General features: G+C 39.9%; 2 protein-coding genes, 1 long non-coding RNA gene and 1 pseudogene across 8 annotated transcripts; 1 reads left to right on the plus strand and 3 right to left on the minus strand.

Moving 5' to 3' along the window:
• Positions 1-40532: 40532 nt before the first annotated feature.
• COL12A1 (collagen type XII alpha 1 chain) lies at positions 40533-168960 on the plus strand. Of its 5 annotated transcripts, none has more exons than XM_051855515.2 (66): positions 40533-40672; positions 43557-43664; positions 51049-51165; positions 53023-53166; positions 53613-53672; positions 55541-55804; positions 55981-56145; positions 56977-57150; positions 59367-59657; positions 59865-60467; positions 62602-62874; positions 64705-64977; positions 67496-67768; positions 84096-84368; positions 87434-87700; positions 88092-88284; positions 89207-89328; positions 91081-91230; positions 91319-91438; positions 91536-91700; positions 92301-92447; positions 95104-95243; positions 95790-95919; positions 97369-97511; positions 97832-97961; positions 99837-99973; positions 102073-102202; positions 105312-105451; positions 105689-105821; positions 105929-105955; positions 108465-108607; positions 111304-111433; positions 111762-111901; positions 112272-112401; positions 113915-114057; positions 115481-115610; positions 116220-116362; positions 118770-118899; positions 120595-120714; positions 121893-122039; positions 122769-122885; positions 123030-123176; positions 124001-124075; positions 125801-125940; positions 128266-128389; positions 128559-128702; positions 130808-130972; positions 132281-132319; positions 132409-132547; positions 134998-135140; positions 135886-135995; positions 145702-145851; positions 147255-147332; positions 148786-148872; positions 150995-151048; positions 152100-152195; positions 152733-152786; positions 153123-153176; positions 156594-156647; positions 157253-157324; positions 161457-161492; positions 161599-161665; positions 162593-162781; positions 164067-164135; positions 165555-165725; positions 167921-168960. In XM_051855515.2, the coding sequence occupies exons 2-66, from the start codon at positions 43592-43594 to the stop codon at positions 168097-168099; spliced, it is 9366 nt and encodes a 3121-aa protein (XP_051711475.1). In that variant the 5' UTR covers positions 40533-40672; positions 43557-43591; the 3' UTR covers positions 168100-168960. The 5 variants fall into 5 exon arrangements, with proteins under 5 accessions (XP_051711475.1, XP_051711477.1, XP_051711476.1 ...); XM_051855517.2 differs by lacking the exon at positions 167921-168960 and adding an exon at positions 166720-167138; XM_051855516.2 differs by lacking the exon at positions 105929-105955.
• Positions 168961-207981: 39021 nt separating this feature from the next.
• LOC100352338 (synembryn-A-like) lies at positions 207982-209888 on the minus strand (annotated as a pseudogene).
• Positions 209889-224207: 14319 nt separating this feature from the next.
• On the minus strand, positions 224208-233070 carry LOC103349800 (uncharacterized). Of its 2 annotated transcripts, XR_007923238.2 has the most exons (3): positions 232980-233065; positions 227582-227722; positions 224208-224361 (listed from the first exon to the last, which is right to left on the minus strand). It is a non-coding gene; the product is annotated as an uncharacterized lncRNA (long non-coding RNA). The 2 variants fall into 2 exon arrangements; XR_011388975.1 differs by lacking the exon at positions 227582-227722 and having other exon boundaries at positions 232980-233070.
• A 26842-nt stretch (positions 233071-259912) lies between these two features.
• On the minus strand, positions 259913-262482 carry LOC100352086 (tRNA methyltransferase 10 homolog A-like). The gene is made up of 2 exons (XM_070074643.1): positions 261384-262482; positions 259913-260969 (listed from the first exon to the last, which is right to left on the minus strand). Exons 1-2 carry the CDS (start codon positions 262245-262247, stop codon positions 260928-260930), a joined length of 906 nt encoding a protein of 301 aa, XP_069930744.1. The 5' UTR covers positions 262248-262482; the 3' UTR covers positions 259913-260927.
• Between the last annotated feature and the right edge of the window lie 25876 nt (positions 262483-288358).

Raw genomic sequence — 288358 nt, forward strand, 5'->3', positions numbered from 1 at the left:
CAATATGTGATAAGCCATATTGACTGCTTTGGTCATACCTTTACGATTGATCATTTTATAACCTTAGTTTTATCCTAATAATAATGAATTTTTATAAGTTTTCTTTCGACTTTAGTTGAAGCCTACAGTGAAGGAATAGTCTAGGAATTCCTTGTCAAGGATGAAGAGCAAGGTCTGTTTTGTTTCCATCTATTCATATTTATTAAAAAGCATACAACCCTTCTCTAGAGCACTTCATTAAGTACCGTGCTTGTATTATATTATTACAAGAATGTTTCAGGGCCGGCGCCGCGGCTCAATAGGCTAATCCTCTACCTAGAGGCGCCGACACACCAGGTTCTAGTCCCGGTCGGGGCGCCGGATTCTGTCCCGGTTGCCCCTCTTCCAGGCCAGCTCTCTGCTGTGGCCCGGGAAGGCAGTGGAGGATGGCCCACGTGCTTGGGCCCTGCACCCCATGGGAGACCAGGAGAAGCACCTGGCTCCTGCCATCGGATCAGCGCGGTGCGCCGGCCACAGTGCGCCAGCCGTGGCGGCCATTGGAGGGTGGACCAACGGCAAAAGGAAGACCTTTCTCTCTGTCTTTCTCTCTCACTATCCACTCTGACTGTCAAAAAAAAAAAAAAAAAAGTGTTTCAGAGATATTGTATGTTTGGTTCTAAACCAAGCTCAACAAAGTTAGTATCATGATAAAGCAAATCACATGAACTTTTCAGTTTCCCAGGGCATATAAAAGTTATGCCTACACTATCCTGTATTCTATTATGCAATAGAGTTATTTCTAAAAAACAATATACAGATCTTTATTTTAAATATTTTACTGCAAAAAATGCTGATGATCATCTGAGACTTTAGTGAATCATAAACTTTTGGCTGGTGATAGGTTTTTTGCCTCTGTGAGTATAGTTCCTGACAGATCAGGGTGATGATCACTGAAAGCTGGAGTAGCTGGGACAATTTATTAAAATGAAACAGTTACTGTGGCTGGTGTTGTGGTGTAGCCTGTTAAGTCTCTGCTTGTAACACTGGCATCCCATGTGGGTTCCAGTTCAAGTCCTAGCTGCTCACTACCCATCCAGCTTCCTATTAATGCACCTGGGAAAGCAGCAGAGGATGGCCCAAGTCCTTGGGTCCCTACACCCATATGGGAGACCTGACTTCAGCCTGGCCCAGCCCTGGTCCTTGCGGCCGTTTGGGGAGTGAACCTGCCGATAAAGGAACTCCCTCCCTTTCCCTCTCTTTTCTCTCTCTCTCTCTCTCTCTCTCTCTCTCTGTGTGTGTGTGTGTCTCCTCCTCTACCTTTCAAATAAATAAATAAATAAATTCATTAATTAAAAATCCATGAAACCACCATGAAGTTTGCTGCGCTGATTCCTACTTTCATGAAGATTTCTCTACAGCATGAGATGCTGTTTGACAACATTTTTCCAACAGTAGAACTTCTTTTAGCCATAAAAAAGAACGGAATCCTGACATTTGAAATGAAGTGGATGGAACTAGAGATCATTATGTTAACTAAAATAACCCAGATAACCAAAAAGACAGATATCACATGTTGTCTCTTATTTGTGGAAGCTAATATGGAGAACATATGAAAATTGGTATAGATGTTATACCATTTGGTATATAGTTTTAAGTATTGTTTCATGAATTATACCATGTATGCAACAATATATCCTTCTGTCCCCAAGTTATGATCATTGTCGTGAATTCCTCATTTTGTATTTTTTTAAAGATTTATTTATTTATTCGAAAGTCAGTTACACAGAGAGAGAAGGACAGATAGAGAGAGAGAGAGAGGTCTTCCATCCACTAGTTCACTCCCCAGATGGCGCAACGGCCAGAGCTGCACCTATCCAAAGCCAAGAGTCAGGAGCTTCTTCTGGGTCTCCCACACAGGTGCAGGGGCCCAAGGACTTGGGCCATCTTCTACTGCTTTCCCAGGCCATACATAACAGAGAGCTGGATTGGAAGTGGAGCAGCTGGGACTCAAACTGGCACCCATATGGGATGCCAGCACTGCAGTCGGCGGTTTTACCTGCTATGCCACAGTGCTGGTCCCAGAACATGATGATTTTTAACAGCCCCTTGTCTTTACTGTTGAGGAAGAGTTCTTTTTTTCCTTCATATTACTTGATGAACTCTTTACTTAGTGTAGGGTTAATCTTCTGAGTATAAAGTAAACTGAAAGATCTTTGTAGAAAAATAAGAATTGGAATAGGAGAGAGAAGAGGAAGAAGGGTGGAAGCATGAGTGCGAGGGTGGGTAGGGTAGAAATTCTCACTATGTTCCTGAATCTGTATATATGAAATACATTAAATTTGTATACCTTGAATAAAATTTAAAAAAAGAAAAATAGATACAACTTTCAAAAAATTGAGCCAGTTCTCTCAAACCTGTCACTACTTTATTAACTAAATTTATGTAATGTTCTAAATCCTTTGTTGCCACTTCAACCAGGTTCACAGGAATAGATTCCACCTCAAAAAACCACTTTCTTTGGTCATCTATAAGAAGCAAGTCCTCATTCACTAATGTTTTATCATGGAATTGCAGAAGTTAAGGCACATTTCCAGGCTCCACTCTAATTCTCGTTCTCTTGTTATTTCCACCACAGTTACTTCCTCCCTTGAACTTTTGAACATTTCAAAGGCATCCATGGAGGCTGGGATCAACTTCTTCAAAACAACTGATACTAAATCATAAATTCAGTTAAGGGCATGTAGAATGCTTAATCTTTTCCAGAAGGCTTTCAATTTACATGGCACAAATCCATCAGAGAAATCACAATCATTGGCAACTATAGCCTTACCAGATGTATAACACGTTGAGAAATTATTCCTTGTCCCACAGGCTACAGAATGGGTGTTGTATTAGCAGGCCTGAAAACAGAATTCATATCATCATCATCTACATCACAGCTCCTGGGTGGCCAGATACATTGTCAACAAACAAATATTTTGAAAGGAATCTTGTTTTCTGAGCAGCAGGTCTCAACAGTGGACTTAAAATACTCAGTAAGCTACATTGTAAACAGATGTGCTGTCTTCCAGGCTTTGATGTTACATTTGCAGAGCACAAGCAGAATAGAGTTAGGACAATTCTTAAGGGCTCTAGGATTTTCATAGCAGTAATTGACCATTGGCTTCACCTTATAGTCACCAGCTCCAGTAACCCCTAACAAGAGGGTCAGTTTGTCCTTTGAAGTTTTGAAGCAGGCATTGACTTCTCTTCTCTAGCTAGGAAAGTCCTAAATGTCATCTTCTTCCAATGTAAGACTGTAGTGTCTATGTTGAACATCTCTTGTTTAGTATAGTCACCTTCGTTAATTAACCATCTTCTGGATAACTTGCTTGTAGCCTCTACATTAGCATTTAATGTTTCACCTTGCATTTGTATGCTTTGGAGATAGCTTCCTTCCTGAAACTCATGAACCAACCCTGATACCTTCAAGTTTTTCTTCTGAAACTTCCTTAGCTATTTCAGCCTTCATGGATTGAGCAGATTTAGGGTCTTTCTTTCTTATTTCTTTTCTTATTTTTTTTCTAAGATTTATTTGTTTATTTGAGAGGCAGAGTTCTGGGCGGGGGTGGGGTGGGGTGGTGGTCTTCCATCCTCTGGTTCACTCTCCAGTGGTTGCAATGGCACAGGCTGACTGGAAGCCAGGAGCCAGGCACTTCTTCCAGCTCTCTCACATGGGTGCAAGGGCCCAAGCACTTGAGCCATTCTCTGCTGCTTTCTCAAGCCATTAGCAGAGAGCTGGATCAGAAGTGGAGCAGCTGGGACTTGAACTGGCACCCACATGTATGCCAGCACCCATATTAAATGCCCGTGCCATAGATGGAGGCCTAACCTACTATATACCACAGCACTGGCCCCCAGAGTTAGGATCTTCTCTGGATTACACTTTGGTTTAAGGGGATATTGTGGCTGATTTGATATCTGTCTAGATGACTAGTATTTTCTTCATATCAGCAATAAGGCTCTTTCACTTTCTTATCATTTATGTGTTCACTGGAGTAGTACTATTAATTTCTTCAAGATCTTTTCCTTTTTATTCACAATTATTTGGTGAAGAGGCTTAGGTTTTAGCCTGCCTTGGCTGTTGACCTGTCTTCCTCACTAAGATGAGTGATTTCTAACTTTTGATTTACTGAGAGATATGTGACTTTTGCATCTGCTCGAACACTTAGGCATCATTGTAGGATTATTTCTTGGCATTATTTCTTTTTTGTTTCTTTTTTGTTGTTGTTGTTGTTCTTCTACTTGGCATTATTTCAATATTGTTGTATCTTATGGAAAAGGGAAGCCTGAGCACATTTTTAAACCAGACAATGCTTCAATCCATTTTTAGGGAATAATCTGAATTTTTGTTTTCTTGTTAGAACAAAAGTATTCAGAAGCATAGCTATGCCTACTGCACCAGCAACTTTTCCAATGTTGCTAGAGCCTTGGCCTTTTTGCTGAATAATAACTTGGCCTATCATAACGGTCTTCTTAGAACAACTTAAGAACCTGCCCCAAAAGAGAAATGTTGTCACCTCTTTAAAAACAGAAAGTAGCTCCATTTTTGACATGACTGAGATTTCCACTTTTGATACAAGCATTTAGACTTCAAAATTCCTAGGACTCTCAATCAGGTTCAGATGCAGAGAACCGTGAGCCTCCTCCCCTCTTAGCAGTCTTCGCTGGGAAGCTACTCTCCATAGCAGACTGGGAACTGGAATTGGCATCTACATAAAGGCAAGGGAAGGTCTACTTTTTCATTCATTTCTTGTTTTTCAAGGATTCCTGCCTTTTCAATGTATCTTGTGATAAAATGCACGGACTCCATAGGCCTTTGTGATAGGAGAATTTTCTTTCTTTCTTCCTTTTTTTTTTTGACTGGCAGAGTGAACAGTGAGAGAGAGAGACAGAGAGAAAGGTCTTCCTTTTGCCGCTGGTTCACCCTCCAATGGCCGCCGCGGCTGGTGCGCTGCGGCCCGTGCACCGCGCTGATCCGAAGACAGGAGCCAGGTGCTTCTCCTGGTCTCCCATGTGGGTGCAGGGCCCAAGGACTTGGGTCATCCTCCACTGCACTCCCAGGCCACAGCAGAGAGCTGGACTGGAAGAGGAGCAACTGGGACAGAATTTGGCATCCCGACCAGGACTAGAACTTGGTGTGCTGGCGCTGCAGGTGGAGGATTAGTCTAATGAGTCACGGTGCCAGCCAATAGGAGAGTTTTCTAGGAAAGGACCATAGTTTTCTTCTGAGGGAAATAAGGGCTTCAATTAAAATGATTCAACTGGAAACTAATGTTCACAAATCAGTTCAGATTAGGTGGCAATTTTTTTCATGTAGGAAGTTCCCAGTGCTGCTTCTGAAACCACTGAGGAGCTAGGAAGCTCTAGGACAGGAAGAGAGATGGAGAGTGATGTTTGGTGGAGCAGTCAGAAGGTCCACAACATTTATTAAGTTTATCGTCTTACATGGGCATAGTCCATGATGCCTCGTACACGAGTAATCAAAGATTACTGATCATATATCAGACATAGCAGATTTAATAATAATGAAAATGGGTCTTCTCTAGGGGCCAAGTGCCTTTTTCTGATCTCCACGCTCTTCACCATGTGTGCCCTGGTCATCTTCTTCCAAGAGACAAAGGTCCAACTGCATTACTTCTCTGCCAACTTCACTCCTATGGGACATGGGGTAAGGGCTAGGGGAAACCAGCAGTAGCTGCAGCAGAACCATGGTCTCATGTTCACTGTGCCCCCTGCCTGCTCTACCTGGAGCTACTCTGTGCCCTTTGGTTTGGGACTGAGCTCTTTGCTCTGGTCATTTCCTGCCCTGATAAGGTACACTTCCTATGTAGCCCACTTAACCTGGCTGACATTTTCTGTCTGTTCCCTGTGCTGGTGGAATTGGTGGTGGGTGTAAAGACTGAATGGCAAACTGTCTAGGCCTAACATTTTGGGGTCATTCACTCTCTCTATAGCCTCAAGCTGGTCCTCCTGTCGGCTTCTTGCAAAAGTTGCTGGCCCTGAGATTTCTGGTTCACATCCTGCATTCATCCTGGAAAGAGGTGTGTGCCTTTCCTGATTTGATTTGATTCCTCCTCTACAGGAGGAGTAAGGGAGCTCTATTTCAGGGAAAGCCTCATTTTAAAGATATCTTTACATGCCTGTGATGGACTGTCATAACACTCAACACTGTTGGCTATGGAGACATCTATCCTCTTTCAGCTCTGGGCCAGCTGACTACTGCTTTTACAGCCACTGTGGGCATGTGTACTGGTGTCTTGCTAGTACCTGTGCTCCTGATCTGCTTCCAGCGCTATTATGCAGTAACCCTGGCTCACCAGAAACTAAGACCCAGTGGAATCTTGTAATGGGCACATTGATCAAAAGGAGGGGACTCCATCTTCCTTTCCTTCCTTTTTCCAGTTTTTAGTTACAGATAAGGATTTCTGGCTTTGGATTTGGCAAAGAATCCTTCAGGAATAGTCCCAGGTTATGACAGTTCTTGCTAGTCAGGATCAGCTAACCAAGGCCTATAGATCAGGTTCCTCCCTGTTATTAAGGGGGCACCCTGGAGGAAGAGGATAGGGGCAAGTCTAGCTAAGCCTCATCTTCCTCCTTTCCCACTCTGGGGCTTTCTCTTATTTTAGAATGATCGGGAAAGAGAAAGGATAGCTCTCCCTGGATTGGTGCTATATCCCCCTCTCAACTAGTTCTTTCCTCCCATCTACTCATCCTGCACCCCTTTCTCCAACTAGACCCTAGTCTCGATGGGAGACATTTGAGTGATCAACATCAGTTGCCTTGGGGTATAAATGGTGATTGGCTGTGAGTATTGATAGCAATCTTCAGTCATTATCTGACAGCAACTGGCTATGGCTAAGGATGACTATTGGTACTTTCAGTACCCAGACATAGCCATACTGTAGCACTGCTCTTCATACTGCTCCTAATAAAATGCTTCTAAGAACCACAGGAGGCCTCTGAAGATTCTCAGAGACTCCAAGCGGATGCAGGTCAGCCAGATATGAACCTGAAGTACTCTAACTCCATGACCTCCTCAGCCCATTTTATCCTTGCCCAATCCTCCCTGCTCCTTCACAAACCTTTGATTATTTTCATGGTATTTCAGATATAGTATTAGCATCATTAATCACAATACATTAGTCAATGTTAGTCACAGTATCTCAGCCACAATAACAATATGTAGTCACTGATAGACATGCTGCACATTGCATGGGCAGGAATGAGGAAAATGGGATTGTTGGCAAGCATAGGTAGGCAATTTCCTCTTCCAAATTTTTAAAATCAATTTCTGGATTTTACTCATTTACAGTTTTTTTTTTTTTTTCTGAACACTTTGCAGTACCCACAGTGTGTCTACCTCCAATCATGGCTGCTATTGAATATACCCATCTTCCCACCCCTTCCTCCTCTTCTCCTTCTCCTTCTTCCTTCTTATTTCTTCTTCTTTCATCTCCTCCTCCCTCCTCCTCCTCCTTCTTCTCCTCCTTCTCTTCTTCCTCCTCCTCCCCATCCTTCTCTTCCTCCTCCTCCCTCTTTCTTCTTCTTCACTACCTGCATGCTCTTCCTTCATATTTTTTTTTGTGATGCCCCCAACTGTGAACACCTCTTGGAACTGGCTTCCAGGACAGGGAGAAGGGACCTCCCCAGGCCTGACTGCAGCTCAAGCCACTGGTTTGTCTGAGGAAGTACCACCAGGCCATTGGGCTGCACTGGAAGACTAAAGTGATCTCTTGCTGTTGCAGAAGCTGTGAGCATAAATTCTGTTTACAAAATGTTTAAATAGAAAATCCTTTGAGGTTTTCAATAAAATAAGAAAATGAAAATGTTTGAACTTTTGTGAGAAATTCACCACTAGGGGGCAGTATTGGATAAGGGGGGGGCAAAATTGCACATTCCTCCTGTTCCCAGAGTTCAATATGTCAGTAATCTAGACAGAAAATATCAGGACCTAGTCAGAAGTCATCTGCTCCTCTGAACTCCCATAGAATGCTTATATATCTAATAGCAAACGTGCTTTGCATTCATTATTTCTCCCACTAGATTGTAAGTTCCCTGATATAGGGCTTTCATGTGCTTTTTTAGCCTATTGAATATATGTTTAATAAATGAATATCTATTATTATAACATATAATAAATATATAAAATATAAATAATATATTATAACTAATATATAATATATAATAAAATATAATAATGACTTTTTAAGGCAGACATGAGAAGTAAGCTTATTAACATATTTATTACCTCAAATACTTATATTTTTTGTGGTGAGGATATTGTGGTGTTGTGGCACAGCAGGTTAAGCTGCCACCTGTGATGTCAGCATTCCTTATCTGCATGGGTTCAAGTTCAAGCTGCTCCACATCCCAACCAGTTCCTTGCTAATGTGCCTGGGAAAGCAGCAAAAGATTGTGCAAGTTACTGGGCCCCTGGCACTCATGTGGGAGCCCAGGATGCAGTTCCTGGCTCCTGATTTTGACCTAGCCCAACCTCTGCTATTGTGGCCATTGAGGGATGGAAGATCTCCCTGTCTCTTCCCCTCTCTCTCTTTCTATATCTCTGCCTTTCAAATAAATAAATCATTTTTTAAAAAACTACTCTCCTAGCAATTCTGAAACACACAATGTGTTGTTGTTAGCTGTTGTCATCATAATGTACAAAAGAACTCTTGAATTTATTACTCCTATAAAAGAGCACTTCAAAAAGTTCATGGAAAATGTATATTGTGAAAAACTATATGTAAATTTAAAAACTATATGTAAAAACTATATGTAAATTTAAAAAAATTTGCAACATCATACATTTCTTTAATTTCCACTTCCATGAAGTTTTGGAAAAACTATTATATAACTGTAATTTTACATCCTCTTTCCCTTTTTCTTTTGTCTGTGTGTGAAGGTCAATTGGCTCATTGACTGTCCCTAACAGCTGTGTACTTGAGCCTCATATTATCTAAAATGCTGAGGGTTGGAAGTGAGAGATACCCTCTGACAAAGTGGTATTAGGGATCTTCATGAGAGGTCACTTAGGGATTCCCTTTGTTTTCATTTTTAATATTTAGGTAATGATTACACTGTACATAAAGAAGTAGGATTGTGATATACATTTCACAATTTAATGCCCTATATTATATTTCTGAGGTTTCATAAATTTTTTTCTTTTGAAATTGGCCTTCTGAGTGTTCTCTTCATGTGTTTTTTAGAGTTCGGGATTTACCAGCAAGAATGTCGGAAAACCAAAGCAGCAGGGGATTCTACTGGGGCTCACCTTTTGAATTGTCCATGCCATGGTTAATTTAATTAATTGATCTGATCTAACCAGAGCCAGGTCATCAAGGTCAAAAGCTGTGGACCAACTGTCCAAGATTAGTGGATAACATAAATCTTCTTTGGAAAACAGAGTTTAAAGCTCTTCATGAACAGTTTTCTGCAACACTTAAACAAAATCAGTTTCTAAACACAAATATTTATAGCATCAAAGTTACACACAGAAATCCTTAAAACTAGTAAGACGAGGTTTTGAAAATTGGGGGTGGGAGGACTCATTACATGCCTTAATCAGAGTTAGAAGCACAATTTTGTGATTTCAAAATAGAAAAGTAAGTCTAGATTTTGCTTATATTCAATGATAACTAGTATTCTCATATACCATTGGGGTCTTCAAAAATTCATGGAAAATGTATGTATGGATGGATGGATTTAAAAAACTTTTTGCACCCAATAAACTTGCCTTTCAATTCAATTTTTCCACAAACATTTTGAAGTACTCTTGAATTATATTGAAACAAAGTAGTTGTAAATTTTATGCTTTATATTCATAAAAGTACTTGCAAAAATAACTTCTTAATGCTTCCTTGAACATTCCTGCTTAAAACAAAATAAAACAAATGAATCAAAGAAACTTGGAGAGTGAATGATTTATTTCCACATAGTGCACTACATGTTCCATATTATATATCATCGACTTCCTTTCCTTTCCTTCTTCCAATATGCATAAAATATATCTTTTCTCTTTCTAAATGGTTAATCCATCCCTAAGAATTTTTCTCTGTGAAACTGTTTTGAGGGGCCAGCATTGTGGCATAGCATATATGCACTGATTTGTGTGCTGACTGATTCACCTTCTTTTTTTTTTTTTTTTTTGACAGGCAGAGTTAGACAGTGAGAGAGACACCCCCCCCCCCAAGAGGCCGCTACAGCCAACGCGTTGCGGCTAGTGCGCTGTGCGGATCCGAAGCCAGGAGTCAGGTGCTTCTCCTGGTCTCCCATGCGGGTGCGGGGCCCAAGCACTTGGGCCATGAGCATCTGCAAATTTTGTCACTTTCTCTTCTGAATGCCTATTTACTCAGTATCAATCAAGCTGAACAATTCTTCTTTCCAATAAATTATTGGAATGAAAGCCAGGAGATCAGCTTGGTGCGCCAGCTGCAGCGCACCGGCTGCGGCGGCCATTGGAGGGTGAACTAACGGCAAAGGAAGACCTTTCTCTCTGTCTCTCTCACTGTCCACTCTGCCTGTCAAAAAAAAAAAAAAATTTGTAGATGCTCATGGTTCTTACCAGATGGACAAAACAATAGAAAACCAGGACTACACCTTCAGATAGGTAAGAGAATAGGCGGGACCCAAAAGGCCTACCAAGGGGATTTCTTCCACACTGACCTTCCTACTTCTTGTTTGTCTGCTCATGCCTGTTGGAGGGATGGACAAACCTGACAACCAGGCAGCCTTGGGCCTTGTTAGTGTAGGACAACCTTTCCCATTGCTGATTTGCTATTTTTCCACTTTACTCATTATTTTTTGAATGAGATTTTTTAAAAAGATTTATTTATTTATTTGAAAGTCAGAGTTGCACAGAGAGAGGAGAGGTAGAGAGAGAAAGAAGTCTTCCGTCCACTGGTTCATGCCCCAGTTGGCTTCAATGGTTGGTGCTGCCCCAATCCAAAGGCAGGAGCCAGGAGCTTCCTCTAGGTCTCCCACGTGGTGCAGGGGCCCAAGGACTGGGCCATCTTCTACTGTTTTCCCAGGCCATAGCAGAGAGCTGGATTGGAAGTAGATTAGCCGAGACTCAAGCTGGCGCACATATGGGATGCTGGCACTTCAGACGGTGGCTTTACCTGTTAAGCCACAATGCCAGCCCCCTCCATTATAATCTCAAGAGACGGCTGTCATATTTATGGGTCATTCTTTTTTTAGAAAACTTTTATTTAATAAATATAAATTTTCAAAGTACAACTTTTGGATTATAGAGCCCCCCCCCCCCCAACCACCCTCCCACCAACCATCCCATCTCCTACTACCTCTCCCATCCCATTCTTCATTAAGGTTCATTTTTAATTATCTTTATATACAGAAGATCAACTTAGTATATACTAAGTAAACATTTCAACAGATTGCACCCACACAGACACACAAAGTATAAAGTACTGCTTGAATACTAGTTTTATCATTCATTCACATAGTATAAAACATTAAGGACAGAGATCCTACATGTGGAGTAAGTGCACAGTGACTCCTGTTGTTGATTTAACAATTGACACTCTTATTTATGATGTCAGTAATCACCCAGGGCTCTTGTCATGAGCTCCCTAAGGCTATGGAAGCCTCTTGCATTTGCCAACTCCAATCTTATTTAGACAAGGCCATAGTCAACGTGGAAGTTCTTTCCTCCCTTCAGAGAGAGGTACCTCCTTCTTTGATGGTCCGTTCTTTCCGCTGGGATCTCACTCACAGAGATCTTTCATTTAGGTCATTTTTTGCCACAGTGTCTTGGCTTTCCATGCCTGAGAAACTCTTATGGGCTTTTTAGCCAGATCTGAATGCCTTAAGGGCTGATTCTGAGGCCACAGTGCCGTTTAGGGCATTTGCCATTCTATGAGTCCGCTGTGTATCCCGCTTCCCATATTGAGTTGTTCTCTCCTTTTTAATTCTATCAATTATTATTAGGGGACTCTGGTCTTATTTATGTGATCTATGGGTCATTCTTAAACAAACTGTTGTTAATGGCACATAACTATGTTTTCTATTTTTTTTTTTTTTGCCTCTCATGACAGTGACCCTACTTTAGCAAGTAGAGATAAATTACTATTTGAATCTGTTGTTGTTCCTTCTGTTTCTGCAAATTTTCTTGTGTAGAAAAAGATCTGGGATTCCAAAGTGAATATGAAATGCTATGTCAGACAGTTGTCTTGACAGTGTCCAGAATCAGAAGCTGTTAGAGGGGCTGGCGCTGTGGCAAAGAGAGAGTGAGAAAATCCAATGAAAATGTCCTCACCAGGATTTATTTGTTATTTCACTGCAATTAGTGGAAATATGTCATTATTTCTGGGATCACTTTGGTACTATGGAAATTACTCGGGATGTTTTCTAATAACAAAAATAGTAGACTACCAATCTTATCTAGGTTTTTCCAGGTCTGTCTTGCAAAATTAGCCATTAGGAAATATCTTACTTATCAAAATAGTACACTTGTTTATATGAGAATGTCATTGGAACACTAACATATTTGAGGGTGTCACTAGTGGTGGCGTTTGCCTCCATTCTTTTCACTGACAGAATAATGACAGTTCAGTGAGATGAAGGCACAGGAAAACAAAGTTTATTAAAGTATGTTCTAGGGCTGGTGCTATGGCATAGCGGGTAAAGCTGCCTCTTGCAGTGCCGGCAGGAGGCACTGCATGGTCGCTGGTTTAAGTCCTGGCTGCTCCACTTCCAATCCAGATCTCTGCTATGGCCTGGGAAAGCAGTAGAAGATGGCCCAATTCCTTGGGCCTCTGCATCTACTTGAGAATACCCGGAGGAAGCTCCAGACTCCTGGCTTCATATTGGCACAGCTGTGGCCACTGTGGCCAATTAGGGAATGAACCAGCTGATGGAAGACCTCTCTCTGCCTCTCCTCTCTCTGTGTAACTCTGCCTTTCAAATAAATAAATAAATCTAAAAAAAAAAAAGTATGTTCCAACAAAGGTACGGGCCAGTTGAGGGAAAATGCGGCCCCCTTTCCTCATGCTTTGGGGCGGTGGCTTTACCTGCTATACCACAGCACTGGCTCCCATAATATGCATTTTCATGAAATTATTGTAGACCCCTCTTATGCATGGATTTCAAAATAATTTGTACTCAAATAAACTTTTTTTTTAAAGATTTGTTTATTTATTTATTTGAAAGTCAGAGATAAAGAGAGAGAGGGAGGGACACAGAAAGATCTCCATCCACTGATTCACTCCCCAGATGGGCAAAATGGCTCTGGCCATGCCAGGCTGAAGACAGGAGTCAGGAGCTTCATCCAGGTCTCCCACATGGGTGGTAGGAGCCCAGGCACTTGGGCCATTTTCCACTGCCTTCCCAGGCACAGTAGCAGGGTGCTGGATGGGAAGTGGAGCAGCTGGACTCAAACTGGTGCCACTATAGGATACTGCTGCAGGCGGCAGCTTACCCCACTGAGCCACAACACTGGCTCCTAAATTTATCTTTTAATTCTCCTTTTCCACACACTTTTAAAGACTCTTCTTATTATAAGTCTTTACTTATTCAGTGCAAAAGACAGAAAACTGAAAGATTTTAATATCGTCCAATTTTCAGTGACACTCTGGAAAGTAAAAGACTGACTTTATTGAAGAAAACCAATTATCTCTGAGGTATTGATATGCAAGTTTGGGAGAGGTAGTCAATAGCTATTGGATAAAAACTATAAAAGGTAAGTATAATTTTATTTCTTACCAAGATCACAATTTGTTAGAAAACATGCCTGATTATAATAATCATGACCAGTAATTAGAAAAATAAGTGTATAGGACCTTCCTTCTGGTGAGGGAGGGTAAGCCGCTACCTGCAATGCCAGCATCCTATATGCGCCCTGGTTTGAGTCCCAGCTGATTCATTTATGATCCAGTTCCTTAAAAATGCACCTTGGAAAGCATCATCATAAAGATAATAGCCCAAGTACTTGGGGCCCTGCACTCACTTGGGAGACCTACATGACGTTCCTGGCTCCTGGCTTCAGCTTATCCCAGCCCTGGCTATTGTGGCCATTTGGGGAATGAACCAGCAGATTGAAGATTGCTTGTTCTGTTTCACTCCCAGCCCCGCCCAACACTGCCTTTGAAGTAAATAAAATAGATCTTTAAAATCTTTTTGTCAAATGTTGTTTTATTTTGTATAATACTGTTCTACCAGATCTACCTCCTTATTTTCAACTAGGTTTCCCAGACTCTGAGTGAGCTTCTATCTTATGTGGGGTTGGGAACTGGTGGTGGGGAGGAGTAGACAAAACTGTCTCCTTTGCAACTGTAAGATCCCATGGCTTTGTCACCAAACCAGAACAGGTTTGTCTTGGCAGGGTGGATGGGGTCGGGGGAGGGTGGGTAGAAATCAAAGTCTCCACCAGAGAGGATGTCACACAGAGTAATTTGTTTGCAGCAAATGAGGTTGTCACTGGGAATCATTTCCAAAGCTGTGACTTTCTGAATGAGGGGAGATGGGTGTTTTTTTTTTTTAAAGATTTATTTATTTATTTATTTATTTGAAAGGCAGAATTACAGAGAGGCAAAGGCAGAGAAAAGTCTTCCCTCCACTGGTTAACTCCCCAGATGGCTGCAACTACTGGAACTACCCCAGTCTGAAGCCAGGAGCCAGGAGTTTCTTCCAGGTCTCTCAGGGGCCCAATGACTTGGGCCATTTCCCACTGCTTTCCCAGGCCATAGCAGAGAGCTGGATCAGAAGTTGAGCAGCTGGGACTGGTTCATATGACTGTGGAAAACTAGAGAACCAGGAAAGCTAGTTTAGTGTGGCTCAGACCATGGCCAAAGGCTTTAGATTCAGGGGAGCCTATGATATAATTTCAGCTGGATGCCAAAGCCCTGAGAACTGGCCACGGTGGGGTGGAGGGGGAAGTGGGGGCTGATGGTACAAGTACCAGAGTCCAGAGGCTGGAAAGTCTGGAGTTCTGACATCCAAATGCAGGAGAAGGGTCTCCTAGATCCAGAAGAGAGATAGAGAATGAATTTGTTTTTTTCTGCCTTTTTGTTGCACCCAGGCCTTTAGCCAACTGAGTGGTATCAACCCATGTTGGGTTAGGGCAGATTTTTCCCTACTCAGTCTTCAATGAGATCTCTCACAATACTTCAGTTTCCATGTATTGGCCACAACTTAGGCATGTCATGTGATGGTTAGTCTCTGGTGTAACTTGACTAGACTAAGATATTCCCAGATAGCTGGGAAAGCATTATTTCTCAGTATGTCTGTGAGGATATTTCCAGAAGAAGCCTGCTTTATGTATATGCTTTCATTAGATAATTAAATTCTGCTATTTTCCTTGATTTCTGGTAATAGTCTTTTGTTCCATAAAGTTACATATCATGCTAAATGATCACTGTGTGTCCCAAGATGGTACAGCATGCAGACAGCTAGATTTCTGTGTTCTGAATTCTTTTAAAACCAAAAACAATAGAAAGCAGACATTGGAATCAAGCCATTGAATCGACAAATTGAAATAAATAGAATGTGAAACAGTAACATAATAAGCATGAAAAGTGAAATAGATCAGTGAAATCTGTATTGATTTTTTAGTCAGCAAAGAATTAATAGGTCAGTCTGTCAAAGTAAGAAATGCTGACTATCCATACAGAACAGTCCTGTTAATTTATGAATTTATATTTCAGGATTCTCAAACTTATTTACTACGTCCTTGCAAAGGGATAGCAGTAGAAGATGGTTCAAGTCCTTGGGCCCCTGCACCCTCATGGGAGACCTGGAAGAAGCTCCTGGCTCCTGGCTTCGGATTGGTGCAGCTCCAGTCGTTGCAGCCATCTGGGGAGTGAACCAGTGGATGGAAGACCTATATCTCTCTATCTCTACCTCTTTCTGTAACTCTGTATTTCAAATAAATAAATCTTTAAAAAAATTTAAAAAACCAAAAAAAACACATGATTTTAGTCTTGGATTGCAAAAAGTCTTAAACCACATTTTTCTTTAATACATTTTTAAAGTTTGATTGAGGAATAGTTCACAAATGACTGCACAGATTCTTTTAATTATATAATTCAATGAATATGGGCAAATATATACAGGTCCTATAAACATACAATAACTGTGATATAGAACATTCCTATTACCAATAAATGTTCCATTTGTTCCTCTGCAGTTAATTTTCTAGCAAATCTCCATTCGCTGGAAATCACTGCTCTGATTTCTGTCTGTAGTTTTGCCAGTGCTACATAGTCTTATAAGTGAAATTACACATGTCATGCACTCCCTGCATACTTTGCTTGGAAAAATGTGTTTGAAACCAATTTACATTGCATCTATCAGTAGTTTATTCCTTTTCATGTCTAAGTAGTATCTGTTGTACACTTGACCTAAATGTGTGCATCTGTTTAATAGACATTGTAGTTGTTTCCAGATTTTGCCTGTTATGCATAATGCTGCCATAAACATTTACATACATGCCTTGATATTCAAGTATTTTATCATTTCTCTTGAGCATATATATATAGAGAGAGTTATTTTTGGAGGTTATATATAATTTCCTGGGAATTATATGGTATGTGTTCAACTTTCTAATAATGCAAAACTTTTTGAGAACATGGTACCAATTTACACTCTGTAAGAAATACATAGGGGTCATAAAAAATTCATGGAAAATGCATACCATGAAAAAACTGCCTGGGCCGGTGCCGTGGTTCAATAGGCTAATCCTCTGCCTGCGGCGCCAGCACCCCAGGTTCTAGTCCCGGTTGGGGCGCCGGATTCTGTCCCGGTTGCTCCTCTTCCAGTCCAGCTTTCTGCTGTGGCCTGGGAAGGCAGTGGAGGATGGCCCACGTGTTTGGGCTCTGCACGCACATGGGAGACCAGGAAGAAGCACCTGGCTCCTGACTTCGGATCGGTGAAGCAACGGCTGTAGCGGCCATTTTGGGGGTGAACCAACAGAAGGAAGACCTTTCTCTCTGTCTCTCTCTCAGTGTCTAACTCTGCCTGTTAAAAAAAAACAAAAACAAAAACAAAAAAAACTGCCTGGATCTCAAAAATGTTTTGCACCAAAAACAAACTTATCTTTTAATTCCATGTTCCTATGAACTTTTTGAAGTACCTTTATATGCGGTTTCTAGTCCATATGTATTTTCAAAATGAATACATAAGTATACTTGCATCTGATGTTTTGTTTTATATTTTCCAGAAATCACTATGTTATTTTAAACAGATTTGTATATTTATTTGAAAAGCAGAGTGAAAGATGGTGGGTGGGGGGGGGGAGAGAATCTTCCATCCATTTGTTTACTCCTCAAATGCCTGCAACTGCCTAGGCTAGTGCAGGCTGAAGCTAGGAGCCAGGAATTTCATCTTGGTCTCCCACGCAGGTAGCAGGAGCCCAGGGTACTGAGCCATCATCTGCTGGCTCCCAGTTGCATTAGCAGGAACCTGGATCAGAGGTGCGGATTAGCTGGGTCTCAAACCAGGCACTCTGATATGGGATGTTGGCCTCTGATGCAGCAGCTTAACTTGCTGAGCCAAAATACCCATTCCTCAGTTATTTTTTAAAATGTGTGAAAATTAATGGACAGATGTACTGAGGCCTATGGTTTTGTTATTGTTAGTTTAGAAAGATGTTGAATAGAATCCATTTCACTCCACATAATTTCTGTACTGTTTTAGTTAGTCATAACTTCAGATTCTTTCATTGCAATCTCTTTTGTTTCCTCCAGTTTTTTTTTTTTTTCTTTTGGAGGTACTTGTTGGAGTTCAAAGACGTCAGAAAGCTGACCTTGTAGGACTACTTCCTCAGAGTGTTTCAGGGCCATCTCCAGAGGCCTGGCCAATCAGATTTTAGGGGTCTAAGTCCAGAGACAGCAGGCTGGAGAGGGTCCCTAAGTGGGGAGTAGAGTATGGGAATAGCAGGCGCCAAGGTGAGGGAGAAACACTAATGACCAACAACCTACTGGGAGGACACCAAACTGAGAAGCCCCATTACTGCTCTGGTCACTGTGGGAGGTAGCACTGTCATTTCCTGGGTATGCAGCTGTAAGCAAGTCACATAACCTTCTGCTTACACATTGGTATTTTAAATGTGGGATGCTGAGGAAATGATACGAGTTCCTTCTGCTCCAAAGGACTATCTGTGGGCATGGTGCAGTACCACTCTCTGTGTTTCATGAGTATCTTCCTGAATTTAAACCAGCTTAAAAAATATTTCCCCTTCCTTCAATTTTCTTTGGTTTAACTTTAGTTTGACTTTTACTCTCTACTTAGCAAACAATGGCGTTCCTCTCTGAGATTCATGCAATCTCTGTTCTGATCCTTTAAAACATCCTCTACATGTGAGAGAAGGTAATCTGTGTCCAAATTCCTTTCCGCTGTGGTTCATCTCTGACCCAGAGAACAAAACTGTAAGGCTTCAGCCATGATGGGGATGTGCCTTGGTTCCAGGTTCTATGACACGTCAAATATTCAAATTACATTTTAAAGATCTAGAAGTGCTGGAAGGAGCCTTCCTGAATTTTGAGAGGAAATTGGGGTCCCTCTGTGACTCACTTGTTGTCTTCCTGCAGCTTTCCACAAGATCAAATATTGGAACACATTCATCCCACGTCAGACTGCTTTGAGCTATTGTCTTCAGAATGTCTGTGACTCCTGGCCCTCATTCAGCATAATTTTCAGATTGGCCTTACTTGAAAGCAGAACCATCCTGTGAGTCAGGTGATCTATGGATATAGCAAGTCAGAGAACAATGGGGCCCTGGAGTCATCTCTGATGACATCATTCTACTGACATTCAAATTATATTTCAAAGATCTAGAAGTGCTGGAAGGAGCCTTCCTGACTTTTGAGAGGAAATTGGGGTTCCTCTGTGACTCACTTGTTGTCTTCCTGCAGCTTTCCACAAGATCAGCTGCAGCCATTTATAAAACACCTGCATTTTCCTGGAAGCCTGTAATTGCTTTCTATTTATACCTGTATTTGTTTTGCCTTCTTTGCTTTCCAGCATAATGTGTTTTTTTTTTTTTAAATAAAAAAGTGTCATGTAATCATTCCAATGTCATGTATGATAGGAAAGGTGAAAAGGTGAAATTAAGTTTGTTGTGAACTTTTTAATGGAATAAATGACTCGCTAGGGAAAACACATGTCAGTGTCAGTAGTCTGACGTGGGATGAATGTGTTCCAAGAGGCAACATAACTGATGTGCCACAGTGAATAGGATCATGTGGCTTTATAAGAAGAGATGTGAGAGCTTACTTCCTCTGTCTCCTCACTTTTCCTCATCCCCATGTGAGGATACAAGGAGAAAAAAAAATCAGGAAGAGTGCCCTCATCTTTCTGTGGCTCCCTGATGTTGGATTTACAGACCTATAAGAAACAACTGTTTGTTGTTTAAACCATCCCATCTATGGATTTTTGTTGCAGCATCCGGAACTGATGAGATTGTTTTTGTATGCTTTACAGGGATTTATTAATTCATCAGTAATGAGATCTGAGCTAGTATTCAATATGCACATCATAAACAATTATCCATCAGTTCTTTACATTGGTACCTCTACTATACAACCTTTCTTAGCATAAGTTTAAATTCTGGTGCTTGGAAGAGATGTACAATTTGGGACATGCTCAAGCTGACTTGCCCCAAATGGTAGAGTTAGAAACATACCAGGGGATTCCAATTCAATCCCATCAAGGTGACATGTACCAATGCCATCTCACTAGTCCCAGTGAACAATTTCTGTTCACAATTGATCATAATGAAAGGACTAAGAACCAAAGGGATCACATAAACAAGTCTAGTGCCTGCTAATACTAACCGATAGAATAAAAAAAAGGGGAGAGCCATCCAACATGGGAAGCGAGATACACAGCAGACCCATAGAATGGCAGATGTCCTAAACAGCATTCTGGCCTCAGAATCAGCCCTAAAGGCATGTGGATCCGGCTGAAAAGCCCATGAGAGTATTTCAGGCATGGAAAGCCAAGACACTCTGGCAAAAAACAAAACAAACAAACAAACAAACAAACAAAAACAAAAAAACACAAAAAACAAAAAACAAAACAAAAAACACCTAAATGAAAGCTCTCCACGAGTGAGATCCCAGTGGAAAGAACAGGTCTTCAAAGAAGGAGGTACCTTTCTCTGAAGGGAGGAAAGAACTTCCACTTTGACTATGACCTTGTCTAAATAAGATAGGAGTCGGAGAACTCAAAAGGCTTCCATAGCCTTGGAAACTCATGACTGGAGCATAGGGAGATTACTGATGCCATAAACAGGAGTGTCAATTTGTAAAGTCAACAACAGGAGTCACTGTGCACTTACTCCTCATGTAGGATCTCTGTCCTTAATGTGCTGTACATTGTGATTTAATGCTATAATGAGTACTCAAACAGTATATTTCACTTTGTGTTTCTATGTGGGTGCAAACTGTTGAAATCTTTACTTAATGTCTACTAAACTGATCTTCTGTATATAAAGAAAATTGAAAATGAATCTTGATAAGAATGGAAGGGGAGAGAGAGTGGGAAAGGGGAGGGTTGCGGGTGGGAGGGAAGTCATTGGTGGGGGGGGGGGAAGCCAATGTAATCCATAAGCTGTACTTTGGAAATCTATATTCATTAAATAAAAGTTTAAAAAAAATTCTGGTGTTATATTTGTTTACTTATTTTAACTTTTTATTTATTTATTTTCATCTTATCTGAAAGCAGAGAGAGAGAGAGAGAGAATGACAGAGAGAGAGAGAGAGAGAGAGAGAGAGAGAGAGAATCTATCTGCTGTTCACTCTTAAAATGTCTGCCACAGGCAAGGTTGGGCCAGGCCAAAGGCAGGACCCTGGAACTCAGTCCTGGTCTCATCATGGGTGACAGGGACTCAAGTACTTAAGCCATCCCCTGCTGCCTCCTTGGAAGCAGGATCAGAAGTAGAGAAGTCTGGACTTGAGTCAGGCACTCTGATATGGGTTATGGGTATCCCAGGTAGCATCTTGTATTTAAAATGAATAAAGCCATTCTCCTTTAATCATATTGTATAATTCAGATTTAATTTTTTTAGAATAGGCTTTTCCCTACACTGAATTCATAGTATTTTTTTCTGTTTTTAGTATTTTCCTATATTACATTTTTTTAACTTTTATTTAATGAATATAAATTTCCAAAGTACAGCTTATGGATTACAATGGCTTCCCCCCCATAACGTCCCTCCCACCTGCAACCCTCCCCTTTCCCACTCCCTCTCCTCTTCCATTCATATCAAGATTCATTTTCGATTCTCTTTATATACAGAAGATCAGTTGAGCATACATTAAGTAAAGATTTCAACAGTTTGCTCCCACACAGAAACATAAAGTGAAAAATACTGTTTGAGTACTAGTTATAGCATTAAATCTCAATGTACAGCACACTAAGGACAAAGATCCTACATGAGGAGTAAGTGCACAGTGACTCCTGTTGTTGACTTAACAAATTGACACTCTTGTTGATGGCCTCAGTAATCACCTTAGGCTCTTGTCATGAGCTGCCAAGGCTATGGAAGCCCCCTGAGTTCACTGACTCTGATCATATTTAGATAAGGCCATGGTCAAAGTGGAAGTTCTCTCCTCCCTTCAGAGAAAGGTACCTCCCTCTTTGATGACCCGTTCTTTCCACTGGGATCTCACTCGTGGAGATCTTTCATTTAGGTGTTTGTTGTTGTTGTTGTTGTTGTTGTTTTTTTTTTTTTTTTCCCAGATTGTCTTGGCTTTCCATGCCTGAAATACTCTCATGGGCTTTTCAGCCGGATCCACATGCCTTAAGGGCTGATTCTGAGGCCAGAGTGCTGTTTAGGACATCTGCCATTCTATGGGTCCGCTGTGTATCTCACTTCCCATGTTGGATCGTTCTCTCCTTTTTTTATTCTATCAGCTAGTATTAGCAGACACTAGTCTTGTTTATGTGATCCCTTTGGTTCTTAGTCCTTTCATTATGATCAATTGTGAACAGAAATTGATCACTGGGACTAGTGAGATGGCATTGGTACATGCCACCTTGATGGGATTGAATTGGAATCCCCTGGTATGTTTCTAATTCTACCGTTTGAGGTAAGTCAGCTTGAGCATGTCCCGAATTGCACATCTCTTCCCTCCCTTATTCCCACTCTTATATTTAACAGCAATCACTTTTCAGTTAAGTTTCAGCACTTAAGAGGAATTGTGTATTGCACAGAAGCAAGTTGAACATTTTTGCTTTTCATAGGATAGTACAGATGTTTGCCATTGGATTTTTACTATCAGTGATAGAGTATGCTTTCTTCTTTTTTCCACCAAGATTTATTTAATTCATTTGAAAGACAAAGTAACACAGAAAGAGAGAGAGAGAGAGTTTTCTGTCCACTGGTTCACTCCTTAAGTGGCTGCAATGGCCAGACCGAAGCCAGGAGACCCATACTTGTCTCTCATGTGGGTGGCAGGGGTCCAAGCATTGGGCCATCTTCCACTGATTTCCCAGGTGAATTAGCAGGGAGTTGTACTGGAAAGAGAGCAACCGGGACTTGAATCCACATGCCCCATGTGGGATACAGGTGTTGTAGATGCTGGCTTAATCCACTGTGCCACAACACAGGCCACTTTTCTTCTTTCTTAGTAAGGGAGTCTCAGATTTTTAGATAGACATAGGAGTGGCTAGCATAAAGTACATTTCCAAATTCCTCTCTTACAGCTGGATGTGTCCACATGCCTAAATTCTAGCCGATGAGATATAATCAAAACTGCCAAACAGCAACTTCTGGGAACATTCTTCAAAAAAAGTAAATGTCTTTAATAAAAATTATCTATTTATTTGAAAGGCAGAGTTTGAGAAGGATAGAGATCTTCCATCTGCTGGTTTACTCCCCAAATGGCCACAATGGCCAGGGCTGGGCCAGGTTGAAGCCAGGAGCCAGGAGCTTCATCTAAGTCTCCCACAAGGGTGAAGGGGTCCAAGGACTTGGACAATCTTCTGCTCTTTTCCCAGGTGTGGGGAACTGGATCAAGCTGGGACTTAAGCCCGTTCCCATATGGGATGCCAGTTTGCAGCTGGTGGCTTTACCTGCTGTGCCACAATGCTGGCTGCCACTTTGTATCTTGAAATAGTGGCCTCACCTGTGGAGCAATAAGATAGAAGGAACCTGTGTGTCAAAGGACTTCATGGGACCCTGCCAGCTGTGGATTGCTTACCTCTTGACTTTCATGAGTGTTTTCGTGCTCCTTAGTTCTTTTCTCTTTACTAGCAGCTGAAGCCTCTGGAGTACAGTACAGAGTCAGTTGTGGACACTAGAGGAAGAGGGGTGATTAGAAATGGGTGAGGCAATATTCTGTTGGATTTTCAAAGGAGGATTCAGAAAGAAACAGATATTGCCTGTCCTAAGTCTCAAGCCCACTGTGCAGTGAAGTTTCCACCAAACTCAGTGAGCATGCAGCCATGGGTCTGATGCTGCCTGGTATAGGCTGCAAACAGACACAGGAACTACCTGTTCCCCCATCCCCACCCCCACCCCCACCCCCAACTTTCTTTAGAGCAGAAACTAATGACACAGAAACATTTCATCTTCTTTGAAGCTCTGTCACCTGTACTACCGTACTGATAGTGTTGGGTGGACCAGGCACATATGTCACTTCCTACTTGTAGCAAGTTTTTGTTTTGCTTTAACTTTAAAGATTGTAGATTCAGGGCCGGCACTGTGTTGTAGTGGGCAAGCCTCTGCCTGTGGTGCCAGCATCCCATATGGGCACTGGTTCAAGTCCTGGCTGCTCCATTTCTGATCCAGATCTCTGGGATGGCCTGGGAAGGCAGTGGAAGATGGCCCAAGTCCTTGGGCCCCTGCACCCACGCGGGAGACCCAGAAGAAGCTCCTGGCTCCTGGCTCCTGCCTTCAGATCAGTTCAGCTTTGGCCCTTGTGGCCATCTGGGAGTGAACCAGTGAATGGAAGACCTTTCTGTCTCTCCTTCTCTCTCTCTGTAAATATACCTCTCAAATAAATAAAATCTTAAAAAAAAGAAAGGAAAAGAAAAGATTGTAGATGCAGTTCTGTTGTAGATGCAGATCTGTTGTGATAGGTGGTAAACTTTCAGGCTCTATTCCAACCCATTTTTGGGGTAGCGAGGCAATGAGTTCTAACATGTTTTAGAATACTGATGACATGCTAAGAAGAGGGTACCCAGAATAGTGGAAGGGAGATCAACCAGGCAGCTGGTACTTGCATTCTAATCCTGGCACTGCTGATAGAGACACGACATTGAGCAAGCTGCATAACTGCTCAGGGCCTTAGGTTTTACAAGTAGGAAATTGGTTACCTGGTTTCTAAGATGCCTTTTAGTCACACCACTGTGATAATTTTAGTAGTACTAAAAATCGTAACGGTACAAGACTTCATCATCATTAGATGAAGCCTATCACATAGTTCCATTACTTTCGTTACAAGTATGTAACTAATGTCTGGAGTATAAACATAGTAAAACATATTACCTGCATTTTAACAGAAGAAATAAAGCAAAATTTTCTCAACTTTGGATATACTTGTGTGCGTGGATTTTAAGAGTTTTTGCAACAAGATAAAATCATTTTCCATTTTAATTTCATTTATTCCATTTTCCATGAACTCCTATATTTTAACATCAATGTTAGAATGAACACAACATAAATTTCATCCTGAGTATCTTCTGGGGAATGAAACTGTACCATGTTTTTCTCTGATTTAAATGTCAGTGCTGGAGACATGGTTTCTCATTAGGAGTAAGAAAGTGGCAAGGACGGAGGTTAGGGAGGCAGATGGATCTGGGTTTGACTCTGGCTACTCCCAGCTCTAAGACCTTGGTGGATAGGCCTTACCTCTTAGTTTGATGTTTTTTCTCATAAGAATTTTCCTATTACTAGATAGATTGAACCTGAAGTTAACTCCCCACTTGGACCTTGATTTTGGGACCAGTCTCCAGCTTGTTAGTCATTATTACCTGACAGTTCCAGTGCCTCTTCCAGGTGACAGTAGAACTCCCAGTCCACTTTAGCTTACAGAATTACCCAGGCAGCTTCAAAAATATGCCCAGCCTTACCCCACCCCCACCTTGGAGGGGATTTTAATGGTTTAAAGGTAGAATTCAGATAGCAGTGAGTCCTACATGCAGCCTGGCTTGAGACCCATTGGCCTAGACCTACCAGGACCATCTCAAGCCATAGAGTGAGCTCTCAGTGGGGCAAAGTAGGAGGGAATACCCCAAGGCAACACAGAGCACACACAACATCCACATTGCAAAATCCAGGATTTCTTTGCTGACACTTTCCCCTCAACTCCCATATAAAAATTTGAATGAGCATTGAGCACTGCTACAAAATACAAGACTAGACATGTGAACTTCATTTTCATGAGTAGTACTAAAAATCGTAAAGGTACAAGACTTCATTTCAAGAAAGGGCTCATACAAACATAAACACCATACTCAATCAGGAGGTTTTCAATTTGCTTCCCTGCCAGGAACATTGTCTTAACATCAGAGACTAGGAACATTTTGGGAGTAGTTTGTGGTTTTGTTTTACAGCTATTACTACCAGAAAAAAAACCAAAAAACACATGAAAAGCCATTTAACAAGAAAAACTGCACCCACTGCTCCCGCCTCCAAGTACACCATGTGTAAGAATTTTAAATTATTTTCACAATTTAAACAATGAGCAAGGACTTCATGTACTTCCAGTTTGGGCAGCAGACAAGGGGAGGTTGCAGAAACTGTTTCAGCATTTCCCAGATGCTTTCTGTATCACATGCAGGGTTATGCATTCAGCCACCCATGAACAAGCCTCTTGGAGAACCAAGGAAAAACAATGCTATCCTTTCCCCCCTGTCACACAGGGTACAAATGTGTGTGTTTGGTGGTTTCTCGTGGTTTTCAAAATCCTGAAAGAAAAGACAGATATAGCTCTTTAAACAAACCTTTTGTATTTGAATCTGAGATACTATTTTAATTGTATTATTATAATTTTAAAAATCACCAATAAATTTTTTAAAAGATTTATTTATTTTACTTGAAAGAGTTACAGAGAGGCAGAGAGAGAGAGAGAGAGAGAGAGAGAGAGAGGTCTTCCATCTGCTGGTTCACTCCCCAAATGGCCGCTATGGCTAGAGCTGGGCTGATCCGAAGCCAGGAGCCAGGAGCTTCTTCCAGGTCTCCCATACAGATGCAGGGGCCAAAGGACTTGGGCCATCTTCTACTGCTTTTCCAGGCGATAGCAGAGAGCTGGATCAGAAGTGAGCAGCCAGGACTATAACTGGCACCCATCTGGGATGTTGGCACTGCAGGCAGTAGTTTTACCGACTATGCCACAGTGTTGGCCCCCACCAATAAATTTTGCTAGGAAAAAAAAAACCCACAAGGCTTTTGACTATCTACAAGGCACATCTAAAGCCATTCTGTCATGCATCCTAAAACTGGCCTACCTGCGGCATTTCCCTCATTTCCTCACGACATCATTACTGTGGGAGTCATCTGGCTTTCTTCAGTCATCTTAAGATGTGTTCCCAACATCACATCTTATAGCCAGTTTCTGTCCTCTTTTCAAGCTATGGCTGTGAGCACCATGTGTAGACCCTCAGCATTTCTTATTCCACTCTGGGACCTCCTGGCCCAGTGTCTTTGCTGTATTCCCAACAAGTTATTATGATCTTTGCTGCCAGATTGCACTTTTCTGCATTATGATTTTTATTAATATAATTCCCATGATTAACATTCATTTAAAAATTTTTCATTTATTTTCACTTTATTTGAAAGGGAGAGAGGAGAGAGAGAGAGAGAGAGAGAGAGAGAGAGAGAGAGAGAGGAGAAAGACAGAGAGAGAGAATGTTCCATCTACTGGTTTACTTCTTAATGACCACAATAGCCAAGGCTGGGCCAAGCCAAAACCAGAAGCCTACAACATCAACTGAGTTTCCCTTGTGGGTGAGAGGGACCCAAGTATTTGAGCCATCATCTGCATAATGTGGGAAACCAAATTGGAAGCAGAATAGCTCAAACCAGGCACTTTGATGTGGGATGTAGGTGTCCCAAGCAGTGACTTTACTACTGTCCCATATACCTGCTCATTCATTTTAATACAATGGAAAGACTATGGATTTAGATGTCAGAGAGCATAAAGCAACTGTTTTTTTTTTTTAAGATTTATTTTTATTTATTTGAAAGATAGAGTGAGAGGTATAGACAGAGAGATAGGTCTTCCATCTGCTGGTTCACTCCCCAGATGGTTGCAACGGCCGGAGCTGTGCTGATCCGAAGTCAGGAGCCAGGAGCCAGGAGCTTCTTCCGGGTCTCCCACATGGATGCAGGGGCCCAAGGACTTGGGCCATCTTCTACTGCTTTCCTAGGCCATAGCAGAGAGCTGGATTGGAAGAGGAGCAGCCAGGACTAGACCAGCGACTATATGGGATGCCAGTACTTCAGGCCAGGGCTTTAACCTGCTACACCACAGCACTGGCCCCTCAAGAAGCAACTGTTTAGCCTTATGGTTAAAGAGTCCACATCTCACAATGGAATACCTTGGTTTGATTCCTGGCTCTGGCTCCTGACTGCAGCTTCTTGCCAACATAGACCCTGAGAGACACCAATGATGGCTGAGGTAACTGGATTCCTGCCACCCATGTGGAATTGAATTTCTGGTTTTGGCCTTGGCCCTGCCCCCATTGTTGTGGTCATTCAGTGAGTGAACTAAAGGATGAGAGCTCTCTTTTTCTGTTTACCTGTCTCTCCATTTCTTTCTCAAATAAAATAATAATAATAATAATAAAGCCTAGCAAATCATTTGACTCCTCTGAGCTCCATTCTTTCTTCAGAGCACAGAGATAAAAATTAAATTTTGTGGGATTGACATGTGTGAAATGCTTTATGTGGTATCTGGAGTACAGTAGGTACTTTGTGAATCATAGTTATTATTATGTGTAGTGGATTAAATTTCAGATTCTTAGCTACTTCCAAACCCAATACTATCCCAGTTGTGTTCAAAGACTTTCTGCTAAAGTCATTCTGCTTTAATTATCGCCCTGTACATTTCCTGCCCTTTGCTGTTTTTTCAACGTGTCATTTTGAACTTTGTGCTTGGAATGCTCACTCCTAGCCCTTTAAAGTCTTTCTCCTCCAGAAATTCCTCAGGGACCACTTCAACATTCAAGGCTTCCTCTCTCTCCCATGAGTTCCCAGTGGTTCTTATTGGGAGGCATTTCTCCAGTAATCTCTCACATTTCTGCATATCGACTCAGCAGAAGCACTGAGTGCCTTTCTGCCAGATGATCTCTTCATGGGTGATCTCTTCAGGCAAAAGGCGGGTCTGTTTACTCTGCAGTATAGCAAAGACAGTGTGTCCTAGCAAGGCACAGGTCAGCAGGCTTACTGCTCTTATGAAAGACCTTGGATTCCATTCCTATGATGCAATCCATTGCATATGCAAAGGATACCTGGTTTCTCTTTGCATTGCTCTGCAATCACCAAGCTTGGGAAACTGATATAAGACGTACTACTTTGGCTACTGCAGTTGCTGAGAGCAATAATGTTCTCTGTCTTTGGTCCTTTATGTGTTTTTTTTAAGTTTATTATTATTTTTTTTACATATTCAAAAGGCACGTTTTACCAACATCCAGGAAACTGGCAGCGTAACTTGTTCATTTGCACATGGGATACACCTTAGATCTTCCTTGTTATTCTAAACAATCATTGTTTGTATATTAGGTTCTTACAGTTCTAATATATTCCATAAATATGCATATATTTCATAGGCCATTCTTTGTTTACTTTTCTATTGTTATTGAAAGGAGCCAAGAGCCGCCATAAAAAAATGGCCTTAATAAAACAGTCCTGGGAAATGGGGAGTAAACTAAGTTCACAGAGAAAGTAGATAGCTACTACCCAGAGATAAGGGCTACTACCCAGAGATAAGGGTGACAGAACATCCTGGTATGCACCTAAGCCCCCTCCCCTGTGCTTGTTCAAGCTTAACAAAGAAACCGTGAGGCACGTAGGGCAGGGCACGTAGCCACCCCTTTCTGCTCTTCAAGGACCCCCTCCCCTTGTCCAAGCTTAGACACGTAGGGCACGTAGCCCCCGTTTCTGTTCTCTCCTCCTCCTCGACGACCTCCTCCCCTTGTAGTTACCCAATAAACTTACGCCACCCTATGGTATGTTAATTTTGTGGTTTTGCCCCTTAAAAGCTGTGTGAGATAGCTGCTCGGTGCTCCTCTCTCTTTCTCGCTGCTTGCAGCAGCAGAGGGCCCATTTGCGCAAATGAAATAAAATTACCTCCTGTTCTTTTGCATCGTCTGGTCTGGAGTCTGTGTTTCTGGGGTCGTCACAAAAGGACACCGCTTTTGGGGTCCTACATTTGGGGGCTCGTCCGGGATTTGGGGGACCCCAGACTCCGACACTCTATCGGCCTGACGGAGGTAAGTTTGCTTACTTGTGTATTATTGTAATTGTGGTTTGTACTGTTTGTCTTTGTCTGCCAGGGCGACGTGGAATCCGTCCTGGGGTGCCTGTACAGGCTCAGTATTGACTGGACCAGTGGGGGAGACAGACGTGTCCTGAGACCCCTGGTTCAACCCTGGAGGATGCTCCAGTGGTGGTCTGGGAAGGAGGGAAAGAGGGAATTTCCCTTCTTCCAGGGGAGAGCCTGGCCAGACGGCCGCTCCCTTCTGATAGTTTTTGTTTTGTCTTGGTCTGTTGCTGCACGGCTTGTGATTTGTGTTCTGTGTGTCGCTGTTTTTGCTGTCCTTTATTTCTTACTGTCTCCCCCATCTGTTTTTATTGTTGTGTTTGATTGCTAGATGTATACTTGTATGAAAAATGTGTATTGTATTCTTTTTTTTTTTTTTTGACAGGCAGAGTGGACAGTGAGAGAGAGAGAGACAGAGAGAAAGGTCTTCCTTTGCCGTTGGTTCACCCTCCAATGGCCGCCGCGGCCGGCGCTCTGCGGCCGGCGCACCGCGCTGATCCGATGGCAGGAGCCAGGAGCCAGGTGCTTTTCCTGGTCTCCCATGGGGTGCAGGGCCCAAGCACCTGGGCCATCCTCCACTGCACTCCCTGGCCACAGCAGAGGGCTGGCCTGGAAGAGGGGCAACCGGGACAGAATCCGGCGCCCCGACTGGGACTAGAACCCGGTGTGCCGGCGCCGCTAGGCGGAGGATTAGCCTAGTGAGCCGCGGCGCCGGCCTGTGTATTGTATTCTTATGATGTGTTAATTATGTCTACTTCTCAATGCAACTCTAGGGCCAAATGTAAGGACAAATTTTTGGAATGGAGAGGCTTGTACCTAGATTTGGCTCTGGTAACCAAGAAACTTTGCTGCCGAATGACCTTCTCCTGCTCCTTGGGAGCCTGGCCAGCTCCCGGGGAGGGGGATAAAGGAATGTTTTCTGATAAACAGGTGGGCATGCTTCATGTCTCGGCTCTCTGGCCAAGACCCAAGATGGGACGCACTGCTTGCCTAAAATCTTGGCAATGAGCTACCCTTGTCCTTGGGGGCTTTAAGGGGGAGCCGGAGCAAGCCTCTGCTGCTGCTGTTTCGTTTCGGGGGGAACACGCAGTCAAGCTGAATGTTAAATGTGCCCGTGATGATTACTAATAATGTTTAATTCTCAGTATGGATCCTTCTCCGGAGCTGTGTGAAGATTGCCTAGTGATGCTCACAGTACTGTAAATTCTACAAAACATAAGTACAACGTGGACATGATCAATTGGCTACTGTGATTGAGGTGTTCTGTGACAGTCCCTTTAATGAAAAATTAACAAAATGGATTAATAACAGGACATTCAGGACCTGCCACTCTGCTTGGTATGTCATTACAAAAATCAACAAGGAGGGCTATGCCTGATAAATGAGGGTGCTATAAATGTGGGCAGCAGGGACATGTACAAAAATTGTCCAAAAGTCAAAAATCAAAATAAGGCTCCTCCTGGGATTTTCCCCCGGTGCTAAAGGGGAAGGCATTGGGCCAATAAATGTCACTCCAAAACTGATAAAGAAGGTAATTCATTAAAAAACAGAGTTCAGGAAACTGGAAGCGGGGCCAGCCTCAGGCCCTCCCTACAGGGATCAGTGGACCATCTTGCTATAGTATCATTAAAGCAATGGAGCCATGTTTATTGCAACATTCTGTTAATCTATGCTCCTTTACCATCTTTCCTGTAAATAATTTTAGTGTGCACTACAAGGCTTGCAGCATATTTCTTGTGGATTAAACTAAAAGTAACTAAGTCTGTGCACAGCAGACAGCTGAAAAGTAATTTACTGTCACAAATTGGCATAGTTGGCAGGATCCGCAAGTATGCAAAGCATTGCCTTTCTTTAAAAGAAAAACTGAAGTTGCATGTGTAACCTGTGATGTTCCTGGCTGGAAAGACCTTCAGTTCACCTCTTTGGTGAAGGAATGGGCTCTCTGCTCAGAATCGAGTGAGAATTGGGATGGCAAGTTACAGAGTGCACAGCCTCCACAAGTTATTGAGGTTTTGCTATCAGTGCCGGTGTGTGGGGAGCAGCCCGGACTGGACTGAGTTACTGGAATTAAGACTTATTCTATGCATCTGCTCTCCCACAATATGGCGCTGGGAGAGAAGTAAACAGCTTCCGCACAGCTGCCTCCAGTTCAACCAATAAACTGTAGGACTTGCTCCTGATTGGAGGAGAGCAGTGTACTTGGCGTGTGGGCAGCCGAGTTAGGATTGGCGGAGGAGGACTATAAAGGAGGAGAGAGACGGCATGCACCAGGAACATCTAAGGGGAACATCTAGCTGAAGGAACACCTGTGCAGCCCCCGAGAAGAGCCGGCCGGCGGTGTGCCACTCCCCTGCGGAAGTGGGGAATGTGGCCAGGGGGAACTGCCCTTCCACGGAGGTGGAAGGGATAGTAGCCAACCCGGGAAGAACCAGCAGCAAACCCGGGGAGGGCCGAGCAGACGAAAGAACAGCGCAGGGTCCTGTGTCGTTCCTCCACGAAGAGGGGGAGCGACACCGGTGGAAAAGGGGGATGAACTATAGGCTTTGGGGAGGTGAAAATGGATTTTGTTATCTGCATACTGATGCATGTGTAAGCAATTAAAAAAATAAGTACAGGATAAATGTAAATTGGGAAAAAGAAAATGCTGCCCTTTGGAGTCAAACTGCTAGGTAGTGGTAAAAAAAATTATATCAAGCTCCTGTACTGCTGCCAGGGCCAACTAAGGTTATTCAGTGTTAATACAGAATTCCAGGTGGACATGAAAAAAATATCTAAAACAGTAAAAAAAATTATGTTAGTGCTGGAGTGATAATTCCCATAATCACTAAAAAAAAATTATCTAATTTGACATGTTAAAAAAAAAAAACCAGGTAAAACCTGAAAAATGACTGTGGATTACAGGGAATTAAACAAAGTTACTCTCCCATTGACTGCTACAGTCCCAGATACCATCATTTTGATGTAAAAGGTCACAAACATAAAAGCGTGTTCTTGATAAGGAAAGTTAAAAGAAAGAGATACTTTTAAATAAAAAAGGGATATGATTTGTAAAAATTGTTTATCTTAATGGCTGGTTTATACTGGAATAAAAAAGGGGGGGGGAGAAGAGAAAGGTTTGAGCAAGTTACAGAAGGTGTGAGAAAGTCGCAAAATGTTATGGGAAGAAGAAATCTTTGGTTATTTTCTTTGACATAAAATCAAAATCTGATCCTCTGTTAAAGCAATGAGTTAAAGTAATCTATTATGTTCTCTTGATGTCTCTGTTAAATTCTAACTGCTTAAAAACAGCTGTAAAAAGAGCAATGGTAAAATGGAGGGATCCTATCACCAATCAATGGAATGGACCTGATCCAGTACTGGTATGGGACAAGGGCTCCTAAGGGATGGGTTTTTCCATGTAACCAACATGCCTTTCTGCAATTGCTCCCTGGGCCGTGTGGCCCTGATGCTAACATCTGTATTTACAGCAGCGGATAGAGCACGTCAGTGGTGTGCTTTACCTGAAGACTACAATAACAATCATCCTAATAGGAGAGGACACTGCCCTTGCCATGGCTGCATCAGTAGTAAGTGTTCCTGGACTGGCTTTTGGAAATAATCGTGGACTATGAAGGCTTACATGTTTGGTGACCAAAGCAATCAATCTTACTGCTACTGTGCTATCCAATATAGCCAAAGAATTGGATCAAGTTCACTCAGGAGTGCTTTTAAGCCATGCAGCTAACAATTACTTGCTGTTAAAAAGATCATTTAAGTTGTAAACCTGTACCTGGGGGATATTGCTTTAACATTACTAACAATGTGCCATATATAGAGTCTGTTATTGATAAACTTAAGAGTAAAATGCAACATATGTTTATTACTAACCCACTATTCATTTGAAGGGTTTCAATGGATTCATTGGTTATTAATGTTGGCTGGACTGCTACTGCTTTTCCCACTCTGTATGGGATGTCTTCCGTGTGTTCTGCATTTTATCCTGACTTCCCTATAGTATGAATGGACTGAGATTCATCATTTAAAACTTCGTACCAAGCCTCCTTTGTAATCAAAATAATTGATATTTGGCTGTATGTTTCATCTCTCACCTAATGTTGGGCTGGAATGGTACTCAAAGACGGGTAAGACGCTCAGCATCCTTTACCAACCTAAGACAGGGCTCTAGGCCAAGCTGCCAGAGTTACCGATGACGGGTAAGGACAGAGATGACTGAGGGCAACCTAAGACAGAGGCCATTCTCAATTTAATAAAAAAAAAGGGGGGAAATGTGGGGACCCATGGCTGGCCATGGGCCCACATGCTAAGGCCTGGCTTGCTGATCATTGGCATTAGTCCTCACGCAACAGTATCAAGCCCTGGCCACCAGTGACCATATTGAAACCCCTCATTAACGGCACACAATTTTAGGATTAAAATTAGTTCAAAGAGAAAATGGGGGAATGAAAGGAGCCAAGAGCCGCCATAAAAAAATGGCCTTAATAAAACAGTCCTGGGAAATGGGGAGTAAACTAAGTTCACAGAGAAAGCAGATAGCTACTACCCAGAGATAAGGGCTACTACCCAGAGATAAGGGTGACAGAACATCCTGGTATGCACCTAAGCCCCCTCCCCTGTGCTTGTTCAAGCTTAACAAAGAAACCGTGAGGCACGTAGGGCAGGGCACGTAGCCACCCCTTTCTGCTCTTCAAGGACCCCCTCCCCTTGTCCAAGCTTAGACACGTAGGGCACGTAGCCCCCGTTTCTGTTCTCTCCTCCTCCTCGACGACCTCCTCCCCTTGTAGTTACCCAATAAACTTACGCCACCCTATGGTATGTTAATTTTGTGGTTTTGCCCCTTAAAAACTGTGTGAGATAGCTGCTCGGTGCTCCTCTCTCTTTCTCGCTGCTTGCAGCAGCAGAGGGCCTATTTGCGCAAATGAAATAAAATTACCTCCTGTTCTTTTGCATCGTCTGGTCTGGAGTCTGTGTTTCTGGGGTTGTCACAAAAGGACACCGCTTTTGGGGTCCTACAGTTATCGATTTGTAAAGAAAAGGTGTCGTTTTCTTTTCTGAAGAATCTTTCATATTCCATACCAAGCTGGTTGCTTCCTATGATGTTATTTTCTGTTCCTCTATCCCATGTATTTCCTTCCCTTGAAATTATTTTTCTCTTTGGTCCTTCGGCTTTCAATTACACACCGTTTTCAGACTTCTTTTGAATCTTATTTATTTGAAAGTCAGAGAGGGAGAAATAAAGAGAGGGAGAGAGAGAGAGAGAAATATCTTCGATTCACTGGTTCACTCCCCAAATAACTGCAACAGCTAGGGCTGGCTCAGGCTGAAGCCAGGAGCCAGGAACTCCATCTGGGACTCCCATGAGGGTGGTAGGGACCCAAGTATTCCAGCCATCATCTGCTTCCCAGGCACATTAGCAGGAAGTTTTTTTTTTTTTGGACAGGCAGAGTGGGCAGTGAGAGAGAGAGACAGAGAGAAAGGTCTTCCTTTTCCATTGGTTCACCCCCTGATGGCCACTGCGGCGGTGCGCTGCGGCGGGTGCACCAGGCTGATCCGAAGCCAGGAGCCAGGTGCTTCTGGTCTCCCATGCGGGTGCAGGGCCCAAGCACTTGGGCCATCCTCCACTGCACTCCCTGGCCACAGCAGAGAGCTGGCCTGGAAGAGGGGCAACCGGGACAGAACCGTCGCCCCAACCAGGACTAGAACCTGGGGTGCTGGCGCCGCAGGCGGAGGATTAGCCTAGTGAGCCGTGGCGCCAGCCAGAAGTTGTATATGAAGTGGAGCAGCTAGGAGTGAAACTGTCACTCTGACAGGATGTTTAAGTGTGTGCCCCTTGAATCATATTTGACTTTCCCATATGTTTATTTCTGGTCTTTGTTGCTATATTTACATTGCTAATGGACAAAGCCTTCTTTTGACTTGCCTGAAAAAAATCTCCCTGAATTCCTGGTGAACATTATACCTAGAGTCACAAGATTTGCAAAGGAGCACTCAGGTCACAAATGATTGAAGAGTGAGGCTGATCAAGTAATAACCATCCTTTTTATTATCTCCACCAGAGGGCGCATTTCATGTTGGATTTTAAGAGTATGCCTGTTGGGATCACCTCTGCTTCCAATAAGCAGCTGTCAGCGCTCCTGTTTACTGAATGAATTAGTAAATGTATGAAAATGTGTTAGAAAATGGAGTGTTGTTCTGGTTCCACTTCACCCTACTCCAGGTTGGAGCTCTTTTGACTATGACTTCATTGTTACTGCATTTCAGTTCAAGAGGAAGTGAGCTTGAAAACCCAGACCAAGTCTTGAAAAATGAGTTCCTGTGATTTTTTCACATTTTTCACCAACTTGAAAGTGTATGTCAGTGTATACACAGTAATGGTTGACACAGAGCTGTGACCTGACTAGAAATTCTGCACCTTATGCCAACTGGATAGTTACAAAATCAATTCCAGGTCTCTTGTAGTGGGAAGGGTGACTTACATAGTATTGAGTATTATGGAGGCAAAGGAAGGAGTGGTAGAGAGTTGCTTTCTGAACTCTTAAGTGAATTTATTTCCTTTTATGTTTTACACTTTTCTCATGGAGCTTAGAACTAACTGAAAAATCAACTCCCAGCAGTATTTGACTTTTACTGAATCTAACAGATACCTCCAAATAAGTTCCTGTATGCAGATGTAGTGTTCTCTGGAGCTTCAGAGTTTCCTATGTGACCACAACTTTTTGAGGTCCCATGAGCCACTTTGTATGGTAGCATATATACAATGCAGTGTCAGCTTTCTGCTCCAAAGATACTCACCCTCTGATAGGGGAGGTTGATTCCACACCAGTGAGACCATGTGGGTGGAGTAGGCACCAAGAAGAACCTGTTAAGAAAGCAGAAGGGTGCAGTGTGCCCCGTCCCTTCCTTTAATCATGGTTGTGGATCCCTGTGCTTTGCTGGTGCAGAAAGAGGATTGTCTACCGATTCTCACTTTTCATGTTAAAACATTTGGTGGGCACAACCTCCTGGGACATGTTAGTGGGCCGTGTGAAGGTGATTCAGGTGTGAGCAGCTATTGCTTGGCAGTTTTGAGGGCAAGGCCTTGTCCTAGTTATCTTTGCATCAGGGTTGCTCTGAGCTTGGCCCTGCACAAGTATATAGACGGTGCTCATTAAGTGCCAGTGCTCTTTATATGTGTGTCCCAGAGTCGCACACAGAGATCTAGAGCACAGGAGTCAAGACATAATGTTTCTGACTCTTGCTGGTTAGGTTGCCTCTCTACTTTTGTGAGTCAGAGCAGGTAGACCACTTCTGCCTCCTTCACATCTTTAACTCAAAGGGTGGTGTGAGCTCTTCCACCCAAGACCCTTACAGCCTACCCTGAGGAAAGTGCACACACAGCCCCCCAAGAGCTGCAGATTCAGTGCGTGTTTGATCTTAGCTGCTCCTTTGCGCTCCACGAGGTACACTGGCCAAGATTGTCAATGGAAACTCTCCATTGAAACTCTTACCTGTTGCTGGAACGCTGGCCAATTTGAATTTAAGTAGTTTAGAACAGAAGCCCCTTAGCATGCCCAGAAGTTAAAGGCAGGCTGTACTCTGCTGTGGCCAGGGAGTGCAGTGGAGGATGGCCCAGGTGCTTGGGCCCTGCACCCCATGGGAGACCAGGAAAAGCACCTGGCTCCTGGCTCCTGCCATCGGATCAGCGCGGTGCGCTGGCCGCAGCGCGCCGGCCGCGGCGGCCATTGGAGGGTGAACCAACGGCAAAAGGAAGACCTTTCTCTCTGTCTCTCTCTCTCACTGTCCACTCTGCCTGTCAAAAAAAAAAAAAAAAAAAAAAAAAAAGGCAGGCTGTAGTAACTTCTTCGTGAAACCTGCTCCTTGTCGCCTGTCCACTTCTAGGGAGAAAACTGACCAGAACCCTGAAGCTTTGGCGCAAGAATATCTATAGGCGTCTAAAAAACCGGTACAAAGAAAGTTTATGGCTCCCTCCCCTTCGTTCTCTTCGCCTGCCGCCTCTCAGCTTGTCCTGAGAATCAGATAGACGCATTTTCAAGAGCTCACCCCAAGACTTGTAAAACTGTCAACAGCTCCCCAAGCTCTGCTTTCCGTCACCTTGACTGCCGACCCGAGTTTGTGCTGACCGCTAGGTCGCGCTGTCGGACAAGAAATCAGAGTCAGGACCCACCGGGCACCCAGGACTCGGAGGGAGAAGAGGTGGGAGTTGGAGGAGAATGAAGAGGGAGGGCGATCCCAGATTTGGCCCAAGGAGTGGAAGCCATAGGAAGTCAACCAAACAATAAATCCACCCAGCTGCGCTTCAGTCAACAAACATCATCAATTTACTGCAAGCCTTGAGGATCCCAAGGGTGACAGAACTGGATGCACCACTGACAGGGGCACGATGGATGGGGTGCTCACGTTTTTACCCGTCTTTGTCCTCTTCCCAAACTGGGAGTCTAGCTTAAAGGCTCCAGGGACCAAACAGTGTATCCCTGGGTACCCCCTTGAATGCATTCTGATTGCACCCGTATCCCCTGGGATCAAGAGTGTTTGAGATTAGCTTGCGGAGATGTCCTCTTCTTCCCTCCTACTTTGAAAGTTTTGTGCATGGATTTTCTTTTCTTCCTTTCTCTCTCTCTTCAGCAGGCGCTTTGTGTAAGATCCTCTGCAGCTACTTTTCCCAAAAGCATTAACTGAGTATGTGAGCGAGAATATCTAGAGCAGCAGCATATGCCCACGAGGGGCCCCGGCACGCTATTCCAGGAGCAGCGGGCGATGCGGGCACCCTTGGGGTCAGACACCTCTTGCATCCACTGCGGCCTCCAGCTTTGCGAGGAGAGAGCTCAGGACTGTGATAGGCTTCCCTGGGGACGACTGCTCGGTTCCCCTTTTGATCTACGCATCTGCAGCTCTGAGCCAGACCGACATGAAAGAACCCTTCTTAAACCAAGCAAATCCATCCAGGGTTAACATCTGGGCGAAACACTACGCCCAGCCAGACTGGGCAGGCATGCAAGGAAGTAGTTTTCCTTGGCTAGTCAGGGGGTGCCCTTGTCCTTGTGAGCGGGGAGCTTCCTCGGCAGTTCCCGGCTTCTGGGCCAGGGCGATCGTCCGCTGCTCCGCACCAAATTTCGCGCCGCGACCGCGGCCCGCGGGAATTCCTTGCTCTCAGGCTGTGTTCTTGGGCTGCCCCCTCCCACGCAGTCTGTGAGCCGGGTTGGATCAGATCCCCAGCGCTCTGCGTGTGTCGGGTCGGGACGCGGGCGAAGCATGGCTCTGGTGTTTAGGTCCGCTCCGCAGAGGCTAAGGCGAGGGGCTCCTTTGTACTGCAGATCGACTAGGCTGTGCGATGGCCTTTTGGCGCACGTCGGGTTATTCGCCCCCTCGATGCGCTCCCGCATGGGGGGTTTGGCCAACACTAAGGCTGTGAGGATCTGAAGAGGGGAAAGCCTGGGCCCTGTGTGGGCTCTTTGTGCGAGCTGCCCAGCTGGACATCGAGTGGGCCGTGAGTGCTAGGGGAATGTGCCGAGGTGGCGATTTCTACTCCCCCCCCCCCCCATCTTCCCCCTCCTGTGTTCTCTCTGGTTTCCTCCCGTTCTCTCTGGAGGCAGCGCGAGAGGTACAGGGTGGGGATAGGGGGCGCCCTGAAGTTCCGGTCATCCTAAAGGCAAGGTCGGAAGTTACCATGCCCAGCAGTGGGAAGGCCGAATCTGCAGACGTCAGATCAACAGGAAAGAGGGGTTTATGGTTTATGTTGGAGACAGGAGCCCCTGCTTCTATCACCGGGAGCATTTACAGGGTCGCTGCTCCACTGTTCGCTCCCCTGCAGGCCGGGCAGTGTAACCCATCACGAGATGGCACTGTCCACACCGACGTTTCTTATCACAGCCCGTCCCGCAGCGCTTTTCTGAGGCCGACGTGCGAGTGCCCTCGGCGTCTTCGCGGGCGCCCTGAGCAGCCTGGCAACCCCGAGTGCCAGCCGCCCAACTCAGGGCCCAGAGACGAGCTGTGTGGACGGGGCGAGCCGTGAAAAGAGGGGACCGTCCCTGTAGGCCCTCCAGTAGTAACTGAGGGTGCGTGTGGGGGGTGCCTTCGAGGTTTCAACCTACTGCACTTTGCCCCTTTGACCCCGCGGGGTTCCCAGGGCAGAGCTTCCGTCCAAAGCCAAGTTTTACTCCTGCCGGGCTGGGCAGAGAAATTTCTGTAGTGGAAGTAATTTGTTCCCTAGTGGCTTCCTTTTCTGGGGACCCCTGGGCTTCAACTAGTCTTCCCTCCTGGCTCAAACTAAAGATTCCCGGTTCTATCCCCAAGCTCCGGGGGAGCGAGACAGGACTGGGAAAGCCATCCCATCTCAGAGGCCCGTGCGGGCGGCTGTCCGCGTTTCCAATCGCCACTCGGAGATTGAAAAAGACAGAAGGCCCGCCGCGTGCGCAGACAGTTAGTTAATGGAAACCCTGCAAATCGGTTTTAAGTGCACCCAGGACGGAGGGGGAGGAAGGTGGAGGTGGCGTTGATGGGGCCTGGGGACAGGATGGAGTGGGGGTGCAGTGCACGGTACATCCTCGCGGTTCTGGAAACCAGTCGCTTTCCCGCTCCCCATTGTTCTTAACTTAGAAAAAAAAATCAATCTATTAAAGAAAATCGCAGGGCCAGGGAAACCCGAGCTCCCCGGCCCGCCCCAGGCGGAGGAGTCCGCGGCTCCCCTTGGCAGGGCACCCGGCTGCGGCTGTCCCCCTCTCCCCACCCGCCCTCTCCCCGCCCCCCGGCGGGGCGCTGCTACTACGGCGCTCGCCACCTCACGCCGAAGGAATGCTCGAAGTATGCACACGTTCCCAAAAGTAGACCTCCTTCACCGCCGGAGGAGCATACATCACCCGTGGCAGCCGTCCACCTTCCCAGGCGTTTCGTAACCGAGTAAACTGAGAGCTGGGAACAGCCCTCTCTCTATTAAGTAGCCCGCGGCGCGGAGTCTCTCCCCACTCGGCGAAGGCGAGCCGCTCCAGACGCGTCCGCGCGCAGCCTGCCGCGCTCCCCGGAGCTCTCCGCTCGCCCCACCACGCCCGCCGCTCCTCCGGGATCGCGCCGCCGCCGCTGCCTGTACGCCCGAGGCCGCCAGGTGCTCCCGGGGCGCAGCGCCGATTGCCCGGGCAGGCGCGGGCCACGCCGAGCGCCGGCTTCCCCGAAGCTGGGACCCACTGTCGCCGCCGCTACCTCGGTCACCGCGCCCTCAGGTCGGCCTGGCTTTTAGCGTCCTATCCTCCCACCCCGTCCTCCGCGAAGGTAGTCGGGGAGGCTCGCTTGTATCCTGCACCTTGCCGGGAGCGTCTCCCACCCCCAAATTCCGGGCAAAGAGCGTTTGGATTTGTAAGAAGCGTGCGTCAGTAGAGAGGGATTTCGTGGTGGGCTTGCGTTTCGCGGGGGAGCGAGAAATGTGGCTTTTCTTGAGAGCCCACGCAGGGCGGCGGTGCACGCCAAGCATCCCGTTGAGCAGTTCGGGTCGCGGGCAGTTTCATCCGCAGATGCTATGGAGTTCTTGGCGGAGTGCGCGGGTTCCCTGGACATTCGGTCCCCACCCTCTCCAGCGGTGGCTCTGAGGGGCCCGGGAAGGCATTTCCGAGACCCCCGCGCGCACTTTGTATGGAAGGCGGGCCAGGCTGCGCGCCCGGGTGTGCGTCCCGGCGCCTTCCTCCGCTGCTTTTCAAGTACCTACAGGGTGGGTCAGAGCCGCCCTCGGGAACTCATTCTCGGCCGGCTTCTCCCAACTTGGTGAGAAAGTCCTTCTCGGACCCCCTCCAGGGCTGCGGGACCTCTGGGGAGCGCCAATGCCGGAGAGCGCAGGGGTTGCAGCCGAGGGGCGTCCTGGCCCCCTCACGGAGCGGGGCCCGGGGAGCGGAAAAGGGACCCTGAGTCGGCATCGTCAGGGGACCCTCTGGTGACTGGTTTGGGGCTCCCTGGGACTCCGCTCCCTCGCCTCCCACCTCAGACCGCATTTTGCAGCCTTTTAAAGAATGCTGAGGAGGATGCGAGACAAGAAAGGAAAGGAGCGCCGAGCTCCTCCCTGGATGACCCGGGGACGTCCAGGTCCCGGTGGGTAGGCGAGAGGGCAGGGGTCGCGCGGGGGCCCTGTGGGGAGGGGTCCTGTGGGAGTCTCTCTGTGTGCAATTTTCAAGTAAACTTGACTCGAAAGTTAAGAACCCGGCCTCTTCCCGCGGCGAGCGGGGAGGGGCGAGCCGGCTGAAGCGGACAGGTCTCGCCTAAGCCCCCTTCTCCTTCCCCGACTCATTTTCATTCATGGGGGTGAAGTGAGGAGAGCCCACGCTGCCACGTCGAGGCAGCCACTTCCAGACGTGTATGTCTGAGAATGCTCAATGGGCTGTTGCTAGGCATTCCGATAAATGTTTTGGCTAAGAAAGAGAGAATTTCTGTTTTAAACGTATATGGTCGGAATGCCGGGCGGGCTGGCGGGCTGGCGGGCTGGCGGGTATTCTGCGGCGAGGTGATTCATTTTTGCCTGTGAGCCAGGCCGTCGATAGGTGGCGCTCCAGGCCCAGGCAGCGGCGCGCCCATTCTGGTTTTTATTGAGGATTCAGCTGTGGCTTTTTTTTTTTTTTTTTTTTTTTTAATCTGCACACAGCTTTTCGGTGGATCGATTGTCAGCGTTTAACTTTTCGCGAGAACGGCTGCCAACTGCGTTGGAAATTATTATAGCAAAGCTAAGGCCAGATGCCGGGAACAATGGGCCAGTTTCACCTCTCGCTTTTCATGGGTGGAGAGGAGGGTTAGAAATGTCAAACAGTTGTTAATTAGGAAGAAAGATCTTGCTAGAGCCGGAGTGTAGCGCCAACGTCTTCATCTTGGCTTCATAAAAAGGAGCTCCGGGCGATTTGGCACGCCTGCTCATTAGACATTTAAAATACAATTTACACCCAGGCTGAGGGAAGCTGCCCGAATGCCTTGTGCCAATACTTTGGAAAGACGTGGTTGGAGATTGTCAGCTTCCTTTCTCAGGGAGGGCTTGCTCTTTGGCTCATTTTCCAATTCCAAAGCTGGACTGTGCCCTTCCCTTTCCATTTTTCGGTGGGCCTTGCCTGCTGCCTTACAAAAATTTATGGACCCCACAGTCAAGTCTTTTTATGTTCACCACTGGCACCTTGCCAGTTCAGCTCATTGCCAGTAGCTTTTGTTTCTGGGTCAGACCCTAGCATATATTAGGTGATTCCATTCTGTCGACATGGATGAAGCACCTACTGTGTATTGGGAAACCACGAAAGATGGGTGAAACTCTTTGTCTTTAAGGAATTAATAATTTAGTTAAAGAATCAGAGTATATCCTGCTGTGGACATAATTGAAATTTTCCAGGACAAATGAACACAGAATGCAAAGATTACTTACATGAATGAGACTTTTTCATTAAAAATGACTTGGGAGAACAGACAAAGGGGTGTTCTGCCTCTCCTATTGCCTTGTCTCTTCATTAAGTGTTTTGGAGTTGTTTTGTCCCCTCATCTCTGCTGAAGGATTTATCAGATGTGGAAACAACACAGTTAGCAGGAGGTTCAGGTTTCCACGGGGCCTGCCATCCTTCTGTATATTCCATTTCAGACCTTAAAGAGCTGCCTATTTGTAGGCAGAACAGAATGAAGAAAAAAGAGTGTAAAGGAGCTTTATTATACTTTTCCAAATCACCCTGAGACCACTAAAGTACAGTTACCTAAAGAGTTCAGCAGTAAGGAAAAAGCAGCCAAATACAATCTCCAGCTGGAAGAGACATTTAGTTGGGTATGGGATAGAGTGACTTCTGAATTAGCCATCACCCTGACAGGATGAAGTCATGTGGGGGCTGGCAATGCCCTCACCCAGGATGCGAAGCAGACCAGTGGCCAGGAACACAGGACCCTCTTTAAACATGAACTCCCTCTTGGTGCCCTGATTAAACTTCTGTAGCTGAGCTTGACTTCCACTCATCCACAATAGGCCCATTATGTGCTGGCGTGGGCCCTGTGGTTATTAAGGCAAATGTGATCGAGTTCTGGAGTGGGTCCAGGCTACAGTTGTAACCTGGTTCCAGGCCTGCCCAGACCCGGTTCTCATGCGGTCACTGCTTCCTCCCGCAGATCCCTTCATGCGGCCCTGAGCTGGGAGACCAAGCATGCGGATCAGGCTTCCCCCAGCGCTGGCCGCCCTGGGCGCGGCCCTGCTCCTGTCTTCCATTGAGGCAGAAGGTAAAAGACTCTTCCTTCCTCCTTCCTGAGTTGACACTGCAGAATTCGAGAAAGGAAAAAAGCCCACATTTTTTCTTGCCTCTAATGCTTGCTCTGTTTCCCCTGCACCTGGTGCTTTCTCCGGTGGTGGTTTCTCTCCTTCAGAGAATCACGCCCTTGTCCCGAGGTTTGTCCACTTCCCAGCTGTCAGCCAGCTCTTTCGTATTCTGCTTCATGCGTTTCGTGCAGTGCTGTGTGGTCCTCTTTGTGCTTGTCTTTGCGGTGTGCTGTCCACACCGCCACCGCCACTGCCGACTCCCGAGAGGACCAGCTGCCCAGGAGCGGGCACGGCTGCAACCGGCTCTACCAACAGGACGCCACATGGTGGCCGTACCCAGGAGCCCCGGCGCGCGGGCAGACGCTCTCGCTTGGCTGGTAACCACCAGGGTCGGGTCTGCGACTTGAGGGACCGCATGAAATAAAGGACTGCAACAGCGCCAGCTCCGCGCGTCTGTGTGTTTTATGCGGGGGATGGGTGGCGAGCAGAGACCGAGGAGCCCAGGGTGCTCACGTGTCCGAGCGTCGCTGCCGCCCGGGTCTGACTCCCGCTGCTCCGAGACACGTGGCGCAGACCGGTGCGGTTCAGACAGGTTGGGGCTGGGCCAAGGTTTCTAGCCCGGGAAGCTGCCTTGCGGCAGAGCAGCCAGGCGCCACTCCCAGCGCCCTTCCCAGACTCCCTCCTTCTGAAGGGAGCCGGGAGGCAGCCTGGGACTGTGAGGTGGGCTCGCGGAAACGCTCTGTGGGGCCTTTGGAAAAGGAAGGGCCTCTGTTGTTGTGTACACTTGGTTCCTCGATTTCTCAATATGCAACCCATTTCTAGATCCAAGCATTAACCCGTTAGGGACCTCTGTGTTTCTTCCTCAATTGTCACTGGAGACCCGAAAAACTAATTTTATCATTCTTCAAGGTAAACCGGGGTGATGACATAAAAGACATCCTTTTTTTCCCCCAATAAGGAAATGCCCCTGTTGAAGTTAAGGAGAAATACTTCCGCATGGGGCAGTTATGCAAGTTCCAGGGGAAGATGTGCTTTTCTTGAAGTTGTTGCAAAAGTGGGGCTGTGTTGTGACAATAATGAGATTTAAAAAAAAAAAAACAAAAACTTTTACTTCAAGACTGCAGGTACAAAAATGAAATTTAGGAGAAGCAGAGAGTATCCAATATGTATGGAGTGTTTGGGAAAGTGACGGGCTCGCTGGCTTTTCTAGACTGATTGTATTTTGTGACTGTAAAGGCTTTTCAGAATGGCTTCGTAAAGTAGCATTCAAGGAAGCCTAGCTCTAATGATTTTTTAAAAGATTTATTTATCTATTTGAAAGACAGATTTACACAGAAAGGGAAAGACAGACAAAGAGATCTTCTATCTGCTGTTCATTCCCCAAATGGCCACAAGGGCTGGGGCTTGGAAGCCAGGAACCTGGGACTCCATCCAGGTCTCCCAGGTAGGTGGCAGGGACCCAAACACTTGGTCTATCTTCTGCTGGTTTCCCAGGTTCCTTAGCAGGGAGCTGGATTGGAAGTGGAGCACCTGGGACTCGAACCGGCACTCAGATGGAATGTTGGTGTTGCAGGTAGTAACTCAGGCTGCTCGACCTGTCACACCAGCCCTAAAATGATCTGTCTATGTCATTGTTGGGAAGAAATTTAATTTGAGGAACTTCTGGAAGCCCTAATAAGGATAAGTTTTAGATATTTCACTGAAGTAGCCCATTTATTGCTCAAGCAAATAAATATTCGAAAATGTTTTGAGAATTCTTAGGAAGAGAGTTAGGTAAGAATTGAAATAAGTGGACAAAAATCAGTTCAGAATTGGATGATTGGTTAACAAAGTGCAGTTAAAAAGAATGTTTTACTATGTGTATTTCCCATTATTTCCGTGTTACTTGTATTTATCTTTTAAATTTGTATTTATTCCCACTTGGTACAGTTTCATCTTTTGCTTTCTTAAGCTGTCTTTTCCTGTCTTCCACCCCCTTCAGTCAGTACTTGGGAGTTCTATTTTAATGGGATTTCCCTCCTTGATTTTGGCCTTATTCTCCAGTTTGGCACTGTAGAAATTTTATTTAATCTAACATTATCATTTCAACATGTGTCCGCATAAAAATTATTAGCTATTTTAACATTTTTGGTACTAAGTCTTTGGAATTGGGTGTGTATTTTATCCTTGTAGCACATTTTATTTTGAACTGGCCGCATTTCAAGTGCTTGGTAGTCACATGTGTCTGCTTGTTTCCGTGCTGGACAGCACAGCACAGCTGTGGTGTTAACTACCAATTAAGTGGCCCCAAGAGTCTTTTCTGGGGACAACAGTCTAGAAACTGAATTCCTTTGAAATATTAAGATTGGGGGTGTTTCACAATTTCAGCTTCTTCACCTTTATTTGATATTATGCCATTTTGATCTCAGTCCTAAAGTAGTCATAGTTACTGTTCTTTTGCTTTCATGATTCATAATTTTACCCTTGTACTCATACTGTTTTCAGACCAATTTTTACTTAAAAATTTATATGTTGAAAAACCAGTACTTTTTTGATAGTAATTTAAAGATTTTGGCATTTGTATTTCTTTTTGTAGTGGTGCTATCTTTATCCTGTGTTTTTTCTTTGCCTACTTGTATGAGGAACTATATTTTCTATATTATGCTATCTTGTCTTATAGAAATAATGGTGAAAATTATTATTTTTTTTGCCTGCAGTGTTTGTAATTGCTATCCACAGAATAGACTTATCAACTTCATAACTTGGCTAGTGCTTTGTATGACCCGGTGTGTGTGAGTTACTTCTAGTTCATTAAGTATCATGTAGTTTGTTAATTATCCTTTACCAAATTTAGCACTATGCCTTTATGGATACCTTTCTAATTACTCTAAATTTGAGGTGAATATACATTTTGTGAAAAATAGTTCTGATTTTCATGTCTGATTTATAGCTTATAATATGTAATGAACAATGGAATAACAATTCATCAGTGAGTTGAGGCCATAAGTTTTTATTTTTTAAAGATTTATTTATTTATTTGATAGAGTTACAGAGAGTGAAGGAGAGACACACAGAGAGAGATCTCTCACTGCCAATTCACTCCCTAGATGGCCCCAATGGCTGGTCCATGCTGAATCAGGAACTTCATTTGTGTCTCTTATGTGGGTGGCAGGGCCCCTATACTCAGGCCGTCTTCCATTACTTTTCCCAGGCCATCAGGGGAGCTGGATTAGAAATGGAGCAGCCAGGACACAAAGGAACCAGTGCTCATATGGGTTGCTGGTGTCACAGGTGGCTTCTTAACCTGCTATGCCACAACACTGGCCCGAGGTCACAAGCTTTAATTGTTCTATGTCTTCACTCAGAGGTGAATTAATATAGTTCTATAATCCTATGTCTGATTTTCATTATAAAAATTTCAAACTAGTGGTGAATTTAGTGATAATTTAATCTTCTAGTTTTTCTAATGAGAGAGTGAGGCCCAGAGAAGCTGAACAATTTGGTAATCTAATATACTTACTGAGGGACACAGCACAGATAAGTCCCAGGACTTCTAGTCATAGTTTAGTGCTGGTTTGGCCACATTTTGTTTCACAGTTGGTCGACTCAGTCAATTTAATGAAAGAATACATTTTGTAATGTGTACAAAATAATATATTGCTTGCCTGAAATATTAAATTTTCAATTGATTATTTTGGGTATCTTGTAAATCCAAATGAAATAACTTTCCATGACATGGCACAGATGATTACATTTATTTATACTAATGCTGCAAAAAAACCCCATAAATTAATACCTACTGAGTATAGAAAATTCATCATACTTTGCATACTTCTAAAACCTCCTCCCTCTGGCTATTATACTTTCAAGTGTTGTTATCTCAGATACCAGATTAAGGGTCTCATTAGTTCATCCAGATTATACTTTAGTAGTGGATTCTCACATTTGCTTTGTAAGTAACACATTATATACACTTAATGAAAACTTATTGTTTTCCTTTTCATCCATTCTTCCTTCCATACATCCTTCTGTTCATTCATCTCTGGCAAACTCATTCATATATATGTGTGTGTGTGTATAAAGATTTCACTTATTTATTTGAGAGGTAAAGTTACAGACAGAGAGTGGGAGAGACAGAGAGAGAGGTCTTCCATCCTGGTTCACTTCCCAGTGGCCACAACAGCCAGAGCTGGGCTGTTCCGAAACCAGGAGCCAGGAGCTTCCTCTGGGTCTCCCATGCAGGTACAGGGGCCCAAGCACTTGGACCATTTTCCACTGCTTTCACAGACCATCGCAGGGATCTGGAAAGGAAGAGGAGCAGCTGGGACTAGAACTGGTGTCCAAATGGGATGTTGGTGCCTCAAGTGGAGGCTTAGCTCACGATGGCACAGTGCCGGCCCCTCACTCATTCATATTACAGGCAACTGTATATAAATATTGGTTTCTAAAAGTTAATATTTGAAATATTTCTTTTTTTTTTTTTGCATTTAATCTAGTATAGCAGAAAGTTGTGTTCTTTGGAGTCAAACTGTGGGATCAAAATGTTGCTGCCAACTGTGTTTACCTCTTTGCAATTCACCAAGTCATTTATAAAGCAAGGATACTAAGGCCCACCACTGAGTTGTTATAAGAAAAAAGAGGGACAACATATAAAGAGACTAACTTTCATTTATTGTGTAAAAGACACTTAGCAAGTATTAGCTACTATTATTATTATTATTCCTACAATGTCCTAAATCTTGCCAATTTATGCCTCAGCAAAATGAGGCTTTTCAAACATTGAGTTTTGATAACAAAAAAGCATTATTAATAAAGATGAGATTAAATTACTATAGTTACACATACTTAAAATCTTAGTTTTTCACTGTCTGTATTCAGGTTTTTTGATGATCATTATTTATGTGTAATTTTAGTTCTATTTCTCTTGATTGAGATTCTCATATGAAACTATTTTATTTGCAATTATAATTCATATGTAGCTAGTAATATTTTAAACATTCCAGCATCAGTGTTGTTTTAGGGAACACTAGACTCTGATGGATGCAAGGGTGATTGTGGATTATTTTTATGTAGAAGAGAGTATTTTCAAAATTAATAAAAGTATATTTTTCTGTGGGTTTAAGTTGAATTGAGTCATACATTTACACCTACTTTGTTATTTTTTCATGAAACAAACATACAAATAGAATGACAAGCTTGAATTTTGTACCTGTGATAACACTGACAGAAGAAAAGCGGTGTAGGCTCTCTGTTGTACACATGCTGGTCAACCATTCTTCCCTGCTTTTGATTCCCAAGCACCACATGTGGGTTTCTACGGACACCTTAAACTCCTCTGAAATGTTAAAGACTTTTCCCCACAGTCAATTTTTCAGTTTATCTGGAATCCTGGTCATTTGGATATCAACAAGGTGGGCCGCTGCTGCCCTCCAGCAGTTTTAACCTAATGTCTGCTGCTTCAGGTCAATTTCCTTCCAAGGTTGGTGGTATTGTTTTTCCATGTACTGAGTTTTTAAAAGCATGCTCAGGCCAGTTGTGTCTGCCTTTGCATTAAATTTGTCCTGAGCCATTGCTATTGGAACAATATTTTATAATGATATTCTTAATACCTATTGTCCTATTAACATTTGTTGCATGCTTGTTTATACTAAGTGAGAACTACGGCTGAACTTTGCGATATAATTACAAACAGAAAAGTGTTTCATAATTAAACTATGCATGTGGATTAATAGTCTAATCTCACTGCCTGTGTATGGATAGTAAGAAAATAACATCCATTCCAGTCCTAGCATATCCAGTGAAAATACAAAGTCATCTCCTCCAGTTGGTAGCAGCAGTTCATTAAAGCAAATGTTTCCTTAATTTGTTTTATTTCCATTAAAATGTGCTATTAATATGATATAAACCCCTAACCCCAGTTAAGTTCGATGACTCATGTCTCAGAGCTACTACTGTATTTTAATTGACCTTTATAAAAATCTAACTGGAGATTGTAATCACTCAAAACAGATGCAAAAATTCTGACTCATAAGGAATACTTTTAAAAACATTTTAAGAAGAGTATGGATGAAAATCATCTTACTTTATTGACTTGCTTCACGAGTAATAATTTTAAATGCATTGACCATGCACTGACAGTGAGTCAGTCCCGTGCTGCATGATGGGGCATGAACATTGTAGAGAGAATATCATTATAAAATATTTTGGAAACGTCTTTGTGTAATGACTATTGTACATGGAGGCTTTTGTTCATTGTGGGGAACTAAAAGCAAGTCAACATTCCATTGACACATGCATGATGCTGTACAGTTTTGTATGTAAACTATTCCTTTCTGTACTATGCAGTTATTCGTGTCATTGGCTTCTTCAAGTTTTTATGCACAGTCATGTCTTCAGATTGCTCATCCTTCTTCACTGTTTCTTTAAGTTCTGTAAATAAATGTCCATAGATAAACATTGATGTTGTCTTTTAATAATTAACCATTGTTTTGTAAAGGACCATACTGGCATTTTGGTTTAAAATGCCATTTCTAGTATGGAGTATACCTGCTGCAAAGGAAAAAAAAACAGTGTTAGTTTACACCTTGGAAACATACAGCAAGTTGGTGTAAACAGGCAGAATATTAGTTTTATAAACATCTGTATATCACTGTATATATATCTTATAAATTATTAACATTTATTATTTTTGATTATCTATATGAATGTGAATATACATTTAAATATATATCTCCTCGTGAGACATGATTAAGTTTCCCATGATTCCTCCTTTTCATTAAAATGCATTTTTTCATCTCTGCCACAGATTGAGATTTATCAAAAAAAAAAAACACAATTAATAGCAAGGCAACAATGCAGAGAATGAACCAAAACACCATTAATTCTTTTCCCAATTATGAAAAAAAGTATTATGTCAAAATGTTCTAAATTAACTTCTATGATTGTAAGCAGGTTGTGATTTGGCATGCTTGTTCAAAATGCATTCAGCATGTATTGGAATTCCTTTAATTGTTATGTGAATTGTTTGCATATGTGGTTATTATATGTGATCTCATTGTACTTGTATGTACTTGTATCCAAATATGTTTCTATTATGCTTGATTTTGCTGGCCATTCTTGAATGACCTAGCAACTCAAGAATCAAAAGTGTTTTGTGCTGTCTTCTGTAATATGTATACTCTCTGATGTTTTGTCATATCTTGTCAGCTTTTAATTTTATTCTTATCCAACAAGTTATCTTTTATATTTGTTGGAAACAAATTTATGCAAAGACAATTTTAGTAAGCTTTGCTCATCACAATTCAATAATTAAATTAGCCATTTGGTAACATCGGAAAATGTAACTAATGTTTACTCTCTCTTTTGCAGTTGATCCACCTTCAGACTTGAATTTTAAAATTATAGATGAAAATACTGTGCATATGTCATGGGCAAGACCAGCTGATCCAATTGTGGGTTACAGAATAACAGTGGACCCTACAACAGGTGAGTTTTGAGATGTTGAGGTTTTAGGGCAGAGACATCAAAAAATGATATAATTATGTCTCCTCCTTCTCTTTCCATTTCATTGTGAAGAAGCTTAGGTTTAGAAAGCCTGAAGGAGTTGGTAGATTCAGGTCTTTAGATTTCCGGGTTGGTACCCCCTGTTATATTTTTATGGTGCTGACCTTTTATTAACATGTTTTCTGTGTGGGTTTTTTTTTTTTTTTTTGGTATGTGAAGCTGTTATTGAAGATGGATTTTTAACTTTTTTTTTAACCGGATCATAATATTGTTAGTAATCATTGATTTTATAAGATAAAAGTGTAATTTCTTGGCCTTCTTCTTCAATTACCTAATCTTTTTAACTTTTGAAGTTCAAGTGATGATGGAGTTATTACACTGACTCAGGGCCTACAAATTTTAGTACTCAGAAAACATTATTCTGGGATACTGTGAGTGACCACAAAAGTTTACTTTGGCAAGGTAAATTCTGTAGACCCTAGGCTGAGTCCTTGGAAAATGAAACAAAAATTGGTTTTTGTTGTGCTCAAGCATTATCTTTAGGGTTGCTCCAGTGAGGAGAATCAGTCTCCTTTGGTTAACTTTTAGTTCTAAAGTGTAATGAGAAAATAACCATTTCACTAACCCTGGCCAAGTGGTAGGAAGAAGTCTTAGACTGGTTGACAGTAGAGATGCATGATGTCAACATAATTTATCACTAGAGCTGTGTTTGCTTATCTTATGGCTCTCTAAAAATACTAATGATTTTAAATGCTGATTTATCAGGAAACTTTAAAAAATATGTGATCTGAAAACTTGAAAAAGGGATAAGAATTTACTTTTGCTTCTTTGAATCTTTTTTCTCCTAATACATTTGCTATTCATTCATCCATTCATTCCAAAGCAGAAAAACAGTTCAAATAGAGCCCACCCAATTTCTAGTTATTAGAAATTACTGACTCCCAGCATTCTCAAAACTGGCGCTAGGAGTACCCAACCCAGGAGAGCCCTAGTGTCTTCTTGTCCCCTGGGAGATCTTCGTTGGTTTTGCATATTCCACATGTAAGTTAAGAGCATGTCTCAGAGTTCTTCTCTGCCTATTACTTTTCCTAATTATTTATGTTTTGGTGAAAATTCAATGTAATTAAAAATATTAATAGGCACTTAGTCCCTAGGAACTATTATTTCCTGATTGAATTGAGAATGAATAGAATTGTTACCATTTAAGTAAGCAGTAAGCTGTACCTTGAAACTTTTGTTACCCAGTTCAGTCAATTCAGAGGACCATGGTTACCCATCCAGGCATGCATCCATTTGCATGTGGAAGATGCATTTCTTCCTAAAAAAGTTATTTCTCACTAGGGGTTAATTTCAACCTATGGGGTTTGTTTTCCTTGAGTTTGTCTTCATTCCTTTTCTTTCTCTCTCTGCTTTCCTCCAATTATCTTTATTTATACATACATACATATATATATATATATATTTGGATAATTCTAAGTTTCTTTCTGTTTTATATATCTCTTATGAACATTTTGTTATTTACTATTAGTCTCTAAAATCAATGAGGGAGTTTTAGTCTGATACTCTCATATACTTTAATCCAGAGGGATCCTGAGCCCTCAAGCAAGTATTGAATATGATTGTAATAAAAAACAACAATGCTAGTCCACTTACTGAATTTCTGGAACTCAGAATGTTAGTTTTGGAAGACAGCAGAAAATAATATCTGAATGTCTTGAAAAAATGTATGTGTTGGATTTTTTAAGATTTTGAGTACATTTGGGAACTATAGTGTTTTTGTGTTTTGTTTTACGTGAAAAAGTTTTGCTGCATTTATATTTTTCCTTATTGTATTTCCAGATGGGCCCACTAAAGAATTTACCCTTGCAGCTAGTACCACTGAAACTTTATTATCAGATCTTATACCTGAAATAGAGTATGTGGTGACAATAACTTCATATGATGAAGTGGAAGAAAGTGTGCCAGTTATAGGCCAACTAACAAGTAAGCACACATAAAAATTCAAGTACTTTTATGTTTTTTATTTTGCAGCAAAAGTCTTGGAATTCAGATTTAATCTTTTATTACACAAAGTTAATTTATATCAGTGCTAACTATTCTTCCTATAATCCTATTTTTTGGCAGATATGAATAATTCATTCCTGATTTATAACCCTAGTTTCTGGAAGCAGCAGGAATGTTATGAGTGAAAACTATTAAAAACATTAAACTCTGCCAGGCAACAATGTCAATGTTTTTTTAAAATATCTCTGAAATCTCACTGAAAATAATGTATTTGCAAGAGAATGCTTTTTGGGCACTGTTTTCTGACCAGCTGGGCATTACCATATATTTAGAAGGCAATAGCTAAAACAACATGCTTGAATTTATTCTCTTTTAATGAAATATTTGAGTTCATTTCCTTTTGTAATAATAAGGTTTTGATTCAGTTCAAACAGGTGATCCGACAAAGGCAGGGGAGAAGAAACCTGGAAAAACAGAGATACAAAGTGAGTGTTTCCCTTGGATTTGTAGAAGTCACGAATACAGTATAGATAGTCTAATTAAATATATTAATCGATCTATTCCTTTGTTGATTTCTATAAGCTTTATCTGGAAGGTACACAGACAATATAACAGTAATGGATAAGCAAGTGGGTATATACCTGTTAGGACTTTCTAAGTTTTCATTCTATTTACTTGATATTCCTCTTAATGGGAGTGTTTTGAATTTGCATGTGTCCAAACTTCTGTAGGAATTTCATAGGAAGTGAAAAACAAAGCTTCTCCTTGGACTCAACCCATTTCTCAAAGACAAACTTGTAGAAATATGTGGCTCTTAGGAATATATGAGAAATATAGGAGTGGAACATGAGAGAGAACACCTCAGCTAGTGTTTGAAGCAATACAACTGCCATGAAAATGCCTGCGTCTAGGTGTCTGTTAAGCTCATCTCCAGAGTGTTTACATGGCCTTGCTTGGCAGTCACAACCTTTTCCAGAGTCTCTGTAAGACATCTCTGACAAATTGGTGCATTTGTAATCAGATGAAAGCAATTTTATTTAGACTAGGATTTGCAGTTTAACCTCCTTTTGTCTTTTATACTGCTTTGTCTGACTTACTGGGATGGCCCTTAAGGGGTTTCTTGGACTTCTGATTTTCCACCTTGTAAAACTTGGGTTTATGACCCAGAAATACAATAAAAAGATTATAAACACGAAGCCTCCTTTATCTGCAGATTTTCCCTCCAGATCACTGTTTTTCATTCTTTCACATGTCTAATAATCTGAAATGAAGTTTATAGTATGCAGTTTCAGTGCAAATATTTTCTCCAAACATCAATATTTATTCTAAATCAAAGCATTATGCCAAATATGGACTTTTTAATAGACTTAAATTGACCTATTAAATAGTGTGCAAAAAACATTTAAGCATGCAACTTGTGTTTGGTTTGCAAGATTTTCCAAGACCCTTTACTTCTCCTAGCCAAATACTTTTATTTATTATTTACCAAGTGATTTTGAGGACAAAAACATCTTTAGAAAATTACTCAGTATTGCCTACAGATATAGATTTTCATGAAAACCAACCTGATCCCCTCCATCACAGAGAGAAAAAAAAATAATACATTCAGTTATGAAAGCCTATCTTTGTAGTTTACTAATCTAAGGATACCACTGGAATTTTTTACTTTTGAATTAAAATAGTTATCTCTGTTTATTTAGTAAAAGTACATTTTAGTTGTCAAATTTGAATACATTGATAATCAGGACAAGATATTTTGTCTGTGCTGCATCCTGTTATGCTTGTCACTTCTGTTGTACCACATTAACTTTGTAGACTAAACCCAATACAAACCTTAATTATATTGAAAAATTCAGAAGAATATTTAAAAATTTGTTCTGTTCTTCAGTTCAACTGCATTTGCTTGAATGGTACTGCGATTATTTTGCATTTATTTGTTTTTAAATACCCAGGAATGAAAACATTTTGCTTAATTTCTTTTGAATATCTCCAAGATGCTTTATATAATTTGTATTTGAAAAGGTAAGTGAGGATATAGTTTATAAAAAGGGTAGGTTGAAAGCACAAATATGTGGATTATATGCTACTATAGAGCAGGTTGTATTTCTATGTATCTCATCTTGTGTAATGTTCTATATAGCAGCTTAAAGATTGATAAAGGCACTCAAAATGTTTCTATGTGTGTTACAGAATTTTATATTCTTTTATGCATGTGGTTAAAGAACAATGGGTGAATATATTCTAACGAACAGAATGATTTAAGGAGTCAACAATTTTGCAGTGTTAGCTGGTATGTCTTGATGATGGATTGATTTAATAATATATCATTAAAAACACATCAAATGTATTTCAGAATGCTCCGTTAGTGCCTGGACTGATTTAGTTTTCCTTGTGGATGGCTCGTGGAGTGTGGGAAGAAATAATTTCAAGTATATCTTAGACTTTATTGCTGCTCTTGTGTCTGCTTTTGACATTGGGGAAGAGAAGACAAGGGTTGGAGTTGTTCAGTACAGCTCTGATACCAGGACTGAATTTAATTTAAACCAGTACTACCAAAGGGATGAACTTCTTGCTGCAATTAAAAGAATTCCATATAAAGGTGGCAACACAATGACAGGTATATTTTTCAGACTTTGTTATTGTTTAAAATAACTTAAATGTCTACTTAAGAAAGGAATTTAAGCATTGTACAGTTATCATACATTAAATAATTTTGAAATTAATCACATAATTTTTTGACTTTGGCAACATTGTATATTCCGGAGTGAATGAACACATTCCTTTTTCTGTTAGGGGATGCCATTGATTACTTAGTCAAAAACACTTTCTTGGAGTCTGCTGGAGCAAGAGTTGGCTTTCCTAAAGTGGCAATCATAATCACGGATGGCAAATCTCAGGATGAGGTGGAAATTCCAGCAAGAGAGCTTCGTAATATTGGAGTTGAAGTTTTCTCCTTGGGTAGGTTGTTTAGTTAATTATTTTCATTTTAGAACTACTTGTTTACAGCCCTTGTCTATATTCCTGCTGTGCTATGGTATTTTTGTTTGTTAAATTCTTTTTTTAGTGGGGTATTTAGCCTTTGACTATCATGTAAATGAAAAATATGTTACCTTGAAAATGAAAATCAAGGGAAAATAAGTTAATGAACATTCAAAAAAGAACTATTTCAATAAACTTACTGCTTGGGAAATGAAGGATTAAATCCTCAAGGAAGGATTGTGATTAGAAGCATTCCCTGCATTTTATGATGTCATATTATGCCAAATTATCTTTGAGTGAACTTTCTTCTTACCTATTTCCCTCATGTTACCCCTCAGCAAGTGCATTAAGTGAAGTGGTATTCATATTCTGTGTCAGTTCTCTACTTTCCAAAGTATACTGGGCCAAAGATTCTAATAAAGATCCTCCTTGTATTATCATTAAGTGTTTTTTATGTGTTTCCTATATTATGTAATACTTGAAGAATTCAGAGGGCTCCAGCTCATTCAGGACTCTGGAAGAAAAAAGTATTATCTTTACAGATGGCAGAGACAAATGATGGCATGGTTCGGATGAGAGCCCACTCTGTTTTACTAACCACTCATTTTCCTCTTTGGCTGGCCACTTTATGTGGAATTATAAAATGCTTTTGTCATCTAAGCAGTTGCACATTCATTATGAAGCAAAAAATATTCTGATGACTTAATAAGGATTTGAAAATGTCTTCAGTTGTGAGAGTAGGAAAGCAAAGAACTTCTCCAATTTGGCACTTTTCCCAATTCAAAAAATCCTTGTCCTTTCGTTTTTAAGGTATTAAAGCTGCAGATGCAAAAGAACTCAAACAAATTGCCTCCACACCTTCACTGAACCATGTTTTCAATGTAGCCAATTTTGATGCAATTGTGGATATTCAGAATGAGATCATCTCCCAGGTGTGCTCAGGTGTTGATGAACAACTTGGTGAATTGGTTAGTGGAGAAGAAGGTGAGTGGCTTGTTTGTTGAGTGTTCCCTTTGTGTTAACATTTTCCATCATTGATAGCTTTACGAGCATCCTAAAATATACTCACACATACCACTCAGTGATTCTCTGTGTACTCCATTTGTATTGTTTTTCAGTAACTCAAGTTGTTGTTTCCATTTTATCATCCCTCTCTGACCAGTGAAACTTTTGATAAAAACGTTTATTTCATTGTAAAGTTCTTAGCTTTGTTTTTGGAAAAGAAGTTTTGATTTTTTATTTCCTTTAAAGCCTTTTAAAATAATTTTTTTGTTTAAAAGGCAGAGAGAGGGAGAGAGGAAGAGAGAGAGGGAGCGATAGGGATAAAGAGGGAGAGAGAGAGAGAGAGAGAGCTCCTATCCATTGGTCCACTTCCTAATTGCCAGTCAGGGCTTCACCAGGTGGAAGCAGGGAGTATGGAAATCAACCCATGTGTTCCATATGGGTGTCAAGGGCCCAAACATTTGAACCATTACCTGCTTCCCCAAGGTGTGCATGAGCAGGAAGCTGGAATTGGGAAAGGAGCCTGTACTTGAGACTAGCCACTCCAATACGGGAATCAGGCATCCCAAACAGCATCTTAACTTCTGCATCAAATGCCTAAGACTTAAAGCAACTTAACTTAAAGACTCTTTTGCATACAATAAGCATCTGTCCATAATTACCCTCTTCTGGTATTTGCTTTAATTACTCTGCACTCTGATTTAAACAGTGTCTGGCTGGAAAGACATTTGTTTTAGTATTCTACAACTTAAAGTAATAACACTTTTTCTATTAACTGGCTAAGGACAAAGATTTTCCATTATTGTACTCTGTGCAGCGTTTTCAAAGCATTTAAGGATATTCCAAGGACCAGCCAGTTTGATCTTCCTACATCTGGAAAATTTTCCCATTTATAGCAGTTACTACTTCTAAATACGCAGAGGGAAAGAAAGGGCATTTCAAAAGACTTTTCATAAGTATCCTTTTGAAGATTCAAAGTCACAATTCAAAGCCTTTCTGTTTTTCCATGATTGCTGTACTTTAAGCCTTAGAATCAACACGTGATTAAAGTAAGTTCTAAATAGCTGCATCTTCAGTCATATAAGCCCTTTAATCTCCATATCCTGCGTGTTTTGGCAATGCTCATTGGCTTTAATTCCGTCTCATAACTTCTCATTACTTCATGGGCTCCAAATCTTTTTATTTTACTGCCTAATGTCTGACTTTTATTTTGCTCAGAATTATAAAATTCATCTCTCTCACCTCTGCTTTTCCTTGATTACCTCTCTAATCAATCTCTTAGAGCACCCTAATTCTTCACTGTGTATATGCCAGGGGAGAGCAAACCTTGTTCTACCACTGTTTGAATTCTCTGGGTAGGGGAAACATGGCTGCATCACAATTGTTCACATTTTTCCTGAGTATTCTCTCTTCCACTGGCATTAGTCTGTTCTCTGCATTAGCTTTTGTTCTCTGACTTGTGTGTCTGCATTACTCAAGAGGTTTGGCTGCCCTGCCACTACTTCTCACTTAAGCATCACTTTCATGTGCAACATCTGATTGCCTTTTGAGGCGGTGATGAGTAAGCACCTCCCTTTTGTTCCACCTGCGTCTTGCAGGCTGATTTGTAAAACACTAGAATTATATCTTCTGGATAGTTGATTCCATTGATCAATCTAGAATTTTGAAGATTTGTCTGAAATATCTTAAAATAGTTTATATTATTCAGTGTGTTGCTATGCTTGACACTGAGGATCAGGGTGTTTTAAATTAGCAACATTTATGTATCAATATATGTGTTATGAACTGTTGTTTCACCTATGGTGCCACTGTGACCATGTTGAGGCTTTTTTTTCTTACCCTGAAGTGGGAATAAAATTGTTTAAAATTAAAATAATCTGGCACTTAAGAACTGCTAAAGTTTTCTCTTTCTTGTTATATTACAAAGTATGTTTCAAAGATTGTAGTTTTACTCTTATGACATTATTAAAAGAGGAAAAGCTTTATAAAGAATTGAATGAATCATTGATTTAATTAATATTTGTTGAGTGCCTACTTTGGATAAAGGTGATGTGTGAAGTGCTCAGGGGAGAAAGGGTATTGGGCAACTGTTCCTGATATACATTGTTAATTTGAATAAGGACAACTGAAGATCCAAATCCAAAGACCTACTTAATAAAGCTACACCTCATTATTAATCACTGCTTGTTACTTTGTAGTTGTTGAGCCTCCTTCAAATTTGATTGCCACGGAAGTCTCATCAAAATACATTAAGCTAAGTTGGAATCCATCTCCCAGTGCAGTGACTGGCTATAAAGTTCTCCTCACGCCAATGACCACAGGAAGCCGACACCACGCTCTGAGCGTAGGGCCTCAGACAACCACGCTCAGTATTCGCGACCTCTCCGCAGACACAGAGTACCAGATCAGTGTTTCCGCCATGAAAGGATTGACATCCAGCGAACCCATTTCAATAATGGAGAAGACTCAGCCAATGAAAGTTCAAGTGGGTAAGTTACAGATGCATCAGAAGGTTTGGTGTATGTGAAGGTCCTTTTAACAGTATGCCTTACTTGAAGTTCAGACTTATTTTAAACAAAATATTTTCAACGGATTTTTTTTTAAGATTCATGCTTGCCAAGAAACCTGACATCTGTATTTTAATGATTAATTTATATTTGTTTTTGGAATTTAATGGGATGTTTTTCTCTTTGCAGAATGCTCACGTGGTGTGGATATAAAAGCTGATATTGTGTTTTTGGTTGATGGCTCCTATAGTATTGGGATTGCAAACTTTGTTAAAGTGAGGGCCTTTTTGGAAGTTCTCGCAAAAAGTTTTGAAATTTCACCAAATAGAGTACAGATAAGTCTTGTTCAATATAGCAGAGATCCTCATACTGAGTTCACTTTGAAGAAATTTACCAAGGTTGAAGATATAATTGAAGCAATAAACACCTTCCCCTACAGAGGAGGCTCTACGAACACTGGCAAAGCAATGACTTACGTCAGAGAAAAAATATTTGTGCCTAGCAAAGGTTCAAGAAGCAATGTACCCAAAGTCATGATTCTTATCACTGATGGAAAATCATCGGATGCTTTCAGAGATCCTGCTATAAAACTAAGGAATTCAGATGTCGAAATCTTTGCTGTTGGTGTGAAGGATGCTGTTCGCTCAGAGTTGGAAGCTATTGCCTCTCCTCCTGCCGAGACCCACGTGTTCACAGTGGAGGATTTTGATGCTTTTCAGAGGATATCTTTTGAACTCACACAGTCTATCTGTCTTAGGATTGAGCAAGAATTGGCAGCTATAAAGAAAAAAGGTTAGCAGACTCTGGAGTGTGAAAGTTACCTCTTTGTGAACAATGTATTTTTGGTTCCAAAATTATGGATAATGTATTTCTTCAGTTTTTTTTAACATACAGGAAAAAAGCAGCTTTTCTTTATTCAAAATGATTGAAATTAGATGATTTATTTATTTGTTCTGTTTTATTTATTTTGAGAGGCAGGGAGATACAGAGGAGGAGACCACTCTTCTCTGCCTCTTTGTTCTCTAATGCCTATAACAACTGGGAACTGTTTTTTAAAAGGTTTATTTATTTATGTATTTATTTATTTAAAAGAGCAACAGAGAAGGAGGGAGGGGGAAGAGGGAAAAGGGAGAAAAGAAGTGGGGAAGAGGGAAAGAGGGAGAAAAGAAGTGGAGAGGAGGGAAAGAGAGAGTGAGAGAAAGAGGGAGAGGAGTAGAGATCGTCCATCTGCTGGTTCACTAAAGCTGAGGATCCGTCTGGGTCTCCCACAGTGGTTTAGGGGCTCAAGGCCTTGTGCCATCTTCTGCTGCCTTCACAAGTGTGTGAGCAGAAGCTGAGTACTCCAGTAGGGGATGCCAGCATAGCAAGCAGTGTCTTAGCCGAGTGCGCTTCAGTGCTGATCCCAACAAGAGGGAATTTAATCCAGGTTTCCCACGTGGGTGGCAGGGACCCAACTATTTGAGCCTTCACCTGCAACCTCTTTGGGTGCAGATTAGCAGGAAACTGGAATGGAGAGAGGAGCTAGGACTTGAACCCAGGAACTCTAATATGGGATCAAGGTGTTCCAACTGGCAGCTTAACTGCTAGGTCAAATGCTGTCCCAGAGTTAGATCATTTAGCTGGGAGATATATTCTCTTCTGTGTATGAATATTTCTTTGTTTGAAAGCTGTTTACTCATAAGAGATTGTTTCAATGCCTAGGTTCTCAAATAGGTCTTAATCAGCTTTATCATATGTATTTGTTATATCCAATGAAAAAACCACTTATTGGGACTGACTGTGTGGCACAGTCACCACTTGTGACACTGGCATCCCATGTGTGTGTGTACCTATTTGTGTCCCAAATGCTCCACTTCTGATCCAGCCCCTGGCTAATGGCCTGGAAAAAGTAGCAGAGGATATCTCAAGTGTTTGGTTTTCTGCCTCCCATGTGGGAATCCTGGCTTTCTTCTTGTTCAGCCCTGGCTGTTGTGGCCATCTAGGGAGTGAACCAGTGGGTGGAGGATCTCTCTCTTTCTTGGTCTGTTCCTTTCTTTCTGTAACTCTGACTTTCCAATACATACATAGATCTTTTTGAAAAGAACCCACTTACTGTCTTAATATGTGCTGGATACTGAGCTAAGTCCTTTGAATGAAAAATGACTAGAATATAGTTGTGGACCTTTGAATTCTTTTATGCATGTCTTCCTGTATACTTTTTGTGCATTATTCCTCAAATCTAGAGTTCCTTATCCTGTTTTCTGTGTGTCTTCATTGGTTGAATATTTTCAATATTCAGTAAATTTCTCATGCCTTTCATAAAGGCTCCTGAACTGCTCCAGCACTGTAACACTTACTGCCTTGTTCATTCTTTCGGCATTCACATGTACTGCTTTTTTTGTTACTAACTTTGTATTCTCTTGCGTCTCCAATCCAATCTTATGCTGCCTGAAGATGTGCAGGGTGCATTGAACATTGTCTCTCCCTATGACTTAGTTTAACAAATGCTCTTTTGCTATGCTAGGAAAATAATCATTCATTAATTATTACTTTGAAGTATCTCTTTACTTACCACCAAAGGTAAATTTCCAAGTTCCAGAGATGTATGGGAAAATTGTGATATTTCACTGTAGATCTGCTATTGGTTAAATATTCCAATTGTGGTCTGGACCATTCCACTACTTTGTCTTAAGAAGCTCAAGAGTCAAATTCAATTTTAATTAGTCATTTATGCAACATAACTTTTATTATGCTATGTAAAAGGTCAAGACCTTCTTGCAGGACTGTAAGTGACATGCTTTCTCTCAAGGCTCATGTGTGGAAGGTTTACTCAAAACATTGGTCTCAAGGACCTCTTTCACAAATGAATACAAGCCATTTCATTAGGTCCATTTTTGTTTTGCAGATTTGAAAATTTGAAACTGTGTCTTTCTTTTATTTTCAACAGCTTATGTGCCTCCAAAGGATCTTAATTTTTCTGAGGTGACTTCTTACAGTTTCAAAACTGACTGGTCTCCTGCTGGAGAAAATGTTTTCTCGTATCATATCACCTACAAGGAAGCTTCTGGGGATGACGAGGTCACAGTGGTGGAGCCAGCATCCAGCACCAGTGTCGTTCTGCACAACCTGAAGCCAGAGACCCTGTACTTAGTCAATGTGACAGCGGAGTATGAGGATGGCTTCAGCATTCCTGTATCTGGAGAGGAGACCACTGCAGAAGGTGTGATGGAGTTTCTGCCACCCCTTTTCAAAAACTAGTGATTTATTAAAGAACAAAGTAATGTTTTGTAATAACCATCTGTTCTGTAGCCAAGAATTGTGTCTTTTTAGGATTTGGCAACTTTAAAATATAGCTGTTCATGAGTCTTTTTAAAACTGGAGAAAGATTTTTAAGTAAAAAAAAAAACACCCTAGATTTATTTTGATGAATTTCAGAAGGGACACAGATAGTTGTTAATAGTTATAGAATTAACTTTTGACATACTGTGTACTACTAAAAGCTAGAGATTTTTTTTTCTCTGAAACATGTTTCAAATACGATTGACATTTTTCTTTTGTGTGTGGTTTAAATATATATATCTGCCTGAAGGCCAGCAAATAAACTAAATGATGAAAGACATCTTATTAAGATTTTTGTGATCATACAACCTCGAAGTTCATGCTTAGATATTTCCAGCGACTTCCTGTAGAGCTGACACTGCTGCTTGAGGAGCCTGGCTCTTTTTCTTCAGCACTGTGGGATGGGAATGAGAAGTATATCTCAAGAAGAAACTTACATTTTTGAGTAGAGGCCTCTACATTCATATGAACTTGAGGTTTTGGCCATTGGGCTATTGCAGTAGAATTTGGTAATGCCGTTCTAATTTTCCTGTTGGTAGTGAAATCTGGGATTTAAACTTTCTTCAGTCAATAAGGAAGTTTCTGACTCTATACTTTCATAGACACAATTATTGAGCTCTTGCTATGCTAAGTTTTCCATGGATTGTCTCATTAAGCCACTTCAGTAATCCAATACATAGTCATGTTTTACTGATGAGTAATCTGAGGCTCAAAATTATATATCTATTAAGCTTCAGTGGCAAGATTAAAATCCATCAGACTGTCTGTCTCATTTATTCTGCCTAATTCAGTCCATGCTAGACACAGTGAGTCACAGGTGTAAGTCAGCCAACATTTCTTTCTATTCTTGAGAGATACATTTCTTTTCTTTCTTCCCGGGGCAATCTAATGATGTGCTGAATATTTAAGTGAACTTCTAATTCTTTGTGGGGTAAATGCAGGTGCATTGCACTATGTTTTTACTCCAGTGGACTTAGAGACACGGCCTTTAGTTCACTTTTCCTGAATGTGTTGTCCATATGGGTAGTTTGCCCCATTGAACAAATAGATCATTTAAACATGTTGACTAAACCCAAAGTCAACTGATGTTCCCATTTGGGCTTGCTGAAAATTTCGTTTAAGACTGAATCTATGAGTGTTATCCAATTTAGCTTCAAGATCTAACTAGCATTCATTAAGTACCTATCATGTGCTTGCTCCCTCACACATTTGTATATGGTCCAATTGCACTCTAAGTCAAATGACTCTTCAGGTAAAAAGCTATGAAACTGACTGGATAAGACAGTTTGGTCAAGTAGATAAGTGTGGTGGTCCTTGGTCTGAGGCATTGCTTCCCTTCTTCTATGAGAAAATTTAATAAAAGTAAGCTGTTGTTACTTAGATTTGAGAAATGAATTGGTTATATTCTGCAATTTTATGGAATATAAATATACTATTTAATAGAGTACTTATTGTTTTAGTAGTTTGCTTTTATATATATCCATATGTGATTAAAATATAAACAGTACTTAGTTTCTAGATGTTATAGAATATTTGCTGTTTCAGAATCTAGTTAATCTTTGGCTAAATGAATATAGTAATAGGTTTGTCAAAAAACTGCTCAAGGTTTGTTTAGAAAATGCTGTAATTTAGTGATCAAAAGCTAGATTTTGTATTTTGCATGTAAAATTAGCCAACTTATTTTTGAACATGTATATATTTTTAATTTCAGTAAAGGGAGCCCCTCGAAACCTGAAAGTGACAGATGAGACAACAGACAGTTTTAAAATCACCTGGACTCAAGCTCCAGGGAAAGTTTTAAGGTATCGGATTATATATAGACCAGTTGCTGGTGGAGAAAGCAAAGAAGTTACCACCCCTGCCAATCAGAGGAGAAGAACATTGGAGAACCTGACTCCAGACACAAAATATGAAGTATCTGTAATTCCTGAATATTTATCAGGACCTGGCTCTCCACTGACTGGAAATGCAGCCACCGAAGAAGGTAGGGGAAATACACTGACAATATTTGGAACACCAAAATCTTAGACCAGATGGGAAAATTTAAACGGCAATCCAGATAACACAAATCCTGAGACATTTTGAATTATCTGAGTATCTTACACTGTAATTTTTTTTACAGTGAAGTTAATCCAATTTTGACTTACTCATAACTATATTTGTGTAAATATATTATGAATATTATGATAGAAGCTAAACATTCTTTAAAAATAATTTTATCAATTATTCTAATAAGAATTGAGGTATGACTAGGGGACTAAAAATCAAACTGCTGTGTACCATTGAAACAGACTATGCTTTTTTGCATCATGATTTTTTTAAAAGATTTATTTATTTATTTGGACATCAGAGATACAGACAGTGAGAGGGAGAGGCAGAGCTGTGCCGATCTGAAGCCAGGAGCCAGGTGCTTCTTCCTGGTTTCCCATGTGGGTGCAGGGGCCCAAGGATTTGGGCCATCTTTCACTGCTTTCCCAGGCCATAGCAGAGAGCTGGATTGGAAGAGGAGCAGCTGGGACTAGAACCGGCGCCCATATGGGATGCTGGCACCGCAGGCGGAGGATTAACCTTCTGCGCCATGGAGCCAGCCCCTGCATCATGATTTTTTTTTAAAGATTTATTTTATTTATTTTAAAGGCAGAGTGACAGAGGGAGACAGAAGGGGAGAGACACAGAGATCTTTCTTCCACAAGTTCATCCCCAAATGTCTGGAATAGCCTATCTTGATCCAGGCTGAAGGCAGAAGCCTGGAACTCCATCTGTTTCCTCTCACATGGGTTGTAAGAACCCAAGCACTTGGGCAGTCTTCCAGTGCTTTCTCAGATGCATTAATGGGGAGCTGGATCAGAATCAGAGTTGCAGGAACTTAAATGGCACTCTGATATAGGATGCTGGAGTCACAGGTAGTGGCTTAATCTGAGTTAACCTGTTGTACCACAATGCTGGCCCCGATTTTTTTTTATTTAATGCATATAAACTTCCTTTCAAAAATATAAATTTAGGAACATAGTGATTCTTCCCACCCTACCTTCCCTCTCACCCACACTCCTACTCTTCTTCCTTCTCCCTCTCCTATTTCCATTCTTATTTTTTACTAAGATCTGTTTTCAATTAACTTTATACACGTCAGATTAACCCTACACTAGGTAAAGAGTTCAGTAAATAGTATGAAAAAAAAAAGCCTCTTCCTCAACAGTTGAGACAAAGACTGGCTTCAGATTTCTAAACATTAACCTGTTTTTATTTAAATGTCATGATCAAGTTCCCAAACAAATTCATATATTTGCTTCAAATTATTAATGCTTAATGTCCTAGTTCATTAAAAAAACTAAGGCATTCACATTTTTCTTTTATTTCTCATACTTAATTTTTTTGAACAGCATTATCATTAAGAACATTTAGCAGTAATGAACTGTTATTGAGCACCTATTTGTGTCAGGTTCTGTGCAAACTCTTTTTGTATGTTACCTCAATTAAATCCTGCATTGATTCTGTGAAGCTGTTATTATTATCCCAGTTTTAAATAGCAGCTCTGAGTCATGTAGCTAAAAAGTGGTTGATCTCAGTGTGTGAACTTCATGTCCTTCTGCAGATGCTCACAAGAGTGTCCACTGTAGCTTGGTCTGCACCACACTCCTTTGCTCCCACTGTACCACTCTCCCTCCTTCCTCCTGCAGCCTCACTCATTAGCCCTTCCCACTGGAGGCCCTTTCTCCTTCCACCTTTCTCTTTCTTCCTCTCTACTGCTTAGGAAGTAGCTACTTCTCATATTGATTTTGTTGCTGGGACCAAGGACTGTTTGTGCTGGGCATCATGAAATGATCCGCTTGCTCACCATCATTCTGTTTTTTGGAGTAAAACTAGTGGAAAATGCCATAGAGTTGGGTGCCTTGAGATCCTTCGGGGATGACATGGCCAATCTACCAGGAAAGTCATGAAATACCAGGCATCACAGTTGCATAGGGATGGGTAGCTGCTCAAGACTTGTACCCAAAGCTAGGTCTCATGCGGCTGTTTCTTTCTCATTCCCTCCCTCTCTCCCCAGCACAGCAGCATTTTTATCACTTACCATTTTTTTATCATATTAGCATTATTTCCTAGCTGTTACTGCTAAATGTACATTATACTGATAAAGGGTTTTTATTTAACATTTCCTAGAGGAGTTAAAAATCTACATTGTAATAATACTCTACATATAGACAATTTTATAGTGCTTTGTTTCACTTCAAGGCAAAAGTTAGGGAAAGAATTTTACATGAAATATTTTACTGGTGTAAAAAAAGAAGAGGAATTGGGTGTCTTTTGCTTTGCTTCTTCTCCCATATAGGGCTTTATTTAGAGATGCTTAAAACTTTGTTGGCTGGTCAGCAGTTAAAATTGTGACAAACCCACTCAGGATGCAAATTTGGTGTAACGCACACCCATTGTGTAGTCACAAAGTGTTTTACAACTTATTTTTATTAAATAATGGATTGTGATTTTGTTGTCATTTTTGAATGAAGTTAGAGGGAATCCAAGAGACTTAAGAGTTTCCGACCCTACAACATCAAGTATGAAATTATCTTGGAGTGGAGCACCAGGAAAAGTGAAACAGTATCTGGTCACATACACTCCGGTGGCAGGAGGTGAAACTCAAGAGGTCACTGTGAGGGGAGATTCAACCAATACTGTCCTGAGAGGATTAAAAGAAGGGACACAATATGCCTTATCTGTGACAGCCTTGTATGCATCTGGGGCTGGAGATGCTCTTTTTGGAGAAGGAACAACACTTGAAGGTAACTGTAATATTTTATGGAAATCCCTGGTTTTGTTTGTAACTTTGCATTTAGAAAGCTTAAAATGTTTTACAAGAGTGAAATATGGCAATGTGAACTCCTTTCTCCTATAAGGAATTCATATCAAAAATGAATTATCATAAAACTGCCTGTTATTTGGAAATATAGAATGTGAGTGACTGAAAAAGTTGAACTTGATTAGTAAGACATGTCTTGGGGAAACAGAGTGCATAATAAGGATACACTAATGTGTTTATGGTGCCACAGGATGGTTAAGTGCAGAATGGTTATGTGATGTTCAGAGTGGGATGGCACCTTGGAAAACATCTATGGATGAAGAATATTTGGATCGCTCAAGGTCATACAGTTGGTTCTGTCACTCAGGTCCCTCTAGGAGCCATTTTCTGCTTTTCAGTCCAGTGTTGTTTTCATTTACCATGCATAAACACATTAATAGTAGCTTGAGAAATATGAAAACACATGTTTCTATAATTTGATTTCAAAGAGACCTCTAACCCTCAGTTCCATGTTAGAAGTTCAGAGTTAATGCAATACTATATAAGAACCATCCACAGGACTGATGCTATTTCCTGATTCTCTTGAGTTGTCAGAGGGCTTCATAATTCTTAGGATTTTTAAAAATGATTTATTTATTTATTTGAAAGGCAAAATTAGAGAGAGAGAAAGAGAGGGAGAGAGAGAGAGATTGATTGATTGTCCATCTACTGGTTCACTCCTCAATTGGCAGCAATAGCTGGGGCTAGGCCAGGCCAAAGCCAGTAGCCTGGAACTCAGTCCGATTTCCATGTAGGAGGCAGGGACCCAAGTACCTGGACCATCTTCTGCTGCCTTTCTGGTGCATCAGCAGGGAGCTGGATGGGAAGCTGAGCAACCAGGACTCAAACCCGTGCTCACATGGAATGCTGGCATCTTAGGCAGCTAACTTAACCCACTGTGCCACAATGCTGGCCCTTCTTAGGATCTTTTGTGATATAATGCCAGGTTACGTTTATTTTAACTCACTGCAAGAAGTAAGTAGTGGAAGGGAAATAAAATACAAATTTTAGTCAACTGCAATGAGTATGAGTTCTAACTTTAAAAAAGAAATCAGTGGATGATTGCATTGATATTGATTAGATAGCTGAGGGCTTCAGTGGGCCATCATTCTCTTCATCATCATTTTTATAGGACTTATTTTAAATGCTTACAGGAAAGAAATGAATCTGAAGTACAGTTTATTTTATAAAGTCACAGTGACACTTGGCAAAATATCCATCAAATTTGATGGATCCAGAAATTTGGAGGATTGCAGATGTTGTAGTTGGCAGGACAAAGCTCAGCAGTTCTGATTGGAAACTTAAATACTCTGTCAAGAATTAAAAACAGATAAAACATCTAATCAAAGTAAGATTGACGAAGAGTTTAAAATGATTAGTTAAGGCAGGAATTTGGAGAAGTAGTTAAGTCACTGCTTGGGACACCTGTATCTCGTATTAGAATGCCTGATTCAAGTCCTTGCTCCTTCGTGTGCAATCCAGCTTCCTGCTAATGTGCACCTATGGAAGGCAGTGGATAGCTCAAGGTCTTGGGTCCCTGCCACCAACATGGGAGACCTGAATTATGTTGTGGGTTCCTGGTTTCTGCTTGGCCCAGCCCTGATTGTTGCAGGCACTTGAACCAGCAGATGGGAGATCTCTCTCCATTGCTCTGTCTCTGTGTCTTTCAATTCATGAAAATAAAATAAAAAATAAACTGACTAGTCCTTGAAATATGATTTTAGAAGGGGATTTAAGTAAAACATTAAATGCCAGCATGTGAAGTACTGATAACCATATGAGTCCTGGTTGTGATACTCAGCTGTAACACTTTTAAGTCTCAATTTATCTGTCCATAAAGAGGGGGTGATCATCTTCCCTCCTACCTCCCAGGGTTATCCCAGGAGATCAAATGGAAGACTGTTAAATGAAATTCTTTTGAAACTATAAAATACTATGTGTGTATAAAATTCATCAAAAGAAAACCAATTAACTTTATAATCGATATCTAAAAATATAACTCTAGTAAGTGTTTTAGAGATAATGATTGGCTGCATAAAGTTTTTTTTTATTTTTAATTTTTGACAGGCAGAGTGGACAGTGAGAGAGAGAGAGAGAGAGAAAGGTCTTCCTTTTGCCGTTGGTTCACCCTCCAATGGCCGCCGCGGCTGGCGCTCTGCAGCCAGCGCATTGCGCTGATCCGAAGCCAGGAGCCAGGTGCTTCTCCTGGTCTCCCATGGGGTGCAGGGCCTAAGCACTTTGGCCATCCTCCACTGCACTCCCTGGCCACAGCAGAGAGCTGGCCTGGAAGAGGGGCAACCGGGACAGAATCCAGCACCCCGACCGGGACTAGAACCCGGTGTACCAGCGCCGCAAGGTGGAGGATTAGCCTATTGAGCCATGGCGCCAGCCTTGCATAAAGTTTTAAAATCATGAGAAAATTGCCTTAAGTATAGAGGCATAATCCAATGGGTATGAGCATGTGATCTTCCCATTTTGTACAACCCAGAATTTTGGGGAAGTTTGTCCTTTTTGTTTGATCTTTTGAAGTGCTCTTTCTCATAAAGTTTCCATAGGCTTTAGCACAGATTACTCATAATACTTTTTTAAGGGATCAACTTTTGAACTTTTATTTTTTACAAGAGTTAAGTGTATTTATATTTACGAAAACCTTTCTTTAAGGAGTATCATGGAATTTAATAATTTTATCCCTGCTTTTACTTTTTTAGCTTTCTGATATTCATGTGCGTTTTCTTGCTAATTTTAAATCCTACTCGTGCTCAATCAAAATCTTGATTCTAAACATTAAAGCATATTTATCAAGAATAGTTTTTTTAAAAATTTTATATAACAAAAATGTACTTTTTGATTTTATAGCAAACACATTCTATTGGGTTGTGATTTTTCTAGGATAGATGTATGGATATGTTTATAATTTAATAATGTCTAGCAAGTTGTAGGAATGTGTGAATCCATACATACAGACATGTACCTATATTTGATCAGAAATTATCTCTAAGGTAGAAATCATCACAGGCAAGGTAGTGAAACAGTTTTTAAAAATGTTTCCCATTTCCTAAGAAGGAAGAAAGCTAGATAATTTGCAGTTTTGCTCTAAAAATATGGTTAATTTCTAACTGAGTTGCAATAATCAAAACCTTTTTTTCCCATTTACTCTAAAGCTCTTAACTACAGTGGAGGATTACAAAACAATGCTACCAGCTTGATTTTATTAACATATTTATCCGATTGCATTATGTGTGGTAAACTTGACAAATATGTGAAAGCATAGTTGTGACTAAATTAAAATAATAGAAGATTTTTCCCCTGGTTATTCCATTTCATTTTATTATATTAACTCAGCCAAATCCACATACCATATACAGGAATAGGATATGATGGTAAATGCAGGGAGTGGAAAGCCCAGAAACAGAGCCAGGCAACTGCTTTTGAGGGCTGCTGTTTTTCTAATCTGTTTTTCTCTTGGGAGACGAGGTGGTAAGAACAGACCTTGAAGGAATGTTTCTTCTATCCAGAGGCATGGAGTCAGCCAGTAAGAGCATTCTGTAGATTGAAAATTTTATTTATTACATTAAGTACATTGTGGCTTTTGATTCAAAAATAAAAAGTATATACATATCTCTAAATACATATAGATAGACATAGATACATATATAAAAGATTGAGTGTTGACTGCAACTATCTCTAACTTGACTCTGATTGCTAGTTCTGTTTTTTGAAATGTGGCCAATGATCAGAAAATTCCCTTGTCACTGGAAGAGAGATTTATCAGCGTTGGCACTGGAGAAGTTCATGGTTGGCTGTAGTATTGTATGCAATAGAATCACAAAGGCAGAGTTTATTACTATTTCAGATACAAACTTCAGAGAAATCTGAGCACAAATCATTATGTGTGATTTACATTGCTTTGTTTCCCCTGTTGTTGTTGTTAAAGCAGGAAGACATAGAAGACTTAGTGTAATTACTAAAACACTGCAGTACATGTAAATGCATCTTAGGTCTTAGTAGAGCTTTTGGTTGTCACTGTTAGGGGAAAACTTGCTTTTATAATCCTTTAAATGAATACTCCCCATTTTATTCAGAGAGTTCCCACAAATGAATGAACGTTTCAGTTTGAGCATAATATGATTTTTAAATATTTTGAGTGTTTTTTCTTTTTGGCTAAGGAAAATATGACTTTTCAGAATTTCCTTTGTTTCAGTTGCTGTAGCAACCCGCCAATGTCCTAGACATGAATGGCTTCCTACAGATCAAACCAAGCTAACTCAGCTGACATTTTGTTACAATGAAGTTTTTAGCATATCCCAGGAATTCTGCATGATGAGGCTTCTCCAAGATGGACTAAACAAGGCCTCTGTGTTTTCCTGGATTTCCTGCTGTCTCATAATTTGGAGAATGATACATTCTGAGTATAACAATTCTGAGGTTGCCAGGGAACTTCAGCACAACCACTGGAGAGTAATTCTTCGATCATTTTTCTGTGAATTAATTGCTTATCAGAGGAAAATCTAAAACAAAGATAGAGAGATAATGATTATAGAAAAAATATTTTTTCATTCATTTGGGCTTTGAAGTTGAATGGTAATTTGTGAAGAGGTTTTTAAGAACTATTTATTGCTTCAAGTAATGGAATTAACTTATCAATAGTGAACTTTGTCCTTTGGAATGGTGGCTCTAACTCACTGGTTGTAAATCAAGCGTATTTCCACATGAACGTTATCCAGAAGCAGGTCTTCTGTATTCTGCTGTGGAAAGTTGGATGCCTTTTGGGCTCAGCTCTAATGGAAAAGACAAATTGGTTTAGAAGAGAGTTTACATTACATTTTCAATTTAACTTCTATTTTTGAAAGTGGTATGTGAGGCTCAGTGAAAGCTGACTGGAACAATCTATAAGATGAAATACAGTTTCATTTCATGATGATTAATTTTTCAGTTATCATCATTGGCTAATTCATGTTATAATTATATTTGAATTGGATGATACTTTGCTTTTTTACAAAGCAAATGGAAATTGTCTAAGAAAACAGAGGAAAGTTACTTAAATGGGGCATTAACTATTTGGCTTTGTATGTGGAAAACAAGCAGTGTATATAAATCAACCTCAGTGGAAGTACAGTTCATGAAGAATGCACCTGTCTAAATTATTTCCCAAGCAGAAGCACAGATATGCATGCAAACAGGCATGAGAAAAATGCCTATGGCATACATGAATATGTTTTACAGTCAGGATAGAAATGCTGCATGCCAAATTACTAAAGCCTGATATAATTTTGTACCTTTAAATTTATGACACATATGCATTGGTATTTCTTATACCTAGTGGTACCACGCTAGAATAAGAGGATATATAGAAAAACTCTTCAGAGGAAATCAAAGGAATAAAAATGAAGGCATGCCATCATCATCATAGATGATGACTTATTTGAAACAAGTTGAATTGTCAGAAACTCTATTACTAGAGATAAAAGTAATATACATAAAACACAAGATATAATCCAGAAGCAATCAAGTATTTTGAGGTTAAATAATACTATAAACAATGTCCCTTAGGTAAAAATCTGAGCAAATCCCAGCACCATCAAACATGCATTTGTAAGTCTTGGGACCGTAGAGGAGGGACTCAGGGAAGGATCTACTGCTAGAGCAGAGGAGAAAGAAAATGACAAGGTGACAAAGTTTGCTGCTGCTGTTATTTCACTTTCCCATTTGAGGTACCGCGGTCTTTCCTGGAGAAGGCCTGCAGACCCTCCTTCTGACTGTTTTTCTTCCTTCTTGGCTCTCTCTGTCCCTCTTCTTTCCTCTCAGGTATGTAGAAAAACAGACTGTTGCCCAAACTCAGTCTAATCAAGCTAAACCCAAACAAGTCACATGATCTCTTCCTATTTTTACGAATGTTTGGAATTCCGTAGAAGGAGAAAAAAATGACAATATATTAAACAAATGACTGGCTATGTAGCACTTTAATCGAAGCACAGTCACTTGAGAATGTAATCAACTCTTCAGTAAGAAGCACCTGTTGAGAACAGTGAACATCCTGTGTGTGTGGTGGAATGCGTAGGATGAGATGAAACAAACTTCTCTGTTCTCTGACAGGCTTGAGATCATTTTCTTACCTCAAGGGGTGGTATGCTGTACATGGCAACGCTCATACCTATTCAACATGGAAATCACTAGGCATTCCTGCAGAGTATCCCTGTGAGCAGCAATTTTGACCAGTTTTGCTTTCATTGTGCCTGCTGTTATTTTAAAGAAGGCTCATTTCTTTTTCTAATTATTATTTTTTCTAAAGTTTTATTTATTTAAGAGTTACACAGAGAGAGAAGGAGAGGCAGAGGCAGAGGCAGAGAGAGAGAGAGAGAGAGGTCTTCATCTGCTTGTTTACTCCCCAGTTGGCCACAATGGCCAGAGCTGCGATGATCTGAAGCCAGGAGCCAGGAGCCAGGAACTTCTTCTAGATCTCCCACGAGGGGCCCAAGGACTTGGGCCATCTTCCATGGTTTTCCCAGGCCATAGCAGAGAGCTGAATCAGAAGAGGAGCAGCCTGGACTCGAACTGGTGTCCACATGGGATGCCAGCACTGCAGGCAGTGGCTTTACCTGCTACACCATAGTGCCGGCCCCTAATTATTTTTTCATTGTACCTACTATGGAGTATAATGTGGTAATTCCATACATGTATTCAAGATGTGATATTACATGTAGTTTGCAATTCTAACTCCTTAAACATTTTTTAAAAATAGCTTTAATACTTAATACTTTAATACTTAATAGTTGTACATATGTATTCTGATCAAATCTGGTCAATTAATGCTTTCCTTTCCTTTTTGTTACTTTATATTTGGAGCCTTGGAGTCCCCAGATTTGTTTATAAAATATTTAATGCAGTATATCCTCATTTTTGAGTGAAAGCAAGTATGAGGTTTCCTTCCCATACCGACCAACCACATCTTCCAAATTAATGCACCTTTTGGCATCCGAGAGGAACAGTAGAATGAAGAGAAAAGAAAGATCTGGGGGAAAAGGATAAGTAATTGTAGTGGAAGTAGAATCACAAGACAGATTTAAAAGATTTTTAGTAGTTAGGCACAATCCCAGATGTTCCTATTTAGGTGATTTGGAAAGGGCCTAGCCTTCAGTTCTCCAGGCAATTCTATGCATTTGATCAGACTCAGTCCAGTTATTTTGCTGTGGAGGACCAGGTTCTCAGAGCTGACGACCTGCTGGTGGCCTGCTCATCTGGTTGCGTCTCTAGCCCCAGGACCAATTTGGTTATTTGCCAGCCTGTGACCTAACAGTCATACCACAGTTGCCAACAAATTGTTTCATTTGTTGGTCCTCTGATATTTGGCCAAAGATTCTGTTTTGTTTTGTTTGTTTGTTTTTAAAGGAAAGGGTTTATTGGGGAACACCCTATAGACCGGAGTGAAGGGGCGGCGAAGGAAAAAGAGAGAGAATATAAGAGAAAAACAGAGAGGAGAGGAGCTAGCAAGGAGAGAAGATAGAGCAGAGCAGAGGAGAGAGGAGAGCCGAGAGCAGAGCCAAGAGACCAGAGGAGGAGGCGAGAGAGAGGAACCAAAAGAGAGCAGGAGAGAAGGGCCAAGAGAGCGCATGTGCAGGAACAGGCCCTTTTAAAACTTTGCCTGAGGGCGGGCAGGGAAGCAGGAGCAGTGAATCCCATTAGGATGGGTGTGGGGAGCAACTCGGACTAGACTAAGTTACTCGAATTAAGACTTATTCTATGCATCTGCTCTCCCACAATATGGCGCTGGGAGAGGAGTAAACAGCTTCTACACAGCTGCCTCCAGTTCAACCAATAAACTGTAGGAACTGCTCCTGATTGGAGGAGAGCAGCGTACTCGGCGTGTGGGTAGCAGAGTTGGGATTGGTGGAAGAGGACTATAAAGGAGGAGAGAGACAACATGCACCAGGAACATCTGAGCAGCCCCCGAGAGAGCCGGCCGGCAGTGTGCCGCTCCCCCGCGGAAGTGGGGAAAGTGGCAGGGGGAACCGCCCTTCCACCGAGGTGGAAGGGTCGGTAGCCAACCCAGGAAGAACCAGCAGCAAACCCGGGAAGGGCCGAGAAGACAAAAGAACAGTGCAGGGTCCTGTGTCGTTCCTCCGTGAAGAGGGGGAGCGACAGATGGGGGTGGAGCCTGGCTCAGGTAGCTGGGCCATGTGGCCACCTGGCTACAACTGTGCCAGTTTCCTAACATTCCCCCTTTTTGTTTTTTATAAAGCAGGGTTTGTATGGGATTACATTAGTCCCAAAAGTCCAAGAGGGGTAGAGGGACAATGATCTGTCTTTAGAGCTACTTCATGCTGACATGGGGTGATGATGTACTCTTCGCTGGCATGGGGCGATGTCTCAGGCCGCTGTCTCCTGGGTGGGGAGCCGAGTATATCCCTGGAGCAGCATTTGGTTGACTGCCTGGTTGCTGAAGGCCTTCGTTTGTTCCATTATCACCTGCTGTAAACACTTAGACACTGTAGTATAGAAGACTGGGTGAGAATAGTAACCAATGATCCAAAGAGTAGCATTAACCAGGTAATAAGAGGATTTTATAGAGAGGAAATGGAGGGGGTCTCTGGACCCTTGTGGGGACAGTTTGATGGATGTGGCTTAAAGCTGATTCCAGCCAAGACTGGGAGAAAGGCCACTAACTTTTGCAGGTAGTGGGGTTTGTCTGTAGAGAAATTCTAAACAATTATACAGCATTAAGTGGGGAAGAGGACCATCAGTATACACAGGTTGGGAGTAGAGCCATTGGTGGTAGAGTAGAGATTATGATTACAAAGGAATGAGGCTCAAGTGGGCTAGATACAGAGGACAGAGTTGTTATTAGAGGAGCTAAGAAAGGTGCTGTCTAAGCTATAAATAAGTTTTCTGATTGAGAGGCAAATAGAACCTGACAGAAGGGGCTTGATAATAATCAGGTGGGCTTTAAAGCCTTGTAAATTATGAGGCCCAGACTTATCTATCTCTTCATAGCATACATCCTACAGGAGGTGTGAACCTCCTTGGGGAAGGCACCCTGTTGACTTCCATTACCTAGCTGGCTTGGGAGGAGAGCTGGCCAGGTAAAGCCAAGTGGCAACTCCAACAGGAAATATACAGCTCTGCCTGCAGTGTTACTGACCCTATTTGGCCGTCCCCTCAGCTGCAGTGGTCACTTTGGAAGCTGGGCTGAGTGAAGGCTTTTCAGCTTAGAGCCAATAAGATCTGTGGCTCTGACCTGGACATCCTTCGACTCCAGGGCAGGTCCATTTCCAGTGATCCAACTCTTGGCTGGCAGAGCTCCCAGGGCTCTTCACAAGCTTTTATTTAATAAATAAAACTTTTATTTAATAAATATAAATTTCCAAAGTACAGCTTTTGGATTACAGTGGCTTTTTCCCTCTCAAAATCTCCTGCCCACCCGCAACCCTCCCATTTCCCGCTCCCTCTCCCATCCCATTAACATCAAGATTCATTTTCAATTATCTTTATAAACAGACCAATTTAATATATACTAAGTAAAGATTTCAACAGATTGCACCCACACAGAAACACAAAGTGTAAAGTACTGTTTGAGTACTATTTACACCGTTAAATCACATAGTACAACACATTAAGGACAGAGAAAGGTACCTCCTTCTTTGATGGCTCATTCTTTCCACTGCAATCTCACTCACAGAGATCTTTCATTTACGATTTTTTTTTTTTTTTACCACAGTGTCTTGGCTTTCCTGAGAGCCTGAGAAGCTCTCATGGGCTTTTTAGCCAGATCCGAATGTCTTAAGGACTGATTCTGAGGCCAGAATGCTGTTTAGCACATCAGCCATTTTATGAGTCTGCTGTGTATCCCGCTTCCCATGTTGGATCGCTCTCTCCTTTTTAATTCTATCAGTTAGTATTAGCAGACACTAGTCTTGTTTATGTGATTCCTTTGACTCTTAGACCTATCACTATGATCAGTTATGAACTGAAACTGATCACTTTGACTAGTGATTTGGCATTGGAACATGCCACCTTGATGGGATTGAATTGGAATCCCCTGGTATGTTTCTAACTCTACCATTAGGGGCAAGTACAATTGAGCATGTCCCAAATTGTACATCTCCTCCCTCTCTTATTCCCACTCTTATATTTAACAGGGATCACTTTTCAGCTAAATTTGAACACCTAAGAATATTTGTGTGTTAATTAAAGAGTTCAACCAATAGTATTAAGTAAAACAAAAAAATACTAAAAGGGATAAAGTATTAAGTTGTTCCTCGAAAGTCAGGACAAGGGCTGATCAAGTCATTGTTTCTCATAGTGTCCATTTCACTTCTACAGGTTTCCTTTTTGGTGTTCAGTCAGTTGTCACCGATCAGGGAGAACATATGGTATTTGTCCCTTTGGGAATGGCTTATTTCACTCAGCATGATGTGTTCCAGATTCCTCCATTTTGTTGCAAATGACTGGATTTCGTTGTTTCTTACTGCGGTATAGTGTTCTAAAGAGTACATATCCCATAATTTCTTTATCCAGTCTATCGTTGATGGGCATTTAGGTTGATTCCAGGTCTTAGCTATTGTAAATTGAACTGCAGTAAACATTAAGGTGCAGACAGCTCTTTTATTTGCCAATTTAATTTACTTTGGGTAAATTCCAAGGAGTGGGTTGGCTGGGTTGTATGGTAGGGTTATCTTCAGGTTTCTGAGGAATCTCCAGACTGACTTCCATAGTGGCTTGACCAGTTTGCATTCCCACCAACAGTGGATTAGTGTCCCTTTTCCCCCACATCCTCGCCAGCATCTGTTGTTGGTAGATTTCTGTATGTGAGCCATTCTAACCAGGGTGAGGTGGAACCTCATTGTGGTTTTGATTTGCATTTCCCTGATAGCTAGTGATCCTGAACATTTTTTCATGTGCCTGTTGGCCATTTGGATTTCCTCTTTTGAAAAATGTCTGTAGAGGTCCTTGGCCCATCTCTTAAGTGGATTGTTTGGTTTGTTTTGATGTTGTGGAGTTTCTTGATCTCTTTGTAGATTCTGGTTATTAACCCTTTATCTGTTGCATAGTTTGCAAATATTTTTTCCCATTCTGTCAGTTGTCTCTTCACTTTCCTGACTGTTTATTTTGCAGTACAAAAACTTCTCAATTTGATGCAATCCCAAATGTTAATTTTGGCTTTGACTGCCTGCGTCTCCTGGGTCTTTTCCAGGAAGTCTTTGCCAGTGCCAATATCTTGCAGGGTTTTTCCAATGTTCTCTGATAATTTGATGATTTCGGGTCATAGATTTAGATCTTTAATCCATGTTGAGTGGATTTTTGTGTAAGGTGAAAGGTAGGGGTCTTGGTTCATGCTTCTTCATGTGGAAATCCAGTTTTCCCAGCACCATTTGTTAAATAGACTGTCCTTGCTCCAGTAATTGTTTTTAGATCCTTGATCTTAAGATCTAAAATCCTAGATCTTAGATCCTTGATAAGTTGGCTGTAGATGTTTGGGTTGATTTCTGGTGTTTCTATTCTGTTCCATTGGTCTATCCATCTGTTTCTGTACCAGTAGCATGTTGTTTTGATAACAGCTGCCCTGTAGTATGTCCTGAAATCCGGTATTGTGATGCCTCTGGCTTTGTTTTTGTTGTACAAGATTGCTTTAGAAATTCGAGGTCTCCTGTGTCTCCATATGAATTTCAGCATCAATTTTTCCAGATCTGAGACGAATGTCTTTGGTATTTTGATTGGTATCGCATTGTATCTATAAATTGCTTTTGGGAGAATGGACATTTTGGCGATATTGACTCTTCCAATCCATGAGCATAGAAGATTTTTCCATTTTTTGGTATCCCCTTCTATTTCTTTCTTTAAGATTTTGTAATTCTGATTGTAGAGATATTTAACATCCTTGGTTAAGTTTACTCCAAGGTATTTGATTGTTTTTGTAGCTATTGTGAATGGGATTGATCTTAGAAGTTCTTTCTCAGCTGTGGCATTGCCTGTGTATACAAAGGCTGTTGATTTTTGTGCATTGATTTTATATCCTGCTGCTTTTCCAAATTCTTCTATGAGTTCCAATAGTCTCTTAGTAGAGTTCTTTGGATCCCCTAAATAAAGAGTCATATCATCTGCAAAGAGGGATAGGTTGACTTCTTCCCAATTTGTATCCCTTTAATTTCTTTTTCTTTTCTAATAGCTCTGGCTAGAACTTCCAGAACTATATTGAATAGCAGTGGTGAGAGTGGGCATCCCTGTCTGGTACCAGATCTCAGTAGAAATGCTTCCAACTTTTCCCCATTCAATAGGATGCTGGCTGTGGGTTTTTCATAAATTGCTTTGATTGTATTGAGGAATGTTCCTTCCATACCCAATTTGCTTAGAGTTTTCATCATGAAAGGGTGTTGTATTTTATCGAATTCTTTCTCTGCATCTATTGAGATAATCATATGGTTTTTCTTCTGCAGTCTGTTAATGTGTATCACGTTGATTGATTTGCGAACATTGAACCATCCCTGCATACCAGGGATAAATCCCACTTGGTCTGGGTGGATGATCTTTCTGATGTGTTGTTGCATTCTATTGGCGAGAATTTTATTGAGGATTTTTGCATCTATGTTCATCAGGGATATTGGTCTGTAATTTTCTTTCAATGCTGCATCTTTCTCTGGCTTAGGGATTAAAGTGATGCTGGCTTCATAGAAAGAGTTTGGGAGGATCCCTCTTTTTCGATTGTTCTGAATAGTTTGAGAAGAAATGGAGTTAGTTCTTCTTTAAATGTCTGGTAGAATTCAGCAGTGAATCTTTTTAAAAACTTAAATGCTTATAAGTTCAAAAAAACTTTTTTATCATGAATACATCATCTTTCTTACAATTCTTGAATGTAATCCAGCAGATTATTCAATGCTTGTGCTTTCTTTTGAAAAAAAAAATTTATTGATGGTGGGGTACTGTGGTGCTGTTTCAAGTCTCTGCTTGGGACACCCAGATGCCATATTTGGAGGACAGTGGAGGCTTGGCTAATCCATGCTTCCTATCCAGGTTCCTGTTAATGTGTACCTTGAGAGGCAGCCAAAGTCTTCGCGATTCTGCCATCCATGTGGGAGACTCAGATGGAGTTCCTAGTTTGGCCTGGCCCACCCTTGACTGATGCAGGAATTTGAGGGAGTGAAACAGCAGATGGAAGGTCTCTTGCTCTTTCTGTCTCTTCCAATCTTTATGTAACTCTGTCTTTCAAATAAATAAATCTTTTAAAAAATTATCCCTGTGAGAGAGCAGTTTAAACTTAATGTTTAGGAATATTCTTATCAAGCTCTTTGAAATGTAAGAAACCCATAAGAAGCAGTTTGTCTTTCCAATTTTGGCTTCTGGATTGAGATGTCTTCTTTCTTTGCTGTCTGCATTTCTTTGCCACCAACCTGGAATGTTGTAATGTGTCTGCAAATTATATTTTTACACACCATAGACAGAAGATATGATTTTTAGAGGCTTGCTTTCTGATGATTGAGAGTCTGCTTAGTATTTATTCAAATTAGTGTTATAGTGTTAATTAGAACTCAGGAATATTTTTTAGTTGCTCTTTGATTTGCATTTTTAAAATATTTATTTGAAAGTCAGAGTTACATGGAGAGAGGGGGAGAGACAGAGGGAGATCTTCCATCCACTGGCTCGTTCCCCAAATGGCAGCAGTAGCCAGGAAAGAAGCCAGGAACCAGGAGCTTTTTCCAAATCTCCCACTTCGGTACAGGGGCCCAAACACTCAGGCCATTCTCCACTGCTTTTCCCAGACTGTTAGCAGGGAGCTGGATTGGAAGCAGAGCCGGGACAGAACTGACATTACATGGGATGTCAGCACATAGGCAGTAGCTTTACCCACTATTCCGCAATGCCGGCCCCTGTGTCTTATTTTTTAAGAAAAAATTTATTCATTTATTTGAAAGGCAGGTTTACAGAGAGAGAGGGAGAGACACAGAGAGATTCTGTCTGCTGGTTTACTCCCCAGATGGCTACAAGCAAGGAGCCTGGAACTCCATCCGGTCTCCTATTTGGGTGGCAGGGGCCCAAGCATTTGGGAGCATCTTTTGCTGCTTTCCCAGTCTCATTATCAGGGTGCTGGATTGGAAGTAAAACAGCCTAATTCAAAGTGATGTTCATATAGGATATTAGTGTTGCAAGTGGTGTTTTAATCCACTGCCGCACAATGCTGTCCTCAATTTGCACCTTAAAAAGTTCTTTTGCGGATTGTTTTCAAGACACTAAAAAATATTTGTTGCAATTTTACTGGTATTTTGCTCTGTTTCTCAGGTTTGAGAGCTAAAATAGTTGATTAAGATCCATGGGGTAACAGGTCTAGTGATGGAGGATTCTTTTGTTTTAAACCCAGAAATGTCTTTCTGAATTTGTTTTTGCTTCAACCACAATTCTCTTATTATTTTTCTCATAGTGAAATCATTAGCTTGTGTTTGTCATATTGATGTCTGTTGTCATGGAAATAAACAATGTCATAAATTCAGTGCGGTAGAAAGTAGAGGGTAATTAGGCTGGGAATCATAACCTCTAAGAAAAGTAGAAGCTGAAATTATTGCTTATAAATGATCCCAGTGTGAATTTGGAAGATAATTCCCACATTCTAGCTAGCCTTATTTGTCTTATACATTTTTGCAATATCCTTAACATGATATTTGATTTACTTAAGTTCAAGTTGCTTTCAAGTAAGGTCATTCCACCCAGTCATTCCTGACTGCAATTTAGGAAATTTAGGAGAAGACACACATATGGAAAGGCAGTGTGTATCAAATCAAGGAAAATGCTGCATATTTAAAAACTTAGAGACTGGTTGTTGGGATATAAATTATCAAAACAAAAAAATTAGAAACAAAAACACCCCAACCACCAAACCAAATCAAAGAAACAAACAGCTTGAAATTACACTTTTATATTTTTCAAGTTGAGAAATTATAAAGGTTTATGGCCATTTAAGTGACAAATATAACTAAAGAAGATTTTCAAATGAGAATTACCTTCGAGTACTAAGGGGAAAAAGTCAATATGTTCTTGAAAATAAGTATTCTTGGTTGCAGTGAAATATGTAACTGATTTCCTTCCAGAGATGAGATGTCCTGTCAGCAGTTAAAGTTATTTCTAATGGAGTTAGAATTTTCCATTTGGACCTGAGGTTTGGTAGGCTTTCCAACTCCTGTTTTATTTATTTATTTCTTCTGAATTCAACCATATATGATAGACTTTTGTCCGCCTAGATTTGTTTTCATTAATTGGTTTCTTTATTTTTTGCACTGAAATTTAATTGTTTGTTACTAGTTGAAAGATACTCAGTTTTACTCTTTGATTCAAGTTAAAAATAACCTTCAAATTCTTGTAAAAGTGTTATAAATCATTTCCATGAAAATACAACAATTACTGCTAAAGTGTATGCTAAGAAAGCACATAGTTCTCTATTGATGTCATACTGTGGCATAAACCCTGGTAAAAGTAGCCAATGTAAAGTGACTTGAATATTTATCTTACATTTCAAATATGGAAAATGAGAGTTTTATTGGAAGACATCTGTACCTCCTATTAAGTTGAGGTTTCCATATTTTTCCATTTGGGTTGTATTTCTTTTTTTTTGAATGAAAGAGCCAAAATTTAGTAGCAGACGTTTTCGATCAGCTAGAATAAGTGGTGTGTTTTATTTTGATGACTAATCGTTTTTAAGTTTTCCAGAAGAATTTTTAGTTTCATTAGGGTTAAGCTGTATTGAAAGTTTGCAGTTCTGTTTTTCTGCACTGAATCAGCAAATAAAAGTTTCTCCAGAAAATGATTGGTGGAACTAACATTTGTAAGTGATAAGAGATTGTCACAGTTATTGTAAATTATACTCATCTATTGAAAATAAGCTTATTTGAATCAGATTGGAGAGGAAAAGATCATGGTAAGGAAATAAACATCTTTGTGAACAATGGGTTATATCATAAAGCTGACTGAAATGTGATGGGCTTTGGGATTTAGACAGATTTTTTCGTGAGGAAAAATTTCAAGACATGTACTTCTTAAAATTTGGACATCATCCTTGTCCTGAAGATTTTTATAATCTGACTGGACACATGGGGGTGGAGTGGATAGGTATGAAACAAGTATAATTTTGAGGTTTTGTTCCTTCAATCTGTTCCACTGACACAACAGTACAGATAGCTCAGAAAGAAGAAATGGACAATTTTAGACAAGTTGAGTTAAGATGTCTACCAGGGTGAATGAATGCTTAAATATCTAGTAGATATTGAAAAATCATTCCTCTCTAATTTCTATTCTAGAACGTGGTTCACCTCGAGATTTAATTACTAAAGATATCACTGACACTTCAATTGGGGCTTATTGGACATCTGCCCCAGGAATGGTTCGTGGTTACAGAGTCTCGTGGAAATCACTTTATGATGATGTTGAAGCTGGAGAGAAAAATCTTCCTGGAGATGCACTTCATACCATGATAGAAAATCTGCAGCCTGAGACCAAATACAAAATTTCAGTTTTTGCAACTTACAGCAGTGGAGAAGGTGAACCTGTTACTGGAGATGCCACAACCGAATGTAGGTAACATCATGGGTATGTTTGGGTGTGTGTGAGTGCTTCCTAATAGCTATCAGCTCTAGTGACATACAGTTGAACTACTTAACTTTTATGCTTTATATGGGAAATGTGGATTGAACAAATAAGATCTTTACGATCTTTATAGGATTGTGGTCTAAATTAGGACTGTGTTAGCATCTAAATATTATATCACATTTAGAAATACTGTATCCCTTTCAACTGCCTATGTTTGTCTCTGTGTTTCTCTACCTCCCCCTCCTGCCCAGTGGAATGATCAACTACTTAGGATAGTCAATTGGTAAGAAGTTAGGGAGCCATGGAGACAAAGAGAATTCAAGCATATTTATAGCTGTGTGACCTTAGTCAAATTACTTGACTTTCTTTGAATCTCAGTTTCCTAAAATATAGATGATCTTATCTTTTAGTGTTGTCACAAGGATTAAATGAAATTATAATCCTTGAAGCACCAAGTATTTCTAGCCACTTAGAGGTGATTGATGAATGATGAGTGGTTGTTGAGATAATAATTATTAGATAGTGAAGACTAATCTTAGGCTTTTCATTATATTCCTGATGTGTTTAGTAAAGTTAAATCAAAAGTCTACTGAGTTTTCTGGTACCTTAGATTTCCCTCTGTATCATTCATATTCTTTCATCTGAATAATTATGAATGATCGAGCTATTATCATTTATCATCACCTGATGTGAAGAATGTGTCAAGGCTTCTTAATTCTTTTTTTCTAAAAATATACTTGAGTGATAATGATGTGTCAGTGTAGGTTTCACAATTGTAGCAAATGAACCACTTCGGTGGGAGGGTGGGAGTTGTTAAGAGGAGAAGAGAGGGTGGGATGGGACTGGGAGGCTATGCATGTATTGGGAGCTGGGAAGGATACGTACGAAATCACTGTATATTCTGCTCAGATTTTCAGTTTCTAAAGACCTTTTAGAAAAGTCTTTAGCATTGCTTTCACCCAAAACTAAATCATGAACTGGACTAGAAAGTCACAGAGGAGAAATTTTCTTTTGCTCATCCAAGTATGGCAGTTAGTTTAGCAGCAGTACCAGTGGATATCTGAGATATATTAATAAAATGGGAAAAGAACTTACAATGTGTGTGTCTAAGAGGGTGTTACAGCCTTTTATAGCTTGTGGCATACCTTTGAATGGCTTGAAAAATCTTGCTTTTTAGTCTTGGGAAACCAACAAGCTTTTTTTTTTTTCCCTTCCCTAATACCCGGTTTCTCTAGGATAAGATATGCTGTATTTTATTTAGTTTCAATTCATTCATTGTAAAGAATTAGGAACATTTCAGACTCTATGTGAGACCTAGGGATGGTTTCCTCTGTTCCTTTCAGGGGATACTTTCTCTGATTTTGGGGAGTTTCCTCACACATATGTGCTAATATCAGGTTAAAGACTCAAGGAGGACCTTCTGCATATTTTTGGAGCTTTTCTCCAAAAATTATATAGTCTTTACTATATAATAATTATAATCTCAACAACCACTCATCATTCATCAGTCATCTCTAAGTGGCTAGCCACAATACCTGGTGCTTCAAGGATTATTATTTCACTTAATGCTCGTGACAACAATGTTGTGTACTGTAAGTTCTAGTTGCCTGAGACTCCCTACACTAGCAACACCATCATATCAATTAAGGGAGACCACCAAGCTCCACCTGAATTCCCCCTTCCTCTACTGAGGCCTTGGAATTTCCTTCAGGCAAGAAACTGTCAATCATGGAGCCTACTCTCATTTGTTTTTCTCAGTGATCTCAGGGATCACTGTCCTGTCTAACTGATGTCCATGCCTGGACATTACTGTTTCTTTTGTTTTGTTTTAGTTTTTTCCCCATAGGACTTTTAGTTGTTTCAGACGGTCTTCCGCATTTGAGCATTAACATTTCTCTGAAAATCAGGAAAGATTCTTTGCTGATTTTTTAAAGATTTATTTATTTATTTGAAAGGCAGAGTTACACAGAGAGAAGGAGAGGCAGAGAGAGAGAAAGGTCTTCCATCCGCTGGTTCACTCCCCACTTGGCTGCAATGGCCAGAGCTGCGCCAATCTGAAGCCAGGAGCCAGGAGCTTTTTTCAGGTCTCCCATGTGGGTGTAGGGGCCCAAGGACTTGGGTCATCTTCTACTGCTTTCCCAGGCCATAGCAGAGAGCTGAATTGGAGGTGGACCAGCCGGGACTTGAACTGGTGCCCATATGTAATGTTGGCACTGCAGGTGATGGCTTTACCTGCTATGCCACAGCACCGGCCCCACCTTGCTCATTTTAAATTTCTTTTTGCTTAAATTCTTCCTAAAGAACATTCTTACAAACTTTTGAATTAAATTACTGTGCTTATAACTCATTATGTGTAAAAAATTATACTGTTGACTATTTATGGATGTTTGGTGACCTGTTTTTAATAGTTATTGAATTTATTTTAATAAATAATATTAATTATATATTAAACAAATACTATTTACATGCACTTTTTCAAATATTCAGTATATACCAATTTATCTTTTGAGCCTTGAGATATTTTTATGTATTGGATATTCTTATTCTTCTTTGTTAGAGTCATACAGTACAAATCAACCACAAATAATGTTAACTATAGAAACCCTGAGTACTCACTCATTTATGGATTACAACTTTTTCTGAAAAGGGCCAAGTAAAATTTCTAACCCCACATTCATGATTGTAGTGTTCTCCCTAGCATGGTTACTGGAGTAATTCTTTATAGATGGAAATATAAGGAAAAAATTCCAAACCTCATCTGTGGAAATGGTTGTTTTCTTCACTAAAGTCTCTAGCATGCAAGTAGGAAATCCCTGCAATATGAACTTCCACTTTTTAGTATGAGCTGGATGAAAAGAAAATCTTACTGAGATGTCGGTAAGATTAGGCTCACACGCCATCATGAGTTTATGGGTGATTACAATGCTGAACGAGAGAACTGTGTACATACTTAGAGAATCACAGAGTTTCTTTTCACATAAATGAGTAGTTGGACAAATGTATTTTCTTTCAACATAATAAAAATTGAAATTTTCCTTTTATCTCACAGTATCCCAAGACTCCAAATCCTTGAAAGTAGATGAAGAAACAGAAAATACATTGAGAGTGTCATGGAAACCAGCACCTGGAAAAGTTGTTAACTACCGTGTTGTGTATCGTCCCCAAGGGGGAGGGAGGCAAATGGTTGCCAAAGTGCCACCCACAGTCACTTCAACAGTGTTAAAGCGACTTCAGCCCCAGACCACATATGACATCACAGTTCTCCCAATTTACAAGACTGGTGAAGGAAAGATTAGGCAGGGATCAGGAACAACAGGTAAATAATTTTTTATGGGAGAAGTTATTTAATGTTTTAAAAGAAGATTTTAATATATATACTTTATTTGCAAGTGTTTAAAATTGATTCCATAATAAATTATAATTATTAAATGGTATACCTAATTAGTGTGTTATTTTTACCAATCTAGTTCCTGTTCAGGTCATCCTATATATTAATGTTCTAATGCTAAACTAGGTGAAACTCTGAAAATTATTTACACATCTACTGGGATAGTACTCTGTTAACAGTACTTTTATAGGATATGGTGTCTTGTGCTACCAGAATTAAAAACTGTTTATAAATACACATTTTTGTAGGGGCTAATAATGGAAAATTCCCAAAGCCTAATCCTATGGATAATATTTTAAAAATCTTTGTATCATTACAGCTTCTCGATTTAAATCACCCAGAAACCTCAAAACATCTGACCCAACCATGTCAAGCTTCCGAGTGACTTGGGAGCCTGCCCCTGGGGAAGTGAAAGGTTACAAAGTCACATTCCACCCAACTGGGGATGACAGAAGACTGGGGGAGTTAGTGGTTGGACCATATGACAACACAGTTGTTTTGGAAGAACTTAGGTACGACTTAACCTCATTTGTGTTATATGACAGAATAACTTATGTAAATTAGTAGGCTTTACAAGAAGAATAATCACTTATATGTCTGTTTGCCAGCAGAGTATTTAAACTCAGCTAAAGCTTGGGCAGAATTTCTGTTTTAATTTTGCTGTTAGGCGATCAGGAGTGGTTTTTTTTTTTTTTTTTTTTTTTCCCCCAACAGTACCCTGAAGTTTCAAAATTAGCATTCATGGTACACAACCATATGGAAATGTGGGGTTTCTGTGCCTGCTGGAAGGGACCAGCTAACTCACGCTGAGATCTCCAGTGTGAGCCCTCCTCCAATGGGACACATGGGAGGGAGAAAGCAGGACTTTGTGCTTGCTGCCAGTTGGCCAGAGAGGGCCAGTCTGGGATGATTAAAGGTCTAGCTTCAGGCTGTGCAGTGGGAAACATGGAAGTTTGAGTTCAAACAGCACCCTTCATTCGTTACAGTGAAGAGAACGGATTACTGTGCATTGCGTTTGGACGGTTTATTTGTTAAGGCACTCAATAATATTGCGGTCTCTAGCTATGCTCATCATTTAGTTTTACCAGAGTAGGGAAGATGAGATTTATTGGGAATACAGTGTTAGGCATTGTGTTGGGTGCCTTGTGTTACCTTGTAAAGCACAACGTTTCAGTCATTTTCCTGAAGCCCACTGCAGAGAAGCAGTGTTCCCTGTTAAAGGCAGGACAGAAGCTGGTGCTGGAAATAGCTGGTGTTTTCCGAATGCTCCCTGGCCATCTCCCCTTGGTACCTTGATGGGAGGTATATTTCTTCTCTTGCAATGTTGTATGTTGTAAGTTCTTCTGAGTGAAATGTTGTGAATGTTCTTAACGAAGCAAAAATACTACCACATGAAGCAATGTCCCATACAGACCATATACTTTAACATTCCAGGGCAGGTACCACCTATAAAGTAAATGTTTTTGGAATGTTTGATGGAGGAGAAAGTTCACCACTCGTTGGACAAGAAATGACCACCCTTTCTGACACAACTGTAATGCCAATTTTATCCTCTGGTAAGATATTGAGTGATATTCCCCTAGGAAATCTTAGCATTGTGAAACTTCAAATGTGATCTAGTAGGCTAGCAGACAGTGAAAAGAGACTGCTAAGCTTTTACACAATTCTCGTGCTCATCAAAAAACTTCTTTACGCATCCCATCATGCATAGTTTTGACACTGTTTTTCAGGGCTTCTCTTGTCAGCATTGTATTCTTTACATATAGTAGTTTGTTATTGAAAGCTGATTTTTTTTCCCTAAGTGTAAGTGTTGTGCATTTTTTTTGTTTGTTTGCTTTTAGTGACTAAGATGCAATTTTCTTTTGTTAAAGTAATTGCAGAAATGGCTTATTTGGGCCAGACAAGCAGAGTGAGTTTACATCAAATGGTGGGCAGCCACGACTTGGGAAGCAGAACAGTAACATAAGCTCATTGAATTTTTGCCCTGACATGATTATAGCCCTGATGTACATGAAGCTGGTCTCTAACATTCTTAGAGGTAGAAATGATAGATAGAATTTACTTCTAAAGAATTTTTATCATTAACTAAGAAACGGTAGAGCCAAGCAGAGTAGGAGTGGATTTGCAAGGGCCTAGGTGCTTGGAATAGCACTTGGGAAACCTCCATCCTGATGAGGTATGAAGTACAATCCAGGCACATTTGAACTTTGTAGTATGATGAGCATTCCTTATATTTTGTAGGTGACTTTTTTATGATGTGAAGATCAAATGCTAGGATCACAACAAATGAAAATTCATGTAATATAAGTCCTTAGAAAAGGAAACATTTTAAAACATGGATGTAGATAAAATAAATGACTGTTAAACCTTGCTGTTTTGCATTAATTTCCTGTTGGTTATTTTATGATGATATTAACTGACTTATATTTTTATTTTGTAGCTTGTACACTGTGGATATTGGGATTATTTTCTTTCCCCAAAGCACCCTAGCTTTGTATCAGTGTTTGTGCTTGTTGTGTCTACAGCTCTCAATTTGTATATTTGTTTGCATACTCTTCTAAATTGTCTTCCTTCTTCCTTAATTCTTTAAATGTGCAATTTTCACCATCTGTACTTATCTTATTTTTATACATAACAGATGTCAATTATTAATAACATAATTATGTATCAGGTTTTTGTTTTATTTTTTATTTAGGTTTTAAAAAAACATGCCTTTACTTCAAGAAGGTCTAATTTTAAATTAAACATGTCTAATCTTTTATATGTAAGAATTACCTGGGAACTCAATTATTTTAAGAGATAATTTTGGCTCACTAAAGCCAATTACAGTTTACACATTTTATCAGTTGATCTCATACTTATCTGCTAACGACTATGAAATATTTCAGAAGAATGTAATATCTAGTCTTTAGATCACATTAGAACTTTATTAAAGTCTTGTAACTAAAGTCTTATAGCTACTTACTGCTATTAATTTCATCTCCTGAGTTTGTGAGCCTGTCACATTTACAGTGGTGATCTGATTCAGGTCTCTAGATTCTGTGATTGTGGCAGGAAATATAGTCAAAGATGAAGGGAAAGATTTGCCACTAAATATTATTTGGGAAATTGATAATTTTTGTGAAAGTAATTTTTAATGGTCAGTATTATCATTTGGACCTGTTTTCAGAGTCTCCTACCCCAAACCATTGAGCTAGGCCACAGTACTGAGATAGGCAATATTGAACACCCAGGTGCAGAGCATGGCTAGGGAGGAACCCTGCCAACAATTGGCTCCTTACTGTCCTGTGTCCTGATTGCGGTGCCAGGGATGGAGTGTCTCACCCGAGCTGAAGCAGACATTGTGTTGCTGGTGGACGGGTCTTGGAGCATCGGCCGGGCAAATTTCAGAACCGTGAGAAGTTTCATTTCTCGCATCGTGGAAGTCTTTGATATTGGCCCCAAAAGAGTACAGATTGGTAGGTTCTAGAAGAAGAAGCATTAAAGACATTTTGACACTTTTGTTATGTGCTTGTATATTTGCTGATAACAATGGTGTTACTTTAGCCCTCGCTCAGTACAGTGGGGACCCCAGAACAGAGTGGCAGTTAAATGCTCACCGAGACAAGAAGAGCTTACTTCAAGCTGTGGCAAACTTACCCTACAAAGGAGGCAATACTCTCACAGGTGCGCGAGGGTGCCCTGGTACTCTTTCTGTGCTTGGGTCAGAGCGTGTGGCTGAATAGTGATGTAACGGATTCTCTCTTTTCTAAAAACCCACTAGGCATGGCTTTGAATTTCATTCGCCAACAGAACTTCAAAACCCAAGCTGGCATGAGGCCTCGTGCTCGCAAGATTGGTGTTCTCATTACTGATGGAAAATCACAGGATGATGTAGAGGCACCTTCAAAGAAACTTAAGGATGAAGGCGTGGAGCTGTTTGCTATTGGTGAGCTCTGAACAGGAGAGCAGTGCCCCTGGGGTCACAATGTAGTAAGGACATTTTTGTAGTTAGAAAAATATTATCTGAAGCACAAGAAAAACTAACATGTCTTCCCTATCACATAATTTATCATAATGATGTTCCAGGAAGTGAATTCATTTTCATCTTGTGATGGGACACAACCACATGTTTTGTTTTGTTTTTAAGGAGAAAAGCAGTGGATTAAGAGGAAAAAATGTATCATTAATAAGATTCAGGAAAATCCTTGTTATGTTTTCCGCAAAACCATTTTTATTTTTGATATTTATCATTTTGCTTTCCAGAAAAAACATTGACAAGACACTTTTTTGGTGGGAAACTGTTGCAAGAAGCATTCAGAAGAAGGAAATTTAGGATATCTTTCAGTTCATGATATTCTTTGCTCATATTTTGTGACTGCAGATGAGTAGTCATTTTGTCATTGAGGACAATAATATGTATTTTATAGATAATAAAATTTTAAACCTTCATAGTTTGCCATCAAGAAAACCCTAAAACATTTGCTTTATTCCATTCATTTTCTTTTCTGAGAAGTGATTTTTAATTTATGTGTATCCATTTTTTAAGGTATTAAAAATGCAGATGAAGTTGAATTAAAGATGATTGCCACTGACCCGGATGATACACATGCATACAATGTGGCAGATTTTGATTCACTGTCCAAGATTGTGGATGACCTCACCATTAATTTGTGCAACAGTGTCAAAGGTCCAGGTAAGTGTTGCCCAGGGTTTCCTTTCCTTAGCATTGTTGACATTTTGGGTTAGATAATTCTTTTTTGGGTTGGGGAGAGCCCTGGTTTGTTCATTGTAAAATGGATAGCTGCCTTACTGGCCTCTGCCTACTGGGTGCTAGTAACATTGCTGTAGTGGTTAAAACATCTTCAGATGTTGCTGAAGATCTGCTGAGAGCAAGGGAAGAAGCTGGTCCTGGTTTAGAATTGCTGCTTTTATGCTCGCTTTGGCAGCACATACAGAATTGCTGCTTTTTTTTTTCTTGTTTCTTGGGATGACATCAAACTAGAAAATGTCTTCTAGTTTATTTGAGGATACATTTAGTGTATATGTGACTGCACAACATGCACCCTCCCCACCTACCCATACACACAGACAAATGAAGGAAGGGAGACAGAAAGAAAGATGCTTTCCTTTTTGGTGTAGAACTATTTTCCTGTAAAACATCTTTGCTGTAATTACCGTGTTGTCATTAGGTGGTTGTGCTACACTTTTAGTTTCTGAAAGTTCATTCTTTTTCTACAAGTAGAAATTCTTTTCTACAAGTAGGAATGGAAGATGGGTGAGAAGTCTTAACCTCTGATTTTCTTTGCCTCAACTGTAGATGTTCAAATTTGATACTTTGCACATGTAATCCCTAAATGCAAACAGAAGTTACAATTTTAGAGATTGAATTTTAGAAATTATAGTCTTTTTTTCTTTACCAGTAAGAAACTGAGATCTAGAGAATTCAATTTACTTAGTAAGGGTCAGATGGTTAAAGATGTTTTTATGGATCTTTGAAAAGAGTAGCTCTGGATAGGAATTAGGATTTAGAAATAAAATTATAAAATTGGATGTGTAGTGACAAAGGAAGGTAAAGAATAATTCATATCTATAATCATAGGACAAAGTTTGGTAAGCAATCAAATTGAAGGTATTTAGAAAACTGATGATGAAAATCATGGTCCTTATTTTATGAGAAAAGTTACTTTCAAATACATGTAAATTTTGGTAAAAGCTATCCTTCATTAACTTATCCCAGTTGGAAAAGTTGGCATGAGTTTAACAGATAATGTTATAGGAATATTTTACATGTTTTGAGTGTTGGGGATATATTTATTTGAATGTTCCTTCTTGAGTTTCTTTCTCTAAACTTTTACAGATTTTCTTTTTTTGGATTTTTAATAAGAGACTGACCTTTTCCCTGGAGAATAGATGAGCCGGGCAGCCAGAATTTGTAGGCTCCTGGCTCTAGATTAACTGAGAGAGTTGTAGTTTTATTCAGTTGGAGAGAACTCTGAGTGGGGATAAAAACATCTTTTATCTGTTTTCCTTTTTTTTTTTTTTAAATCAACTATGTAATAGATGCATTCATTCTAGTTTCCCAGACAGTAAAATTAGTTGATGATTTTAAGCTTGACTGTGACCCAAGTATAATAAGGGTTAGGTTCTAAGAATGGACATGCTTCCCCCAGTTTTGGCTTACAAAGAAAGTAAAAAGAGTTTATATCAGAATAATTTGTTATGCTCAGGGAATCACTGGATAAATTCTTTTCTCTTTAAATTATTATTTGGTCCATCTTACTGTTAGTCCCGCTGAGTTTAATGTTTCCATTTCCATTGATATTAACTCTAGATATTGTTATATTAGTTATTTCATCTGTGTGTATGCACAGACAACAGAATCATAGCAGTACAATGTTCCTAAAATTTTAAAACATTTTTATTTGTTTAGTTTAATGTTATTTGGAAGGGAGAGGGAGGGAGACAAAGTAGAGAGAGGGAGGGTGAAAGAGAGATCTCTCTTCCATTAGCTGGTTTTCTACCCACATGCCTGCAACAGTCAGAGCTGGGCCAGGCTTAAGCCAAGAACCTGAGCTCAGTCTGGGTCTCCCCTGTGATTGGCAGTGTTTCAGGTGTTTGAACCATCACTTGTTGCCTCACAGGGTGTAAATTAGCAGGAAACTGGGTCAGAAGCACTTTGATATTGAATATGGACATCCCAAATGGTTTATTATTGCTGTGCCAAACATCTGCCCCAAATGTTCCTGAATTATGAAATACTTGTTTATTTTCACTCTCTTTTGAATGTGAGTATGATTAGGTTTTCTTATTACTGTTCTAGGTCCTATGATGGAACTAAACAAGAGTAAGAAACCAATTCTGTACTCATAGAGTGTAACCTATAGTTAAAGAGATAAGACATTAATATATACAATCAAAATGATAGTAAGGACAATGAACTTATATGGTGCCAATAATGACAGAGACAATGGAGAAGCTGAATTGTCAGGACACAAATAATTATTAATTGATATATACTCAAAGATGGAGCGAGAAGACAGCTTTTGAGTCTTGGTGATTGGCAATCTGGTGATGTAATAAAGAAGAAGATCAAGTCAGGAAAGACAGTGACATAGGCTTGAGTCTTCGGAGGCCAAAGAACCCTTGTACAACTCACTCACAGAGGTCTATTGAGCCTGAGAGGGCTGTTGGACAACAGGCTCACCACTAATTTATTGTGGCTACTCAATATATTTAAGGAAGATGTAAAATTTTGTAATAAGGATAGAAATAATGTTTTGATATAATTTCAAATTTCATCACCTTGCCATAATAATGAAAACGTGTATATGCTTTATTTCCATGTGTAGGTGACTTGGAAGCACCTTCCAATTTGGTTATATCCGAGCGAACCCATCGTTCTTTTAGAGTGAGCTGGACACCCCCTTCTGACAGTGTGGATAGATACAAGGTGGAATACTATCCAGTTTCTGGAGGGAAACGCCAGGAAGTGAGTAGATGACATTTACATTCACTGCTTTCTGTTGCTGAGATTGGGCCCTCTTCATTAGGGTCCCGAGAAAAATGTTGGATGAAGGGCAGGAGGGAGGCAGAGTGGAACACAACTCAGTCAAGAATGGTGCTTTCTACTTTGATCGCAGGCACTTCCATTTGGACTTAACTAAAGGGAAAGGATTTTGCTTAAATACTTAAGAGTTTCTATGAATTGCAGAAGTCAATATTATTTTTAATTAAAATTTAATTAAAGGATGCTTGGTTTATTCATGACTTTGTAGTAGAATCAGAGTTAGAAAAAAACATTAAATATGACCTATTTTTACCCACTCATTTTACAAAAAAGGAAACATTAGCTGGAAGAACAAATTATATGAATTGTCCAAGTTCTCATTGTAATCTGGTAGTTTCCAAAAACAGAAGACAATGGTCTCATTGAAGTATTCTAAGTTCTTTGCAGCTAACTACTTTGTAAGTATAGTAGAAAAGAAGGAATTGACTATAATGCCAGTTATTATTTTACATCCTCCTCTCCCCCCAGTTTTATGTGAGCCGCCTGGAAACTAGCACAGTGCTGAAAGATCTGAAGCCTGAAACTGAGTATGTTGTAAATGTGTATTCTGTGGTGGAAGATGAATATAGTGAGCCTCTAAAGGGCACAGAAAAAACCTGTAAGTCAAATTAAAAGCAAATTTCTCCTTGTTCTGTTTTTTGAGATAAAGAGGTGATGGCCCATGTGGGATTTTTTTCCAGCCAATTTTCTTACTCAATATCCATTCAACAAATGTTTACCTAATGCCTTCTTTGTTCAGATGGTCCATAAATATCTGGTAGTTGTCTGCTCTTCCTGGCTGCTCCTGCCATCACAGGACCCCACTGGTCAAATGGGTAGTCACGGCCATAACTGATTTAGAGAGAAAAATATCTTTAATAGTATTATTCAGTTCTTAGTGTATTGAGGCTTTCTGCTTTTAAGAAATCTCTTAAAATGCAAATATACTTTTCAGGGGGCTAGTCCATCAAGCCCCTTTATGTTTGTGATACAGTGACATTTTATCAGGGTGCGAAGCTCTTCAGAAGTAAGAGATGAGGAAAGGTGCCATGTGGGGAGTGGGTGTTCTCACTGCCAGCAGAAGATCCTGCATCAGCAGTAGTGAAATAGGCCATCTCTGCACAGCTCCTCCTCCTAAGCTTAGGCCCACCCTCCACACGGCACCTTTCTTCATCTAGAGAAGCTCTAAGACTTTGACTATGAGTGAGCGTTTGGGGGAGGTGTTCCTCAGTCCTATTCCTGGTAGTGATTTCAAGGCCATATGAAAGTGTTCCTTTCTCCTCTTGCTTAAGCACCAGGGGTAATAAAGGAAATCATTAAACCATTTTTAAGAGGAAGGAATGAGTCTTTTTCTAGGACCAGAACGGACTCCACTTTTTCTAAGGTCCTTAGATTCTTATCTCTCCGCCTATACTCCTTTATATTAGACCACAGAAAGTAGGATATAATGTACTTTACAATGGGAAGAAGTAATGTGATAATTCCTGAAAACTTTAAACTCAGTATACTCAATATTAGAACAAAAAAAATTGAAACCTATGTTGGTGTTAAGTAGAAAAGAGATTGTAACCCTTTTACTCTGCCTTTTGGACTTGTCTTAAAAAAATCTCATAAATCTTCTAATTCCAGTTATTAATGTATGGTACTCTCATTTCAAGCTTTTCTAAAGAAAAATGAACTAAAATATTGTATTGATTACTTATGTGTGAAGCTCTTTTATTTAAGACTAAAAATAAACTTAATCATGGCCCAGAAAAATAGATTAAAGTCTCAGGAAATTGATATCCATTTTGGCTTCCATGTGGACTTACTAGAATGCCATTTACAATCTGAAAAAATTTCCCCAATCAAATGGGTGTGATGTGTGGTCATGAGTACTAAGTGCAATGAACAATAGCACTGGATAGGGGGTGGGCTTTGGGAAAAATTGTATTAAATCTCATTGATTTCTCACAGCAGCCCATTCTATTTATCATATATTTATATAAATAACTTATGAGGACACAACTATTAAAAAGTAAGTGGCATGAAAGGAATTAGTCTAATGTCTGCTTTTATGTTCTGATAGTGCCAGTCCCTATAGTCAGCCTGAATATTTATGACATTGGCCCTACCACCATGCGTGTGCAGTGGCAGCCTGTGGGAGGAGCTACCGGCTACACTGTATCATATGAACCTGTTAAGACCACTGAATCCACAAAACCCAAAGAGGTGAGATATGTATATATATATATAAATATATTTAAGCATTGAGTTCCTGAGACTATAGTTTTAAGGTCCCCATTATGCTGAAATTATTTATGCCCTTATTTATAATTTTATACACAAGTAGATAAATATAAAATTAGGGTTGTGGCCTGTAAGATAGTTTAAGAAAACAATGGCACAATAAAGGAAATGCAATTCTTATAAAATAAAAATAAAAGCTATATTATATCTAGTGGTTGTAAATAGGATTTAATCAGATATTCCCAGAAAGTGGAAATGCTTGATTTGAGTGTCATATTTCTGTTTGGCATATCCATATGCAGATGCGTGTGGGGCCAACCGTGAACGATGTGCAACTGACTGACCTCCTTCCCAGCACTGAATATGAAGTCACAGTCCAGGCTGTCTTGCACGACCTCACTAGTGAACCTGCCACTGCTCGGGAAATGACCTGTAAGAGACTGCTATTTTTCCTTCCCTTCTTATTGCTATAAATGTATTGTTCATTAGACTATTTTTTTTCACATAATGCTAGTGATAAATTGATAATTTGTATATCAATTAGAGTTGCAATTTTTGAATTTGGGAAGAAATGCTTTATTTCTAGACTATGGCAGCCTATTAAATTGATTCTACGATATACATTATTTTTCACATTTAATATGCCTGATATTGGCATGTGACTTACAATCAATGGTGTCTTATTGCTCTTGGCAAGTTATCAATCAAGGGCTAGAGCATAAAATGATGGTGCATCTTATAACTGATGTTGTCTTCAATCTATGAAATGTATGTTGGATTGATAAGAATGGAACTATTGTGTGAGTATAGTTTTGGAGGAAGATGTTGGAGTTGATATCAAGATATTCCAAATTCTGTTGGAAGTCAATGGCATATATGAATAACTGTGTTTTAATTAAATGAATATGCCAATTAATTCATTAATCCAAAAAATATTGTCTATTATATTCCAGTCATTGGGCTAGGTGTTGAGAGTACACCATTAAGTAGTACAAAGCATTGTAGAGTATATGGAATCCTTCATGGTTTACATTTCTCTTATGTGTGCTGGTGAGTCCCTTTTGGGCTTCCTGCTTGTTTCACTAAGAATTTAGTTGTTTTTTTTTTTTTTAAGAGAAAATGACAATGATTGCACTTAAGATCATTGTCTACTTTGCTGCTACTTTGTTTCATGCTTGCAGAGGTGGACATACTGGGGTAGATGACTTAAATTTGCTAGTCTGAGCTCATATTTCTAAGGAAATTAAAAAGTACAAAGAAAGTTTGAGGAAGAAAAAAGGACTAAGAAGACAGAGGCATCGCAGTTCAGAGAAGTGAGAGTCCTATAGTGAAACTCATTAACAAATGTATTTGTTTATTTATAAATATTTATTTAAAACTATTTTTATATACTTATTGAGCAACTTTTTAATATTGGACTGTGTTTGGAGCTGGTGAAAACTGGCAAATGGAGAGTGAGGAGTCAGCCAGGAATGGAGACACATGTCCTGAGAGTGTTGAGAATATCCAAGAGTCACAGTGAGGAGAAAAAAAAGTTGGTGTGGTGTTGGAGTGCCACAGTAGAGGAAGGGAAGACACAGACACAAAACCCTGAAGGGATGGCAGTGCGGAAACATGGAGGTAGAGAGAGAGAATCTGGAAGAGAGATGTATGTACAGAGTCAAAAATGAGGGGCAATGAGAGAATGGGCGACTGGGTAACTGGAAAGAGATATATTTCTGTACAGGAAGAGAAAATGTATTCACTCATTATCTTACTTTCTTCTTTAAATGTAATTTCGTTTAATTTTGTGAAAATTTATCATTTAAATTTTCTTCTGACCGTTTAGGCTTCTGTGAGTTTTCTGTTAAGCTTGTGGGTTGCTTAATCTTCATTCTTTATTCTCATAACCATTTATTTTCCTATCACAATCTTAAGGGAGCATAACAATTTTATTTTCTATCATAACTGACTTAAATGCCTGATAAAGAAATATTAGCTGTATATTTATGATAGATTATGATTTATTATGGCTAGATGATAATAAGAGGTAATAGGGCATATTTAAATAGCATGGAAGGAGATTAACATAAATGAGGAATTAGTATTTTGATAAATGAAATATATCCCATTTTAAAAAAAAATTCATCTGGAAAAACTCTGCTCTACCTGGTAGAATTATGGTACTTTATGATCGCAGTCATTTTTTCACTTATTTTGCTGCATACCTTAAGGTTTTTTCCAAATAACTTCTTGAAAGCTTGTGTGGATGTGTTATAGCTTTCTGAATGAGAACACATCTGGATCTATTATCTCATGCTTCTCCAGTGCCTTTGCCCAGACCTCAAGATGTGAAACTCAGAGATGTCACTCACAGCACCATGAGTGTCTTTTGGGAACCTGTGCTTGGAAAAGTCCGGAAATACGTTGTTAGATACCAAACCCCAGAAGAGGATGTCAAAGAGGTAGGTTGCAAGCTAGAAAGGATATGGAAATACAGGATGTGGCCATACTTGCCTAGATGAACATATTTTCAGTACTTGCTATTTTATTAATATAGTGCTGAAAACTTGATAATTATAAAGCAATTTTTGAAAATCAATGATAAATTGGACTGTCTTGTGTTGAGCTTAGAAATGTTTTACTGGGTGATATTAATCTCAAAAACATAATCTCTTAGTAGATAAAGAGTTATAGAATCTAAGTGGTGTTTCCTTCTCATCCAGATGCCTTATATGGTGCTCTTCATTCTAAGAATTACTAAAAAAGTCATGTTTCTAAAAACAGGAGGTAGCAAGAGGGGGAGTTTGTCAGATAAGAAGAAGATAGGACAATTGAGCAGGACAGAGGGAGAGAAGGAATGTGTTATTACAAGAGTGTCCCTTTGAGGATCAACATTTCTGAGATGACATTGGGGTGGACAGTTGTTTCCTTGACCATCTGCTTTAAAGTCAGAGAAAATTAAGGGCACTTCGCCATTGAATGGATTTAAAACTAGTATATGTTTGAGAAAGTGTTAGTATAATAGTTTTGTATGTTTTCTCTGATTTGTGGTAACTCATATAGAGTACAAAACAGTACTGTATATGAGCAAAATTGACATTTTGAGATTTGACTATTGTTTACAGCCCTTGTCTATACTCTTGAAGGACAGTGGTTTGTCTACTTATTACTTGTTAAATTCTTTATTTAGTGGAGAGTTAAACTCATGATTCTAAAGTAAATTGAAAGTATGTCATTGTAAAAACTAAAAGAAAAATGAAAGAAGGAGAGAGGAGGGAGGGAGGAGGGTAATGTAAGAAATATCATTATGCTATTAAATCAGTATATATTAAATACATGAAATTTGTTCCCTTTATATAAATTTTAAAAAGTGAAAAAAAAAAGAATCTCAGAGCAATTTCTGAACATAGAAATAGTTTCTCTAAGCACCCAGTTACTAATTCTGCTGCTCATTTGTTCATTATAGAAAAGCTGAGTTAAAAATGTGCACATATTCATTTCATTCTGCATTTCCATTTTGAAAGGAGTACCAAGGCTGGTGGCTCTCACAACATTCTTGTTCATGAAATTAAAATGTGCATAGGAGACTGCTTCTCCATGGCTTCAGTTTATAAAGAATTGGAATAATATCTTAATAAATTTACATTATGTTTGTAGTCATTCAAATAAAAATCATATAAAATTTGGTGTGTTATTCAATGTGATCTCCTGAGCTATTTAAAATCACACCTTGAATATAAAAAAGAACAAACCCCAACCCAACAAAGGGAACTGGTGTTGCTGGTTTCTTAGTTGGCCTAGGACCCAGTCTGATATCACATCAGGTGTAAACCTCAGATAGCGCTAATTCCCTGATGTCTTCTTCAGGAGGAACCATTACTGTGATTGATTGATTAGCTATGTCTGCTGTGTGAGGGGCAGCAGAAATTGCAGCAAGCTAGCAAATGCCAGTATTAGGACACAGCAGGCATTGTTTTCCATGCATTTGTATGAGCAAAATGAAGAACCGAAAACACACTAAAAAGGCACACACCACTTGTGGAAGCGTTCTTGGAAAAATACCATTTCACCTTATGTTTTTCTGAGATGATAATTCATTAAGGTGGAAATAAGTGATTTTGTGCAATGAGCTCATTTATCATGTGTGACACAGTGATGTTGACATATCTTAATTTGGTGCCTATAGAATCTTTCTGCAAGCATCTGACTAATAGAGTAGAATACTGTTTATAAGATTGTCCATCTCTCCCTTGTTAGATAATGACATGGAAAGAAGGTAATGATATGAAGAGAAACAGGTGAAAAATGATTGGGTTGTTTGAACCCTCAGGCAGTCATCATTTATCAGCTATGGTATATACTGGAATATATGTAAAACATATTTTCCCCCTTTGGAAATATTTAAAGTGTGTACAGTTTCTGGATTCTCACGCAAATTGGAAATGCTGCCTTTTCATATCATGCTTCTCATTTTTTATGCTGAGATGTACAGTAAGCAACAGAGCGATGCCAGAACTAAACCCTTTGTGAAAATCATTCATCTGCTGTGTTATAATTTTAGGTAGAGGTGGACAGATCACGGACCAGCACTTCCCTCAAAGACCTCCTCTCACAAACCCTGTACACAGTCAGCGTTTCTGCAGTGTATGATGAAGGGGAGTCTCCCCCAGTGACTGCCCAAGAAACCACCCGTGAGTTGTGCTCCTGATTTATTGATAATCGGGATATAGCGCTTCACATGCACATGCGACTGAGCTTTACTGGGTCACTTCCTTTCTTAGTGTTATTTTACCCAGCATTTAATAATGCTTAGGTTTGTAGATTGTTTTTCACTTATTTTCTTCATAGCCCCGTGTCCTTTCTTTTATCTTTGTTTCAGTTCCTTTTGGGATATTTTCAGCTACTCCCATTAATTCATTTTCCAACTAATAAAATGTGTGTTTTTTATGTGTGTTGGACACTTTTTCTGGAAAACATTGATGTGTTATCAGATATTTTTTGAGATCTCACCATATGTAAAGTGCTTTCAGGGGTAACAAAATATAGCATCAAGCTATCAACAGTTTATCATATAGCTATAGAGCAAAAATAGTAGTTAATACCTGGAGTTGGGTAGATGGCACAGAGGTTGTGTGAAATGGGATTCCAGAGAAGGCAATTTGGATACAGCAGCATAACATTGGTGAGACATAGGACAGCCTGCTAGGGAATTCTGCTGCAGCTCCCAGGAATGCCACTCTTTCTCCTGCTCATGGTACTTCCATTGTATTTCACCCAATTATTTCTGCCTGTAAGTCTTATTCTGTGTATTCTACTAGCAAGATAAATACTATACTTATGAAAGCAGAGATATTAATTTTTCTCCATGTTGTACCTTCCATGTCTGGCACATAATTATTCAATCCAGTGCTCAACCCACAGTTACCTAATTCAAACAGTGGTAAAAAATTAAGTTCTAGATTTAAGCTTATTTCAAACAAGTATAATGGGAGCCATATATGTAAGTTAAATTTCTATTATCCATGTTAGAAAAGGTAAAAAGGGATAGATGAAGTTAATCTTTATATTTTATTCAAAACAATATATCTGAAATATTATCATTGCAACATTTATGAGCATGATATTTGTTAATAAGACATTTCACAATCTTGTGCAATTGTTTTTTGAAGTCCAGTGCATATCTTACACTTACAACACAGGTAAATCCATGATAACCACATTATTAATGCTCACTGGCCACAAGTGACTAGGGATACCTATAGTGGACAGCACAATTCTAGAGAAGTTAAACAACTTGCTCAGTCTCACCCAGTAATCTAATAGTAGGAACAGTGTTACAGTTTGAAACTTTCACTTCCTGCCCCTTAAATCTTTTGGCAAAGAATTGAATAGTTTCTTCCTTTGTGCCCCCATTCTACCTGATTAGGACATCTTGTCGAATTGCACAAACTGCTCCTTAATTTTGGGTTTATCAGCTTCTCCTTTTTGACCCTGCCATTTATTTGCCATGAGAGATCTCTCAGCAATTTCAATGTCTGTATGGCATCAGTTCTTATCTGGTAAGGATCATGATTAGAGATGAGAATTGATGCATATGAATAGCCTGACGGCTCTGTGCAAACTTAATAGATGTAATAGTGAGAAAAAGAAGTCAGGAACAAAAGCCTGGTGAAACAGATAATTCACTATACTGGATTAATATTTTCAATGTTTGTTTTCAATCTTTAGGATTTCCAAGTAAGTTTTAGATATACCCAAAATGTACCCATAAGAATTGGTTTGTTTTGCAGTTATGCTTGTGGAAGTGATACTATTCTCTTTATCTTATTGATCCTTTGATTTATAATTATTAGGAACACATTTTTGATGGCTTCAGATTTTGTGTAATTGGCTTTTTAAAAAAAGGTTTATTTATTTGAAAGACAGAGTGACAGAGAGGAGGAGAGAGAGCAGGGGGTGGGAGAGAGAGATAGCTTTCATTTGCCATTTCACTCCCCAAGTGCCCATGATACATGAGACTGGGCCAGACTTAAGTTAGTAGCCAGAAACTCCATCCAAGTCTACCTCATGGGTGGTAGGGATCCAAGTATTTGAGCCATTACCGGCTGCCTTGAAGGCACATTAGCAGGAAGCTGGATCACGTGAGGACCCCAGGTACTCCAAGATGGGATGCAGACATCCCAAGTGGTGACTTAACAAGCTGCACCACAAATCCCACCTCAGGTAGGTGACTTTGGTTACCAGGAGATAAAGAAGTAATTGACACTAAAAGCTCAGGACTAGTGGCAATCCTGAATTGCTTGTGTTGCAAACCAACCAGAGTCTCTGGTCAATGGAGAGACTGTGATTTGGAATTTCACTGGTCATCAGGGCTACCTGGCATTTTGCATTCTGGGTCAGTACAGTTTGCTTTATATCATGTGTAATATTAGTGATTTATAGAGAAAAGCTTATGCATAGATTACTAAGGTATGATTGCAATTCAGTTACAACTGTGAACATGTTCAGAATGTCTTTTGTGTGGTAATATTCCTAGGTTGGAATTCACTGTATGTTTAGGCAGGAATTTCATCAGCGATCTTCAGAGTATAATACTTTTGGTGTTGTTCAAAGTAGGGTAGACATTTTCATTTTTAACTTCAGTGGTTATATCTGTAAAAATGGGTTTCTTTTGGGCATTAGAACAATAAATTCTGAACAACAAATGGGTAACTATTTCCTTGGCCATCATCTTGAATGTGTTATATAGTAGTATAATTAGTTCATGTCTTTCTGGGGGAAACGGACTTCTTAACCAGGGATCTGTATTCAAAGTGATCATGGAAAAATGGAATGGAATTAAAAAATAATGTGTGTTTTCCCATGAACCTTTTGAAGACCCTTCTTATGACTTGGAGGCTCTTTGATGATTAGAACAGACAGGTCCATGAACTGTCTGATATTAGATACTAGAACTTGTGCTTTGTTTATTGCTGTGTTTAAGAGTTCATGACTTTGATTAGATTCTCATGAAGTTGAAGACACAAAAAGGTTATGAACTATAGAGCTAGAAGTTGCTGCTAAGTGGTACCTTTAAATATGATTTTAATGGAATATCAGTACTAACCAACTGTATGCAAATAATGAGTGCAGTTTCCAGAGCTCTGTGTTATATCATTTTCTAATGAATTGAATTGGTAAAATGTTTGGTTCCAAGCAAGATATTAAGTGTTTCCATGCCAAATAAAATACAAAAAGGCAATTTATTATATTAAGTTTGTAATTCACATTAAAAAAACAGTCTGTCTTTTTTGATGATAGGACCTGTTCCAGCCCCCACAAATCTAAGGATTACTGAAGTAACACCAGAGAGTTTCAGAGGAACTTGGGATCATGGAGCTTCAGATGTGTCTCTCTACAGAATAACTTGGGCACCTTTTGGGAGCTCAGATAAGATGGAGGTAGTGTTAACTCTATTTTTTTTACATGTCTCATTTCATTATAGGGGAGATTGTTTGAAATATGTGTTACACTGTTATCAGATAAACATTCTATTTACCAGATAAACTTTTCTAAATAATGACATTTGAGCTCATAGCAGGAGGAACATTTGATTAAATAATGTCAGCAAAATGCCATTGAGTGTATATAAGTGGAGACTTAATTTTGTCTGGGTGTGTTTTTGTCCTCTTTCCAAGACCATCTTAAATGGAGATGAAAATACTTTGGTGTTTGAAAACCTGAACCCCAACACTCTCTATGAAGTTTCTGTTACTGCCATCTATCCTGATGAGTCAGAAAGTGATGACCTGACCGGCAGTGAGCGCACATGTAGGTATTCAACTTTCAAATAGGATATTGATATTTTAAAGTTAGTTTTCAAAAAATAGAGCTACAGCTACATTGGTGATATTTTCCCCAATTCTGTTTTCTTTTAGTGCGTCTGATACCTTTAACAACACAAGGTAAGATTTAATTTGGTGAATTATTTGTTTGAATGAACAAACAATTGATGAATGAAAAATACTATAAAACACATTTTGAATAGGATGTTGGTTGTCACTGCTTTTAAATAGGCCTTTTAAGAAATTAATTAATTAAGTTTATCTGAGATGCAGAGAGACAGACACAAACACAAAGAAAGATCAAGTGAGTGAGTGAGAGAAGGCTCCCAGCTGAAGCTCAGAGCCAAGAAGGCACCCTTTTTCTCCCATGTGGGTGATAGGGACGGAATAACTTGAGCCATTACCTGCTGCCTCCCAGGGAGCACAATAGCAGGAAGCTGTAATCAGGTATGGAGCTAGGACTTGAACCAGGCATGCTGATATGGGTACCCCAACTGGCTTTTACCTGTTAAACCAAATGCCCACCTCTGACATAAGGCTTTCTTTCCTTTTTAAAAGATTGATATCTATCTATCTATCTGTCTATCATTTGAAAGGCAGAGTGACACAGAGAGGGAGAGACTAAGATCATCTATCCACTAGTTCATTATCCTAATGGCCACAACAGCTGGGGCTGGCCTAGCCTGAAACCAGGAGCCAGTATCATCCAAGTCTCCCACATGGGTGGCAGGGACTCAGTTGCTACTTCCAAGGCACATTAGCATGGAGAAGGATGGGAAGTGGAGTAGCCAGGACTTGAATTAGCACTCTGACAGGGCATGTGGGTGTCTCAGTGAGGGGCTTGACTCACTGTGCTACCATGCATGTCTCTATGAAGACTTTCTTAAAAGAAAAAACAAACTTTGTTTTGTTACTACTTGTTGAGGAGTATATTAGCTTGGCCTACCACAGTAAAATATCAGACTGGATGGGTTAAACAATAGAAACATATATCCCTATCTCTCATTAAATGGTAAACTCCATCCAGGTGTGGGGTCTCTCCTCTGTTTCTCTGTCAGAGAGTAGGTATTCAGAAAATTTTGCTACATAATACTTTAACAAATTAATGATTAAACAAAGGGAAGAAAGAAGGGAGGAGAGACAGACAGTTATTCTATAACAAATAACTCTACGTTTAGGATTCCCTTGGGAGCACTCCTTTGAGGTTTTCCCTTGCTGAGCACCTGGGGACTGGAAAGATCAAGGTGCTGGCCAACTCAGTTCATAGTGGGGCTTTCCTCCAGGCTTGTATACAGCTGCCTTCTCACTGTGTCTTCACATGGTAAAGAGAGAAAGACAACAAGGTCTCTCCTGTCTCCTATAAAGACAAAATGGAGGAATCTGGAAAACATCATTCTGAGTGAAATAAGCCAGTCCCAAAGGGACAGATATCATATGTCAGCGTGATCAGTGACAACTAACTATGCATCTAAAAGGAAACCTGTTGAAGTGAAAGGGAAACTATGAGAAACAATGATGTGATCAGCCCTTGTCCTGACTGTCGAGGAACAACTTAATACCTTATCCCTTTATCCCTTTTAGTGCCTGCTAATATTAACTGATAGAATTAAAAAGGAGAGAACAATCTAACATGGGAAGTGGGGTGCACAGCAGACTCATAGAATGGCAGATGTCCTAAACAGCACTCTGGCCTCAGAATCAGTCCTTAAGGCATTCGGATCTGGCTAAAAAGCCCATGAGAGGATTTTAGGCAAGGAAAGCCAAGACACTGTGGTAAAAAAAAAAATAAAGAATGACCTAAATGAAAGATCTCTATGAGTGATTTTCTATCGGAAAGAACGGGCCATCAAAGAAGGAGGTACCTCTCTCTGAAGGGAGGAGAGAACTTCCACTTTGACTATGGCCTTGTCTAAATAAGATTGGAGTTGGCGAACTCAAAAGGCTTCCATAGCCTTGGCAGCTCATGACAAGAGCCTCAGATATTACTGACACCATAAACAAGAGTGTCAGTTGTTAAGTCAACAACAGGAGTCACTGTGCACTTACTCCTCGTGTAGGATTTCTGTCCTTAATGTGTTGTACTATGTGATTTAATGGTATAACTTGAACTCAAACAGTACTTTACACTTTGTGTTTCTATGTGGGTGCAAACTGTTGAAATCTTTACTAGGTATATACTAAGTTGATCTTCTGTATATAAAGATAATTGAAAATGAATCTTGATGAAGAATGGGATGGGAGAGGGAGTGGGAGATGGGATGGTTGTGGGTGGGAGAATGGGGGGAAAAGCCGCTATAATCAAAAAGCTGTACTTTGGAAATTTATATTTATTAAATAAAAGTTAAAAAAAAGACTCATCCCATCGGATGAGTCATGATCTCAACTAACCTCACAGGCCCCATCTCCAAATAATATGCTATTGCGGCTAGGGCTCTCACCTATCAATTTTGGGGTTCATAAGCATTCATACCAAGGAGCTATTTAAGACTCAACAACTGTCTTTATTAGGGTGTCAAATTTAATTTTAAATCCAGAGGTATGAAACTCTCTTGATTTCCTTGGTAACCATACATAATTCGGGGTAGCATTGTTCTGTGTGCTTACCCTGTTTCCAAAAATTTTCTTTCAGCTCCGAAAAGTGGCCCACGAAACCTTCAGGTGTACAATGCAACATCTAACAGTTTGACTGTTAAGTGGGATCCTGCCAGTGGTCGTGTGCAGAAATACAGAATCACTTATCAGCCTTCAACAGGGGAAGGCAATGAACAAACGGTAATTTGTTTTATAAAGACTATAACTTGGATAAATTCTACCTCTCCTCTTCAAACCTCTCCTCTTCAAATGCCTTTCTCCCTAATGCTTAGTCACACTGAAGTTTTTTATGGGATGCAAGATTTACTATATTGAATGGGGTCATTTGACTCTTTACCTGGCACTATGAGTGGTGGGCCCTAATATAAGCTGAGTGAATGTTCTCATGGAAGATGACAGTTGCTCCTCATAGTAGTTTCAGAGCATCAGGCATGCACACCAGCTTATTCATGGTTCCCTTAGAAGGTGTTAGCACTGGATTATGGAGTTCAGAATCTAATAGTTTTTGAGACTCTGTAGGGCTTCCGTCCTCCTTTGAAACTGTATCAAATGCTGAAAATTTGTGAAACATAACTATAAAGTTTGTTTTCTTTTATATATTCCAGTTTTTTTCTGGGTTTGGAATGTCATAGGGTTCCTTCTAAATCTGATGTTTACTGACCTTGTAGTCTATTCACCTAATTCAGGCCATTTTCCCAGGCCATTAGCAAGGAGCCAGATCCAAAGTGGAACAGCAGGGACTTGAACCACTGCCCATAAGGGATGCCAGCGTCACAGACTGTGGCTTTACCTGCTACTCCACAACTCGGGCCCTGTATGTGGGCCTTTTTTTTTAAGATTTATTTATTTATTTGAAAGTCAGAGTTACATAGAGAGAAGGAGAAGTGGGAGGGGAGGGGGTTTTCCATCCACTGATTCACTCCTCAATTGGCTGCAACTGCTGGAGCTGCAATGATGGAAAGCCAGGAGCCAGGAGCTTCTTCCAGGTCTCCCACACAGGTGCAGGGGCCTAAGGAATTGGGCCATCTTCTACTGCTTTCCCAGGCCGTAGCAGAGAGTTGGATCAGAAGTGGAGCAGCCGGGACTAGAACTGGCACCCGTATGGGATGCCAGCACTGCAGGCAGTGTCTTTATCCACTAAGCCACAGCGCCAGCCCTATCTGTATGTGGGTCTTGACACCTATGATGTGTCTTGCTAGTTCAGAGATGTTATTTGAGGTTCAGGTGGGCAATGGCTTTGGGTTTGTGGTTCAAGGTCTTTGATAGAACCTTGTAAGAGGACTTAGACGCATTAGAAACATTCCTGTCTTTAGTGTCACTTCTGAGTTTGTCTTTTGAGGTTTCCATAGCAACAGTCTTAAGTAGAATGATGCATTTGGACTGAGAAATTGTTTTAGTTAAATAGATTGTTAATAATAAATAGAAGCTGTAACCAATGGCTTTTATATAAAAATAAGATAAAACAAATGATATGGACTGATATTTTAATTTTAGAAACAGAACTTCTTTTTTTTTGTGCCAGACCAGATTTGGGTAAAGCTAAAAAGCAGGTGAAGCTTGTCTTTAGCGTTTCCTTTCTTGGTGACACTGGTACTCCAACTGTTTCTCTTGAGTCTTGTTTACTGTCCTTGAGCTGTTTGTTATCATTAGAAAGAGTCTCATAAACTTATCCCCTGGGAAGTATGAGCTGCTCATCCTGTAAGGTTTGTTATTGTGAGGGATATTTGGATTTTAATGCTGTCCCTGAAATAATCAAAGTAATGCATCACTAGAGCTAGAATTATTTTTGTGGAGTTGGATGGGAAAAGTAGGCCCATACACCTCTGCTTACTCATAAGACTGATTTTCCTAAGTAGATGCTCTAAGACTTGTTGTGTATCAAGTTTTTATGAAGATGGCTTATATTGAAATTGATACATCTATTTCATAACCTCAGATTATAAATTTATTAAGGTTAGTTACTGCAAGTCCATTTGTTCATGTCGAGGATGCCTTCAGTGACTTGCTGAGGTTTTCTCTGGAACTAGACTGCTTCAGTGGATGGGTGCTAAGCTGGAAACATCTGGTCTGTACTGGCGCGTACAGCCATGTACACGTGCACTGACTTGTGGGCAACATGCCATTGTCATGTGATTTTAATTAGCATGGCATAAACATCTGAATTCGGTAGGCTGTTAACAAATCGTACAAATTTTCTTTCAACAAGATAGCTAGACGGCCTTAAGCAATGAATAAAATACTTCAAACTCCATAATTGGAGGAAATTGAGAAGCTTCATGGCACCAGGCTGTTATGGTGGAGACAACTAGGAACTCTTGCCTGAGTGTGGCTTGGCAGACAATCTGGTCACGTCGTTTACACAGCTAATTCTGTTAGAGTGACAGTGTTTTAGGGGAAACATGAAGATCTTCAGATCTTTTGCTGAATCATTTTAATGTGTTTCTAAAGTAAATAAAAAACATCTGCAAAAAAGTGAGGCTAATGCTGAATGGTGCAGAGCGCTTCTAAAATTATGCAGTTCTTTGGTATCTTAAAGTCCTTTTGTAGCTCACTTGTGATTAATCCCTTCTCTTGGAAGAGTTCTGTGAAATGTGTTTTGGATAAAATTTTGCAGTGCTTGTGGCTGGCAAGTTGAGATATCTTTTTGAGTTCACCAGTTTTAAAGTTTGGGATACTTTTTGTGATTTGAGGTGCATATTTTTCATGTAAAATTCTACCATAAGATGTATCTTAAGCTTTTGCTGTGGTACATGATTCCAGAAGCTTCCCAGGGTCTCAAACAGCACCTATGTAGAAAGCTTTTTCAAGCAGTTTTTGAGATGGTGGTTGATGGTGAGATTGACAGCTAATGTTCACCAAGGCCTGTTTTACTCAAGACCACAATAGGAGGACGGCAGAACAGTGTGGTCCTGCAGAAACTGAAGCCTGACACTCCTTACACGATCACCGTGTCCTCCCTGTATCCTGATGGCGAAGGGGGTCGGATGACGGGAAGAGGCAAGACTAGTAAGTAAAACCAAAGTCCTTGTAGCATCTTTTATAACTGCTGCTGGAATTGTACCTTATCTCAAAACACTGAGGGTGACTTTGATTCATTAAAAATAGTACTAATGTTAAATATCAATTTTTGGAATTTTCCATCTCTGTGGGTAGATGAGACTTATGCACCAGTAACATTTTGCATTTATTCACTACTTCAACAAATATTTGTGGGGTGTCTGCTGTGGTTTACACACAGCAGACAGTTGGATGCCTATGAGTTATCGTGGAACTTGTATTTTGTGTATGCTTGCTTGTTCGGACCATCCTGTGCTATGATTTCTGTGCATTTCAGAACCTCTGAATACCGTGAGGAACCTAAGAGTGTATGACCCTTCTACCAGCACCTTGAATGTTCGCTGGGACCATGCAGAGGGAAATCCTCGTCAGTACAAACTCTTTTATGCACCAACAGCAGGTGGCTCAGAGGAATTGGTAATTATTTCCTGGAATGAAATATGTTAGCTGTTGAGTGATTTAAAAGGGGAACTGAAAGAGTTAACCAGTTTGCTTTAGTGTTGAAGTTCATATTTATTTACAAGGACCTGACTAAGGGTGCATAGTTGATATCTTAAAGCCTGCGTAGTAGGAACATTGCAATCTCAGGGCCAGTGGAAGAAGTGGTCATTCCTGGAGTAAGCGGGAGTATATAGACGTCTTCACAACCTCCTGTGATAGTTCATAGAGGAGTAAATCATTACATCTCGATCTTATGGAACATGATTCTTGACTTTGTCTTGAGTTGGTTTTATATTGTTTACAAGGTTTTCAAATCAATTACTTTGTGCCTCATTCAAATCTTTAGGTACCAATCCCTGGGAATACCAATTATGCCATTCTCAGGAATCTGCAGCCAGATACCCCATACACCATTACAGTAGTTCCTGTTTATAATGAAGGTGATGGAGGACGCACATCAGATACTGCAAGGACATGTAAGTAAAAAGGCAGAAAAGCTTATATTTCATTTAAGTGCTGCTTTTCATTATAAAGTCTGTAGAGGGCCATTAAAGAAAGTGAGGCAAATACATAATGATGGAATTCAAAATATTACAATTGCCCATAGTATACCTCCCAAACACTAACAACCCTTAACATTTTAGTGTATGAAATAAAAAATTGATAATGAAAATTATTTTCTTTAAGATTTATTTCTTTTTTTGAAAGGTAGAGTTACAGAGAGGGAGAGAGGCAGAGGCAGAGAGAGAAGTCTTCTATCTGCGGTTCACTTCCCAAATGGCCACAGCGGCCAGGGCTGGACCAGACTGAAGCTGGGAGCCAGGAGCTCCATCCAGGTCTCCCATGTGGGTACAGGGGCCATCTTCTTCTGTTTTTCCAGGAGCATTAGGAGGAAGCTGGATTGAAAGTGGAACACTTGTGCTCATATGGGATACAGGCACTGTAACATACAGCTTAACCTTCTACTGTGCCACAGTGCTGGCCCCAGTGACATTCTTTTAAAATAATTTTAGGATTTTAAAGTGTGTATATAATTATCAGAATGTTACTTCAGCTCTTCAGTTTCTCTTACCAAAATTCATTCAGCTTGCTTTGTGCTTTATAAAATTGCATGAAGCATTGTTTTGCAATTGGCTTGCATGGTGTAAATTGTTAAACTGTTCATTGCATTACTTGGATTGCATACATTTTTATGGTTTGCAGAGGAAGTGCTTTTGGACATTAAAAGTCTGTAGGTTTTAATTTGCTGTTAATATCTTAAGAACTCAGTTTATGGTGGTTTTACTATTCTTTGAAGTACTTCCTGAAGGCTTTTGTGCATGCTGATAAATGTTTCTTTGGCTTTAAAAATATACTTCCTGATAGTTAAAATGAAGATAGCATGGGTGGTTTCTTTTGATAAAAAATGTAGTGGTCTGGAAAGATGACAGTATGGGCTAAACTAGAATTTGGGATTAGTACATGGATTTAATTGGTAGATTTCTCTAAGTCCCTATTGAGAATTGAGTGTATCATATTTTTCTAAGCACAGAAGTTTTAGTAGCTGTTGTTGAATAAAGGAGGAATCAATGAAAGAATGAATGAGTGAATTAGAGCGGCTCCATTGCTGTTGTGAGATTTTACTTAGAAGATAGATCCTGTGAAATGGCTGTCCTCTTCTCCCTCCAGTACTTTTGCTGGAAAACCAAAGCCCCTTTCCTGTTTCTTTCGCCTTATCCTATGCCCTTTAGGGCCAGTCCAGTTCTTCTACTTTCACTAGCTTGTTTTTATTGAAAACATCATTGCTTCCATATACACAGAGGTCATAGTTGCCTAACTTTGACTAAATTCAGATTTGGAGAGTTTTAATTTGCTTTTGTATATAGATAATTAGAAGTTTAAATGGCATAACATTTCATCCTATTACAGAGTCTAGGTTGTAGAAAAATGATAAAAGCTTGACACACATAGGCAGATTCAAGAAACAGGTGTTTCCTTTCATTTCCTCAGTGGTGAGAGGACTGGCAAGAAATGTGCAGGTGTATAACCCCACACCCAACAGCCTTGATGTTCGCTGGGATCCTGCTCCTGGGCCTGTGCAGCAGTATCGTGTTGTGTATTCTCCTGTGGCTGGCACAAGACCCTCAGAATCTGTAAGTAATATTGTCACCTTAGAGCTCAGCCAAAGAATTTGTAGATTCTGTTGTTCTTCCTACCATGGCTGCTGGCAGGGAACAATAAACCTATTATTGGTGTGTCCCTGCCTCTCATGGAAATTGTATTTCTTGATAAATGTAGTTGCATGTTTGTGCAGTTTTGGTAGCCTCTAAGAGCCCAAAGCACAGACATGTCAGTATATAATATTTACAAGATTTTTCTTAAAAAAGATTTATTTTTTTTGAAGGGCAGAGCAAGAGAGAGAGAGAGAGAGAGAGAGAGAGCTAGTGAGCTAGTGGGCAACTGAGAGAGATATTTTCTATCTGCTAGTTCACTCTCCAGATGGCTGCAACAGCCAGTTCAGGGCCAGGCTGGAGCCAAGAACCAGGAGCTCCATTATGATCTCCCACATGGGTGACAGGGGCCCATGTATTTGAGTCATAATCTGCTGACTCCCAAGTACATTAGTAGGAAGGTGGATTGGAAGCAGAGTAGCTGGATCTTGAACTTGCTCTTTGATATGGGATGCTGAGTTGCAAGCAGTGTCTTAACCTGCTGAAACACAATGCCGACCCCTAAATGATTATTTTAGGTAAGTTAAGGGAGGTGTATTAATTCTAATATTAGTTCAGGAAAAGAATTTTGGGAAAATTCAGATTACTCAAATGAATTAAAACCCCCCATGATAAATGCAAACTATTGCCAGACCTTATCAATATGAACTTTTGCTGTGAAGTACTAATGTCTTTGTAATGAGGCTATCTTAAAGCTTGCCTTATTGGCTATTACAAATATCCCTTATCTGTCTTCAACTAATAATATTATTCAGTGTATTTTTAAGTTGACTAATAATTTAGAATTCAGAAATTTACTAATTTGGATAAAAATCTTATCAGAACACCCAATGTCAAGTAAATTTATAGATTAATTTAGCTGACAAGTCTTTGCAAAAATAAAAATGATCATGAACAGAGATAAACAGCAAGCAGTTGTGTATTTTATAAGAATCTTGATTTCCATGCCCCTGTGTATGATAGGATATATTACACAACATTACCTTTGTCTCTCCCCAAATGGTGTGGAAATCCTTCTCTTATGTGTATCTAACGTTCAGGATGTTCTTGGATAAATATCATGAACCCTAGATGTTATGCTTGAGAATCTTTATCATAAACATAAATGGGAGATGATTGAAGCTATTAAGAGTCAAAAATGAATGAGCCTTCTTTAGAATGGAAATTCCTTAGGATGAAAGCACCTAACATTGTGGCTTGGGTCAAGCCTATGAAGAAGCACAGTTGGCTGCTGACATATCTGGGCTCAGCCTTGTATTATAAATATTAGTATGCTGCCTAACCACAGGCTCTGTAAGCAGCTGGGTTGTTGTCAGGTAGAATTTGGCATTTCTTCCCCTTGTAGATTGTGGTGCCAGGAAATACCCGCACAGTGCACCTGGAGCGGCTGACTCCTGACACACCCTATTCTGTGGACATCGTGGCCCTGTACTCGGATGGAGAGGGCAATCCCAGCCCCAGCCAGGGCCGCACATGTGAGTCTTCCCCATTCTCTTGTAGCTAGATTGGCAGGGCTTCTTTGAGAGAGTGAGGAGAGGGAGGTAGGTGGTGAGTGGGGGTATGGTGAACTTTCTCCCTCTCTGCTAGGGAGGGGATAGGCTTCTGCATGGGATTCTGCTTGGGCATCTCCACATTCACATTCAGACTAAAACTTTGGGTCCTTGATTCTCCTGTGTGCTTAATGAACTTCATTTCATCATTTTTCATCTGGGACCTAAATTAAGGAGGGTTCCTCTCTGGCCTGCAGTGGGTCTTCTCACAACTAGGCACTTTGGAAATGTGAAAACTTGGCTTTTATGTTTCATTAAACAGAGGTGGTTAACTAGTAAAAACAATGTCTTTTTTCCGCATCTGTATACTTAAGTTTAAACTTGGTACTATGTCACTGAAAGCAGAACTGTAGCTGTGAGATGTAGCATTTTAAATTGTTATGATCTCACATTAAAAGCATAGAAGATAGGTATTTTGTCTTAAGGGAATAAACCATTTATCACAGTGAATCATGAAGCACCTGCATGCAGTTTCCTTAATCTGACCTGGGTAATGCTCCCAGGGAGGCAACAAATTCTGTTTTATTTATTTAGTGCCCCGAGGTGGACCAAGGAATCTGAGAGTCTTTGGGGAGACAACCAATAGCCTCTCTGTAGCCTGGGATCACGCTGATGGGCCGGTTCAGCAATACAGGATCATTTATTCTCCCACTGTTGGTGATCCAATTGATGAATATGTAAGTCTAACATAACACTTGGGACACTGTATAACTTAGCTGGTTGGAGGGTAAGGTTTAACTGTCCTTGACTTTTGTGTGACAGTCATGTGTTACAGGACTTTCTCTGGCATGAAAATGAAACCACCCTAGTCAGGGCTTCCATAGCACAGAGGAACAGTTTTTGGGCTCCTTTGTCTTAGAAAAACCTCATCTCTTGATCAGCTGCATGTTTTCAAAAAGTTTTATTTATTCATTTTTAATTATTGGAGACAGAGGGAGAGAGAGAGAGAGACGGAGAGAGAGAGAGAATGAATTATCTTCCTTCCCCTGATTTACTCCCTAAATGTCTACAATAGCTGAGGCTGGGCCAGGCCAAAGCCAGGAGTGCAGAACTCAGTTTGGATCTCTCATGTGGGTGGCAGACCCAAGTCTTGAGCCACTACCTGCTGTTTCCTTGGGAATGCATTAGTAGGAGGCTAGATCAGAAGCAGAGTGGGGGCCTCAAATCTAGGCAGGTTGATATATGATATAGGTATCCCAAGTGGCATCTTAACTGCTGTACCGAATGCCCACTCCTCACCTGCATGTTTCCAATCACTTAATTTATACCATAGAAACCAAGTCTAGTGAAATATGATACTCATTACTCTGGAATATTTAAGGTAAAGTTCAAATGATGTGATTATCCAAGCTCCCATAATCCTTACTATATAAATCCATTTATAACTGATGGAAAAAACTTCACACTGTATTTGAACTTTAGTGGTTTAATTGTGATAGATTCCAGAAAGTTTACCCATCATGTTGATTGTAAAGAAGTCAAGTCTGTGGTTTGCAACATTAATACCACACACAGTCTCTTAGAACATACTCTCTCCATGCGGTTAAATATTTCACCTACTTGAAGGCTTTAATTCAAGTCCCCATCTTTACTAATAGAAACATATTGAGAATTTCTCATCAAAATGAGCTAAACAGGATTACCAGTTAGTTTGCCAGAGCAGTGAAGCTGATGTTTGGTGTTTGTTTATGCTTGCCATGGACAAATGTGCAGTTTACCTTTACTTCTGAGACCATTAAAATGTAATTTCTTCTACCAATTTATTATTATTTTCAAAGATTTATTTATTTATTTATTTGAGAGGTAGAGTTACAGACAGAGAGAGGGAGAGACAGACAGAAAGCTCTTCCATCCACTGGTTCACTTCCCAAATGGCTGCAATGGCTGGAGCTGGGCTGATCTGAAGCCAGGAGCCAGAAACTTCTTCCAGGTTTCCAACATGAGTGCAGTGTTAAGCACTTGAGCCATCTTCTACTGTTTTCCCAGGCCATAGCAGAGTGCTGGATCAGAGAGAAGCAGCTGGGACTTGAACCAGTGGCCATATTGGATGACAGCACTGCAGGTGGCAGCTTTACCTGCTACGCCACAGTGTTGGCCCCCTAAATGCCTTTAATATCTGGGGCTAGGCAGGCCAAAAGGGCGTAGAACACAATCCAGGTCTTCCACCTGAGTGGCAGGGACCCAAGCACTTGAGCTATAATCTGTTGCTTCCCAGAGTGTGCATTAGCAGGAAGCTGTATCAGAAGTGGAGACTAGATTTTAACCCAGGGTCTCCGATATCCCACACATACCAAGAGGCAACTTAACTTGCACTACCACAACTCCTGTCTCAAATTGGTATTCCTGTGGGCAGAAACTGAGTCACAAGTAGCTAGTGCCATACCTGACCCACAGTGGGAACTTGGTACATTCTTGTTGAAGGTCTATGTGAATGCCATGTCATAATCCCTCTGTTTCTATTTATGCACACTCAAGGAGGCAGCGGGTGAGGACTCAAGTAGTTGGGTCCCTGCCATTCACATGGGGGATCTGGACTGCGTTCCAGACTCCTGGATTTAGCCTGGGCAAGTCCTGTCTTTGACAGCATCTGGGGTTGGAACTAATAGAAAAATTCTATCTTTCTATATTTTGTTCTCTCTGGCTCCCAAATATATAAATAAAAAAAGAATAAGATTTCTACCCTGTCAACATAGGATGTTTACACAATAGAATGATTTTTGAAGAAGCTTTATTCTCCAGTGATGGGAAACAGCAGGAGGGAGGTGAATTACCTGCTGAGTGCTCCAGTGCTCAGTAGCCTATTCTGAGGTGCTGTGTGTGTGCCTTTAGTCCTCATGATTTCTTTCAGAGATGCTAAATCACATGGCTGTTAAATAGCTCATCTGGGATTTGAGCCCAGATCTGCCTGAGTCTGAAACCATTTTTCCACACTGCATAGAGGTACTGTAGACAATTTGTCTTACCACAAGAGTTGTATAGCCCAAAGAAAATAGGAAAAAACCATTGCTGTTTATGAGAATACATAAAACAATGTTGTCTTTTATCTCTAGCTGTAATAAATTTATAATTTAACCTCATGTGTAGACCACAGTCCCAGGCAGAAGAAACAATGTAATACTGCAACCCCTGCAATCTGATACTCCGTATAAAATTACTGTTATTGCTGTTTACGAAGATGGAGATGGTGGCCATCTTACAGGAAATGGAAGAACTGGTAAGCGTCTTCTATGTTTTCTCTTTTTGAGTATGCGTTGAAGTTGTCAAGATTTTGATGTTGCTTCTTTTACATTTTAACACCTTATGATTTGGGGGTAGGCATTTAGCCTAGCAGTTAATATGCCCTCATCCAATACCAGAGTACCTGGATTTGATGCCTGGCACTAGTTCCTATTTTCTTGGCCTCTATGTGAGCATTTTGGGGATGAACAAGTGAATGGGAGCTCTGTTCTCTTTCTTTCTCTATCTACGTACCTCTCAAATATAGTCTTTAACTTTTATCTTTATGGACACTTTTAAACATTATATTAATATTGTATTAACACTTATGTTAGACATTAAATTTTGTCAAAACGATGATGACAACAGAATTACCAGTGTCCCCTTTTCTGACCTACACAGGTGGCAAATTTCTTATAGGATAAAGAATCTCTAGTTTGGTTGCCCATAGGAGTCTCCTGAGGAGCTTTAAAAAAATGCTTGTGCCTGGGTGCTGTTCTTAGAGATACTGAGATAGCTGGTCTGAGGTATGGTCTGGACATATGGATGTTCCAATACACAGCCAAGGCTGAATGCCACTGGGTTAGCATAAAGGCTGGCTGGACTCCAGCTCTGAGTTCTGTTCCTGTTAAATATTGACATTCTTGTTTTTCCGGTTCACGTAGCAAAGTTCTACGTGGGTAACATGATTTCAGATTTCTGTTTACACTTACCTGCCCCAACGTTTTTTGTGCCTAAACAACATTTACAATATCACAGAAATTAGCATAGGTAATATTTGGAAGCTGCTAAGAGAAAAGGAAGTAGAGCTGATCAACTCAGTCCCTCAAGATCAGCAGTCTACATGTTTATTGATACTGTTGTCTATAGGAGTAAAACAGTGGAGACTTAGTTCCTGAAGATGATTTTAATTTAAGAAACTGACTTTTTCCACTATCCCCTGAAATTTTTTTAAGAATATATTTTGGTTAGTTTTTTGGGAGGACAATGGCATATATCACAACTTTGTGCTTATCAAAGTATATTTAAAATATTTACTGCATCTTGAATTTTCTAGGAAGGGTCAAAGTTGTGACTAGTTTTTCCAGTGGAAAATAAATCTCAAGTTACATGTATGATTTTGCTAATATTATGAGTAATAACCCAGTGACTAGTTGATATGCTGACTGCACAGCATTGACTTTACAAGTTGTAGGTTTGGGGGCTGTGCCTCTGGGTTTAAGACTTTCAGTTATTCTGGTGGAGTACAGAGTGGTGTGGGGGTGGAACCTTGTTTTAGTCACTGTGTGGCCTTGTGCAAGTCATATCATATTTATATGATGAAATGGTTGGACTACATAGCCTCTAAATTGCTTTCTGGTTCTAGCAATCTATAACATTCTAAAACAGTCTACTGTCTCTTTTGTTTTCTATACTTCTGAGCCAGATAACATAACAGTTCAGGATCTTGTTTCTGCTGGGGAAGTTGTTCTGGAAATCATCAGTTCCTGAGACCATTTCAGTTGCTGTTTGAATTTGGAAAACTACTAAGTTTTATTGAACACTTCAATGGCTCATTGTTTTCTGGACAAGGACATCATGGGACATTATTAAATTGCTTTCATAGGATAGCCCTATTCAATTATCATAAAGTTTTGTGCTCTCCTTGTGTACTGTGGAAAGGTCTGTGATATGTGCTAATGTTTGTTTGCAGTGGGACTACTTCCTCCTCAGAATATACACATCTCTGATGAGTGGTATACAAGATTCAGGGTGTCTTGGGATCCTTCACCTTCTCCAGTTCTTGGCTATAAAATTGTGTATAAGCCAGTGGGTAAGGAAGCCTCTTATCACTGTAGAAATGCTTTGGGGGTCATTTGTATGTGAAGATATTTTCCATTGCATCACCTACTCCTGTATTCTCCTGCTAGTTCAGTTGGTAATGTTTCTAGAAATTCTGTTTTAAGCCAGTAGTCTAAAGCACTGTTGTTACTAGGGGTGTAGGTGAGACTCTTACTAACTTACACGATTGAAAAGTTTGATCTGGTCTATAATGTTGCAATGCTGCTTATGGTTAGACATCCTATTTGTTATTATTATTATGAAATAATACATATTTATTCTCAATTCTCAATATGTATTTTCTCAATTATAGCCAGCTGTTACTCCATTTTGGATATAGATTTAAAAATTCTTTCCTTAAATATTAATTTTTTTGATTAACAATAATGGCATTTACCTCTGGAGTATAATGTGTGATACTCCAAGCATGAATATATAACATTGATTAAATCAGGGCAATCAACATATCTGTGTCTCCATTACCACCCCATATGGGCATTGGAGTAATACACATTAGTTTACCCATGGTAGGTTTCTTGTCAACTCCCCACTGGTGTTTTAACCTAAACTGACATCAGCTCTGCTTCCATGTGCTATCTATGTGCTTAGCAAAATTTGAAGAAAAATGTTCTTTGTATCAAATTTGCTAGGGAATTTTGCATATCTCAAGGAAGAGTCTGATTTAGAAAAAATGAAGGAAAGAAAGGAAATGAGAACCTGTGTAAGAAATGGAAAGAGAGCTTAAAGAAGAAAGGGGAGTTGATAACTGAGAACTCTCAGTAACCAAACTGTATGGAATGAGGTCTAAGATAGAAATTCTTAATCATTTCTGTAACAAATAGACAAATGTTAATGAAGCACCCACTGTGTGGAAAGCCCTATGTTGGCAAAGTAGGACTTAGAAAAGAGGCATGAGATTTATTCCCTAAAGAAAAATTGACCATTTTTTTTTTTTTACTACATTCTAGGTGCTGGGCTTTGAGAATGAAAGTGAATAATTCAGTCTCTATAGTTTCTCATTCACCATTTAATGTAGCATGTATTACAGTAAGCAAGTGCATGAGGGACTGTAAGAATTAGTGGAACTTATCCTACCATTTGACTCTAAATTAAGATCTTTAAGAAAAATTTGAGGCAACTGATGGAATATTTCTGTGATTGTTATTCAAGGTTCCAATGAGCCCATGGAAGCTTTTGTTGGAGAAGTGACATCGTACACATTACACAATCTCAATCCCAGCACGACCTATGATGTGAATGTTTATGCTCAGTATGATTCTGGACTCAGTGTTCCCCTGACAGATCAAGGCACCACATGTGAGTCATGAATCTTTTCATGGTTGTAAGAAAATGTGTAGTGAAAATGACCAGCCCAGCTTGTTTTAGTTTTACTGTTTATTAACATTTGCATGTTTTCTTAGCATTAAGTAGGTAGGTCAATTTGTGCCCCATTAAACAAACCTATCTAAACTCGTAAGTAATGTGAGTACATAAAAATGTATATGATGATGTTTCTTCTGCATAAAATATTATATTTTGAATTTTAAAAGATAAAATACAGAAATTTTCATTTTGTCTATGAACGGTCTGTAAAATTAAGATTGGGCATGCTATTTATTTTTGACATTTGATGTTAAGAGACATGTTACCTAAATTCATTGATTAAATGAATTCACTGATAAGTTAGTTGGACAATTGAATTATTATTATTGACTTGGCCCAGAGACAGATGTAGTAGTCATCAAATGCTTTGATAACCACTTAAAGACTTACCACATTGCCTTTCAGAAAAATTTATTATTTTTTTCTATGAGACTTCTTTGATATAGTTTTATGAAGGACTCTGTGGACCTTCCTTGCCTTGAGACTCAGTGATGCAAAGAAAAGTCTTTTGTGATTGTGCCATTTTCATGTATGTTTCATATGAGAAAACTTTAAAAAATTTTAGACATTTATTTTTCAGCCATAGTGAAAATTTGAAAATTGTTGTGATTAAAAGTATTTTTTGCCATTATTTACAAAATGAATCTCTTTTTTATTTTGTAGTGTATTTAAATGTGACAGATCTGAAAACTTACCAGGTTGGGTGGGATACATTCTGTGTCAGATGGTCACCTCACCGGGCAGCCACCTCCTACAGGCTAAAACTAAGCCCTGCAGATGGTATGTGGGTTAAAAAATGAACTGGAGCATAGTGGATACATTTTAAATTTCAGTAAAGAACAGTTTGTTTATAAAATGACATGTAGAGATGTCTTTAATGTGATTGATGATGACACTGACATTTTCCTTTTTCATCATAATCAGGAACCAGAGGACAAGAAATTACTGTGCGTGGATCAGAAACTAGTCATTGCTTCACTGGCCTTTCACCAGGCAGTGATTATGGTGTCACTGTTTTTGTGCAGACACCAAACCTCGAGGGACCAGGTGTCCCTATCAATGAACATACCAGTAAGTTTTCAAATACTTTGGAAAGTTTTCTAGGCTTCAGAACAGAATGCTGTAGGTGTGGGAGTCATAGGTGCCTTCCGTTCAGGCCCTTCTCTCTGTGGGTAGCAATAGTGATGATGGCAGGAAAGGGCTAACTGCGGGATAGATGGCTGACACTGAGAAGATGTAGATGTACTCATATTGGTGACTTTTACTCCTTTGCCCTCCTTGAAGGCCTTACATTCTCCCTTTACATCTTTACTCTACTTTCTACAGCTATAGTTGATGTTGTATGAGTACCAGTGATACCAAACGTGTGTGGATAGAACAGAGTCTCCCTTGTGTCTGGGAAAACAAGATTGGAGCCTTATTTTCTAAGATTTGATTTGTAGTTGGCAACTTAAATTACTCTTCAAATTTACCTTTGGGGCCAGCGCTGTGGCTCAGTTGGCTAATCCTCCACCTGCAGCACCGGCACCCCAAGTTTTAGTCCTGGTTGGGGCGCTGGATTCTGTCCCAGTTGCTCCTCTTCCAGTTCAGCTCTCTGCTGTGGCCCAGGAGGGCAGCAGAGGATGGCCCAAGTGCTTGGGTCCCTGCACCCACATGGGAGAAATGGAGGAAGCACCTGGCTCCTGGCTTCTGATAGGCAAAGCACCGGCTGTAACGGCCATTTGGGGAATGAACCAACGGAAGGAAGACCTTTCTCTCTGTTTCTCTCTCTCACTGTCTGACTCTGCCTGTCAAAAAAAAAATAAAAACTAAAAAAAAATAAAAACAAATTTTCCTTTGGGAATATGAACTATTCACATGTTGTGGTTTTCTAATTATTATTTTCAAAATTCTAGCCCTGAAACCAACAGAAGCCCCTACAGAGCCACCTACACCTCCACCCCCTCCCACCATTCCACCAGCCCGTGATGGTAAGTACTGCTGACTAGGCAATGAACTCATCAGATAGAGATTTATAGACTTACTTCTGTTCCATATGTTCATTTGTAGTTGAAGGAGTATAGAACATTTCTGATTTATTGTTGCTGCCAAAATTCTTTTAGATTCAAACAAAATTGCAGGTAATTTTTTTTGTTCTATGGGTCCATTTCGGTGTGTAAATCAGTTATAAACTTCAACATTTTGGTTGGAATTGTTTCCTCCATTTTGCTGATTGAGGTCTAGGCGAAACCTTCCATGGTCCATAGTCACATGTAGGTATTTCTTTCCACTGGCTGCCGTCATCAATGGGAACTGAGAGCCTTTTTGCCTACACGTAAAATGTAAGCCATGAGGCCTTTGGATTTGGAATTCCTGGTTTCTGGCCTGAGAAGTGCCCTGGATTACATAAAGCTAAAATAATTTCTTTTCACACAAGGGTTCAGATATAATTACTTGCAGTAACTTACAGAGATGTTAAGGTTGATTTCTCAGTAATTTGGCAGCAGTTGTTTAGTGCTCCATCAAATTAAATTAAATTAAATTAATTGTTCTTTAATAAATTAATTAATGTAATTTATTATACAATTCTTTTTCCCGTATTCTGCTTCTAGCTTTCAATAGAAAGCATTTTAGATTTCTTTCTTTCCTCTTAGAAGGACCTAGATTGTTACAATTTCCCCCCATTTTTTTATTGTATTTGTTGTCTAACAGCAAAAATACTCATTTTCAAATTTATCTACACTAAAAAATTAAATTTAAGCACAGGTATTTTTATATTGATCAAAAAACTATGAAACCTGTCATAAATAAAGATAAAAAAGTTTATTATTATAGGATAAAATAATAATGGATTTCTTTAAATTAAACTCTTGAAAGAAATTCAGTCATCTTGACTTTAAAAGCATTGTTTTACTCTTCTTTTTTGAGGTAGGCTTTATTTTGTAGAATAGTTTCAGATTCTCAATGAAATTGAACAGTCAGAACAAAGTTCCATATTGCCCTGCATCACTACCAACATCCAGAGTGGTATATTTGTTACAACTGATAGGTTTGTACTGGTTGCATCTTTGTCACTCAATGTCTAATTTACATGAAGGTTCATACTGTCATATAGCCTATGTGTGAAGTTTTTATAAACTTAAATGTTATTATTTTAAAAGTTTTGTTTTTAGTCTCCAAGTTTGGGATTCAAATGAAAGATAGTTATTTTATGTCTCATCTCCCCTCTCATGTGATTTTAGTGGCCTAATTTAAAATTAACAATCAATTTATTTGCACCAGATCTTTGGTCATTATATTAAAAATCTCTAAACCCATTGATGGCTCTCCTTCAGTTTTACATAGTGCTGCTTTTCAATGGATTTCTTCTCCCATTTAGTGTTTGAAGCTACTTGAAGAGTTCCATGATGCAAAAGCATATCTTTGCATAATGGATCTGAACAGGAAAAAACTGAGAGTCAAGTTAGCCCAACACTTCTCAAATTTATTGTGTATTTGAGCCATATGGGCATGTTATTGTGATTCTGATTCCGAAAGCCTAGGGTAGGGCCCAAGACTCAGCATTTCTGATATGCTTCCAGGCAGTGAGTGCTCTTGCTTCTGAACCACATTTTGAGTAGCAAGTTGTTTCACTACATTTTTCAGTGATATAATCTCATTTGAGTGAAAGAATTCATGAAATGTGAGGCTTCCTCTCTTTTTTTTTTTTTTTCCAGTATGCAAAGGGGCTAAGGCAGATATTGTGTTCTTGACTGATGCCTCTTGGAGTATTGGGGATGATAATTTCAACAAAGTTGTAAAATTCATCTTTAATACTGTGGGAGCCTTTGATGAAATCAGTCCTGCTGGGATTCAGGTCAGTGTCATTTTACTGGCTAGCTATTCATTTGTAATATCGTGCTATTTTCTTGAACTTCTCTTTTTAAGTGGAAAATCTTTTCAATATAAGCTATGTTTGGACCTTTACTATTTGCTATCTTTTACATATGTAATTTTGGGAAGGAATTGGCTGTAAATAATAAATAGACAAATAAGATTCCTCTAGATACTCTCTTTGGCTAAATGACATTCATATTGTAGATTTTATGGGATTTGGATTCTAACTTTCTGGTTAAGACTTCCAACTATAACACATTTCCAGAAAAGGTCACCCAGAGTTCCAGACATTCAAGTATTGAGAGTGTCATACCCTGAAATGTTAGGAGAATCAGTGCTCACTGATGGGTCAATGAAACCTGTTCTATACATTGAAGCTATTACCTTGACCAGAAGAATATCCATTGTTGACCCAAAGCACATTTCATTTGTTTCCCTAAAATAATAATTACCAGTTTTCTTGCTTTGTAGTATCTGCAAATTTATTTGTTATTCTGGAGTAGAAACTTAAAGAAATTTACATTTCTATAAGAAACCTCAAGGAATAATTCATCATTTAGTCCTAACCTGCTTGTAAAGCTGAAAGTCTTCTGTGCCATTCTCAATGTACCCCTGAGCTGATGAGGATTCAGGTTCAGTGGCTCAAAACTATTTTGGGCAGTCTTCCCAGCTGCCTTGAGAATCTGATTTAAGCTATTATTAGCTATGTCTTGGATTCTGCAATCTTGAAGACCCACTTCAAATTCCACCCCTTCTGGAGAATGGCTCCCTGATGGATTTTGGAATTCCATGCTCCTGAAGTATTTTGTCTATGTTCCTTTTATAGCAAGTATCACTTCATATTGTCACTATTTATGTGACTCTCTTCTACCTAAAACATTGACTTGTTAAGGGCACAAACTGTATCTTTGAAAAAATTTTCTTCTCTTTTTCTTTCCTGTTCCTTTTGGTGAATTTTCTTCTTTATTTTGGCAGTTTGTACTTCATGGTGGCGTCTTAGAGGCATTATGAAAATAAGATATTTTGAAATAAACCACATAATTGCATAAACAAGCCATGTCCTGTTTTATGGAATAGTACTTCATGGAATATGCTAAATTTCAAATTCCCAAATAATCCTGTAGACATTGTTCCAACCCAAGAGAGCAAGAACTCAGCCTGATTTTATTCTTAATATATCAACAACCGAGCTATTTTTCATCCTTTTAGATATAGGGTTTCTAATAAAAATAGCTAACATATTTCATTAACTTCTATGCACTACTTACTTTGTACACATAAGATTATTCATCTTTAGAACAACTCTAGAAGATAAGTTTAATTCATTTCCATTCTGCTAATAAGTAAACTAAAAGTCAGAGATGTAGGGAACTTGTTTAGTTGACAGTGCTAGGGTTTGGTTGCAGGGGATCCTGACTACAAAGCCAGTACTCTTCCCACTAAATCATATTGTAGCTAAGTCTGTGGTGTGATCATAGTGATATTGTTATCCATGAAGACTGGATGTAGTCAATGAGAAAGAGTGCTGGGTTGAGAACCAGCCAAACTGTTCAGCCAGCATTTGGGTTCAAGAATACGTGCTCTTAGTGTTTTCTTCTTCATACTGTTTGTTGAACTCTTTTACTTAGTGTAGATTTAACTTTACAATGATTAAGTAAACTGAAAATAGATCTTTATAAAAATTAAGAGTGGGAATGTGAAAGGGAAGAGGAAGTGTTGGAGCATGGGTGGGAGGGAGGGTAGGGTAGAAAGTATCACCATGTTCCTAAATCTATATATATGAAATACATGAAATTTATATAACTTAAATAAAATTAAAAAAAGAACAACAAGCAAGCAAATAAAAAAGGAGACATGTTCTTACTTCTAGTACCTGCTGTTACCTAGATTTTCCCATTTCTTCCTATATCTCAGGTACTAGTGAATTCTATGAATTTTCCTTACTAATGCCATTTATGATAATTTCGTTGAAGATTGCAAGTTAGAGAATTTAATGGAATAGCTGCAGTGAGTGTAAGACTAGCTATAAAGAGCTTAATATTCAGTCAGATCTGAGACATTCTTATACCCCCTCTATGATTCTCTATGATTCTCAAGGCAGCTGGGAAGACTGCCCAAAATAGTTTTGAGCCACTGAACCTGAATCCTCATCAGCTCAGGGGTACATTGAGAATGGCACAGAAGACTTTCAGCTTTACAAGCAGGTTAGGACTAAATGATGATTCTGTAGTTAGAGAAGTCACTCAGAGTTTGAAAACACAAATGAGATGGCTTATACTCACTGCTAAACCATATTTACTTTCAGGTTTCATTTGTACAGTACAGTGATGAGGTCAAATCTGAGTTCAAGCTGAATACCTACAATGACAAGGCCCAGGCCCTGGGAGCCCTCCAGAATATTAGGTACAGAGGAGGAAACACAAGAACAGGTACAATGAATCACAGGATGTAGACTGCACCCTCAAAGCATTTGGGATGGTATAACAGAGTGTAAGACCTCACTCTAATATCTGACTTCTTATGAATTGGGAGTGGTTAAAGGCATTTTGGTAGTTTTCACTGAGGTGACACTAAGATGTTCCATGTCATGCTCTGTAGGCAAGGCCCTCACATTTATCAAGGAGAAGGTCTTGACCTGGGAAAGTGGCATGAGGAAGAATGTCCCCAAGGTGCTGGTTGTGGTCACAGATGGTCGGTCGCAGGATGAGGTCAAGAAGGCAGCTTTTGTCATCCAGCAGTCAGGTAGGCATGGACATGAATTGATTGTACTCATTATTTTAACAGTTTTTGATGTTCAGAAATGATTGTAAAGACTAAAGTTGCTGATTTTACTTTATTGTTTCTATTCTACTCTGTACCCTATACTTGTGTAATGTTAGTTTATATTTAAATTATAGAATGGCTTGGTCTTTGCTCAAAAAATGACTTAGTATATTCTGTATAGAAGACGTGATTCCAGGTTTGTCCAGGGAGTAAATCAGATGTTGCCACAGCTGCTTTCTGTATCCGGAAGGCTACAGAAAACAATGATAATGGGATAATCTTAGAGCAGGCTTTTTTTTCATAGCAGAAATGAATCTTGATGCTAGTTCCCATGCAAGGAGCATCATTTTGGTGCTTTAGCTTCAGCTCATACTCACAAATGCAGACCTAATACAGATTGCTGAGAAGTATACTGCAAAGGAGGAGTATTGGGGTCTCAGGAAGACATCTCGGGGCTAGATTTGCTAGCCAAACATCCTGAGGCTTTGTGGCAACATTGCCCTTTGGATTATTTAGGATTACTACGTATCAAAGTAGGAATTTACAGGACTTAAAATTAATACCTTTCTTCCACTCATTGCCTTAAGGAGGATCCAAAGTGGATGTATTTTAGAAAATCCTATGCTATGTGTTGTCTATTGTGGTAAATTGTAAGATGCTTCATTACATAAATTTTTCATCTGCATATATATGATTTTAATGGCTGGATCTGGGCCAAGCTGAAGCCAGGAGCCAAGAGCTTTATCCAGGTCACCCACATGGGTACAGGGGCCCAAGCACTTGGGCCATCTTCCAATGCTTTCCCAAGCCATTAGCAGGGAGCTGGATTGGAAGTGGAGCAGCTGAAAATTGAGCTGGTGCCCATATAGGAGGCTTGTGCTGCAGACAGTAGCTTAACCCACTATACCATAGTTCCATCCCCTTCTTCTTTTTCTCCTTCTTCCTCTCTTCCTCTTCCTATTTTTTCTCTTCATCCTCCTCTTCTCCTTTCTTCTTCTCCTCTTCTTCTTCCTCCTTCTTCTTCCCCTCTTCTTTTAAAGCTTGATTTATTTATTTGAAAGACACACACACACACACACACACCACACACACACACACACACACACACACAGAGTGAGAGAGATGAAGAGAGATCTTCCATTGGCTGGAGCTGGGCCATTCCAAAGCCAGGAGCCAGGAGCTTCTTCTGGGTTTCCCACATTGGTTCAGGGGCCCAAGCACTTTGGCCATCTTTCGCTGCTTTCCCAGGTGCATGAGCAGGGAGCTGGATCGTAAGTGGAGCAGCTGGGACTTGAATTAGCGCCTGTATGAGATGCCGGCACCATGGGTGGCAGCTTTACCCACTACACCACAGTGCCAGCCCCAATTCTGTCTTCTTGAGATTGTTCTTTGCACTAATCTTTTTATAATTCATTGCCATTATGTTATATCACATTTGGGCAAATTTCTGCATATTTTAGACAACTAGCTGACTTAAATTTGTGGTTATGAATGCTTGGTAATCAAATTTCAATGTATATAAAATTATAGTCCTTTTTTTGAGAGTGAAAAACTTGTTTATTTGTATTAGCCTAAGTAAAGAAATATTTACTGCCAGTGGGAGTTGTGGATTCCATTTTGAAGGTGGCCAAAGTGCTGCTTTTGTTCTTAAGTTTGTTGAGAAAATCAGTTGCAAAAATTCAAATTTAAAATAGCCTATTCTTGGTTTCTGAGTCACATAAGCTTAAGATGCTAGTGGGATCTAAAGAGAGCTGCAGAATTCATATGTGCATTAGGACTGTGGGTCTGAGAAGGCAATATACATGTCATTAAGTCTTTCTGTTATTAAAATATTCATCTTTTAATTGTTAGGATGTTATTTTAGATGATACAATGGATTGAGTTTTCTAAGTCAGAAAATAGAAATACTTGAAAAGATACATAGTCGTCAGATAGCACATATTTATTCATTAAAGAGAGTTCATGTAGAAAACATTTGCTCTATGCATAAAAAAATCCCAGAATCATTTCTGCTCTATTTTGAATTGCTCAAACATAAAGGATGGGAAAAATATATGATTCACTCCAGAAATGCTGCTTTGCAGGATTCAGTGTCTTTGTAGTTGGTGTGGCTGATGTCGACTACAATGAGCTTGCCAACATTGCCAGCAAACCAAGTGAACGGCATGTGTTCATTGTGGATGACTTTGAATCCTTTGAGAAGATTGAGGACAACCTTATTACATTTGTTTGTGAAACCGCCACTTCAAGTAAGTCATGATCAACATAGATTCATAACTTTACTTGTCTTGAAAAATATTTATTTATAGACAATCTTTTATCCTATATGAGACCAAGTGTGTGCATAAATAGATCCTGGGAAAACAGTTGAGAAACTGATGAATCATTGTTCCATTGAGATCATGCTAAATGTGTGCTTGTCAGAAATCCATTTTTAGACTTGAAGATGGAATATTCCTTGTATGGACATAACTCATTTTACGTGTTCTTTTCCCACTATCCTAATGCCTGTGATAGCTGGGTAAATTAACTTTTAGCTTAGAATTGCATATATAGAAGCATTTCTCTGAGATTAAAGTTTTCCCTATTAGTAATCAATATATCAATTATCAATAATAGTAATCAGTATTTGTACTGTCACCATCTGAGCTTCAAGAGAGCAATGACTCAACCAGTTTCTGTATGTGTGCTTCATAGAAATTCATTTGTTCATTTGATTTTAAAGTTTTTTTTTAATACCAAGGCCTGAAACTCAGCTGTTAAACTAGAGTGAAGGACTAGAGATTGATAAGTAAAACAGTTTATTCTCTTCTGTATCCATCAGTATCAATTTCTTTGGCTATTAGATAATGGAGATAATTTTGTGCCAGTGTAGAACCCTGATCCTTGGCAAAGTTTTGCTTTACAATTATAATATTTCCCCTCCTTCAACATTATATTAAAACTCAGAACTGTGGTTCTAGGTAGCAATAGTGAGCAAACTTCAGTGGTCTCTTATGAAAACTTATTTTGAAGCCCAGAGTGGAGCTGTGTTGGTTAACTTGGGACAGGGACTAGATTTGGCTAGCTATCCCAGGTATCTTGAATGTAGCCCTTTGTTATCCCTAGCTCTGTGTGGGTCCAGGGTGAAAACAGATGCACATCTGTTATTGTTAGGTGTTGTTTGAGAGCTAGTGTGAGGCTTGGAGGCTTGCCAGAAGAGAAGGCTCAGAAGGGATGAGCTTCCCCTATCTTTTCAGGAACCTAAAATTCTTTGGGTGAAATTATTTTTAATATGCTGAAAAGCATATGAAAAATCTTCTCTTTAATTGTATTTTGTTATTCATAAGAACATTATAAAATTATAATTGGACTAGAGAATATTCAGAAAATGTTACACTAGTTGATAGTATAATTTCTCCTGGTCTACAAGAAATAACTTGTAAAAGGTTAGATTGGTAAGTTAGTTTTTAATAAATGAATGAACAATTTCATGACTTGAAATACATATAACACTACTTCCTGTGTATATATATTTGTAAATCAGGTTGATGAATCATACACACTGTGTATTGCAGGTTGTCCTCTCATTTATTTGGATGGCTACACCTCACCAGGTAAGCATTTGTATCGTTGGGCAAATTTATTTCAAGATATAAGCAGTAAAATAACTAATGTACTAATTTTAATATTTTTTGATGTAAAGGTTTTAAGATGCTTGAAGCATACAACCTGACAGAAAAGAATTTTGCTTCTGTACAAGGCGTGTCTTTGGAGTCAGGGTCTTTTCCCAGCTACTCAGCTTACAGGCTTCAGAAGAATGCCTTTGTGAATCAGCCTACAGCGTAAGTGTGACACTTGGATGCTTTTTCTTATAATGAGCAAGGGATTCTTAGAATCTTTTGTGACTTCCTAAAATTTTAGAACTTCTTATGGATGACCCAGTTTGGGTTCTTTAAATTACAGTTGGGCTAATTGTCATCCATCAGGTTGTACAGCAGTTCCCATGTAGGACACTGGGACTCAAACCTCTTTATTCTCAAGCCCAAGAATCTTAGCTGGGTACCTCAAGATTATAGATAAGTGATCCTTTTGAATTTAAGGCTAGGATTGTAGTTATTCTTGTAGTAACAGAAGCTGTGAAAATAAGAAGACAACATACTATTTTGAACATTTCTCCTTGTGGTTCAGAAGGACTGGATGGAGGAGCAGACATTTAATGTACCAGTTACAACACCAGTTAGTGTTCTCCATTGGAGTGCCTTGGGTTAAATTCCCAGCTCATGCTCCATACACCAGCTTCCTGCCAGAGCATATGCTGGAGGCAGCAGTGAGGACTCAAGTATTTGGGTTCCTGCCACCTATGTGGGAGAACAGGGTTGTGCCTGATTCCCAGCTTTAGCTCTGGCTTAGCCCCTATGGTTTCAGGGATTTGGGGAAAGAATTAGTGTATGGGAGTGTGCTCTCTTCCCCATGCCTCCCTCATATATATATATATATATATATATATATATATATATATATATTTTAAGGAGGTACATATATATATATATATATGAAGAACTGGACAGAATATATGCAGATGAGAGCATGCATTCTTTTTACTGATTCAGACCTCTGGAAAATGAAAGACCATGGTAGTTCCGCTTGTCCATGAGCAGAGATGTTAGTTTTTATTGGATAATATTGCAACCATCTGTTGAGTAGCTCTAGATGTTATTTTGCTTCATGAGAGTTTGCACCTGGACATGATAACCAAAATATGTATTTCTTATTCATTAAAACAAAAACTTTTTATGTTGAAAAATATGGGTTTGGCATCTTATGGAGAGAAAGGAACAAGAAGAAATAAAACTTTCAGAAACTTAGGACAGAATCAGAAAATGATGTCTGAAATTTGAAATGCTCTGGGAAAGCTAGTGGAAAATCAGAATAAAACCAAAGCTAATTTATTTTAAGGAGGTACATATTGTTTTGTTGTAGTTTGACCACATTGTAAGTTCCTACTCTTTCATGGTTAGTGAAACAGGTTCAAAGTTCTAGGTTTTCCAGTGAATTTAATTCCTGCAGCTACCTCAAGCTATGATTCCTACCTTTCATTTATTGTGTATTATTAATAAAGTGTATGATAAGTTAATTTAGCTGGTTTTAATGGCAAGAGAGAGGACTCTTGACTAAAATGAAAGAAACATAAATATAATGCAGCTGTATTCTTTTAAAAGCACTGGTTAACTAAGGAACGAGAGAAAATGGGCCAGGTAAGAGATGGGTTAATGTGGAGAAAATATTGTTTTCACATGGAATGTTATAAAGATAGTTTTTGAACACATAAAAGCCATCCTGCCACTTTCCCTAGAGCCTATATTTGAGGCCAGAAGGCAGCAGTTTAGTGCAAAAGTACTGGTGGCATGGCTCTCAGACATGGGCCCCCAGAGACATTCTGTGCCTTCTGCCAAAATTCCTGGAGGAATAACTTCTTTTCTGTCCAAGAGTTGATTATCTAGGCCTTTTTCCTACCTTCAGGGAGAAAGTGTTATGTGGTCTCAGGCAGAAAACCAACAATTTAGCTTCAGAGATTACCCCAGGACAATGATGGATTTGACTCTGTAAGGACACAGGGGACCAACTTTTTTTTGTCTCATGTCTTAGAGCCAAAAAACTTTTCTTTTTAATTGAACCATATCCTTTTTTAATCACTAAACATTTGCAAATGTCCATGGCCTTAACATTTAAAATTGCTTTTATTTTTGGGAACTCATGAGCTTCTTGAGTGATTTGTTTGACTACAAAGGGAGGAATTTGGAAGTGCAAAAACTATTAGTGATAGAGCAATATCAACAGTGTAATCTGTTTTACCTATGATTTCATCCTGTTGGCATTGGAGATTAAGTATAATTAGCAAGATTCACTCTCTTTAGATGATACCTGCAGCTACAATGCTTACCATTCTAAGATTATTATATAATTTTATAATCCTCTATGTGTCTACAAGAAATTTGTTAATATCAGTAAGATTAAAGTAAGATAAAGTGAGCATGAATATGATAATTTCCCCAGATTTTTGTCACTTTATCAGATGATAAGTAATTTATTACCACTTAAATCATGGCTCTTTAGTGTTTGTTCTTTTGATGTATTTCCTAAATTTTCCTCCTAACATGGAGAGACACATTATTATAAATAGCCTCTAATACTACCATAATAAGATTCTGTTCCAAAGATTTAAATGTGTCCGTTTCTGATGATAAGTCCTTATTTATTTGTTTGTTTTTATTTATTTTGTTTTATCTAATAGAGACCTACACCCGAATGGACTTCCTCCTTCATACACAATTATATTACTGTTCAGACTTCTTCCAGAAACTCCCAATGATCCTTTTGCAATTTGGCAAATCACAGACAGAGACTACAAACCACAAGTTGGAGTGATTGCAGATCGTAAGGATTTTTATCTTCTTTCAAGTCATATGGATACAGTTTTTTACTTTAAGATTTATTTATTTATTTTAAAAATCAGAGTTACAAAGAGAGGAGGGGTGTGTGTGCATGCATGTGTGTGCACACACACACACAAACACACAGATCTTCCATCTGCTGGTTCACTCCCCAAATAGCCACAATAGCTGGACTAGACTGAAGCCAGGAGCCAGGATTCCTTTGGGTCTGCCACATGGGTGGCAGGGGTTCAGACACTTTTCCTGGCACATTAGTGGAGCAGCTGGGACATGAACTGGTGCCAATATGGGATTCCCTGCTGTACCACAACACTGGCTCTACATACATAGTTTTAATTATGTCTTTCACTTTCCTTCTCTCTTGTCTATGGACACCTTCTGAATTTTTATATTTACCTGATATATGCCTTTTGTTTGGACTTTTCTAGATATAACAATGGTATTTTTTTTTCTTTTTTTCCTTCAATAATTTTATTCTTTACAAAACACATAAATAAATAAAAACAATTCAACTATTAAAAGTATTTCAACATACAGGAAGGTATTGCTATCATCACTTTAAATTATTGGAAGCATTAACTTTGTGTTCCTTAACACACAATAACAATTGTATTTTATCACATATGAAACTATCACATTTTCTGAAGTCTCTCTCTGAATTATTTGCTAATACTTTCAATAAAGTATACCATGCATGTGATCTAATAACCATTTTATGTTGATTACAGCTTCAAGCAAGACATTATCATTCTTTAACAAAGATACAAGAGGCGAGGTGCAAACTGTTACATTTGACACAGATGAAGTAAAGACGTTATTTTATGGAAGTTTTCATAAGGTAAAAATGTAAGATTGTCTGAGTCTTAGAGCAAATAATATTACTTTTTTGTAACTTTTATTTAATAAATATAAATTTCCAAAGTACAGCTTATGGATTACAGTGGATTTCCCTCCCACATAACTTCCCTCCCACCCTCAACCATCCCCTTTCCCTCTCCTTCTCCCCTTCCATTCTTATCAAGATTCATTTTCAATTCTCTTTATATACAGAAGATCAGTTTAGTATACATTAGTAAAGATTTCAACAGTTTACACCCACATAGAAACACAAAGTGAAAAATACTGTTTGAGTACTCATTATAGCATTAAATCACAATGTACAGCACATTAAGGACAGAGATCCTACATGAGGAGTAAGTGCACAGTGACTCCTTTTGTTGACTTTAGAAATTGACACTCTTGTTTATGTCATCAGTAATCTCCCTATGCTCCAGTCATGAGTTTCCAAGGCTATGGAAGCCTTTTGAGTTCACTGACTCTTATCTTATTTAGACAAGGTCATAGTCAAAGTGGAAGTTCTCTCCTCCCTTCAGAGAAAGGTACCTCCTTCTTTGATGACCCGTTCTTTCCACTGGGATCTCACTCGTGGAGATCTTTCATTTAGGTTATTTTATTTTTTTTTTTTTGACAGAGTGTCTTGGCTTTCCATGCTTGAAATACTCTCATGGGCTTTTCAGCCAGATCCGAATGCCTTTAGGGCTGATTCTGAGGCCAGAGTGCTGTTTAGGACATCTGCCATTCTGAGTCTGCTGTGTATCTTGCTTCCCATGTTGGATTGTTCTCTCCCTTTATTATTCTATCGGTTAGTATTTTCAGACACTAGCCTTGTTTATGTGATCCCTTTGACTCTTAATCCTATCATTATGATCAACTGTGAATAGAAATTGATCACTTGGACTAGTGAGATGGCATTGGTACATGCCACCTTGATGGGATTGAATTGGAATCTCCTGGTATGTTTCTAACTCTACCGTTTGGGGCAAGTGAGCTTGAGCATGTACCAAATTGTACATCCCTTCCTTCTCTAATTCGCACTTTTATATTTAACAGCGATCACTTTTCAGTTAAGTTTCAACACTTAAGAATAACTGTGTATTAATAACAGAATTAAACCAATAGTATTAAGCAGAACAGACAAAAAAATACTAAGAGGGATAACGTATTAAGTTCAACAGTCAGGGCAATGGCTGAACAAGTCACCGTTTCTCAGAGTGTCCATTTCACTTCAGCAGGTTTCCTTTTTAGTGCTCCGTTAGTTGTCACCAATCAGGGAGAACATATGATATTTGTCCCTTTGGGACTGGCTTATTTCACTCAGCATGATGTGCTCCAGATTCCTCTATTTTGTTGCACATGACCGGATTTCATTTTTTTGATTGCTGTATAGTATTTTATAGAGTACATGTCACATCATTTCTTTATCCACTCTACTGTTGATGGGTATTTAGGTTGATTCCAGGTCTTAGCTATTGTGAATTGAACTACAATAAACAGTAATGTGCAGACCGCTTTTTTGTTTGCCAATTTAATTTCTTTGGGGTAAATTCCAAGGAGTGGGATGGCTGGGTTGTATGGTAGGCTTATTTTCAGGTTTCTGAGGAATCTCCAGACTGACTTCCATAGTGGCTTGACCAGTTTGCATTCCTACCAACAGTGGGTTAGTGTCCCTTTTTCCCCACATCCTCTCCTGCATCTATTGTTGGTAGATTTTTGAATGTGAGCCATTCTAACCAGGGTGAGGTGAAACCTCATTGTGGTTTTGATTTGCATTTCCCTGATTGCTAGTGATCTTGAACATTTTTTCATGTGTCTGTTGGCCATTTGGATTTCCTCTTTTGAAAAATGTCTGTTGAGGTCCTTGGCCCATCTCTTAAGTGGGTTGTTTGTTTTGTTGTTGTGGAGTTTCTTGATCTCTTTGTAGATTCTGGTTATTAACCCTTTATCTGTTGCATAGTTTGCAAATATTTTTTCCCATTCTGTCAGTTGTCTCTTCACTCTCCTGACTGTTTCTTTTGCAGTACAGAAACTTCTCAATTTGATGCAATCCCAATAGTTGATTTTGGCTTTGACTGCCTGCATCTCCTGGGTCTTTTCCAGGAAGTCTTTGCTAGTGCCAATATCTTGAAGGGTTTCTCCAATGTTCTCTAATAATTTGATGATGTCGGGTTGTAGACTTAGGTCTTTAATCCATGTTGAATGGATTTTTGTGTAAGGTGTAAGGTAGGGGTCTTGCTTCATGGCTTGGCACATGGAAATCCAGTTTTCCCAGCACCATTTATTGAATAGACTGTCCTTGCTCCAGGAATTGGTTTTAGATCCTGGATCCAATAAAAGTTGGCTGTAGATGTTTGGATTGATTTCTGGTGTTTCTATTCTGTTCCATTGGTCTATCCATCTGTTTCTGTACCAGTACCATGCTGTTTTGATAACAACTGCCCTGTAGTATGTCCTGAAATCTGGTATTGTGATGACTCCGACTTTGTTTTTGTCGTACAAAATTGCTTAAGCTATTCGAGGTCTCCTGTGTCTCCATATGAATTTCAGCATCATTTTTTCCAGGTCTGAAAAGAATGTCTTCCGTATTTTGATTGGTATTGCATTGAATCTGTAAATTGCTTTGGGGAGAATGGACATTTTGATGATGTTGATTCTTCCAATCCATGAGCATAGAAGCTTTTTCCATTTGTTGGTATCCTCTACTATTTCTTTCTTTAAGATTTTGTAATTCTAATTGTAGAGATCTTTAACGTCCTTGGTTAAGTTTATTCCAAGGTATTTGATTGTTTTTGTAGCTATTGTGATTGGGATTGATCTTAGTAGTTCTTTCTCAGCCATGGCATTGCTTGTGTATAGAAAGGCTGTTGATTTTTGTGCATTGATTTTATATCCTGATACTTTTCCAAATTCTTCTATGAGTTCCAATAGTCTCTTAGTAGAGTTCTTTGGATCCCCTAAATAAAGAATCATATCATCTGCAAAGAGGGATAGTTTGAGTTCTTCCTTCCCAATTTGTATCCCTTTAATTTCTTTTTCTTGCCTGATGGCTCTGGCTAAAACTTCCAGAACTATGTTAAATAGCAGTGGTGAGAGTGGGCATCCCTGTCTGGAACCAGATCTCAGTGGAAATGCTTCCAACTTTTCTTCATTCAATAGGATGCTGGCTGTGGGTTTTTCATAAATTGCTTTGATTATATTCAGGAATGTTCCTTCTATACCCAATTTGCTTTGAGTTTTCATCATGAAAGGGTGTTGAATTTTATCGAATGCTTTCTCTGCATCTATTGAGATAATCATATGGTTTTTCTTCTGCAGTCTGTTAATGTGGTGTATCACATTGATTGATTTGCGCACATTAAACCATCCCTGCATACCAGGGATAAATCCCACTTGGTCTGGGTGGATGATCTTTCTGATGTGTTATTGCATTCTATTGGCCAGAATTTTATTGATGATTTTTGTATCTATGTTCATTAGGGATATTGGTCTGTAATTCTCTTTCAGTGCTGCATCTTTTTCCTGCTTAGGAATTAAGGTGATGCTGGCTTCATAGAAAGAATTTGGGAGGATTCCCTCTTTTTCGATTGTTCTGAATAGTTTGAGAAGAAATGGAATTAGTTCTTCTTTAAATGTCTGGTAGAATTCAGTAGTGAATCCATCTGGTCCTGGGCTTTTCTTTGTTGTGAGGGCCTTTATTACTGTTTCAATTTCTGTCTCAGTTATGGGTCTGTTTAGGTTTTCAATGTCTTCCTGGTTCAATTTAGGTAGGTTGCATGTGTCCAGGAATATATCCATTTCTGATAGGTTTCCCTGTTTGCTGGCATACAAGTCCTTGTAGTAATTTCTGATGATTCTTTTTATTTCTGTGGTGTCTGTTGTTACATTTCCTTTTTCATCTCTGATTTTATTGATTTGGGTCTTTTCTCTTCTTTTTTTAGTTAGTTGGGCCAATGGGGTGTCAATTTTGTTTATTTTTTCAAAAAACCAGCTCCTCGCTTGGCTGATTTTTTGGAATGTTTTTCTTGATTCAATCCTGTTGATTTCTTCTCTGATTTTAATTATTTCTCTTCTCCTACTAGATTTGGGTCTGGTTTGCTGTAGGTTTTCTAGATCCTTGAGGTGAATTGAAAGCTCATCTATTTGGTGCCTTTCCAATTTCTTGATGTAGGCACCTATTGATATAAACTTTCCTCTTAACACTGCTTTTGCTGCGTCCCATAAGTTTTGGTATGTTGTGCTGTTATCCTCATTTACTTCCAGAAAGTTTTTGATTTCTCTTTTGATTTCTTCTATGACCCATTGTTCATTCAGGAGCATGTTGTTCAATCTCCATGTGTTTGCATATGCTCTAGGGATTCCTGAGTTGCTAATTTCCAACTTCATTCCTTTATGGTCTGAGAAGCTGCATGGTATGATTCTAATTCTTTTGAATTTGCTGAGACTTGCTTTATGGCCTAATATGTGGTCAATCCTAGAGAATGTTCCATGTATTGCTGAGAAGAAAGTAAAATCTTTAGCTGTAGGATTGAAAGTTCTGTATATATCTGTTAGATCCATTTGGGCTATAGTGTCGTTTAAATCTACTGTATCCTTGTTGATCTTCTGTCCTATTGATCTGTCTATTTCTGATAGTGGAGTATTGAAGTCCCCCAGTACTATTGTATTGGGGTCTAAGTCTCCCTTCAAGTCCGTTAACAAATCTTTTAGATAAACCGGTGCCCTGTAGTTAGGTGCATATACATTGATAATTGTTATATCTTCCTGTTGAATTGATCCCTTAATCATTATGTAGTGTCCCTCTTTGTCTCTCTTAACGGTTTTTGTGGTAAAGTTTATGTTGTCTGAAATTAAGATGGCTACGCCCGCTCTTTTTTCATTTCTGTTGGCATGGTATATCTTTTTCCAGCCTTTCACTTTCAGTCTGTATGGATCTTTGTTGGAAAGGTGAGTTTCTTGTAAGCAGCAAATAGATGGGTTTTGTTCCTTAACCCAATCAGCCAATTGGTGTCTTTTAAGTGGACAGTTCAGGCCATTCACGTTCAATGTGACTAATGATAAGTGGTAACTTTGCCCTGCCATTTGCCAAAGATAAGTTCTAATATATGCTTTGAATTCCCTGTGATCTTTTGCTGTGAGCTTTCCTTCCTTGGTTTCCTTCCTTTACCTTCTTTCATATTGATGACCGTGTTTCTTTGTTTCTGTGTGTAACACATCTTTAAGCATCTTTTGCAGGGCTGGACGAGTGGCAACAAATTCTTTCCATTTCTGTTTGCTATGAAAAGTCTTTATTTCACCTTCATTCACAAATGATAGCTTTGCAGGATATAATATTCTGGGCTGGCAGTTGTTCTCTCTTAGTACCTGGGTATATCTCACCATTCCCTCCTAGCTTGTAGAGTTTCTGATGAGAAGTCAGCTGTGAGTCTGATTGGAGATCCTCTGAGAGTAATCTGACGTTTCTCTCTTGCACATTTTAGGATCTTTTCTTTATGTTTCACTGTGGAGAGTTTAATTACAACGTGTCATGGTGAGGATCTCTTTTGGTCGTGTTTATTAGGGGTTCTGTGAGCTTCCTGTACTAGGATTTCTCTGTCCTTCTCCAAACCTGGGAAATTTTCTGCTAATATCTCACTAAAAAGGCCTTCTAATCCTTTCTCCCTCTCCATGCCTTCAGGAACTCCTAGAACCTGAATGTTGGGTTTTTTAATAGTATCCTGAAGATTCCCGACAATATGTTTTAGATTTCTAATTTCCTCTTCTTTTCTTTGGTCTGACTGTATCCTTTCCTGTTCTCTGTCTTCTAAGTCCGATATTCTCTCTTCTGCTTCACCCATTCTGTTTGTAAGGCTCTCTATTGTGTTTTTCATTTGATCTATTGAATTCTTCACTTCAGTCAGTTTCCTGTTGTACTAGTTGTTTCGTTTCATTTTGATTCCTCCTTAATATTTCATTTTCAGGAGAGAGATTTTCTATCTTGTCCATTAAGGATTTCTGTAGTTCCAGAATTTGTTTTTGAGAACTTCTTAATGTTCTTATCAATTTTTTGAGATCTGCTTCTTGCATTTCTTCTATATCATCATCCTCATAATCTTGAATTGGGGTGTCTTTTTCATTTGAGGGCTTCATGGTGACTTCCTTGTTTTTATTACCTTGGTTTTTGCGTTTGTTATTTGGCATATTGGAGATATTTGGTTTCTTCACTGTGGTGCTTTTTCTTGTTATACTATGACTCTAGATTAAGTGGACTATCTGTTTTTGATGGAGCCTTAGGGCTTGAGATGGGTGTGGCCTGAGAGCTCTGTTTGGTGTGCCAAAGGTGACACTCCCAGGTTAGGCATGGTAAACCTCTCTCTCTCTCTCTTTCTTTTTTTTTTTTTTTTTGATTCAAAAGGGAAGTTATTCTGCACAGCTGAACGAAGTTGGAGGTAGTTAGCAGGCAAAGATATACCCACAGGAGCCAGAGATTGGAAGCTCTTTCCCAAGGACCACACAAGGAATCTGTTCGGCCCTCAGAGTGGGCTCAAATTCTCCTTCAGCCTCCCACTGGGTTGCCAAAGTTACGGAATTGTAGCGTCTCTGGAGAGTGCTCACGTGAATTCCGTGAGTTCTCTCCCCCACCGTCTCTTTTTTCACAGTCTCAGTTCAGTAGCACCACAAATTTACTAGGTCCTAATCTCCTGTTAATTTGCCCCGCCCAGAGTCAGGTTTTTCTGCTAGGCTCAGGGCTGGTGCAGACCTGAGGTCGCTCTGCTTATGACGTATGTCCAAGATGGCGCCTGCTCTTTGTCTTGCTCACCCTTGAGAGGTGAGCGGAGAGAGAGAAACCCGTGTCCGTACCAGTCACCTTTTTTTTTTTTTTCCTCTCTCTCCCAGTTAGCCTGGTGAAGATCCCCCCCCCCCCCCCGGGGCGTCATTCCCTCTAGTCTCCTCTCTCTGCTTGCCTGCCGGTGTCTCGGGCTATTGAGGTTCGGCTCACCTCGTTCCAGTGGCTCGGTCCCGAGGCTCGGCTTGCGCAGCTCGGTCCTGTGCCTGGGCTTGTGCGGCTCGGCTTGTGCGGCTCGGTCCCGCGGCTTGGCTTCCGCGCGGTGGGCGACCTTGTTCTCCCAGTAGGTCCTCCGATTCACGACCACTTAATCCAGAAGGGTTTCCTTTGCAATATTTTCCTGGTTCTTTTTTCTGAGGCTACCGTAACTCCCCTTTTATTAAACTAAATTTTCCCGGACTATCGGTGCGCGCCCTCACTATTCCGCCATCTTCTCCACCGGGAAAATGATTTTATATTTTAAAATAGCTAGTAGAGAGAATTTTGAATGTTGCCAACACAATGAAATAGTAAATGTTGGAGATGATGGATACAATTACTTGATCTGATCATTATACTTTGTATACATGTATATTGAGATGTCACACTGTACACCACAAATATGTGTAATTAGTATATGTCAATTAAAAGTAAAAATATATTTTAAAAAGCAGCATTTTTCTAGAGATCTATAGTGATAGTCATTAATTACCGCAAATCAAAGTAATTTTTTTAAACCTTCCTTCTTAGCATACCACTGGGCTTCCCATAGAGGTGTTTGCATTCTTTGGTTTCATACATTGCCTCTTCTTCCTGTCTTCTCCCCAGCAGGTTCACCATCTTCCTTTAAAAATAATCCATGCTCTTCCAGCTTCTCCTTTCCTTTATCTCAATGATCATTTCCTCCCCCTTCTTTTACCTGATTATTTTTCTTTAGGGATCTTAGTAAGATGTCAGTGTATTTAAGATGTATGAGTATAATGTGATGTTACATTATGGAATGATCTCCAGAACCAAGCTAATCAGCATAGTCATTATCTCCATGTAGTCACTGTGTCATGTGTTAGTGAATGTGAAAGATATAGTTTAAGAGCTAGCTTCTTAGCAAATTTCAATGTATAATACACCACCCTATTACTTTAACACATTCTCATTTCTCTCATCATTCAAACATTACCTTCAATCACTACCAACTATTTTACATGCATTTCTGAGCCAAGGATTCAAGCACTCATTTCACTTTTCATCTATTTCCTGAATGGAAGTTCTTCGCCTTAGGTGAGAATGAATAGTAGTCCAAGAGAAAAAAATCAACAACAGGGAGAGGGACCTCTGGGGAGAAAATAGCTAAAATACTGAATGACAGACAGTTACTGCTTCTTATGAATTCTCTTGTAAAACTTTATTTGTGTTTGCTTTGTATTGTTAACAGATGATATGGATCGATATGAGAAATCTATGGTAAGGGGAAAAACTAGAATAGGTGAAAGACACACTTTTAGGGAATGGCAGAGCCTAGGGAGGGTTTTGAATGACAAGAGAGTCCTTATTTCTTTCTCCTAGTCTATGGCCAACAAAGTTGACAGTTGGGAAACAGGTTGGTTACCCTCATTACGTGGAACAATGATCTATATCTGAGAGCTCAATCTGAAATATAACATGTGTTTAAAACACACTGAAAAAATATAGCAAAATGAGCTTTTAGGACGTGCTTCTTTATGGTTAGCATTGAATGACAAGTATACTTGGAATAATTCAGATACAGATTAAAACAGTTTTGGCTTGAAAAATTATTTTGGATATTGTGGTTTCTCAAATACTTTGTGAATGTTTGTTTCTATGGTTGTTCAGATAACAGCCAATAAAATAGTTTTAGTTATTAGATGATAAACATCCTGGAAATGCTTGTATGATATTCTTGAATTCAACATTAGTTGATTCTTCTGGGGGCATGTAAACTTTATTTTTAGTAAGCTATGCATCCTTTTATATAAAAGCAATATATAACTCACTTTATCCTAGATATGTGAATTAATGTTTTGGTGGAGATTCCATGTGGGAAAAAGAGTTAGTTAAAAAATAAAAATTTAGAAATTGTTCTTATGCTATTGACTAAAGGGAATTTGTGTTCCTTTTAACTTGCTGCCAAACTTTTCGTTATGATTATCAAGGGCATTCTTGTGTATTTGTGCTGTGATAACTGGAAACTATGAGCATAGCTATTGAGTTAAGGACTACCCACAGCCATTCTTTATATTGTTGCAACATAAATGTTTAATTAATTATCTGTTTTAGTAGATTTCTTAACATTCTGTGTCTTCAAAATCAATCAACATAAGCTTCTTCCCTTGAAAGGAAATAGAATCCTAAATTCTATTGATTTCCAGAGTTGAATTTCTATAGAAGACATGCTAGTTTTTTACTAGCATGCTAGTTTTTTATCTAGATGGCATGAAGGTTCTCTGTGGCTGAGATTATGATATAACAAGCTAAGAATTGAATTTAGCAAGGTCAGTGGAAGACATATGAGGCTCCTTTGTACTCTGTATAAGATCTGAGAGATTTATTAACTCTACTTGGATAGTTCTTTATAAAGTCATTTCATCCACTACATCCTCTCTAGTCATCTCAGTAATATTACCTGATGGGGAAACAAGAAACTATGCATGTGTATGTGGACAAGGGAAACTGAGACCCAGAGAGGTTCAATGGTTGTCTCACTTCATTTTAGTATTAATTGACATCATGGACATTGTAACCTGGTTCTTGGATTTTTAGTTTAAGACTCTTGATTTGGGAACAAGAATGGCTTAAAAAGCACTTTTTAAACATTTGTGATCTGAAATATGCAGAAGTTGGTTAATTTTTTAACAGAAATTTTACAATGGAAACATTATCTTTTTAGGTTCATATTGTAGTGACTTCAAAAAGTGTTAAGATTTATATCGACTGCTATGAAATTATAGAAAAAGACATCAAAGAAGCTGGGAATATCACTACTGATGGTTTTGAAATTCTTGGGAAACTTCTTAAAGGGGAAAAGAAGTCAGCCACAGTAAGGAATGCGTTTTTGTTTTTCTTGGTACTTTTGTTAAGATTGATATGATATTTTCTAAATAGTGCAGCAACTTTTTTTTTTTCAATTAGTTTTAAATTGCCAAAGTTGTTAGGTTGATACTCTGGAAAAGTTACACTGAGAAAGTATGCTACTAATAAAACATAATAATGTACTTTACTACTAGAAAGAAAATAAGATGTCCAAGCACCAGAGAACACCATGTAGTCATATTGAAGCAACACCAAATTGGAGAGAGCAATGCAAACAGTTGCCAGCATACCCAGTGAAATCTACAAAAGTTCCTTTTCTGTTCTTCAGAGATAATAGCTGTTAATACAGATTTGTGCAATCAGATCATTCAGCGTTTGTGGACACTAGCTGACAGGAGTCACTGGAGCCTGTGTTCACTCAGAGCAGTCACCCATCTGTCTCAGAAGGATCAGTGTAATAGGGCAGCCAACAGACTGCATTACTCTCAGTGTCCCTGCATCAAGTTTAGGCAGCAGCATGCCAGCTTTCCTTACAATGCTATCTAGTCATAAAAATTTAAATCTTAAGTGTTTACTGTACTTGGCTAATTAAGCTCATAGTAAATGTCAGTTAACAAGCATATCCTAAAAGCAAAGCTAACCTCCTTTGGTTTCTACTATTATTTTAAAAATAGCATTATTTATTTAATTTAGTTTTAGCTTCTGTGTACATGATTTTTCTCCTGGACTCAAAAGGGAAATTTTTATTTCACAATATAAAAACAAGGCATTCAAATAGAAGATAATAATGATTAAAGTCCATTTTGTTGACTGTTGAAGTTATTTTTTAATTTAATATTCAATAGAACAATGATGTCTGGTTTTTAAAAGTAATTACTATGTCCAAACTTTTTATTTTTTTGTCAAAAGAGATTTGTTTTTAAACTGTAGGAGGAAAGAAAGCATATGCCACAGTGAGATAGTTTGGTTGAGGATCATCAGAAAAGTTATTAATTCCTAAGTAACAATTTTTGAAAAGAAGAGAGTTGAGTGTATAAAAAGTAAGGAATGGTCTCTTTATTTTTCTACAAAGATAAACTCTTAATAGTTGGCTTAAATATATGTAATCTTCAAATTCATTTAAAAGTGGAAATTAATATTCTAATGAATCACAACCAAATTCACTCAAGCACTTCATTTTAGCCAAGGAAGTGAACCAAAAGTGGAAATTTCACATATGTCTCTCGCTTTACTACCTCTTTCTCTTAGGCACATGTTACTGTATAGTTTCCTGTGAACAAATAATCACATTGATCTCAAAGACTAGCACCCTTGAAGGAATCTGTGTGAGGAACTGGAAAAGATTAAAATGTGGAAATGTTGAAATATTTTCATGCATCTTTAGTTGTTGTTGCTGTTGGTTGTTTGCAGTTCCAAATCCAGAACTTTGACATTGTCTGCAGCCCAGTGTGGACCAGCAGAGACAGATGCTGTGATATTCCCTCACGGGTAAGTATATTGGAATTCAATTCTGTTGTAGTGTATCGATAGTCTCTAGGAATAACCACTGTGATACAGACAGTGTGGGAGAGGAAGTTGCACTCAGCAGCTGCATGTCCAGAATGGAGCCAAGGGATACACAATTTGCATGCTCTTCAGCTACCATAACTCAGGTTGGGTTGTGTGACCAGTCCTTCCATTGCAAGCTAGGAATGCATAAGGCCATATCTGGAAATTTCCCATTACAGTCAGAAAGGTCCTGGTGAGCCAAAGTATTTGATGAACCAACTTACTGTGAGTGTCCTGTTACTCGTAAAAGTTCAACATTTTGCAGAATAAGCCATCACCTTTTTGGTATCTAAGACTTTTTTAGATGGGTGAAATATTTCATATATCTTTTTGAGATGATGGATTTCCCCCATAGTATCGGTTTGGGGATAACAGTTATAAAGTTGAATATTGATGATGGTTTCAAGCATTTTGCAAATAAAGAACTGCATAAATCTTGATGATGAATGTGTACTATTTATTCAACAAATATTTATCAAGTACTTATTATAAGCCAATACTACTCTGTGTGGTAGGATTATAGCATAATAAGTGAGTAGTCTATAGGAAGGCAGAGGGAGAGAAATGGTTTATAAATAGGTATATATTTGTACAATTAGTCATCTGTATTTCTGATTCCATGGATTCAACCAAATTTGGTTAAAAACATTTGAAAAAAACCTGCATATGTAATGCAATGGGTACATATGGACTTTTAAAATTGTCATTATTCCATAAACAATACAGTATAACAATCATTTACACAGCATTTACATTGATGGTTTCAATCTCCGGCACATATAGAGGGATGTACATACTATGTTACGGAGGATTAAACCAGGATAAAGGGCTGGGGAATGACGGTGTGTACCATCAGCCCTTGATGATAAGGCAAGACCTGAATGAACTGAGGAAGCAAACATGTGGTTATTGAGGAAGAACATTGCAGATGGAGGGACCTGTACATGCCAAAGCCCTTTGGCCACCATGTACTCAAATTATGTGAGAAGCAGTAAGCAGATCAGTGGGGCTGGAAAAGAGATAAAGTAAAGGGGGAAAGTGGTAACAATGAGATGGGCAGGGTGATAGGGTTCTGTTTGCAGAACATGTAGGTCCTTGCAGATCATGGAAAGGATTTTGTATATTTTTTTCTGAGTAAAATGGAAGTCTGTATTTGAAATGTGTAATATTTCTGTTATACTGGTTTGGAGAAAATTAGATTAAACTACTATTGATCCCAGTGCTCTTGCAAACAGTTCTTTGTTTCCTAAACTAGGCATAAAATAAAGGCTTAAAGGAGTTAAGTTTCAGCTTAAGACTATTTGTAACAATTAAAGAGAATATAAATAGGAGTGAGAATTAGAGGTTATTTTTCATCTAAATTCATAGGTAAATTTTCTTTCCAAAATTTCAGAGAGATGAAGTGAAATGTCCTGCCCTTCCAAATGCTTGTACCTGCACACAGGACAGTGTTGGACCTCCGGGACCTCCAGGCCCTGCAGTAAGGAAACTGAAACTCTGTTTTTCTCCTTTGAAATTTTTGAAGTTATAATCTGCTTGCCAGTAGGGAGTACATAAAATGCTTCAATCCCCCCATGTTTTGTAGGATAGAGCAGGCTAAATTGCAGGCCATCTTTAAAGTCTGTCTAGAGATATGAAATGGATTAAATCAGAAGAAAATCTGATTCTCTTATTTGACACATTTCTCCAGCCATTTAGGAATGATGGTATTGGCTAGCCTTCAAGGGTTTCTCTCTGAAAGATGTGAACCTAGATTTCTACTTGTTAGTATGACATGCAAAATACACTACAATTCCTGAAATCTTTCTAAAAATTATTCATTTATTTGAGAGTCAGGAACACATGCACACACACACACACATACACACACACTCTCTCTCTTTCTCATACACACACACACACACAGAGAAAGAGCTAGAGAGCGAGAGCGAGAGAGTGTGTGAGAGAGTAAGAGAGCGAGCATGCTCCCATCTGCTGGCTTCCCACAGGCCTGCAACAAGCAGGACCAGGCCCATGCCAGAGCTGGGATCCAGGAACCCAATCCACATCTCCCACATGAGGGGCAAGAACCCAAATACTTATTAATACTGCCTCCCAGGATCTGCATTAGCAGGAAGCTGGAGTCAGGAGCATGGAGCTGTGAAACAGTCTCAGGTACTCTGATATAAAACATGGACATCCTAACTGGAACTTTGATGCTAGGCCAAATGTCAACCCCCTGAAAGGTTTTGTGTGTATGACATAGAGCCATGGGTGACAGGCTGACCTAAGAACAACTGTGTAGAGCCTAGAACTTGTGCACCTTATGTAGCAGATATATCATGAGAGTAACGAGAGGGCAGTTCATGTATATGATGATATCATAAACTCTTGGTGAAGTCTTGGGGATTGGAATAACTTGTTTGAGAAGACTGTGAACTGGTCAAAGTGCCAGGCAGATCACTGATGACTGCAGTGACAGATCATATGGAACCCCTTGATTTACTGAGTCCCAACATCGGGACCTGGACTGTTTTGAGGAATGGATGTGATAGCTTTAGGTTCTGCTGACTTCTGTGAAGAAAATAGATAATTAACATAGCAACAGCTCAGGGATTCTCAGAATACCAAATTCTACTATACTTGAATCAGTGCAAATAATAGTAAGTTGATTTCAGCTTAATTACATACCAGCTTATCATTTAAAGCATCTAAATTTGCTCTTACTTATTTTTTAGTAATAGTGACTTACCTGATTTATATTTGTAACCATAAAATTATATCCTGGATGTAACATATATTTTTGAAAATAGAATTTTTTTTCTTTACTTGTGTGGTGACACTGGATGTCACTTTTGTATTTATTTCATCTTCTTTCAATAGTTTCTCAGTTCTGGTTACTTTAAGATATACTTTTTTTTTTGCACATTATTTTCCCTGAAGAAAATAATTCATATAACTGCAAAACACATTTTTCCTTTTACTGTATTCAAGTATCTATAATGTTTGCCTTTACCAATAAACTTCAGAGTTTCAAACGAACTTCTTATTTTGTTAGCAGTAAGGTTCATGATAGAAAAATAAGACACTTAGAATATACAAAGTTGGAAATTGTCTTCCCTGCATATTTGTATGACATGAAATATTTTAATATATTTTGTAAGTAGCTATAAAGGTATTGATTGGAGAATGCACTCCTTAAAGTAATTTTTTTAAAAAATTTATTTATTTATTTGAGAGTAGAATTACAGACAGAGAAAGGGAGAGACAGAGAGAAAAGTCTTCCATCTGCTGGTTCACTCCCCAAATGGGAGTGAACTCTGCAATGGCTGGAGCTGGGCCAATTTGAAGCCAGGAGCCAGGAGCCTCCTCCGCATCTCCCACACCAGTGCAGGGGCCCATGCCTTGGGCCATCCTCTACTGCCTTTCCAGGCCATAAACAGAGCTGGATTGAAAGAGGAACAGCTGGGGCATGAACCGGCACCCATACAGCATGTTGGTGACACAGGTGGAGGCTTAGCCTACTATGCCATGGCACTGTCCCCCTAAAGTAATTTCTATTTGCAATGTTCTTCCAATTTTCCTTTTGTTCACACTAAAATGTGCTCTACTATATATTCTAGGGAGGACCTGGTGCCAAAGGTCCCAGAGGTGAAAGAGGTATCAATGGAGCAATTGTAAGTAAATGTTAGAGTGCATTAAAATTTCATTTATATGTTGAAGTCTGGTTATTCATATTTCCACCAAGAGAGTATGTGGTCTTGTGTAAGTTAGTTCATAGTGTGGCTCAGGTAACATAATTACCTCTACCTCGTCTCTGAATGTCAAAATGATGGATGAGACTAGTCAGAGAAAGAAATGCATGCAATGTGTCTCACAGCTGTAGCAAATACACATAGGAAATCTGCAGAAGAACCTTAAGGAGTTTCTTTTGGTGGTGATCATGCTATCAACTGGAAAACCCTGCAGGCAGAAGAGTTCTGGTAGAAAGTAAGACCAGTCTGTGAACAGTTTTATGCTGCTCATGTTTCCACTTATCTCAGAAAATAGCTGAGCAGTCACAAATGGATTCACTAGGGGGTCATTGGTCTCTTCTGCCAGTTCCACAATAGTCTCCCATAAAACAACTCAACTTATCATAAGAGCATTTCATGAAGATAATGTGTAGTTTATTAGAGATAAGTTAACAGTTAGGAAAGGGTGAGATTGGGATGCTAACCCAGGACTGTCTAAGTTTGTGTCCTTCCCACCTTATCTATCTGATTGCAAAAGAGCTCTAGCATAAAGCATCCAATCCATGGATATCTGTTCTTTTGCTTGATTTATACATACTTCAGTTCCAGGAGTAAGCCTAAGTCTAAGAAAAATCAAGACTGCCTTAAAATGAATCCAGTGAAATTTTGGCTATGATTGCATATGAATGTAAATATATGAATGTTTTATATTTAATGTATTTTAAGTAAAAATCTACTTCTAATAGGACTTTTATGAAATTTAGGTGTTCTTATGAATTTATTGTACTTTCTAATTGTTCTTGTAATGTATTAGTCTTAAACAGAAACAAATAATGGCATTAATAAGTACTTCTATGGGTGTATAGATTTACAAAATGTTTGTAAACATTATATAATTAGTGTTTTAGCATTATGGAAAAACGTTTCTGATTGCATGTTAGCACTGGGAAAGCATTTCATTGTGTTTTGTGTGTCTTTCTGTTGTGTATTTTAGGGGCCCCCTGGTCCTCGTGGAGATACAGGTCCTCCAGGCCCCCAGGGTCCTCCAGGCCCCCAGGGACCCAACGGACTCTCGATTCCAGGAGAACAAGTAAGCACAAAGACTTTCTGTATTCAATAAGAATGGTGGCTTAACACTGAACTTACCTGGAACACTTTCTATATTTTTGCCGAAGTCAAGCGTTTTCTCAGAATTCAACAGGGTTTATCATTGAGATGAAGTCTTATAATGACTGTTATTTCATTTTAGATATGCAAATAATATTTTAAGTACCACATAACTCTATAGATACTTATTGAACCTTTAAAATTTTTTTCTTATGAGAAATGCATATATATCTTGTGTTAAACTATATTCTTTTAAAGTGGCCATATTACTCTATTAGTACCTGCAATGACTCCATTACATTGTAAGTGGAAATTAGTATATTACAACTGTGGTTTTAACAGTGAGCAAGAACCCAAAATATGGCTTATTCATTTCCTTCAAAGATACCCTCTGTGCTCATCTCTGAAGCTCTGCCTTTGATTTAAGAGGTGATGATGATTTCATACGTGACTCATGTCCCCCCTTTCCCCTTAATCTCTGAGAAATGTCTGAGCACTGTCTCCCCATTGCCTACTCCAGGGTCGCCAAGGGATGAAAGGTGATGCTGGAGAACCGGGACTTCCAGGCCGAACAGTGAGTTGTCCTTGAAACTGCCTTTTCTTTCATCTCTCGTACATGATTTTCAGTGTTACTTTTTTGTCAAAAATGACTCAGCAGCAAAGCAGAAGACTGGATACATGCTTCACTTTAACTCCACTTCATACCCTGGCCTTAGCCTTCCAGTGTGTGATGTCCATTTCAGCTATTTGCTTGCAGACGGCATCTGCTACATGCCTGACACTGTGCTTGGCTCTGGTTTCCTGTTTCTTTTTAGAGTCCCTGGAGTTTTATTTAAAAAAAAAAAAAGTTTGGAGAATAATAAGGATCCTATACTGTATATGATTCACTGTCTTATTTCCTTCCTTGTAGGGAACCCCAGGATTACCAGGCCCGCCAGGACCAATGGGACCTCCAGGAGACAGAGTAAGTTTTCTTGGGCAGACTGTAATGATGTGGGAAACCATATCACAGCATTGCTTGTTTGTTAAGAACCCTCCATAATGCAGTTTGCATGACTGGAAGTGTGGAGTCATGTATTTTTGGAAGGCTGCAAAGCTAATGCCAGAGGGCCATCCAGTATCAGCTCAACCTCAAGATCTTTGAAAGAAAATCGTGGGACTTTAGGGGAGTCCTTACAATTTTAATTTTGAGAAAAAAATTTCATTTTATTAGAGAAAGAAGTCCTGCAAAGGATTTTTAGCAAATTAGAATAGAATTTTAGCACATTGTTTTAAATCCTAAAATTAAAACCTTTGTTATGAGGCAGTTTTTATGTAATTCTGAAAGTAGCCTTGATTTTCAAGATACCTTCTAGGAAGTCAGAACATCCTCTCTACATCACTGGAATTCAAATACTACTTCTAGGCCTTGGTGATAGAGTAGACAGCTGGTGTTTAGTAGGGACTTTAGCCACTGTGGCAGCTTTCGGGTTTATTCTTGACTTAGGATGAAAGCAATTGTAGGAAAGTAATTTTTTCCCAGGGCAAGTAAAGAAGCTCAGTGAACATAACCTCTATGCTGTATTAATATTCAATGTTACAGAAACTGTGGTTCCCTAGGATACCATGAATGCTTTAATAAGACTCCAGAGATTTTAGAGTTGGTCAACACAAAAGAAGAAATAACTTTTCAGTATCTTGTGGTCCAGACAAGAGTCTGAGAGTAGTCTGCATTCTGGCTAATACGACAAGTAAAATGTGTGACTTTCAGTAGGATCTGAAGGGGACAGCTCTGTGACAGCTGCCACTGGACATGTTGATTTATTAACCTCCAAGATACCACCTGGGCAGAGAGGTGGGTCACTCAGATGGAGCAAAAACTTTCCCAGATAATACAAAATGGTGTATGATATGACAGTGGAATTTATGTACTTCCATGCCTCTTTTAAGTTGGAGGGGGAAAAGGGAGAGAGAAAGTAAAGAGAAAAACTGTTTTTTGGGATCTGAGACATGGAGGTAGTATGGAACTATAAATTCTTCTGACACTTTTGAGACTGCACTTTTCTACTCTTTGAATTCTTAATTTACAATAAATGGCAACCATGCAAGTAAAAAAGTGGCAAGCTAATCATTTCAATTATGAAACATACCCAAGATATTGTAGTTGAGAAGTGATGACAGGCTGACTCCTTGCTGCTGCTACTACTGACTCCTTGTTGTGCCATCAAATTCATAACATGGCCAGATCCTGAGGACACTTCTCATCAGCGAGGTCTCTGAACTAGTGGTCAGGCAGCCACATTGCCACCGTCACTGCATTCCTGAAAAGTGAGGGACTGGGAGGGTCTGTGCTTTCCACTTGTAAACTCTCATCTGTGTCCAACTCTGTGGTGAGGCCACCCAGTTCTGTTGGAATGAGGTCAAGGAGACTTTTCAAGAAATCATTCTCCTCTTTTCTCCACAACCTATACAGCTCTCTACTACTGAGAAAACTACCATGAATGTTGAAAGTAGAGTGCAAAGCTGGTGGGATGTACACAGCTGTGGAATTAGAGGGACCTGCATATTGGGATCTCAGATGGAAAAAAAGAATCTTGTACTCAGAGGTAGAACAAAGAGAAGAAAGCACAGGACAGCAAGGTCAAGGACTATGGAGAGGGAAGGGATGGAGTGGACAAGAACAAGATGCGTGGATTGTCTGCAGCACAGATGATTTTAACAATCAGACACAACTTGGGAAGCTGTTAGAATACCTAATACACAGGTGTATGTGACATGTGTATCATGTTGGAGGAAATAGCAATAATTGCTGCAGCTTTGTAGTTACTCTCAGCCACCACCAAGTGGGCAGAAGTAGTAGTAATTAATACAGCTTTGCAGCAAAAAGTGAATAATAAAATAAAAAAAGTTAGCACCACATTCTGTAGATGGCTCAATGGGTAGCCTTTCTGAGGCCATTGGCATAAAATCTGCCTTGCCCCATCTTAGATATGTTTCTCCTAAAAGAAAATGGTTGATCTGGAAGTTCCTATGATGACTGAAGAAGGATATTAAGAAATATGATACTTATCTTAAAAAAAGTGAAAAAGAGGGTATTGTATAGCAGTTGAGGAATCTTAGATGGAAGAAGTGCCAATCAAACTGTCCAAGCCAAACTCCTGGAGTATTTTTGCTTCTTAAGTGGCTCTCAGCAATAATGTTGATGTTACATCAGATGGACTTGAGGTCTGCTTTTTGTTAAGCTGGCCTAGATCTTTCAGGAAACGTTCTGAAATCTTATACCTGTAAGTTTCTGAGACTTTTTTTGGAGGGAAATAGAATATTTCTAACATTTTAAAGAAACAATTTAAACTTCTATTATAAAATCAATGAAGTAGTAAGATGTGTGGATACCTAAGGCAGGCAGGGATCCAAATGACCCCAATTCTTGCTAGAACCCAAGAATGTGGATGAGTTGATCATTCTTATTCTCTGCAGAAAATGAGACAAAAATCTCCTCTGACAGAGGGAAGGAACAACCATAACAAACTGACTGACTCAGAAATCCTCGGCTGGATTTCAGAGCTCTGCTGTTGGGAATGAATGCGAACTGGGTAGCAGGGGAATCATTCCAGGCAGAGGTCATTTGGCACTGCACAGAGAGAGAAAAGTCAACAAATGGATGCAGCAACAAATGGAGTGAGCCTGCGGGAGCTGAACTCTGTTCCCCATTCCTGGTCAGCCGACGCACATGCAGTTCTGGCTGTCATGGGAGATGAGGAAAGACATGCTATTCACAAATTTAACTGCTTATTATGAGGATTGAAGATTTCCTATCTGTGGAGTCCAGGGCAGTTAAGACAGCTTTGCCTCTTTCTTGGCGGGAGCAGAGAAATTGACCAGCCATGGAGACAGTCCTGCCCCAGCTGCCTGACAGTTGCTCAGGAAGTGGGAAGAATTCCAGAATCAGGCAGATTGCCTCTCCTTCTTCGCCTCCTAGGTGGCACTTGCCTTTCTCAGCATCATTCCTTTAGTCCTGCGTTGATCCTTCCTGAGCCAGCCTTGTGGACACTGACTTTTCAGTAGAAAGGGTCTGTCTTCCCTTGAACTTCTTGATATTTTTTCAAAAGCAAAGTTTGTCATCCTCATCAAAAAGAATCTGCCTTCTTTGGAGAAGATTAAGCTAGCTCTTAAAATGGTTTTATTTTTACTGTATAAATAATGAACACAGAAATTATCCAGTAACAGGCATGAGCAAAATTGAAAGAAATTTGGGAGTATATTTGTCTATTGAAAGTTTACCTGCCAAAAAGCAAGTACATTGCATTACATTCTCTTCACTCTTTATGCTTAGCAGCATATGTAGCATCTCTTCTCCTGTGCATCTCTCCCTAATATGTGATTAATCCCATTTTTACAACAGGGCTTCACTGGAAAAGATGGTGCCATGGGACCCAGGGGGCCGCCTGGGCCACCGGTAAGAACAGAATGGGTTACCTTGTTGTCTCCCTCAGCCCCACCCAGTGCCCCCATTTTGCTAGAGAACAGCCAGGTAACTTACTTTGAGCACATTCCACGTGTGTAGTGGGTTATGATGTCGAGGGAGCTGTTTTTATTTTCTTAAATCAGAATGTGCTGGAGAAAACAAGAGCAGAGTTAAAATATAGTCTTTCTGTTTCATCAGGTTAACTTGATGCCAAATAGCACAAAGTAGCCTCCTTCTTTGTTTATCCCCAGCCAAAGCTTTCATTCCCTATTTAAAAATAGGAATTGCTTTCTGCAAATTCACTTTGTAATGAATTTACTGGCTCTGGTCTGTAAATTGTGAAGTTGATTATATATATTTCAGTCGCAAAATATATTTTAGCTCTGTATAGTTCCCAAAGGTTGGACTAGGATTTTCAAGACTTTTTCTTCATGTTATCTAAAATATATAAATTTTAATATAATTACTCTTCCTTAATTTATAATTAATGTATTGTTCCTTTTAGAAGCTTTTAAAATTGGCTCCACTTCGTGAGTTTACTTTACATGGGATTTTCCCTTTGTCATAACATTCCCTTTCTTGGCTGTGTGTTGTAGGGAAGCCCAGGCTCTCCAGGAGTCACAGGACCAAGTGGGAAACCAGGAAAACCTGGAGACCATGGAAGACCGGTAAGTAGACAACTCCATGGTTTACCTGTGCACATAAATAATGAGAACTGTAAAAGTTCTGACTGATTAGATTATCTTTCCGTTTGTGTTTGAAGCATTTGTTGAAACTATGCTAAACCCATGGATTTGACATGGTAGCAGTTCTAAAGTTTTTCTCTCTTGGTAGTTATAATATTCTGGGATAACAGTTGTGGTCACTGGGTTTCTTTAAAAGGAGAATGGGACTGTGAGCCAAGACACATATTTCTGCACTGTACAAACACTCAGAGCTGGGTCAGCAAAATGATTCTTTTTATTTGGAGTGGCATGCTGCTTAAGTCTGAAAAGTAAGTGATGGGATGGTTCATGGAGCCTGCATCCTTAATTTGACAATGTTCACCCTTGAGCAGCATCATCCAAGCTGTTCCATTTGGTCTTTTTGCTTTTCTTAAAAAGAATTATTTATTTATTTGAAAGGCAGAGATAGAGAGAAGAGGAGTGGGGACAGGAGAGAGAGAGAGAGAGAGATACCTTTCTGCTGATTCACTCATGGCCACCACTGCTGGGGCTGGGCCAGACTGAAGTGAGGAGCCAAGAGCTTCTTCTGGGTCTCCCACATGGGTGCAGAGGTCCAAGCACTTCATCTTCCACTGCATTCCCAGGCACATTAGCAGGGAACCAGATGGGAAGTGGAGCAGCTGGGACTGTAACCAGTGCCCATATGGCATACCAGCACTGCAGGTAGAGGCTTAATCTTCCGCACCATAGTGCTGGCCCTGGCATTTGTTCTTTTTAGTCAAGGATGGTAGAATTTTAGTCCCAGAATTGAAAAGATTTATCAACTTTAATTGGTCAGTTTTGCTTTTTTAAAACTCACCCCAATTTATATCCAATTTAGCTTAATCAGATATTTTGGGTTGAAATCACAGTTGAGATAGTATTACATGTATCTGATGTTTTCAAATTAGTGTCTCCAAATCTGAATTTGAAGTTTCTAAAATATCCACAAGTATTTGTCATGGCTGTCAGGCTTCATATTCTTCGTATTTGTATTTGCATACTTGCATGCATGATGTGTGAATTTATTTTAAGTGGTTTGGGGTCTGATATAAAGATGATCTTACAAATAATTAAGTCCAACTATTACAAATGACATAGTTCTCAGAGCTGTTCTCTGGATAGAACTTCTGTTTTCAGTACTCAAGTTACATAAATTCAAGTTTGAAAACTTTTAATGCCAAATAAATTTAAAGCAGCACATTTATGTGTCATAGGCAGTTTTCTATGTTTACATAAAGCTGACTAAGCAGCATGAACATGGAAGGACTCCTATTATACATTATAATCTGCATGTGCTCTACACACAACTTCATTACTCTCTCTGCTTCAATAGATCAAGGCGGAACCTTTGTAAGAGTGTTTCTACTCATTCCAAATTCCATTTTGTTTTACTATGATTTTGATAGTGTCTTATCTATGAATATTACTTATGTAATTGATGACTGCAGTTAGAAGCCTGAAAGAAATGCTTACTGTGTTTACTTGAAATGTGATCTTTAAATACTGGCAATAAAGATGCATTCTTCAAGACATGCATAATAGAACCATCTCGGGATGGCAGTAAATTTAAAAAACAAATCAGAACAATCTCAAAATAGCACTAAATGTAAAAAAAATCTCCTGACATTTGTAAGAATTCCCAAAGTTAATCAGTCTTTCTACAAAAAATGAATACTTTCAGCAAAGAGATAGCCAAACTTCAGTTTTTCTTGTGATAATCATAATTTGTTATATATTTATCTGGGTCTTATCTCCCCCTCTCTCTTCTCTCTATCTTCCTCATCCTTCTAAAGTGGCAAGTTTCCCCTCTATTTTGTCTCTATTTTATCTTATCTTTTTCTAAAACCAAAAATAGTAGAGTAATGTTCTTTTAAAACCAAAATTAGCAGACAGCTTGGCTCAATCACTATTCACTTACATCGTTAGCCACTATAACCACTGGATACCTTTTTCCTAACTGATAATACCTGATGTATAGTTTGATGTTTCTAAAAACTTCTTGTTCTAAGAACTTCTTGTAGAATATTTTAGTCATTTAATCAACATATACTTATTCAGTGCCTACAGTGTATGCCAACCTGTGTTCTAGTCTCACGTGGTACAACAGTAAATAAGGCAAAGTCCTTGCCTTCATGGAGTCTAGAAAGGTTTCTAGACAAAATCCACATAAATAAATCTATAGGTTCCAGTGATGGTGAGTGGTATAAAGTAATGGAGAAATGGAATGAGAGGTTAGAAAGCAACTTTGAGGGGGTGATGAGGTTGCTATTTTAGATATGATATTCTGGAGATCTCTCTGAGGAGGTATCATTGGAATGATGCAGGAGAGAAGGCTATTGTTCTGTGGCAAGAGGGTTCCAAGGAGAGGAAGTAGTATGAATAAAAGCCCCAACTGAGGAATGAGTCTGGCATGTGAAGGGAACATCCAAGAGGCAAGAGTACCAGAAATGAAGTGGTGATGGATAAAAGGATAAGAGCTGATGCCAGAGAGCTGGGAAGAGGTGATTGTGTGGATCAGCTAGCCCATGGAAAGGAAGACTCATTTTATTCTAATTGTGATGGGAAGCTCTTGGAGCCAAAGGAACAATATAGTTTAATTATCTTCCCAATAATTAAATTCTCTATGGAGAATAGACCAAAGGGGCCAAACAGGAAGCAGGAATACCCATTAGGAAGGTACTGGAATAGTTCAACCAAGGATCATGATTTGGATTGCAGTGGTTTCCATGAAGATGGTAAAAAGTGGTTTGATTTGGGATATTTTCTGAACATGAGATTTGTCAATGGTTTGGATGCTCCTTGTGTGATAGCAGTTGGAATCCTGGAAATATATTACTATTAACACAAAAACTCATTGCACTCTAGAGAAAACCTTCTCCAAGATCATTCATAGTTAGTAAGAGGTCTCTGACACAGTAGGGACAAATATTCTCTGGTTGTTTGGATATGGGACCATTTGGATTGAGTTATTTAATAAGAAAGACACCCCTTCCTTTTCTACCAATGCATAAAGAATCACTGGAAGAAGTTAGAGATAGATATTTAGCTAGGGAGTTGACAAAAGCCCATTGATTCTTAGTGAAACTAAATGATTAATCTCATGGACATTCCATGATACCTAGCTGAGCTAACCAGTCATGTGATATAAAGCAGAGTGAGATTGTTACAAGGACATCTTTGTCTCAGTTTCAAGCTTGTATCTTGAATGGCATGGTAAAAAGTATGAATCCTGTGAAACATTCACATTTGTACAAAGAAAATTCATACCTGAACTCTGAGCAATGTTTTAGAGGACATATGCTTTTCAGAGAGAGAGAGAGAGGGGGACAGAGAGAGAGAGATTAGATTTATTTTTATTGAAAATCAGAATATGAATAATGTGGATATAAATATAGTGTATCATTTTGTTGTGGAGCGGTGAGCCTAGGTTCTTATCTCCAACACAGGCAAGAATTTGAGGCCATCATGTAGGTAAAGGTCAAAAGAGAAACAAGATTTACTTGTATGCAAAGCAAAAGTATACTTTCAACAGTGAGCTACACTCAGTGAGTTTTGGGACCATCCTTTTATACTATTTGGAGGCATAGTAGGATCTGGGGTAGAGTCTATTTGAATATTCATAGAAGGCAGAGTTTGGATTGGGGTTTGAATGCTACTGATTACCTTGACCTTCTCTGGAAATCTTTGAAGTGTCATGATGTCAGGTTCGTGATGGGAGTAGGAATGTCAGCTGTGGTGATTTTAATTTAATGATATTATAATGAGCTAAATTCATTGTGGAGATGCCTCTGGCAGCCATGTTGGTTATTTTTGGCAGTTACTGGTTCTGGGAGGTGTGTTCATAGAAGCTGTGGCTTTCTGCTGCATGGAAAGGGTTGGGAGGCAGATTTGGGTGTTGCAGGCAGGGCTGCATGCACAAAGGCTGCATGGAGAGGCTGGCAACCTCAGCTTCTGCTTGCTAGCTACCTCTTTACCTATATCAGTTTTGCTGGTTCATTATACGTTAGGCCTTGTTCTCTTTTATCATGTCCATCTGTGCATCACTTTAGATCATGTTTGTCAGTTTCTAACATGTAACATTCCTCTATTTCAGGGTCCATCTGGGTTAAAAGGAGAGAAGGGTGATAGGGTATGTATTTCAGAAAATTTGATTTACATGTATTTTGTGCGTTAAACATTGAAGTCTTAAACTATAGAAATAATATGCTAATACTTCTTGTTGATTTAATTAACAGGGAGACATTGCTTCTCAGAACATGATGCGAGCAGTTGCAAGACAAGTCTGTGAACAAATGATAAGTGGTAATACTTCTTTCCTTTTTACTAAAAGCTAATGATATCTTAAATACTGTCGTTAAGGTAAAATAATAACCCAAAGTAAAATGGTAGCCGGTTATATTTATGTTTAATCTGATACAAAATCATATATTAAAGAGGCTTTCCATTTCCATATTAGGATTTTTTTATAAACTTCCTCAGCGTATATGTGGAAGCAGATAATGTCCTGAGTACTAAGACATTGGTCCTTTAAGTTTTGACCTTTAAGTTAGACTATGACCTTGAGGATGGAGGCACACCAAGGTTAATTTAGTCATAGAAGGTTGCTTTTGATTTTTCTTGTCTCTCCTTTTTTCGCAGACTTTTACTTCATATTCCATGAGGCCTATTAAGTAACAAAGTTCAATGTCTGCAGTCTGAGGGTAGACTTAAAATCCAGGTCCCCTCTTTGAGATTAATATGTGTTTCTCAAAGTGTGGTCCTGCCTTATAATAATCTATGTGTGTTGCTTGTTTAAAATGAGTGTTTCTGGGCAGTGACCCAAATCTAGCTAATCATTTTCTTGGGAATGAAGCCCAGAAACCTGTTGCTTTCATTGTACCCCATAAAGAGTTGCACGCTGATTATCCCTACCTTAGGCAAGCACAAAAATCATAGAATTTCTTAAGCTTCTCTTGGTGTGACATCATCTGTCATACCTCAAGGCTTGATTTCAGAGCTACATTAAACTTTAACAAGCTTTCATATTCATGGTAATGCATGAGGCTTATAAGTCAGCATTTATGGAAAACATTTATAAAGGATCATTTTGTATGGGGTGACTGGAGTATCTTATTTCTACTTTTAGGATTCCCATTAGAATGTTTCTTGAGGGAGGAGGGAGATAAGTCTCAGTCACTCATCCTTCCCTTAATTGGGTTTCTTACTAACAAGCCTTATTTTTATTTGTAGGTCAGATGAGCAGATTCAATCAGATGTTGAATCAGATTCCAAACGATTACCACTCCAATCGAAACCAACCGGGCCCGCCAGGCCCTCCAGGTCCCCCAGGCAGTGCTGGTGCCAGAGGAGAACCAGGGCCTGGAGGGCGACCAGGCTTCCCAGGCACACCAGGGATGCAGGGACCCCCTGGTGAACGAGGTAGGCATTTCTGGCTGCATCACAGGGATAAAAGAAGCACTCAGCAAGTTGAGGAGTTGGGTCAGGTTGAAAGCATCTGGAGGACTGAACTTGGCAATCTGTTTAATTGGTCTTGTTTGAACAGCCCTAGAAGAGCTGTCTGTCCACGAAGCTGGCTGTCTCTGCAGACAACTCGCAGGCCATAGAGATCGTATCTTAGAAAACACGATGCTTTTGTCAGGATATCTCAGTAAAGATAATGCCATTTTCTGATTTGTTGCTGTTGTTAATGAGAAAAGTTATATGTTAGCAAACTCAATCAGGCACTGAAATTGTATTAATTGATAAGACTGTGCCAAGAGCTGAGCAGCAACGGAGTATGCTTAAGCAGTCCTACAGTTTTAGATTCATATTCTTTTGGCTCCATTATTCAGGGCTTGGCACTGATCTTGTATTTTTGTTTGATTTTAATTTCATGGTAGATAAGTGCAACTGAAGGAAAATAAGCAAAATAGGATTGCTTGTTTCTAGATGTTTCAGGATTCTTGTACTCACCTTGGTAAAAAAGTAGGTAATATTTAGACAAATGTCAGTTATTTCTATAATTCTGATGTTTTGGAAGCTATACTGATAGGGCTACAAAACATAGGAAACCTTTAAGATTTTTTTCAATAAATTATAACTATTTACTCAAGAGTTCTATCCTTAATTACTATTTTACAATGTATTGGAAATGTTTCCTCCAAATTATTTTTTCCTCCTGAATTGTAGCCAGATTTACTTCTTGGCCATGGGTTTGGAATTACACAAATGTCTAGAAAGAATCTGGCTTATGGAATGAACTTCTGTGAAAACTTAAGTTCTTCTTTCACTAAGGAAAGGAATTACCTGAATCAAGTACTATCAGATAAGGGGTGGGTGTTTAGCCTAGTGGGTAGGATTCAGGCATCCCCACACTGGAGTGCCTGGGTTCAATTCCCAGTTCTGGTTTCTGACACCAGCTTCCCGCCAGTGCAGATCCTGGAAGGCAGCAGTGATGGCTCAAGTAACTGGGTTCCTGCCACCCACATGGGAGACTGGTTAGTGTTCTTGGCTCCCAGTTTTGGTTCCAGCCCATCCCTGGCCACTGAGGACATGTGAGGTGTGAAACAGTGGAGGACAGGGCAGCACTTGTTCTTAATTCTCTCTCTCTCTCTCTTTCTCTCTCTCATCATCTCTCTGCCTCTCAAATTAATAAACAGCTTGTTTAAGAAATGATCGTTTCCAGATAATTTTCCTCCTGTGCTTTTTTTTCCCCCTTCCCTAGGTTTGCCAGGAGAGAAAGGTGAAAGGGGTAATGGTTCTCCAGGACCTCGAGGGCTGCCTGGCCCCCCAGGTAGGTTGTAATGAAATAGATAAAGGGTATAGATACTGAGAGAGCACACAGTCCCCAAGGAAGTCACAGTCCCCTCCTGTTGATTTGAGGCGTTCATATGGCATATGCTTCGGCAGGTCCAATTTGCATAATATCCTTCTCATGCTTTATGTTCTCTAAATGAATGTGTTCTATTAGGCAATTAAAGTAACTTTAACATGTGCTATATGAGTGTTAGTGACAAAGAGGGTGGTTAGTTTTTCTAATTGAAACAAAAATCCATTTCCCTTTTTTAGGGAATTCCTAATTGTTTTGTTTGGTCTCAAACCTTGAGGATGGTTACATTTCCTGGTTTTTTTTTTTTTTTTTTTTTTTTTTTTTTTTTTTTTTTTTTTTTTTGACAGGCAGAGTGGACAGTGAGAGAGAGAGACAGAGAGAAAGGTCTTCCTTTGCCGTTGGTTCACCCTCCAATGGCCGCCGCGGCCGGCACGCTGCGGCCGGCACACCGCGCTGATCCGATGGCAGGAGCCAGGAGCCAGGTGCTTTTCCTGGTCTCCCATGGGGTGCAGGGCCCAAGCACCTGGGCCATCCTCCACTGCACTCCCTGGCCACAGCAGAGAGCTGGCCTGGAAGAGGGGCAACCGGGACAGAATCCGGCGCCCCGACCGGGACTAGAACCCGGTGTGCCGGCGCCGCTAGGCGGAGGATTAGCCTAGTGAGCCGCGGCGCCGGCCCCATTTCCTGTTTCTTTTAATGGTTCTTTAATAGAGAGCTGACTGAAAAAAATATGTTCTCACTAAAAGTTCTGATGGAATTGCAAAATTTCATTTACAGCAGCTTTCCTGATATTTTAGGAATAGATAATAGCTTTCTAGTTGTTTTATGCTTTTTGATTACTGGCTTGAAAATGAAGTATTTTCTTCAGTATAAGCTCCCCTTGAGACTCCTGCAAACATGGTCAGCTCTATGGTTGAATCTTCACATTTATGTCAACCATAACTAAGTATTACTTGATCCAGAAGTAACTGCTTCCCAAACATAATCTGGAGGTGCTGAACAGACACGCTCGCATTTTCATGGCAGTTCAACGTGGCTGCTTAATGGAGCACTCCTCTCTCTCTATGAGGATGGGAGCAAACCAAGAACTCATTGTGATCTTTAATTTGGCCTAATCCTTACTAAATCAGTTCCTTTTGAATAAAATTGTTAAATAATGTTGTTTTGCATAGTGGATTTCTGACTTTAACTCTTGATGAGTCAATAGTAAGAAAGCTTCACTTTGGTACATCTTGGGTATTTCTTGAGAAAATGTTTTCTTGCCATATAACAGTGAATAGTCTATCTTGAGGCCGTGGAGGTGCCACTTAAAATATTGTTGACTTATTCAAGTATGATATATTTAACATGAGAGGAAATGTGTTTGTTTCAACTCTACACTAGGTCCACAAGGAGAATCTAGAACAGGTCCACCAGGGTCCACAGGTTCCAGAGGTCCCCCTGGTCCCCCTGGTCGTCCTGGAAACTCAGGTATCCGAGGACCCCCAGGTCCTCCTGGATACTGTGATTCATCCCAGTGTGCCAGCATCCCATACAACGGGCAAGGCTATCCAGGTATGTTGTTGCCATTGTAGGCATTCAGTTTCGCCTGAAGTAAAGAATCTTTATGGCTGTGAAGTGCCCTAGGAGTGAAGAAAGGTTGATTTGAGCCTTTTTTGAAGACAGCAACTCTTTCAGTTGTTTTGGTTATATAATAATAGTGTTCTCTCCCAAAGAATAAACATTGTTTCACTCTTAGAAACAAGATAATTATTTTCTGTTCCTTCTCATATTTCTCTATCTACCAAATCACAATAAACCTCTCCATATTTTCTTGGGAGCTCAGAGTGCTACCAATTAAATTTTCTCTTTTTTTCCAACTTAAAAGTTGGTAACAGGAATTTGTTGAATACAATTATAGAATGCCATGAATATATATATAAATTATTTTGGGAGCCTAATTTGTAGACAAACTATTTGATAATGTGGCACATACAGTGGAAAATAACCCACTATCCCACATTATGCATGGAATTAACTTATAAAATCTGGGACTGAGTAGTTTTTCTTTTCTTGAAAGGTTGTTAATGAAATTCTAGTTGTTGACAATTATACCTGAATTTGTGGGATGGGAGGACCTGGGATATATGCTGATATGGTAATAAGATAGTCATGCTGTGGTCTACAGTGACCTTTTCATTAATGCATCCTCAAGCATCTTGCAAGTTTCAAAAATGGTACTGCTGTTTGATATGGTTTGCTACTAGCAAATAGTGCATGAGTAGTTGAATATCTAAATATCTATATATCTATATATTCATGTGCTTAATTACATGTGACCAAAAGTGATCACAAATCTTAATTGTATTTCTCAAGAAACCCATTCACAAAATTACCATTTAATTCTTTGTAAAATAAATTTAAATCACTTTATGAAATATGTGAATAACTGAAAATATATGGATATATATATATATACTTTAACCATTACATACTTAGATGGATGTGTATATATATTTTTTGCATAGTAATTCAACTTTTAAAAACTATCATCTTTGACCTGTTTCAGGTTCCGGCTAACACATTTTCTAAGTCGCCAGTGCTGCTTACAGTTTGAATACATGAAAATCCTGTTTCTGAGATGTTTGCGCACGTGCTTATTAGGAAATGAGTCTGTATGGAAATCTCAGCACAGATATGGTTAACGAACCGGGTCGACATCATAAAGGAGGGTGGAGACTCTTTATACTAACTTGAACTAGACAAAAGCAGTGGTGTCAGATTATAATTCTGATGCATTTCAGTAATAATGTAGAAAAATACTTTTAAAAAAGTTCAAACACACAGCCATGAGGAGCCTCAGTTGTGAAAGAGGTGCATAACAAAACTACTAACCAGCGGAGATGATGATGCCATTTTAAGAAAAACAATTAACCTGGTTAAAGAGAAATGTGTTCTGTAAATAATAAACTAATTGTGGCTTGTAAATGATTTGTATGTGATCCTGTCTGCTAAAATCACTTACCAATTCTACAGCAAGCTTCTGCATCCAAGCCTGCTGCTTGCTCTTTGCCGGAATAACACCGAATGGAATCTTTTGATCCCTTGCTTGTTAGCCATGTGTCTGATTCAGGGCATGTGTCTTTTTGTTTTTCTTCTTCTTCTTCTTTTTTTTTTTGTATGTGTACTTTCATTTGGGTTTTGTAACCACAATTTTCAAGCCAAAGTTTCAAACTTTCTTCTTCGTTTTGCTATAGTCACTGGTGTTCCTCACCCACTAGCTGTAACTCAGTCTGTGTGAGGGGCGGCCACAGAACATGTCATGTACTGTATATTACCTGGTGATAGTTTTCAGCTCCGGAGTTCAGTTGCTGGGAGCCAATAAAAGTTCCCCACACCTCCTCATCTTTCCAAGTTGTTCTTTGAATTGAGGAGTTTGAAGTCATGAACAGTTACTTGGGGGATTTGCAAAAATCCTACCTAGGTACTGAGTTTACAGTTCTTTGGCTTCTTCCCAGGTATTTGTGCAATGATTGTATTTACTGCTGGGTCTTTGAAGGTGTTTTTTAAAGTTCCATTTCCTTATTTGATCGTCACCAAATTCTTTCTGCACGTGGAAGTAATGAGAACTCTGTAACTTATCTATTTATAGTTATGAGACTAAGACTGGAGTGCCACCACCTCGGGTGGCCATTTAGCTTTTGCTGTGTGTGTGTGCGTGCGTGTGTGCCTTCCAAATCATGCCATAACTGTAATGTTGAATCGGACAGAGCCGTACGTGCCCGAGGGCGGGGCCTACCTGCCTGAGCGCGAGCCCTTCATCGTGCCGGTGGAGCCCGAGCGGACGGCGGAGTACGAGGACTACGGCGCCGACGAGCCTGCAGAGGAGCAGCCTCCCCACGCGCGCTGGCGGCGCGCCCTGCCCCGCGGCCCCGGGCAGCGACCCTGAGACCACGCGCCGCGCCGCCATACAGGGGGGAGGCGTAGGGAGTCTCATTTACAGGTCTGATGGAGCCGTGTACATCTTTTCCGCGATGTTTCTTCCGGCGTTGCTTCATCCAAGAGTACCCATTCTGACTGTAGAGACCCTTGTTTCCGCAGGAAGCTTAGCTCGCAGCACGCTGTCTGTAGACATCTTTGCCTTTGCCCTTGAAACACTTGCAAAATAAGTTTGTTTTCCACAAAAGCTGCAAGACGAGAACATGCCCTGTGCCTTTAGTTAGCACAGTGGGCGGCTTCAATGAAACTCTTAGGCTAAGCAGTAAGTTCTGGAGCCCAGAGCTACTGCACATTTCCAGAGGGCAGTTTATCTTTTTCATTACTTTTTCGCAATTCAATTCAATGCAAGTAATTCCTCTTCTAAAAACAAAAAGGAAGGAAACGTCAACTCTGTTGCAATTGTTTATCTTCCTCTTCTATCTCCTGTTATACTTTAGAGCATAAGATGCTCTTATACATCTCTCTTTACAACCACAATCCTTAAGCCATGTAGCTCAAGTTATTGTATCAACTGGATACAGTACCATATGCCTTAAACCTCCTTGTTTTAGACACACTAACATTTATGCCAAATTGCAGATTATTCTGCAGAGATGGAATTGCATGTTTGTGTTGTATATTTAGTATGAACTTTTTTTTCCCAGAACATAATGTTTCTTAGTTATCAAAAGCAGTTGGAAAATGTTTGCAAGACTATGAACATAGAATTGCTGCTTTTATATTTTAACTGCAGATTGTGAATTTCACTGCCTTATATTATTTATTTCTGAAACAAAAGAGGCATTTTTCAATAAAACTACTGAAAATTTGACATGTATGTTTTTTTTTCTTCTTCGATGGCCCTTTTGGACTGCTCATGCAGTTGTTACAACAAACAAATTCATATCCTTGGATACAGTTACAAATCTTGTTAATACTATTAAATTATGCTAAATAAATTTAGATTTTAATGATATGGTGAAGTCATAGAAAAAGAGTAGAAAGAGACTTAAAAAGCCCAGAAGACTCCAAAGACTTTATTAGGAATGCAGAGGATGTGTGGGCTGGTGGAAAAACAACTAGGTATCCTAGGATACCCCAAACAACCAAATAATCTCCAGCAAGCCACATGATTTTGTATGCATTTAATCATTTTCCTATACTCTATTTTGCCCACTAAAGTCTTTCAGAGGTATTTTTATATTTCATACCCTCATTTTCCATCTAACTGCAACAACATCATTCTATATATCAAAGAAAACAATATAAATGTTGATTTGAAAGAGATAATCAATTGAAGAGAGAGGGGGAAGTGATAGAAAGATTTCCACAGGGCAAAACATCTGCATTAAATATGTCCTAGAAACAAGATCAAAAGCAGGAGATGACATGTGTGAATATATTACATTCAGGAGTCTTCGAGTAGATTTCAGACTCATAATAATTTCACCTGTAATCCTCAACATTGACACTTTAAAAATATTTATTTTCATTTCATTTGAAAGGCAAAGACACAGAGAAATATATTCCATCAGCAGGTTTACTTCCAAAATGCTTACAACAGTTGATCCAGGAGTCTGGAAATCAATCTAGGTCTCCTATGTGGGTGGCAGGAACTCAAGTGTTTAAGCCATCACTGATGCCTCCCAGGGTGTACATTAGTGGGAAATTGAGATGGGAAGCAGGGCTGGGACTCAAACCCAGGACTCAAACTAACATGAGATATTGGCTTCCCAAGTAGCATCTGAACTGGTACACCAAAGACCCCTCCCCACCAAATGCACTTTTTAAATTTTTTTATTTATTTATTTTTATTTAGTAAATATAAATTTTCAAAGTACAGTTAATGGATTACAATGGCTCCCCCCCCATAATTTCCCTCCCACTCACATCCCTCCCATCTCCCGCTCCCTCTCCCATTCCATTCACATCGATTCATTTTCAATTATCTTTATATACAGAAGATCAATTCAGTATATATTAAGTAAAGATTTCATCAGCTTGCACCCACACAGAAGCACAAAGTGTAAAATACTGTTTCAGTACTAGTTATAGCATTACTTAACATTGGACAACACAATAAGGACAGATCCCACATGAGAAGTAAGTACAGTGACTCCTGTTGTTGACTTTACAAATTGACACTCCTGTTTATGGCATCAGTAATCTCCCTAGGCTCTTGTCATAAGTTGCCAAGGCTATGGAAGCATTTTGGGTTCGCCGACTTCGATCTTATTGCGACAGGGTCATAGTCAAAGTGGAAGCTCTCTCCTCCCTTCAGAGAAAGGTACCTCCTTCTTTGATGGCCCCGTTCTTTCCACTGGGATCTCACTCGCAGAGATCTTCCATTTAGGTCTTTTTTTTTTTTCCAGGGTGTCTTGGCTTTCCATGCCTAAAATACTCTCATGGACTCTTCAGCCGGATCCAAATGCCTTAAGGGCTGATTCTGAGGCCAGAGTGCTATTTAGGACATCTGCCATTCTATGAGTCTACTGTGTATCCCGCTTCCCATGATGGATCGTTCTCTCCCTTTTTGATTCTATCAGCTAGTATTAGCAGACACTAGTCTTGTTTGTGTGATCCCTTTGACTCTTAGACCTATCAGTGTGATCAATTGTGAACTGAAATTGATCACTTGGACTAGCGAGATGGCATTTGTACATGCCACCTTGATGGGATTGTATTGGGATCCCCTGGCATGATTCTAACTCCACCATTTGGGGCAAGTCAGCTTGAGCATGTCCCAAATTGTACATCTCCTCCCTCTCTTATTCCCACTCTTACATTTAACAGGGATCATTTTTCAGTTAAAATTTAAACACCTAAGAATAATTGTGTGTTAATCACAGAGTTCAACCAATAGTACTAGAACAAAACAAAGAGAAAATACTAAAATGGATAAGTATTACAAATGCACCTTTTTAAATATTTATTTATTTATTTGAGATAGAAGAGAGAGAGAAATATATTTCATCTTTTATCTGCTGGTTGACTCCCTAGATAGTCACAACTACCAGAGCTAAGTGAGGCTGAAGACAGGAACCAGCAGTTTCATCTGGATCTCCCACATGGGTAGTACAGACTCAAACACTAGAGCCATCCTCTGCTGGTATTACCAGGCCATTAACGGGGAGCTGGGTCAGAAGTGGAATAGCCAGGAAACAAACCAGGGCCCACTTGGGGTGCTGGTGTCACAGGTGGTGGCTTTACCAGCTGCACCAGAACACTGGCCCTACCACATGCTCTTTTAAAGCTAGAAGAAACCGCTGAGATTATCCCAGTCCAACTCTTCTTATGTAAGAGGAAACAGACACAGCTACTTAGTATGAGAACAAGACTAAGCTGCTAGGTCTGTGGTTCTTAACCTAGTTTATCACCAGATGCTTTTCCCACCCCTGCCTCTGGCTTGATATTCAACTTTCTGGGAAGGAATTTTTAAATCTCAAAGTTCCATGAATTTGTTTTGATTAATTGCCAGTTCCCTTGAGTTTCTGATGTTCTTTGAGAAACAGCCTCTGTGTCAGGAGCCTGATGACTGACCCAGTGGGGGTCCAGAGTCACATGGATTTGAAGCACAAAGGAATTGGCTCCTCTCACTGTAGATGTGGGTATGATTTTTTTTTCTAAGATTTTATTTATTTATGTGAGAGGCAGAGTTATGGGCAGAGTGGGAGAGACAGAGAGAAAGGTCTTCCATCTGCTAATTCACTCCCCAAATGGCCAAATGGCTAGAGCAGAGCTGATCTGAAGCCAGGAGCCAGGAGCTTCTTCTGGGTCTCCTATGTGGATGCAGAGGCCCAACCCAAGCACTCTGTGGCTCTCCCAGGCCATCAGCAGGAAGCTGGATTGTAAGTTGAACAGCTGGGACCCAAACCAGTGCCCATGTGTGATGCTGGCACTGCAGGTAGTAGCTTTTACCCACTATACCACAGCATCGACCCCCAGAGACAATCTTTTAGGGATAAGTAACATTGATTACTAAGTCACCTCATGCTTGTGGTTAGAAAACTGGATTTACATATGAATTTTTAAGTGAACATATATTAACAGTTTCACCCTTAGATCAGATTGCTGAAGGCCATTGGGGAAAAAGCATCACATAGGCTTGTTTTCAGGAACCAACCTATAGACCACATCTTCAACCAATTTCTTGCTTAATTCCATATTCATTGTATGCAACTGTGTAACCCTCCTCAAAGTTCCATAGACAGCCTGAAGTGAACACATCTGCTATTTATTAGGATGAGGTTAGCTGTGAGTAACAGAAAATCACAAAAGAACAGTGTCTTAAAGAAGCAGAAATTTCTTTGTTTTGAGAAGGACCCAGGCTCTTTCTATCTTGCAGCTCTCCTGTTGTGGTTTCCATGGCCAAGTTAAACGTATGGGACAAGATGGTTAACAGGGCTCTTGTTATTAAGTTCACATTCTATAAGAGAAAGAAGAAGGGGGTGAAGAGAGCACTGCTCTCTTTAAGGATAGTTCCTGGAGTTACAAACACAGTTTATATTACATACAATTAACCAGAATTTAGTAAATTGACTACATCTAGCCATAAAGGAAATGGGACTTACTGCTTTTATTATGGGTGGTTGTGTGCTTAACTAAAAACTCTGTTCCTATTTAAGAAGGGAAATGACAGCTGGAGGTCAACCCAAGGTTTTACTTTGACATGTTGCCAAAATATTACTAAATCTCACCATAAATGTAATTTTCTTCCATTGTCAGCACCAACTACCAAGTTATTCAGGCTAGAGATTTGAAAGCCGTTGTGAACTCTTCCTTCTATGTCTCATATCCAATCAATCAAATCCAGCTGATTGAGCTCCTACATGTGTCTTAATCATCTCTTTGCTTTGCTTTGCTTTTCTTTTCTTTTCTTTGCTTTTCTTTTTCTTTTGTCAAGCAGAGTTAGACAGTGAGAGAAAGAGAGACAAAGAGAAAGGTCTTCCTTTTCCATTGGTTCACCCCCCAAATGGCCACTAGGGCCGGTGCGCTGGGCCAATCCGAATTCAGGAGCCAGGTCTCCCATGCAGGTGCAGGGCCCAAGCACCTGGGCCATCCTCCACTGCACTCCCAGGCCACAGCAGAGAGCTGGACTGGAAGAGGAGCAGCTGGGACTAGAACCTGGCACCCATATGAGATGCTGGCACTGCAGGCGGAGGACCAACCAAGTGAGCCACAGTGCCATCCCCTCCAAGGTCTTAACTTGGATTTGAACTCATTACAAATTGTGCTGCTTTGAAATGACAAATTTAGATACTCTACACTTTGGGTACTCCTACAGCAGCTGTTCTTCAGCTTCACTGTGATACCCAGCACAGGGAATCTTCTCTGTTTTTCCCATCCATCAGCACTTCCTTGTCTCTGCTTCCTTCTTATCCTGCTCAGATTACATGTCATGGAAACATAACTATTGATCACCTTCAGTTCCAAGAGAATAAAAAACTAGTTTGTCTTTAGCTACTGCCTTTAGTTATGTTTTGTTAATATTTTTTTTCTCTCTCCCTTATAATACCACAGACAAATCTCATTTCTTGTGGGTAATTTCAAGCACAAATGCTCCAGGTTAGCTCAGTTCAATTTAATTCAATTGAAAGCTTTAATCTCAAATCCAATTTAGTATTCATTTTTCTTTCTACCTTAAAGCCACACATTAGATAGGAACTTGGACTGCTGTTAACAGTACAATACCACAGACTGGGTAAGTTAAAGAGAATATATGCTTATTTTGGCTCACAGTTTTGGGCAAAGGTCAAGGGGCCACATACAGTGATGATGTTCTTTTTGGCAGTCCTAAGGTGGTGCTGGGAATTACTTGGCAAGGGACAGGGAGTGAATGCCTGTGTGTATACTGACTACTCTCCATTTTCTTTTTCTTTTTTTTTTTTTTTTTGACAGAGTTAGACAGTGAGAGAGAGACAGACAGAGAGTTGTAGACAGTGAGAGAGAGACAGAGAAAGGTCTTCCTTCCATTGGTTCACTCCCCTAATGGCCGCCACGGCTGGCGCTGCGCCGATCTGAAGCCAGGAGCTGGTTGCTTCCTCCCGGTCTCCCATGTTGGTACAGGGACCCAAGCACTTGGGCCATCCTCCACTGCTTTCCCAGGCCACAGCAGAGAGCTGGACTGGAAGAGGAGCAACCAGAACTAGTACCCGGTGCCCCAACTGGGACTAGAACCCCGGGATGCCAGCACCGCAGGCAGAGGATTAGCCAAGTGAGCCACGGCGCCAGCCTACTCTCCATTTTCTTATAAAATTACCCATGTTCAATCATGGGGACCTCTACCTAATGACCTGATGATCTCAATCCCCTCCTAAAGACCCTGCTTCTAAACACCATTACTAGACAAAGTTTCTACCCTTTTAATACTTTACAATGGGGATTAAGCTTTAACATGAGTATTGGAGGGGACAAAACATTTTCAAACTAGAACAACTGCAGAAATGATATATTAGCTTTTTATAACAGCTTCTCCAGGTTGGGGAATAGAACTGAACAAAGAGGAGGTTAAGGTGTTCTCCACTTAACCTGTGCAACTAGAATACTTTCTTGGATGTCAGTACTTACTATGTGTCAAGTGCCCAAATGCTGCTCCTCATAAAACTGCCTGTAAATTATTTTCAGGGACTCTACAGGGGACCTGTTCACTGCTCATTTCTTTCCTTTTTTATAGAAAACTTTCATTTAATATAAATTTTGAAAGTATAACTTTTGGATTATAGCAGCTCTTCCCCCCATAACCACCCTCCCACCCACAAACCATCCTATCTCCCATTCCCTCTCCCATCCCATTCTTCATTAAGATTCACTTTTCATTATCTTTATATACAGAAAATCAACTCTATACTCAGTAGAGATTTCACCAGTTTGCACTCACACAGATACACAAAGTACTGTTTGAAGACTAGCTTTACCATTGATTCTCATAGTACTACATATTAAGGACAGAGATCCTACATGGGAAGCAAGTGCACAGTGACTCCTGTTGTTGATTTAACAATTGACACTCTTATTTAGGACGTCAGTAATCACCCAAGGCTCTTGTCATGAGCTGCCAAGGCTATGGAAGCCTCTTGAGTTCACAAACTCTGACCTTATTTAGACAAGGCCATAATTTAGGCAAGGCCATAATCAAAGTGGAAGTTCTCTCCTCCCGACAGAGAAAGGTACCTCCTTTGATGGCCCCTTCTTTCCAACAGGATCTCATTCACAGAGATCTTTCATTTAGGTAATTTTTTGCCACAGTGTCTTGGCTTTCCATGCCTGAAATGCTCTCATAAGCTTTCTAGCCAGATACAAATGCCTTCAGGGCTGATTCTGAGGCCAGAGTGCTGTTTAGCACTGCCCATTTATTTCTAAAATGAAGTGTCCCAATGCTGACTCAGCTTTTGCTCCCACAGACTACCTCACAACTACCTGCTATCAATGTTCTTTTTCCTGGCCTGATGTCTTTTAAGGAGAGATTACAGCTAGATGGTTCAAATTTGTCTACCTTCTAGGTATCCGTTTGGCCAGGGGTGACTCAAGTATCCTTTGCAAGCCAAATGAAAGAAGTTTGCTTTGACAGATGTGCTTTGTGTTTGCTTTACTATGTCTCATTCATTTTCCCCAGATACACAGGCATGTAAGCCAGGTCTGCAAATCCATTGTGTAATATGTCTCCACAATGAGATAACATGCCCTTCCCATAGGTATGAGTGATTCTTAGGGCCTCCCTATGTAACTCCCTTGTGTGATGGGTTGGAGCACTCTTTCTACAATGGAAGGCAAAAGCTACAACTCTCTACCCCACAAAAATAATTACCTGCTTCAGTGGATTCTTGATTTTCAGTCTTTTTCAAATATAGGCTGTGTGGGGGTGGACAGTGGTGGTTTTGGTGGCACAGTCAATTCTGCCAATTCTTGCAATTCCTGCAAGGATGGGTTTTCTGGATTTCTTTAGAATGCAAGTGATTGTTGTTTTCATTTTTATAAACTTTTTTTTTGTAAATCTGAGTTAAAAGTCCCATTTAATATTTTCTTACCCGGAGTTAGTGCTGTGGTGTAGTGGGCTAAGCCACTGCCTGTGGTTGCCAGCATCTCATATGGGCACCAGTTCAAGTCCTGGCTGCTCTACTTCCAATCCAGCTCTCTGCTATGGCCGGGAAAAGCAGGAGGATGGCCCAATTACTTGGGCCCCTGCACCCATATGGGAGACCTAGATAAAGCTCCTGGCTCCTGGCTTCAGATCAGCTCAGCTCTGGCCATAGGGGCCTTTTGAGGAGTGAACCAGTGGATGGAAGATCTTTCTCTCCATTTCTCCCTCTGTCTGTAACTCTGAATCTCAAACAAATAGATAAAAAATCTTTTTTTTATTTGACAGAGTTAGACGGAGAGAGACAGAGAGAAAGGTCTTCCTTTCCATTGGTTCACCCCCTAAATGGCTGCTAAGGCCGGCGCTGCACCCATCTGAAACCAGGAGCCAAGTGCTTCCCCCTGGTCTCCCATGCAGGTGCAGGGCCCAAGCACCTGGGCCATCCTCCACTGCACTCCCAGGGCACAGCAGAGAGCTGGACTGGAAGAGGAGCAACCAGGACTAAAACCCGGCGCCCATATGGGATGCTGGCATTCAGGCGGAGGACTAACCAAGTGAGCCATGGCGCCGGCCCTGATAAAAATTCCTAAAACAGATATTTGCTCTTTTACCCTCCATCATATCTATGTATTAAAATCCTACTTGTAATCTTCATAATTTTATCCAGATACTGAGCACCATTGAAGGAAATCATGTACTGCAGAAGATTTTTATGTCTTTAAATCCATGATGATCAACTTCAACTTTCCAGTCAACACTGCTCAATAATTTTCCTAGCCCTATTCTCAAATCACGTCAACAAATTTTCAGTCTCCAACCCTATTCCTTGTCCTGATCAGGAGATTTCATGCTACTTCTCATCGAAGTGCTTATTTCCTATAAGAATAAGAAGCTAAACTGGAACTTTATCTGTTTGTATTAATGTACAAAACCACCTGCATCTCTATCCATCCCTTCCTCCTGTTTCAATAAAATGAGCATCTCTTCTCCTGAGATGTTCATTCCTTCCTTCTACAAATATTGGGTTAAACCCTTACTAAGTCTAAGGTATTGTTCAAATGGTGCTAGAGCTCTGTAGTGAACATAGTAAAACATAAAGTCTCTTTCCTTGTGTAGATGATACTTTAAAAGTGGGAAACAGACGGCTGGCGCTGCAGCTCACTTGGCCAATCCTCCGCCTGCGGTGCCAGTACCCCAGGGTTCTAGTCCCGCTTGGGGCGCCGGGTTCTGTCCCCAGCTGGGGCACTGGGTTCTGTCCCCGGTTGCTCCTCTTCCAGTCCAGCTCTCTGCTGTGGCCCGGGAAGGTAGTGGAGGGTGGCCCAAGTGCTTGGGCCCTGCACCTGCATGGGAGACCAGGAGAAGCACCTGGCTCCTGGCTTTGGAGTAGCAGCCATTTTGAGGGTGAACCAACAAAAGGAAGACCTTTCTCTCTGTCTCTCTCTCTCTCTGTATAACTCTGCCTGTCAAAAAAAAGCATATATTGTCTAGGGTGCTAATATTATGAAGGAAAACAAGACAGACAATGCTGGGTATGTGTGTTGCAGTTGTATTAGTCTACAGGGTTCTCAGGAAATGCCTCTTTGATTCCAGACCTGAAAGAAGGGTGGTTGAAAGCATGAGGCTCTAATCTATCTGACAGCTGTATAATTTGGAGGCTTTCACAATTATGTGGATTACAGCCATACTCCCAGCATGGTAGTTCTCACTTTGCCTACACATTGGAATCTCCTGGACAGAGTTAAAAATTTTTCATTTTTGTACCTCATTCTCATAAATTCAGGCTAATTGAACTGGGGTGACTGATGATAAAGGTTTTTAAAAGCTCCTTAACTAAGGGTTTGGTGTTGTGGCACAGTGGGTTAAGTCACTACTTGTGACATCGGCATTCCATATTGCAGTGCTGGTTTCTAGCTTATTGCTAATATGTGTGGAATGGCAGTGGAAGATGGCTTACATACTTGAGCCTCTGCTACCCATGTGGAAGTTCCTGGCTCCTGGCATTGGTCTGGCTCAGACCTTGCTGTTGCAGCCTTTTGGGTAATGAACCAGCAGATGGAAAATTTCTCTCTTTCTCATTTCTTTCTCTTCCCCTCTCTGCTTTTGAAATGAATAACTTTTTAAAAGAAAGCTCCTTAAGTAACTATTAAGTACATCTAAGGAGCCATTTACTATCTACACAGACTCTTATTCAGCATGTTGGCAGTGGAGGCCCAAGAGTATATATTTTCAATATATTCTTCATTGAGTCATATGATCCGCCAGGATGAGAAACTTTCATTCCTTTTCTCTTCAGCTTTGGAAATAATCTTTATGCTAACAAATCTACTTATATCCCAGGTCTTTCTTCTGACTTTGGTATATCTCCAGTTGGATGGTTTATAGATATGTCAAATCTGATATACACAAAATAAAGCCCCCTCTCTCCTTCGCACACTGGTTTTTCTACATGTGTTTCTTGTCTCTGTGAGTGGCACAACTCTACTTTCAATTGCTTAACCCAGAAACCTTGGAATTCCTATTAATTTTCTCTATTGCTCACCTCCCACATCCCATCAATCACTAACCCCTTTTGATCCTATCTCCTAAGCATCTTTTAACTATTTCTCTCTCTCTATTCTCTCCTCCTCTAAGCTCCATTGTCTTATCTGGATTATTCAGGAGCCTTCCATTTGATACTTTCCAATCATTCCTCCTTCCCATCTAGCCATAATGATGATTATGAATGCAAACATAGTCTTGTCACCGCATTCTTTAAAATCTTTAACCGGTGTATGTACAAAAATCTTATTGAGACTGATGCCACCAAGGTTGGGCTTTTTTTTCCCCTTTACATCATCCTCACTTTTCTCCTCAATTGATATTTTCAACCATAGTAGGCTTCCTGCTTTAACCTTCTTTTTAAGATACATTTTTTTAAGATTTATTTATTTGAAAGATAGAGTTACAGAGAGAGATGGAGACAGAGAGAGAGGTCTTCCATCATCTGGTTCACTCCCCAGATGGCCGCAACAGCTGGAGCTGCACCAATCCGAAGCCAGGAGCCAAGAGCTTCTTTCGGGTCTCCCACGTGGGTGCAGGGGCCCAAGAACTTGGGCCATCTTCTACTGCTTTCCCAGGCCACAGCAGAGAGCTGGATCGGAAGAGGAGCCGCCGGGACTAGAATCGGCGCCCATATGGGATGCTGGCGCTTCAGGCCAGGGCTTTGACCTGCTGTGCCATAGTGCCGGCCCCTAACCTTTCTTAATCCTGAAGCTTCATAGGTGTATTTTCATTTACCTGGAACTACCCTACTCATTTGGTCAAACTCTATTCATCCTCTAATTCAGGACACCTTTCGTATTGTTTCCACAATTCATTGCAATGTGCATTAATGCCTTTAATTTGCCTTAAAAAACCCACTTCCATTTTTCATACTTATTTATTTAAAAGGCAGGGCAAGAGTGAGAATGAAAGCAAGAGTGAGTGAGCTACAGGGATCTTCCTCCCACTGATTCACTCCCCAAATGGCCACAACAGCCAGGTCTGGGCCAGGCCAAAGCCAGTAGTCAGGAAGTTATCCATCTTGGTCTCCAACAGGGCATGCAGGGGCCCACGTGCTTAGACCATCTTCCACTGCCTTCCCAGGTGCCTTAATAAGAAGCTGGGTTAAAGTGGAGCAGGTAGGATGCAAACCAGCACTCTGATATGGGATGCTGTCATTGCAAGTGGCAGCTTAACACACTGCGCCACAATGCCAGCATAAATATTTTCCTTTTGATATATATATTTTTTAATCATCCTAGTAATTCCTTATTCAATGTTTATCTTCCCTAGTGGGTGGCAAGTTTCTATGAGGGCAGGAGTCATATTTAGTTGTGTACTGTGTGTGTGTCCTGCAGCTACCACAGTGCTGGCATTTCGATGTACAATAAATATTTGTTGAACTAATGACTTTAAGTGAAACAAACCATTTTCCTGGATATATCAGCTCATTTGAAACTCAGCAGCATGCTGTTTGAAGGCAGAATAGTTCAAGGCTAATTGGACTTCATGCCCATCTTGGTGCCAAGCAGAAAAGGATGACACTGGGCTGCTTCGCCCTTTGTGGGTGCCGTTAGTGACAGGAAGGCTGACTTTGGATATTGAGGAGATGAACGTGGGAAGGTGAAGTTAGCAAGTTCCCACGCCTTTTGCCTTGTCCCCTTATCTCTGCGATCTCATTTCTCTGTGCCTCTATTGTAACTGCTATTGTGGTAACTGACAGGTCCATCCTCTTGACTAGTGGCCCACAAGCTTGCTGTGCGATAGATTGGCTTTGGGCCACATTTGTCTGTAGGCCCATATAAGCAACCGGGGGGCATGGCTAGGCGCAACTGCTTGGGATGGATGTGTGGCTGTACGTGGCTTTTGGTGGACATGGCCGCTTGTGGACAGGCATATGTGGTTATCGGTGGATGTGTGGCTGTACGTGGCTATATGTGGGTCTGTGTGTCTGATTGCTGCCATGGACACAAAGGTGGATATCTCCCATGCCCCACTGCTCTTGGGGGCAAGTGGTTATTCCCTGTGCATTTCTCACTGCCGCTGTGAGTAAAGGAGATAAAAACCCACAAAGGACTCTGAGTTGTTCTCTGGCATGTTGGATCTGGATCTGCTTCTTTCAGGCCTAAGCCCCTGGCACACCTTGGGCTATTGTACAATTGTGTTTCTGTTAATTGTCATATTCTCTACTTGTGAATTCAAAGCAATGTTTGCAACAAGGAGTAGAATAATTGTGCATTATCAGGACGTTAGAACCAGGAGAAAAGCCAGGACTCGAATCCAGGTACTCTGATGTGGGATTTGGGGTCCCAGGCACTGTCTCTACTGCTATACCAAATGTCCGCCTCCCCATGAATGTTTTAAAGATAGGAAATAAAATGGACTGGATTCATAACCTATTTTGTGCCTGGTGTGGTGCTAAATGCCTTCACTTAGGTATTTTTATAAATATTATTATCTCCATTGTAAAGATGATATAACTGCTTCAACAAAATTAAATTGTGGGGCTGGCACTGTGGTGTGGTGGGTAAAGCTATCGCCTGCAGTGCTGGCATTCCATATGAGTGCAGGTTCGAGTCCTGGATGTTCCAGTTCCAATCCAGCTCTCTGCTATGGCCTAGGAAAAGCAGTAGAAGATGGCGCAAGTGCTTGGGCCCCTACACCCACGTGGGAAGACCTGGAGGAGGATCCTGGCTTCTGGCTTCGGATTGGCACAGCTCCGGCCATTGTGGCCAATTGGGGACCAGTGGATGGAAGACCTCTCTCTCTCTGCCTCTCCTTCTCTCTATGTAACTCTCTTTCAAATAAAATAAATAAATCTTTGAGATTTAATGCTATAACTAGTGCTCAAACAGTATTTTTCACTTTATGCTTCTGTGTGGGAGCAAACTGTTGAAATCTTTACTTAATGTATGCTAAACTGATCTTCTGTATATAAAGAGAATCGAAAATGAATCTTGATGTGAATGGAAGTGGGAAAGGGGAGGGTTGCGGGTGGGAGGGACGTTATGGGGGCGAAGCCATTGTAATCCATAAGTGTACTTTGGAAATTTATATTCATTAAATAAAAGTTAAAAAAAAACTTAAATCGTAGCCCAAGATCATAAAGTAAAAAAAGAGACAGTTTCCAGTGTACTCCCTTCTGCTACACTATGTTTATACTATACTGTTTATTTGGTGCTACAGGCATAATTCTATCTACAAATTGTTATGTATTATGTATTAGAAGGGCAAGCTTTGGTCTCAGATCTAGGTGCAAACTTTGACATGGATGTTTTCTAACTATGTTCCTTAGCCTGGTTCCCGCGCTGTGGCACGGCAGGTTAATGCCTTGGCCTAAAGTGCCTGCATCCCATATGGGTGCCGGTTCGAGACCCAGCTGCTCCATTTCCCATCCGACTCTCTGTTACGGCCTGGGAAAGCAGTAGAGGATGGCCCAAGTCCTTGGGCCCCTGCACCCACATGGGAGACCCTAAAGAAGCTCCTGGCTCCTGGCCTCAGATCAGCGCAGCTCCAGCTGTTGCGGCCAATTGGGGAGTGAACCAAATGGAAGGAAGACCTTTCTCTCTCTCTGCCTCTCCTCTCTGTGTAACTCTGTCTTTCAAATAAATGAATAAATCTTTTTAAAAAAAGTTCCTTATCCTGTTTGATTCCCAAGTCCTGAAGACTTGGGCCTAACGTAATTTGTGGGATGATTAATGCCAATATTTGTAATAGTTTTTACCATATCACAGGATTAAGCTAGGTCCAGATCCTGTGCAAAATCATTTGGCTCCTCTACAGCTGTTGCTCCAGCTCTAAAGGGATTTGCTTGTTCATTGCCCTGTTAGAGCCTCCTTACCTCCTCTTCATTATTTTCTTTTCATTATTTTAAGTTTTGGCACCTGTTTCTTTCCCCTTGCATATTAATAGCTATAGTCTTGATTTTCTTCAGCCTTATCAATGGAATGAGAGAAACTAACTATGTAAGCATGTCTAACACGCTGGCTACTAAATAAATGCTGTCTCCTTTTCCTATTCTAGCCATCCAATAGTCTGATCTTAACATATCATTTGTATTTCTCAGTGCTGCTTCTCAGATCATGGTGATTACCACTGTCTAAGGTTTTAGTAAGGATCTTATATGAGAGGCATGTAATGATCACTGCTTTGAGATGACTAGATGGAAAAATGTGGAGGAGAAAAATGGAAGGGATGTATGAAACAGTAAAACTCTGGGAATAGTTTCTTTAATCCTCCATCAGAATTTTTTAATGAGGATAGTTTCACAATTTTTACAGCAATTGGAATTATGTCTTAAATAACATTGTGTTCTTAGATTGTGGAGCCAAGGGTTATATTTTAAGAATAAAAGGCTTAGGGAGGGGCCGGCGCTGTGGCATTGCCTGTGGAGCCACTGCATGCTGTGCCATCATCCCATATGGGTGCCAGTTCTAGTCCCGGCTGCTCCTCTTCCGATCCAGCTCTCTGCTGTGGCCTGGGAAAGCAGAAAATGGCCCAAGTTCTTGGGCCCCTGCACCCATGTGGGAGACTTGGAAGAAGCTCCAGGCTTCTGGCTTCAGATTGGGGCAGCTCCGGCCATTACAGACAATTGGAGAGTGAACCAATGGATAGAAGACCTCTCTCTCTCTCTGCCTCTCCTTCTCTCTTTATGTAACTCTGACTTTCAAATAAATAAATAAATAAATAAATAAATAAATAAATAAATCTTTAAAAAAAAAAAAAGGCTAAGGGAGAAGTCCACCTGGGGATTGTCAGTGGAATTGTGGAAAAAGCAAGGCTCTGGAGCCAACAGGACCTGGGTGTGAGTCTGGACTTCCACTTCTTTGCTATTTTTGGAAAATTACTCACCTTTTCTGAGGTTTATTCTGCTAATTTATAAAATGGTTATAATGCCCCTTGCAATGTATTGAAAATAATACATATATAAACACATGTGTAAAGTAAATGATTTCTAACTTGGTGGAAATTTATAAATGAGTAGGATTGTTTTTTCTATATGAGTGTGCTTTAAAAAGTTTGTGAAAAACAGAATTAAAAGATAGGTTTGCTTTGGTGCACAAATTGAAATCCAAGCATACTTTTTTCATAATACATATTTCCATGAGCATTTTGAAGGCCCCACATATGCATGGATTTCAAAATATTTTTGCACCACAATAAACTTATCTTTTAATTCCATTTCCCAAAAACCTTTTGAAATATCCTGTCACTTGGCACATGAACTATTTCCATGTGGATGCTCTGTTGTTGATTATAGTGAGTGGGGCATCAGCAAGTTGTTATGAGAGAGAGTGTACCAGAAAAAATTGTAGCTTTTCTAAAAAACATTTTTATTCTATGTCTAAATTATTCCTGATTGGACATTCTTCTCAGTCCTCAAGTTAATCAGTTATTCAGCGAAATTATTTTTGTCATGCATATGACTTAGCAGAGATCTATCTCAAGTCTAGAAGACTTTTAGTGAAGCAAATCTCTACAGCTGACATAAGGATTAGAGGCCATAGTGGTAAAGGCATATGTTGAAGAAATGGTGGGTATTGTTACTGGAGGAAACACCTGATAAAACCCATCAATCCAGATAATGACACCAAGGTATTAATTACATTTACTGCTGAACTAGATGCAACACAGTTACTTAATATGGCATTATTTTGGATGTTTTTGAGAGCTCTCTCAAATTGAACTACGAAGTGGTTTGTTGATATTATTCCTAGAATTTCTGGCATATTAAATGTGCAAATACCACAATGTATAGATAAACAAATTATGTATATAAAAATCACTTCAGTAAATGTAGAATTTAATAACTGATGTATGAACAAAGTGAGTGCCTCTTGGCCATCTCCCCAACCACTGAAAACATTCCATGCATCCACAACTGAAGATGAATAACGACACATGTCCACCAGGAGCCAAAATCCTCTTTGATGCACTGTGGCATGTGGCTGGGTGAGGGGAGGTATTTAGCCATCCCAGGACACAGGAACTTCAAATGGACCTTTTGAGGGGTTTTGATTGCTGTGGGCAGGCAACTACACCACTGAGTACTTTCCATGTGAAACCCAAAATTTCTTCCTGGAACTTGTGGCTAGGGAGGAAGTTCTTAAAACATGTGGCCCGTCTTGTCATTAAATCTTTCTCACCAGTGCATGGAAAATGACTGACCATTCATTTATTAATTCTACAGTGAAATTTCTTAAGGAAATCTTTAAAATAGAGTGTGATAATGTGAGGACATGTTTTAGATGATATGGGAGTAACTCAACTAGGCTGGCATTGACATGCAGTGAGTGATCGATAGGGTAGAAAGGAAACATTTTAGATAAGATTATGCCTGAGCTAAGACCAAAAGGAAAAAAAAAAAGAATTACCTTTTATCACTCTCACGGATGGTGCTAATTTGAATGTTTTAAAAAAAAATGTGGTGTCATTATTCTTTAAGTGTACTTGAAAAGTATGCAGAAAATTTATATTCTATAAAGGTCAAACTAGTCTTTGTTGTGGTAGCAAGTGATAGACTGTTCTTTCAGATTTTTAAAGAGTAGTCAATATTTAACTTGATTAGTAACATTATTAATAATAGCAAACATTTATCAAGTGCTTTACCATGGCTGCTATGATGCCAAACATATGATGTGTGTTAAATGAGTCAATACATGGGTCTGGTGTTGTGGCATAGTGAAGTAAGCTGCCATCTGGGATGCTGGCATTCCATATGGGCACTGGTTTGAGACCTGGCTGCTCTACTTCCAACTTCAGCTACCTCCTAATGTACCTGGAGAAGCAGTGAAAGGTGGCCTAAGTTCTTGGGCTTCTGCACCATGTGGGAGCCCTGGAAGAAGTTCCAGGCTCCTAGCTATGGCCTGGTCCAGCCCTAGCTGTTGCAACCATTTGGAGAGTGAATCAGCAGATGAAAAAAATCTCGCCCTCATTCTGTATCTCCCTCTCTCTCTGTAACTCTGTCCTTAAAATAAAAAGCAAATAAGTAAATAAATCTTTAAAAAAAGTCAATACATAAAAGTAGTTAGATCATTTTGAATATTTTGAGTAATGCCCAAAATTTTTTAGTGGTTATTATTATAATCGACTATTTTATATAATTCATTATATAAGGGATGAAGGGATAGAATGGAAAGAAATGGATGAGGGATAGAAAAGGAAAGATTAAATAATTTTTTCAAGATCACAGAGCTAGTAAATTACAAATTTTGGATTGGAATTCAGGTATCTCTAACTCAGTACCCGAACCCTGAATCATTATGATATATACTCCAGGTTATTGAAATTATTCTCTAACAACCCAGAAATGAAGTTCACATTAAGTAATAATAAGGAGAACATGAGTTTATGCACATTACTCCACTCTAGATTACTGTTGGTTTATTTTTAATCAGTTTACTTTTTTAATTAATTTTTTTGACAGGCAGAGTTAAGACAGTGAGAGAGAAAGAGAGAGAGAGAGAGAGAAAGGTCTTCCTTCTGTTGGTTCACTCCCCAAATGGCCGTTACAGCCGGTGCTTTGCCTATCAGAAGCCAGGAGCCAGGTGCTTCTCCTGGTCTCCCATGCGGGTGCAGGGCCCAAGCACTTGGGCCATCCTCCACTGCCTTCCCGGGCCACAGCAGAGAGCTGGACTGGAAGAGGAGCAACTGGGGACAGAACCCAGCGCCCCAACCAGGACTAGAACCCAGGGTGCTGGTGCCGCAGGCGGAGGATTAGCCAAGTGAGCCATGGCGCCGGCCAGCCAGTTTATTTTTAACATGTATATGGTAAAGAACAAAAAAATTGTTCACCAGTGAAACTTAAAAACTTCTAAGGGGATAGCCATTTGGCACAATAGGTAAGACTGCTCTTGAAATACCCACATACAATATTGGAATGCCTGGGTTCAAGTCCTGCCTCCCATTCCAATTTTAGCTTCTTACTAATGCACACCCTGTGAGATAGCAGGTGACGGTTCAAATGCTTGGATCCCTTCAACCCAAGTGGTAGATGGGAAATGAGTTTTTGGTTTGTGGCTTCAGCCTGGCCCAGTTCTGGCTATTATTGCAAGCATTTAGGGAGTGAAGCAGCAGTGGAAGATCTCAATCTCTCTCTCTCTCCCTCCCTCCCTCTCTCTCTCTCTCTCTCTCTCTTTCCCCAATAAATAAAACATAAAAATAAGACCTCTAGGAGATGAAAGATACTCAGAGGCATCAGGTATACCAGCAGTCTGATATTACTGGTAAAAAGTCTCACTGGGCATTTGAAATGAAATTGTATTGGTGTAAGGAATCACAAGTGGGAGTCAGTAAGGGAAGTGACCATTTCTGAAAGAGCCAAGCAGATTATATTGGGGATATTTACACATTTTACCCTCTACTATTAGGTCTGAAGAAGCTTGAAGAAATTTACTAGTCACATTTATCAAAGTCCAGCAAAACAAATATCCTAAATTTTTTTATTTATTTACTCTCCGACCTCTTCCTCACAATTCCATTTGTTTTCCTTCATTCACTTCTCTTTCAACTTCTGTAATGCATTAATAAAATCTCAGGAAAGCAATTAAATCTGAAGACAAAAACGTAGTCTGAAAATACTTTTGAAAACCAAAGTCCTTACTCTCCTTGTAACCACAGGTCCCAGATGGAACCAAGGGTACAAATCAACCATGATAAGATTTCCCTTTAGATATTCTTCTAGTCTGGGGTAGTTCATATCGAGGATCTAACACCTCCAACATCCACCTCTAAACTTGCTCCCTTTAGATGGCAACTTCTTTCACAGCCTCTCTTTGCAAAGAATAGGTCTGCCAGCAGAGGTTTGGAACAGAGGAAAGATCCATTTCTTTTAAATCAATTAATTAGCTAATTAATTAGAAAAAGGGTAGATGGGATTCTCAATCCAGATCTCTTAGGTGGACTGCAGGAACTCTGATCTGAGGCTTCACTGCTAATCTCCCATGGTCTGTACTAGCAGAAAATTGGCTCAGGAGCCTGAGCCAGGAATGCAATTCAGATGCTCAGATATGGGAGGCAGGCATCTTAACTGCTAGGCTAAATTAATTCACTTAGAAATGTTAACTTAAGAGGCGGACAGAAGTACTGCAGGTGGAGGAGGAGAAGCGGGCACCCACCTATTGGTTTAACTCCAAATGCCTGCAATGGCAGAGGCTGGGCTAGGGCTGAAGCCAGGAGTCAATAACTCAATCCAAGTCTCCCAAAAAGGTTGGAAGAACACAATTACTTGAGCCATTATTACTGCCTCCCAAGGTCTGCATTAGCAGAAAGCTGTAGTCAAGAGTTAGAGCGAAAAAAGAACTCTCAGGCGCGGAGCCAAGATGGCGGAATAGTGAGGGTGCACACCGATAGTCCAGGAAAATTTAGTTTAATAAAAGCAGAGTTACGGTAGCCTCAGAAAAAGGATCAGGAAAAAATTGCAGAGGAAACTCTTCCGGATCTAGTGGCTGTGACTCAGAGGACCTACTGGGAGAGCAGGGTCGCCCACCATGAGGAAGCTGAACCGCGGGAGCCGCAGAGTCTGCGCACCAGTGCGGGAAGGGGAGTGGATGTGACACAGACACCAGCAGGGAGAGGAGGGACGCCCAGGGCTCCGAGTCCACACATTGGCGCTGGAAGGCGAGGTGAGCTCAGTAACCGGAGACATTGGCGGGGAAACGGCGGACAGAATTTTAGAGGGAAGTGGGCTTTGAAGCGGGAAAGTTCACCAGACTGACTACAGGAGAGAAGGAAAAAAAAGGGTGGAGGGGTACTGGTACAGACAAGTTTCTCTCTCCGCCAACCTTGCAAAGGCAAGCAAGAGACAAAGAGCAAGCCCCACTTGGGATATACATAATAAAAGGGGAGAGTTAAGGCTACAATTCAGTAGCCTAGGCAACCCAGTGGGAGTCCACAGGAGAAACCGAGCCTGCACAGACTCTTTGGGTAGAAGCCAGAGATCGGAAGCTAAATACCATCAATTCTGCTCAGCCTTGCAGTATTACTTACCTCCTGAATAAAAAATAAAATAAAATAAAATAAAATAAATAAATGAATAAATAAATAAAGAGAGATTTACCATGCATAACCTGAGGGTGTCACCTTTGCACACCCGTAACCCAGAAGAACCAAGCAGAGCTCTCAGGCCACACCCATCTCAAGCCTCCAAGGCTCCTCCAACAGCAGGCAGTCCACTAACACAGACATAGTATAAAAAAAAAAACCTCACAGTGAGGGAAAAAGAATTAACCATGCCAAGCAATAAACACAGAAATCGAGGTAACAAGATCAACGATGACACTATGACGCCTCCAAATAAACAAAACACCCCAAGCCAAGATGAAGATGATGAGATAGAAGAAATGCAAGATAGGGATTTCAAAAAATTTATGGTAAGAACATTTAGAAGTTTTCAAAAGCAAATCCTTGAACTACAGAAATCCTTATTGGACAGGATTGAAAATCTCTCTTGTGAAAATGAAATTTTAAGGAAGAACCAAAATGAAACACAGAAACTAGTAGAACAGGAAAGTGTGATAGTGAAGAGAAATCAAAATGAAATGAAGAGCTCAATAGATCAAATGACAAACACATTAGAGAGCCTTAAAAACAGAATGGGTGAAGCAGAAGAGAGAATATTGGACTTAGAAGACAGAGAACAGGAAAGGATATAAAGAAAAGAAGAGGAAATTAGAAATCTAAAAACTATTGTGGGGAATCTACAGGATACTATTAAAAAAACCAACATTCGGATTCTAGGAGTTCCTGAAGGCATGGAGAGAGAGAAAGGTTTAGAAGGCCTTTTTAGTGAGATACTAGCAGAGAACTTTCTGGGTCTGGAGAAGGACAGAGACATCCTAGTACAGGAAGCTCATAGAACCCCCAGTAAACATGACCAAAAGAGATCCTCACCACGACACGTTGTAATTAAACTCACCACAGTGAAACATAAAGAAAAGATCCTAAAATGTGCAAGAGAGAAATGTCAGATTACTCTTAGAGGATCTCCAATTAGACTCACAGCTGACTTCTCATCAGAAACACTACAGGCTAGGAGGGAATGGCGAGACATAGCACAGGTGCTAAGAGAGAAAAATTGCCAGCCCAGAATATTATATCCTGCAAAGCTCTCATTTGTGAATGAAGGTGATATAAAGACCTTTCATAGCAAACAGAAATTGAAAGATTTTGCCGCCACTCGTCTGGCCCTGCAAAAGATATTTAAAGATGTGCTACACTCAGAAACACAGAAACACGGCCATCAGTATGAAAGAAGGGAAAGGAAGAACACTTACCAGTAAAAGAGCATGGGAAGCTCAAAGCATATACTAGAAAATATTTCTGGGAAAATGGCAGGGCAAAGTCACTATGTATCAATAATCACATTAAACTTTAATGGACTTAACTCTTCAGTTAAAGACACCGTTTGGCTGACTGGCTTAAGGAACAACACCCAACTATTTGTTGCCTACAAGAAACACATCTCTCTAACAAAGATGCATGCAGACTGAAAGTGAAAGGTTGGAAAAAGATATTCCATGCCAACAGAAACCAAAAAAAGCAGGTGTAGCCATATTACTATCAGACAAAATAAACTTTAATACAAAAACTGTTGAGAGACAAAGAGGGGCACTATATAATGATTAAGGGTTCAATTCAACAGGAAGATGTAACTATTATAAATGTATATGCACCTAATTACAGGGCACCGGTCTATTTAAAAGATATGTTAAGGGGCTTAAAGGGAGATTTAGATTCCAATACAATAGTACTGGGGGACGTAAATACTCCACTCTCAGAAATAGATAGATCATCCGGACAGAAGATCAACAAGGAAACAGCAGATTTAATCGACACTATTGCCCAAATGGATCTAACAGATATCTACAGAACTTTCAATCCTACATGTAAAGACTTTACATTCTTCTCTGCAGTGCATGGAACCTTCTCTAGGATTGATCACATACTAGGTCATAAAGCAAGTCTCAGCAAATTTAAAAGAATTAGAATCATACCATGCAGCTTCTCAGACCACAGCGGAATGAAGCTGGAAATTAGCAACTCAGGAAACCCCAGAAAGTATGCAAACACATGGAGACTGAACAACGTGCTCCTGAATGAGCACTGGGTCATTCAAGAAATCAAAAGAGAAATCAAAAACTTTCTGGAAGTAAATGAGGATAACAACACAACATATCAAAACTTATGGGATACGGCAAAAGCAGTATTGAAAGGCAAGTTTATAGCAATAGGTGCCTATATCAAGAAATTGGAAAGGCACCAAATAAATGAGCTTTCAGTGCATCTCAAGGACCTAGAAAAACTGCAGCAAACAACCCAAATCTAGTAGGAGAAGAGAAATAATTAAAATCAGAGAAGAAATCAACAGGATTGAATAAAAAAAATTACAAAAAATAAGCCAAGCGAAGAGCTGGTTTTTTGAAAAAATAAACAAAATTGACACCCCATTGACCCAACTAACTGAAAAAAGAAGAGAAAAAACCCAAATCAATAAAATCAGAGATGAAAAAGGAAACATAACAACAGACACCACAGAAATAAAAAGAATCATCAGAAATTACTACAAGGACTTGTATGCCAGCAAATAGGAAAATCTATCAGAAATGGATAGATTCCTGGACATGTGCAATCTACCTAAATTGAACCATGAAGACATAGAAAACCTAAATAGACCCATAACTGAAACAGAAATTGAAACAGTAATAAAGGCTCTCCCAACAAAGAAAAGCCCAGGACCAGATGGATTCACTGCTGAATTCTACCAGACATTTAAAGAAGAACTAATTCCATTTCTTCTCAAACTATCCAGAACAATCGAAAAAGATGGAATCCTCCCAAATTCTTTCTATGAAGCCAGCATCACCTTAATTGCTAAGATAGAGAAAGATGCAGCATTGAAAGAAAATTACAGACCAATATCCCTGATGAACATAGACACAAAAATCCTCAATAAAATTCTCGCCAATAGAATACAACAACACATCAGGAAAATTATCCACCCAGACAAGTGGGATTTATCTCTGGTATGCAGGGATGGTTCAACATTCGCAAATCAATCAATGTGATTCACCACATTAACAGACTGCAGAAGAAAAACCATATGATTATCTCAATAGATGCAGAGAAAGCATTTGATAAAATACAACACCCTTTCATGATGAAAACTCTAAGCAAATTGGGTATAGAAAGAACATTCCTCAATATAATCAAAGCAATTTATGAAAAACCCATGGCCAGCATCCTATTGAATGGGGAAAAGTTGGAAGCATTTCCACTGAGATCTGGCACCAGACAGGGATGCCCGCTCTCACCACTGCTATTTAACATAGTTCTGGAAGTTTTAGCCAGAGCCATCAGACAAGAAAAATAAATTAAAGGAATACACATTGAGAAGGAAGAACTCAAACTATCCCTCTTTGCAGACGATATGATTCTTTACTTAGAGGATCCAAAGAACTCTACTAAGAGACTATTGGAACTCATAGAGGAGTTTGGCAAATGCACAAAAATCAACAGCCTTTGTATACACAATCAATGCCATGGCTGAGAAAGAACTGCTAAGATTAATCCCATTCACAATAGCTAAAAAAAAATCAAATACCTTGGAATAAACTTAACCAAGGATGTTAAAGATCTCTATGATGAGAATCACAAAATCTTAAAGAAAGAAATAGAAGAGGATACCAAAAAATGAAAAATCTTCCATGCTCATGGATTGGAAGAATCAACATCATCAAAATGTCCATTCTCCCAAAAGCAATTTATAGATTCAATGCAATCCCAATCAAGATACCAAAGATATTCTTCTCAGATCTAGAAAAAATGATGCTGAAATTCATATGGAGGCACAAGTGACCTCGAATGGCTAAAGCAATCTTGTACAACAAAAACAAAGCCGGAGTCATCATAATACTAGATTTCAGGACATACTACAGGGCAGTTGTAATCAAAAAAGCATGGTACTGGTACAGAAACAGATGGATAGACCAATGGAACAGAATTGAAACACCAGAAATCAACCCAAACATCTACAGCCAACTTATATTTGATCAAGGATCTAAAACCAATTCCTGGAGCAAGGACAGTCTATTCAATAAATGGTGCTGGAAAAACTGGATTTCCATGTGCAGAAGCATGAAGCAAGACCCCTACCTTACACCTTACACAAAAATTCACTCAACATGGATTAAAGACCTAAATCTACGACCTGACACCATCAAGTTACTAGAGAACATTGGAGAAACCCTTCAAGATATTGGCACAGCAAAGAGTTTCTGGAAAAGACCCGGGAGGCACAGGCAGTCAAAGCCAAAATCAACTATTGGGATTGCATCAAATTGAGAAGTTTCTGTACTGCAAAAGAAACAGGAGAGTGAAGAGGCAACTGACAGAATGGGAAAAATATTTGCAAACTATGCAACAGATAAAGGGTTAATAACTAGAATCTACAAAGAGATCAAGAAACTCCACAACAACAAAACAAACAACCCACTTAAGAGACGGGCCAAGGACCTCAATAGACATTTTTCAAAAGAGGAAATCCAAATGGCCAACAGGCATATGAAAAAATGTTCAAGGTCACTAGCAATCAGGGAAATGCAAATCAAAACCACAATGAGGTTTCACCTCACCCCAGTCAGAATGGCTCACATTCAGAAATCTACCAACAACAGATGCTGGCGAGGATGTGGGGAAAAAGGGACACTAACCCACTGTTGGTAGGAATGCAAACTGGTGAAGCCACTATGGAAGTCAGTCTGGAGATTCCTCAGAAACCTGAAGATAATCCTACCGTTCGACCCAGCCATCCCACTCCTTGGAATTTACCCAAAGGAATTTAAATTGTCAAACAAAAAAGCGGTCTGCACCCTAATGTTTATTGCAGCACAATTTACAATAGCCAAGACCTGGAACCAACCTAAATGCCCATCAATGGTAGACTGGATAAAGAAATTATGGGATATGTACTCTTTAGAATACTATACCGCAGTAAGAAACAATGAAATCCAGTCATGTGCAACAAAATGGAGGAATCTGGAGCACATCATGCTGAGTGAAATAAGCCAATCCCAAAGGGACAAATACCATATGTTCTCCCTGATCGGTGACAACTGACTGAACACCAAAAAGGAAACCTGTTGAAGTGAAATGGACACTATGGGAAACGGTGACTTGATCAGCATAGCCCTGACTGTTAATGAACAACTTAATACATTATCCCTCTTAGTATTTTTTTTTTGTCTGTTCTACTTTATATGACTGGTTTAATTCTGTAATTAATACACAGTTATTCTTAAGTGTTGAAAATTAACTGAAGTGTGATCCCTGTTAAACATAAGAGTGGGAATAAGAGAGGGAAGGGATGTACAATTTGGGACATGCTCAAGCTGACTTGCCCCAAATGGTAGAGTTAGAAACATACCATGGGACTCGAATTTAATCCCATCAAGGTGGCATGTACCAATGCCATCTCACCAGTCCAAGTGATCAATTTCAGTGCACAATTGATCATAATGAAAGGACTAAGAGTCAAAGGGAGCACATAAACAAGTCTATTACCTGCTAATACTAACCGATAGAATAAACAAAGGGGAGAGTGATCCAACATGGGAAGCGAGATACTCAGCAGACTCATAGAATGGTGGATGTCCTAAACAGCACTCTGGCCTCAGAATCAGCCCTAAAGGCATTCGGATCTGGCTGAAAAGCCCATGAGAGTATTTCAGGCATGGAAAGCCAAGACACTCTGGCAAAAAAAAAAAAAAAAACAAAAAAAAAAAAACAAAAAAAAAAAAACAAAAACAAGAAAAACCAAAACCTAAATGAAAGATCTCTGTGAGTGAGATCCCAGTGGAAAGAACTGGTCTTCAAAGATGGAGGTACCTTTCTCTGAAGGGAGGAGAGAACTTCCACTTTGACTATGACCTTGTCTAAATAACATAAGAGTCGGAGAACTCAAAAGGCTTCCATAGCCTTGGAAACTCATGACTGGAGCATAGGGAGATTACTGATGCCATAAACAGGAGTGTCAATTTGTAAAGTCAACAAGAGGAGTCACTGTGCACTTACTCCTCATGTAGGATCTCTGTCCTTAATGTGCTGTACATTGAGATTTAATGTTATAACGAGTACTCAAACAGTATATTTCACTTTGTGTTTCTATGGGGGTGCAAACTGTTGAAATCTTTACTTAATGTATACTAAACTGATCCTCTTTAAAAAAATAAAAGAAATTATCAACTCCCCCCCCCCCCAAAAAAAAAAGAGTTAGAGCTGGGAATTGAACCTAGGTTCTTTCATGTGAAGTGCAGACATCTTACCTACTAGACTAAACACTGATCCCTCATCGTCTTATTGAATGGAGTTGTATAGAATTGCCTGAGATCTGCTCTCCAGAATAATAACCACAATAGTGAAAATCATTTTAAAATCCAACCATTTTGTCTTTGGAAATTGTTCTAAGTGCGTACATCAAAGAAGCAGCATTTATTTTAGGAAACTCAATATATTGTGGTAAGATTGCAATATTGTGACATTGAGCCATGAGTTGCTCCTTGACACCACCCCCATCCCCTGGGCTCAGTTCAGATGGATAGCATTTCAGGTGGGAGTGACTAAAAGGGTGTTTTATTCCCCCAGATGTTAATCAAAGACTAATTTATCTCCTGGGGATAATGAGGCAGCTAAAATTTCTCATCCCTTCCAGCCCTTCTCCAGATTCAGAGGGTAAATTCTAAGTAAATGAGGCTCAGAGATAAAGCGTTTCTTCCTCTACCTAAATAAACTTAGAAAAATGGGTCCCAGTTTGCTCTTACCTTTGCTTTCTTCCAGGGTAGAGGTTGCACTCTAGGGCATGTAAGCTGAGAAGATGAGAAGCTATCACCCCACTTAGGACCTAATGCAGAACTTTTATTCTTAGAGCAATAGGCTGGATCTATACCAGCTCCGGAGCAGTGTCTCAGAGGTTTTGCCTGGGGCCTGGGGTGGAGAGCTGGGAGATAGAGACAGTTCACAGCACCAGGGCTCCCAAGTTCTCCCTAAAGTAATTTACTTTATTTAGAACCAAGTGTTTGGATATTCAATTCAAAGAGACACATGAAAACAAAGCAGATTTTCATGATATGCAATTGAGGAGTATACCAAAAACTGCCTCTGAAATTTAACTGGATTAGACTGTGAAGGAATTTATGCTCCAGGATGTTATGGAAAACAATAGAGCAATTAGTGGAACATAACATCTGGATCAGATATAGATAGAGACAGATAGGTTAACTGAGAAACTACAGAGAGAAAACAGATCTCTGTTAAAACAACTGTCATTTTAGGGTAACTTTGTATATCCTTGGGGAACAATACAGAAGCTTCACTGCTCAGGTAAAGTGGATTTCAGTAAAATAATCTGGCTAAATAACTAAATACATAGTATCAAGAAGAGGAAATCAGTATTCAGAGTTACTATAATTTATTACCTAAAGTATGCAGCTTTCAAACAAAAATTACAAGACATGCAAAGAAAGGGGAAAGTGTAACTAATATACAGGAAAACGCAGGAGACTAAACGCAGGAGACATTACCCGTGGGAAAGTGCAGATGCACGTTAGGGTCAGATATAACAAAACTCAAAGTAGCCATTATAGATATATTGAAAAAATAAAGGAAACCACATATAACGCTGTAAAGGGAGATGAGATGACACTGCTGTTAAGTGGAGAATATAATAATGAACTAACAACCATAAAGGAAATCAGATAGAAATTTTGGAGTTGAAAAATATAGTAACTAAAATAAAAAAATTCCGTAGGCCAAATAGTAGATTTAAGCTATTAGAGGAAAGAATGAATGAACTCAGATGAATGAATGAAGATAGATCAGTAAAGATTATGCTATTAGAAAAACAGAAAAAGCAATTAATAAAAATGAACAGTTCAGAGGAATGTGAGTTTAGTATGCCAACATATATGCATGATGAGAGTACCAGGAGAGGAGATAAAAACAGAATCAGAATAAATATTCAAAATAATAATGTCAGAAACTTTCCGAATTTGATGAAAATCATTAATAACTTATATACACAGCCAAGAAACCAAAGAAACACCCAAGTAGTACAAATTCAAAGAGATACACACCAAAATATATTGTAGTCATAATGTTGAAATAAAGACAAAAATAATGTTTTGAAAGCAGCAAGTGAAATATGATTCATCATATAAAAAGGAACCTCAATAAGATAAGCAGCCAATTTTTCATCAGAAACAACAGAGGTGAGGCAGAAGTAGATAACATATTCAAAAGTACTGAAAGAAAGAAAAATACTGTCAACTAAGCATCTTATGTGCAAAGTATTTTTCAAATATAAAAGTGAAGTAAAAACATTTCAAGACAAATGAAAACAGAAGCTCTGTCTAGCAGACTCACTTTGCAAGATGTTCTTCAGGCTGAAAGCAAGCTATAATAACATTTAATTCATTAAAGCAAGCTATTCAATTCATCCAGAAAAAAGCAAAAATTCTGGTAAATTTAAGTATATAATTATTAAAGTTCATATAGATGCATATTGTTCTTTCTTTCAATTGAAAGCACTTCAAAGGCAATTACATGTTAGTGTATATATATAATTATATAGTGCATATAACATATACAAATGCAATAGATAACAATAACACAAAGGAGGTAAGTAGAAATAAAGCTTATTAGAGTAAGGAAGTGAATTGATAAAACAGAATGAAAAATGATAAATAGCATTAATATAACTGTAAATTTATAATCATTCTCCTGTTTCTTTTTGTAATTTTATTAGTTAAAAATTTAAAATTTAAAGACATCATTTGAAAGAGAGAGAGAGAGAGAGAGAGAGAGAGAGAGAGGAGAGATCTTTCACCCGCTGATTCACTCATCAAATGCCCACAACTGGAGTTGGGCAAGACTGAAGCCAGGAGCCCAGACTTCAATCCAAGTTTCCCATGTGAGTCACAGCGCCAAAGTACTTGAGCCATCAACTGCTGCCTCCCCAGTGTGCACGGTAGCACTAAGCTGGAATTTAAAGTGGAGCTAGGACTAAAACCCAGACATTCAGATATGGGATGCAAGTGTTTCAAGTGGCATCCTAACCACTGTGCCAAATACCCAACCCTTAAAGTTTTAATATGTAATACTTATACATCTTAATGGGTTATAGCACAATATCTCAATACACTTACACAGAATAAAGTAATAAAGCCAGGCAACTAGCCTTTCATTTTTCTTACTTTGTGATTGGAGCCCAATAACTTCTCCCTTCCAGTTCTTTATACAGCTTGTAAAAATTACTGTGAACTGGGGCCAGCGCCGTGGAGCAGCAGGTTAATCCTACACCTGTGGTGCGGCATCCCATATGGGCACCAGTTCTAGTCCCGGCTGCCCCTCTTCCAGTCCAGCTCTCTGCTATTGCCTAGGAAAGCGTTAAAAGATGGTCCAAGTGTGTGGACCGCTGCACCTGCATGGGAGACCTGGAAGAAGCACTGGTTCCTGGCTTCAGATCAGCGCAGCTCTGACCATTAGGGCCATCTGGGGAGTGATCCAACAGAAGGAAGACCTTTCTCTTTGTCTGTCTCTCTCACTGTCTCTAACTCTACCTTTCAAATAAATAAATAAGATCTTTAAAAAAATAAAAAATTTACTGTGAACTACAGTCACTGCTGTACTATAGAACCTTTTACTTCTATCTGATTGTGTTTTGGTTCCCATTATCCAATCTCCCACTATTCTTCCTCAACTCTTCCCTACCTTTAGTAATCACTATTCTAAGTTAAGCTCTACTATGCTTTTTAACTTCTACATATGCCAGAACATGCAATATTTGTCGTCTTTTGCTGATTTATTTCATTTGACATAATGACCTTCAGGGGCCAGCAATGTAGTGCAGTGGTTCAAGCTACTGCTTGAAATGCCAGTGACCCATATCTGTGTGCTGCGTCTGATCAAGCTTCCTGTTGATATTCCTGGGCAGGCAGTGAATGATGGCCCAAGTGCATGGGCCCCTGCGACCCTCATGGGAGACCGGGATAGGATTTCTGTCTCCTGGCTTCAGCCTGGTGTAGCTTTGGTGGTTGTGGTCATTTGTGGAGTAAACCAGCAGATGGAAGATTCTCTCTTTCTCTCTGTCTTTCTCACTCCCCATCTCTGTCACTCTGCTTTTCAAATCAATCTTTAGAAAACATAATGGGCCGGCGCCACGGCTCACTAGGCTAATCCTCCGCCTAGCGGCGCCGGCACACCAGGTTCTAGTCCCAGTCGGGGCACCGGATTCTGTCCCAGTTGCCCCTCTTCCAGTCCAGCTCTCTGCTGTGGCCAGGGAGTGCAGTGGAGGATGGCCCAGGTGCTTGGGCCCTGCACCCCATGGGAGACCAGGAAAAGCACCTGGCTCCTGGCTCCTGCCATCGGATCAGCGCGGTGCGCTGGCCGCAGCATGCCAGCCACGGCGGCCATTGGAGGGTGAACCAACGGCAAAGGAAGACCTTTCTGTCTCTCTCTCTCTCACTGTCCACTCTGCCTGTCAAAAACAAAAACAAAAACAAAAACAAAAAAACAAAAACAAAAACAAAAACAAAAAAAAAACATAATGACCTCAAATTCTACCCAGTTTGCTGCAAATATGATTTCATTCTCTTTTGATATGATTATTATTTTTTAAAGGTTTATTATTTGAAAGGCAGAGCTACAGAGAGGCAGAGGCAGAGAGAGAGAGAGAGGTCCTCAGTCTGCTGGTTCACTCCCCAGATGGTTGCAATGGCCGGAGCTGCACCAATATGAATCCAGGAGCCAGGAGTTTCTTCCAGGTCCCCCACGTGGGTGCAGGGGCCCAAGGACTTGGGCCATCTTCCACTGCTTTCGCAGGCCATAGCAGAGAACTAGATCAGAAGTGGAGCTGCCGAGATTTCAACCGGCGCTCATATGGGATGTGGGCGCTGTAGGCAGTGGCTCCACCCGCTACGCTGCAATGCCTGCCCCATTTCATTCCATTTTATGGTTGAGTAATATACTATCATGTATGTATTCCACACATTTTTTTGTCCATTCATCCAACAGTGGACATAAGTTATTTCAACATTTTAGGTATTGCAAATAACACTGCAATAAACATAGGAGTGCAGATATCTCTTTCATATACTGATTTCAAGAAGTAAAATAGTTGGATCATATGATATATTTATTTTCAGTTTTTGAAGAATCTTGATGCTGTTTTTTATAATAGCAGTAATAATAGTAGTAGTAATAGTAGTAAGGTACATTCCCATCAACCATGTATAAAGGTTTCCTGTGGGGAGCAACTCGGACTAGACTGTTACTGGAATTAAGACTTATTCTATGCATCTGCTCTCCCACAATATGGCGCTGAAAAGGGAGTAACAACTTCTATGCAGCTGCCTCTCGCCAACTTGAGTGATGACCTGCAGGAGCTGATCTTGCTCCTGATTGGAGGAGAGCAGCGTACTCGGCGTGTGGGTAGCAGAGTTGGGATTGGTGGAAGAGGACTATAAAGGAGGAGAGAGACAACATGCACCAGGAACATCTGTCTGAAGGAACACCTGTGCAGCCCCCGAGAGAGCCAGCCGGCGGTGTGCCGCTCCCCCGTGGAAGTGGGGAAAGTGGCTAGGGGGAACCGCCCTTCCACGGAGGTGGAAGGGTCGGTAGCCAACCCAGGAAGAACCAGCCGCAAACCCGGGGAGGGCAGACAGACAAAAGAACAACGCAGGGTCCTGTGTCGTTCCTCCGTGAAGAGGGGGAGCGACATAATGGTGCCGTGACTCAGATAGGAAACTTAGGAGGGAAGAAGCGGGAAGAAGTGGGAAAATACTGGAGAGAGAGACTAGCAAAGAGCCTAGGGAAAAGCCGGACGGAAAAGGTGCCGGAAGAAGCTATCGAAAGCCTAGGCATAGACTCGGATACGGACTGTGGGAAAGAAGTTAGGATTGGACGTTAGGATTGAAAGCGAAAGTGAAAGTAAGAAGAAACTTAGACTCAGATGCGGACTATGGCGGGGAAGCTAGGAGATTGAAAGCAAAAGTGAAACCTAGAAGAAACTTAGACTCGGATACGGACTGTGGGGAGAAGCCAGGAGAAATGAGAGGGGAATATTGTTGGAAGAAAAGTTAGGAAACATACCGGGTAGAGAAAAATATGTTAGGGAGGATGAAGCCGCGGGGGCAGGCTGAGGTGGAGACGTAAGCTATGTTGGGATTCGTCAAGTCAGCCCGGGGAGCAAAAGGCGAAAAGCTAAAACCAGAGGCGGAAATGTAAGCCAGGTTGGAATCCGTCAGATTAGCCCGGGGAGCAAAAGACGGGAAGCCAAACCGGGAGCGGAGACGTAAGCTATAGGTTGCATTTCCTCAGGTTAGCCCGGGGAACTTAGACTGAAAACCGAGAAGCGGAAACCTAAGCTAGGCTGTGTGATTCGCGGAAGCCGCCACGTGCAGAGAGAGCGTGCGGGGCACAAACGGGGAGAGCGCATGGAGGGCACGAGTAGGAAACGCGGGACTAGCGCGAAGGCTGTGGTGCGGGCTCGAAGGGCGCGGAGACTGCGGAGCGCGCGAAGCCGGGAAGCCGCCGCGGGGCGAGGCGCTGAGAAGCAGCCTCGGGGCGGGCGCCGGGAAGCCACGGGGATAAGAGAAACAGAAGTTTAGAAGTAAAATGAGAGAAATAGGAATGCTGGCAGATAGAAGTAAAATGGGAGAGATAGGAATGCCCGGAGGTAGAGAAATAGAGAAAAATAAGGCCTCCCCACAACATGGCAATGAGAGGGCTTGGATTCGGTCTGCCTGATTAGTAAGACGATAAGCACCTGTGGGCGGCTGCAGGTCACCGAAGACAGGCACGTTATCAACACCAATAAGTCTCCCCACAATACGGCAATGAGAGGGCTTGGATTCGGTTTGCCTGATAGGGCTTGTAAGCACCTGCAGGCAGTTCTAGCAGAGCAGAGCATGTGCTGCAGGGCACCGAACACAGGCACGCATCAGCGCCTAAAAACCTCCTCACAACATGGCGAAGAGAGGACCTGGATTTGGTTTGCCTGATTGGTAGGGCTTGTAAGCACCTGTGGGCAACTCCAGCAAGCAGAGCAGAGTGTGTGCCGCGGGGCACCGAAGACAGGCGCGTATCAACGCCAAAAAATAAAAAGAAAGGGGGAATTGTGGGGAGCAACTCGGACCAGACTGTTACTGGAATTAAGACTTATTCTATGCATCTGCTCTCCCACAATATGGCGCTGAGAAGGGAGTAACAACTTCTATGCAGCTGCCTCTCGCCAACTTGAGTGATGACCTGCAGGAGCTGATCTTGCTCCTGATTGGAGGAGAGCAGCGTACTCGGCGTGTGGGTAGCAGAGTTGGGATTGGTGGAAGAGGACTATAAAGGAGGAGAGAGACAACATGCACGAGGAACATCTATCTGAAGGAACACCTGTGCAGCCCCCGAGAGAGCCGGCAGGCGGTGTGCCGCTCCCCCGCGGAAGTGGGGAAAGTGGCAGGGGGAACCGCCCTTCCACAGAGGTGGAAGGGTCGGTAGCCAACCCAGGAAGAACCAGCAGCAAACCCGGGGAGGGCCGAGCAAACAAAAGAACAACGCAAGGGTCCTGTGTCGTTCCTCCACGAAGAGGGGGAGCGACAGTTTCCTTTTTTCCATATTCTTGTTAATATTTGTTATTCTTTTAATTATCATAATAGTCAAGTAAAATTTACTTTTATTTTATTTGAAAGGAGAAGAGAGACAAAGAGACATACAGAAAGATATTGAAATAGATCCTCTATCTGCAGGTTCATTAGACAAAAATCCACAGCAGCCAGGGCTGGACTAGGCTGAAGCGAGGAGCCCAGAAACGCCACTTGCCTCCCACATGGGTAGCAAGGACCAAACTACTTGAGTCATCACCCAGGGTACACATAACCAGGTAGCCAGATTGGTAGTAGAGAAATCAGGACTCAAGCAGGCACTCAAACAGGGAATGTAGGCATCTCAACTTAGGATTTTAACTATTTTGCCATAAGTTTGGCCCCATAAGAGCTGCTTTGACTTAAGTGAGATGATGTATTATTGTGATCATTGTGGTTTGGATGTACATTTCCTTGATGGCTAGTGATATTGGGAAATTTCTGTTTGTTTCTTTTTTAAAGATTTATTTATTTGAAAGGCAGAGTTACACACACACACACATACACACACAGATACACACAGACACACACACACACAGAGTCTCCCATACCATATGCTGGTTTACTTCCTAAATGGTTGCAAGACCAAGCCTGGGCCACGTCAAAGCCAGAAGCTTGGAATTCAATCTGGGTCCCTTACATGGGTGGGAGGGGTTTAAATACTTGGGCCTTTTCTGCTACTTTCACAGGGTCACTAGCAGGGAGCTGGATTGGAAGTGGAGCGGTTGGGACTTGAATCACTGCTCATATGGGATGCAGATATCACAGGTGGTGGCTTAATGCACTGTATCACAATGCTGGCACCATCATGTATTTCTTAATCATTTACGTTTCTTTTTTTGAGAAATATCTTTTCAGATACTTCACCTATTTTTTAACTGGATCGTTTGCTTTTTTGTTATTATTTTGAGTTCCTTATATTTTCTGTTTAATAATCCTTTGTCAAATGAATAATTTGCAAATATTTTCTTCCATTCTGCTGTTTATCTCTTAACTCTGTTGATCATACCCTTTGGTTACAATAGCTCTGTATCATCTCATAAAATCAGATATCATGATGCCTCCAGCTTTATTCTTTTTGTTCAAGATTTCCTTCTCTATTTGGGAGAGTTTGTGCCTCCATGTAAATTTGAAGATTGTTTTGTCCAGTGCAGTGACATTGATAACTTGAGGGAATTTCCCTGAAATCTGTAAATCACTTTGGATAATATGTTCGTTTTAATAATATTATTTCTTCCAATCCATGAGCATGCGGTATCTTTCCTTTTGTGTGTATGTGTTTTCCACAACTTACTTAATTAGTGTTTTGTAATTTTTATTGTAGAAGTCTTTTAAATACTTGCTTAAATTTATTCCAAGGTATTTAATTTTTAGTAGCTTTTTGGAATGGCATTTATTTGAAAGGCAGAGTTACAGAGAGGTAGAGTTAAGGAGAGAGAATCTTCTAACCACTCGTTCATGCCCCAATTGGCTGCAATGGCTGAATGGCTGGAGTTGGGTCAATACAAAACCAGGAACCAGGAACTTCTTCTGGGTCTCCCACATGGGTACAGGGGCCCAAGCACGTAAGCCATCTTCTACTGCTTTCCCAGGCCATAGCAGAGAGCTGGATCGGAATTGGAGCAACTGGGACTGGAACCAGCCCCCATATGAGATGCCAGTGCTGCAGGCTGGAGCTTTAACCTGCTGAACCACAGTGCTGGCCCCTTGAATGTGTTTTTGACATTAATTAAAAAAAAACCTACTTCATTAGTTCTCAAAGTTTGTTGCACATTAGAATCACCTGCAGATTTTTTTTACATTTTTTTAACTTTTATTTAATGAATATAAATTTCCAAAGTACAGCTTATGGATTACAATGGCTTCCCCCCAATATCGTCTCTCCCACCCGCATCCCTCCCCTTTCCCACTCCCTCTCCCCTTCCATTCACATGAGGATTCATTTTTCGATTCTCTTTATATACAGAAGATAAGTTTAGCATACATCAAGTAAAGATTTCAACAGTTTGCTCCCACACAGAAACATAAAGTGAAAAATAATAGATGATTTTTTAAATGATGATGAAATCAGATCAGACCTATTGTCATGTTTAATCCCAGTGAGAGTCAAGTTGGGAATTGATAATTTCTTCTTCTTTTTTTTTTTTACAGAAGATCAGTTTATTAGTGAATCCATTATTGGTATATAAAAATGCTACCAATTTCTGTGTGTCAATTCAGTATTTTACAACTTTTATCCATTTTAATAGTCTCTTGGTGCTTTTGATTTCTATCTATTTAGAATCATGTTAACTTCAAACAAGGATTATTTGATGCCCTTTTTTCCTATTTGTATGCCTTTTATTTTTTTCTTTTGCCTAATGGCTCTAAAGGTTCCAGTACCATATTGAGTATGAGCAGTGGGAGTGAACATTCTTGTTGGATTCTCCATCTTAGAAAAATGCTTTCAGTCTTTCACTATTCAATATATGGCTGTGTGTTTGCCATATGTAACTTCTATTATTTTGAAGTATGTTCCCTTTATACATAATTTGTTCAAGGTTTTTTTTTAATCATAAATGAATACTGAATTTTATTGAATGAATTTTCTCCATCTTTTGGAATTTTTGTATGATTTTTATTCTTATTTCTGAGAATGTGATGTACCATATTTATTGATTTGCATATGTTGAACCATCCTGGCATGCTTGGGATAAATTTTACCTATTCATGATGAATTACCTTCCTGATATGCTGGTTCACTCTATAAATACCAGCAATAGCTAGGGTTGGCAGCAATCAGAGCCAGGAGACAGAAACACAATGCAGGTATTCATGTCAGCAGCAGGAACCCAATTACTTGAGCCATCATGGCTGTTTCCCAGGGTCTGCAACACTAGTAAGCTAGAGTCAGGAGCTAGAGCAGGGAATTAAAGTGAGATACTCAGATGTGGGATGTGAGCTTCCTAACTGATGTTTTAACTGGCTGTCTAAACACAGGCATCTTATATACATATATATATATGTGTATATATATATAACAGTAGGTATATATATATAAGTAGGTACTTACATATATATAAGTATACATATACTTACATATATATACTTACATATACATATGTAAGTACCTACATATATATATATAAGTACCTACTGTATGTACTATACATATATATATGTAGGTACTTACATATATATGTATATGTATAGTATATGTACTATACATATAGTAGGTACTTATTGCTATAAATTTTCCTCTTAGAACTGTTTTTTCTGTGTCTAGTTTTAGTATGGTGTGTTTCTCTGTTCATTAGTTTCAAAGAATCTTAAAATTTCCCTTTTGATTTCTTCAACGATCCATTTTTTTTGTTCAGGAGAATGTTATTCGGTCTTCATGAATTTGTATAATGTCTAGATTTTCTTTTGTTATTGTCTTCTAGCTTTATTTCATTGTGGTCAGAAAAGATACATGATGACTTTGAGTTTTAAAAATTTGCTCAGAGTTATTTTATGATTCATCATAAAGAATGTTCCATGTGCTAATGAAAAGAATGTGTATTCTGCAGCTGCTGAATGGAATATTCTGTAAATGACTGTTTAGTATTTTCTGAGATTTATGTTTCTTGATTTTTTTTGTCTAGATGATCTGTCCAATGATGAAAGTGAGGTCTAGAGATTAGAGATCCCCCAGTATTATTGCATTGGAGATTATCACTCCCTTAATTCCTACTAATGTTGGCTTTATAAAATTGGGTGCAATAACATTGAGTACAGTCATTTACAATCACTTTTTTGAATTGATCTTTTGATCATTGTATAATGACTTTCTTTATAGCTTTTGTCTTAAGGTCTATTTTTGTAGTTATTCCTGCCTACATTTGCTTTCTATTTGCATGGAATATCCTTTTCAACCTGTTCACTTTCAGCTCTGTGTGGCTTTCTTGTAAGTTGAATGTCATATCACTGGGTATCACTGGGTCTTTTTAAAAAATCATTCATTCAGCCAGTTTGTATCTTTTAATTAGGGAATTAAATTCACTTTTTAAACTTCTATTTAATAAATACAATTTCTTTTCTATTAGGACTTACAGTGACACACAGAAGATGTCACTTAGAAGAGAACACAGGATTGGGATTAGAAGTGGATTGGCAGGGCTGGCGCTATGGTGCAGCAGGTTAACGCCCTGGCCTGCAGTGCCAGCATCCCATATGGGTTCCAATTCGAGACCTGGTTGTTCCACTTCCGATCCAGCTCTCTGCTATGGCCTGGGAGAGCAGTAGAAGATGGCCCAAGTCCTTGGGCCCCTGCACCCACGTGGGAGACCTGGAAGAAGCTCCTGGCTTCGGATCAGTGCAGCCCCGGCCATTGCGGTCAATCAGGGAGTGAACCATCTGATGGAAGACCTCTCTCTCACCCCCTCTCTCTCTGCCTCTCCCCTCTCTGTGTAACTCTGACTTTCAAATAAATAAATATTTTTTTTTAATAAAAAGAAGTGAATTGCCCACTAACTAGTTTGGTGATCTATGGGAAAACACTTAGGCTTTCCGGACTTTCTCTTTTACCTTATGTAAAACAAGCAGAATATTATTTCTTGATCCCAAATTAAGCACAGTGCAAATGGATGAAAGAGCGGTAGAATTAACTTGATAACAAGCCTTATATTTTTCAGTATTGGAAACAGATACAAGCACGAGGAGGTCAAACTAGAAACCTTCTCAGGCACTGTATGGAAATGTTATCTTTGTGAGTAACGCGAAGGCGAAAAAAACTCTAGTTTCTGGCTAGGTACCAGGGATTGGCTTCATTGCTTGACAACTGTGCTAAAGTAGCAGCCTCAAGATCCCAGGGGCTCTTTACAATCACTTTACGATTCTGTGTGCAGTCTAGACCCTGTGTCTGTGTCCATTCAGTTCCAAGACTTTGTCACTTTCTACCTTGTCACTCTTAATTCCTTTTTATTTTCTTGCCCCAAACTGCCTTTTTTGTAGGATGTTTCTGTGATTTTCAGAAACCTTGAGATCTCAATTTATGGCTTTACAAGGGGCATTTTGCTCCATGTCTTTACCTGCTATGCACAACGCCCTGCTATGCATGACGCCAGCCCCAAACCTTCATATCTTTACCGTCTCAGCTGGTGGGGAGGGTTGGGACTCAGCTGTCACAAGGGCCAAAGAGAGCAGAAAAGGTCACCAGCCCTGAGCTTAGCGGGGGATAGAAACAGAGGGCCTTGGAAGAAGAATGTATTCATGACGTAGTTGTGCATAAAATTCTAGCAGGTTCCTTTCCCTGGGGAAGTACAGCATGTGCCCCACCCAGCACTCTGGACAGCCCTTGATACCCACCCACATTCAGCCCCTGCCCTACCTTCACATGCACGTCCATTGTCCAGGCAGGCCCTACCCTCCAGTGGTGGTCCCTGCATACACCCTCTTGGCACATGTGAGAGAATTAACTTCATTCATACATCAAGGGTCCAGAGTCACAGCAGGACAAGACCACCAGGTCCTGGGGACAGGAAACTGGACCGTGGCAAACCACAAGCAGAACCTTAGGAGAGAAGAGAGGTGGTCTCCACACTGGAGAGAGGCCCTGGGCTCAGGAGTCGGTGGGACCAGGCTTCCCAGGCTGCGGCCCCCAGGATGTCTCCAGAAGCAGCACCAGGTCTGAAGGGGGCAGAGGAGCTGCCATCCTCAGTCAGGGTCCGAGTTGAGATGGGAGGAGAGCTTCCCAGCCAAGGTCTCATATATGGTCTCCTGCAGGGAATGTGAGGCGACCCTGGGGACTTATTCCCTTGGGCTGGATGACTTTCTGCCTGCAGAGCTTGTCAAACATGTTCACCAGCTTCATGGCCTCATTCTCCTTCTGCTCATCTGTGGTTGGAGTTGGGTGGCTTTTCCTCCACCCTCCTAGTCACTTGGTTTATGATGGCCTTGGCTTCCTTGTACTCATCTGGGTCCGTTTTCCCAGTACAGGCCCTCAGGTCGGTGTTCTGCTATGAGGCCCTGGCAGGCAGGAGACCAGCAGCATCCCTGTATCCCGTGTACTTGATGATTTGGGGCAGTCTTAGAGCACAGAGCAAACGAGAACTTAGCAGCCACCCTCTTCACATCCTTGTCCAGGTGTGTCTTGAGGTGCGCAAACTTGTTCCGTAGCAGCTCCCCCACCTCGATCCGGGTCCTTACGTCCCAAAGCGGGGGCAGCACCTGGGCTTTAAGGAACATTTGACAGGGTGGTGCATGCTGGAACACTCAAATCAGCAAGCTCAACACGCTCAGCCCTGCCCTCCTTCAGCCTGTGTGGTGGAATGAGAAGGCCATGCCAAGATGGCCGCTGGCAACGGAGCCTGCCTGGCAACAGGCTGTGATTGGATGGCTTCAGAAACTGCCTGGCAACAGGCTATGATTGGTTAGGGCATAAACCGCCCCTTGACCAGATTGGCTGCCTTGGCTATTTAAGCGGCTGTACCAACTGAAATAAAGGAGTCTGTGGGCTGCTCCCCTCTGGCCGGCTTTCACTGGGCTGCTGGGGTCTGTGCGGTGACTCTGTGCCTCTTGCCCCTGCCACGCTCCTCCTCTCAGAACAAATCCACAGCAACAAGCCTGTGTGTCTGGCTGAGGCTCCAGGGCGAGCAGGACATCCAGACACCTGAGGGGCAGGTTCCCCAGCAGGTTCACTGTGTTGCCACGGAATTCCTCTGTGCGTTCTCCGGTTGCATGCAGTAACCACCAAACAGTGCCATAGAAAGGTCCCCAGGTTCCCGGAAATGGCAGCGTCTTCCTTGTCCACTTCCTGCTTGATGGAGTGGAAGGTGATGTTGAAGAGCACTTTGAGGATCTCCGTGGGCTGTCCGGTCTCCTGGGGAGGAAAGCAGGCAGGCGGGCTCTCTTCCGGGATCACTCTAGCCTCAGCTGCAGCGCAGCGCTGTCAGCAGGAAGAGCAGCTGCCAAGTCAAAGAACTGGACGTCGTGCGGGTGGCGCGTCTTCCGGCACAGCCCCACGCGCTCCGTGAGCCTCGCTTGTAGGCAGGCCTCCGCTGCCAGCACCTGCGACGCGGGGCTGATCAGCACGAGGAGGTAGCACACACATTTGCGGGCCTTGAGGACAACGTCCATACTGCGCACTCCGGGATGCGCCCCTCTGAGGGGACGACCGCGGCTTCACGGGCCAGGGCCGGCGGGCTTCAGGCAGCTGCGGCCCCGGGACAAGATGAGGACACTGCAGCCAGGTGACGCGGTGGGTGGTGGGCAAGCCCCGCTCCAGGACTAAGACCAGCAGCTCCGCGAATCTCTGTGAGGGCGGTGAGAAGGGCAGTTCCACCTGGCGCGCTCCCGACGCCGCCCAGCCGTAGCCCGCACTGCCTCAGCTCCGCACTTAACCTTCCGGTCCTCCCGCTGGACGTCGTCTGAGGCGAAGCTCTCTGAGTGCTCGCGGTTGTCCACCGTACACCTGCAGACCTCCACTTCCTCGTCCTCCTTGCCCGCCTCCACGGCGTCTGCCATCACTGGGGCTCCATACCCAGAAGACGTGAGGTAAACCTTTCCCCGCGGTCCGGGCCTTGTCCACCAGCCCCGCCCTGGCCCCGGAAGCCCGGCACCCAGAGCGCGGGATGCTGGGGCCCGGCGTGCCCATTAATTCTTTTTAACTTGCTTTTTCTGTCCGCACACAAAAGTAGATTGTGTAAAAACAATGTTAGTAATTAATAAAGCCAGTATAAAGAACAATGTGGCGATTTCTCGAGAAACTAAAAGCAGGTTTCCTGTAAGAGTCCCCTGTCCTTCTGGGAATTTCTGAAGGAAATAAAGTCAGTGTGTGAAAGGGATACCTGTATTCCCATGTTCAGTGCAGAACTATTCACAGTAGCCAAGATATGGAGTCAAGTGACTATCGGTAGATGCATGGGTAACAAAAATGTGGTATAGATACAAAAAACTTAGCCATAAAGAACAAAACCCTGTTAGGTGGAGCAAAATGGACAAAACTAGAGGACATTATGTTAAGTGAAATAAGTCAGGCACCGAAAAAGATAAATGCTACCTGTTCTCTCTCATATATGAAAATTAAAAAACAATAGGCCATCTGAATAGCGAACTAGAGGCTAGGAAGGTGGGGGAGGGGGAAAGAGGGAGGTTGGTAAAGGGCACCAAGACATAGTCAGAAGTAATGAGTTCTGGAAGGGAGAGGAGGGGAGGAGGCAAGATGGCGGAATAGGAAGGGAGCACACTGATAGTCCGGGGAGAGACAGTTTAATAAAAGTGGAGATACTGCAGGTTCAAGGAAGAGTAGGGGAGGAAACAGCAGAAGAAACTCTTCCGGAACGCGTGATTCACAGCGGACCTGCGTGGAGAGCGTGGGAGCCCACAGTTCGGAACACCAGCGGCAGACTCAACACACCACCGCTGGAACGCGAGGTGAGCCGAACCTCAATAGCCCGAGACACCGGCAGGCAAGCGGAGAGAGGAGACTAGAGGGAACGACCCCCGGTGGGGGGGGAAGTTCACCAGGCTAACTGGAAGAGAGAGAGAGAGAGAAAAAAAAAGGTGACTGGTACGGACACGGGTTTCTCTCTCTCCGCTCACCTCTCAAGGGTGAGCAAGACAAAGAGCAAGCACCATGTTGGACATACGTCATAAGCAGAGCGACCTCAGGTCTGCACCGGCCCTGAGCCTAGCAGAAAAACCTGACTCTGGGTGGGGCAAATTAACAGGAGATTAGGACCTAGTAAATTTGTGGTGCTACTGAACTGAGACTGTGAAAAAAGAGACGGTGGGGGAGAGAACTCACGGAATTCACGTGAGCACTCTCCAGAGACGCTACAATTCCGTAACTTTGGCAACCCAGTGGGAGACTGAAGGAGAATTTGAGCCCACTCTGAGGGCCAAACAGATTCCCTGTGTGGTCCTTGGGAAAGAGCTTCCAATCTCTGGCTCCTGTGGGTATATCTTTGCCTGCTAACTACCTCCAGCTTCATTCAGCTGTGCAGAATAACTTCCCTTTTGAATCAAAAAAAAAAAAAAAAAAAGAAAGAGAGAGAGAGAGAGATTTACCACACCTAACCTGGGAGTGTCACCTTTGGCACACCAAACAGAGCTCTCAGGCCACACCCATCTCAAGCCCTAAGGCTCCATCAAAAACAGATAGTCCACTTAATCTAGAGTCATAGTATAACAAGAAAAAGCACCACAGTGAAGAAACCAAATATCTCCAATATGCCAAATAACAAATGCAAAAACCGAGGTAATAAAAACAAGGAAGTCACCATGACGCCCTCAAATGAAAAAGACACCCCAATTCAAGATTATGAAGATGATGAGTTAGAAGAAATGCAAGAAGCAGATCTCAAAAAATTGATAAGAACATTAAGAAGTTCTCAAAAACAAATTCTTGAACTACAGAAATCCTTAATGGACAAGATAGAAAATCTCTCTCGTGAAAATGAAATATTAAGGAGGAATCAAAATGAAACGAAACAACTAGTACAACAGGAAACTGTGATAGTGACTGAAGTGAAGAATTCAATAGATCAAGTGAAAAACACAATAGAGAGCCTTACAAACAGAATGGGTGAAGCAGAAGAGAGAATATCGGACTTAGAAGACAGAGAAGAGGAAAGGATACAGTCAGACCAAAGAAAAGCAGAGGAAATTAGAAATCTAAAACATATTGTCGGGAATCTTCAGGATACTATTAAAAAACCCAACATTCGGGTTCTAGGAGTTCCTGAAGGCATGGAGAGGGAGAAAGGATTAGAAGGCCTTTTTAGTGAGATATTAGCAGAAAATTTCCCAGGTTTGGAGAAGGACAGAGAAATCCTAGTACAGGAAGCTCACAGAACCCCTAATAAACATGACCAAAAGAGATCCTCACCATGACACGTTGTAATTAAACTCTCCACAGTGAAACATAAAGAAAAGATCCTAAAATGTGCAAGAGAGAAACGTCAGATTACTCTCAGAGGATCTCCAATCAGACTCACAGCTGACTTCTCATCAGAAACTCTACAAGCTAGGAGGGAATGGCGAGACATAGCCCAGGTACTAAGAGAGAAAAACTGCCAGCCCAGAATATGATATCCTGCAAAGCTATCATTTGTGAATGAAGGTGAAATAAAGACTTTTCATAGCAAACAGAAATGGAAAGAATTTGTTGCCACTCGTCCAGCCCTGCAAAAGATGCTTAAAGATGTGTTACACACAGAAACACAGAAACACGGTCATCAATATGAAAGAAGGTAAAGGAAGGAAACCAAGGAAGGAAAGCTCACAGCAACAGATCACAGGGAATTCAAAGCATATATTAGAACTTATCTTTGGCATTCTTTCTATGAAGCCAGCATCACCTTAATTCCTAAGCCAGAAAAAGATGCAGCACTGAAAGAGAATTACAGACCAATATCCCTGATGAACATAGATGCAAAAATCCTCAATAAAATTCTCGCCAATAGAATGCAACAACACATCAGAAAGATCATCCACCCAGACCAAGTGGGATTTATCCCTGGTATGCAGGGATGGTTTAATGTGCGCAAGACAATCAATGTGATACACCACATTAACAGACTGCAGAAGAAAAACCATATGATTATCTCAATAGATGCCGAGAAAGCATTTGATAAAATACAACACCCGTTCATGATGAAAACTCTAAGCAAACTGGGTTTGGAAGGAACATTCCTCAATACAATCAAAGCAATCTATGAAAAACCCACAGCCAACATCCTATTGAATGGGGAAAAGTTGGAAGCATTTCCACTGAGATCTGGTACCAGACAGGGATGTCCACTCTCACCACTGCTATTCAATATAGTTCTGGAGGTTCTAGCCAGAGCTTTTAGGCAAGAAAAAGAAATTAAAGGGATACAAATTGGGAAGGAAGAACTCAAACTATCCCTCTTTGCAGATGACATGATTCTTTATTTAGGAGACCCAAAGAACTCTACTAAGAGACTATTGGAACTCATAGAAGAGTTTGGCAAAGTAGCAGGGTATAAAATCAATGCACAAAAATCAACAGCCTTTGTATACACAGACAATGCCATGGCTGAGAAAGAACTGCTAAGATCAACTCCATTCACAATAGCTACAAAAACAATCAAATACCTTGGAATAAACTTAACCAAGGACGTTAAAGATCTCTACAATGAAAATTACAAAACCTTAAAGAAAGAAATAGAAGAGGATACCAAGAAATGGAAAAATCTTCCATGCTCATGGATTGCAAGAATCAACATCATCAAAATGTCCATTCTCCCAAAAGCAATTTATAGATTCAATGCAATACCAATCAAGATACCAAAGGCATTCTTCTCAGATCTGGAAAAAATGGTGCTGAAATTTATATGGAGGCACAAGAGACCTCGAATAGCTAAAGCAATCTTGTACAAGAAAAACAAAGCCGGAGGCATCACAATACCAGATTTCAGGACATACTACAGGGCAGTTGTAATCAAAACAGTATGGTACTGGTACAGAAACAGATGGATAGACCAATGGAACAGAATTGAAACACCAGAAATCAACCCAAACATCTACAGCCAACTTAAATTTGATCAAGGATCTAAAACTAATTCCTGGAGCAAGGACAGTCTATTCAATAAATGGTGCTGGGAAAATTGGATTTCCACGTGCAGAATCATGAAGCAAGACCCCTACCTTACACCTTACACAAAAATCCATTCAACATGGATTAAAGACCTAAATCTACGACCTGACACCATCAAGTTACTAGAGAACATTGGAGAAACCCTTCAAGATATTGGCACAGGCAAAGAATTTCTGGAAAAGACCCGGGAGGCACAGGCAGTCAAAGCCAAAATCAACTATTGGGATTGCATCAAATTGAGAAGTTTCTGTACTGCAAAAGAAACAGTCAGGAGAGTGAAGAGACAACCGACAGAATGGGAAAAAATATTTGCAAACTATGCAACAGATAAAGGGTTAATAACCAGAATCTACAAAGAGATCAAGAAACTCCACAACAACAAAACAAACAACCCACTTAAGAGATGGGCCAAGGACCTCAATAGACATTTTTCAAAAGAGGAAATCCAAATGGCCAACAGGCACATGAAAAAATGTTCAAGGTCACTAGCAATCAGGGAAATGCAAATCAAAACCACAATGAGGTTTCACCTCACCCCAGTTAGAATGGCTCACATTCAAAAATCTACCAACAACAGATGCTGGCGAGGATGTGGGGAAAAAGGGACACTAACCCACTGTTGGTAGGAATGCAAACTGGTCAAGCCACTATGGAAGTCAGTCTGGAGATTCCTCAGAAACCTGAAGATAACCCTACCGTTCGACCCAGCCATCCCACTCCTTGGAATTTACCCAAAGGAATTTAAATTGGCAAACAAAAAAGCGGTCTGCACCCTAATGTTTATTGCAGCTCAATTCACAATAGCTAAGACCTGGAACCAACCTAAATGCCCATCAACGGTAGACTGGATAAAGAAATTATGGGATATGTACTCTTTAGAATACTATACCACAGTAAGAAACAACGAAATCCAGTCATTTGCAACAAAATGGAGGAATCTGGAACACATCATGCTGAGTGAAATAAGCCAGTCCCAAAGGGACAAATACCATATGTTCTCCCTGATCGGTGACAACTGACTGAACACCAAAAAGGAAACCTGTTGAAGTGAAATGGACACTATGGGAAACGGTGACTTGATCAGCATAGCCCTGACTGTTAATGAACAACTTAATACATTATCCCTCTTAGTAGTTTTTTTGTCTGTTCTACTTAATATGACTGGTTTAATTCTGTAATTAATACACAGTTATTCTTAAGTGTTGAAAATTAACTGAAATGTGATCCCTGTTAAACATAAGAGTGGGAATAAGAGAAGGAAGAGATGTATAATTTGGGACATGCTCAAGCTGACTTGCCCCAAAAGGTAGAGTTAGGAACATACCAGGGGATTCCAATTCAATCCCATCAAGGTGACATGTACCAATGCCATCTCACTAGTCCAAGTGATCAATTTCAGTTCACAATTGATCATAATGAAAGGACTAAGAGTCAAAGGGATCACATAAACAAGATTAGTGCCTGCTAATTCTAACCGATAGAATAAATAAAGGGGAGAGTGATCCAACATGGGAAGCGAGATACTCAGCAGACTCATAGAATGGCAGATGTCCTAAATAGCACTCTGGCCTCAGAATCAGCCCTAAAGGCATTCGGATCTGGCTGAAAAGCCCATGAGAGTATTTCAGGCATGGAAAGCCAAGACACTCTGGCAAAAGATCTCTGTGAGTGAGATCCCAGTGGAAAGAACAGGTCTTCAAACAAGGAGGTACCTTTCTCTGAAGGGAGGAGAGAACCTCCACTTTGACTATGACCTTGTCTAAACAAGATAAGAGTCGAAGAACTCAGAGGGCTTCCATAGCCTTGGAAACTCATGACTGGAGCATAGGGAGATTACTGATGCCATAGACAGGAGTTTCAATTGGTAAAGTCAACAACAGGAGTCACTGTGCACTTACTCCTCATGTAGGATATCTGTCCTTAATGTGCTGTGCTTTGAGATTTAATGCTATAACGAGTACTCAAACAATATATTTCACTTTGTGTTTCTATGGGGGTGCAAACTGTTGAAATCTTTACTCAATGCATACTAAACTGATCTTCTGTAAAAAAAAAAAAAGAAATTATCAATTCCCAACTTGACTCTCACTGGGATTAAACATGACAATAGGTCTGATCTGATTTCATCATCATTTAAAAAAAATCATCTATGATTTTTCACTTTATGTTTCTGTGTGGGAGCAAACTGTTGAAATCCTTACTTAATGTATACTAAGCTGATCTTCTGTATATTAAGATAATCGAAAATGAATCTTGATGTGAACGGAAGGGGAGAGGGAGTGGGAAAGGGGAGGGTTGTGGGTGGGAGGGAAGGTATGGGGGAGAAGCCATTGTAATCCATAAGTCGTACTTTGGAAATTTATATTTTTTAAATAAAAGTTAAAAAAAAAGAAGTAATGAGTTCTAATGCTTTAAAGTATGGTAGGTTGACTACTGTTTACAATAATTACTATGTGTTTATGAAGAACTGAAGGGAATTTGAAGGCTCCAAACAAAGAAATAATATAAATGAAAATGATAATTACCAAGATTTGATCAATAGGTACTGTGTAAATGCCTTGAAGAGTTTGGTGAACCAATTCCTATGGATATAATTAAGGTATTTTTGATATTTATCACAGATTATGTGAAAGTTCTAGTAATTCTTTTTTTCACTAAAACACTAGAATAATTAACTCTATTAGGAAGATGTAAATATTTTCTAGTTATTCTGCTGCTATTATTTTCATAGAAAAGATATGTGATATTAATGACAAGTGATCTGAAATGAATTTCTTGAATCCGCAAGTGCCTAGAACCTTTTTTTTTAAAAAATTTATTTGACAGGTAGAGTTATAGACAGACAGAGAGACAGACAGAAAGGTCTTCCTTCCATTGGCTCATTCCCCAAATGGCCGCTATGGCTGGCGCTGTGCCGATCCAAAGCCGGGAGCCAGGTGCCTCCTCCTGGTCTCCCATGTGGGTGCAGGGGCCCAAGCACGTGGGCCATCCTCCACTGCCCTCCTGGGCCACAGCAGAGAGCTAGACTGGAAGAGGAGCAGCCGGACTAGAACCCGGAGCCCATATGGGATGCTGGCGCCGCAGGTGGAGGATTAACCAAGTGAGCCACGGTGCTGGCCCCAACCTCAAAACCTTGAGTTATAGTTTCTTAAGACCTTTTAAATTATGGGCTATTGTAATTTTTGAATAGCATTTCATTTAAAAATTTTTGATAACACCTGTTGGCATAATGAGCCCTTTAGTATTTCAGCTGTGAGCAAAGGAAGCCATGAGTGGTTTCAGATACAATGCATAATACAATCCAATATGTAGCTCAGCTGAAAGTGATACTGTACCCATCTTAAATACAATGTTGGGTATTGATGTTTCATTGATGTTATTGTTCTGATAGGATACTAAAGCTTTATCAATTTGAAGAAAATTACTGAAGATAGAGTTTAGGTATCTCTAAAACAGATAAAAAGTACATTTAATACAAAAATTTAGACTCATTCTGTAGCTCATAGGACAAACCAATCAGGCAGTATCTTTAGGATGTTACTACATGCTCAAATTACTACACTATGATATCATTAAGAAATTTTGGTTTCCTAGAGAAACGGTATGGTTAGAAGATGTAAACACTTGTGAAAAGATTTGAAGAAATATGAGAAGAGGAGACAGGTGGGCACAGGGGTGGATTGGGAGTGTGAAACATGAGCCAGGTGATTGAGAAAGGGTCTTGCTGTTAAACTGAGAAGTGCTTGAATTGAGGTTGAGTTTAGAATGGGGAGAGGATTAGGGATACTTTGCCTGGAGCATGAGGTGGTAAGAGGGGCTTGTTTATTTAATCTTGGCTCTTTTCCTGGCACAGCAGGAAATTCTGGAATTTTTCTCTTACAGTCACTGGCTAGGAAACAAAGAGAGCCATGAGCCAGAGTGAAGAGATTCGGATTGAGGACACTAGGTTACTTAGGGATTTTTTTTTTTTTTTTTTATCTTTGGGATGATGACTACTTTCAAAGGGGAGGCAAAATTTACTTTTAAAAGTTCTATCAGGTGGGGCTGGCTCTGTGGCGCAGTGGGTTAAAGCCTCAGCCTGCAGTGCTGGCATCCCATATGGGAGCTGGTTCGAGTCTGGCTGCTTTTCTTCTGATCCAGCTCTCTGCTGTGGCCTGGGAAAGCAATGGAAAATGGCCCAAGGTCTCGAGACACTGCACCTGTGTGGGAGACCTGGAAGAAGCTCCTGGCTCTTGGCTTTGGATCAGCTCAGCTCTGGCCGTTGTGGTCATTTGGGGAGTGAACCAGTGGAATGGAAGACCTCTCTCTCTCTCTCTGACTCTACTTCTCTCTGTAAATCTGTTTTTCAAATAGGTAAAATAATTCTTTAAAAAAAGTTATATTTGGCAACTTGTCAACATATATGTTTGTACAGAATCAGTAGGCCAAAAGAACACAGCTTTTCTCCATTGGACATCTGTTCTTGCGCCTTTTGCCAGACTTCAGACAAATCTTAATTTCCTAACCATTTCTAATTAGGTGAAAACTCAAGCTCTATAAATCCCAATCGAAGTGTTATATTATTATTTAGGGATTTTTCTTCATGTCCTCCTGACTCTGATTTTCATTAGGATTATGTAGATAGACGTTTACCATGAAGCTATGCTAACTGTTCAAATGGGCAATTACTCTTCTAAACCAGTATTATCTTAAGGGAAGAGCATAGACAAGAGGAGATAAGACGATACAGTTCTTGCTCCAGGAACAGAATGTTTTCATTTTAGAATATATCAAGACACCAAACTCAATTATTGTCCCAGTAATTGATATATTTAGATTATACTGAAGAATAAGTGAGATTATCCAGACAGCAATCAAACAAAAAAGCTTCTCAATCTGTACTAATGAAAATCCACCTTATAGGTATGTGTTATTGTTAAGACATATAGTACTTCTAAAGGGTACTTCAAAAAGATCATGGAAAAAATGGAATTAAAGTTAAGTTTATTTGATGTTAAAATTTTTTAAATCCATGCATAGTTTTCCATACTCTGCATTTTCCATGAAATTTTGGAAGATCCCTTGTAGTATTTGTTGTAGAAATGATTGAAAAATACACTCCTGAGAAATGAGTGACTTACCTTGGACATTTTTTTTGGCATCAAAAAATTATATCTTTTAATTTTCCATGAGTTTTTTGAAGTACTCTCAGAGTCCACTGATAATTGACAAAGGAGGAAAGGCAAAGTGATGGAGGAAAATAGTATTCTCCCAATAAATGCTGCTGGAAAAACTTGACATCCAGATACAAAATAGTAACAATTTAGACCCAGATATTATACTTTTCACAAAAATTAGCTGGATATATAGTCCTAAACATAAAGCACAAAACTCTAAATTTTATAAAAGATAAAAAGCAGAAAATTTAGATGTTCTTTACCATGGACATTTGATGTTCCCGTATAAAGAATAAACTACTAGCATATGTCTCTCATGAAATTGTCACGGCTTTGGTTAGCTTGTTTTTGCTTTTTCCTGTTTCTGTTTGCTTGGTAGGAAATAGGGAAGATGTAAAATCTGAGGATTCCCAAGTGCAGTTTATCAATCTTGAGCCCTTTATTTCAGTGGAGCACGCTTAAAATATTGTTTTGTTATTAATTAGTTTATTCAGAGAAACTACGCCTTTTTTATGGTAAATTGATTAGTAAGACACACCATGCTTTTCACAGGTTATTAAGACATGACACTAGTATAGGAAAATAGAAAATGTGAAAGTAATACAGTTTGGAGCACAGCAAAAATAGTAGCCAATTAATGGGTCCCTTTATCTGGAGAGTTCTCATGTGTGGCAAATCTACTAATTATTTCCTGTCTGTCTATAAGCATCAAATTTCTCCTTAGAAAAATGTATTCCTTTAATTGCCTTATCTCATTCTTTCTTGTCACTTCTTGACAAATGAAGTGTTCATTGCCTCCATTTCCTTCCCATCAATTCAAGCTGTGACTCCATGGGATAGAACCTGCCTTCCCATGACTCTGCTCAAATAGCCCCCTGCAATGTCACTAATGACCGCTGTATACACAGAACTTTTTTTCTGAACATTCTCTTTGCTATTTACTGCCTAAGACACTTTTGGTCTTCCTCAAGAGAGGAAAGATCTTAAACCTTTGTTCTCACAATGTTAGCATGTTGCACTTCTGTTACCTGAATGGTTGTTCTTTCTTGGTTTTGATGGTTCTACTCTCCTTTGTTTCCTAAATATGCAGAATTGTCTTGCTCCCTGTTTCTGTTCTTCCTTTTGGATCCAGCACCTTGCAGGGTTCCCTTCAGACCATCAGCTTGCATCGCACCCTTAGCCATGCAGGCCTGGAGGGGCTGACCTAGTTCATTGATTCTGAGGCACAGCACCTGGCTTTGTGCTATCCATGTAGCATATTCCATTCCATTCCTCCTACCTCACTATTGACACAGTGATTGGTTGAGTAATGGCTATGTGGCCTCAACTGAACCAATTAATATCAGCCCTGGAATATTTGCTAGAACTAATGGAAACAAAGTTTTTGTCTTTGACAGTGATGACTTCTTAAAATACAAATACAGAGCTTCAGGTGTAGTTTTATCTTTACAGAGGAAGTGAGGTATGTTTTCACCTATGAGGAAGGTGCCTCGAGTCCAGGGAGAAGAATATATCTGTGTAGAGTGTCAGGTTCAAAGAAAATGAGTATCCACTCAGAGTGGACTGGAGTGTTTGAGCCTAAATCATGAGCTTTAAGTATCTTTTATCTTAGTGAAATTTATAAGGATTGTACCTTCATATAATTATGATACAATAATATAATGAAAATTATGTGCAAATTATATAATGAGAATTTAAAAAATGGTAAAAATCACAATTCTTGATGATTTAACAATGACTCATGCCTCTAGTTTGAATATCTGTTAATGTTTTTTGGCTGAATTAATTAGTACTGTGTAATTTTTACAATTCAGTGTTCCTTCCACACTTATTAGTTTGCATTCTAGTCTACAGAGAAACTTTATTTATTTATTTGTGTTTGTTTATTAACTTACCCAGTCATTTATATTAGTGTGGACTCATTGATACTCATTTTGCTTACTGAATTTATAATCCATTAATATTGCTTTTTGATGCTCTAATTGTCCACAGTGTGGTGAGTGGGAGGCCCTTCAAGCTGGCCTTAATTGCCTTTTCGGCTATCTTCTTGCTTCTTTTCTAAGATTTTATGGTCTTCTAAGATTTTAGTTACTTTCTGTTAACAACAAGAACATTCTCTGCATGCTGACTTATTGTCTCAATCTCTGTTACCCCAATGTATGTGACACTTTCTTATTGTCACTGCTTTCTGTAACATGGTCACGTTTCTCATTTGAGTCTATGTAGTCCACTCCGGGCCAATGTAACCCTGTACCTTCTGCTTGTCTGCTTGGACCCTAAACACCCTCTGTGAAGTTGCAGCTGTCCTTGTCCTCATGAACAGATGCTGTCCTTACCCTGCTTGAGCTCTGACACTCTCCTCTGCCTCACTTCCTCCTGTACACACTTGCTCAGTGTGTATTTTATGGTTTTATATATTTTGGACCTGAGTTCTTATTGCTTTGTTGAGGAATTTTGCATCCATGTTAGGAATTGGCAAACTATATAGTAAACATAATGGATTTTCAGGACATAAGGTTTCTAGCACATCTGCTGTGCTCAACTCTGCTGCAGCAAATGGATGGATATGGCTGCATTCCAGTTAAATTTTATTTATAGAGGGCAAGCCCAGAGACTCTAGCTTGCTGAAGTCTGTAGTTCTGGTCTGTAATTTTTCTTGGTTTATGTTCATGAGGTCTGTTGTTTGGGTTTGGAATTTTCCTTTACTGTAATGTCTTTGTCTATTTTTGTATCAGGGCAATGCTGGCATGATAAAGTAAGTTGGGAAGTGTTACTCCTCTTTTATTTCCTGAAAAGATTAGACAGAAATGATATAATTTCCTTCTTAAATATTTGGCATAATTCATCAGTGAAGCCAGCTGGGCATAGGATTCTCCATCAGTTCACTTTAAAAAATTTATTTATAAACAGAGAGAGGAAGAGACAGCGAGAGAGAGGTGAGAGGTCTTCCATCTACTGGTTCACTCCCCACATGGCAGCAATGGCCAGAACTGGGCAGATCCAAAGCCAGGAGCCAGGAGCTTCCTCTGGGTCTCCCACACAGGTGCAGGGGCCCAAGGACTTGGGCCATCTTCTGCTGCTTTCCCAGGCCATAGCAGAGAGCTGGATGGGAAGAGGAGGAGCCGGGACACAAACCGGTGTCCATATGGGATGCTAGTGCCACAGGCAGAGGCCTAGCTTACTACGCCACAGCGCTGGCCCCCATGAGTTCACTTTTGACATTGCTTTCACAAACTGATCTTTAGAGACCAGGAACTCCTAACAACCAGGAGATATGCTTCAATGATAATGGCTTTCTGACCAACTTTTTTTTTAAACAAGTAATTGACTACTGGAAGATTTTTTTTTTTTGCATACAGTATGAACTTTTCTCAGAAATTCCTAGATGGAAATTTGGTTCATTTATCAGAAATAAAAAGGCAATTTTTTTTTCTTGTTGAAAGAGTGGCATAAGAAAAGACTATATATAGGGTATATATATATATATATACACACACAAACACACATGTATGTAAGTGTGTTGCACACCCTAGTGAACAGACAATATAGAATATATTCTGCATTAATGATATGACACTATCAGTATTAGGGAACATCTTGGACAACGTATGTTAATGTCTTGTAAAGTGACATATCATCACACAATCATGACAGTAGCATGTCAGTTGAAATTATTTTTGAAATATTCCATTGAAAGGAAAGGCTGATAGTTTGTCAATGGCATACACAGAAAAGTAATTCTTCTTGGACTCATGGAATGATTACTGATCGAAGCGGAGAAAATCACAATTCTCTTACCTACACAAGTAGCAATGTATATCCACATGCTAAAAGCAAATAATGTTTAGATTACACACACATGATCTATAATAATACTAAGGACATTCGACATCCCTTCTTTATGCCCATTCTCAGTTAATTTTCTGTCAGCCACCACAGTGAAAGCAGATGAGGAAATGGGGATACAAGTGTATGTTGATCTTGCAAATGTGGATGCTTGTGGTATACTTGTTTTCCAACAAATAAATTATGAGAAGCAAAGTCCAAAATTAATGATCCTTTTGTTCTTGTGAAGGATACATTCCCTAGCAGTGAAGGAATCCCTGTCTTTTGATCTCACTGCCAAAGGGGTGTTTATGCTGTTCCATTTGTGATCTGAATGAAACATTTTTGTTCTGTGGACAATGTGAACAAAAGATTCTGTGTGCTTTCTTCACTTTATTTATTTATTTTTTTGACAGGCAGAGTGGACAGTGAGAGAGAGAGACAGAGAGAAAGGTCTTCCTTTGCCGTTGGTTCACCCTCCAATGGCCGCCACGGCCGGCGCGCTGCAACTGGCGCACTGCGCCGATCCGATGGCAGGAGCCAGGTACTTATCCTGGTCTCACATGGGGTGCAGGGCATAAGCACTTGGGCCATCCTCCACTGTACTCCCTGGCCACAGCAGAGAGCTGGCCTGGAAGAGGGGCAACCGGGACAGAATCCGGCGCCCCGACCAGGACTAGAACCCGGTGTGCTGGCACTGCAAGGCGGAGGATTAGCCTACTGAGCCACGGCGCCGACCCTAGCCATTGAGTTTTAAGACAGATGTTGCAATGAGTGTCTTACCTTTGTCCCTCCATTGTTACTCTCACTCTCACTCTCAACTGTACTCTGTGCCAAGCAAACTGACCTTTTGGCAGTGCATTAATGGTATCCCTTTCTCTGTCTGTCAGTTGGATTTGGCCAATAGGGAGGTACCCACAGAAGGTCATAGTCAAGAAGAATCCTAGTCTTCTCTTGTGTATTCTTAACTGGTTGAATATGTCCCTCAACTAAAGATCACAGCTCCTTTAAGGTGATCTTTTCCATACAGATCTGAATTAGTTAACAACTGCTTCCCCTCTCCTGCTTAGGAGTGGTAACTGGAATTTCTGGCTCTGAGACTCTGTGGTTTCCCTATACCCTGCCCACATGTCTGTAAGTAGCTGTTCTGTTAAACTCCTTCCATGTTTCTGTATTTGACTGTGACCTCTGTTTTCTAGTGAGCCCTAGACTGTTACAGAAACATCATTACAACAAATCTCTTTTCAATCTTTTTTATTTCTCTGATGCCACATCGCAATACTTCTTAGCTTGACTTTTCTTGATTGAAGTAATTTCATTAGAGAACTTGCACAGGCAACGGAAAGCTATGAAGTCAATCATAAATTTCCATAAGGCACTTAGCTCTGTATATCTGTAAAGATAATTGCATACAAGCTGCTTACATTGTGTTGTCCCAAGATTCTCTCTGTAAGTTTTTGGAGTTCTTCTTGTCTGTGGCTGTGTTCTAACCTAAAGCAACTCACTGCCACATTTGACCTTCACAATCTAAACAGAACAAACTTCTCTCCTTAACGATATTACCCACAAAAAGAACTAAGTGAGGAGAGTCTTCTGAGCTACTCTGTTTGTGAAAGTCCAGTTCAGATCTAGGGAAATTTCAGGAATGGTGCTGGTTATTTGATTTTTAAGAATTTTTATAGATTTATTTGAAAGAATAACAGAGAGAGGGGGAGGGAGGGAGAGAGAGAGGGAGGGATTGAGCGAGGGAGGGGGGGAAGGAGAGAGAGAGAGAAAGAGGAACTCTTCAATCTGCTGGTTCATTCCCCAGAAGGCCAGAGGGCCACAGTGGGCAGGGGTAGGCCAGGCCAAAGATAGTGGCCAGGAGCTTTATGGGGTCTACCACATTGGGTACTTGGGCCATCTTCTGCTTATCCCAGGCTATTAGCTGAGAGCTGGATAGGAAGAGGAGCGGCTGAACCCGTGCCCATAAGAGGTGGTAGTGTTGCAGGCAGTGGCTTTACCCCACTATACCAGAATGCTGGCCTCAATGATTACTTTAAAAACAGGGTAAGCATGGGGCCAGCATTGTGGCTTAGTGTGTTAAGCCACTGCCTGCAATGCTAGCATCCCACAAGGGCACTGTTTGGCTGCTCCATTTCTGATCCAGCTCCCTCGGGAAAGTAGCGGAAGATGGCCCAAGCACTTGGGCCCCTGCCACCCATATGTGAGACTAGATGAAGCTACTGGCTTCTGACTTCGACCTAGCCCAGGCCTGGCTGTTGTGGCCATCGGGGGAGTAAACCAGTGGATAGAGGATCTCTCTCTCTCACTTTCTCTTCCTCCCTCTCTCCCTCTCTCCCTCCCTCTGTGTCTCTGTCTCTCTCTGTCTCTCCTCTCTCTGTAAATCTGCCTTTCAAATAAATCTTTTTTTTTTTTAAGAATACAAAGTCTCTTTTCATGGGCTTACATTAGGAAAAGAAAATCGTGTAAATATAACAGTTACAATAAAACATTTCTTGACATTTAACCCATCCAAAGGAAGATCTTGTCTTTATGTCAACTACAATACAAACCTTCTATTGGTTTTCTTAGGGATCATGTGATACTGGCTATTTTTTCCCTCATTCTATTGCTGTAGGACTTGGGGTAATGTCTCCTATCACTGCTCATTACCTCTAAATGTGTCTACTGCTGGTTTCCTTCTAGAGGCAAAGTGCTGTTCAGATCAAAGATTTGTTGATGCTTCATATTCTCCGTGTCCTTTGGAACTATTAAGGTTTCCATTTACAAATGGTGTTTACCTGCTCATTTGTCACAGTCCTTTCCCCTAGAATTTAGATAATGAAGTAAAAAACTACTCTTTGATTAATACATGGTTCATTGTCCTTGAATCAAACATATGTACCCTAAGAAGGTGGGGATTTTGGCATCTGATTGGGTACCATTTTATAGTTTCTTTTTAGAGTCTTTAACCTCAGCTTCTTCACTTATAAAATAGAGCATATAATAATATATGCCAAACGGAATTGTGATAATAAAATGAGATATTCATATGAATAGCTTAGCAAGTATATGACACAAAGTAAACTTTCAATAAATGTTAATAATTTTTTATCATTACAAAAGTGCTTAAAATTTCAAAACTTTTGCCCACACTTGGGAAAGTAAAAACTTTATGTATAAAAATACTCACATGTCAATGGATATACTTTCAAAGAATAATTTGGTAAATAACTGAGCTGATTTGAGATACCTTTCCTCCAGACCTACATTTTTGTAATGAATTAAACACTCCAATCACAGATTGTTTTTTGTAATTTCTCAGAGCTAAAATACCAGAAGTCTGGGTTATATCTACTCCCATTTATTAAATACTTACAGGGAAGATTTGGTTGGAACTTTATTTTAACTCTTAATTATTAGGAAACTTCTGTTAGGTTACATGGGCAGTGCTTTAGTAATCAAAATATTTTTATCACATTAAGTCCTGGAACTATCAGTTTATCTATGAGTGACCTGGTTTATCTATGAATTGACAGTGGTAGGAACATGTGTAGGCCAAAGGAGTAGGTGAAGCTTATGATTCAGGGTTCTCTAAAGAAACAGAGCCATTATAAAAAATTTATTTTGTGGGATTGATTCACATAATTGTGGAGGCTGAGAAGTTCCATGCTCTACCATCTGCAAGCTGGAAGCCAGGAAAGCTGGTAGTGGTGTTCTAGTGCATCCCTGAAGCCCCAAAAGTGTGGGAATCAAGTTCTAAGTTCCAGTTTGATCTGGAAGTCTGAAAACTATAAGTACTGATGTCCAAGGATAGGAGAAGTTGGATATGATCTAGTTCAAGAAGGGAGGATGAATTCACTTTTCTTTCACAATTGTGTTCTATTTGAGCCCTCAAAATGTTAAATGATGCCTGCTACATGGGTGATAGTGTACCCTGTTGACTCAGTCTTCTGATTAAACTGCTATTATTTTCCAGTATGATCCTTATAAATCACATCCAAAAATGTAGTCATGAGCTGCATAAGGATGTTTTAGTCAAGGACAAGCCACTTACACCAAGATAGTCCCACAAGATTTTAATGAGGCTGAAAAATTCCTATGACCTAGTGATGTCATAGTCATAACACTGTAGCATAATGTGTTACTCGTGTGTGGGCTGATTCTGTGTCATGTAAAAGTATAGCACATCTGATCATGAATAGTGCATAATACTTGATGTTGACAATAAATGACTATTTAATAGGCTTTTTATCATTATTGTGGAAGGTATTCTATTTAGAAAAAAAGTTACTGTGAAACATGCTATACCAGCAACAGCCTTATACATTTTGTGTTTACCTTATCTATTTATTAGATAATTTTCTCTTGTGCTTGATTTAATTTCATTTTGTTTTGTTTATCATGGTCCTGGGAGCAATAGTCTTTTTTTAACTTTAAAAGCTCTACTGATTTTATTTGTTATCAACAAATTATAATCACATATATTTGTGTAATGTTAAGTGAAGCTATGACATGTATATACAAAAATGGAATGATTGAAATAAGATAATTAACATATCCACCATCTCAAATAGTTACCATGTATATTAACTGTCAAAGTGAAGCTTTGTACACTTTGACCAACATACCTGAGTCCTTCTCACTTCACAGTTTCTGATAAACAATGCCAATGTGTAGGTTATAAATAGAATCACAATCTTCTAGTGCCATGACAAAATAACTCATACAAAGAAAATTGATCATAATTTTTAATTAGAAGTTGGGAAATCCTGAAAGAATGGGAGCAATAGTCTTAATCATATAGCCTGTAGCATCTGTATAAGAGTCATATAATGATAAAATCACCTAATGGTACATTTCTCAGCATGTATTCCTGTTGTTAAGTGTCACATTACTATATTGTTTTGTATCCACTATCTAGAAAATTCTTAGTCGACACACAAATTTACCCTCATGTAAAAATTTAGATGGAGAAAGCAACAGTGAACAATGACACTATATCACATACAACATATGCCTAAGTTTTTAAGTTATCAAAGTAATGATGCAGCAATTCAAATATTGGCTTTTTCTTCTCTTTCCAATCTGCAGTTCTTCTATCCCGGCTCTTTGACATTAATGTTAGTCATTTGACATATGTAGTTCCATATTTTTATGCTCATCTGCAAATGTACCCACAATATAATGAACCATTAAAATTGTACTATACAAATTATTTGGTAGCCTTCATTTTAACATAAAAATAAGCAGTGAGTATATTTTCATGTCATCACATATTTATTAAATTTATTATTTTTAATGGCTACAACATACTCCATAGATCCTCTGGTATGGTTTTTACTATGGTTTGTCCAGCTTTCTCAATTGAAGAAGTTGGAGGTTACGAGCTTTTGGAACATATTCATGAACATTCATCTTTAGGTATAGATCATCTAATCTCTATGGACAGAATTGCAGACATAGAATTGCTGGATCAAAGCTTATTCACTTTTTAATTTTGATAAATATGCTAAGTCACCTTCTAAAAATGTCAACTCACATTTTCACAATTAGTATAAGACAACCTCTGCCAATACTAGATGTTATCAATTCTGAATTTTTCCCATTGGTCAGTAAAAAGATGGCCTTCATTGTTGTTATTTTGTTTTTATTCTTTGCATTTTCTAGACTCCTAGTGAAATTGAGCATTTTTAATATATTTATTAGCCATCAGATTTCATTTCGGCATACTGTCTCTTATCCTTATTCTTCTAACTACTACACAATTTGAGGGGACTTTGTGTATAGATATTTAGTGAAGGTTAATTTTAATGGTTGAAAATTTTTTCTTTCAGTGAGAGAAAATGTAACATTTACTGTAGGGACATTTTATATTTTACTGAAGTTACATTTATCTATCTTCTTTTCTGAGAATTCGGAATTTGTTTTCTTTGAAAATGGTCTACACAAACCTTGAACTCTATTTTAGCATATTTATGGATTTAAAATCTAGAGCTTTGATTCATCTGAAATATGACTTTGTTTTTTTCCAGATATGTGGCAATTGTGTCAATACATGTAATTAACACATCTATTAAAATTTAAAATTCCATTTTTTCATATATTAAATATTTCTTTGGATTTTCTACTCAGTTTCATTAATTTGTCTATTTCATGTCAAATATATTTTTGATTATACTGTCTTTATGTCAGTTTTAATATTTAGTAGGGCAAGTCTTTTTTAATTGCTTCTTTCCATCACATAAAATATGTAATTGTTTTAATAAATTCCAAATAAGGTCCCATTGGGTTCTAATTGCAGTTTTTTTAAATTTGTTTTATTTTGAGATAAATTGACATTTTAATAATAATAAACTGTCCTTTTAAGAGATATGGTATATCCTCTCTGTTAAATCATTCATCTTATTTTAAAACCTTCAAGTAATCCTTATGAAGTTATTATAATATATTTGTTTTGGTGAAGATTTTTTTATTTATTTGAAAGGCAGAGAGAACAAGAGCAAGAGAGAGTGAAAGAGACAGAGAGAAATATTTTCCATCTGCCAGTTGACTCTCCAAGTGGCCACAACTGCCAGATCTGGGCCAAGCTGAAGTCAGGAGCCAGGAACTTCATTTGGGTCACCGAACTGAGTGTCAGGGGTCAAGCACTTCAACCAATTCCATCAGGTCTTCCACATGGATCGCAGGGACCGAAGAACTGCTTTCCCAGGCACATTAGCAGGGAGCTGAATCAGAAGCACAGCATCCAGGCATTGAAGTGGTGCTCCAATATGGGATGCCAGCATCTTAGGTGGACATTTAACATGCTGTGTCACAATGCTGGCTCCTACAGTATCTTTTTACAACTTGGAAATAAATACATGAAAGTCATAATTTTTTGTTAATTAAATAATGTTAGAAAGAAGGACTGATATTGTTTTTTCAGAATGTTGTGGTTTAGAGATTTTTAGATGATGGTGTGCCTGTGTTGCCATATACTTAACTAAGTCATAAGCTTTTTCAAAGTGCAAGGCCAAAGATGAAGTTCATTTCACTGGAAAAATGCTTACATCTCTGATTCTGAATGGAATGCAACATTTGCCTAAGGACTGTAGAATGCCAACTTTTGATGTGTGTTTTTTGGAAGAAGAATGAATTTCTTCCACATTAATTCCTTTTCAGCAGGACTTTTTCCTGTCTGGTTGAATATTTTTGGGTACATTTATTAAAAGCCAGCATGTTCTATTTATTTACCAGTTAATATTACTTGGAATATAAATCATTTTCCAGCATCTACTTATGGTAATGGTTTGTAAGTTTGGATTTAAATAACAAAGTGTTATATTTTATACTTCATAATTTCATATACATTATTTCTTTGTCAGATTTCTAAGAGGCAACCATTGCTGTGACATAAAAAGATTTTAAGAGATCTCAACAAGGAAAATAATTTCTCCTGTGAGAGTCATTCTCATAAATAGAATGAACTATGCATTTGTTCTTTTTCAACAAATATAGGATAGGGAGAGATTTTTGAGCACTCCAGTTTGTGGAGTAGCATTGGCAACACTTCTTTTTTTTCCCCTCAAATTATGAATGTTAGTTTAAATTGTCCCAAGCCATTGCAAAAGATTCCTGAGTGTGCCTTCTTTACTATCAGAGACATGGATTTGCATTGCTTTTTGTAGTCACATTTCCTCAAGGCATGTGTGGTTCAAACCACACATGTAGAGTTTTATGGATTAATTTAAACAACATGAGGAAGTACTCACACCAACCCAGTTATAAGACCTCATTTATTATAATAGCAACAGTAACCATCACTTTCATTGAAAACACTTTCTGCTCTCCATAATCATGAGTTTGTCAGCATCTTTATTAATGCCATTTAATGTTTTTTCCCCCTAAAGTCTTAAATAATTGAGGACCGAAGTTGGTGGACCATCTCTGCATTTAATTAAAATAGTTGCTTTATGAGACTGAGAACTTAAACTTAGACTATTGTTTGGGGTCTTTAGGGGATTCTTTTAGTTTTATGCAGAGGAAAAACCAGCTCCAGACATTTGTTTCCATTTTCTCGGGAGAGTGTATTTACTTTGTCTTCTTTAAATTAATGAAATCCTTGAACTGGAATGCTAAGCTTCCTTTTCTTAAATAAGTACCTTTACACAAAGTATGTCTTATATATGTATCATATTATTTAAGAAAATATTTGGTCCTGACAATAGTTAAGACACTCAGATTTCATAGACTTAAGTCATCAGTGTTCTGAACAACGTTCAGATGAAGAAGTGTTCAAAATATCGTCAAAATATGTTAGAAACCTGTTGCCAGTTAACTCAGGTTTCCATTGCAACTTACATAACTGATGAACAATCCATGGTCTTGATCTAACAGATAGAGTGCCTCTGGTAGAAATGAAAACACTTTTCACCAAGGCCTATCCACCTCTGTTAAGAATTTATGTAAACTTTGTGGAATAATTCCAAGGCAGTGAACCAAAAGACAAGAGAGTTTCCCTTTGTTGACATTGTCAGGAATAGCCACCTGCTATTCTGACACCAAATCATATATGACATAAGATTTTTCCTGTGATTGCTTATTATCTGAAGTTAAGCCTTTTCACATGTCTCCTGAGATGCAGATTGGCTCAGAAGCACTTGAAATAAATGCATGTAACAAATTCCTTATTTTGAGTATGAGGCAAGAACACACAATTTTTATTAGTACAAAAATTTAGTTGTTTTTATCTGACTCAACAGAATTTCAAAAGACATTTACTCATTTGTGATTTGGAAGGTGTTCATGTTTAGTTTCTCAGGGCCCTCTTATGTCTCTGGCCCTGAGGACCAGCTCATTTGACTGTGTGACCCAGTGTCTGGTCTTACTAGTCTGATGTGAGTCTTCGCTACCTAGTGTTTCAGTATCCAAATGTCACCTTGGGCAAACACAAAAAATCATCTTCAAAGAAGAGTTGATATCCATATCTAAGAGGAAAAATATGTCAAATAAAAATGATTGCCAACACTGCTGTTACATTCACCTTTCCTCTGTACCTCAATTTATTACCCACCAAAGCAGGAAATGGTTTTACTCAGATGTGGCCACTAATGCACCAAAAGTGAGCACCTGATTCACATGTATTCAGAGAGTAGGAGTTCTTTGCTCTGTCTTTTTTTTTTAAGATTTATAATTTCATTTGGAAGGCAGAGTTACAGAGTAAGAGAGACAGGGAGAGAGAGACAGCTTCCATTTACTGTTTCACTCCCCAAATGACTGCAATGGTGAGGGGTCTACTGAGCCAAAACCAGTATACAGAATCTTCATCCAGGTCTCCCAAGTGGGTGCAGGGACCCAAGCACTTGGGCCATTCTCCACTGCCCTCCCAGGCCATCAGCAGCGAGCCATGTTGGAAGTGGAACAGTGGAGACTCAAACTGGGGTGCATATGGGATGCCAGCATTGCAGGCAGCAGCTTAACTTGCTATGCCACAACGCTGGGCCCTTACCATGAATTTTTGTTTTAGAAACATTTTATTTAATGATTGCAAATTTCATGAAGTACAACTTTAGGAATATAGTGATTCTTCCCATCCCCCTCCTCCCACCCCCCTCTTCCTCCCTCTCCCATTCCCAGTTCTATTCTCCAATAAGAATTATTTCAATTAACTTTATACACAGAAGACCAACTCAATACTAAGTAATGATTTCAACAATTTGCACACATACACACAAAATATAAAAACTCTTTGAGAACAAATTTTACAGTTAATTCTCATAGTATAACTCATTGAGGACAGAGGTCCTGCATGGGAAGTAAGTGCACAGTGATTCCTCTTGTTAATTTAACAATTAGCACTCTTATGTATGATGTCAGTGATCACCAAGGCTCTTGACATAGGCTGCCAAGGCTATGCAAGCTTTTTGAGTCCACAATCTTTGTCAGTATTTAGACAAGGCCATAAGGAAAGTGGAAGTTCTCTCCTCACTTCAGAGAAAAGTTTATCCTTCTTTGATGGCCCCTTCTTTCCACTGGGGTCTCACTCACCAAGATCCTTCATGTAGAACATTTTTTTGGTCACAGTGTCTTGGCCTTCCATGCCTGAAATGCTATCATAGGCTTTTCAGCCAGACCAGAATGCCAGAAGGGTTAATTATGAGGTCAGAATGCTATTTATAGTGATTGTCATTCTATGAGTCTGCTGTGTGGGCTGCTTCCCATGTTGGAACGTCCTCTTCCTTTTAATTCTATGTATTGTTATTACTAGACACTTGGTCTTATTTATATGATCGCTTTAATACTTTGTCCTATTTATACGATCAATTTAACACTTAATAGGATCACTTTAGCACTTAAGATGGCATTATTACCACCCAGCTTAATGGGAATTAGAGTACCATGGCAAGTTTTTAGCTGTACCCTTAGAAATACATCCGTAATGTTTTGTAATTCTCATTGTAGAGATCTTTGACATCTTTGTTTAAATTTATTCCAAGGTATTTGATTTTTTTTGTAGCTATCATGAATGGAATTGATATTGGAAGCTCTTTCTCAACCATGGTATTATCTGTGTATACAAAGGCTGTTGATTTTTGTGTATTGATTTTATATCCTGCTACTTTATCAAATTCTTTTATGAGTTCAAATAGTTTTTTAGTGGAGTCTTTTGGATCCCCTATATATATAGAATCATGCCATTTGCAAATAGGGGTATTTTGAATTCCTTTTTCCTGATTTGAATTCCTTTGATTTCTTTTTCTTGCCTAATGACTCAGGCTAAAACTTCCAGGACTATATTAAATAGCAATGGTAAGAGTAGGTATCCTTAGCTAGTTCTGGATCTCTGTGGGAATGCTCCCAAGTTTTCCCTATTCAATATGATGCTGGCTGTGGGTTTGTCATAAATTACCTTAATTGTGTTGAGGAATGTTCCATCTAAACCCAATTTGCTTAGAGTTTTCATCATGAAAGGGTGTTGTATTTCATCACTGCATCTATTGAGATTATCATATGGTGTTTTTTCTGCAGTTTGTTAATGTGATGAATCATATTGATTGATTTGTGAATGTTGAGCCATACCTGCTTACCAGGGATCAATCCCACTTGGTCCAGATGAATAATCTTTCTGAAAAGTGTTGTTGGATTCGATTGGCCAGAATTTTGCTGAGTATTTTTGTGTCTATGTTCATCAGGGAAATATGTAGTTCTCTTTCCCTTTTGCATATTTTTCGAGTTTAGGAATTATGGTTATGCTGGCTTCATAGAAAGAATTTGAGAGGATTACCTCCCTTTCAATTCTTTTGAATAACTTGAGAATTGGAGTGAGTTCTTTAAATTTCTGGTAGAGAATCAGCAGTGAGGCTATCTGATCCTAGGCTTTTCTTTTTTGAGGATCTTTATTACTGATTCAATTTCCATCTTGGTTATGGGTCTGTTTAGGTTTTCTATGTCTTCATGGCTCAATTTAGGTAGGTTGTTTGTGTCCCAGAATCTATCCATTTTTTCTAGGTTTCCCAGTTTGTTGGCATACAGCTCTTTGTACTAGTTTCTGATGTTTCTTTTTTTTCCTGTGGTGTCTGTTGTTACATATCCTTTTTCATCTCTAATTTTATTGGTTTGGGTCTTCTCTGTCCATTTTTTTTTGATTAGCTGTGCTAGTGGTGTGTAAATTTTGCTTAGTTTTTCAAAAAAGCAGCTTTACGTTTTGCTGATCTTTTGTATTTTTTTGGTTTCAATTTTGTTGATTTCTTCTCTAATTTTAATTATTTATTTTCTCCTATTGTTTTGGGTTTGGTTTGCTGTTGTTTTTCTAGATCCCTGAGGTGCATTGGTAGCTCATTTATTTGGTGCCTTTCCAATTCTTGATGTAGGCTGCAGGTGCTATAAACTTACTGCTTAACACTGCTTTTGCTGTATCCCATAAGTTTTCATATACTGCATTATTTTCTTCATTTGTTTCCAGAAATTTGTTGATTTCTCTTTTGATTTCTTCTGTGACCCACTGTTCATTCAGGATTGTGTTGTTCAGTCTGCATGTGTTTGCATATGTTTTAGAGATTCCTGAGTTGCTGATTTCCAGCTTATTTCATTGTGGCCCGAGAAGATGCATAGTATGATTTCAATTTTTTAAAATTTACTGAGACTTAGTTTATGGCCTAGCATGTAGTCAATTCTAGAGAAAGTTCCATGCACTGATGAAAAAAATGTGTATTCTGTGGCTGTAGGGTGGAAGGCTCTGTGGATATATGCTAGGCCTATTTGGTCTATACTGTCTATTAACTCTGTTGTTTCCTTGTTGATCTTCTGTCTGATTGATCTGTCCAGTGCTGAAAGTGGGGTATTGAAGTCCCCCATTACTGTTGTTTTTAGTCTATATCTCCGTATATATCCCTTAACATGTATTTTAGATAGCCGAGTACCCTGTAATTAGGTGGGTATACATTTATAATAGTCACATCTTCCTGTTGAATTGGTTCTTTAATCATCTTATAGAGTCCTTCTTTGTCTCTTTTAAGAGGTTTTGTGTTAAAGTCTATTTTGTCTGATATTAGGATGACCACACCAGCTTTTTTTTTTTTTTTTGGTTTCTGTTAGCATGGAATATCTTTTTACATCCTTTCACTTTTAGTCTGCATGCATTGTTGTTGTTAAGATGTGTTTCTTGTAGGCAGCAAATAGATGGGTTTTCTTTTTTAATCTATTTAGCCAGTCTGTGTCTTTTAACTTGGGAGTTGAGACCATTTATATTCAGGATGACTATTGTTAATTATCAACTTTGCCATGCCATGTTTCTATAAATAGTCATAATTTTGTATTTTGGGTTTCCTTTGTAGTTTTGCTGGGTTATTTTCTGCATTCATTTTCTTTTATAGTGATGTTCCTGTTTCTGTGTTGTGTATAGCACATCCTATAACATCTTTTTTATGGTTGAGTGCATAGTTACAGATTCTTCCAATTTCTGTTTGTTGTGTAAGATCTTTATTTCTCCTTCATTCATAAATGAGAGCTTTGCATGGTACAGTATTCTGGGTTAACAGTCCCCCCCCCCCGCCCAGGACTTGGAATATAGCTTGCCATTCTCTTCTTGCATGTAGAGTTTTTGATTAGTTTGCAGTGTGTGTTATTGGATTTTCTCTGAATGTGACTTAGAGTTTCTCTCTTGCACATTTTAAGATCTTTTTCTTGTGTTTTACTGTGGGGAGTTTTACGATAATGTGTAGTGGTGAAGATCTTTTCTGGTCCTGTCTATTGAGAGTTCTATGTATTTCATGTACTTGGATGTCTCTCTCCAGATTGGGGAAGTTTTCTCTTATTATTTCACTAAGAAGGCCTTCTCCCATCCAAATACTAACCAGGCCGAACCCTGCTTAGCTTCCAGCATCAGATGAGATTGGGCACATTCAGGGTGATATGGCGGTAGACAAGAAGGCCTTCTAATCCTTTCTCTCTGTAATTCCACTCCATCTGGAATTCCTAGGATCTGTATGTTGGGTCATTTGATAGAATCTTGTAGATCTCCAACTGTGTTTTTATTTTTCTAATTTCTTCTTTTATTTGGTCTGAATGTAATATTTCTTGAAATTTGTCTTCTAATTCTTATACTCTTTCTTCTATCTTCCTATTCTGTTGTTAAGGCTTTCCACAGTATTTTTTATTTGATCTATTGAATTATTCATTTGTAGTATTTCATTCTGACTTCTCTTTAATATCTCAGTTTCTTGTGGGTGCTTTTCATTTAGGTCGTGAATTTGCTTCTGTAAGCTGATTAATTTTCTGAATTCTGTTTCTGATATATCCTTGATCTCTTCATCTTCACCTCCTATTATTGAAAAGTTGTAGTGTTCCTTTAGGGGGCTCATAGTGTCTTTCTTATTTTTATTTAAGATTTTTCCTTTGTTTTTTGGCCATTCTGTATTTTTCTTTTTTTGGTCTGGTTGCTTTTCTCTATCATTTGTGTCTTTGTGCTTGTGGTGAGGTTTCTCTCTGATATGAACTGCTATGTATCTGTGCATTGTAACTGGAAGCACACAGCTCCACCTCCTGGAGCCCAGCTTGCTTCTCAATCAGGTGGGGGTGAATACAAATCTGTTGTACTGAGTCCCAGCTACTGGGACAATGGTGGAATGAGAAGACCATGCCAAGGTGGCCACTGACAAGTGAGCATCAGTTACTCAGGAATGGCTTTGGAAACCACATGGCCACAGAGCCTACCTGACAACAGGCTGTGAGTGAATGGCTTCGGAAACTGCCTGGCAACGGGCTGTATTTGGTTAGGGAATAAACTGCCCCTTGACCAGATTGGCTGGCTCGGCCATATAAGCTGCTGTACCAACTGAAATAAATGAGTCTGTGGGCTGCTCGCCTCTGGCCCACTTTCACTGGCTCCCAGGGTCTGTGTGGTGACTCCGTGCTTCTTGCCCCCACCGTACTCCTCCTCTTAGAACAAATCAACTTCAACATCTGGCGCCCAACGTGACTGAGAGACAGCATGTTGGACTTGGTGAGGTTCCCCCCTTGATTTCAGCAAATAGGCACCTCGGTGTTTTGTGTGCTGTTTGGTTCTGTGAGGGTGAGCACAGAACCCCCTCCTATGCCCCTTTCCTTGTCCTTGTCCTGGGTCGAAGTGACCCCAGGTTAGGCACACACCGCCCAGAAGCATAAGGCCACTTCTTGGCTCCTCCTTTTACTTTTGGTTCACCCAACGAACTCACATAAGGGACTGATCATCCCAGAATTCGGGACCAAGTCATCTTCCCTCACTCAAAAGAGGTGACACTCCGAGACACTGTGTTTGCATACGGCCTTGACCTAACGAATCAAGGAATTCCCCCACTAAGCACAGGACATACGTACAATCTGATACACCACTGTTTGTTTAATGTAGAGAACCCCCTGCAGAATGCCATCAGCCACTGAGGTGCTAGGAATTTGTTTTGTTATGGCAGCAGTGCTGTGGGTAGTGTCTTTCCTTTGGTTAGAGTTGGCATGGTGTGCCGCTCTTAAGCGCTCAAACATGGGAAAGATAGCCCCCTCTCAGAAGCCCACACAGATTACCACATAATGAATCTGTGAGTGATAAGAGCCTGTCACTCCAGGCCTCTGCCTCACAGACAACAGCTGATTACTTAGGGAGAGAGAGCTCTGACAGTGAAAATGAAATGACAGCAGACAATGCAGTAATGCCTAGTCAGCCACCCCCCAAATATTTGTGGGATGAATTTAGATGACCTTGAAGCAATAACCCATGTGAGGTCATCCCATACACACCCAGTGAAGAGCCCCACATTTGTGGCAGTCCCCAGGTACCCCAGGCTCTCAGGGAAGCCACTAGACCCCATCCCACCCGCATGTTTGCCATTAATGTAGGAGCAGACGCAGAATTCAGGCCCTGGATTCCAATGCCTGTAAATGACCTTACTATGCTAAAAAAGGCTTCTCAAGAGTCAGGCCCTGACTCTCCCTACTTTGAACAGGTGCTCATGCAATGGGCAGTGAACCTTCAAACTCATTTTGACTGCTCAAAGCATGTTTGTCGAGACCACAGTTCGTACAGTGGAAAGCCTCCTATGAAGAAGAGGCTGAAACTGTGGCAAGGAATAATGCTGCCTATGGAATTGCAGTAAACTTTGATATGCTTACAGGCCGTGGCACCTATATATATCCTCATGAACAGGCCCACATTGGAGTAGTTGCCTATTTTGATCAGGTCAGAGATTTGGCACTTAGAGCCTTAAAAAATATAAATCCTCCTAATTATAGTCAGCTCTTTAGAAATCTAGTTCAAGGCTCAGGTGAATGGTTCCCTGATTTCCTTGCCAGAGTCTTGGAGGCAGTAGAGAAAAGATTACCGCTTGGCCCTGATCAAGAAAATTTGGTCAAACAATTAGCTTGAGAAGGTGCTACCAAAGAGGCAAAAGCTGCAATCACCCAAGTCTGTAATGAAGACATTTCTAAATGGATAGTAGCTACAAAGGAGGTAAACCCTGCTGATACACCCATACAAGCCCTGACTGCAGCCATTAACAAACCAAACACAAGGAAGTCTAATAATCTTCTGATTTGTTGGGGATGTCAGGAAATGGGACACCTATGGCAAAACTGCCCAAACACTGACAAATGGGGCAAGCCCCAAAAGCTGTGTCCCAGATGTAAAAAAGGCTTTCATTGGGCAAAAGATTGCAAGGCCAAGCCTTTAAACTCCCAGCGGGGCGGCCCTCAGCCCAGCAAGTAAGAGGGAGTCCCATCACCATTAACTGGTCAGTGACTGTCTTCAATCTGAGAAATTGACCCTATACTTAGATGACATTGCCTTTGTGGGCTTAATTGATATGGGGGCAGATGCCACTGTCTTAAAAGCTAGGGATGCAAGGCAAATGCAACATTGGAAGACAGCGCCTGGGCCCAACCTCCAAGGCATTGAAGGATTAAAATTGGCTGATCGGGTCATCACACCTGTAACGTGGTAAGATGACAATGGAGATACAGGAACCATCTTTCCGCTAATTGCTGAGGTTTCCATGACCTTATGAGGGAGAGTTGTGCTCTCATAAATGCGAGCAGTCCTTACTATGGATCACAGATCTCCATGAACCAACAGCTTTAATGGAGAGCCTACAAGTAAGATTCATCCCCAATTCTAGGGGCCACTGCTCACCTCATATAAAAGCCAGGCCCAATCCCCATTGAATGGGAATAAAACAGGAAACATCTGGGTAGAGCGGTGGTCAATATTACAACCCAAACTTGGGATCCTTAGAGAATTGGTACAAATGGAACAAATGGAACAAATGGAAAAGGGACACATAGAGCCTTCCACTAGCTCTCACAACACACCCATTTTTGTGATACCAAAGAAACAGGGAAAATATAGGCTACTACAGGATTTGAGAGCCATCAACAAAATCATAAAAAAGATGGGAATATTCCAGGGGCCATTCCTAATGGATACCACATAGTTACCATCGATATCAAAGACTGCTTCTTTTCCATTCCCATCACGGAGGATGATAAGGCCTACTTCGCCTTTATAGTATGGGAGCCCAATTTCCAGCTCCCTGCAAAAAGATTTCAGTGGACAGTACTCCCACAAGGCATGAAAAATAGTCCTGCCATTTGCCAAAGATACGTTTCTCATGCGACCAGCACACTTAAAGATCAGTGCTTGGTCATACATTATGTGGATGATACCTTACTTGCTCAGGAGAATGTGGCAACTCTGAAGGCCTAAGTGAGACAGTAAGAAATTTACAATTCCTGGGTTTGTGTGTTGCCACAGAAAAGGTACAACATTTTCCTCCCTGTGTTATCAAATCTCCTCCTGTATATCTCCAATAAAAGTCAAGTATAAATACTCACTTAATGAACTTCAGCGACTATGTGGGCAAATCAATTGGCTGAAGCCCTTCCTTCCCCTAACACCTGCAGAGCTTAGACCGCTATTCAATTTGCTGACTAAGGGGAACAGCCCTTATTCAAAAATCACATTGACACCAGTAGCTGAATCCACTATAGAAAAGAGTAACACCCAGTTGTCAAATTTAAAAACCTTTAGATATGACCCTCAGGTCCCTCTATTTTCCATAACCATGTCTACCCTCAAGGCCCCCCAGGAGTTATTTGGCAACAACATGGACCACTTTTTTGGGCACACATAGCCTGGAGCGAGTGTCGTAAAATAGTTAACAAAGTAGATGCCATCCTTATGATAGGACTTAAATTAAGAAATTATGCCAGTAAGATATTTAACACAGAGCCAGACATAGTGGTTCTACCCCTATCACAATTAAAACTGTCCACATTGATGCAGAATAGCATGCTCTTTCAAACTTTAATGATGAATTTCCCAGGACAGGTTGACAATCACCTGCCAGTGGACAGGCTACTCCAGACATTACAAACCTTAGAAATAGACTTTCCAAAGCATGCTGTCCCTGAATCAATCTATACCATGGCACCGTGTGTGTTTATGGATGCCAACAAGTCACTGTTTGGAATATTGATTAAATCATCAACAGAAAAAGATAAGATCCATGTAGAACCCCATAGAGGGTCAGTATAGTTGGGAGAAATAAGGGCAATAGTTAAGGTACTACTCCTTAGCCAGGATGGGCCGGTAAATACATTTTCAGGCAGCAAATACTCAGTACAGGTAGCAAAGACCATCTCCTTTGCAGTTTTTAACCTGACCAATAAGCCAATTGACCAAATGTTCACAACATTTAAAGAGCTGAGAATAGAAAACACCCATGGTATATCTCACACTTAAGATCACATACTGGTTACCTGACTTTATTTTCCAAGGTAACAAAAAGGTTGATTGTTTTATCTCCTGCAACACAGCTTCCATTGGACATCTAGAACAAGCCCGTATTCTACACCAAAAATTTCATATGATGGCAAGCAACATAAAATTGCTTTTCCTGGAGCTAACAATGAGCCAATGCAAACACCTAGCGCACTCTTGTAAGAATTGTGCCCCCCTCACCCCGTTAGGCCCACTGCAACAAGCAGGAGTGAACCCATGGGGCCTTGCTCCTAATAAGCTCTGGCAAGTAGACGTCACCCACATTAACTCCTTTGGTAAGCTTAAGTTTGTCCATGTAGTGGTAGATACTTATTCAAAGGCTGTATTTGCAAGAGCCCAATCTGGAGAAAAGGCTAGTAATGTGATAAAGGCAGTTAAGTCAGTCATGCTGATCCTGGGTATCCCCTGGACCATAAAGACTGATAACAGGCCAGTGTATACATCACAGGAATTTAATTCCTTCCTGAGGTCCTGGAATATCCAGTCTGCCACAGGTATCCCATACAACCCACAGGGACAGGCAATCATTGAAAGAACTAATAGGACAATTAAAGATCTCTTACAAAGACAGAAAAACAATCATATGCCCCCAGACCCACAGCTTGCTTTGACTGAGGTCCTTTTCACTATCAATTTTCTTACTTTTGATTCCCAAGGGGTCAGCCCAGGTTATAAACACTGGGGATCCTTTCCATCCCAGAACCCAGCCCCTATGGTTAGGTGGAAAGACCTTCTGACAGGAGAATGGAAGGGACTACACCCTCTGCTAACCAAGGGCTGAGAATGCCAAACAGCCCATTTGGGTACCAGCCACAAACATCAAGCCTGCAACTGACAGTCAACCAGAACCAGCTGAACAAGACTGAGAGTCTGCCTTGTTAGCAGACGCACTTGCCTACCCTGAGGAACTGCCAGTAGCCACATCTGCTACTGTTTTATACCCCACTTAGCTCCGGTCAGCCACTTAAATGGCCCACAGCCTGCGTGCAGTCATGCCATTCCTGATTACCATTGTTCTTCATTCCTACCCCTATCTGAGCAAGCACTATTGTGGTCTCCTGTTTTGAGGGCTGGTTAGTCAATGATGGGTAAGATCCCCTGGGGGACAATCTAAGACAGGTGCAGTTGCGCATGGAGACCATGTGGAAATGAGTCAACAATGGTATGGCCAAGAATCATGCTTCCCATTGCTCAAAAATAAACAAAAAGGGGGAAATGTGGTGGCATGAGAAGGCCATGCCAAGATGGCCACTGGCAAGCAAGCATCAGTTAGTCAGGAATGACTTCAGAACCCAACTGGCAATGGAACCTGCCTGGCAACAGGCTGTGGTTGGATGGCTTCAGAAACCACATAGCTGTGGAGCCTGCCTGGCAACAGGCTGTGATTGGATGGCTTCGGAAACTGCCTGGCAACAGGCTATGATTGGTTAGGGCATAGACCGCCCCTTGACCAGATTGGCTGGCTTGGCCATATAAGCTACTGTACCAACTGAAATAAACGAGTCTGTGGGCTGCTCGCCTATGGCCCACTTTCACTGGCTCCCAGGGTCTATGTGGTGACTCCATACCTCTTGCCCCTACTGTGCTCCTCCTCTCAGAACGAATCCACAGCAACACACAAATCACTTCTCACTGGTGGATGGAATGAGCTCGAGTTTTCAATATTCAGGAACTTCTTGTTATACAGCTTGTGTGGTGGGGAAGAAAGTACTCTGAGATGTTGTGGTCCTCATTCCTGGGTGGAGGATGTGGTGAGGTGACGCCTGCAATTGATGGCTTGTGCATGAGAGGCAAAGGTGGCGTTCTCTGGCTTATGTTCAAAAATGTAAACAAATAAAATAGCTTCTTCCAGCTGGCTGCAGGTCCAGTTGGTGGGGGGGATATAGATGGTGGACAAGGGTGTGCCCACCCTCTCTGTTCCTTTATATTTTTTTTACCCATGTGGAACTTCAAACGCAGTTCACTAAGCTCCCCCTCCTGCTGCTGTCTGCAGCTCCGTGGACCCACAGTTTCCCAACTAACCTGGTCTGCCAATAGCTGCTGCCAGCCTCCTCGTTTCATATCTTGGCTGTGCCTCTGCTGGTTCGTTTCTTATTTGATCCTTCAGAGTGCATCAGCCCAGTCTCTGCTGGTCTCCTGTGCTTCCTATCATGAATTTCCCATGGCTCTGTCTCCAGCATGGATCCTCTCTCCTTTTTAGCTATCTATTTTGCCCCGCATGACTCATATTGTCCTGTTTCTATACTGCCATCTTGGGACTTTCCTTCTGTCTTTGTTTCTCTCTCTCCATTATTCTATTTTCTAATAAATAAAATAAAATTTGAAAGTCTATTGATATTGATGAATTTCAACTATTTGTTTTGGTTGGATATGATTATTTGGGTCTAGAAATAGAGGAAGGATAAAGGTGAGAGAGTGATGAAGGTTCAGGGCTAGGGGTTTCTGGATTTTAGGTCCAGAGGACTCAATTGATTTTGAATATGGCATCTGAAAGACATGGTTGACTGACAGAGCTAGTGAACATCTCCCTGGTACTAGTTAGAAGAGAGGCTAGACTAGGAAATGGGTGTTTCTATATGTTTATTTGCCCATTGTGGAAAATTTCCACTCTGACTTCAATGGCTGATACACAATAAACACTTTTTTTACCAGTAAAGAAGCTGGAAGTAGAATGTAGACCTTATTTGATCATCTCTGAGTAGAATGGCTTTTTGGAAATAGGTTGGGACTTAAGAATATTTACAGGGGAGCTAGAGGTGTGGGGAGCAACTCGGACTAGACTGTTACTGGAATTAAGACTTATTCTATGCATCTGCTCTCCCACAATATGGCGCTGGGAGAGGAGCAAACAGCTTCTACACAGCTGCCTCCAGTTCAACCAATAAACAGCAGGACCTGCTCCTGATTGCAGGAGAGCAGCGTACTCGGCGTGTGGGTAGCAGAGTTGGGATTGGCGGAAGAGGACTATAAAGGAGGAGAGAGACAACATGCACCAGGAACATCTATCTAAGGGGAACACCTGAGCAGCCCCCGAGAGAGCCGGCTGGCGGTGTGCCGCTCCCCCGCGGAAGTGGGGAATGTGGCAGGGGGAACTGCCCTTCCACGGAGGTGGAAGGGTCGGTAGCCAACCCGGGAAGAACCAGCAGCAAACCTGGGGAGGGCCGAGCAGACGAAAGAACAACGCAGGGTCTAGTGTCGTTCCTCCGTGAAGAGGGGGAGCGACATAATGGTGCCGTGACTCGGATGTGAAGCCTAGGCAGGGTTTAGTGTCGTTCCTCCATGAAGAGGGGGAGCGACAAGAGGGTTCTTTTGTTCTTGTCTCCCATCCTTCCCCACTTCATTTTCAGGACTTTAAAAAATTATTTTTATTTATTGGAAAGACAAAGACACACACAGAGTCAAAGATAGACAGAGAGAGCTTCCATCCACTCATTTACTCCCCAAATTCCTGCTACAGCTGGGCTGGGCTAGCCTGCAGTAGGGAGTCTGTCTCTCAATCCAGGTCTCCCATGTGGGTGGTAGGGGCCGAAGAACTTGAGCTATTGCCTGCTGCTTTTTAGTGTGAGCATTAGCAGGAAGCTAGAATCAGAACCAGAGTGAGGACTTCAAACTAGACACTCTGACATAACATGTAGACATCCAAAGTGGCATGTTTTAACCACTGCACCAAATGCACATCTCCATTTTACTGTACCATTACATTTTACTGTTAATTTATTTTTTTATGAAACTGAAACATAAAACATCATTTTCTATATTTTGTATAACATGAACATAATGTTTTGAAATATGCTCAAATTGTAGATAAGGAAATGTGGTATGTATACATAGTGGAATATACTATTTAACCTTTAAAAGAAGGAAATCTCCAGTTTTTATAACTGGAATTCCAGCATTAACAGTAAGCACTGGCCTCTACAATCTTTCTTTAATATAGTTAAAATGAGAGGAAGATTGTGATGATGGAAAATGGAGGGAGGGTACCATGAGCTGAGAAATGCAGGCAATCTCTCAGAGCTGCAAAAGGCAAGGAAATGGATTCTTCCCTAGAGCCTGCAGAAAGCATTGCAACCCAGCAGAACTTTGATTTCTAGTCAGCAAAACTTGTGTCGTATTCTTTTTAAAAAAATATTATTTATATATTTGAAAGAGAGGCAGAGAGTGAGAGGGAGAAAGAAAGAAGGAGAGGAAGAAGGGGAGAGGGAGAGGGAGGAGAAAAACAGGAGGGGGAGGGAGAAGAGGGAGGAGAAAAGGAAGAGGGAGAGATTGAGATTGATCTTCTGGGTCACTCCCCAGGTGACTGCTGTGGTCAGGGCTGGGCCAATCTGAATCCAAAAGCCAGGAATATCATCTGGGTCTTTCACGTGGTTGGCAGGGGTCCAACCACTTGGGCCATCATCTTATGCTTTCCTGGGCCATTAGCAGGAAGCTGGATCAGAGGTGGAGCAGCGGAGACATGAACCATAGCCCATATGGAATTGTGGCATCACAGGTGGCACTTTTACCCACTAGGACACAATGCTGGCCCCCAGTGTTGGATTCTAATAAGCAAAGCTATAAGATAATAAATTTGCTTCCTTAAGCTGCACATTTTGAGGTAATTTCTTAACATCAGTAATAGAAAATTAACATAGCCAGCATGATAGTACTGCTATGTCTACTTTTTTTTTTTTTCTAAATCACAAGCTTTTCATTCCTGATGGTCAAAGTAAAATTGCTTATGACTTTTTTCTGATCCAGAACTCAGAAGGTCAGAGTGGAGAGAGGACCAGGTCAAAAGTTGAGATATTTGGGTTCAAGTTCAGGTTCTGCTACTTGGCAATTTTATAATGTGGTGTTTAAAGCCATCTGGCTCTCATTAAAGTTGACAATATGTTTGGACTAAGATAACCTCTAATTCCTTTTAGTGCAGGCCCTTGGTGATTTTTCTGAGTGCCTACCTCATTCTGAGTGTCAATGTTAATGGGAGACTGTCTTTTCTGATTCTATCTACCAAGAAGTGGTATTTTAACCAAGGTTCTGTGAATAAGAGTTTTATGTATTGTCTTTAATTTTGAAAAGTAGTTTTCTTTATTAGACAGAGTGTAGATGTTTAAATGTATTTGCTACAGGGAAACATATTACCCTAATTTTTATGAATCTTTAATAGGGAGTGAGAATCAAGCTTGTGATGTGAGAGGATGAAGATAAAATCTGGAACCCAAAACTCTCATTTTAATATTCAGCATAACATAAATCACCTATTTTACAGTTATTGGAGGGTAGAATTAATTGATTATATAATCTTCTTTCAATATGAAATGCATATTCTTTGATAATGTATTTTAAAAAAATTTTTATCCCATCAAGAGTTGCTTTTCAGGCTTGTGAAGTGATTCTCTTTTTTACTTAGAACATTCTATATTATATTTTTGATGTGTAATCTACTTTATTCTGCCTCATAAACTTTTCATTCCTTTGATTACTTTCATTAGCATATTTACTTATAAATTAGAAAATCAACAAGATATAAACTTATGTTCTTATTAGTTATTTTGTTAATACCAATAAGGCCTGTTAAATGATATGTTTATTATATATTAGATAAATTCGGTTACTGAGATAGACAAAATATCTCTTTTTAAATTATTTTGCATGTCAGTAATAAAACCTTTACTTTGCAATTCACATTCTGCTTTATTGTCAAGCAGATGATTAGGTGATTACACACATTAGACAGCATTTTCACTTTATTTTTTTTCATCTGAAAATCAGAAATTTGCGTGAAAATATGCCTTTAAGTCATGCTGAGTTGTGTAAACTGATATGTAACTTTCAAGAACACATAGAATGTTAGAGTTAAAAGGGACCTCAAACTATTGGTATCATCCTCCTCCTCATCCTCATCCTCCTTATTGTTACTTTAAAATTTTTCTTTTACTGTGGTAACAACATTTAACATGGTATCTATTATCTTAACATTTTTAAAAGTCTCAGATTGTTAAATGTAGGGAAAATGTTGCATAGTAATCCTTTTTTTTTTTTTTTTTTTTTTTTTTTTTTACAGGCAGAGTGGACAGTGAGAGAGAGAGACAGAGAGAAAGGTCTTCCTTTGCCGTTGGTTCACCCTCCAATGGCCGCCGCGGCCGGTGCGCTGCGGCCGGCGCACCGCGCTGATCCGATGGCAGGAGCCAGGAGCTTTTCCTGGTCTCCCATGGGGTGCAGGGCCCAAGCACGTGGGCCATCCTCCACTGCACTCCCGGGCCACAGCAGAGAGCTGGCCTGGAAGAGGGGCAACCGGGACAGAATCCGGTGCCCCAACCGGGACTAGAACCCGGTGTGCCGGCGCCGCTAGGTGGAGGATTAGCCTAGTGAGCCGCGGCGCCGGCCTGCATAGTAATCCTTTAAAACTTACTCATTGCAAATAATTGTGATTTTATGCCCCTTGATTCTCAACTTCCCATTCCCCCCTCCTTTGAACTTTTGACAACTACTTCCTACTCTCTGATGAATTTGATTATTTTGGATACCTCATAGAAGTGGACTCAGGTCAGATTTGTTCTGTCACTGGCTTATTTCTCTTAACATAATGTTCTCTAGGTTCATTCATGCTGTCACATGTTGCAGGATTTCCTTTTTTTTTTTTTTTTTTTTTTTTGGCTTGTGTTAAGTGTGTTTTTATTATTTATTCAATTCTTTCCTTCTCTTGAAATGTTAGTTTCTGAGAGCAGAGATGATGTCTGCTTCATTCACTGCTGCTTTTCCAGCCTCTGGAACATGGCCTACCTCAGTGTGTGTGCCCAGTAAGTGTATGAGGAAGGTATGGTTCTGTGCTGAGAATCCACTGAAGGAAAGACATACTTGGTCTGCAACTTCTAGAAGTGTAGCCTCTGATGAGGTCTTTGCTGTTTTTGTTCACTGCTATGCTGACCCATGACCCTTGGAGATGTGATTCCCACTCACAGTTGGATTTCTGTGATGCAAGATATAAATATATACCTTATTTGAAAAGATTTGATTGTTTAGGATGATGCCTTTCCGTCACAGAGGATGAACACAATGCTGGAGGGTAGGCACAGTGGAACAGGTTACTGGGGATGGGCACATTGGACTTCTTCTGGATGTCAGCACCTCAGGGTGCAGGAAGATGCCTGAGGCTTGGCATCCATGAATAACATTCCTGAGCATCATGATCTTGTTCTTGTGGATACCACAGGTTATAAGTCAGGTTCCCGAAGTTGTTACGTTGTTGTCTCCCATCTCGTTACAGCTGTAGGAGCAGATGAAGATGTTTCCCTTCCAGCTGTAGAAGAAGCATTTGCAGGCAGTGCAGCTCTGCACAGAGCTGGCCAGTGCCATGGCCTCCTTGTCTTTCTGTAGCTCCTGTTTCAGTGAGTTCAGCACCCAGGCAGCTTTACAGCTTCTCCTGAGGATGGGGAACCCAGAAATGAATTCCTGAGCCTGGGTCAGAAATGAGTTCCTGGCTCTGTACTGGGTAGGATAGTTTGTGTGAGATGGTTCTCATCCTCATCCTTGCTGCTGGGGCTCAGGCCTCCATGGCTGATGCCTGGGGTCTGGGCTACTTTGTCTCATTGCTGCTCCTCTCTGGCTCCTGGGAGCCGGCCTTGGAATCTGGCTTTGAGAGGCTGGTGCTGGGTGGGCAGGGCTGTGGCAGCCCTGGATGAAATGTCACAGGTCCTAGGGCTCAAAACCAGATTCTGATTCTCTAGGTCCAAGGACATTAAAGAGTGAGAGCCCTGTGTAGGGGACAAATTCAGAGAGGACTTGCTCAGTCCTCTATCAATTTCTGCTCTAATCTTTAGTGTATCCTTTCTTCAGCTAACTTTGGACTTAGTTTGCTCTTATATAATCCCATTAGGTATAAACTTACCTTATTTGAGGTTATTCTTTTTTATTATAGGTACATACTATTTATAAATTCCATCGAATCCCACACATTTTGATAAGTTGTATTTTTTTTTTCATTTATCTTCAGGTTTTTCAAAAAATTTCTGTTTTGTTTATGTCCTCTGATCAGTTGGTTGTTCAGGATTATGTTATTTAATAATTATATCCTATATTTGACAAGCAAATGCCAAAATAAATTTCCTAGGACAAGGTTTTCAATTAACTCCCATAATAACAAAACTTTTTGAAGATAGGAGTCATGGATAGGGTTAGATTACAGCATTAGGAGCTTTTCTGCCAAACCAGAATACTCCCTGGGCTGAGTCTGAGGTCACCAATGTTTAAAGATAGCCTGCTATCTAGACTGCTTCCCACACTGGTGTATTGTTTCCTTTTTAGCTTGTCTCTATTATTAAACACCTGAAATGATATTTCTACTACTCCTTTTCCAATTATTTCAAACTCCTATTTGGATTACCAATTATGCTGTGGATATGAGCATATTAATTTCCAATCTAGGTTCTTGCCTCATACAGAGGTAAGAATTTCAAGTGGAGACTAGTAATGTGCAAATAGGAACAGGATTTATTTAACAGTGAGGGAATCAGCATACTTTTATATATGAGTTTGAGCTGCTGCCCCAGTTGGGGAAATACCTATCACGAGTGGGCCAGAGGGTTGCCATGAAAGAGAGAAAGAAAGAATGGTACCTGTAAATGTGGTTCATGATGAAGACAAACCTATTTCCCACTCTCTTTTTATGAGGTGGTGTGGGGAGCAACTGGGAGCAACTCGGACTAGACTAAGTTACTGGAATTAAGACTTATTCTATGCATCTGCTCTCCCACAATATGGCGCTGGGAGAGGAGGAAACAGCTTCTACACAGCTGCCTCCAGTTCAACCAATAAACAGCAGGACCTGCTCCTGATTGCAGGAGAGCAGCGTACTCGGCGTGTGGGTAGCAGAGTTGGGATTGGCGGAAGAGGACTATAAAGGAGGAGAGAGACAACATGCACCAGGAACATCTATCTAAGGGGAACACCTGAGCAGCCCCCGAGAGAGCCGGCTGGCGGTGTGCCGCTCCCCCGCGGAAGTGGGGAAAGTGGCAGGGGGAACCGCCCTTCCATGGAGGTGGAAGGGACGGTAGCCCACCTGGGAAGAACCAGCAGCAAACCCGGGGAGGGCCGAGCAGACAAAAGAACAGCGCAGGGTCCTGTGTCGTTCCTCCACGAAGACGGGGAGCAACAGGTAGGGTATGGTACCTTACTTGGATATGCAAACAGAGTGGGTTCTAGGTATGTGCCATGGTCCCAGCAGAGACAGTGCATCCTGGGAAGGTGGGGGTATTAAGCTGACAGTTAAAGAGATTGGTGACAACTAACTGAGCACCTAAAAGGAAACCTGTTGAAGTGAAATGGACACTATGAGAAACAATGACTTGATCAGCTCTTGTCCTGACTGTCGAAGAATAACTTACTATTTTATTCCCTTTAGTATTTTTTTGTTCTCCTTAATACCATTGCTTGAGCTCTTTAATTAACACACAAATATTCTTAGGCATTTAAAATTAACTGAAAAGTGATCCCTGTTAAATATAAAAGTGGGAATAAGAGAGGGAGTAGATATAAAGTTTGGCACATGCTCACTCGGGCTTTCTCCTACTGGTAGAGCTAGAAACATGCCAGAGGATTCCAATTCAATCTCATCAAGGGGGCATGTACCAATGCCATCTCACTAGTCAAAGTGATCAGTTCCAGTTCATAATTGATCAAAAAGATAGGATTAAGTGTCAGAGGCATTACATAAATAAGATCAGTGTCTCCAAATAATAATTGATAGAATTAAAAAGGAGAGAATGATCCTACATGGGAAGCAGGATACACAGCAGACTCATAGAATGGCAGATGTCTTAAACAGCACTCTGGCCTCAGAATCAGCCCTTAAGGCATTCGGATCTGGCTAAAAAGCCCATGAGAGTATTTCAGGCATGGAAAGCCAAGATAATGTGGCAAAAAAAGTGACCTCAATGAAAGATCTCTGAGATTCCAGTGGAAAGAACGGGCCATCAAAGAAGGAGGTACCTTTCTCTGTCAGGAGGAGAGAACTTCCACTTTGAATATGGCCTTGTCTAAACAAGATAAGAGCTGGTGAACTCAAGAGGCTTCCATAGCCTTGGCAGCTCAGGACAAGACCCTCAAGTGATTACTGATGTCCTAAATAAGAATATAATTGTTAAATCAACAACAGGAGTCACTGTGCACTTACTCCCCATGTAGGATCTCTGTCCTTAATGTGTTGTACTATGGGAATTAACAGTAAAACTGCTACTCAAACAGTACTCTATACCTTGTGTGTCTGTGTAGGTGCAGTCTGTTGAAATCTTTAATTAGTATATGCTAAATTCATCTTCTGTATATAAAAATTATTGAAAATGAATCTTGAAGAATGGGATGGGAGAGGGAGCAGGAGATGGGATGGTTGCAGGTGGGAGGGAGGTTAAGGGGGGGAAAAGCCACTATAATCCAAAAGCTGTACTTTGGAAATTTATATTTATTAAATAAAAGTTGAAAAAAAGAGATAGGGTTACATTGCCATGTTGTGAGAATTCCAGCTTGCCTGTAATTTTACTAACTGCTTAGGTCTAGCATGTCACAGTTACCTACAATACTGATTTGCTCACAGTTTCTATTATGTCACATAGATTTTTCTTTGAAAATATGTTGCCATTGAGATAATATATTTTAGAAATTATAACTTGATGGTATATTTTATGTATACTTGTATGAGTATAATGTGAGAAATCATATTTTTATAAAATTAGTTCTTTCTATACTTGATCTTAGCCAAAACACTGAGAGTGATTAAATTTAGTTCTTTCTATCAAAGAACATAAAATGCATTTTCATTTGCCAACCTATTTTAAAAATGACTTATAGTCAAAATTACATTTTGTTTCATATATTTGTTGCAATTACTTTTTAAGTATACTTTATTTCTTTATTAGATTTCTAATAAGTCATTTTTCAAAAGCCAACCATTATACTGAATACAAGTTTTCCTTTGGTGCATTTTCAAAGCACACAATGAAACTATACACAAATAATAAGTTATCTTTTATCTTCCAATAGTGTGTGTGTATATATATATATATTTCCTTTAATATTAGTTCAAAAGCTAAGACTTTCTTTACACTGTTGAATAAAAGGTGAGAGTAAACAATCTTCCATTTCCCAGACTTCTTGAATTATATCTTTTGCTTCATAATTAAATATAGTATTTGCTATACTTGTAGATAAGTTTTTTTTTTTGACAGGCAGAGTGGACAGTGAGAGAGAGAGAGACAGAGAGAAAGGTCTTCCTTTTCCGTTGGTTCACTCCCCAATGGCTGCTGCGGCTGGCAAGCTGCGGCTGGCACACCATGCTGATCTGAAGCCAGGAGCCAGGTACTTCTCCTGGTCTCCCATGCGGGTGCAGGGCCCAAGGACTTGAGCCATCCTCCACTGCACTCCCAGACCACAGCAGAGAGCTGGACAGGAAGAGGAGCGACCGGGACAGAATCCGGCACCCCAACTGGGACTGGAACTCGGTGTGCCAGCGCCACAGGTGGAGGATTATCCTATTGAGCCGTGGCACCAGCCTGTAGATAAGTTTTGAACTTAAGAACACTTCTTTCCGTATTAAACTTAGTTTTTTAAAAAAGACTTATTTATTTGAAAGGCCAGGTGACACTGAGAGAAGGTGAGATAGAGATATTCTGCCCACTGATTCACTTCCCAAGTGGAAACAGTAAGTAGTTCTGTGCCACGATGAAGCTAGGAGGCAGGAGCTCCATTCTGGTCTCCTGTATGGGTGGCAGGGGCCCAAATACTTGGGCCATCGTTTGTTGCCTTTCCATGCGCATAGCAGGGAGCTGGATCAGAAGCAGAGTAGCCTGAACTGAAACTGGCACTCTATTTTGGCATGCAGTCATGGAAAGTGGCAGCTTAGACCACTGCACTACAACTTGGGCCCTTGAACTTAGTTTTTTAAATTGGAAAATCAGGATTAATATAACTTATCAGTTTATCTATTTTTAGCATCTATTAAAATGATTGAAGGTTTAGTTATTTTTCCTTTAATTTCATTTATAGTTTTACCCTATATGATATATATTTATGCTCTCTATATGAATGTGTGTATATAAATATATGAATATATATATATATATACATTTATGCATTTAAAAATTACTGATATATGGTGATACAATATTTTCTGTGACTTTATTCTTCATAGTTTTTGGTACTGATGTATTTATTTATCTACTGTTTTCTCTCATCCCTCAGTGTTTCTTTTTGTCTTTATTGTTTTCATCTTTTCTCCAATATGAATAAATGTGGACTTTGTTCTCTGAGTAGAGCTTGGGTGGCTCCTTCAATTTGAGGAATCATTTCTGTTTTAAATTGTGGGACATTCTTTGCCAGCATTCTGCTGCTTTTCCAGTCTAGTTGGCAGAAATTGTATGGTTCTCATTTTATGAACAAACTTTCTCCAAATTCCATATTTAGTTCTAACATCTTTACTGCCATATTCCTATGGCCTTTTCACCTCTCTCAAGCTTATGTAGACTTCTGAGACCTCTGTGAGCTGTTTAGCTTCTGTTCCTAATGGGAACTATTCTGGCTCCTGTAGATTTTTTCCTTTTTGCCTTTGAACACCTTCCCTCTGGTATTTATATTTGTTTCTAGTGACGGGATTGAATTTTGACATCTTTCTTCTCTACAGTAATGTCTAGATGCTCTATACTTTTTAACTCTTTATTTCAAATCACTTCTTGTTTTTTCCTGAAGATGGAGAAAATCAGATAAATAAAAATAAAGGCTCATATGAGGATACCATCATGGGTTAGTAGGACTTGTCTCCCCAGAACTAATGCAAGATGTTCAAACTATTGTTGTCTTAATGTAAAGAGTTGATGCATTGAGAGTACAGATGATCTAACTATGGCATCTAAGAGGTGAATGTTGTGGGAGGTTTTAGGTATTGGAGGTATGTCCTTGGAGGGTGATTCTCATGAGAAGGTTGATTATTTTTGTTAATTTTGAGCCATCCTTTCCTTCCTGGCTCACTATATGAACGTGCCTCTGCACCCACCATAACCAGCCCCCACCAGACACTGGACTCCAGGAGCACTGAATCTTGAACTGCAGCTTCCAAACTGTGATATGAAGTAAATTGCAATTCCCGAGTGGACTTTCATAATATACAGTTTTCCTGAACTTTTTGAAGTATTCTTGAATGTTTTTTAACTAAACTGATCTGTCCCTGAAGGAAGCACATTTCTCCTTGGAGATGTTTAAAAACTTTAATTAATTAAATAATTAATTTAGTTATTTTTAAAGATTTATTTATTTATTTGAAAGTCAGAGTTACAGAGAGAGAGGAGAGGCAGAGAGAGAGAGAGAGAGAGAGGTCTTCCATCTGCTGGTTCACTCCCCAATTGGCCGCAATGGCCGAGTTGTGCCGATCTGAAGCCAGGAGCCAGGACCTTCCTCTGGGTCCTCCCATGTGGGTGCAAGGACTTGGGCCATCTTTCACTGTTTTCTCAGGCCATAGCAGAGAGCTGGATCAGAAGTGGAGCAGACAGGACACGAACCAGTGCCCATGTGGGATTCCAGCATTGTAGTAGGCGGCTTTACCTGCTAAGCCATAGTGCCAGACCCTAAAAGCTTTATTTTTTAAAAAAATATTTATTCACTTATTTGAAAGGCAGAGTTAGAGAAGGAGAGATGGAGAAGTTGGGGGGGGGGAGATAAAGAGAGAGAGAGAGAAATATCCATCTGCTGGTTCACTCCCCTAATGGCTGCAATAGCCGGGCTGGTCCAGGCTGAAGACAGAAGCCTGGAACTCCATCTGGATCTACCAGGTGGGTACAGAGGCCCAAGTACTTGGGCTATCTTCTGCTGCTTTCCTTGGTGCATTAGCAAGAAACTGTATTGGAAATGGAGCAGCCAGGACTCGAACTGGCACTCATATGGGATGCCTGCATTGCAGGCAGCAGCCTAACCTGCTGTGCTACAATGCTAACTTAATCTAAAAGCTTTAATCACAGTCAGGTGTACTGGAAAATGCATGGTCTTTGAGAAGTTTAAAAATTTGAATATTTTTCTTTTTTTTTTATTTGACAGGTAGAATTATAGACAGTGTGTGAGAGAGAGACAGAGAGAAAGGTCTTCCTTCCATTGGTTCACTCCCCAAATGGCCACTACGGCTGGCGCTGTGCCAATCCGAAGCCAGGTACTTCTTCCTGGTCTCCCATGTGGGTGCAGGAGCCCAAACACTTGGGCCATCCTTCGCTGCCCTCTCGAGCCACAGCAGAGAGCTGGAGTGGAACAGGAGCAACCGGGACTAGAACCCGGCGCCCACATGGGAAGCCGACGCCACAGGTGGAAGACCAACCAAGTGAGCCATGGTGCTGGCCCCTCTTTTTGGCGTTCTAACAGCTGTTTTGTTTCTTGTTAAGTACAATTGATTTCTCTTCAAAGGAGGAATAAAACAGCCCCTCTGCCCAGTTGTTGTGAGGATTGATGTTAATGTATATGAAATAGACTGGTAAAAAGGAAGCACCTGGCTCCTGGCTTTGGATTGGCACAGTGTGCCGGCCACAGCTCGCTGGCCGTGGCAGCCATTTGGGGGGGTGAACCAATGAAAGGAAGACCTTTCTCTCTGTCTCTCTCACTGTCTAACTCTGTCAAAAAAAAAAAAGTGTGTACTAAATACTGATAGCTACTATTTTCATTTCTGCCCATGAGTATGATAATGAGCCCCTTTCCCTAATACCTTTGATGTATAGTTCATCAAGCCTTGGTAACTTTCCTTTATCTTGCAGTTTCTCTGTCTTCAGTTTGATGATTAATCTCCTTATTAAAGATTTACTCACTAAATTAAGAAAATGGTGCATGTGTAAGGCTAGTCTCATGAGATGCCATATCAAAAGACTCAGCATTTAATTATCATCTCTATAATTAATGTCTTAACACTAAAATCCATTTGGAGATGCTTGTAAGGAACCCCAGGCATAATTAAAGAGGGCAGTAGTCACCTACCTATAGAGCCCAGACTACTGGAGCACACTTTGCTATCACTGAATTCTCAGTAGAACATATCAGTGTCACTATCATTGACCAAGGAAAGGCTATGGATATTGTGAACTAACTGGATATCTGCACGTGAACTGACCATATATTGGTCAATACTAAATCTGATCTACACAATTCACCATCCTTAAGCCCTCAGGGAGTCCTAGAATTCAGCCAAGGCTGCTGGAATCTTTGTGCTATGTATTACAAGATAAACATCTATTTTCTTTCACTGCACGAGTGTCAGTGATTGGCTTGCTGTGTGTCAGGAGAGCAAACACAGGTTTTGGAGTTCTAAAACAATGATGAGACTCAGACATGTGTTACAACTTCCTTGTGTCCCCAGTTTTATGCTACTTAAAGTTGATGGGGGCACATTTATGTAATTGTGGTATGTTGGGACTTAAAAATATTTAAGCAAAATTTCTTACTATTTTCTTTTGAAAGAACACCCAGATTCATTGTGTTAGAAGACTGTACAGTTTTCGTGAGCTGTATATCATGAAAAGCAAGAGTAGCATTTGTGGGGGTAGAGAAGAAGAGATTCAAAGACCAGTTTTGAGGGGCAGACATTTGGTTCAGTGGTTAAGATGTCTCTTGGGATGCTCACATACCACATTGAAGTGCAGGGGTTGGGTCCTGGCTCTGATTCCAATCCAGCATTTTGCTAATGTATACTTTCGGAGGGAGCAGGTGATAGTTCAAGTACTTTGGTCCCTGCCACCCATTTGGGAGATCTGAATTAAGTTTTGGCCTATCTCAAGCCTGGCCCAGGTTCAGCTGTTGGGGCACTTGGAGAGTCAATGAGGGACTGGAAGATCTCCCATTTTCTGTCTCACTGCCTTTCAAATAATATTAAAATAAATAAAACAAAGATCAGTGTTGATGGATTACTATCCTCATTTCTATCTGTTTCTGATTTTTGTTTAATGTCTGATGTCCCTTGCTATCCTTGACATCCCTTTCAGCACTGCTCTTCTCCCTGGCTCACATTACGCTCCATTCAGCTGGGCTATTGATTTCTGGAAGAAAACCATCAAGGGAGAGCTTTCACTCAAGATTTGCCTTTTAAACTTCAAAAAAGATATTTTATAAAAATGACACTAGAACAGAAATTTTATTTTCCTTTCTTTAAACACAGCCAATTTAAACAGAACATACTTTAGCTGATGTTTTCTAAGAGTACATCCTATTTATTTCATGTAATAGGAAAAATAATGTAAGTAAACTTTTTTTTTGCTGTTGATAGACACTCCTGTAAAAGCTATCTTTCTTTCATTTGCTCTAGTTTTCATGCCACACATTATATTGTCACATTGATTGCATACTAATTGAACTAAAGAATGCATTAAAACAGCAGATGCTGTCAAAAAAAATAAAAAAGAAAGAAAGAAACAGCAGATGCTGATTGTTTATGGGATCCTAAGAGTTTTATGAACCATTCTATTCCATGGTTTGAAAAAAATGGTTTGCAGGCTATAAAGGCTTAGTCAATCCCAAGAAACCTAGCATCCACATAAAGTGATGGAATTCGTGAAACTTATTTTCTTTAAGATCTTTGTTGGAATACTTTATTCTTTAACCTGATATGGTAATTTTAAGTATTAATTTACCCATTTCTCCCCTCCCAAAGCAATGAGTACCCTGTCATTAGAATTATTCAAGCAGAGAACAGAAAGTTACATAATGAGTGTAATGGATGTCTTTAAACTTATGTATGAAAACATTTTGAATTTATCAATCAGTGAACAAGGATCTAGTTAAGAAGAGGGCTAAAACTTCGCTGTATCAATTTGTTTAAAATGGTCCTTTCCAAGGTTAAAATATAATATTTGAGTATTTAGTACTTTTTTCCTTAATATGAAAACTTAAATTGATTTCTATCTAAATGCCAGTCAACCCCACTTCCTAACTAGGTCTTAGATCCCAATGTTGCAGCCAAGATGGAGGATCTCTCTCTCTCTCTCTCTCTCTCTCTCTCTCTCTGCCCTCACCCTCGCCCTCACCCTCCCTCCCTTCCTCCCTCCCCTTCCCATAACTCTGCCTCAATAAAAATGCCTGAAATTTTAGGGAAGAGATATTGGAAGTCCTTTGGGATGTGTAAATTCAGTTCAAATTCTGGATAGAGCCTATATATTAACTGAGAAACAGGTGTCAGTTTTACCATCTTTGAAATGAGTATAATAATACCTGTCCTACTGGGTTGCTGTAAAGATTAAATGAGGTTGTGTACCTGAATGACCATAGCAAAGTTCTGGCACAAGGTAGATAGTAAACAAATTCTAGGTTCTTATTCCCTTATTGAGTTGGAGTTGAAACAAATTTCATGAAAAAACCCTTTTACCCACAGTGGTGGCCTTTATAAAATCTATGTTGAATATTTAATAGAAGATGATTTACTTATTCTTGACATTCTTTAAGATTGTGATAATGAAAAAAAAAAAAAAAAACCTGGTTACCTGTGAGCAAAGTTAGAGCTGAGGGAGAAATGGCTGGGTGTGTGTGCATTTTGTTTTTATGAATTTTAATTATAAGCCTAAGAATGTTCCTATTATAAATTTCCTTGGAAAGATCTTTGTTTACTGACTCTTGAAAAGTAGTTAAATAACTGAGATTACACATCTTGTAATAAGCTAAACCCCTAGTGAAAAGTACTCTAAGAAGAAAATCATCTACAAAGTGATTGTGTGGTAAAGTTGGCATATAATGGATAGACCCATTTCTTAGACATCACTCAGAGATGCTCCTCCAGCAATAACTGGGTTGTTTATTTAGTTGAAGGGTTTAGGCATCTCTGATATCTAAATCTGAGGGCTGTGAATAAAGAGAAGTGCAATTAACTCAGTGAACTTGAAACCACATTCTTCCATCTGTTGAGCCCAGTGTCAGACTGGGAAGAAGCCAGTGTTGTGGTAAAAGGGGCAAACAGCTCGTGGAGAAATGTGCCCTTCTTCTTTCACCACTGCCCTTTAAAACAGTTTAGCTTGAGCATCTTTAGCATATCATGCATTTATCTGGATTGGATACATGGAAAAAAGTCAGCATCGTGCTTTGTGAGTTGCAGGCTGCGGGTTTGGCAGGACACGGGCATGGGTTCCCAGGCCACTTAAACCCACGTGAATAATGGTAACGGGACCCCTTTTCCATTTCCCACCCATAAACAAAATGAAAAGACTAAACAAAATGTTCTTTTTTTTATCCTAGTCAAAAACAAATACAAAAATGAGTGGAAGAAGGATCTGGTCAAATTTACTGTAAATGCCTCCAGTAAATGAGAAACCCTTTGTTTCCATTTTTGAAATGTCAGTACACTTTGAGTGCATATTTAACCTGCAAACTTTCATTTGCTGTTTTAAGTAAGAGGTGCTGTGGTCACAGTTGTATGAGGCCAGTCCGTAAGGAGCTTGAATTTTTTTTTTTTTAATTTATTTACTTATTTGAGAGACAGTTACAGACAGAGAGAGGGAGAGACAGAGAAAAAGGTCTTCCATTGGCTGGTTGACTCCCCAAATGGCTACAATGGCCAGAGCTGTGCTGATCCGAAGCCAGGAGTCAGGAGCTAATTCCAGGTCTCCCACTTGTGTGCAGGGGCCCAAGGACTTGGGCCATCTTCCACTGATTTCCCAGGCCATAGTAGAGAGTGGGATCAGAAGAGGAGCAGCTGAGATTCTTTTTTTTTTTTTAATTTATTTATTTTGTTTTTTGAAAGTCGGAGTTACAATGAAATAGAGAGAGAGGTCTTCCATTCACATGTTCACTCCTCAGATGGCCATAACAGTCAGCCCTGGGCAGGCTGAAGTCAAGAGCTAGGAGTTTCATCTGGGTTTCCCACATGGGTGGCAGGGGCCCAAATACTCGGGCCATCTTCCACTGCTTTTCCCAGGCCATTAGCAGGGACCTGTATCAGAAGTGGAGCAGCTAGGATATGAACTGGTGCCCATATGGGATGCCAGCCTCACAGGAGGCGGTTTTACCCTCTGTGCCACAATGCTGGCCCCGAAACAGCACCCTTTTGCTACATCCTCCAGCACAATCTTTCCATGCAAATGCTTATTTAGGAATTTTTGGACTTAATGAAATTCAAATTGGTCTCAGTGCTTTCAACACAACTGCTCACATAAATGATACAAATCAATCCTATTATCCACCAATAACTAAGAACCATACATGATATGGAAATATGTGAATACAATAATATGCATATTTTCATGTGTGTCATTATTTAAGAAATATACATGTACATTAATTTAAATATTATTATATAAGAGGCTGAAGCACACTTAAGCTTTATTCACTTTAAGAGCCAACAAATACTTTGTTGTAAAAAAAAATCTATAAAAAGAAATGTTAGCTGCTAAGAGCTATTTCATTTTAAATTCAGGTAAAGACAAAATTGATCCCTCAAAAGTAGCAGCCTTATAAAATAATCTAGCTTGCAAAAATTCAATTTTGTAATTAAAATAATTTATCACCATAATAGAAATGCAAAAGAGGTATTAAAGAGATTCTCAACTCTTCAATGATTACTTCAAAACCAAGAGAAGGCATCACAAAGAAGAAACACATATGGGTTCTATAGTCCAAACGAAATGAATTGTTGAGTCTATCAAGCTGATACTTCTTAAAACACTTTCTTTTTCAAGACTAAAGTAAATAAAAAACCTGCACGTGGAGGGTAACCTCCCCTACACAAGATCCTGGTAAACTTGCAGGATATGTGTGAGTACCTGCCCCCACAAATAAGGAACAACAGATCAGAAAGACAAAGATATGAACATGAACTAGGAAAACTCAAAGGTCAGAAGGAACATTCGGAAGACTGCAATCCAGTAAATGAAAGAGAATTAAGGCATGCTAACCACATACGATTCTCTAGAAACTTGGGAAGCTTTAAAAAAATTATAAAAAAGAAAAACCTGTGTATTTAATTCTTCTTTTGCAAAAACAAAAATGTCTTTCTTACAGAGTTTAAAGAACATTTTACTATCCTTCAACCCTAAAATATTTTTGAAATTTTCAACAGAAATGAGAAAATAAATTTTCTTCCAATCTGAATATCCTAGGATAGGAAGCACTTTACTTTCTCCTAATTTTTCCCTGACCTAAAATAACAGGTAACATTAGTGTGATATCGCACTCACTGTAGATTCAGTGCTGTTTTCCTTATCCTGCTTTTCTTCTGCATGTGGTGAATCTGCTTCATTTCTGCTGTCCTCCCCCTCACTGGAATCACTGTCTGATCCATCTTCAACCTGGGCAGACTGCTCTTCCCGAGAACTTTCACAGGTTCTGTCTGTAGGAACAGCTCCTTTCCATTGGGGTAAAATGGTGCAAAATGCTTCTTGCCAATCTCTTCTTTCTAGGTATTCCAGAATAATCTCAAACACATGATTAACAGCCAAAACTTTTCTACTATTCATCTTCACAAAATTTCCAAGGGGGAAATGTGCATGGTCAATTCCATAATCTGATGCTTGTTTATATGTGATTCCCTTGTGATGGTTGTGATCTACTAATCCTCCAATCACATAAGCCTTTGATTCATCTAATTCCTCCAGTACATTAGGTGAGTCTGATGTCAGATAAATCAAGTCTTCTTTTTTAATGAGTTCAGTATAGTGCTCTGATTTGATGTTGATATCCTTCCAGTTGACCCATCCTTTGTCACTTTCATCCATATTCTTTTTCAGCTGGCCTCCATGGCTTGTCAAGTAAAACTGCACAGGATGCAGTGCACGTCGGTTTTCTGCATAACATCGTTGAATCTGCTTATGAAGTTTTTTAATATCCTTTAATACCATCAAGTCATCAAAACTGCAGTCAATGACAAGGCGGAGTGTGCTGTGAACAGCATGTTTTCGCACACGTTTTCTGTCATTTCCATCTGAGTTTGAGTCCAGTTGACATTGTCGCTCTAATTTTTTTCTCTTGCGTTTTTCTTTCAGCTTTTGTTTGCGGAGTTCTCGTTGTTCCTCCCACTGTTTCTGTTTTATTAGCTTCTTCATTTGTCATTTAGATATTGGTTCAACCCCTTCACCTTCTGGCTTCTGGCTCTCCTCTTGACCTTCACCTAAGTCTTCCTTTCTTTCAACATTAGAAGTCTCGATAAACGCTGGTGACATTTCAGATGACATTTGGTGCCTCTTGCTGAGGTGTTGATGGGGAGCAGGAACGCTCGCAGAGATAAGCCTTTCTGGAGTGTTCCTCGACACCGCTCAGGAATCCTCCGTCGGAAACTTCCGAGCAGCTGAGATTCTAACTGGTACCCATATGGGATGCAGGTGCCACAGGAGGAAGCTCAGCCCACTAGGCCACAGAGTTGGCCTCTTTTTTTAATTTTAATTATTTTATTTCAAATTGTGTATATTTGTCTTCTGGGTGAATATGGCAGAAGTTAAGACCAGTGTTTGTATTTGTTCCCTTTCAAAACTCTACTAAAACACCGGTAAGACAATAAAACCAGTATAAACTCCAGAGGAGACAGGACAGAAGAAGAAGGTGGCAGTAGGTGAGATGTGTCAACATGTTTTTGGATGCTAGGAAGTACACACTGGGGTAGTCACATATATAAAAGAACTATGCTGCTAAATTGTCTAAAGAAGGGATATTGTAGGAGAGCAGGATTTCCCTTTAAAAATCTAGAAAGGCTCAGAAGCTGGAGGCACCTCAATGGATGCAAAGGTCAGTGGCAGCTAAAAACTGGGCATTCAGTCAAAAATTTGTATATGAAGGTAAGTCCCAGGTCTTTACTCTACTTGGAGCATTGATGAGTACTCCTCTTCTATTAATGTGGAAGCCTGCTGGTTTATTCTCTGCAGACAGTAAAATCTGATTGGTTCTTGATTTAGGGAGAGAGGAACGGCAGGACTGAGTGTCTAGGCTGAAAAAGGGAGTCAAGTGGTCATTTAAAAATTTATTTACTTTTATTGTTTGAGAGAGGAAGGGAGAGAGGAAGGGAGGGAGGTAAAGAGAGAGGGCAAGGGTGAGGGTGAGGCAGAGGGAGAGGGAAAGAAGTTTCCCTTATCTGCTGGTTTGTTCCCCAAATGCCTGCAATAGCTAGGGCTGGGGTGCAGACAGGAGCTGGAATGCAATCCTGCTCTGCCACATAAGTGGTAGGAACTCACCTACTTGAGCCATTACTGCTGCCTCCTAGGATCTACATTAGCAAGAAGCTGGAGTTAGGAGCCAGAAATGGGAATCAAATCCAGGCTCTCTGATATGGAATGTAGATGTCTTATCCACTAGAATGAGTATACTCTTCTCTCTCTCTCTCCCCCCCACCAAGTAATTTCTAAAAATGTTTATTTATTCATTTATTGGAAAGGTAAGGAGACAGAAAAGAGGACGAAACAGATAATTTCAAATAACTTCAATTGGTTCAATTGATCTCAGGCACTCCAATATGAGATGCAGATACCTTAACTGGTAGGCTAAACATCCCTCACTAGTTGATTATTTTAACCAAAAGTTTGATAAGATTATATTAGGAAGATGGGGTAAGTGAAGTAAGGTTGTTATTGATGGTGGTGTAGAGTGGTAGTTGTAGTATAATATAGTCTTCCTGTTTTGGAATATTAAGGAGCAGTGTTTAAAATTTATACACTAAGGAACTGACATTGTAACACAGCAGGTTAAGCTGCCACCTATGGAGGCCAGTAGCCCATATTAGAGTGCTGATTCAATTCCTGACTACTCTGCTTCTGATCCAGCTTTCTGTTAATGTGCCATGGAAGGCAGCATAATGGCCCATGCTACCCAGGTTGGAGACCTGGACGGAGTTCAGGATCCTGGCTTCATTGGCCCTGCCTGTTTCTTGTGGCCATTTGGAATGAACCAGTGGATGGAAGATCTCTCTTTCTCTGTCTCTCCCTTTCTCTGTCATTCTTCCTTACAAGTAAGTATTGCAAAAGAAAAATGGAATTAAAAAATAAGTTTTTAAAAAAGTTCAAACACTAAGGAATCGCAATGGAAGCACATTGTTTAGTGTTACAGAATTGAGTATGATAAAATTTGCTAAATGTATGAAGTTAGTTTCTTCTGGGGAATAGAGCTGGTTTTGGTAACAGTGAGGAAACAGTCTTTATTTTTTTATTACAGCTTTTTGGCGCTATTAAAAATTTTAAACTATGTGCTTGTATGAAATTTAAAACATGTATAAAAACATTTGTATTATTGTTTGGATAGACTAAGTTATGTCACAGTGACAAACTAAAAAATTTTAATAGCAAAATGCAAGCACAGTATATTTCCTATATGTGTTTCAGGTGCTAACGTAGGTTAGCAGAAGTCTGGTTTCTTTTTTTAAAAAAAATTTTTTTTTTGACAGGTAGAGTGGACATAGAGAGAGAGAGACAGAGAGAAAGGTCCTCCTTTTTCCATTGGTTCACCCTGCAACGGCTGCTGCGGCAGGCGCACTGCACTGATCCGAAGCCAGGAGCCAGGTGCCTCTCCTGGTCTCCCATGCGGGTGCAGGGCCCAAGGACCCGGGCCATCCTCCACTGCACAGCTGGGCCACAGCAGAGAGCTGGACTGGAAGAGGGGCAACCAGGACAGAATCCGGCGCCCTGACTGGGACTGGAACCCAGTGTGCTGGTGCCGTGGGAGGAGGATTAGTCTATTGAGCTGCAGCGCTGGTCGGAAGTATGGTTTCTATACTTCTGTAGTCACTCAGAAACCCAGGGATGGAAGCTCTGTGTCAACTGCATTGTCATAATCATTGCAGCCATTGGAAAAGGGATTTTGGAGGTTTCTAGTTGGCAGTTAAGTGCTGTGTCCCAGAAGTGCCACATTGTTCTTCTGTTCACCACTGATATTTCAGAATGACTCCCAACATTCCACTCAACAAGAATGCAAAGCAGTTCAGGATTTCATGGACACAAAAAGTGAGGAGAACCAAATATTGGGGAGCAAAATATGTATTAGCTGCATCTTTCCATATTGTTTTGGTCTTCCCTTCCCACTGTCTTTCTTCTCTCAACAATCTATAATCTACCTCTCAACCCCAGAAATCAGCCTTAATCCAAAGATTGTCTTTCGACCCTTTATGTCATAATGAAAATGCAGCCATAGTCTCATATATTGCCCTACATTTTGCTCTTGTTACTTAGCAATATCATGTGAGTATTCTCCAAGGGCAACACATGTTGATCTTGTTAACTGCCACATAATGTAGCATGAATTAACTGACATTTATTTATTTATTTTTAACTTTTATTTAATGAATATAAATTTCCAAAGTACAGCTTATGGATTACAATGGCTTCCCCCCCATAACATCCCTCCCACCCGCAACCCTCCCCTTTCCCACTCCCTCTCCCCTTCCATTCACATCAAGATTCATTTTCGATTCTCTTTATATACAGAAGATCAGTTTAACATACATTAAGTAAAGATTTCAACAGTTTGCTCCCACACAGAAACATAAAGTGAAAAATCATAGATGATTTTTTTAAATGATGATGAAATCAGATCAGACCTATTGTCATGTTTAATCCCAGTGAGAGTCAAGTTGGGAATTGATAATTTCTTCTTCTTTTTTTTTTTTTTACAGAAGATCAGTTTAGTATACATTAAGTAAAGATTTCAACAGTGTGCACCCCCATAGAAACACAGAGTGAAATATACTGTTTGAGTACTCGTTATAGCATTAAGTCTCAATGTACAGCACATTAAGGACAGAGATCCTACATGAGGAGTAAGTGCACAGTGACTCCTGTTGTTGACTTTACAAATTGACACTCTTGTTTATGGCCTCAGTAATCTCCCCATGCTCCAGTCATGAGTTTCCAAGGCTATGGAAGCCCCTTGAGTTCTCCGACTCTTATCTTGTTTAGACAAGGTCATAGTCAAAGTGGAGGTTCTCTCCTCCCTTCAGAGAAAGGTACCTCCTTCTTAGATGACCTGTTCTTTCCACTGGGATCTCACTCACAGAGATCTTTCATTTAGGGTTTTTTTTTTTTTTTTTTTTTTTTTTTTTTTTTTTTTTGCCTGAGTGTTTTGGCTTTCGATGCCTGAAATACTCTCATGGGCTTTTCAGCCAGATCCGAATGCCTTTAGAGCTGATTCTGAGGCCCGAGTGCTGTTTAGGACATCTGCTATTCTATGAGTCTGCTGAGTATCTTGCTTCCCATGTTGGATCATTCTCCCCTTTATTTATTCTATCGGTTAGTGTTAGCAGGTACTAGACTTGTTTATGTGCTCCCTTTGACTCTTAGTCCTTTCATTATGATCAATTGTGAACTGAAATTGATGACTTGGACTAGTGAGATGGCATTGGTACGTGCCACCTTGATGGGATTAAATTGGATTCCCCTGGTAAGTTTCTAACTCTACCATTTGGGGCAAGTCAGCTTGAGCATGTCCCAAATTGTACATCTCTTCCCTCTCTTATTCCCACTCTTATGTTTAACAGGGATCACATTTCAGTTAAATTTCAACACTTAAGAATAACTGTGTATTAATTACAGAATTAAACCAGTCATATTAAGTAGAACAGACAAATAAACTACTGAAAGGGATAATGTATTGAGTTGTTCATTAACAGTCAGGGCTATGCTGATCAAGTCACCGTTTCTCATAGTGTCCATTTCACTTCAACAGGTTTCCTTTTTGGTGTTCAGTCAGTTGTCACCAATCAGGGAGAACATATGGTATTTGTCCCTTTGGGACTGGCTTATTTCACTGAACATGATGTGTTCCAGATTCCTCCATTTTGTTGCACATGACTGGATTTCGTTGTTTCTTACTGCGGTATAGTATTCTAAAGAGTACATATCCCATAATTTCTTTATCCAGTCTACCGTTGATGGGCATTTAGGTTGGTTCCAGGTCTTGGCTATTGTGAATTGTGCTGCAATAAATATTAGGGTGCAGACCACTATTTTTTTTTGCCAATTTAAATTCCTTTGGGTAAATTCCAAGGAGTGGGATGGCTGGGTCGAACGGTAGGGTTATATTCAGGTTTCTGAGGAATCTCCAGACTGACTTCCATAGTGGCTTGACCAGTTTGCATTCCCACCAACAGTGGGTTAGTGTCCCTTTTTCCCCACATCCTCGCCAGCATCTGTTGTCGGTAGATTTCTGTATGTGAGCCATTCTAACCGGGGTGAGGTGAAACCTCATTGTGGTTTTGATTTGCATTTCCCTGATTGCTAGTGACCTGAACATTTTTTCATGTGCCTGTTGGCCATTTGGATTTCCTCTTTTGAAAAATGTCTATTGAGGTCCTTTCCCATCTCTTGAGTGGGTTGTTTGTTTTGATGTTGTGGAGTTTCTTGATCTCTTTGTAGATTCTAGTTATTAACCCTTTATCTGTTGCATAGTTTGCAAATATTTTTTCCCATTCTGTCGGTTGTCTCTTCACTCTCCTGACTGTTTCTTTTGCAGTACAGAAACTTCTCAATTTGATGCAATCCCAAATGTTAATTTTGGCTTTGACTGCCTGTGCCTCCCGGGTCTTTTCCAGAAATTCTTTGCCTGTGCCAATATCTTGAAGGGTTTTTCCAAAGTTCTCTAATAACTTGATGGTGTCAGGTCGTAGATTTAGGTCTTTAATCCACGTTGAGTGGATTTTTGTGTAAGGTGTAAGGTAGGGGTCTTGCTTCATGCTTCTGCACATGGAAATCCAGTTTTCCCAGCACCATTTATTGAATAGACTGTCCTTGCTCCAGGAATTGGTTTTAGATCCTTGATCAAATATAAGTTGGCTGTAGATGTTTGGGTTGATTTCTGGTGTTTCAATTCTGTTCCATTGGTCTATCCATCTGTTTCTGTACCAGTACCATGCTGTTTTGATTACAACTGCCCTGTAGTATGTCCTGAAATCTGGTATTGTGATGCCTCCGGCTTTGTTTTTGTTGTACAAGATTGCTTTAGCCATTCGAGGTGTTTGTGCCTCCATATGAATTTCAGCACCATTTTTTCTAGATCTGAGAAGAATGTCTTTGGTATCTTGATTGGGATTGCATTGAATCTATAAATTGCTTTTGGGAGAATGGACATTTTGATGATGTTGATTCTTCCAATCCATGAGCATGGAAGATTTTTCCATTTCTTGGTATCCTCTTCTATTTCTTTCTTTAAGGTTTTCTAATTTTCATCGTAGAGATCTTTAACGTCCTTGGTTAAGTTTATTCCAAGGTATTTGATTGTTTTTGTAGCTATTGTGAATGGGATTGATCTTAGCAGCTCTTTCTCAGCCATGGCATTGCTTGTGTATACAAAGGCTGTTGATTTTTGTGCATTGATTTTATACCCTGCTACTTTGCCAAACTCCTCTATGAGTTCCAATAGTCTCTTAGTAGAGTTCTTTGGATCCTCTAAGTAAAGAATCATATCATCTGCAAAGAGGGATAGTTTGACTTCTTCCTTCTCAATTTGTATTCCTTTAATTTCTTTTTCTTGTCTGATGGCTCTGGCTAAAACTTCCAGAACTATGTTAAATAGCAGTGGTGAGAGTGGGCATCCCTGTCTGGTGCCAGATCTCAGTGGAAATGCTTCCAACTTTTCCCCATTCAATAGGATGCTGGCTGTGGGCTTTTCATAAATTGCTTTGATTATATTGAGGAATGTTCCTTCTATACCCAATTTGCTTAGAGTTTTCATCGTGAAAGTGTGTTGAATCTTACCGAATGCTTTCTCTGCATCTATTGAGATAATCATATGGTTTTTCTTCTGCAGTCTGTTAATGTGGTGTATCACATTGATTGATTTGTGCACATTAAACCATCCCTGCATACCAGGGATAAATCCCAGTTCGTCTGGGTGGATGATTTTCCTGATGTGTTGTTGTATTCTATTGGCGAGAATTTTATTGAGGATTTTTGCGTCTATGTTCATCAGGGATATTGGTCTGTAATTTTCTTTCAGTGCTGCATCTTTCTCTGGCTTAGGGATTAAGGTGATGCTGGCTTCATAGAAAGAATTTGGGAGGATTCCCTCTTTTTCGATTGTTCTGAATAGTTTGAGAAGAAATGGAGTTAGTTCTTCTTTAAATGTCTGGTAGAATTCAGCAGTGAATCCATCTGGTCCTGGGCTTTTCTTTGTTGGGAGGGCCTTTATTACTGTTTCAATTTCTGTTTCAGTTATGGGTCTATTTAGGTTTTCTATGTCTTCATGGTTCAATTTAGGTAGATTGCATTTGTCCAGGAATCTATCCATTTCTGATAGATTTTCTTGTTTGCTGGCATACAAGTCCTTGTAGTAATTTCTGATGATTCTTTTTATTTCTGTGGTGTCTGTCGTTATGTTTCCTTTTTCATCTCTGATTTTATTGATTTGGGTCTTTTCTTTTTTTAGTTAGTTGGGCGAATGGGGTGTCAATTTTGTTTATTTTTTCAAAAAACCAGCTCTTCGCTTGGCTGATTTTTTGTAATGATTTTTTTGGATTCAATCCTGTTAATTTATTTTATGATTTTAATTATTTCTCTTCTCCTACTAAATTTGGGTCTGGTTTGCTGCAGTTTTTCTAGGTCCTTGAGATGTGCTGAAAGCTCATCTATTTGGTGCCTTTCCAATCTTGGTATAGGCCCCTATTGCTATAAACTTGCCTCTCAATACTGCTTTTGCCGTATCCCATAAGTTTTGATATGTTGTGTTGTTATCCTCATTTACTTCCAGAAAGTTTTTGATTTCTCTTTTGATTTCTTGAATGACCCAGTGCTCATTCAGGAGCATGTTGTTCAGTCTCCATGTGTTTGCATACTTTCTGGGATTTCCTGAGTTGCTAATTTCCAGCTTCATTCCGCTGTGGTCTGAGAAGCTGCATGGTATGATTCTAATTCTTTTAAATTTGCTGAGACTTGCTTTATGACCTAGTATGTGATCAATCCTAGAGAAGGTTCCATGCACTGCTGAGAAGAATGTAAAGTCTTTACATGTAGGATTGAAAGTTCTGTAGATATCTGTTAGATCCATTTGGGCAATAGTGTCGATTAAATCTGCTGTTTCCTTGTTTATCTTCTGTCTGGATGTTCTATCTGTTTCTGAGAGTGGAGTATTGACGTCCCCCAGTACTATTGTATTGGAATCTAAGTCTCCCTTTAAGTCCCTTAACATATCTTTTAAATAGACTGGTGCCCTGTAATTAGGTGCATATACATTGATAATTGTTATATCTTCCTGTTGAATTGAACCCTTAATCATTATATAGTGCCCCTCTTTGTCTCTCTTAACAGTTTTTGTATTAAAGTTTATTTTGTCTGATAGTAATATGGCTACACCTGCTTTTTTTGGTTTCTGTTGGCATGGAACATCTTTTTCCAGCCTTTCACTTTCAGTCTGCATGCCTCTTTGTTAGAGAATTGTGTTTCTTGTAGGCAGCAAATAGTTGGGTGTTGTTCCTTAAGCCAGTCAGCCAATCGGTGTCTTTTAACTGAGGAGTTAAGTCCATTAACGTTTAATGTGACTATTGATACATAGTGACTTTGCCCTGCCATTTTCCCGGAAATATTTTCTAGTATATGCTTTGAGCTTCCCATGCTCTTTTACTGGTAGGTGTTCTTCCTTTCCCTTCTTTCATATTGATGGCCGTGTTTCTGTGTTTCTGAGTGTAGCACATCTTTAAGTATCTTTTGCAGGGCCGGACGTGTGGCGGCAAAGTCTTTCAATTTCTTTTTGCTATGAAAGGTCTTTATTTCACCTTCATTCAAAAATGATAGCTTAGCAGGATATAATATTCTGGGCTGGCAATTTTTCTCTCTTAGCACCTGTGCTATGTCTCACCATTCCCTCCTAGCCTGTAGTGTTTCTGATGAAAAGTCTGCTGTGGGTCTGATTGGAGATCCTCTGAGAGTAATCTGACATTTCTCTCTTGCACATTTTAGGATCTTTTCTTTATGTTTCACTGTGGTGAGTTTAATTACAACGTGTCGTGGTGAGGATCTCTTTTGGTCATGTTTACTGGGGGTTCTATGAGCTTCCTGTACTAGGATGTCTCTGTCCTTCTCCAGACCCGGAAAGTTCTCTGCTAGTATCTCACTAAAAATGCCTTCTAATCCTTTCTCTTTCTCCATGCCTTCAGGAACTCCTAGAACCCGAATGTTGGTTTTTTTAATAGTATCCTGTAGATTCCCCACAATAGTTTTTAGATTTCTAATTTCCTCTTCTTTTCTTTGTTCTGACTGTATCCTTTCCTGTTCTCTGTCTTCTAAGTCTGATATTCTCTCTTCTGCTTCACCCATTCTGTTTTTAAGGCTCTCTAATGTGTTTGTCATTTGATCTATTGAGCTCTTCATTTCATTTTGATTTCTCTTCACTATCACACTTTCCTGCTCTACTAGTTTCTGCATTTCATTTTGATTCTTCCTTAAAATTTCATTTTCACAAGAGAGATTCTCAATCCTGTCCAATAAGGATTTCTGTAGTTCAAGGATTTGCTTTTGAAAACTTCTAAATGTTCTTATCATTAATTTTTTGAAATCCGTATCTTGCATTTCTTCTATCTCATCATCTTCATAATCTTGGCTTGGGGTGTTTTGTTTATTTGGAGGCATCATAATGTCATTGTTGTTCTTGTTCCCTCGATTTCTGTGTTTATTGCTTGGCATGGTTAATTCTGTTTCACTGTGAGGTTTTTTTTTTTTTTTTTTTATTATACTGTGTCCATGTTAAGTGTACTGCCTGCTGTTGGAGGAGCCTTGGAGGCTTGAGATGGGTGTGGCCTGAGAGCTCTGCTTGGTTCTTCAGGGTTATAGGTGTGCAAAGGTGACACCCTCAGGTTATGTGTGGTAAATCTCTCTTTATTTATTTATTTATTCATTTATTTATTTTATTTTATTTTATTTTTTGTTCAGGAGGTAAGTAATACTGCAAGGCTGAGCAGAATGGATGGTATTTAGCTTCGCTGGCTTCTATCCAAAGAGTCCTGGGGACTCCCACTTGGTTGCCTAGGCTACTGAATTGTGGTCTTTAACTCTCCCTTTTTATTATGTATATCCCAGCTCTTTGTCTCTTGCTTGCCTTTGCAAGGTTGGTGGAGAGTGGAACTTGTCTGTACCAGTAAGCCCCCACCTATTTATTTATTTATTTATTTATTTATTTTTCCTTCTCTCCTGTAGTCTGTTGGACTTTCCCGCTTCAAAACCCGTGTCCCTCTAAAATTCTGTCCACCGTTTCCCTGCCAGTGTCTCCGGTTACTAAGCTCACCTCCGCTTCCAGCGCCGATGTGTGGACTCGGAGCCCTGGGCGTCTCTCCTCTCCCCACTGGTTTCTTTGTCACCCAACTGACTTTTATTTAATCAATCTCCTATTGATGAACATTTGAGATATTTCTGGACTTTGTCACAATAAGCAGAACAGTAATGGACATTCTTAAGTCTTCATATATTAGGACTTTACCCTTTAAGATGATTCATAGAAGTAGAATTATTGCATAAAAGGGTAACAGATTATGCTTTATCCAAGAAATTACTTTATTAACATTTTTTGATTAACATGCAACATTCATATGTTTTTATGAGATCTAGTGTAATATTTTAACACTTATATTTAATAGAAACCAATCTAACCAGGCAACTAGCATTTCCATTTCTTTTTTTTTTTTGCATTTTCATTTCTTTATCTTTTGTTTGCACTTGGAATTTCCAGCTCTAGTTAGTTTCCTATAAAGTAATAAAGATCTATATTTCTACCAGTAAAAATCAGATTGCCCATTTATAGGCATGCTCATCAGCACTATGTAATCTTTCTTTTTCTAAAGTGGCGGATTTCCAGTTTAATTAAGAAGGTATAATGGGGTGGGGTGGACATTTGATGGTGGGGTTAAGATCCTTAGCACACCTGTGTCCCATATCAGAGTGCCTGTGTTTGAGTTCCAGCTCTGTTTCTGATTCCAGCTTCTTGCTAATGTACACTTTGGGAAGTAGTAGTGATGGTTTAAGTATTTGGGTCCATGCCACCCACATGGTGGACCAGATTGAGTTTGGGGTTCCTAGCTTAGATCTGGCCCAGCCTTGGCTGTTGCAGCCATTTGGGAAGTGAACCAGTGGATGAAGATTCTCTCTCTCTCTCTCTCTCTCTCTGTGCCTATGCTTTTCAAATAAAATGAAAATAAATAAGAAAGATATGACAAATGTACTTGAAGTGACAGATTTTTAAGAGAATATGTAGGCTGGCACCGTGGCTCACTAGGCTAATCCTCTGCCTTGCGGCACCGGATTCTGGGGTGCCGATTCTGTCCAGGTTGCCCCTCTTCCAGGCCAGCTCTCTGCTGTGGCCAGGGAGTGCAGTGGAGGATGGCCCAAGTGCTTGGGCCCTGCACCCCATGGGAGACCAGGATAAGTACCTGATTCCTGCCATCAGATCAGCGCGGTGTACCGGCCACAGTGCGCTGGCCGTGGCAGCCATTGGAAGGTGAACCAACGGCAAAAGGAAGACATTTCTCTCTGTCTCTCTCTCTCACTGTCCACTCTGCCTGTCAAAAAAAAAAAAAAAAGAGAATATGTAAACTGGATAAAAATTGTCAGGGTAATAAACAATTTTTGATTGAGAAGCAGCTCTTGAACCAAAAGGAAGTCTAAGATCATTCCAGAAGAGAAGAACATAAATAACCTCCAAGAGGCAGGGGTGCTGCTGCCTAGTTTTCTGAACATTATGACCTACCCACTTAGAACACACATGGGACAGTGGTCGAAAAAATGTTGGGCTGGTTAGATTGAGAGAGGACAGAGCGTGTATTCTGAGACTTGGAATGGAATACTTGGATGTCTTTACAGAAAAGTGATGTAACAGAAAGAGGTGCTTCAAAGAATATTTTGGCATGAGACTTCAGGTACATTAAGTGGAGATGTTCTGGATGCTTGTTGGAGTAACAGGCATAATGGTAGGTTTAAATGTCCCAGTCAACATTTTCTTATATTTAGCAGACATAATTTTGCTAAAAGCAAGAATATAGTAACAGAGTTTTTCTTTTAAAATCCTTGAAAAGTTGGAATGGTGGAAAACAAAATGTAAATGTTAAGAAAATAGAAGCTGTATGTACAAGTAAAGGAATGAATAAAATGAAATCACACCATGGGATTATGAATTGAGAAGAAAGCAACTTTAGTCAGTGAAAGTTGGCAAATTTGGCAGATATCCTTCTGGGCAAACACAGCTGTCAGAAAATGGGAGAACTTGAAGTAAAAGTATCTCCTAAGATGAGTAACATAATGTACAGCTGCCACATGAAGGAAAATTTTAATATAGGTTACACTTTATACATATTTTTACCTATATATATATAACATTACTATAATTTGTTTGTGATTTAGATTGTTTAGATTTTTACAATTGCATATCTTTTGGAAATCTTATTTCAGTCTATGAGGAAAGTAGGAATGCTGAATTTAGAATGTGGAGTCAGGGGTGGGAAGTGCTGTGGCATAGTAGGTAAAACCAACTGTCAAGTAGAGTATTAGGATTTAGAACTGATTGTTTAATCAGTGGTGACCAGAGATGAATTACTTAACCATGATTGACCCCTGCAGCCCATGCTCATCTCTTGCTGGAATCTGGCATTTTATAGAAGATATTTTAAGAGATGCTCACTTTATGCAACCTTTCTTCAGGCTGGTGTACTCAGGTGGTTTGTTCATAGCACGTTGTTCATACATCTTTTCCTTTCTTTATCCTGCCACTCATTTTCAATCTCCAAATTCAACACCTTATCTAAGACCCTGGTCAAACTTCTTCCACATGGTCTTTCTTATAGTTCTAACCATGGTGGTCTCACTTTCTCTGAATTCCTAGACACTTAGCAACTGTTTCATTGAATTCACACTTCATTATTGGACAGGGTCTTACTGAACTCTGGATATGTCATTAACATGAATCTTCTTACTTAGCATGCAGATTTTTGAAAGTGGAACAATTTTATGGTAGAAATTCTAGGTACATAATAAATGCATGATTATTCAATGTTTTTTAAATGTTCAACATTTTCACTTAACCTCTGGAGCTGTTTCAGATTTGTTTGGTATAGGTTCTAAGCTGCTAACAGGAAGAGAATAATTCTATCTGCCTTCCTAATGATGACCATACAAATTAGAAATGATCATCTTTGCTTTTAAGAGAGTGATTCACACTTTCAGTTAGAAATGACATTTTTGTAATATAAACTGTTGCAATTATATAATTAAGCATATAGTATTTATACTAATTATAAATTTCATTAAGTATAACCATTGGGAACAGAATATACTCACTAATGTCCTATTTCTTTTGCTTCTTAATTTGATTACTAGGGTGATCTATTTCCTACGTGGAGTGGAAAATATCTAGTGACAAAACTATTTCAAAATTGAATCATGGTCTTGAAAACTCCTTGAAGGATGATATTGTTTTCTTTTCCTGTTATATATATATATATATATATATATATATTCCATTTATAAACTGTGGGGAGATTAGAACCCATGTTTTTATAAGATTGGGTATAGCCCTAACAGGTATAATCTTTTTTAGACTAGAAAGCACTGATTAATTTCTCTACTTAATTCAGCCTCTAAAAAATTCTATTTGCTGTTATTTTGACATTGTCTGAGAAATGTGGATATAGGCAGTGGTATTTTTGTAAAAAAATCTAAAATATGGTTTTAAATGAAAAATACTATAAAATCAAAAAATTAAACAATGAAAACCATTCTACAATACAGAGCATAGGTGACTTTAGTAAAAATTGTTCTAAAATTGAGTGGAACTAGAAACTGGGAAAGTCAGTTAATGAATTGCTCTGAATCCTTGAAAGTGAGATTTACAATGTTGGGGACTAAATGCGTGTGTCTTCCCAAAACTGATACATTGAAATTCTGACTTCCAAAGATATGGATTTTTTTTTAACTTTTATTTAATGAATATAAATTTCCAAAGTACGACTTATGGATTACAATGGCTTCCCCCCCATAACGTCCCTCCCACCCACAACCCTCCCCTTTCCCACTCCCTCTCCCCTTCCATTCACATCAAGATTCATTTTCGATTATCTTAATATACAGAAGATCAGCTTAGTATACATTAAGTATGGATTTCAACAGTTTGCTCCCACACAGAAACATAAAGTGAAAAATAATAGATGATTTTTTTTAATGATGATGAAATCAGAGCAGACCTATTGTCATGTTTAATCCCAGTGAGAGTCAAGTTGCGAGTTGATAATTTCTTTTTTTTTTTTTTACAGATGATCAGTTTAGTATGCATTAAGTAAGGATTTCAACAGTTTGCACCCCCATAGAAACACAAAGTGAAATATATTGTTTGAGTACTCGTTATAGCATTAAATCTCAATGTACAGCACATTAAGGACAGAGATCCTACATGAGGAGTAAGTGCACAGTGACTCCTGTTGTTGACTTTACCAATTGACACTCCTGTCTATGGCATCAGTAATCTCCCTGGCACCAGTCATGAGTTTCCAAGGCTATGGAAGCCCTCTGAGTTCTCTGACTCTTATCTTGTTTAGACAAGGTCATAGTCAAAGTGGAGGTTCTCTCCTCCCTTCAGAGAAAGGTACCTCCTTCTTTGATGACCTGTTCTTTCCACTGGGATCTCACTCACAGAGATCTTTTGCCAGAGTGTCTTGGCTTTCCATGCCTGAAATACTCTCATGGGCTTTTCAGCCAGATCCGAATGCCTTTAAGGCTGATTCTGAGGCCAGAGTGCTATTTAGGACATCTGCCATTCTATGAGTCTGCTGAGTATCTCACTTCCCATGTTGGATCACTCTCCCCTTTATTTACTCCATCGGTTAGTGTTAGCAGGTACTAGACTTGTCTATGTGCTCCCTTTGACTCCCAGTCCCTCCACCATGACCAACTGTGAACTGAAATTGATCACCTGGAACAGTGAGATGGCATTGGTACATGCCACCTTGATGGGATTGAATTGGAATCCCCTGGTATGCTTCCAACTCCACCACTTGGGGCAAGTCAGCCTGAGCATGTCCCAAATTATGCATCTCTTCCCTCTCCCATTCCCACTCCCATGTTCAACAGGGATCACATTTCAGTTAATTTTCAACACTTAAGAATAACTGTGCATCAATTACAGAACTAAATCAGTCATATTAAGTAGAACAGATAAAAAAAACTACTAAGAGGGATAATGTATTAAGTTGTTCATTAACAGTCAGGGCTATGCTGATCAAGCCACCGTTTCCCATAGTGTCCACCTCACTCCAACAGGTTTCCATCTTGGTGTCCAGTCAGTCGTCACCGATCAGGGAGAACATATGGTATTTGTCCCTTTGGGACTGGCTTATTTCACTCAGCATGATGTGTTCCAGATTCCTCCATTTTGTTGCAAATGACTGGATTTCGTTGTTTCTTACTGCGGTATAGTATTCTAAAGAGTACATATCCCATAATTTCTTTATCCAGTCTACCGTTGATGGGCATTTAGGTTGGTTCCAGGTCTTAGCTATTGTGAATTGAGCTGCAATAAACATTAGGCTGCAGACCGCTTTTTTGTTTGCCAATTTATATTCCTTTGGGTAAATTCCAAGGAGTGGGATGGCTGGCTAAACAGACCCATAACTGAGACAGAAATTGAAACAGTAATAAAGGCCCTCCCAACAAAGAAAAGCCCAGGACCAGATGGATTCACTGCTGAATTCTACCAGACATTTAAAGAAGAACTAACTCCAATTCTTCTCAAACTATTCAGAACAATCGAAGAAGAGGGAATCCTCCCAAATTCTTTCTATGAAGCCAGCATCACCTTAATCCCTAAGCCAGAGAAAGATGCAGCACTGAAAGAGAATTACAGACCAATATCCCTGATGAACATAGATGCAAAAATCCTCAATAAAATTCTCGCCAATAGAATGCAACACATATCAGAAAGATCATCCACCCAGACCAAGTGGGATTTATCCCTGGTATGCAGGGATGGTTTAATGTGTGCAAGACAATCAATGTGATACACCACATTAACAGACTGCAGAAGAAAAACCATATGATTATCTCAATAGATGCTGAGAAAGCATTTTATAAAATACAACACCCGTTCATGATGAAAACTCTAAACAAACTGGGTTTGGAAGGAACATTCCTCAATACAATCAAAGCAATCTATGAAAAATCCACAGCCAACATCCTATTGAATGGGGAAAAGTTGGTAGCATTTCCACTGAGATCTGGCACCAGACAGGGATGTCCACTCTCACCACTGCAATTCAATATAGTTCTGGAGGTTCTAGCCAGAGCTATTAGGCAAGAAAAAGAAATTAAAGGGATACAAATTGGGAAGGAAGAACTCAAACTATCCCTCTTTGCAGATGACATGATTCTGTATTTAGGGGACCCAAAGAACTCTACTAAGAGACTATTGGAACTCATAGAAGAGTTTGGCAAAGTAGCAGGGTATAAAATCAATGCACAAAAATCAACAGCCTTTGTATACACAGACAATGCCATGGCTGAGGAAGAACTTCTAAGATCAATCCCATTCACAATAGCTACAAAAACAATCAAATACCTTGGAATAAACTTAACCAAGGACGTTAAAGATCTCTACGATGAAAATTAGAAAACCTTAAAGAAAGAAATAGAAGAGGATACCAAGAAATGGAAAAATCTTCCATGCTCATGGATTGGAAGAATCAATATCATCAAAATGTCCATTCTCCCAAAAGCAATTTACAGATTCAATGCAATACCAATCAAGATACCGAAGACCTTCTTCTCAGATCTGGAAAAAATGGTGCTGAAATTTATATGGAGGCACAAGAGACCTCGAATAGCTAAAGCAATCTTGTACAAGATAAACAAAGCCGGAGGCATCACAATACCAGATTTCAGGACATACTACAGGGCAGTTGTAATCAAAACAGCATGGTACTGGTACAGAAACAGATGGATAGACCAATGGAACAGAATTGAAACACCAGAAATCAACCCAAACATCTACAGCCAACTTATATTTGATCAAGGATCTAAAACTAATTCCTGGAGCAAGGACAGTCTATTCAATAAATGGTGCTGGGAAAATTGGATTTCCACGTGCAGAAGCATGAAGCAAGACCCCTACCTTACGCCTTACACAAAAATCCACTCAACATGGATTAAAGACCTAAATCTACGACCTGACACCATCAAGTTACTAGAGAACATTGGAGAAACCCTTTAAGATATTGGCACAGGCAAAGAATTTCTGGAAAAGACCCGGGAGGCACAGGCAGTCAAAGCCAAAATCAACTATTGGGATTGCATGAAATTGAGAAGTTTCTGTACTGCAAAAGAAACAGTCAGGAGAGTGAAGAGACAACCGACAGAATGGGAAAAAATATTTGCAAACTATGCAACAGATAAAGGGTTAATAACCAGAATCTACAAAGAGATCAAGAAACTCCACAAAAACAAAACCAACAACCCACTTAAGAGATGGGCCAAGGACCTCAATAGACATTTTTCGAAAGAGGAAATCCAAATGGCCAACAGGCACATGAAAAAAAGTTCAAGGTCATTAGCAATCAGGGAAATGCAAATCAAAACCACAATGAGGTTTCACCTCACCCCGGTTAGAATGGCTCACATGCAGAAATCTACCAACAACAGATGCTGGCGAGGATGTGGGGAAAAAGGGACACTAACCCACTGTTGGTGGGAATGCAAACTGGTCAAGCCACTATGGAAGTCAGTCTGGAGATTCCTCAGAAACCTGAAGATAACCCTACCATTCGACCCAGCCATCCCACTCCTTGGAATTTACCCAAAGATATGGATATTAAGAGGCAAAAACTATGAGATAATAGGATCACAAGGGTTGAGTCTTCACAAGTGGGATTTGCTCTTATATGAAAAACTCAGGAGGCTGGCATTGTGGCACAGCATGGTTAAGCTGCCACTTGGGAGGCTACATCCTATACTGCAGTGCCTGTAGTCCAGTCCTGCCTCCGCGTCTGATCCAACTTACTGCTAATGGAGGCAGCAGATGATATCCCAAGTACTTTGGTCCCTGCCTCTCATTTGGAAAATCTGGATGGAGTTCCTGGCTCCTGACTTTAGCTTGGCCCAGTCCCAGCTGTGTGGGCAGTCGAGAATTGAACCAGCAGAATGGAACGACCACTCTCTCTCTCTCCTTGTCATTCCCTTTCTCTCCAGTGCTCTCCCTTTCAAATCAATCAATCTTTAAAAAAGAAAGAAAAAGCACAGGGCTTCCTGTTTTCTGCCCTCCGCCATGTGAAAATACTGTGAGAAGGTAGCCATCTGCAAACTAGGACCAGGTCTGTCAGCAATTTGATCTTGGACTTCTCAGCACTTGGAACCATAGGAAATAAATGTTTAAATCCTTTAGTTCCTGGTAATTTGTTGTAGCAGCCTGCACAGACAAAAGCAACCTAAATATTTGTTCTGGGTGTTATATTTGTCCTGGTCTGAGTCTGTTATGCTCTAAAGACCTCTGGTTTTGAGAAGCTTTTTTTTTTTTCTTTATTTTGCCCATGGAACAGACAGTCTTATATGCCTCTTCTCTCATGCTCCACAGCAAAGTGTTCTCTGTACTTCCTCATATGCCCATTCCCACCTTCCACTTGACAGTGCTAGTCACAATATATAGCAATTGCAGCCAGAAAGAATTTTTCACATTCTTCTGGGTTCGACTTCCATACATGCAGAGATTTCATTTATATCCCCAGTGCCAGATGCTGTAGAGGTAGAGCATCTACTGCTTAATGAACCTCATAATCAGTCAACAGAAAATCATAAAACACATGAAGATGCCAATGTAATGAGTGCTGGGCCAGTGGACTCAAGTGTTATGGAACTGAGAGAAGGGCCAGAAAATACTGCAAAGTATTAGATTTCGAGGTAGAGGAGATCAGGTATGAAAGGGCAGGACCTTCTGGGAAGTGAAAACAGCAGTGTCAAGGGCACCAGAACCTGAAACGTGGGCTTGAGCAAAGAGCTGGGCAAAGATATGGGGGAGGGGTGTAGACAATTGGAAGTATTAATCAGAAGCTGAAGTCTTAAATGTCAATCAGATCCTATTTTTTTGTTTTACTCTTTGTCTTTTACATATGCATCAGTATTAACTCTGTCTCCCGTAAATTAATGAATTGCCTGGAGTTGAGAGATAGATGTCTACTTCCTCTGTATTTCCCTAGTGATCATGAAGCAAGTCTTTGTTAGATGCTGATTACGTGCACAGTATTATGTTAAATTCAGATTACTTGATAGATTTCACTTCTCTAATAACAACTCTCTACTTAGAATCATTAATTTTCTGATATAAAGATTCTGTTATTTAAAAATTAAATTTAAAAAAAAATTTCTTTGTATATTAAGATGTATAATATGATGTTATAGCATACACATAGATAGTAAAATGGTTGGCATATTGAAGCAAATTAACATCCACCAATATAGTTATTCTATTTTTCATTTTTATGTGTAAGAGCAGTTAAAAATCTCCTCCTTTAGCCTGAATCTCAAACACAGTACACTTCTATTATCTCTGGTCCTCAAGTTGTGCATTAGATCTCTATACTTGTTAATGCCATGTTTCTGCTACTTTGTGTCCTTTGACCTACATCTCCCTGTCCTGCTATAATGATTGCTTTAGTCTTTATCTCTGTCAATAATTTTTATGTAAATAATTAGAATATTTTACTAATAATATAATAACATGTAAATGTGTATTGTTTTTTCTTGTATGTTTAAATTTGGAATACTCTTTTGATACCTAGGACAGGCAACTTTTTAAATTTTGGAAAATTTTTTTACTCATCTCAATCATCACAATACTTGTTATTGTAGTCACAGTTTAGAGTCAACATGTAAATACTTTCCTGGAATATGTAATTATAGTGATTTAAGGAGACAGTAGTTTAATACCACTATGTAATATATATTATTTATGTATTTCAGAAGTGTAGTAGTTAACTCATATTTTGCTAAATCAAAGTTATTGGAAAAACTTAACATAAATATGACATTTAAGAGGCTCATAGTTGAATACTTTTGTAAAAAGCCACTCTCCATTTGGCATTTTGAAAATGTCGATTTTTTTAAAAAAGATTTTATTTTTATTTATTTGAAAGCATCACAGAGAGAGGGAGAGAGAGAGGGAAAGAGAGAGAGGGGTCTTCCCTCTGCTGGTTCACTCACCAAATGGCAGCAGCAGCTGGAGCTGAGCCGATCTGAAATCAGGAGCAAGGGGTTTCTTCTGTCTCTCCCACGAGAGTGCAAGGACCCAACTTGGGCCATCCTCTGCTGCTTTTCCAGGCAAATTAGCAGGCAGCTGAATTGGAAGTGGAGCAGCTGGGACTTGAAGTGGTGCCCATATGGGATGCTGGTACTGCAAGCTGGGGCTTTAACTTACTGTACCACAGTGCTGGCCCCAGAAAATGTAGATTCTTGTCAGTTGCAATGGGTGGATGGTGCATATCCTCTTTAAGGAGAATCCAAAAAGATTTGTCATGACAAAACACAAATTATATTTTAACTTTAGGATGTAAGTACAAAGTGTATTTCTTTGGCAGATAATAGTTGTATATCTTTGTAGGATACAGTGTGGTGTTTCAGTGCCTTTTTTTCATTGGATATTGATCAACTTGGGGTTTTCCATCATCTCAGACATTTATCATTTCTTTGTGATGGCAATATTCAAAATTCTTTCTTTTAGCTATATTGAATTTTACAGCACAATATTGCTGACTATAATCATCTTCTGCATAATAGAATATCAGAATTATTCCTCCTGTATGGCTTTGACTTGGTACCTAATATTCCATCTCTCCTCATTCTCTGCCTCCTGCCCCTAGCCTCTGTTAACCACTAGTCTGATTTCTGCTTCTATGAGCTCAGCATCTTTAGTTTCCACATGTGAAGAAAATCATACAGTATTTTAAAAAATATTTATTTATTTTAAAAACTATTTTGATTTATTTATTTATTTTTAAAATTGTTTTGATTTCTACTTCTATGAGCTCAGCATCTTTCATTTCCACATGTGAATAAAATCATACAGTATTTTTAAAAATATTTATTTTAAAAATTATTTTGATTTATTTTTAAAATTGTTTTATTTATTTAAAAGGCAAGTTATATATATGTTATATACTTATATACACACATATGTACACACATATATATATATACATACATGTATCTATCTATCTATCTATCTATCTATCTATCTATCTATGTCTTCCATCTGCTGGTTCATTACCCAGATGGCCACAATGGCCAGAGTTTGGTTGATCCAGAGCCAAGAGCCAGGAGCTTCATCTGGGTGGCCCATGTGTGTGCAGGGACTCATGGACTTGGGCCATCCACTGCTGCTTTCTCAGGCCATCATCAGAGAGCTGGATTGGAAGAGTACCAGCCAGGACATGAACTGGTGCCCATATGGGTTGCTGGTGCCCCAGACAAGACTTAACCTAGATTTAACTTAACCCCAAACAATACTTAGCACTGGCCCCAGTATTTGTCTTTTTGTGCATGGTTTTTTTCACATAACATTGTGATCTCCTGATCTACCCATGTTGCTGCAAATGACAGGGTTTTGTTGATGGCATATAGATTAAATCTATTGTATTTATCTAAAATAAATACAGTAGAAATTATTGCTCAGATGCAGTTTTACTAATTTTTCTTTTATAAAGTTTTACTTATTTATTTTCATTGTATTTTAAAGGTAGAGTAACACACAGAAATCTTCTATCAATTGGTTCACTCTCCTAATGTCCACAACAACCAGGGATGAGTGATACTGAAGCCAAGAGTCCAGAGCTTAATTTTGGTCTCCCACATGATCTCAATTACTTGATCCATTATCTGCTGCCTTCCAGGATATGTATTAGCAGGAAGTTGGATCAAAATCAGAGGAGGGGAACTCGTATTAGGCACCCTGATATGGGATGCTAGCATTCCAAATGGTGATTTAACCATTCTGCCAAATGCCGATTCTGATTCTTCTCAAATAGATGTAAAAAACAAAAGACCTGAGCATATCAACTCTAATGATGAGTTTATTAAATAGGTTGAACTATAGAATGTGATGAATTGTATTGCCATTTTCTGAAGCTGATTTCCATTTAAAAATCCTCACAAATTAATACAATTAAAAATAGAATTAACAACATGATGTTTTTGTTACCTATGTGCTTGACCTCCAAGAATAAAAGTCATTTGTCAGCCAGATGAACATTAGAAAAGATATTAGAAGTAATTGTTATCTGTGCAGAATATAAAGAAAAAAATTTGTTTCACAAGTTCATTTATTCAAAAAGTGTTTATTTTTGTCTGTTTATCTTTTTACCTACATATTATTACTATCAAATTAATTTTCTGAGCCTCTGTAGGCTTGTTGAAGAATAACTGCATGGATGAATGATCCACTTGGTTTCTAGCTGTCACATTGGGAGTTTTCTTTGTGTGCAAGTTTTTTTTTTAAACTAATTTATTTATTAGTTGAAAGGCAGAGTTAATAGAGGCAGAGAGAGAGAGCGAGAGGAGAGAGCGAGAGAGAAAGAGAGAGAGAGAGAGAAGAGAGTTAGAGATGTCTTCCATCCACTGATTCACTCCCTAAATTGCTGCAATAGCCAGAGCTGAGCTGATCTGAATCCAGGAGCCAGGAGCTTTTTCTGGGTCTCCCACATGGGTGCAGGAGCCCAAGGACTTGGTCCATCTTCTACTTTCCCAGGCCATATCAGAGAGCTGGATTGGAAGTGGAGCAGCCGTGAATTGAGTTGATGCCCATATGAGATGCCGGCACTGCAGGTGGTGGCTTTCCTTCCTATGCCATAGCGTTGACTCATTTTGAATTAGATATTCAATATATCCAATAGATATACAAATATGTATGTATTCTATTTCTTCTTATATAAATTTTGGTCGTTTTTCTAACTCCGTGTTTCACTTAACTAGTCAAATTTATTGGCATGAAGTCAGATATAATATCTCATCTTTTTAAAGATATGTAGTTATAATTCTGTCTTTTGTGATATTGATAATTGTTTTCTCCTGGTGTGTGTGTTTTTAATACTTTTGTCAATGGTTTATTTTAGTAGTGTATGTAAGGACAAATCCTTGTATTGATTTTTCTCTGGGGTATTTTGTTATCCATTTATCAACTTCTAATCTTCTTATTGCCTTCTGTCCACATTTTTAAAAATGTATTTTCTGTTCTTTTTAAATAAACTTGCTGACATCAGTTGTATATAATTGATTTTTGCCTTTCTTCTTTTTAAATATAGTCAGTTAAGGCTATCGAGCAGTTTCTAAGTAAGGCTTTAACTTCAGTTTATAAGTTAGACTGCGTTGTTTCCATTATTGTTGAAGTCTATTTTTTTTTGGTAATTTCCACTGTGATTTTTTTTTTGACAAATATTTTTAGAAATCTATTGTGGGGCCCATACTGTGGCACAGTGGGTTAAAGCCCCAGCCTGCTGCGCCAGCATCCCATATGGGTGCCGGTTCGAGTCCCAGCTGCCCCTCTACTGATCTAGTTCTCTGCTATTGGCCTCGGAAAGGAGTGGGAGATGGCCCAAGTCCTTGGGCCCCTGCACTCGCCTGGGATACCTGCAAGAAGCTCCTGGCTCCTGGTTTAGGATCAGCTCAGCTGTAGACGTTATGGTCATTTGGGGAGTGAACCACCAGCAGAATGGAAGTCCTCTCTCTCTCTGGCTCTACCTGTTTCTGTAACTCTTTCAAATAAATAAAATAATTATTTTAAAAAATTAAAAAAAGTAAGTCTATTGTGTATTGAAGTAAGATTAATTTTAAATTTCACATTTCCTTTATTACTAACGTACATTTAGTTATATATTCTTTTAGTTGTTAATCCAGAGTTAAAAGGTTTCCTGCATTTTTAGTCTAATATCAGTGAATACATTTGTCAGATACTATGTAAATGTTAAAAATATAAGAAATCAGCTTATCTGTCCTTTTTAAGCTATTGCTGCTTTTTATTATTGTCTGCTTTAATTCTGCATACATCTTAAATACCATATAACATTATTGTTACTATTTTCTACCATCATAATGATTTAGACATTCCTCTTCTTTAATTGCCATATGCTGGTGCAAATTATTATCTTTTTACCCGAGGAACTCATTCATCTTTTGTATTGTGTTTCGCTGTGGTGATTTAAAGGTACGTTTTCAAATATGTAGGCTTATGTGAAATATGACTATTTTCTTCCCATATTTGAAGGCAGTGATTCCTTTATTTTCTGGCTTCAATCATTTGTCTTATCTAGGAGTCAGTCTTACTGTGGTTCCTTGGATATAATATTTTTTTTTGTATTTTTAAAAGTATATGGCAGCTGGTGCTGCGGCTCAGAAGGCTAATCCTCCTTGCAGCGCCGGCACACCGGATTCTGTCCTGGTTGCCCCTCTTCCAGGCCAGCTCTCTGCTGTGGCCAGGGAGTGCAGTGGAGGATGGCCCAAGTGCTTGGGCCCTGCACCCGCATGGGAGACCAGGAGAAGCACCTGGCTCCTGCCATCAGATCAGCGCGGTGCGCCGGCCACAGTGGTCATTGGAGGGTGAACCAATGGCAAAAGGAAGACCTTTCTCTGTTTCTCTCTCTCACTGTCCACTCTGCCTGTCAAAAAAAAAAAAAAAAGTATATGGCTGTTTTTATAATTATCCTTTCCAAGTAGTTTTACTAAGATGTGTTTAGACATTGTCTTGATTATGGAGTTTTTTTTATGTTATTACTCAATAACTTTCACTGTTCACAAAATCATTATATGGTGTTTCTTCAAATATTGCTTTTGTTCTACTAATTCTTTCCTGCTCTTCTTAAATTTTCTTGACATATATATTATGCTTTAAAAAATCATATGCTAGGTATATTTGCATTTTCTATCCTCTTTTCTGCTCCATGGGTCAGTTTGTATAATTTCTACTGAATTTATCTGTTTCCCATTTTTCTTACACTCAATCTTTTTTTTAAAATTTATTTGACAGGTAGAGTTTTAGACAGTGTGAGGGACAGAGAGAAAGATCTTCCTTCCATTGGTTCACTCCCAAAATGGCTGCTATGGCTGGTGCCGCGCCAGTATGAAGCCAGGAGCCAGGTGCTTCCTCCTGGTCTCCCATGCGGGTGCAGGGGGCCAAGCACTTGGGCCATCCTCCACTGTCCTCCTGGGCCACAGCAGAGAGCTGGACTGGAAGAGGAGCAACCGGGAATAGAACCTGGCACCCATATGGGATGCCGGCGCCGCAGGCAGAGTGATCCACGGCGCTGGCCCCACTCCATCTGTTTTTAAAACACTATCATTCATTTGTCTTTTTTATAGTTCCAATTTCTAATCAACTTCTCTATCTTGTTACTTATTTTCCAACAAATCAGTTACAATTTTTTAAGTCTATGATAATCGAATATATAATTCATTGTGATTCTATTCATTTTCTTGGTTCAATTTTTAGATATTTTTGATAATGTTTTGCTTAATAACTGATTTTATGTATTCGTGAAAAAATTATAGAAGCTCTGGAGACTATTATCTTATTTCTGAGAGGATTTATTTCAGCTTCTTCTAGGTGGTGAAAATAATGGAAATTTATCTTTATATAATAATGAGCCAATTCAAGCCTGAATCTAAGACTTTAAAGCCCTCCTCTATTTATAATTAGTCTGTATTCTTAAGATGTCATTGTTTAAATTTTTTTTAAAGATTTATTTATTTGAAAAGCAGAGTTGCAGAGGGAGGAGGCAATCTTCCATACTCAGGTTTACTCCTCAGATGGCTGCAGCAGCCAAGAGCTTCTTCCAAGTTTGCCACATGGGTGTAGGGGCCCAAGCTCTTGGGCCATCTTCTGCTGCTTTCCCCGGGCACATTAACAAGGTAACCACTGTGGCCCATATGGCATGCCTGCATCACAGGCAAAGGCTTAAACTGCTATGACATAGCACCCCCCCAAGTTTTTTCCCCCAAAGAAATAATTTATTTAATGAGTACAAATTTCATAAGTACAACTTTAGGAATACAGTGATTCTTTCCACCATACCCCACACTCTCACCCCCACTCCCACCCAACCTCCTCCTCCCTTTCCTATTCCCAGTCCCATTCTCCATTAAGATTCATTTTCAATTAATTTTATATACAGAATACCAACTCGAAACTAAGTAAAGATTTCAACAATTTGCACACATGACAAACACACACACACACACAAACTATTTGAGAACAA

The sequence above is a fragment of the Oryctolagus cuniculus genome, chromosome 5 (assembly GCF_964237555.1).
Source record: "Oryctolagus cuniculus chromosome 5, mOryCun1.1, whole genome shotgun sequence".
In the NCBI taxonomy this organism is placed as follows: domain Eukaryota; kingdom Metazoa; phylum Chordata; class Mammalia; order Lagomorpha; family Leporidae; genus Oryctolagus; species Oryctolagus cuniculus.

What these genes read in the sequence shown, in the direction of transcription:
- COL12A1 (XM_051855515.2), top strand. Translation starts at nt 43,592, where the DNA reads ATGCGGATCAGGCTTCCCCCAGCGCTGGCCGCCCTGGGCGCGGCCCTG. An exon ending in GCCAATGAAAGTTCAAGTGG is followed by an intron (nt 59,658 to 59,864) that starts GTAAGTTACAGA and finishes TTCTCTTTGCAG; the next exon opens with AATGCTCACGTGGTGTGGAT. An exon ending in CATTCCACCAGCCCGTGATG is followed by an intron (nt 124,076 to 125,800) that starts GTAAGTACTGCT and finishes TTTTTTTTCCAG; the next exon opens with TATGCAAAGGGGCTAAGGCA.
- LOC100352086 (XM_070074643.1), bottom strand. Translation starts at nt 262,247, where the DNA reads ATGAAGAAGCTAATAAAACAGAAACAGTGGGAGGAACAACGAGAACTC. An exon ending in AAAACAGCACTGAATCTACA is followed by an intron (nt 260,970 to 261,383) that starts GTGAGTGCGATA and finishes TTGTGGGGGCAG; the next exon opens with GTACTCACACATATCCTGCA.